The following is a 288,358-nucleotide window of genomic DNA, read 5'->3' on the forward strand; positions in this document are numbered from 1 at the left end:
TTTCTGCAGCAAGTCAATGGAAAAGAAAGGAAAGAAGGAAGGAAGGATATAGGACTGCTTTGAAAGAAAAAAGACAAGAAACATAACCAAATGTGTGAAACTTGTTTCGATTCTGATTTGAACAAAAAGATATTTTATATAAAAAATTATTTTAAAATATATTTTAAAATAAATCTTTTTTTCATTTTTTGGCAACTGGCTAGTAACAGGGATAAACCCTGGACCTCTCTTGGTGTTATCAACATCATGCTCTAACCAACTGAGCTAACCGGACAGCCCTAAAAATAAATATTTTAAAAAGACATTTTTGAGATGGTTTGGGAAATAGATTATGGACTGGGTATAATATCAAAGAATTATTTTTAATTTTATTATGTATAGTAATGGCATTATGGTTATATAAGAAATGTCAATTTTTTAGAAATGAATTTAGGGGGCTGGCCAATTAGCTCAGCTGGTTAGAATGTAGCCTTATAACACCAAGGTCACGGGTTTGGATCTCAGATCACAGTACCGACCAGCTACAAAAAAAGGAAAAGAAAAAAAAAAAATGAATTTAGGGATGAAATGACATGATATCTGGGACTTACTTTAAAATATTTCTGCAAAGGAAAGAAAGTATAGAAGGAGCAAATGTGGCAAATTTTGATAACTGAAGGATCTAAGGGCGGATAACATGGGAGTTTATGGCACAATTCTGTTTACTTTTGAATACTTGAAATATTTTATAATAAAAATATTTTTAAATGCTGTAGGTAGATCGCTGTGCCTGTTTTGTTGTTTTGTACTAGGCACTTAGTGCGTACTTTACAGAATCTGTCTGCTGCAAATACGTAATTAATACATTTGTAGAGTACTTCAACATATCTAATTTTACTGTCAATACCTGTAGAAATTATTATTCCAGTTTTAAACTCGAACACGTCAAGACTCATAGACATTAAATAATTTGTCCATGTATCACATCTGGTTCTTAGCAAAGCCTGACTGGATACTGGATTTTTTGCCTCCTAATCTAGTCATCTTCCGCTATACTAGTTACTACTACACAAACTCTTGGTGGTCTACTGACAAATATTTAAAATAAAAATCTTAATTGACATCTTAAAATAGAAAAAAAGAAACCATGTGGATATTTTGCTCTTTGTTCAATTCCATCTACCTCCCTACAGAATACAAGTGTGTTTGGTAGCAATGTGGTTTTAAGGGTCTATGTTTATTGGATGTCTGTGATGTGTTACATCAATACTTTTTAGCGTTAGTTACCTTCTAAATCCACAGACATGTCAATTTTTTAAAATTTTATTATTATTATTTTTTAAGAAGACCGGTAAGGGGATCTTAACCCTTGACTTGGTGTTGTCAGCACCATGCTTACCCAGTGAGCAACCAGCCATCCCTATTTGGGATCCGAACCCATGGCCTTGGTGTTATCAGCACCACAATCTACCGAGTGAGCCACGGGCCAGCCCCAGACATGTCAATTTTTAATGATAGCTAACCAATTTCTAAGAAGGATGGAGGGGTATGTTACAATAAAATGCATAGCTACAAAGAAAACAACAAATAAAAACAAAAGCACACATTTGACCAGTGCAGGATAGGGGTAGGTAATCACCAGAAGGGTCATTATCCCAGTAAGCCTCTCTAAAGACATATAGAGCAAAAATCCTGGGGTACAAGTAAAATAAAGCTTATGTCAGTGATATTTTGGCAGCTTGAATCCAAACATACTTAATACATTTTTGGAAAGAGAAAATGAGTTTACCTTAGTTTTATCCCCTCTTCCCTTCCTCTTCCCAAAGGAGATCTATTGCTGCTTGTAGGTTATAACCTTTGTCTGGGTAACTGCTACCATTTGTAGCCAAGGTTACCAACACATTTGTTATTCAGGTATTTATCCTGTTAACAAACTACCAGCCTTGGACATGTATCAGGCCTCATGGCTAGCTTAACATCAGCACAGGTCAAGCAACTTTCCACCCTTCTTCCCTGCCCTTTACCTTTTCTGCTCCGGGAACTGGGAAGGGAAATTCCTCTCTTGGGAAGGGATAAACATGACCATTATCATCAAAGATCATCAAAGGAATGTCTTGTCGGCTGTCTTAGCTGACTTTGGGCTGGAACACTTTGTACTGATATAGGGGGGACAATAATTAGAAGTCTATGCCCTAAACAACCAGATGTTAACGGACCACAAGGGCTATATCACCTTGCATACCACTGATTTTGAAATTGCCCATTACTCTGCCAGAACCCTCAAAGGCTTATAAGTCTCCTGCTTTCCTTTGTTTGGGGGAACTTATCTGACTCAGTATCCCCTCCACATTGGTGGAATAAAGCCTCTTGGCTGAAGCCTGGCTCGGGTCTATCTCTCCCTTTTTTCTGTCTCGCAGAACCTAACAGACCTGTTTATTCTCTTTAATTATCTAATCAGTCTTCTAGGTGCTGAAGAAAGTACTCTTAAATTATCTTTTGCTCCCATCCTATTCTAGCTACTAAAGAATAAAGCCAATAATACAATTTGGATAAAACAGTAAGATTTTAAGAGTACAGAAAGAAAAGACCACAACAATACGTTAAACTTTCAGAAGAAAACAAATCTAACAATACTAGAGATGGCGGGGAGGGAGGGAGGGAGTTTGCGAAGTGGTAGGTCGGGCAAAGGGCATAAAGAAATATCACAATTTGTAAGAATGAATACACTAATAATAAATAAAAAATATTAAAAAAAAGATTTTAAGGGTACATTAGTCCCCTCTTATCCTTGAGAAATACATTGCAAGAGCCCCACTGGATGCCTAAAGTTGCAGATAGTGCTGAGCCTGTAGTGGATTGAATTATGTCACCCCAAGACTCACTGAAGCTTGAATTGTGTCCTCCAAGTTTTATGTATTAGAAACTTGGCCCTACTGTGACTGTTAAGAGGGTGGGAAATCCTATTATGGTAATTGAAAGGTGGGGACTTGAAGAGGTGATTAGATTATAGGACAATGCCATAGTGAATGGATTAAAAATGGTGGTCATGGGTATGGTTTGGAGGGCTTTGAAAGGGGAGCATGAAGAGTCTGTCTCTCTATCTGTTCTCTCTGCTCCACCGATTTTGCAGTGTGATACTCTGCCATCACAGAAGTCACCACCAAAGAAAGTCTTCACCAGATGTGTTCCCTGGACTTTGGACTTCCTAGCCTCTGAAACTGTAAGCAATAAATTTCATTTTCTTATCAATCACCCAGTTCTGTGTATTTTGTTAAAAGCAACAGAAACGGACTAATACAAAGCCCTGAGTATGCTACGTTTTTTCCTTATTAAATAGAGAACTTTCACTTTTTAAAGGAAGCACTTTATGGCCTCTCTTTGGCATATACGAATTACCAGCATCTCTACTCTTATGCTTTGGGGCCATCATTAAGTAAAATAAGGGTTACTTGAACACATACACTGCAATATTACGACAGATGATCTGATGACCAAGATGACTGCTAAGTGACTAACAGGCAGGTAGCATATACAGCCTAGATATACTGCACAAAGTGATAACTCACATCCCAGAAGGGAGGAAGTAGGACTGCTCAGGATTTCACCATGCTACTCAGAATGGCACACAATTTAAAAACTATTAATTGTTTATTTCTGGAACTTTATATTTAATAATTTTGAACCTGATTTACTGCTAGTAACTGAAGCTGGAAAGCAAAACCACGGATAAGGAGGAACTATTGTATCTTACATAGAAATTGTCAATCTAAAATAACACCCAGTAAGCAAACACTATCTTTAGGAGTTTACTCCAACAAGTCTTTAAAAAATGGAATGCTGGTTTAACCAACAGAACAAATAGCATATGAAAATGCTTATGTTAAATTAAAAAGTAGATTATAATATAGTTATGAATGCAACATTATATACAACATAAAAAATGCATTTTAAAAAAGGCTAGAGTGAAAACCAATAAAATAGCAAGTAGTCGTATTAGATAAATTTGGGGAGATTAGGAAGGAGGACAGTAGTTGGAATTATAAATATATTTTTTAAATGTGTGATACAGTCACATACAGTAGTCTCCCTTATCTTCAGCTTCACTTTTGGAGGTTTCAGTTACCCGCAGTACAGTACAAGATATTTTGAGAGATAGACCACATTTACAAAAGTTTTATTATAGTATATTGTTATAGTTGTTCTATTTTATTAGTTGTTATTGTCGTTAATCTCTTACTGTACCTAATTTATAAATTAAACTTTATCATAGGTATGTATGTACAGTATAGGAAAAAAACATAGTCTATGAGTATATAGGGTTCAGTACTATCTGCAGTTTTGGGCATCCACTGGGGGTCTTGGAACCTATCCCATTCTGATAAGGGAGGGGCTACTATAGTTTCAAAATTTTTTAAAATAACTGTTTTAAGTCCTGTTCTGGGTGATGGCAAGAACAGTGAAATAGAAATGACACTAGGAAAAGTAATGATAACTACCAGCATTTATTGCTTTTTGTTTTTCTTTTTTTCTTTTTTTGGTGGCTGGCGAGTACAGGGATCTGCTATAACCTTGGCATTATAACACCACAGTCTAGCCAACTGAGCTAACCTGCTCACCCTTATTGGTATCCAAGTCTCTTTCCCATAATTATCCTCTACCACCCAGTTCCCCTCCCACCAGAGACCACTATTATTACTTGGCATCCTGTCAAAGATATGTTATGCCTGATAAGCAAATGTATAGATCTATTGTAGATCAATTCTCTCTCTCTCTCTTTAACAAATGGTACCTTTACAAACTGTTCTGTACCTTTCATTATTCACCTAATATATTGGCGAGCTTTCTTTTTTAAAAATAATATATTGGAAAGGATGGCCCATGACTCACTTAGGAGAGTGTGGTGCTAAAAACACCAAGTAAAGGGTTAAGATCCCCTTACCAGTCATCTTTAAAAAAAAATAATAATAATAATATATTGGAGAGCTTACTTTTTGTAATAGCTTCATAATATTATTCTATTTAATGGACTACCATAATTTATTTAACCAGTCTCTATTCTATTCCTTTGCTATTACAAACAGTGCTGCAATGAATAACTTTGTACTTATGTCATTTTCTAATCGTACACAATATCTATAGGACAAATTCCTAGAGGTGGAATTGCTGGGTCAGTGTCTTTGCATTTGTAATTTTGATAGCTATAGACCAGTGGAGTACAATCACAATCACCTGGGGAAGTTTTTCAAAGTTCTTATGTCTGTCCTCCTCAAAACCTGGGGGGTTTTTTGTTGTTATTTTTTGTTTTTCTGTGGATCTAGGATGGCACTTAGGTATCTATATTTTTTAAAGGTGATTCCGATGTTTACCCCAGAGGAAGAGGAGGGGCTGGACCTTTGTAAAATGGAATGTGGTACTCTTTGCATATTTAATATTAAAACAAAAGAACATAGGCTAACTATAGGGCTCAAAAAGGTGGTATGGTTGCCAACATATCTAGAAGTGTTCAGTGGATGCTTTAATCTGTGTGTCCAAATTACTGCTGCCTCTGGCATCTTCTGCTCCCATGATAATATGGGATATCCAAGCACTGCAAGATGAATATGTTAGTCTTGCAGGTCCTGATTAAGGGATACAGTATTGACCATGATTATCAGAATTGGATCACACCAAGGGAATGGGTGTGAGAAATACAGGATCTTGTATAACCTATGGAAATTGAAAAAACTGCATATCACTTACAACCCGTTCCATGGTTAGACTGAGACAAGTTGGGAATACAGCCGCTTTGAAATAGCTTAAAAGAAACCAAGACATTGAAGACTTATTCAAGTCTAGATTTTATGCTAGGTGGTGAAGATAGCAGAAATAAATAGTAGTAGCATAATAGTATCTACCAACACTTATTGGGCTCTGAGTATGTACCAGATATTATGCTGAGAGTTTTACAAGGATTTTCCCATCAAATCCTGATCTTAGCAACTGTGGGGACTATTACATCCCCATTTTACAGTTGAGAAAAATGAATTTCAGAGATGTTAAGTAAGTAACTTGCCAAAAGTAACACACTTATCTACTTCAAAGGATTGTTTAGAGGTTAACAAATAAAATGCTTAGAACAGTGCGTGGTATGTAATAAATGCCCAGTAAATACTAGCTACTATCATTATTGAAGCACAGAGGAAATACCAGTTATCCCCTGCTAGGTCATACCTCATAGAAGAAAAATATAAAGTGTTGTTCCTATGAAAGACAGGTATTCCAGGTAGAAGAAATAGTAAAGGAATTGGTGGCCTGGTGTAGACACTACATAAGATGCTTGGTGGTAAAACGGTAGAGAAGAGGCTGAGAGGTGAAACAAGGCTTGATGGGGGTGTGGAGGGGCTCTTGAGATATCTTGAAAGAACAGGCATAACTCATTTTAGTAGGCAGAAGGAGTTGGTGAAGGTATCAGCATTTAAAAAGGCACAAGAAGACAATGAGAACCAGTACACACCTATTGAAATGGCCAAAATCCAGAACACTGACAGCACCAAATGCTGGCAAGGATGTGAAACAACAGGAATTCTCATTCATTGCTGGTGGGAATGCAAAATGGTACAGCACAGTGGAAGACAGTTTGGCAGTTTCTTGTAAGCATACTCATACTATATAATCCAGCAATCACACTCCTTGGTATTTACCCAAAGGAGGTGAAGCTTACATACACACAAAAACCTGAACACAGATGTTTATAGCAGCATTATTCATAATTGCCAAAACTTGGAAGCAAACAAGATGTCCTTCAGTAGGTGAATGGATAAACTTTTGTACATTCAGGCAATGGAATATTATTTAGCGCTAAAAAGAAATGAGCTATCAAGCTATTTAAAGACATGTTGGAAACTTAAATACATATTACTAAGTGAAAGAAACCAATCTGAAAGTCTATGTACTGTATGATTCCGACTATATGACATTCTAGAAAATGCAAAACTATGGAGGCAATAAAAAGATCAGTGTTTGCCAGGGTGGGCAGGGAGGGCGAGATGAATAGGTAGAACACAGGATTTTTAGAGCAGTGAAACTACTCTGTATGATACTCTAATGGTGAGTACATGTCATTATACATTTGTCCAAACCCATATAATGTACAACACTAAGACTTTATAGACTATGGACTTTGGGTGATGATAATGTGTCAATGTAGGTTCATTAACTATAACAATTGTAAGGCAGGGGGTATATGGGAAATCTCTGTACCTTCCACTAAATTTTGCTATGAACCTAAAACTGCTCTAGAAAATAAAGTCTAATAAAATCTTTTTTTTAAGGGCACAAAGTGGTATTGCACTTATGTACTGCTGTATAGCAAACTATCCCAAAACTTTGTGCCTTAAAACAATTACCATTTTTTTGCTCACAGTTCTATAAGTCAGATATTTGGGCTGGGCTTAGTTAGGCAGTTCTTCTTCTGGTCTCACCTGGGGTCATTCATATGGCTGCAGTCATCTAGTGGTGCCACTGGGGCTGGATAGTTTAAGATGGTTTCTCTCACACGTCTGGCTATGGTGATGGCTGTTGGCTGGACTTCTTCACATGGCAGGAGAAGAATTCCAAGAGAGCAGTACGAACTGCAAGGGCTCTTGAGGCCTAGTCATGGAAGTCATGCAGTGTTGCTTCCACCATATTCTATTGGCCAAAACAAATCACAAGGCCATCCTAGATGCAATGGGAAGAGAAATAGGCTCTATCTCTTGATGGAAGGACCTGCAAAGAATTTGTGGCTTTTTTTTTTTTTTTAAAGTCTATTACAGATAGAAAAGAACAGGGTGAGTTTAGGATGTGTTACTCACCCCCTTTGACCTTTTCTTTAGCCTAAGTAGTCTTTTCTCCAAAGTTAATTGTTCAGGGTTCTTTGATTACCTTTATTACCCTGCCCTCAACTCTTTCTCTGTTTCTCCTAGAGAGAAGACAAAATATAAATTAACATGAGAATAGGAGCTAGCTTGTTACCTCAGTTGGTTAGAACATGGTGCTGATAACACAAAGGTCCAGGGTTCAATCCTTGTACTGGCCAGCTGCCTAAAATAAATAAAAAATAAAAATAAATAAAATAAAATGAAAACATGAAATTTCTACCAATAATTACCAAATTGAATTTTGAAAACTCTGAATTATAAAACCATTTTTAAAAAGAAAGTGTAGTTTATTTTTTAATATTCTCATGAACTTGAACTTCATTAACAGTGCTGTGGAGAATGCCACAGGGTCCCGACTTTAATAATAAATCACGATTCTGTGTTATTACCACATCATTTTTAATTAAATATCTTGGTGTTAACATTTTTAAAGCATTTTAATGTGTAGCCATTTAAAGTCTTGACCATAGTATTAATTTCCTAGATAAATTATTTGATTTACTATTCTATACAGGTATACATCAATGGTCACCTTTTAGAAGGATTTGAAATCCTGAATTAGATGATTCTGAATTGATGATGTTTTTAGTTCTGTTTAACTAGCTTTTGCCAGTATTCAGCAGATACATATGTGATTTCCTCTGAGTCGTGTTAGTTTATAATCCTCTGTGGTCTGCTGTTTAATTCTCCTTCCCACTCTGGAAGAGTTCTTAGCCTTTGTTCATTAATCACGGGCAACAGTTGTGCGACATGCCTTGACATTAAGTTGAACATCTAAAATTAGTCCTGCTACAATCAGTGGTTGGGAACGAGGTTTTGGTAGTTTGTGGCATGTGGTAAGTAGACATTGCAAGGTTGAAAGGAACTCCCTAGAAATAAGTAAGTAACTTGTGTTATGTGTATGTCTGTGTGTATATGTGTATATGTGTATGTGTGTATAATTGAAGGTCTATTTCTGTTTAGCAGATGAATAAATTACATCTATTACTACAAATTCTTCGTATGCTTTATAAATCATCTTTGCTTATGCACTATGCTGTTTAATCAATCATTTCAGAGGAAAAATATATTTCCTTGAAAACTTGATATGATAAAACATTTTTCTGTATGTTTGTTTTGTGGCTTTTATTTTTTAAAAGGAACAATTGTATTACATATATTCAATTCCAAGTGAATGATTTTTTTTCTCTCTTCAGAGTTTATAGAAACCTATTTACAAAAATGGCATCCTATCTGTATGAATGTCTTTGTGAAGCTGAACTTGCACAGTATTATCCTCATTTTACTGCCCTTGGCCTTGAGAAAATAGATGAATTAGCCAAGGTTACAATGAAGGACTACTCCAAATTGGGAGTTCATGACATGAACGACCGCAAACGTCTCTTCCAACTTATCAAAATCATTAAGATTATGCAGGAAGAAGATAAAGCAGTCAGGAGCCCAGAGCATCCTCTTCCAACAGGCAGCCTGTACATTAAGCCTCGGGAATTCAGATCTGGCCCTCGCAGACAACTGCATTTTGATTCTCCTACTGACAACAAAGATGTAACTGCCAGCAACATTGAGTTTGAAATATGCAATGTATCAGATTTCTCTGCAAATGAACAGAACGCCACTTACCTAGAAGTGCTGGAACACATGCTACCAGATGATTCCCAGTACCATACAAAAACAAAAATTCTGAATGTCACAGCTGCTGATTCCTATGTTCAAACAGAAACTAACACTTTGCTCTTTTCATCAAATCACTTTTCTTCAATACTGGGGGACTGTGAAATTCCCGTTATTCAAAGAGGCTCTCATGTTTCAGGGTATAACTATGGAATCCCTCATTCTTGTATCAGGTAATTATTTTTATCTTTTTTTTTTTTTTTTTTTGAGGAAGCCTCAGGCAAGGGCAGGCCTCTATTTCATGACAACGGGAGAGAGCTACTCCTTATTTACAGTAAATTAATATAACATAGAAATGATAGTGAACAGCTTTTGCATCAATAATAGAAATACCCAGATGGGGGAAAATTTATGAGGAATTGGGACTTTCCAGATGGTAGAAAGATGATATTGTTCATATACATCAAACAGCTGCTACTTGCCAGGATCTGCTGTCATTAATATAATAGACCTATTTCTATTATTTATTATAGTATAACATGATACATCTAGTGCTTCCATGAAAGTAAAATAGTTCAGTAGCCTTCTACAATGGAAAAAATATTACAAAATCTGCAAGATTCAAATTCACTTAAACCAGTTGGGAGACATAAAGCTGGGTTGAAAACAAAGAGCATGTAGTTGAATTAAGTAGGTCTTTGGAACACTTAATTCACCTGCACACATTGAAATATGATTGTTATTTTGAGTGCTTTCTACATTGCCAGCCCTGGAAAAACAGATGATTTGGGTGATTACAAAGACTAAGACACTTTTGGTGAAGATTAGAGTTTGAGAGTCAAGGTTACAATAAGTTATTTTCACCTAGTGCTTCAAGTTAGAATTTGAAATAAGGTCTCTGTGGAGTGAAATATCAAGTATCTCTAATACTAACAATGATATAATAGGAAATATGTTCTTTAAAAAAAAAAAAACCTGTATTGCTTGTTTAGTTATTTTAAAAGTTTTATATATATACATATGAGTTAGGTGAAAACAGAATTCATTCTTAAGCAATATTTTCTCTAAAAAATGCTGTTATTCATACCTTAAGATAAAGTATTTACATCTGGTCTTATATGGGCTAAGTTTCCAAAAAAATAGAAGACTCAATTTTTAAAGTTCTTTTAGTAATTTGAAATACTTAAATAAAATTTTTTTTTTGGCGGCTGGCCAGTAAAGGATCCGAACACTTGACCTTGGTGTTATAACACTGTGCTCTGTATAAGTGAGTTTTATTTTCCTCAAAACTTTTTTTTTTTTCTTTTTTGATTTGGTCTAGTGGAGCACAGAGCATATTGTTTTCCTCTTTTAATTGTGAGTGGACTAGATTGTTCCATGACTATGAGAGCCAGGATTGTTGTTGGCCTATTGGTTAGCTCAGTAGTCTATCTTATTGGTTAGTGGTGAAAGACCAAATATTTTCTTTAATATTATAGTCTTTTATTGAACAACACATAAAAATCTAACTTGAAATTATTTGTAAATAAAAATACCACCATACATTATTTAACACCATCAAGAATAGAATGGATATTTTAGTTTAAATATTGCCATTTCATTTATTTGACAAATATGAAGTACCATCTCTGCTAGGCCCAATTCTAGATATAAAGATAATTAGGATATCTGAGGTTCTTATACTCTTGGGGGCAGGGTCAGGGTGAGTGGGATGACAGACATAAGCATATGGTGAAATAAGTATTCTTATAGACATTTATACATGTCAAACCCAGAGTGAAGGCTGCTCAACTGAGCTTTCTTACCCTTTTATATTGTTATCTCACTCTTCCCATTTTTTATTATATTAGGGAAATGAAGGTAAGAAAGAACATTTTCCCCAATAATCCTCAATATTATCTTCTTACCCAAGCTCCAAGAAGGAGTCAGGGTTTTAGAATCCTAAGAAACACCCTTACCAACTTAAGGCTTGCTGCTAGGAAGTCATCCTAACCAAAGGGCATTCTCCTTGGATACCTTAAATCAGGTTTTTGCTTTTCAGATATTTCAAAAGTTCAAAATAAATTGCTGGCCTCAGAATTTTAACAAAAGTCTAAGGCATTAAGAGAACTGGTTGCCCTGACTTATTTAAGATCTTGAATAGACCTAACTCCAGCTGTCATAACTCTTTGTATGTCAGACATAGTTTACCTCTTCTAGGGAATATTGGGTATTAAAACCAGAGCCTTTTAGGAGAAGAACATGCATTCCTTTTTGCCCTTTGCAATTGAAAACAACAGGTCTTTTGTCCATATGGCTCATTCTAGAGTCCCTGTACAATTTTAAAAAGGACTAAACTTTTTCTGTCATATTTGATTAACTTTATCTGATGAGGTTATTAATGCTCAACAACCAGAGATTTTGCCACAAAACCCTTGTTAAAATGATGTATTAAAATTTTATTTTTTTCTTGTGAAAAAGCAAACATATGCAAAAGAAGAGCAAATAGAGCAATGAATCCACATATGCCCATCATCCAGTTCTAATGATTGTCAAGATTTTCCCACACTTACCTCAAAATGATGCATTTTTAAAAGTCTCCTATATGTTGGTTAAAAAAAAAAAAAACATGGTTTAAAAGTAGTTCTTTATGCAGTATATTGGAAATATTTTTGCTATTTGGTATTTTTTAAAACTAATTTAGACCCTGGCAAAAAATAATTTTCCAGCTAGTTGGACGGCTCAGAAAAATCAGAATTGATATGAAACAATTATATAGTACAGTATCCTATGCACAGTCTTTTATAAAAGGCTTTTTAATGGGGGCCGAGCCCGTGGCGCACTCGGTAGAGTGCTGCGCTGGGAGCGCGGCGACGCTCCCGCCGCAGGTTCGGATCCTATATAGGAATGACCAGTGCACTACTGGCTGAGTGCCGGTCACGAAAGAATGAAAAAAAAAAAAAAAGGCTTTTTAATGGCTATTAATCAAATTCTAAAGTGTAAAGGATAGGAATAATTTGTCTTGTGAAGGCATTCTTAGTACATGGACCAAAGGCATTGATCCTGGTAAAACACCTGTTTTCAAGAACCCTATTTTCTTGTTACCTAGTTTTAGAGGAGTTTCTATATAAGTAAGTGGTCAGTTCTTAGATATATATACTACCATTGGGCTCAGCAATTAAACCTTATGAATTTTGTATTCCTAACCCAAGGAATATTGCCTCAAATGCTGGGTGTTAAGTTTGAGTAATCAATGAAATCAGAGCCAGTGAAGGAAAGTGAATCAAAGGTTGAATTAGTGGTGGACAGGACTAGTCATAAAATTGTCTTTGAAATACATGATTGTGTTTTAACAAATGAATAAATGCATATCAGGGTGGGACAAAAAAGTAGAAGTAAGGAAACAGGACACAGAGAGGGGCCAAACATATTTGGAAGGAACAGGAAGAAAATTACATTGAAACCTACCACCTAATTCAAAGTATTTAGTAATCCCAGGTAGGATAAAAAAAGAAATTGGATTAATCATCAAGAAAATAGTAAATGTGAAGGAATAATTGGATTGAAAGGGAACAAGAGACGTATTTGGGTTTTGTAAAGGCCTTGGCGGAGTGGTAGCAGCTTGTTGCGTTAGATTTTGAGAATTAACCAGCTTGAGTATTGGGGACATGAAGAAAGAAGACAACATCTGGAAGCCAAATACACAAGTCTTAGAGCTAAAACAATTCTTAGGGGTTTTTTAGTTTTGTTTTGGGCTAATTTTTTTTGTTTTTTTTTTTGCAGGGCAGGGTGGAGTGGGGTAGGGATGGAGATAGAAATATCAGGAAGATTTAGCTAATAAAAGAACTTTCTCACATAGTGTTATAACACCGAGGTTATTGGCTAGCCACACACACACACAGAACTTTCTCAGTGTTGACACTTTAATATGTAATTTTAAAAAATATGTTATGGGGCCGAGCCCGTGGCGCACTCAGGAGAGTGCGGCGCTGGGAGCACAGCAACACTCCTGCCGCGGGTTCGGATCCTATATAGGAATGGCCGGTGCACTCACTGGCTGAGTGCCGGTCACGAAAAAGACCAAAAAAAAAAAAAAAAAAATATGTTATGCCCAGTATACAACAAAATATACTGATACTTTGACCTCTTAAGTAGCCTTATCTTATTATTAAAAAGTAAAGCCTATTTATAAACATATTTCAGACAGAACACCTCAGAGAAAGAGAGTCCTTGGACTGAGATGGAGAAAATCAGAGTTTGTGTTCGAAAACGCCCTCTGGGCCTGAGGGAGGTACGTCGTGGAGAAATTAATATTATTACTGTAGAAGACAAAGAAACTTTACTTGTGCATGAGAAGAAGGAAGCAGTTGACCTCACACAATATATTTTGCAGGTATGATATTTTCCTTTTGTGTTTGGAACTAATATTATCAAGTGTTTCAATTTTTTGCTTTTTGTTTGAGTGGTAGAATACAAATTCTAAAATCCAGTTGCTGGTTTGGCTGTTGACATTCTTTCCTGATGTGGCATTGCATGAAATCATTTATACTCTGGGCCTTCATTTTTTAAAAAATATGGTGCAGTGGGGGATATAAAAACATAGCTCTTCTACTCTTGTGCAATGGAGCTGCATCATATATTCACTTAACATGCTTTATGTGAATTTATTTATACATATTCATCAAAAAGGGGGGAATAATGAGATAAAACAAATTTAAATAATAAAGTGGTTGTTGACAGGATCAGTCACTGAGTATTTGCCCCAGTATGACTATGACATGGTCACACAGTTGGTCTCCATTTTTGCCTGCATCTTTCAGTGTGAACTTCTTACTCTGCTGAGTGTGAGTATTGAGTTTAATGCTGGACAATATCTTTTTGAGCAATTAGGTCCCAAATTGCCAACCAACTGCTTATTTTGATTCTCACCTGTCTTGGGAATTAGGCTTAGTTTGTGGAAATTGGGCTCTGAGCAGGCCACTTTGTACAGCGTAGGTTACAGTGGGTAAATGGAATCCAGGAATATGATCTCACATCTAACATGTAATGATTTAAACAAAACACTAGTAGCTCAAACACGTAAAAAATGTTCACTCACTGCCAGAATGATCATGAAGATTCCAAGGAGAAAAGGTTTTGTATTGAAAGGAATTTATTCCAAGCTGATAGGTACCCTTGCCATAACTCCAGTTTCATAGAGAAGCAGCAAACTCCATAGATGGGAGAGATCATAATTTTGGTGCTCCTAAAATTGTGAAACAATTGTGAATAATCTAAAACAGAGGATAATCCACAAGATGTTAAGATTTGGGAATTCAGAGTTTGTTTTACCCTGAATCTTCCTCTCTAAATATTCATATTATACTCATTCTTTCTCTCCTTTTCTTTCCTCAAAACCCAGTGGCTGGTAGAGAGAGAAAAAGTGGCGAGTAATCTGGTGCGCTAGCAATTTCCCTTGGTTAGCTGAGATCTTACTCTACTGGAATCAGTCCTTTAACACTGAAGTCAAATTGTGACACTTTCTCCCTCTTTCAAACTTGCATTGTTCTTCTTTTTCTTTGGTTACCAAAATAGGGTTTCACAGTGACATTCAAAGTAATTCACTGAGTCTTTCTATGGGTACTAAATTACTAGGCCACTGTACAACCAACCCAATCACTTTAACAGCCTTATCGATTGCTGATCAATGCATAGTTTATTAGGTCTCAGTGGGAGGTATTTATTTTGAAGATGATTCTAAATGACCAATTAGTTGTAATGCTATCTAGTTCCATGGCTACTTATAGCCATAGTAATCGCCCTATCCAATCACCAGCTACCCAAGACTTCCTTAATGATGCTTCTGTCACAGTAATTCCCTCAATCATTTTAACGTTTGTATTTTTCCATTATCCCAAAACACAATAACCTTACTTTTTTGTCATTACCATTGGTCAATACTTATTGAATACCCATAGTTTCCATGGCACTTTCTTCTGCTGTTTGAACTTTGGACCTTTGCTCTCATAGGTCAAAGTCCTTACTTGTCAATGCTATTATAAAAAATGATGGGAGGACTTTTTCCCCCCTTTTTCCTTCCTCAAAGAGAAAGAAGAAAAGGGAAGATCAGAGCAAACAGTGCAGTATAGATCCTAAATTTTTATTTTTAAACTTATTTCAGGGATTAAAACAATAGGTTTGTATGTCTGCTTAAATAAATATCCTCTTTTCAAATCTTGCAACTTAGTAAACATGATCATATACATGTAGTGTGCTGTCCTACTTAACCATTAAACATTAAATCTTTTTTTGTTCTTTTTGTTTTTTTTAGGTGGCTGGCCGGCATAGGGATACAAACCCTTGACCTTGGTGTTCTCAGCACCATGCTCTAACCAATTGAGCTAACCGGCCAGACCTTAACCATTAAATTTTATGATATCAGCATAATAAATGGAAAAACAAGGAAACAAAACTGTATATGTTTTGTTTCCAATTTTTTAAATAAAGAAAATATATATACAATAGAGAAAAAAGATTGTACTGAAGTAAATCAAAAAATTAACAATAGCTATCTCTGGGTTTATAGATACCTCAAGATTTATAGATAATTTGATTTTCTTCTCTGTTGTTTTCCATATTTTAAAAATTTTCCACAATCAGCTATGTTACTTATATATATAAAAGTGAAAACCTTTGAGTAGGATAAATTCACTTATTTCAAAATCAAAAGGTGCAAAAGGATATATAGTAAAAAGTGTCCCTCTAATCCCATTTCCTCCTTGAAGGCAACCAATATTACCTATTCTAAATGTATATTTCCAGAGATATTCTATAAATATGTATTTATCTGAAAAAGCTTATTTAAAAATAAACTATTGAACTCTGATCATATCAAGGCTAAAGTGAGGTTCAAAGTAGGTGTTACTATAACTTCATTGATAAAGTGTAATCAAATGAAAGTGTATGTTATGCAAAGGACTTTATGAATTGTATATATATGTTAATTATAATAATAATCTTGCATGTTCACACTTTTTTTTTTTTTTTGGCAACTGGCCAGCACAGGAAATGCTCCCTGGGCTTTGCTGTTATCAGCACCATGATCTAACCACCTGAGCTAACCAGCCAGACCATTCATACATCTTTCATGAAAGATATTTACAAAAGTAATCAATAAATGCTTTCTAAGGTATTTACGCAAGAGCTAAAGTTATTCATGAACATTTATAGGAAAGGAAGAATTGCTATATACTCAGTGAAATAAAAGGAAACCAAAAAAAAAAAATATTCCCACATTTACTTCTTTTTTTTTTTCTTATTTTTTTGGGAAATGCCAAATATATTTATTTCTATAGGCATCTATAAATATAGATTTTTTATTTTTGCTTTGGAGTCATACTTAACTGTAAAAACCAGTGGTGATAGTTGAGCAATGAATTAATTTGTCTCCTTGCTTAGAAACCAGGTATTAGTTAAACATAAATAATGTTTATTAATGCCAGATTTTACAAATACATTTAACTCTTTATTATTGATGTTTTTAGGTTTAATCAAAAGTATAATGATCTTCCATGTACCTATCACGCAGCTTCAACAGTTACTAACATTTTAGTATTCTTAAAATCTTATCACATTTTTCAAAACACTAGAAGATCACACATCTCTCTGTCATTATGCACAGATTCATTTTTTTCTCACCTCCTAACTTTCGGAGACTTTTTCTAACTGATATAAACTTGGCTTTGTGGTCCCAATTTCTTCTCAGATGACCTAACAAATATCCATTCTAATGTCATATAATGTAACGTAGTGGTACACAGAACAGAATTGAACCTGAGGTAGAGTGACCCACAATAAATTGGCCCAAGTCCAGTTTTATGGATCTCTTCATATGATTTTTCCTTAACTAGATATTTAGAGCAGACCCAAAAGGTGTCAGAAGATAGGGCCTTTTCTTTTATTTGTTGCCTATGGACTTTCATTAAGCTATAATCAGGCCTAAAATTATTAGGATGTCTTAGGTATAGCTGGACTGCCAACCTGGTAAGCCTCTAAATTACGCAAGTAATTATGGCTGCTGAATTAATGCTTTCCAGACCAATTTAATGGGGTCTCCTATCTTTCCTTTTCCAGATTATCATAATTTTTCATTTGGAAGTCATCGTGGACCATTTTCTCTCTCCAGCTCCCCACGTCCAGTCAGTTGCCAAATTTCTCATGTGTTCATCTCTTTATTTCCATTGTCATCATCTAATTTAGACCTTTCTTACCTCACCACTTAATTACTAGTGTCCCTGTTCCCAATCCATTCACAGTGTGAAGCCAGATTAATCTTCTAGTAAAATGGCTCAGATCATCCTTCTTCTCTGCAAAGTTTACTGTCTCCCCACTGTTTATGAATTATAGACGAGCATTCTACCCCCTGCCTTAAGGCTGGTGTCCCAAGACCCCTACAACGTAGACCTAACTCATTACTCGTGTTCCATCTCACTTTTCTACTTACCAAGATCTTGTATTTAAGCCAAATTGAATCCTTGCTATTCCCTAAACATTAATTAAACAGCTAATTCCTTGTGCTTTCCTGCTTTGACTCTTTGCTCATGCTTCCCCTGTGGCTGGAATACCTTCCCTCCCTTCATCTTCACCTCTTAAATTCCTCTCCTTCCCCCATGGTCCATCCTTAGTACAGTCTTTTTCATAATGTCTTTCCCAATAAGAGGGAATATGTTTTTCCTTTGAATTCCACATGTACTTTTTCTCTTAAGATTCTTCTGTTGTATATTTGTGTGGATTGACATCTTTAGGGGATGGGGTAGGGTAATGTTTGTATCTTTGGGTCCCTTCAAGTGCCTACTGCAACATACATGCTGCCAGCTAGGCAATAAATGTTTATGGAATGAAAAGTTAAGCCATGTATCCTATGGAATTGTGATCTTCCCCTAGAATTTTCTCCAAATTTCAAATATGCTGGCCCCAGCTGAGCTATGAGGATAATCCATGGAATTCAGTTCCCCTCCTGGACCTAAGGAGTATTGGCTCGCTCTTGCACTCTTCAATTTACTTCCTTTAAGAGAGAATAAAAATTGGGTCACTTAGTTTTTACTTTTTTTTTTTTTTTTTAAGATGACCAGTAAGGGGATCTTAACCCTTGACTTGGTGTTGTCAGCACCAGGCTCTCCCAAGTGAGCTAACCAGCCATCCCTATATAGGGATCTGAACCCGTGGCCTTGGTGTTATCAGCACCACACTCTCCCAAGTGAGCTGTGGGCTGTCCCTAGTTTTTGCATTTTAAGAACATGTCTACAGAAATCTCAAGTAAAAGAAGGCCCTCTCATTTAACAGTTTTTGATTGCTTATTAATCCCTAAATTTGTCATGGTCAGTTACTATTATTTAAAAATGTGTTTAGGCCTTTATCATGTGTTAACTAGAATAGTGGTGAAGAAAATCCAGAATGTGTCTCTTTCTGTAAAAATCAAATTTATTTTTCAGCATGTTTTTTATTTTGATGAAGTCTTTGGTGAGGCATGTACCAATCGGGATGTATACATGAAGACGACTCACCCACTCATTCAACATATTTTCAATGGGTATGATAATAATTATTTGCTTAATTGCTTTTTATTTTCTGTTTTCCATAAATCATATTTCTTTATAAATATCACTTATGCTTTTTAATTTTTTGAATTAAACATGAATTTGTGTTTTGATTTAATGAATTTAAATTAGACTCCTGAAAATTCAATGTCTATTTATAGCATTTACCAAGCATTCAGAAATTTACAGCAAAATTTTCTTTTCCACTGATGATATTGTTTTTCTGTATTTAGTGGAAAAATATAAGCTGTCAACAATATAATTTCATCCAAGTGTTCAGAATAAAACCATTTAAGTAGTTGTAGTTAGACTGAACTTTGATAATAGGAATTATGTATTCTGGCTATAGTTCACTGAACTTTTTCCTTGGAATAGGATAGATAAGTGAATATCACTTATCAGTTTTCCATAGATGTATTTTTTATTTGAAATTATTCACACTTAATAAACATAAAATGGGACAGAAAAAGAAGTAGGAGCCTCTGTTGAATATTTAAAATGTAAGAAGAAAATGCCAAATAGCCTGCAATAGTCTCTGATTCCAGAGAATTTTGACTTTTTTTAAAAAATAACTTTTAAAAAAATCGAGATGTCATTTACATACAATTTGCATGTCATTTACATGCACCGATCTTAAGTTATCAAGATTTGATGAGTTTTAATAGTTGCATATATACAAGTAACCAGTACTTGGAACAAGATATAGAACATTTCTTTTTTTTTTTGTTTTTGTCTTTTTCGTGACCGGTACTCAGCCAGTGAGTGCACCGGCCATTCCTATATAGGATCTGAACCCGCGGTGGAAGCATCGCTGCACTCCCAGCGCCACACTCTCCCGAGTGCGCCACGGGCTCGGCCCTAGAACATATCCATCACCCAAGAAAGTTTTCTTGTGTTTGTTTTTTAGCTAATCCCCCACCTTCACCCCCAAGTCTTATGTAACCAGTGACCTGCTTTCTGTCACTATAGATTAGTTTTGCCTTTTCTAGAATGTCATAGAAATAGAATTATTACAATATATATTCCTTTTTTTTTTTTTTTTTTTTTTAAAGATGACCGGTAAGGGGATCTTAACCCTTGACTTGGTGTTGTCAGCACCACGCTCAGCCAGTGAGCTAACCAGCCATCCCTATATAGGATCCGAACCCGCGGCCTTGGTGTTATCAGCACCACACTCTCCCGAGTGAGCCACGGGCTGGCCCTACAATATATATTCCTTTATGCTTAACATAATATTCAGTTTCTTTTGCTTAGCATAATTTTTAAAATTAATACATATTGTTGCAGGTATGTGTAGTTTTTATTGCTGAGTAATATTCTTTTCTATGAATATACTACAATTTGTTTATTAAGTCTCCTGTTAACAGACATTTGGGTTGTTTCCAATTTCAGACTACTATGAATAAAGCTGTATGAATATTCTTATACAGGTCTTTTTATGGGCATGTTTTTATTCACCTTGGATAAAAACCTAGAAATGGAATTGCTAGGTCATAAGATAGGTATGTTTATAATAAAGTGTCAAACAATTTTCCCAAGTGTTGTACCATTTTGTACTTCCAACAGCAGTGTATGAGAATTGTAGTTCTGCAACCTCACAATCTCTGGTATTGTCAGTCTTTTTTATTTTAGCCAATTTAATGGGTATGAAATCTTACTGTGGTTTTAATTTGAATTGCCCTTAATGCCTAACGTTACTAAGAGTCTTTTCATTTGCTTGTTGGCCATTCGAATATCTTTATTTGCCCATTTTTTGTGTTGTCTTTATTGTTGTTTTGTAAAAGTTATTTAATTTTTTTAAAAAAATTTATGAACAGGCTAAAAATTGAAATATCTTTCAGGTTCGATTTCTTTCTCTCTCTCTCTCTCTTTTTTTTTTTTTTGCCGCTGAGGGGATCTGAACCCTTGACTTGGTGTTATCAATACCACAGTCTAACCAACTGAGCCTCAGGTTCAGTTTCTTATGCACTAAATCTAGGGAGTGCTTTCTGAGAGAGCAAGTTTCTAAAATAAGTTGGAATTTGAATGTTAAGACTTTAGTAGTAACAAATAAGAGAGTTACAAGTTGAGTGCATTCATTCTGTGAAGTGTAATAAGATTTTACATGCCCATATTTGTTGCTTTTTGAAAAAGCTCATTCCTAAAATCTTCAGAAGTTAAGGTAGATATTATTCTTTACTCTCAATCTTCTGGACCTTCTACTTAGTGTGTTCAAATTTTCCTCCTGTAATCCTTTTCCTAACTGTGCCTCTGCCAGTGTATTTAAAATGCCCACACTGCTGGGAGTCAGGGTTCAAAAGAGAAAGAATAATTGTTCTTTGCTCCAAGCAGCTTAAATCTGATTAGCCCCCATCTCTTGATTCTCACACTTCCATGGTTCCTTTGCTCTTGCCATTTTACTCCTTTATTTTCTGTCTGGCTTCAAGTCCCTTTCTCTATGCTCATCTCTCTACTCAACTCCAGCCTTTGCCTACCCACACGTAGACTTTTTTCCTTGCTGCAAGCAACTACTTTTATCATTAACCCATGTGATTTATGTTCAAGAGTCTGCAGTAGCTACTTACTATCTAACATTACGTTCATTTTCTACTTAGCACTGCATAGTTGGGTCCCATAATACCTAGGTAATCTTGGCCTCCAGCTCTTCCTAAAACATACTGTGACTGGCAGGTTGGTCTCCCATCCATCTCCACCTCTTACTCTGCAGTTCTTCACACTCATACAGGGTTTGTGCACACACATACCCACAGGCAAGAATAGTGATTCTCACCTAGAATCATAGGACATCAGGGCTGGAAGGGATCTTAGAAACCAAATAACCCATTAATTTACTGATGAAAGTGAAAACTGAGGCCCAGGAAGAAGTTAAGTGACTTACCTAAGGTCTTGTACTTAGCTAATGGCAGGGTAGAGAATAGAACCCAGATTTTTTCCCTCAAGATTTGGTTGCCTGCTACCACCTCTACTGCTGTGGCCTCTCCTTTATTTCTGCCACACAGTGGAGACTCTACCTTCTCAACTTCTGCCTTTAAGGCCCAGCCCGATTCCCTATTCTTGTGAGTCCTTCCTCAAATATTTTGCTTACATTGATTTCACCTTTGTCTCAACTCCTTTAATATTCACATAAGTAGTCACTACCATTCTTTTTATCATAAGACCTTCTACAATTTATTGTATTTATTTTAATTCTCTATTACTTCTTTTACTAAACTTACCTTTTCAGATTAAGATGAAAGCTGCTTCTCTAGGATCACCTAAAGCACCAGGCATGGGGTAGGAACTCGGTAAATGCTTGTTGGCTAAGTAGTTTCTTAAAAGTCCTTGTTTTCTTATCTTCCAGAGTTGTCCTATGTAGTCTTACCAGTTCTGTAAAAAATTCCTGTAAGAAAACTCACATACTAGTTTGAAAAATGTTTTTTTTTCTCTTGTTTTTATAATGTGAAGCCCTCTTCTCCTTAAAGGATTGTTTGTTTATAGCTGAATTTTGTCAAGGGTTATGTTTCTACCTGACTTTTGTCATTAAAAATTTGTGTGCAGATTAGTACTTCTCTTAGTATGCATAAGTGATACAAATTATTCTTCCCCCAGAGGCAATGCCACTTGCTTTGCCTACGGACAGACAGGTGCTGGAAAGACCTACACCATGATAGGAACTCATCAGAACCCAGGACTGTATGCTCTGGCTGCCAAAGATATTTTTGGGCAGCTAGAAGTGTCCCAGCCCAGAAATCACCTCTTTGTGTGGATCAGCTTCTATGAAATCTACTGTGGACAGCTTTATGACCTCCTAAATAGAAGAAAAAGGTACTGGATATGAGTGGGAAGCTGTAAATGTATTCATCATTGTTATAAGCCAGAGTCCCACAGAATCACTGAATCATGGGCTTTAATGATAGACTTTGGCACATTAGTACCCTTTTGTGAAACTAGAGTTTCCTACATCAGATATATATTTTTTAAACTGTCGATTCATTTAGAGAAAAATGTAAATTAGCCTTCCATTAATACTTTTTTTTTTTTTTACCCTCAAAGACAGGGGAATACTGTAACTATAAATGGCAGCTGAGAAGCATAAAGAACACCATCCTGGGAAACAAATGTCAGTAGATACCCAGGAGCCTTTTATTCATTAATTTATTTTTATTTTATTTTTTTTTTTTTATTGAATCATAATTGATTATACATATTTTGGGGATTCATTGTTGACATATGTTGATCAAATCAATATTACTAGTATGTATATTGTTACAAATTGTACTTACTCTTTATGCGCCTTGTCCAATCTCTCCCTATCCCCCTCTACCTCCCCCCTCCCACCACTGATAACCATAGATTTCTTCTCTCCCTCTGAAAAAGTAATGGTTACTCCATTGATTTGTTGCCTAGATAATCTGTCCAATGCTGAAAGTTGTGTTCAGGTCCCCCAATATTATCATAGAGCAGATGCTTCTGTCACTCTGGAATGGGCTTTGTGGAGAGACATACTATTCTTTTCTTTGGTCTCTGCTGGTGACTCTCCTTGTGTCAATGCACTCCAACGGCTGGTGGACCATCTGCGTGGTGGTTGTGACGTCTAGCCACTTTCACGGCAGCTGTGGTTACGGTGGTGGCTGTGGTGGGCCACTGACATGGAGGTGATGTTTTTGGCATGCTCCTTGGCGCTGGCAGTGTGCCTGGTTGTGGGCGGGGGTCCAGTCCTCAGCTCCATACCTCAGGACCCCTGGTGGGCCCCAAGGCACTGGTGGTGTGCCTGGGCCAGAACTAGTTTTTCTTTCCTTTGCTTACTTCTAAAATGGGGGAGCTTCCTGTGGGAACTAGTACTTGAACTGCATTGTTGAGCTAAATTGCTGCTTTGCTGCTATTTCCATAGGGAAGACTTTTTGTGCAGCTCAGGGTTTAATGGTTGACCTTATAGGTAATTCTGGCTCTCCAGGGACTGGGTACACCTGGGCTGTGTAGAAACTCTGATCTGGGCCTGAATCTTTTCATCAAACTGCACCCCAGGCAATTCTGCATTCTCGACCAGTCTCCTCTGATTGGTCCTGTGCTGATTGGGGGCGGATCGGCTATCCTTGCTGTGTCCCAGTGTTCTCTTGGTGGGCGCATCTCCCCCACCACCTGTGCTCCAAACACGTCCCATGGGATGGGCCCTGCACCGGTCCCTTGCAATGACTCACCCTGGTCCCTTGCAATGACTCACTGGCCTCTGAATGGCTCCCCTTTTTCACCTGTTCTGGGTCCTTGCTCCTGTGTGGGTCCCTGGGAACCCTATTAGTGGTCCTGCTGTCCTGAGGGCCACCAAGGCCCTCTTCTCCCCTGCCACCTCTAAGCAACTCCATCCAAAGGGCACAGCTGTGGCTTCTGCTGGCTCCTGCTCAATGCGCTCAGCAGTTCCAGCCTTAAAGCAGCCATGGCCCAAAAAGCTCCAAGCAGTTTTTTCTTTCTCTCTTCTTGGCTTCTCCCCATTCATGAACTCCATAGGTCTCTCCTCCTCTTCCTCTGAGCTCCAGCGGCCCCAGCTTGGCTGTTGTTACATTTTTATAGTTGCAAATTGGTTGATTTGTGGGAGAGAGTGACACTGGGGACTGTCTATTCTGCCATCTTGACCAGAACCTCACCATTAATATTTTTAAAAGTGATGTCTATCCAAAGATGTCCTAAGGCCTGTCAAAAGACTTTCACTTTTATTTTGGTCTATGAAGTTCATAATTTTAGGAAGTCAGCAAATCAACATGCACTTAAATTCCATCCTATTCTTTTAACCTGTTATTAACAATAGAACTATAAATAATGTTTCCCACTTTCTTTTGTTTTTCCCCTTGATAATCTTAGGGTAAACTTAATGATAGTTTTTTGAAATCAGTAAAAAGAAAAGAAAATCTTTTTTCTTCACAGTAGACTTTTAACTCTTATTAGGCTTAAACTTTTGCCCTTACAGCCTAATACAGTGATTTTAAAATGTATTCAGTAATTCTGCTTTTGAATCCCTCTTATATTTTTTCTGGTATGAAGTTTTGTTTGGGTTGAAACAAATGACTTAAACTGAGTAGGAGGCAACAAAGTTGTGAAGGGATCGACTGGCTGGGAGAATAGGAAGATGAGAAGGGAGTAAAGGAGGTGGAAGGATACAAGGTTGTCATAACTGAATTAACCAGACCTGAGACATGTGGGAAGGAGTGAGTTGAGGCTGATCATGGTGGAAGGCTAGGGAAACCTTATCAGTCTGAGACTAGCCCCACAGCAAAGGTAACCAAGCCTCTATGGAGCTATCCAGAAGAAGACGTACAAGTTCCATGTGCTCCAAGCAAGCAGTGGAATGGAAGGTGGAGGAGCAGCTCCAGTTCAATAGGGAGACCATAATAGGAAAGGCCCCATCATAGAAAGGAACCAGAGTACTGAGTTGAATAACTGGAGAAGCCGGTGAGTGGGCTTAGGCAGGCCACTCTCCTGTGGACTATTCCAATGAAAAAAGGGCCTTCAGGAATGCCACAATTGAGAGTATGTGCAGGTGTTCAGGGTTTTGTCCTGACACACAGAACAACTGCCAAATAAAGGAGGGTGCTACTCTGAGTATGCTTTGGGAAAGAGTTGCCTTTCTTTTTTACCCTCTCTGTGTTGGTGTTGAAGCCTCAAGTTAGCTCAATCACAGCTTCTCTTCCAAGCCCCAGCACCCTCATTAGGAGTCCTTTCCGGTCAGAATGCCCACTTCCTTAAAAGGAGCACTTGGCACGATAATAAAAGCCACTGTTGTGCTGTGTGTGTGTGTGTTTTGTTTGCTTGTTTGTGTGAAGGACAGTTAGGATATCCAGCTCTTTCTGAATGCACTTCTTTCATGAATTATCCAGATTTTTGCCCTGTATGTTTGCATTCTTTAATTGTAGCCAGGGAGGGCCAAACCCATGGCGCACTCGGGAGAGTGCGGTGCTGGGAGCGCAGCGATGCTCCTGCCGCGGGTTCGGATCCTATATAGGAATGGCCGCACTCACTGGCTGAGTACCGGTCACGAAAAAGACAAAAAAAAAAAAAAAAAATTGTAGCCAGGGAGATGAGAATATACTAACTTACTGGTTTGAAGCTTCTTTGAGGCTCACTAGGGAAGACTCACACTCTGCAAGTATCTTGGGCTGTGGGGGTTTTTGTTGTTGTTGTTGTTGTATATGTCTGGTTAATTGGCTAATATGATCTCTTTGTTTCCTACCTTTCTGGGACTTCTAGAATGTTCTGGTCCACTGATGGTACTATTTCCTATTTATGCTCTTATGCTTTATCCTGTTGTTTATTTAATAAGATATATTTTCTATAATAATAGGCGGGCTCTGATAAGAGTGGACAAAAGTATATACAAGGATACTTCGAAAAGTTAATGAAAAGATTCATGTTATCTTTCAATTCCATTTTTCCACAAACTTTTTGAAGGACCTTTATGTGCTCAGTCTGCCTCTTAAACTGGAAAACAAAGCTTAAGGATCTTCAAATTAATTCCTAAAAGTAGAGGATAAACTGTTTTTATACCCTCATATAAAAAGTGATAGAAATATACTCCTTGCTTAAAGAATTTAAAAGTCTAGCAGTACGTTTTGGGCTGTCCATTAGGAACCTTTCCAGGGTGAGCTCAGGGCATAGGGCATGGGAAGTATGTTCAGGAATGATATTAGGGCTCTGCAAGCTAGCAAGCTAGATCCTTCTTTTATTCTAGAAGCCTGACTGTTCCAATGGAGTTGTTTTCTTTTTTCTTTCTTTTTTTTTTAAGATGACCAGTAAGGGGATCTTAACCCTAGACTTGGTGAAGTCAGTACCATGCTCACCCAGTGAACTAACCGGCCATCCATATATGGGATCCGAACCCATGGCCTTGGTGTTATCAGCACCACACTCTCCCGAGTGAGCCACAGGCCGGTCCCCAATTGAGTTGTTTTCTAAGAGATCATGGGCATTGATGAGGTTGTTTTCCTCCAATCCTTCCATAAAAATTTGGAAACTTGGGATGAAGCATAGACTGAGAAAAAAAGTTTTTTTGAGAAAATAATTTTTTTTTTGCTATGAAGTAGAATTCTATTATTAACATTAATAAGTATCTTATTAAGGTAGAAAAGTAATCTTAAGTTGCCTTTAATAAATTTAACACATGCCCCTCAGTGTATCTGGTTTAATGATGATGATAGACCATAATCAATCATTACTTTATATGCAGGCCCGAGGATTCAGATGCAGCACCAGCTCTTTCTTGCTCCCTTTGAAAATGTATCAGGATTCTTTATGTTGCAAACAAAAGAAAACCCCACTTATACTGGCGTAAGCATTTAGGGAAATCATTGGCTCAAATGACTAGAAAGCCCAGAGGATAGTCAGGCTTCAGGGTTGGTGTACTCCAGCAGCTCAGGTCCTTATGTTCTAAGGACCCAGTCTGTTAGCTGTCTTCTAGATACAAAATGGCTGCCAGTGCTCCCAGGGCCAGATGCTTTCACTTCCAGAGAGAAAGGGAGAACACCTCACCACCAGGCACCTAACAACCAGAGTCAAGGACTTTATTTTGATTAGACCAACAGAGATCCCATATCCACCTCTGAACTATTCACTGTAGCCAGGAATACGCCATCCACTGATTGGCATAGGTCTAAGTTATGTCCTCATTCTTTTCATGGTAGCCAAATATGCTAATTTGTTTACAACAATCAAGGACCACCCCTGAAGCCCAGGGCTGAGGTCAGGAGAGTGAGTTTAGGGGGAGTATTCACATCCATCCCACCCAAACAACAAATCTGCTACTTAATGGGGGAGTGCTGGAATGGTTTCTGGGGAGACAAGAACAAAGACTGTTACAGCAACATCATTGTACCAACCACGTTCTTGCATCTGCAGGCTCTTCGCAAGAGAAGATAGCAAGCATGTGGTGCAGATAGTGGGACTGCGAGAGCGTCAGGTGGATAGTGTGGAGCTCCTCTTAGAGGTAATTAATTCTTCCTTCTTTATCACCCCACTATAGCAGCCTAAGGAAAAGAATTCATTTTGCTACTTAGCAAGTATAATGGACTCAGGTTTAGGCAAAGGGCAATGACAGGCACACCACTTCACATTTGTAAAGTGTGAGTCCTCTTCTAAGAGGATAGCTTGTTTCTCTACAGGGGTGATGTCCAAGTGCCATGGTAGTGGGAGGTGTAGGGCATATGGAAGGACCTAATGAATGGAAGGATATGCTTGGGTCAGTTTCCAAGGCTGCTAATGTGTTTTTCTATGACAGTGAGCTCTGGGAATAGCTGCTGGAGACAAATAGTCTCATTTTAAAGAAAATTTTTAATAAATAACACTTTCACATGGGTTTAAAACTCAAAAGGTACAGTGAAAATACCCCTTCCATTCATCCCCTTTTATTGTTAGTTTTTTGTGTATCCTTCCAAAGGAATCTTAAAATCTTCTTTTATTAAAAGTTACCCTTTTATTACAACAAAAGTAATACTTGCTCATTATTAAATATGAACATTACAGAAATATATAAGAAGATAGAACATAAAGACCCCTCTAACTTACTGTACATCCTCTACCCCACCTCCGACTGAGATATCCACTGTTAACAGTTTAGAATATTTAGACTTTTTGTTTCCTGTTCTCCACCTTTATTAACTTATATACAAATATATTTCTGGTGAACCTTCCTTTAATACAGAGGTCTTCAACCCTGGCTTTACATTAGATCATTTAAAGGCTTTTTTTGCCTTACTTAAAAAATGCTTTAAACTTTTATTATGAGAAATAGCACTATACAGAAAAATGCATAAAACCTTAATTTGTGCAGTGTATAGAAACAAACACCCTCGTAATCAGCTACCTAGTTCAAGAAATAGAACAGTGTAGCACCCCATAAGTCCCCTGTGTGACTTCCCAATCACACCCCCCTGTTATCCTGACTTTTATACTAATCACTGTCTTGTTCTTTGTTACAGTTTTACCACCTATGTATTCATCCCTAAACCATATAACTTAGTTTTCACCTGTTTTTGAATTTTGTATGATTAGAACCACACTGTATGTATTCTCTTGTGTCTTGCTTCTTTTGCTCAACATGATGCTTTTGAGTTCCATTTATGTTTTTGCATATAGCTTTAATTTTGTTCATTTTTATTTACTGTATAGTATTCCGTCATAGTTGTATACCATCATTTATTCATTGCTCTGTTAATGGACAGTTGGGGTTGTTCCTATTTGGGAGCTATTGTGAGCAATGCAGCTGTGAGTGTCCTATCTTATACATGTATTTCAGTATAGAGCGCACAGGTTCTCTTGGATATATACCTAGTTGTGAATGACTGGGTCAGAGGACATGCATATCTTCAATTTCATTAAATGATGCCGACTCTTTTCCAAAGCAGTGTATGTTCCCACCAGCAGTATATGAGCAATCTCATTGCTCTTCATCATTGCCAACACTTTCTATTGATGGATTTTTGAATTTTTGCCAGTCTGGAATTGTTTAATTATATTTCATTGTGATTTTAATTTTCATTTTCTCTGATTGAGGATGAAATTGAAAATCTTCTTATATTTTCAACTTATCATTTGGATTTCCTCTTGGTGGAATGCCAGTTTGAGTCTCTTTCTCATATTTGGGTTGTCTGTCTTTTCCTTACTGATTTGTATATTCTGGACATGAGTCTTTTGTCAGTTATTTGTGTCATAAGCATGTTGTCTTATTCTGTGGCCTGTCTTCTCAGTTTCATCGTAATGTCTTTTAGTGCTTGCTTGAGTCCTCCTCAGGTCAACTAAATCAGAATCTGTCAGGGGTGGGGCCCAGGCATGGGTATCATTATTTTAAATGGAAATATAGTTAATATATCATGAAATTCACCTTTTTAAAGTGTACAGTTCAGTGGGTTTTTAATTTCCTTATTGAGATATAATTCATATACCATAATATTCACACTTTGAAAGTATACAATTCAGTGATTTTTTTTCACTATATTCATAAACGTGTGCAACCATTGCCACTATTTAATTCCAGAAATTTTTATTACCCACAAGGACTTGTTATCCATTAGCAGTCATTTCCTATTTCTCCTGCCCTCAGTGCCTGGCAACCAAAATTTCTATCTCTGTGGATTTGCCTATTCTGGCTATATCATATAAATAGAATCACATAATATGCAACCTTTTGTCTCTGGCTTCTTTCACGTAAGCATAATATTTTCAATGTTCATCCATGTTGTAGCATGTATCAATACCTTATTCATTTTTATGGCTAAATAATATACCACATTATATTTATCCATTCTTCAATTGACAGACATTTGGGTTGTTATCACTTTGGGGCCATTATGAATAAGGCTATATGAACATTCATGTACAAAAGTTTTTGTGTGGATGTATGTTTTCAGTTTTCTTGGGTGTATGCCTACAAGTAGAATTGCTGCCTAAGAGTAGAATTGCTTTTTTTTTTTTTAGGAACTGCCATATTGTTTTCCAAAGTGACTAACATTTTACATTCCCACCAGCAATATATGAGGATGGATATTATTTTAAAAGCTTCCCAGGTGATTCTAATGTGCAGCCATCATAGTCTTTCTTCTAGTATATCCAACAAGCCTGGCTAGAGTGAAGGGGAGAATACTAAAAGGAGTACTTGTCAAGATTTACCTTTAGTACAACTTCATTATACTCCCCTCCAGGGAGAAGTGGCTGAGCCTTTGACTAAGCTTAAGGGACAAGGGGAGACAATCAGGTGGCACTGTAGAAATTTCTTCAATGTGCATCAAAGTTAAAGCTGATTCTACTCTCAATCTTTCCTGCCTTCCTTCTATGTTTTTTTTTTTTTTTTTTTTTGGCAGCTGGCAAGTACAGGAATCTGAAACCGTGACTTCACTGTGTTCTAATAATAATTGCTGGGCCGACCCGTGGCTCACTCGGTAGAGTGCGGTGCTGATAACACCAAGGCCCCGGGTTCGGATCCCATATACGGATGGCCGGTTCACTCACTGGCTGAGTGTGGTGCTGACAACACCAAGTCAAGGGTTAAGATCCCCTTACTGTTCATCTTTTAAAAATAAAAAATAAAAATAAATTAAAAAAAAATAATTGCAAATGCTTACTGAGCACTTACTATTTACTAAACACTTTGCTAGAGGTTTTTGCAAATATCCCATTTAATCATCACAAAAATGTGATGAGGTAAATATTATTAACCTCATCTTACAGATGAGAAAACTGAGGTAAAAATTAAGTGACAACAGAGGATCACATAGCTAATGGTTGGCAGAGCCAGAATCCAGCTCAGATTAATCTTACTCTGAAGCTCATACCGTTTTCACTATACTATACTACAGTGTAGTATATAGTTAGAGATCAGTTCTTCTTAAGAAAGTAGGTAAAAAGACACTGAATGAATTAATGTTTATGACAATGTCTTCTTTGCTTAAAATCAGGCATTTAAAGGGCTGTGTTTAAACTTCAAATATCAGTGTTTTGGAGAAATTTTGTTGTTTCTTTTTCAAAACTAAGATTTGAGACTTAGGTATGTGAAATGGCAGAGTAGCCTACCATTGGTATGTGTCTTTTTCTAACAGTTTCTTTTTCCTGGGACAAATAGGTACATTTTGTTTAAGAGCCGGGAACTCATATTTGTGTGACTATCAGATTCCTGGATCTTGGAATTCAAAACCTCAGGAGCACCTGAGTGTGGCTGTTTTAGAGGGTTACCTAAGAGCCCCTTTCTCATGATTACAAAGGCAGGCACAGAACAAAAGTGTGTGGGATATGATGAAGGGGCTCCCCTGAGGCTATGACCATTATTAAGCTGTCCAGAGCTCCCTTCACTGTGGAGACCTAAGGAGATTGTTTCTTATACACCTATTCCCTATGCTACTCTTGCTCCTACTTCTCCCAGCCATTTTTTCATTTGGTCAAGAGTTCCAGGTAAGTCTGGTCCTCAGAATTCCATTGTCCCTAGGGATGAGACCAACGATGTTTATTTATTTATTTATTTTTTGGTGGCTGGTCAGTAAGAGGATCCAAGCCCTTGACCTTGGTGTTATCAACACCACGCTCTAACCAACTGAGCCAACCAGCCAGCCTGAAATGAGACCAATTAAATGCGAAAGGAGCAAATGCAAGGAAGAAGTCCCTTTTCCTTGGCTATGGGCCATAACTGCGCTAATGGGCAGTCTGGTATTGAGTCAACCCTTCTATCCTGGAAAAGTTTATGGACTATCCTCTCCTAAAGTATGGTTCCTAAGAAAAGCAGAAAGAATTTTGTTAGTCAACCTATTATTGCATTATTGCCATTGATACCCTCAGTCTGTAATGTATATGGTGGTGTACAAACAGGAAGCCAGCTGAGATCAAGGTGGGAAGTTGATATAAATTATGGATATCTGACACAGTTACCCTCAGAAACACTTATTGACTGGAAACAACAGTACTTGCTAAGTCGGGTGTCGCTGTTCATGCTCGCTCAGGTATCACCCATGTGTTTGCTCAAGTGTCAACCTCAGGTGTCATCTTCAAGCATTACCCTCTCAGATCACCATCAGGCTAACTCAGGCCTGGCCACTTGTTGCCTGTCTGCACAACCGGCAGCTTCATTTTTCACACAGGATTGCCCCTCCAGGAAATTTCTCCTTCCAGGTATATTTGGTTACCTGGTCTTACCAATGCATGCACCAGGACTTCCCTGCCTATACAGAAGACTCACTGCCTCATCACATTTCCCAGATTTGGAATCAGGATTTGTCAGTCAGACACACACACACACACACACACACACACAAAAATTATTGAGCACTTACCATGTGCCAATCGTGGTACTAAGTCCTTTACATGTGTTATATTCCTTATAACTGATCTATGAGATTTTCTTTTTACAGATAAGAAACTGAGGCCCTGAAAAGTTAAGTGATTTGCAAAAGTTTGTACAACCATATGGTAGAGCTAGCGTGTGAACACTGACAGTCTGACTTCAGATTTCACTCTAACTGCTATGCTTTAGTTGTATGTCCTTTACAAAAATGTGATGCTCTTAGATATTCACAAACTGTCTTATTTTTACTCCTCAGAGCCTAGCTGCTTTATTCCATAGTTTCTGAAAGGCATGATGATTGTAGGCTGTTACTGAAGCTGAGAAAATTGCGCCAAGGACCAGAAATTCCTTCAGACCTTCCCTAAAATGCATTTGGCCAGGAAAGGTCACCTCAACATGTTAGGTTTTCTGAGATGCACTCAGAGGTACTCAGTACATTATGGTGGACAAGGTACAGTGAAAACCCAAGCACAAAACTTTATAATAGAATTCCAGAAGCCAGCCTTTCTTGATTCCTCTGGGGATGAACTGTAAGACCATCCTTTGAGCTTCCTGTCAGTATCCACAGTTCCTTGCTAGATATGGCCTCTCTGAGCTCCCACCAGGTCTCAGAAGAAGTAGCATCATTACTCACATGTGGAAGAGGGTACCTGGCTTCTGTTCCTACCCTGATCATATTCTACCTATGTAACCTTGGATAAGTCACTCAGTTTCCTTGTATTCCTTCACATATCTGTCAAGCATATTGCTGGTATAAATGTAAAGATTTAAGACCTCCCATGTCTTCTCATGGGGTTTGTAAAAGACATTTTTTTTTTTTTGCCTTTCTCAAAAAAAGCAAAAGAGCTGTGAGAAACCTAAAACTCTAGAAGGAAATGCACCATAATCTTATTAACTCTGGGATTATGGGAAATATATATTTTCTTTTTTATACTTTTCCTGTATTTTCCAAGATTTCCACAGTAAGCATGTCTTTTCTAATGAAGAAGAAAAGAGAAAATTTGTAAAGAAGCACTATGAAAATCTAAGATGACCCATCATCACTGGATCCCAGCCTATGTAAGCACGAAGTTAGAGGGATAGGGAGAGGCCAGGATGAGGAAATGCATTTAAGCTAGATGATTCAAAGCTTAGTTAGCAGTATTTTTTTTTCAGTACTTGCCACACCCAATGTAAGGGGTCACCACTCTAACTCATCTGATTTCTGATTAGCAGCAACTTGCTATCCATTTGGTTGATGATCTAGCTTTATAAATAACCAGGTTTTTCTCTTTACAAAAAGATTTATCATGTAGTCTCTTTAAATTTTTAGCAAGTTATTTACAAAATGAGTGCATTTAAATATGATTGTAATAGTTGATTTTTTAAATCTCACATACAGATAATCTTTGGAAACATAACTGTTGCTTAGACCATGAAAGAATTTATTTTTAGTTAGATCCAAACCCTTGACCTTGGTGCTACAAGGGGGCATTCTAACCAACTGAGCTAACTGGCCAGCCTTTTCTTTTTCTTTTTTATTAGTTAAATTTTTAAAAAGCACCTGTCCCTACTTGTTAAGGTATTTTATGGCTTATCGTTGAAGTTTGGCTCTGTCAACTTTTGGGCTCTTAACTAGGAAACTGGCTATGTTCAATATGATATAAATTACAATTCTGAGAGATTGAGAAAAAATGAGATAAGACTTCCTTACCCTTAATTCACTGCAAAATAAATGAATTTATCATAAGTTCCCTACACTGTAGTAGAAATTACATGGACTTTGGAGACATTCTGGATGTGGAAGCTGCCTCTGCCACACAACAGCTATTTGACTCTGAGCAAATCAGTCTCTGAGTTTGTTCCTCAACTGTTAACTGGGGTTAATAATCATACTTACCTCATATTTGGCTGCTGTGAGGATTCTTTCAAATAATGTTTTTAAAGTTCTTAGCCTTTTTGATTCTCAGTAATCAGTACTCCTACCCCTGTCCAAAATAAGGGCAGCGTGTTTTATATGGCTCTGTTTTCAGTGGCCGGAGGCCAATCCTGAAGCTTCACCTTCCCTTCCCCATTCCCTGGTGGCCAGAGAGATCCCAGTTAGTCTTTACTCCCAACTGGAAGTGGGAGAGGATTAGTCTCAAGGGAAATCATGGGCTCATGATAATCACAATAACTCATCACTTTCGTGTTCCTACATATCAGGCCTGGCCTCTTTTATGACTGCATCCCGGTAGAACAGGTGGATGTGATTACTCATTCTGTGATGCACATTTCTGTCCTTTGCCTCAGTTACTAAGATAGATGGGTATTATGAGACATTGCTTTGAAGCCAAGTTATGCCCTAGGAATTTAGTTAGGCTAAATCCATCAAAGATATTAAAAAGAGTATATGAGATCAAGAAATAAATTAGCTCTTGAGCTATTGAATGTTCTCCCACAAGATTAGTATTCCACATTGTTTTTATTGCCATTGGGTACTTACTCTATATGATTTAGTATTTGGGCAGTTTTCTACCTAGACAGATAAAACTACAGTACACTGACAAAGTTATATGTCTGGTCTCTGCTGCTCTTAGCCAACTCTTAGGAGCCAGAGGTCTTTGTTTACTTCTTGGGGAAGTCATTCCATGGATTTTATTTTCAGATGATCTTAAAGGGTAGCAAGGAGCGCAGCACCAGGGCCACTGGAGTTAATGCAGACTCATCCCGCTCCCATGCTATCATCCAAATTCAGATCAAAGATTCAGCCAAGAGGACATTTGGCAGGTGAGTTGGAAATATGCAGGGAATTGCATTGTCTGTCTTCCCTTCCTTAATGTGACTTTGAAATATGTGTTATCAACAACAGGATACCCTGCCACCATGGAGTTCTTCATTTCAAGGATATGGTGTAGAGTTGTTAGCCCTGAAGTAAATCATTATACTAAAGTACCATTAGTTGATTAACCAGGAAGTAATGACCTATTGTTGGTCAACCCTAAGTTATTAAAAGGGACATTGATTGCTTCTAACGTGAAACACAGTATCAGCTGAGAAACAGCAGGGAATGTATCTCAGGGAGCTTACAGGCCAAAAAGAAGGGGTGAGGAGGGGAATTAATTCATTCTTCTTGAAAGAAACCATAAGCCAATTAGATACATTCATTGCTTCTCTGGTGCTATCTCGGTGAACTCTCTATCATACTGATGGATGAGCCTATCTCACCTTTGAGTAATGGGTCTTTTCTTCCCCTCTTTTCTTTCTTTTTTCTTTCTTTCTTTTTTTTTCCTTTTTGCTGGAAAGCAGACCACAAAAGTTTACATTTAATTATCTAAGTGGTCCACCTAACTGATTTGCATTGTGGTCGTTTAGCCTTATGGGAAGTGTGTTTTATTAATTTCAGTCATACTTTTTCACAAATGATTAAAACTGACAGAATTGTCTGAATAGTGACTGCTGCCAGCAGCAGCTGAGAGATCAGAATTTTGTGATACTTTTAGAAAGCTGACAGTAATGTCTTTTCTTTCCTGAGGATAGGCTATTGTTAATTTCTTCCTGAGGTCATAAAGTGCTGACTGATGTAAAAATAAACCAAAGGCCCAAGGAAGTCATTCCTGCTGTGTCTTTTCTCTAGGATTTCTTTTATTGACTTGGCTGGCAGTGAAAGAGCAGCAGATGCCAGGGACTCAGATAGACAGACAAAGATGGAAGGCGCAGAAATAAACCAGAGTCTTCTGGCTGTAAGTTATTTGAAATATTTAAACTAAAAATCCTTCTTCATAGCTCACTTGGAAGAGCATGGTGCTGGTAACACAGTCACAGGTTCGAATCCCCTTACTGGCCAGCCACCAAGAATTAAATAAATAAATAAATAAATAAAATTCTTCGGAGATTTTGCCCTTTACGTGCAACCAGAGTGGGTGAGGGTGTGGTGGAATTAGCAGAGCATCAGGCATGCTTTTATCTATCAATGGAATTCCAGGGTTGGGAGTAGATGCTGCCCACCCAATCATACTCTGGGCAATTCTAGACAACTCTCCTCTTCTCTCCCCACCTTCTCTTCCTCTGGTCAATCTCTGCCAATTAGGAACATAAGTATTTCTGCAATTGCTGAATGGTTAACTTAGGTAAGCTCTCTCCCTCTCTCCAAGTTTTAACATTATATTTTTCAAATAAACAGAAGTAGAACAAATAGTATAGTGATCTCCCATTTACCTGTTGCCCAGCTTCAACAGTTACCAATATATGAAAAATCTAACCAACCCCTTCCTTCCCCAGTAGGATTATTTTAAAGAAAATTCTAGTCTTCATGTCATTTCTTCCATAAATATTTCATTACATATTTCAAAGAGATAGGGACTCTTATTTTTTAATATAATAATACCATTGTCATAACTAAAGAAACAATTCTTTAATGTTATCTGTTATCCAGTACTATAATTTCTCCAGTTGTCCCCTGTGTCTTTTTACAGTTGACGTTCAAGCCAAGATACAAACAAGAATCCTATATTAGTTCTTACTCCCTCTTTTTCTTTGTCAGTGTATTTGTGGAAGAAAACTGGGTCACTTGTCCTGTAAGATTTCCCACGTTCTGGACTTGGCTGATGGCATCCCCAAGTTGATGTTGAATGTATTACCCTATCCTCTATATTTCCTGTAAAGTGGTAAAGATCTATATCAGGGCTGTCCAATATGGTAATCACTAGCCACATGTGGCCAGTCTGAATTGGGATACGCTGTAAGAGTAAAATACACACTGGATTTTGAGACTTATTACCAAAAAAGCATGTAAAATATCTCATTCATATTTTTTTCATATTGATTACATACTGAAATAATATTTTGAATATACTGGATTAAATAAAATATATAATGAACATTAATTTCACCTTAAAATTTTTTTTTAAATGTAGCTATTAGAAGTTTAAAATTACATTTGTGGTTTGTATTTTGGCTCACTAATTTCTACTGGGGCAGTGCTGAATTAGAGGCTTGATCAGATTTCAGTTCTATTTTTTTGGCACAAATAATTCACAGGTAGTTCTTAGACTTCCTATAGCAATACATTAGGAGGTACAGAATGTCTGGACATCTCTTTTTGTGATTTTAAGATTGAAAAGAAATTCACATGTTGTCAGCCTAATATCTGCATTATAAAGTTTCCCATCAGCCTTTTTTACCTAATGATTTTAGCAGCCATTGATGAGTTTCATCTATATCCAATGTTTCCTTAGGATTTCAGTATTCACCAGTTTTCAGAATGAGTTGGTATGCTAGCTACCTAAACATAACCAATGAGTTTGTTGTTGTTTACTTTCTATTGTTGTTTTTGTGTTATTATAAACTCATTATAATCATTATTCTCTTTGTTGCTTAAATTGCACATCTTTGGCCAGTGGGAGCCTTTCAAAAATCTTCCCTTGTCTTTTTGACCCAACCCTAGCAGTCCTTGATAGCCTCCTGGCTTTCTGGTATGACAAGATGTTCTAGGCTCATCTTGTACAAAGTCTGAAAAGACCTTGAAACAGCCATTTCTTCAGTGAGCCGGGGTTTCTTTTAGAGGGATATGGTGTTTAGGTACCTCAGTCTATATGCTAGGTGTGTTTACTACTACTGGGTTAGTCCTTGCTTCTAGGCCTTTTTGGTGGACAGAGCTAGGAAATAGGGTTTTGTTGTTTGGTTTTTGTTTTGAAAGAGAAAAATATATGAGGGATTCATATTAATAAATTAATTCAAAATTAAGATTGCAGGGTTTTTAATTAACTTCTTAAATTTATATTTGTCTCCCTTTTCTCTTATGCTAGAAATCTTAGTTCCCAGCAACATTAATATAATTTATTTGCTCTACTTCAATATACGTATATGAGAGTACTTCAAAAAGTTCGTGGAAAGGGCCAAGCCCGTGGCGCACTTGGTAGAGTGCTGCGCTGGGAGTGCGGCGACGCTCCCGCCGCGGGTTCAGATCCTATATAGGACTGACTGGTGCACTCACTGGCTGAGTGCCGGTCACGGAAAAACGACAAAAAAAAAAAAAAAAAGTTCGTGGAAAAATAAAAAATAATACAACCCCTTACTAGCCAGCCACCAAATAATAAAATAAAATAATTCAAATCTTTCCATGAATTTTTTGAAGTACACTCATATTTTAAAATGATGCTAATTTTATTTATGATATGATTAATTAATTCAGTTTAAGATTTTATTGCAGTTTTCTTTTTACCCTTCGGTCGAATCCTACTAAGGATGTACAGTCATAATATTGTATTGCAAAATAACTTGAAATAATAATTCTCTGTGTTTAAGCCTCATTACAGGACATGTGACCCAGTTTTGCTCCACAAATATAGGGGAAAAAAAAAAGAGAGAGTAATAATTTCATATTGTTAGGTTCATTTGTTTGATTTTGGTTTTGGTTTTATGAATTACTTTCTTATTTTGATTTAATTTTGTTTATAATTATTTAAAACATTTACATGTTTTTAAAGTAAAAATTGTAAAACAAACCACATTTAGAGAAGTCTAGTTTCCATCCCTGTCTTCTCAATCTTATTACCTCCCTCCCCTTATATAACCATGTTATATAACCATGTTTCTACCTACATATGTTTACATTCACTCCTTTTGTCAGAAAAAAGGTAACATACTGTATTAGTCTGTCACTTGTAACAGAATCCCTGAAACTGCATAATTTATTTAAAAAAAAGAAATTTATTTCTTATAGTTTTGGAGGCTGGGAAACCCAAGGTTCAGTGGCTGCATCTGGTGAGGGCCTTCTTCTTGGTGGGGACTATCTGCGGAGTTCCAAGGCAGCACAGTGTCATGTGGTGAGGGGGTGCTGAGCATGTGATAATGTGCTCACTTGTTCTCCTTATAAAACCATCAGTGCCACTCCTGTGATAACCCACTCATCCATTAATTCATCAATCCATGAATGGATTAATCTGTTCATTAGGGCATAGCCCTCATGATCTAATTACCTCCCAAAGCCCCACCTCTTAACATTGCCACACCAGGGATCAAGCTTTCACATGAGCTTTGGAGGAGACAAACATTCAGACCATAGTACATTACTGTAAACACTGTTCTGCACTTTGCTCTTTTTAGTTAACAGTGTTGTGGCGATCATTCCATGGCTGTATATAGAGATCTTCCTTGTTCTTTTTTACAGCTTCATATTGCTGCCTGTGCCTCTCCACATTCTTTCGGTCCTTTTCCAGGCCTCATGAAGGATAAATTGGGAGGATGAGAGTGGTGAGAGAGGGAACCAGCATCTTTTTATTTTTATTTTTAAATTTTTGAATAGTTCTAGATTTGCCAAAAAAGTTGCAAGAATAATATACAGCATTCCTTTATACCCTTCACTCAGCTTTCCCTAGTGTTAACATCTTACATAACCATAGTACATTAATCTAAATCAGGAAATTAACATTGGTATAATACTATTAACTAAGTTATAGACCTTAGTTGAATTTCACAAGTAGTCTCAATACTGTCCTTTTCTGGGTTCCAGATCCTATATTACATTTAGTTGTCATATCTCCATAGTCCCTTCAGTTTTTGCCACTTATGAACTTGATAACTTTGAAGAATGCTGACCAGTTATTTTGCAGAATGTCTCTAAATTTGTGTTTTCTTGATGTTTTCATGATTAGATTGAGGTTATGAATTTTTAGGAAGAATACCATGGAAGTTGTACCCTTCTCAGTGTGTCATATCTAGTAGTGCATATCTCAGTCCATTCAGGCTTCTGTAATAAAAATACCATAGATGGGGTGGCTTAAACAACAAACATTTATTTCTCATAGTTCTGGAGACTGGGGAGTCCAAGATCAAGGCACCAGCAGATTCAGTGTCTGGTGAGGACCCAATTCCTTGTTCATAGACAGCTGTCTTCTCAGTGTCCTCACATGATAGAAAGTGATGAGAGAGCTCTCTAGGGTCTCTCTTATAAGGGCACTAATCCCATTCATGAGGGCACCACCTTCATGACCTAATCACCTCCCAAAGGCCCCACCCCTAATACCATCCCATTGGAGGTTAGGATTTCAGCATATGAACTTTGGGGGACACATTCATTCCTTAACAGTGCATGATGTCAGTATGTCTTATTGCTGGTGATGTTAATCTTGATCACTTAGTTAGGGTGTTGTGTGCTAGGTTTCTCATTGTAGTTATTGTTTTCCTGTTTGTAATTAATAAGTATCTTGTTAAGAGACACTTCGCAACTGCAAATATCCTTGTTTTAGTCCGTTTTGTGTTGCTATAACAGAATACCTGAGACTGGGTAATTTATAAAGAAGAGAGGTTTATTTGGCTTACGATTCTGGGACAGCTGCATCTGGCACGGGCCTCAGGCTGCTTCTACTCATGGTGGAAAGTGGCAGGCAGCCAGCGGGTACAAGCAGATCACATGGTGAGAGGAAACAAGAGAGAGAGAGAGAGAGAGAGAGAGAAGGTGCCAGTGTCCTTTAAACAATCAGCTCTCACCGGAACTAATAGAGCGAGAACTCACTCATTAATCCCCCCTCCCCAAGGGAGAGCATTAATCCATTCATGAGGGATCTGCCCCCATGACTCAATCACTTTCCAACACTGCCACATTGGGGATCAAATTTCCACATGAGTTTTGGAGGGGACAGCACATCCAAACTCCATCAATCCTGTTTTACATCACACTTTTGCTCTCTCATTTTAGTGTCTGTTGATGATTCTTACCTGCAGCAATTATTGCTGTGGTGTTTACCTGATGGGATTTTTCTATTCCCATCATTCTTTCTTCATTAATTAGTTGGAATTCTGCTATGCAGAAGAGCTTTTCTTTCTCTCCAATTTATTTATTAAATTATTATATCACTAATGGATATTTCTTTTATTCATTGGATTACAGTCCATTTCTGTCATTTTTTATTTTTTTGCTCAAATTGTACCAGATCTGGCAATTGAGAGCTCTTTGTTGGCTCCTGTCATTTGTTTGGGTTTTTTTTAGCACCTTTTGGCACTACATGATGTTCCAGACTCATCCTGTATTTTCCCTGCCATCAACCATTTCTCCAAAGGGCCCTGGAACCAGTATATTTTTAGCATTTACTATATGCCAGTCAGTTTTCCCAACAACTCTGTGAGGCAAATTAAGCAAGTTCTCTTATCCCCCCTTTAGGATTCTGAGGCACAGATGGGTTAAGTGAATGGCCATGCCTCTGACTGGAAATCTATGATTTTGGTATTTTAAACTATGGTACAGGAATCAATTAGGAAACCTGGGAAGAAGTACCTATGAAGTCATATTACCCTTTAAGCCTTGACTATGTCTGTCTCACATGGGCTGTAGCATGCAAAGGAGCCTGGAAACAAGACTTCTAGAACAGGATCAAAATCCTGTGTTTTGTCAGGTTTTGAATGCTCCCTCACTGCAATCCGTTGAGAGTCAGTCCTTAACACAAGTGTAGAGTGGAAAAAGGGGGGAGGGAAGTCCTGTGTTTTGTGAGGTGTACAAAGATGTCCCTTGTTTCTTTTCTGGGTATTTCCCTTGGTTTTCCCTTCATGTTTAGTAAAGTCTGTTAACCATTCCATTCTGATTAAGCAGGACTAAAAGGACCCAAGGGCTGGTAGGGATTGGGGCCACACTTGGATTTGTATATGTAAGGGGCTGGGTTTGGTTACCTGTTCATCCCTTCCGGAGAAACTTCTCAGTGCTAAAGTTGGGGAATATCGTATTGATTTTTAATAAAGGAGGAAATTCCTTTATACATTCTTATACCTTGCGGCTTCTTGGATAGAGCGGGGGACAGCTACAGGCCTCTATGGCTTCTGCTAAGAACAGCCATAGCAAACTCTTAAGGCTGGTTACCTATTCTTGGTGGACTCCCAGCACGGGTACTGCCCAAGGGATTTCTTCCATCTTCTTCCCTCCCTTTCCATTTACTGCGTTTTGGCCTGGATGTATGACTCAGAAATATCAGGTCTCTCCTCCCTCGTCTTGCCTCCCTCACTCTTGCTGCTGTTTCTGATGGGTGTGTTGCCTCTGGAGGTCCAAATGTCTGGGCCTCTGCTGGCTCTAGTGATGTCCATTGAGCACTTCTCACTGAGGGGATATGCCCGGAAACAAGTGACATTCCCTTGCCTTTGGGCCACAGTTGCTGCTCTTTAAAAATGAGAGTATAAAAATAAAAAATAAAAGAGTGTGAACCTAGGTGATTTTCCACTTCCACCGTAGCTCTGACTCTAGAATTTCTCCTGCCTTGTTCAGACAATTCACATTTCAATCTGCACTTGAATCTCCACCTATAGATATGCACGTGTGAGTAGGGAGAGGGGAAAGTGGGTATAGATAAGTTCTCTACTTAAGTGCATCAATAATTGGGAAGAGTCTGAGGAGAGAAAGGGAGCTGGCATGCCAGAATGACCACCACAAAAGCTTGGACTCTGGGACCTTGAGGGTGGGTCCCTATGTTTATCTGTCCCCTGCTATCAACTCAAGGCTAATTGTAGGATCACAGTTGGGAGGCCCTTAGCTAGGCAGTACAGGCTGGTGTTTCCCAGCCTGGCTTGGTTTTTTTGTTGATGAACAGGAAAATACAGGACATTTTGACTTCCATTTGGGGGATTGCCTGAATGTGGTTTATTTAAGAAAAATAAACTTCCTATGGATGTAGCATCGGATCTGTTACTCTCTATTTGCACATGATGTTTGATGTGCTTGTTATTCTCCCACTTTGCAGCTGAAAGAATGTATCCGAGCACTTGATCAGGAACACACCCATACTCCCTTCAGGCAAAGCAAATTAACTCAGGTAAGGTTAAATATGAGCCTTAAGTTTGTTCTGGTTCATTCATTTGTTCCTTCTTCCATTTATTTGTTCATTCAGTAGAGCATCCACTGCCAGCAAGGAATGATGCTAGGTATAGTGGGGAAAAGAAATGGGGAGGAGTCACATTCCTTCTAGGAGCTCTCAGTCTACTAGGTCTCTAGAAAGGGACAGACTCAGGCAGGGGTATCTGCAGTGCAAGGCAGCCAGGGTCCCACTGGAGCAGCAGAGCACTTCTGGTCACCACCTTTCCATTTATTTACAACTGAATGAAACCTTGTTGATTTTGGAGTCTCTGAGCCTTTGAAAAGGGTACTTGGTACTTTATTAGCTGTAAGACTTAGACCAGTGTTTCATCACCAAAAAAAATGGCTATAGTTTAAAAGAATGAGCTAGATTTTCCACATGTACTGATAGGAACGATGACCAAGATTTCTCATGATGTAATAAAAGCAAGCTATAGAACAGCATAAAAATGTGACTACCTGTGTGATTTTAAAGCATTTTTTCTATTATATACGTAGCCACACAGGGAAAAAGTTTAAAAAGATACAGTTAGCATTGGATATCTCTAGAGAGTAACAATGGGAGTAAAGGTAGAACTGTAATTTTTCACATTATAAGATTACATATGGTGTGACCACTTGTTTTTATAGTTTAAAAAATATGCAATAAGAAAAAACTACACTGGAAAAATTAAAGCAAATATTAACTGTGATTATTCTGAACTGTAGGTTATTTTTTTCTTCTGTTTTTATGAAAACATTCCTCTTTATTAATGGAAAACACCAACAGATGTTAAAGCAGCATCTGTAATGGCTGCAGAAGAGTGGCTGCGGGTGGGGTCTGCCTAGGTACAAACAGCTGTGAAGACAGTTCTGGGTGTCCAGGTTCCTTTTGGCACCATGTCCTGTGCTTACTGGAGGACAGACAAGGTAGAGGGAGGTATAGGAGAGGACTTTTGTATGCTAGCGTGTGGGAGGGGTTTCACTCTGTGCAGCTAGACTAACAGCTCACAGGACTTAGGGCAGAACCTATAACACAGCTCCTTCCTAGTCAGAACTGGTGATTGATGGGTTAAATTGTGTCTTCTCAAGCATGATTTCAACCAGTGACCCAGGAAATCCTGCTTATAAGTGGTTAGTCCTCATTCTGACATTGTTTCTATTACTTTTTGAAACAGGTTCCCCATCCTCAGGAAATGAATTTCTATTTAATTAAAAAGTAATTCAACAGTACATACAAGTATAAAAAGGAAAGTAAAATGTACCTTAAAATCCCCCCTCAACCCACAGTGGTAGCCGCTGCTACATTTTAGTGAGCATCCTTCCAGTCATCTGTCTGCCCATATATCCACCTGTAGATCCATTTATAGAGTTATGGAATCGTACACCTTTTTCTCTCAAAAATGTTGTTTTAGATATCTTTCGACGCTCATAAATACAGATATCCATAGTCATTTTTAAGAGTAGGACTGTATTCAATTTATGATTATAGTTTGTTGCCTACTTATAGACTCCTAGATTGTTTCTAAATTGTATTATTATAAAGAATGTTGTAATGAATATCTTGTGTATGCTTTTTTTTTCCCTGATCAACTGAGCAATATCTCCTTAGGGTAAAGTCCTACAAGTGTGATGGCCAAACAATTAGTATGCATATATTTTACATTTTGTTACAAATTGCCAAACTGCCCTTCAGAAAGTTTGTACCAGTTCATGGTACATGGTGCATGGCGGTGTAGGATAGTGTCCATTTCCCTGGACCCTCGTCAGAGCAGGCTATCATCAGTCTTTTTTAATCTTATGGGTTAAAAAATATTAGTTTTTTAATGATATGTTTGCATTTCTTTGATTAGTAGTGAAGTGAGTACCTTTTTCTATATTTATTAGTCATTTGTGTTTCTTCTTTTGTGAATTGCCTTTTTGTGGACAGAAGGGAGCTAAGGCCCAGCGTCCTGCACAAAAGTAGTCAACGTGCCCTTTGTTCATTGACTTCATTCATTGACCTGCCTATTGTTTTGGACAGGTCCTGAAGGACTCTTTCCTTGGCAATACCAAAACCTGCATGATCGCCAACATTTCACCAAGCCATGTGGCCACCGAACACACACTGAATACCTTGCGCTATGCTGACCGGTAAGTTGGTTCCCACATGACAGGTTGTGTGTATGTGTGTGTGCATACATGCACATGCACACACATGCTCACGTCTCTCTCTCACACACACACAGGGATCTGACCTTAGCTCTACAACCGTTCTTGGAGCAAATGGTCATTTGAAGAATGTGATCTGGTAGGTCCTGCCATTTTGCAAGTGTGACAAGAGGAAGAATGCACATTCCCTCGTGCGGGAATTAGCTTTTAAATGGCTAGTGGGAAATATTAATCTGGGGTGAAAGGCTCAGTGAGGTTTTCTTTCTGATGGACCCAGCCCTAATCATAAAGGATAAAATACATATTATTTGTCAAGGCAGAGTAGCTTAGAGCTATGTACGTCCAGAAGGGACCAACCCAGACATGTTATAGATGGATAAGCTGAGGCCCAGAGAAGGGCAGGAACTTGCCGATGGCTCACTGGGAGTTGGTGGCAGAGCTGGCACCTCTGACTGCCTGGTCAGGCCTCTTTCTGGAATGACTTTGGTGTCTTCCAGCTACCCTCCCATCTCTTACCCTGTGGTCACATGTGTCTCTTACAGTGGGTAAGACGTTTGTGATTGTCCTGAATCGGGAAAAGCTCTACTGACATCTAGTGGGTAGAGACCAACTATGCTGCTAAACATCCCACAGTGCACAGGACGGCTCTGAATAGTAAAGAATTATCTGGTGCAAAATACCAATAGTGCTAAGGTTGAGAAACCCTTGGAATAGACATTATTTTTCGCTTAATGGAATTAGCACAAGCCTGCTTATTTCTGGAGGTTTTGCTTCCTGAAGTGTTCAACAGGTATGAGGGAACTCATTTTCCCAGAGAAGACTGAAAGGGGGTGGTTTGCAGGAAAAGAGGGCTCTGATTGTGGAATTGCAAGTGAGTAGTAGACATGAACTCCTGAGTTGGCCCATCTTCAGGAAGCACAGCATGGGACCTGCATGAACAGCATGCAGTTCTGAGACTGGCTTCCCTGACCTATACCTTACATGGGGCTGTGGTGATTTCCGAAACTGTTCTGATCATGGAGTGTTGGGTGCATCCTTTTACCCTTAGAGAAGACACCACTCTCTTGTTTAGGTACAGAGGGGTATCTTATGATGAAATAGAATGTCCCCTTTTCCTCTTATTTTCTCTCAGATTAAAAAAAACCTCTCAATCCTTATAATACATTTCTTTGGTTTTTGTTTTCCCTGAAAGCTATAGAAAAGGAATTACAGAACATGCGGGAATACACATTTAACATAAAATGGTTATTTACAGGGTCAAAGAACTAAAGAAAGGCATTAAGTGTTGTGCTTCAGCTACCAGTCGAAATCGGACATCTGGAAACTCCTCTCCAAGACGAATTCAAAGCTCCCCTGTGGCCCTGCCAGGGAACAAGTGTTCTCCCAAAAAAGTCAAGCTGGGGCTTCAGCAGTCACTCACAGTGGCACCTGGCTCCACGAGAGGGAAGGCCCATCCTCTGGCCAGCCACACACCCAACATCCCTTTTGCTTCTGTCCCTAAAGTCCCCAGTAAAAGGGGTGGCTCCAGAGGGAGTCCTCCCCAAGACTGGGTCATTCAGACCAGCCATGTCAAAGGAACCATGCAATCTGGACATTTGGCCAAGAAAAGGGCAGAGGAGTTGGCACCACTGTGCTCTGAGAAAAATCAAATTGGCAACAAAACTGCCCTTGGGTGGGGAAGCAGGGCCCCAGGCCTGAGAGAAAGCCTACTTCATGGTAAGCCGCCCGCCAAGTGCAAGAAAGTGCAGACTGTGCAGCCAGTACAGAAGCAGCTTGTGTCACGAATTGAGCTCTCCTTTAGCAGCACCCACCACCTAGCAGAGTACAGTCAGGAGAGTAAGGGGGACACACCTGCCAGGCTTGCCTCTGAAGCTTGGATAAACATCCCTCCACACCAGAAGGAGAGGGAGGAACATTTGCGCTTTTATCACCAGCAGTTCCAGCAGCCACCTCTCCTCCAACAGAAGTTAAAATACCAACCACTCGAAAGGTTTTTATGCCAGTACAGGCTACCAGAGGGTCAGCTGCAGAACAGGACCCCCGTTTCGTTCTGCTCTTATTCCGAGAGCCATGATAGACCCCAGGCTGAGGATTTTGATGACAGCGATTTCAGTGAAGATTCTTTTTCACACGTCTCCAGTCAGAGAACTACAAAGCAGAGGAATACCCTAGAGAATTGCGAAGACTCATTCTTCCTTCATCAGTGGGGTGAGCAAGGTCCTGAGGAACAGGCAGCAGAAACGCAGCAGAGTCTGTGTTTTAGCCCCAGGACAGATAGTGATGAGAAGGGTCTAGCTGAAAGCTGGGTGTATTCCAGAGACCCCATAAGCCACAGAAGAGCAGCCCTTGATCACAGCCACAGCCCAAGTAAGGTGCCCTTGAACTGGAGCAGAGAGGGTTCCACCTCCCCAGGGCCTTCTCCCAGAGACAGCCTGGCAGAGAAGCCTTACTGTTCACAGGTTGATTTTGTATATAGCCAAAAAAGAGGCGGTAGCCCAGCCTTTGATCTCAGACAGGATGCCTTCAGAAGTGGGGTTCCTGGGCAGGCTGAGGGCAGCTTGCCAACCCCAGCAGAAGATGGTTTCACTTTCTCACTATCCCACACTTCAGTTCCTGGATCCCCAGACCAAAGAGACATAGTCACCACACCTCTGAGCAAAGTCAGTGAAGACAACCCAACTCAGGCAACCAGAACAGTTAAAAACAATAATCCTTTCCAAGGAGAAGACTCTACAGGGCAATTAGGCACGGGCTGTGAATACACTTCTGGACTGATGGCTCCCCTCACAATGTCCCTCCTGGGGAACTCAGAAGATGAGGGCTCTCCTTCCTTGCAGCAGCTGGCTCGGGATGGGGCTGTCCATAGTCTAGTTGCAGAAAGCACAGCGGGGGCAGTTGTGGGCCTCACAGTGCCATCTGGTGATCAAGAGGCTGACTTGTCAGTGTCTTCTGCAACTGGGCACCTGTGGCTGTCCTCATCTCCCCCTGACAATACACCTGCTGGTGATCTTCCAGCCCTGTCCCCATCACCTATCCATCAGCACCTACCTGACAAGCTGCCCAACAGGGAAACTGACCTGAGAGAGGCCTTTCAGAGCAGAGAGACCGCAGTCTTCTCCCAGGAACATGTGGGTCGTGAGCAGTATGATGCCAACGCTGAGGAGACAGAGCTGGATGGCTCCTGGGGTTTCCCAGGAAAGCCTTTCCCCACCATACATAGTGGGGTTCCACATTCTGGACCTACACTCACCCCACAAACAGGAAGTAGTGATGTGGCTAATCAGTCCTGGGCCAAGGACAGAAAACATCCTACAGGGCTCAGTTGGCAGGACCTTCGTTTGTCCACACACCCCATCAAGTTGCCCTGCTATAACGAGGACATCACATGGCTCAAACACAGGCCAGTGTCAAGGCCAGACTCTCCCCTGGTCCCCAGCTGCTCTCCCAAGACTACAGGGACACTCTGTAAGCCCACCCTGGAGCAAGCACAGTAAGTTGGACTTTCTCCCCAAGACTTAAGCCCCTTTGGCACTTCCACTCCCACCCCAGCTTAATGTTTTGTCATGGACAAAGAGAAGGCCGGATAGGGATGTACAGGTGAGGAACTTGCCTCTCCAGGTGGACGATCTTGCTGCCCTGTGGTCTCTACCTATCATTAGATTCTGACAAAAGGCATATTCTCTAGCTTCCAGTTTAAATCCCCCGCTTGGTCCCTGGACCCTCCACAGAAAGTAGAAACGATAGCAGACTAGGCAGCCGGCTCCACCTTGTGCCAACTATGCCAGTTGCAGTGGTCACGGCTTTGGGAAGCTTTCTTCAGGGAGGCTGTGAGAAACACGCAGCTCCTGTGAAAAAGAAGCAGTGCCCAGTGCTGTCCCTCAGTATAGCTGGGATGCAGGGATAGCTCGAGAAGGCCCTCTTTTCCTGTATCTTGTTAGTACTCCCCAATTCTTTGACTAATCCTGAGAAAGATCAGGTGAGCAAGGAAGTGGGTGGTGACCCACCAAGACCTTGAGCACTTCGGGTAGAGGTACCACCCAGCCTGGAAATGAGGCACAGCTCGAGAAACATGCCCAGGAGAGGATGGGAGGCCCAGAGGATCACGGTGTCCCCTCTGGTATTCCCAGGCAGGTGGTCATTCAAGCACACCAGGAACAGCTGGATGAAATGGCCAAGCTGGGCTTCAAGGAGGAGACCCTGATGAGCCAGCTGGTTTCTAATGTAAGTAGCGTTGGCCAGACACTCAGTGGCTGTTGGGAATTAGCCTGCAGCTAGTTTGATGGTCATCTTTGTTTGCTGTGGTTATGTGTGGGGTAAGAGTCTGCTATCACACACCGTTGCTGAGGCCTTGTGCCTCCTCTTGCCACTCCTCTGAGACTGTGTGAAGCAGGTACAGGAGGGAGGTGGTGCTGTATTCCCCATTCCCAGGCTAAAATGTTTCCAGCCTCTAGCCTTAGCCACTCTGCCTTCCTAGTGGCTTGTTGGGGCCTCTCCCTGATTGCAGTAGTGATCAGCCTGCTGTCTACCACATGCAGACCAGAAGTATTTCTACCAAAACACCCCTCTGCTCTAACAAAATACCCTTCCACCTTGAAAATGTCTCAAATGCGGAGGAGTGGGCCTCACTGTGTGCCATAGTGACTATCCTACAGGTTTTCCAGCTGGAGGAGAGGCCTAAGTTCTGAAGTTTTCCTGCAAGAAGAAGGACTAGAAAAGCATATCTGTCAGAGGACCAGCAAGAACAAAAGTTCCATTTGTCCTTTGTTTCCTTTCTCAGGATTTTGAAGACTTTGTGACCCAGTTGGATGAAATTATGGCTCTGAAATCCAAGTGCATCCAAAGTCTGAGGAGCCAGCTGCAGCTGTACCTCACCTGCTATAGGCCAGCTGCAGTCCCTGAAAGGACAGTGATGTCTTAAAGCAAGATCCTATACAGGATGGTGGAGGTGGTGCAGGAGCCTGTGCTAGGTTCTCAGGCTGGAGGAGGCTTCTGCCACATCCTCCTTGCACATACCAGAAAGCACTCCCTTGTCCTGTTCATGCTAGCATCACCTCAGCCACTCATAGCCTTGGAAGAGCTGCAGCTCCTCACTCATGGCCAGGCCTTTGTCCCTCCTCAGTTCTAAGCAACTGAGTATCTATAAGAAAGGAAGGGCTGGGCTGAAGAAACTCCCTTTTCTTTGGATCTAGAAGAGATTTGTTTTACTGGTGCCTTGTCTGTAGAGCATGTTTGGGTCTAATAACTCTGTACATGTTTCTAAGATTGGGAACCAGAGGATGGGGTGGTGAGTGGTAACCTGGAGGTCAGAGGTCACAAGCCAGGGATGACAACATGCTGAACTCGGGCTTTTTCAGCTGAATTCTGTGCCTGTCTTCAAAGAATAAAACATTAGCCAAATATGAAAATATCGGTGCTAGCAGGGCAGGGTTGGGGTGAATTCTGCCCACTAGCCCTTGGAGATTGATTTGGGGATTTAGTTTTTGAAAATGTAAAATGAATAAACCTTGATGTGTCTTTAACAGCAGCAAATGTGAGACAGGCTTTATGCTTACTGTTCCCGTCCCTTCTTGCAACCCAGTTTTAAGGCAGAAGAGGGTGCCCATGTCACTGTTACTCTTTTCCCATCTTTTGCTGGAGTGATGGGCCTATGTACAATGCCTAATAGTCTCATGTTTCTGTGGCAGTTCCCAGATGCTGTCTGAAACGCCCCACTCCTCACCCACCTCATGGAATAGTTGAAGAGCTGGAGGATCTCAGGTGTCCGTCTCCTAGGCTTGATGTCATCTAGGACACCCTGGCTAGACACTCTGCTCTTAAGGGCCTGTGTTCGGTATCTTGACACAGAGTTCTCTAGTAAATACTGAGTCCTCTGAAACAATTTATACACACACAAGCCTTCAGTTGAGTTCTGCTTGCTTTGTATCTTTTTAGCAGGAAAAATCTCAAGACAAGGAAGATAGAATAGCCTCCAGGTATCCATCACTTTCCAAGACCATGCTGGGTCAAATTGAGATTCATGTGTCACAGCCTTAGCCCTGATGACCATTACCATGTGAACTTTAATTTCTTTCAGATAAAGGATAATTTTAAGTTTTAAGAGGGTTTAATTAAAAGGCCAAAAGAAGGGCTAAATGGCTCTTTTGAAACTGCAGCGGCCTGGCACAGCCACCCTTTGTCAGGCCCTGGAGATGCCTAATCTGACCACCAGAGGGCATCCTGCTTCCAGCTTGGTGCTTCCCAGCCCTAAAGCTCTGCAACCCCTCCTTCACATGATCACTAAAAACTTTAGAGATGGTTGGGACTGTGTTAAGTATAAGGACAAGAAACTTTAGAGATGAATCCAGGTCTATCAGACACAACAGCACCACTGAAAGCTGGTGAAGTAGTTTAAATCTAGTCCTGTCTGGCACGGAGCACACAAATTACCTGTTGCTGCTTACTGGAAAAGAGACTTCTTCCTCATTTCCTGGGTGATTCCCTCCAAGGCCCAGCTTATCCCACCTCCACAGTCAGTCTTACAGGAAGGCATATGTCCTTGGCCCAGGTCAAGTTTAAACAGACCTTTGTCTGGGCCTGCCTCTGCAAACCAAAAACCAGGGTAGACTGGAGGGCCAGCTCCTGGTTCCCACAGGCCTAGAGTGGGAAGAAAGTACTGAAACAACAGAAAATGGTTAGGTCCTGTTCCATCTCCAGCAAATCTAAGCAGGAAATCCCTTCACCATGCATCCACTACACTCAGTAAAACAGCACTTGGCAATAAAGACATTATCAAGCAGGACATACTTTTTAGATTTTTATTAGTAGTTATCTCTGAAGAATCAAAATAGTTAGCAAATTATTTTAGATTCATCAAGACTGTATATCCTTTGTGTTTAGATCTTTAATGTTGTACAACATAATACAAAACAAACTAAAGAGACTGATTTCTATGACTAAGTATTACTCATTGTGTCATCCTAAGCAGTGGGCTGGATGGAGACGCCGTTCAAGAACAGAGGTGGGGTAAGTGCTGGGTAAGTGGCCTGTTTTTTCATCCATCCATTGTGCTGGGAAAGAGCCAATGATTTATTAAACTGATGACTGTTTCCTAGAGGATGGGCTCTAGAAGCCCAGGGTAGCAGAGGACTGTGGTCCAAACCAAGCCAAAAGAACCAGGCTGGGGCAGGGAAGCATGGTGACTGCCTGGCAGAAGAGGCAAACTCTGGGCCCCATGGGGAAAAGCACATTCTTTGCACCTCAGAGACATTGCAGAACCAGTGTAACACTAAGAGACTTTGTTAAAAGGGGGGGGGGGGAGATAAAACCCTGGAAGAACCTTTCACTTGCACTCAACTTGGATTAGAGTTCAGTCCACCAGTGTGAGGGAAGAGGAGGAAGCATCTAGCCTCAAAGCAGCACTGAATCTGGCCCTCCCACCCCTTCTCCCTGACTCCTCTTGGCAGCCAGGCAGGGTTTCAGCTGAGAACGTAGAGACCCCAGAAAGACTAGGACAGTCTCCCTGGAGGGCCAAGGGTGAAAAGGACACTTCTCAAAATACAAATATATTTAATATGGAAGGAGCCAGGACAGTTCTAGGGGCATTCACATGCCCAAATCTTCCTCAATTTCTCCCCAGCTCAGAGCCTAGGCTCATAGAGATGGGAAAGCACAGTCTCCACACCTAACCGTTGGCTCCTAAAAAAAAAAATCCGGGAGTGTGCCCCTTCTCCTCCATAGGCGGGCTCTGCAGGGCCTCCTGGGTGTGGTGGTTCCACAGCAGGGCCTAGGCAGCGCCTGGTCTCAGCTAGCTCCTGCCCGAGCCATGAGGTCTTCCAAAGCATTGTCCTGGTCATTGTTGTGTAATAGCAAAACTTCCTTAATGTCTTTCAGTTCAAAGCCCATTTCCTTAAATTTGCTCATTAAATGAAGAAACTCCATCATCTAAGAGATAGAAGAGAATACAAATTAAAGAAAAGGGTCCAGCCACACAGCACAGCTGAGTGAAGGAGTAGGAGGGTACTTCAAAAAGTCTGTGGAAAAAATAGAATTAAAAGATAATACGAATCTCTCCATAAACTTTTTGAAGTACCCACGAATGTGCACATGGGTTATAGACATGGGGGGTCCATCCTTCAACCAGAGCCTCATGAGCTTCCACAAGGTCCCACAGCAAGCAGAGGTGGGTTGTGGAGGAAACCAGGGCAGACTGGCTTGATGCACAGCCCATCATCCTTCAGGAGCCATGCCCACTCCCAGCTCTCACATGCAGACATCTCACATGCAGACATCTCTGTCACCCTTATCCATACTCCCACTGGATATTGAACCCAGAAATGGATGCTTTCCAGGGGAGAGGCTAGACAAAAAGACTAGCAATCGTCCGTCCTCCAAAAGTTTGGCTTTTAGTCCAGGTCAATTTTCCCTTCCCTCCACTTTGATTCTAGATAGTCTTCAACCCAGTGCCTCATCCAAGCCAAACACAGGCCTCAGCCTGACTGAACACTTGGGAGATTTTGCCCTTTGACTGGTTCTGCCTGCAGTCACTGGCAAGGAAAGGGGGTTGTGGGCCAGGGGAGACAACCAGGACAGACTATTTTTGTCCCTCCTCTCCAGAAAGTTCCCATGAAGCATGAAGGTTCCCACCTTTTCTTCTGAGCACTGGTGCATTTCCAGAGCCTCTTCCACTAAAAGAGGGTCGAAGCCTTTCTCACAAAGCTGTCCATGTGCAAAGAGATAGTCGAGAATCTAAGAAAGGAAATAAGGTTTGAGTACCTTCTGCTATTCTTTGTGCTTTTGGAGAGTCTTACACAAACAACTAGTGTGGCGTCTGCTCCTTGACCCACCCAGGCTATCAGATCCTGGATAAGACTTAATTTTGTGCCTTCAACTGTGTGAATGAAACACAGCAAGATCTCAGTGATTGTTTGCCGAATAGACAGGCACATCCTTGTAAACTTGAGTAGTTTTCCAAAGGAGGTGCTGCCACAGCTGACATCTCCCAGAATGTCAACTCCACAGCCTGGGCTGTATATTTCTCTAAGAAATAGCCCAAGTCAGGAAATGTCCACAAGGTGTAGGACTCCAGTACCCTATTTGGAACTCCCTGGGCACCTATATATAATGGTAAAAATTTATGGAAAGAGACATTTGACTATACCCTAAATCTAGTTTTGCCCTCTCTGGAGGGGCAGAGAAGAGGGGGTAGTTGGATAACAGTCCAACAGCTTCAATACTCCCAAGGCTTTCCCTCAGCCTAGGTCCCAGAGTGGACCACAAGGGAGAAATAGTGGTGCTGAGACTGCTGTTTTCCCTGACAAAATGACCTGCCTGAGTCTCCACAGACCGGAGGATAAGTTGGTGCTAACAGCCTAAGGGGCTCTAGGACATAGGCAGGACACTATTCCAGCTCCAAAGGTCTGAGACTGCTCTCCTGGCTGACCACCCACTCCCCTGCTGATCAACTGCTCACCTGCTCAATATTCTCTCCTTTCTTCTTCATGGCTCTCAGGACACACTCATATGAGTAGCCCATGTTGACCACTGTCTCCACACACTGCCGCTCACTGGGGGACAGCGTCTGCAGTTCAGAATAGGCCTGGGGACAGCTGGGCATGTTGGGCACTTGTGACATTGAGAAAGTAGGAGGGGTGACCTGGTGGTGGAAAAACAAGAGGATCAAGACAAGAAGAAAGAAGACAGACCTGGCCCCAGGTAGCCTAGTCCAGGGGCTTGCCATTTCCAACACTAATCAAGCCCCCAGTCAAGTAGTCTGCTTGGAAGAAAGGGCCAGGTTGCTGGACAGACATCCTGAAGAGGAATAAAGAGGGATAGGGAAGTAGCATCTGATGGAGAGAAAAGCTAGGAAGATTACCTACAATTGTGGCTGTCCTACTCTGCCCTCATCCCACCTTGCAGAATTAGAAAGCACCACAAACAGCCACATGCTATTTCGTGCCCAAATCCCCTGGGCATGAGTTGGAGAAAGAAGTTCTAAGACTGCCCGTAAGACTTACTCCCAAGCTGGCTGTGACAATTTCTCTCCAGAGCTCCATTATCTGTATCCTAAGGGATCATTCACTTCAAACACACCCCCCAATCTAGAGCTGACTCTGCCCCAAAGTCTCTATCCTTGTTTCTAGAACTAGGCTAGGCAGAGACTGCGAGTACTATTCCCATACACGGCCAGCTCAGGGCCCCAGGGTTTGAGGGGACTCCACCTTTGCCCCACATCATGTACTATGATTCATTTCCTGCTAAAGCTGCCATCCTAAAGAGCCAGGACTGAAGAAATATTAGCCACACCAGGCTGGGCCTCAAGGACTGGAATGTGGACTCTATGGCCCTGCCACAGTCTACTGCAGTGGCTCCAGGCAGCCTACTGTACCCTGCCACTGGGCCTTACTAATAACCCTGATGAGACTGGTGTACAGAGTCCCATGATTAACTCCTCCCACCATTTTTGATAATGAATCAAGCCCGAGGCACAAAAGCAGCTCACTCTCAGGCCAAAGGACCCATCCACCATGGGAACAAGGTCACAAACTTCTAGAGCTTGGCCCAGCTGCCAAGAACCAAGGAAAATGTTTCAGAGAGAATTTTCTTTATTTCCTTTATGTGGGTTGGGGTGGAGAGTTAGGCAGTAGGGAGTACTCTGTCCTAGAAGCAAGATCAAAATTATATAGCTATAACCAGATGCTCTCCTTACAGTCTGCTGGAGAAAGCCAGGAAGACTAAAGGCCTTAGAGTCCATTCTGTTTGCACTTAATCATCTCACCCACAACACACTTCTCAGCATCCCATTCACAGGGCTGTTATTACATTACAAAAGTAATACGGCACAGGGACTGGATCACACCAATCCAGCCACTTTGCAGGCCCTGAGATTGTGGCTGTACCTGGGCTCAAGAATACCAAAAGCCAAAGAACAATGCCAGCTCTCACATGACGTGCCAGAGCCAGGAAGGAGTCAGGACTAATCTTTGAATGTCTACCTTTCTCATAAAGCCTCCTTGTCTGGTGGGATGTAGACATATACTTCTTAAAAACTACATGTTAAAAAATGCAATAATAAATGGCCAGCCCCCCCCCATCAATGCAATAAAATTATACCTATTTTTAAAATATGTGCAGTACTCTCATATACCCTGCTGGTGGAAATGTTATTTCGTATTCTTTGGGTGAATATGATACATGAAAAACTTGAAAAAATTTCAAATTCTTTGATCCAGTTGTCTACTTCTAGGGACCTATTTTAAGGAAATAAAAATGCAAACCAATATTTATGTATAAAAATATTCACCTCAGCATAATTTGTAATAAATATTAGAGACAACCTAAATATTCAACATAGCTTATTTAAAATAATGAACTGCCAGCCAAATGACAGTTGAGTAGTCACTTAAAATGACATTTATAAAGTATTTATATTAAGTGAAAAAAGATATATATGTTAATTGTATATGCTCTATGATTATAGCTATATTTTTTTAAAAGATACATGGGATTTTAAATGCTAAAATTGTGTTAAGTGAAATTCCCCCTTCAAAAATCCTAACAGATTTCCATTTATTCCACAATTGTTGATCAGAGCCAGAAAGTACCAAGCCCAAAGCCAGGCCCTGGGGATTCAGAAGTACAAGTGATATGGTAACTAACCTCTAGGACTTCACATTACTTTCCCTGAACAGAGACAAACAAAGTAAAGTGTCATCTTCACATAATGTTTTGGGTTTTTTTTTAATTTAAAAACATATTGCACCAAATCTTAAGACAAAGGACACTAGACATTAAGAAAGAGGTCTACCCCAGTCTTTACAATCTAGTGCAGTTACTTCTCTTCTTGTATGTACTCTGCTAGCATACATGTTTTATGAATCAAACAGGTATGTGGACTAATCCAGCAGACCCCAAATGGACAATGTTTAAAGGGATGATCCCTCATCAAAATTATAACACAGTAGTGTTCAAGTTCTTGAGTCACTCACCAAAGCTGTTTAATCCAGGCTACTATTTTCAAATATATATAATGCTCTTATGGTTAACACAGATACAATGTTTTAAACACCAAACATTACTGCATTCATGGTAGCCCTCTGTCATTAAGTATTTTTTCAATAAAAGGATAATAAAATTTAGTTCTTGGAGGGGACAGGTTTGACTCTTACATAAAATGGAATTTTCATATTCAATGACTAAAACACTCTATACTAATGAACAAAAAAAGTAAAAGCAAGACAAAATTTAGAATTATTAAGATGTCTTTCAAAATAAAATTTACAGGCAAGTAAGTTTGTTAAAGGACACAAATATTAGTGTTTCAAAGTTTCTAAAGAGTCTGGGCACACTCCTGGGCTTCAGAAGGTGGTTGTCTTTTTTATATCTATGCAGTCTTCGAGTCCTACCTCAGTCAAGACAGCTCTTATGCCAAGTCTTCCCAAATACCTCCTTTTCAACTCACTGTACCAGGTACAGTCCCACAGCGTTTTGGTACACTACTATCGCAGTACATTAATGTAAGCTCCTAGAGATTAGTTACCATATCACATGCACTTATTAATCCCCAGGGCCTGGCTTTGGGCTTGGCACTTCCTGACTCTGATCAACAGTTGTGGAATAAATGGAAGTCTATTAGGATTTTCAAAAGAGGAATTTCACTTAACACAGCAAACTGACCAAATGTCTTTACCATCACTCCCTCCCAAAAGTCCACTAAAATGATAATAAATTTAAAAAAGAAAAAAGAAATGATAATAAAACACCAAGATCTAGGGTTCAGATCCACTTAACAGCCAGCTCCCCCGCACCCCACCCCCAAAATAATTAAAACAGTATTTACCTTTAAGGTCAAAGGAAAAAAAAGGGATAGCGGTGGACAATATATTTCAATAAACTTTTAGAAAGTGGAAAGCTAATAGAGGAACGGTAATTGGCAGCAGCAATGAAGTTATAAAGTAAGTAGGAAAGAGGAGAGTAAGTCTACCAGCCCCTGAGGACCCTAACAGGAAACATCAGGTACTGCTGGGATAAAGCAAAGGCACAAAGTCAGTGACCAGAGCAATCAAATCCTCAGGAAAAAACCCCCAACCCACTCCCACCCTCTTTGCAGGAAGCAGAAGGTTTAGTCTAGAAAATGTGAACCAGAGACCAAAAAGGACTAAGGACACCAGGCACAGTGTAGATCGAAGTGAGGGAATGTAAAGAGAGATTAAGTGAAATATACACTAGACCTCCCCAACCTTCTTTAGTCCTCGGTAGGATTCTCTGAAGAAACTGTAACTTCCAACACCTTCATATGTTGACATTTTGGGGAGGTTCCCTTAAAGCCAACTGACCTTTAATCTGTAAGGAAGCTCAATAACCATGAAGCACATGCCGAAAACACATACATTTCGACATCTTTTTTTAGTTCCTCACTTAAACATGAATAGAAAGCCAGAAACACCAAACCAAAAGAGGGTTATAGACAAAGCACTTGGAAATTTAAAATATGATAAAGTAAAAATTTTATTTAAAAGATTCTAAGATTTTCTAGAATTCCTATAAGCCGAATGTTGGATCTCCTTGACTCCTCTAATTTTCTACCCTTTCCTAGTTCTTTTCTCTTTGTATTTATGTTTTACTTTCTGGGATATATCCTCGACTGTCTTACAACCTTTTTTTAAAATAACAAAGAATAGGAAGGAAGGAAAGAAGGAAGGATCATAATAAGTTGAACCTTCAGAAGGAGAGAACAGAACAGTAGTTACCAGAGGTGGGGAAGAGGGGTTGGATAGTGAGAAACTGGTTAATGGACACAAAACAGCTAGTGAGGAAAAATGTCTTAGTGATGTATAGTCCAGCTTGGTATCTATAAATTAACATTAATTTACTGCATGTTATCAAATGGCTAGAGGAGAGGAGATCAAATGTCCTCAACACAAAGTAATGATTACATTTTATAATAATGTTAATTATCCTGATTTAATCATCACACATTGTACATAGATACTGATATTCAACTCTGTACCCCACAAATATGTATAATCATTACATTTCAATAAAGAATACAGAAAACAGAGAAATATATCAAAGAAATTTAAAAAAAAAAATTCCCAGCATTTTAAAACTGAGCTGAACCTCAGTTTGAAAGGATCCATGAGGCCACAGCACAATGAACAAGCAAGGCACATCGCTGGTAAATTTCAAATCTCCAGAGATGAAGAAACTATTCCAACAGCTTCCAGTGGAGATGGGAGAAACAAAATAGAACTCAGAGTGGCACTGGAAGGCTAGAAATCAGTGGAGCTTAAACTTCAATAAAAAGAAAAGAGAAAAAAAGGAGCAATATCTTGAAAATTCTAAAAAAAAAATTACTTTCAACTAAGAAAACTACATCCAACCAAACTATTCAAACATGAGGGTAAAACTTTTACCCTCATTTTTACATTTTTAGATTCTGTAAGGACTTAAAAACATTGGTTAACCAATGTTTTTGAATGTTTGGGAAAATTATCATTAGGTTTTTGACAGTTTTCTTGGAGCATGTGGACAAAATTAGCAATAGGTACAAAGAAACTACTGCAAATTTCAAAAATGGGGCAGTTTAACTATGAGAAATGGAAAGCTGCAAAAAAAAAAGAAAGAAAAGGAAAAAATAATCACAGTATACTATCTGAACTCAGCAATAAGTATTTACCAAATCACAATAATATGAACAATAATATTAATTTACCCAAAATTTCTGATACAAATATGGAGGAGGATAAGGGAAGGAGGTGGGAAAGAGGCTACAAGAACCAATTGCTCAACCACTATAACAACACTAAGTATAAAACTGGCTAAAATTGATAAATTTAGAAAAAGCAATAGAAGCATTTTATTTAGAAATACAAAGATAAATCCCAGCAGAAATAGCTTAATGAGTTGTAAGTGCCTGACTATGGGAAATGAAACTGCTGAATAGGGAGAGGTGACGTGAGTAGCTACTATTCTTTCAATAAAAATCTTTTAAAAGCTAAAAATGTCTATTACTTTGATAAAAATAAACCCATTTTTCAAATACAGAGATAGAGAACAACAACTTTGTATTACAGTAATGGCAACATAACAAATGATAATGGATTTGAATACCTAAAAGCTAAGGGATTCTATATGTCAAAAATTATTTAAAGTACTATTTAAAGACAAACTGGCACTACTTTTTGTTTATTGGCCACAATTAGTAAATTCATAACTCAGAATTATAAGAGAAAAGGCAGAAAGATTTTTCTAACATAACTGTGAAAGGGTAAAGAATGTATCCATAGCCTGAGAAACAGAATCCAATGGCACAATTAGTCTAACCTGTGAGCAAAGCAAAGCCCTGAAGATTTTTTTAAAGGAATTTATTTTTATCAGCTTAATACAAGCACATTTTTATGAAATCAAGTAGCTTTATAAAAGCTTATATTGAGAGGTAGTGGAAGAGACACTGGTGAGGTCAGGCAGTTCTAGGCTGGACTTTGAATAAGGGCACAAGATTGTTCTTCTCAAGATGATCCCATGGATTTCTCAACTTCTAGGATTAGTTTATGTAAATGGTAAAACATGAAATCAAAATATAAAAAATGAGACCCAAACACTGGGCCTAAAATAGTCAACAAAAGCCAAATTCCTGAAACGCCTCCCTGGTGGTTGTTACATGAAAGGGTGTATACAGCCCAGACGACCAGCGCCATCCCTGCACCGGTCACCAGCTATCCTAGAGAGAAGAGCTTCTCTCACTGGGAAAGGTTCCCATCGTGGGCCTCAAGGACTCACACTAAGATAGAGGGCCAGGATGGGAACTAGGCTTTGCTCCCTAGGGATAGGGTCATGACTTCCTTAGAAGCTAACACCAGAACTCAAGCTCTGTTTATATCTGCCCATTGAAAGCAGCAAGTACTGGCTGGCCAATTAGTTCAGTTGGTTAGAGCTCAGCCTTTTAACACCAAGGTCAAAGACTCAGATCCCCACACCAGCCAACCACCAAAAAAAAAAAAAGAAAAAAAAGAAAAAAAAAGAAAGGCTGAAAGCAGCAAGTTCTCAAGCCAGCAAGAAGCAGGCTGCTTCCCACCCTGAAATGAATGAGCCAGAAAGAAACTCCATAATCAGGCCAAAGAATGACAAGTGTTCTGGTTTGAGAAAGATCTCTGCTGTTAGTTCACTGGCTTTGGTCTCTAAATGGTTAATCTAACTTTAAATGGAGGGGTACTGAGTGCTGACTGAGGATTCCTGAACTTTTCTAGGGTGCTTTTAATTTCTCTAAAGTGTACAATGAATTGTGAAGAGGAGTATAGTGCTGACCAGAGCCCAGGAGGAACTAGCATGAAGACCACTCCAAGGAGATAATACTGGTGTTCTACACTGTATCAAGTTTTTCTGGGCTGGTTAGAGTATGATGTTATAACAACAAGGTCAAGGGTTTGGATCCCTGTACTGGCCAGCTACCAAAAAAAATAAAATAAAATAGAAGTTTATCTGCGCCAAGGTCCATGAAGGTTTACAAGAAACCAAGCTCACTGACAATAGAAGCACTCACACAGACAATCATTTACCAAGAATGCTACTGCTGGGACCTTGTACTTGTAAAGCAGGCCAAGGTTTCATCTTTCTATGAGCTAACAGCAGGTCTCCCTGCTAGATATCCCACCAATACAATTAGGCTCCTTTCTGGCTCTAAATAGTCTCTTGATGTGCTTTGTCATTTAAAAAAATCTATAAGCTGGTATAGCAAAAGGTTCTTGGACTTCTATGATTTCTATTCTAGAATGCAATAACGTGTTATTCTGTGCTGCTGGAACAACCAGATCAAGAGTTAAGTCTACACTTTGTGAAAAATAAAGGAAGCTTGCTACATCTGCAAAATTTTTGTGTAACAAAATCAGATTTTCTTCAGGGTGATATAAGTTGCAATTTTTACATTAATCCGACCGTCTACATTAAATCTAAGTTCTCAAGTACCACCTTCATTTCTCCCTTCCTATGAAGAAAAGTGCACGATTCTTAGTTGTGCTAAAAAAAAAAAAAAAAAGAAAAGAAAAGAAAAGGAATTGCATAAAGTCTGTAAATTTAAAAATTAGGAACTTCACTTTATGTTTCAACTTCTAATACAAATTATCTTCCAACTACTAAGGCACCAACCATTCTGAAAAACATAACCCCAAGTTAGCTAAACTACAGTAAAAAGAACTGTATTTTTATTTATTTTTAAAATTGTTTTATAAAAGATGAACTGTATTAAAAAAAAAAAAAAGAACCATACTTCAGGAAGAGTAAGACAGGATTAGGGAAGCTGGAAGAAGATATAATAAAGAGTACAAAACAAGCTGGGAAAAAAAAAGAAGAAAAATAATAGAAAAAAGTAAAAAGGTACAAAGAAAACCATTTAAAAAACAAACACAATGGGGCCGGCCTGTGGCTCACTCGGGAGAGTGCGGTGCTGATAACACCAAGGCCACGGGTTCGGATCCCATATAGGGATGGCCGGCTTGCTCACTGGGTGAGCGTGGTGCTGACAACACCAAGTCAAGGGTTAAGATCCCCTTACCAGTCATCTTTTATAAAAAAAAAAATTAAAATAAAATAAAATAAAAAACAAAACACAAGACATGGCAGCACAGAAAAGAACAAAGTGATCAGGTAAGAAAACGCCATTCACATGCCATACATTATACCTTATCTTTGCAAAGGAAAAGACCAAAAACACGCTGGGAGGAATGAACAAACATTAACTAGGACAGGTTTGAAGCTAATAATCCTTGTCGTCGGGAAAATAACCAGAATTACATATATAGTACTTACAAAACCAGATCCACCTGCCATGCCCCATCTTGCCCTAAACCTTGAAAAGAAGATTATAAGGGAGGCAGATGCTAGGTTGAAACTCTAATTTAGTGGGGGAGTTAGAATACTTACTGTGGGACCTGTATGTTGAGGTGACGATTCTTCTGTGCACACAGACAAGACAGAGAGGGAAGGCATCTGGGAGGATGTCAGGGTTGGCACTTCTGTGCCACTGTCCAAGTTCAAAGCTGAAAGCCCAAGAGTATGATTCCCATTGAGCTCACTGGCACTGCTTTGGGTAGAAGGCTTTAGGGAATTCTGGAACGTGCCATTGCGGAGGCAGGATGTGCTATGGAAAGTGCTTGCTAGCTTGGCTGTCTGCTGATTGCTGTCATCAGAGTCAAGTTTGGGGAAGGACAGAGATTTGATATTGCTTACTGCAGGGACAGGGGGTAGGGACACTTTGGAAGACAGCGACATCTTTTCACAGTTGCCCAACTGTGGTAAGGTTATAAAGCCATTGGGTTTATGAAGAGGCTTGAAATCTAGGGTCACCCGCTCCAAGGATGCCAGGACCTCCTCATCCTGTAACACAGATCCGGAGCCTCCTCTGGGCAAATTATTGTCCAATAACTGAGCCATAATGGGTCCAGTGGTTCCTACCAAAATGTTTCTCAGCTCTTCCTTTTCATCGATAGTTTTTAATTCCAGATTATCAAATGGGTCCTCTTCACACTCAAAGTCAGCAGGATTGAAATCTGCCTTTGTGTGGGGTGGGCTGAGAACTTTCTGTTTCGTGGCACTACTGCTGACCCGAGTTGGGGTGAGGATGCTGTTGTGCTGCAAGCTAGCAAGGATGGGATTAATAGGAGGTGGCATTGTGGCTATACTGTGAGTCTTGGAGAAGATCATTTTGCTATCACCTTCTGGGCCACTCTTAGAATTCACTTTAGCTTCAGCTTCCTCAGCCTTGCACTCTGCTTCCCGCTGGGCTTCTTGGATTTTCTTAATATCTTCAGCCCATTCAATGGTTTTCTTTTCCAAGGAGAAGTCATACTGCAAAAACACAGCAGAGAAAGGAGATGTGAACCCAGGTAGCCACCCTTCCCCCATCCAATTTACTCCTTCCTCACTCATGCGCCAGAGGAAAACCAGGCAAGGCAGCATTTAAGGCATGTGGGATGATCCCCACTCAGGAAGACTGAGGCTTCCAATGTCCTTATACGATTTAACCAAACTATGCTCTCAGATTACTTCTAGAAATTAACTAGAAAGAACTGCCAACACCTCTAATCCTACATATCTGGCCAAACGTACCTTGCCACTTCCCTTGCTTCTCTCCCTGCAGGCCATTTCTCTTCCTAGAATTTTTCATCAGTGGCTCAGGCAGAGCTCAGCCACCTCTATGAAGCTTTCCTGATGGATCATTCCTTCTTCTGAACTCTTACAGCATTTGTCTCTGTCAGTCAAATGCTGCTGAGCACATGTGACCACATGTAGCTTTTACCTTTAATCTCTAACTCTTTCCCAACAGTATCATAAACCTCCTATGGGCAGCAACCTGACTATTAACCCTCTTTGGGTCTCTATAGTCTAGAACAATGACATAAACAGATCCCATTCTCGGTAATGACAGTCCCCAACACTTACAAGGTGCCGTGCGTAATTCTAAGCACTTTTTATGTATTAACTCTCTAAGTTTTCTGAATAACCCTTTAACGTAACTACTGTTATTCCTAGTTTACAAGGGCTATGCCCAAGGCCATAAAACTGGTAAGTGTTAGAGCCTGGACTTAAACCCAGGCAGTCTGACTACAAATTCTATATTCTTAAAACCACTACCTATTAGATTAAAATGTATAGCCTGTACTCAAAATGCAGAAAAACTTATTATTAAGAAATCTAGATATATTCGTAAGATTTTACACAGCAATTTAAGGAACCTTAAAGTACAGCATAATTCACAAAAATTGCATTTGCATACAAAAGAAATACACCTATTATATAAAGCACCAGAGCTAAACAATGTATGCATTTCCAAAGCTGGAGACACATTACAGGTAAAAAAAAAAAAAAAAGAAGAAGAGAGAACAGAAGAAAGAGATCTAACATTCTAACATGCTGAGACAAGTATTTCAGAGTAGAAGAAACATTAGAAAGACCCTCTGGTTATCCCCAAGCCTTTCAGGTTCAAATGACCACATGAGAAGCCTAGAAATGCACATGTCAAGAAGTTAATTTAAATCCTCGAGCCAGTTGCTGTGCCCCATAAAGACACATTGGGGATCACTATGCTTCCTTTCTACCACTAGTGCAACAGAGAGAAAACAGCACTGGGCAAAGACTGCTGCTTCTAACTGCGGAGGAAACCGGTTACAATAAAAACAGACTGTAACCAACTTCCCACTACCTATAAACACAGGTCTCTGAAATTTTACTCAAAGAACAATGGGAAATTTCTTTCCTTTTCTAGCAAATCTTTATTGAGCTTTTTTTTTTTTTTGACCAGTAAGGGGATCGCAACCCTCGGCACGGTGTTGTCTGCACCACCCTCACGAGCGGTACCATCCCTATAAAGGATCCGAACCCACGGCCTCAGCGCTACCAGCGCTGCACCCCGAGTAAGCCACGGGCTGACCCATTGAGCTTTTGTTTTGTAATTACCAAAGTAATGTAGAATACTTGAAACAGAGAGAATAACATCGGGGGTGGGGGAGGAGGCAGAGGTAGAAACATTAAAAGAAAAAAATAAGAATGTGGTTTGAGAGTACAACAAATAATAGCATCCAGCATTTATGGAGTACCAGGAACCAAAGTAAGCATTATAAATGCATTGTTTTATTTAATCTTTATAACAACCTTAAAACAACCCATTTTATAGATGAGGATATGGGCTTGGAGAGTTTTAGACATCTGTAGAAGATTACACAGCTATTACATGGCAACCCTAACCCACGTATGAGTGACACCAGAGTCTGTTCTAAAACATGACACTAAGGGCCACCTTATACTACTGTGGCCACCACTGACTACCACATACAATAGAAGCTTTCTGGACCGTAGACGCAAGGGCTATGTACGTTTTACTGGCTCACTTTGATGAGATTTTAGCTGAAAAATCAAGTTTATATTGTCACTAAAGGGCAAATACAACAAAAAGTTATAGGAAGCTTCAAGCCATCTATCTAGGGCTCTAGGTCTGACGGCCCTCTGGGTAGGGAGGGGACCAGTACCAATACCACAGCCAAATCCCCCATGGAGACACCAGGCAGAGTTTCAGAGCGCTATGTGCAATGAGAGAACAAAAATATTTCAACTGGCCCACAAAGGAATGGAGCTCAGAGCCTTGATCTCCTTTTTTGTTATTAGTGGGTGCTATGAGCACAGTGAGCATAATACCATGAAGTATTTCACACTGATCAAATAGGAAATTCCCAGCAAAGACTAAAAACAGCAACAATTTGGGATTCAAAACAAATTTTCTGAATGTATCAATGAAGCAGTGAGGAACATAAAATACAGGTGTTGTTTAATCATGTTGCTAACAGTATGCACACATAGAGGTATTTAATGGCTATTTGTTGTTGTCAATAAAAAAAATTATCAGGCAAACAGAACAAGGAAAAGCTTTATAAGGTAAATCTCTCTGTCTTCTGGCCCAAGGAAGTCTCTATAACAAAAGGAGTATCAATTCAGTATTTAAAAATACATAAGATGCTCAACATCATTAGTCACTGGGAAATGCAAATCAAAACCACTATGAGAGACAACTTCAAACCCACAAGGATACATATAATCAAAAAGACAGTTAATAACAGGAACTGGCAAGGATGTGGAGAAATCGGAATCCTCAATGCAGTGCTGGTGGTATTGTAAAATGCTGCAGCCACTTTGAAAAACAGTCTGGCAGTTCCCCAAAATGCTAAACAAAGAGTTATTATATGACCCAGCAATCCTAATCCTATGCATGTACCCAAGAAAGCTGAAAACATACATCCACACAAAAATCTGTACATAAGAAAGAAAAGAGAAACACAAAAAATGATTAAAATAAAAAACAGGAAAAAAAATTTGTATACAAATGTTCATTAGAGCATTATTCATAATAGCCAAAAGGTGGAAACTACCAAAATGTCCAACAATTAATGAAATAAACAAAATGTGGTATATCCATACAATGTAATATTATTCAGCCCATAAAAATGAAGGAAGTACTAATACTTCATACATCATGGATAAACCTTGAAAACATATGCTAAGTCAAATAAGCCAGTCACAAAGACTACATTCATACTATAGGATTCCATTTACATACTATGGCCAGAACAGGTAAACCTATAGAGACAGAGAGTAGACTAGCGGAGGGGAGAATGGGAGTGATTGCTAATGGGTACTAGGTTTCTTTTTCAAGTGATGAAAATGTTTTAGAATTAGACAGTAATGATGGTTATACAACTCTGTGATTATACTAAAAATCACTGAACTATACACGTTAAAAGGGTAAATTTCATGGTATGCGAACTATATCTCAATAAAGTTATTATTTAACAACAACAACAAAAAAGTAACTGAAGTTCTCCTACTATGATTACTCACTGCATACAGACTATGGAAGATAAAACAAAATGCCTTTTAGAGTAACACGGTGATGCCTTAGTGAATCCCCCAGAAACAACTTTCCCAGGAAGTTGTATTTCTAAAAATCTTAAGTCACAGGAAGAACTATTTGAATGAGTACTGTACTTTTCTGTTTTGTACATAACTCCTCTAAACTGTAAGCACCTTGAGGACATTGATTAAGACGTTCATCTATTCTCAGCATCTAGTAGAGCACATCTCAAAAGGAGGCATTCGATAAATGTATGCTGAAGAAAGGAAGTAATATAGAGCTATTTGCCACTTTCAAGAAGTAATTCAGTACATTTATATATAACTGAGCTTTAAAGATGAGAGGGTTGAGATAGAAGCCCTTGAGGAGATAGCATTTAAGCACAGTCTAGAAGAATAAATAAATTTTAACAGATAGACAGCTTTTAGTACAGTGAGAAAGAGAAGACTATTCCAGGTGGAGATAACAGCTCATGAGAAAAAGTAGGATACAGGCAGGCAATGTACAAGGTATGTTCAACACACTGCTGGTAACCTGGTTTGGAGGGAACATGGAGGAGATAAAGAAGTAAGGTGCTCTGCCATATCCTTATGTCTAGACTCAATTCAGTAAGGATTGGTGAACCACTGAACATTTTTTAAACAGTTTTGAATGGAGATGTGACAATTTAAAACTTTAAGAATATTATTCTAGGAACAATATGAAAAATAGAAGGAAAATGCTGCAAACAGAGAGGCCAATTAATGAGGTTATCATAATAGCCCAGGTAAAAAATTAAGGTAGAGCTGAACTGGAGTGTAAGACACAGCAAAGAAAAATATTCTCTAACTTGAATGACTGAGAAGATGATGAGGACATTAACAGAGAAAGGGAAAAGAAGTGAATAAGCAAATTACATGGTCATTGGGGACTTGCTTTGTGCAAGGAACAAAGCCCCATGAAGATAAAATCTAACAGATCACACAAAATGTGTGTGTGTGTGTGTGTGTGTGTGTGTGTATAAATCATATAAATGTACATGTGTGTATAAGAGCTATAAGAAATAAAATAAGAGCTACAAGAAGTTTTTTCTATTTCACTATACATCAAATTCTTACTCTTTAAATTTTTAAATGCACTAAACTTTAACTAAAAATCACCACTTACCTGTACTTCTCTGACAACCTGCAAACAATCAGGCAAGGAGAAGCCAATAGGTAGACCAACTTTAGCTGGTGTTTTGAATTTGTCTCCTATCTTAAATGGGACATCATCAAGGTAACTGAAAGTCCCTATAATCAAAAATAAAGTAGAAAATATCAGCAAAGAACTTTATTATTTGTTTTGCCATAATCTTATGTCTAGTGGATATGCATTAATTTATGCCATCCTAAGACTAAAAGTTACGAAGAGTTCCTTCACTGACTGCTTACCTTCTCCTGACCCTGTATTTCTGAAAGGAAATTCTACATCACTCTGCTTGATTGTATTAGGGTTTATTTTCAATTACACTTAGTGTATGTAAAAAGCCAAAGTACTCACAGCAGCCTAAAAGGCTTCCCCATTGCCTACAACCTTTCTACCCTCATGTCCTAGCGGAGTACTAAGTCAGTGACCTCTGTTCTCAATCATAACAGGCTCAATTCTACCTCAAAAATTCTGCACTGACTGTTCCCTCTATCTAGAATGCACTTCCCTCAGATATTCATGTGACTCCCGCCTTCACCTCCTTCAAGTCTTTATTAAAATATTAACTTCTCAATGAGGCTAACCCGGACTACCCTATTTAAAATTACAACCCCACCCTCACTGTGATACTCCCATATTACCATCTATCCTTTCCCCACAGCATTTATTACCTTCTAATATATTATATAATTGACTAGTTAAGTCAATCTTATTCAATGATGTATTCTCAAAACCTACAGCATTGCCTGGCACATATAAGGCATTTAATAAACACTGCTGAATTGATGATAGATTCTCTACAAACGAACCTCCTTGATTAGGATTTCTCTACTTTAGAATCATTTTTGGTTAATACAAAGAATTACTCTAGATTTTTTAAAAAGAATACTACATTATAAAATAATGTGGAAATATCTGAGCATACTGCACTTACTGGCACTTACATGAAAAAAAGAAAACCAGACAAGATCATGGGAATCTGAATAGGATTATCAGGAAACACAAGCCAAACTGAACTGCTTTAATCCCCTAAAAGTTCTTTGCCTATCATAACTGAACAATACAAAAAGATTAGGACATCATGATCATCAACTTACAGGGTCTTGTATATGACTCTCACTAGCTACACACTCCAAATTGGGCCATGGTTTCTTTTCTGGACCACTTCTGGGGACCAACTTACTGGCAGAAACATGGCCAATGAAACAAAAATAATATTTGCTTTTTCAATATTAGCAATAAAATAAGGCTTAGTTCTGGGTCTCACACTAGCGTACTTTCTAGGTATTCATGGACACAGAGTAAGACAATCACACCTCTTCTTTCCTTCTAAGAACTGTATAGATCTCAAGACATATCAAGGACAGAATACATTTGCAATCTTGTCATCATTCCCACTTCCTGAGGTAGATATTCTTCTGATACACCTGAAACCCTCCATCAGGAAGAAAAGGCCCTACTCCCACCCTTGTGGGAAAGGGTCTCTCTCTCCCATATAACTTCTTGCCAGAATTAAAAAGTTTCAACTAGGGCCGAGCCCGTGGCGCACTAGGGAGAGTGCGGCACTGGGAGCGCGGTGGCGCTCCCGCCGCAGGTTCGGATCCCATATGGGAATGGCCGGTGCACTCACTGGCTGAGTGCCGGTCACGAAAAAGACAAAAAAAAAAAAAAAAGTTTCAACTATTTCTTACTCAGCTAGCAAATTAAATCCACAACTGTATTCAATTTAATAGCTCTTCTGGGGCATAATCATACTTATTAATGCTCTAGGAAATTTTCCAAGTGTGATCATACTCTTGTATGTGCTGTTCTCTCAGCTGGCAATGTTTATCACATCTCTTCCCTTATTTAACTACATGATTATTTATAGATGTACAAGAATAAACTCAAGAACAACTCCCTTCTCAGTCTCAGAACACCCACTTCATACCACCACCTCAGGACTTCGACCACTAAGTATTATTAACAATTTGTTTCCATATACTCTCCCTAGAGACTCTGAGCAAGAATCTGAGCGTCCCCTAATAGGAGAGAAATGTTTAATATCTATATGTCCCAAACTCATCAAAATGTCTGGCAGATGAGATTTGTTCAATAAATAAAGACTGACAGAAGACATCATTTGACAAGAAGACATGGTTGAAAAAGGCATGGTTTTATAGTTCTTTTGTATTCAACTCTCACCCCCACCCCCAACTTATATTTGATTAATATTAAAATTCAAAATGATTTACCAAAAATGACAAGACTAGCCATGAAAATGTTTTTAACAGAGTACTCATACAAGATATAACCATATGTCTAAGATTCTGAACAAAGTCACAAAGATGTACCAGTTGTCTCTTCCCCACGGCCAAAAAAAAAAGTACTAGGTGCCATCACAAAAGCTTGTCAACAAAACTAAGTATGGGTTACACAACTTAATCCTCTGGCACTTATAAAATGCTTTCTATTAAAAAGATTAAAGGCAAAGCTCTTTTTAATTTTAAAGAATTTTTATCTGTTTTCTATGAAAAAAGGTGCTCAAATCTTACTAAAAGATTCTAACTTTGGCTAGTGCCCTGACTAACTGGAAACCAAGCTGGAACTTTAGCATTGTCTAAAAATCATTGGAAAGATTTATCGTCAAGTTAACAATCACAAAATTAAATCTGTTGTTTAATAAAAATACTTAAAAGCTTAATCATATGATACACAAATATTAGGAAAAACCCCTAATAACAAGTGTTATCCGTAATAACACTAATAAGCATATATGATACACAAATACGATAAGAAAACCTATCCACATTAACATTAACTAAATTTTCTCAAATTAGCAGTTCTATTGTAGATTGGTGGTAGGGTGCTGGGGGGGGGAAACTATCTACAAATAAGTACCATGTTAAAGATATCTGTGAGAAATGAAAAAATCCTTCAAAAAAGGTATTGCTTCTTTGTCTACCTTTCAGTTAGGAAACTATCACAGTGTTGATATACAATGACAGACTTATATTCTATAAATGGAACTAGGTACTGGCTTAAGGACACAAGATCAGGTAGAACACCTTGAAACAACTGTTGTTTCCCTTCATTAGCACCAATTACAGGCATTTGCCTTAAAAGGCAATTTCCTTTCATTGATAAAGCCAATAATGCCAAGGTGATTTAGCACATCCCCTAATCTTCCATTGTCTTAGTCCTTTAAAAATCACAGTTGTGTGGTTACTAGGAAGAGAGAGTAGGGATAAAGGCAAAAAGACATTTAAAGAGATGGGAGCAAAAAGTAACCTTCTGAATAATGGATAGAGACCACCATAGGTAATACTAATAATGATGCAAATATAACCATATGCCTTAGGAACTATCCATTTTTATCCAACATATCAGAATACCTAAAGATATTAATTTCTCTTATTAACTAACTCAATACATTTTATTTAAACAAATTCAATAAAAACTCAACCACATGGCCCAGAGAATTAAGCACTGTAGCTAACAATTTTCCGGCTCACCCCAAATACCTTTTAGTTTCAGTCCTTATTATAGAAAATCTTCCTGAAATACCTGAGCCCATTTTCCTAAGTTCAATTTAGAAACAGAAAGTTAAGTGCATCTCTGATAAATGTGGCTGTGGCAGCTCCTACAGTCAGGTTCTCCAGATCACTTTGCATTATGCCAAAGACTGGTCTGAATAGGTAATGACTCAAGATAAATTCTGGGAAGACTTTATTCTGCTTTCTTTGTTCCTAAATTGCTGATATGCTTACACTCCTATGACCTGCCTGTTTTCTGGAATAAGGTACAATTCCAAAAAAGAGGGAATTCCTAAAGAGGGTAGCAAGTGGATTATGCTTAATTCAAGTTTAACAGTAAGGGGATTCAAATTGAGGTTTTTGAAAAGGAAGAATAGGACAGATCAAACTTAAAATCAAGTGAAAAATTAGAATTCCATGATTGGTTAGCACTATCTTTAAGGCATAAACCAGGTAACACCTGAAAAATTATAAATATATAAAATTATAATATACAGATATCTGTTTTAAGATGTGAAGTTATAAGAAAATGTTAGTCACTAAAACAATAAAACAAGCAAGATAGCCTGCAAAATCAGCTTTTTAAATATACAATGTTTGGCATTCAATAAAAAATTATAAAACACACAAAGAAGCAAGAAAATATAACCATCCATCAGACCCAAGCCCTAGGATAGCCAAGATATTGTAATTATCAAACAGGGAGCTTTAAAATAACTATAATAAATATGTTAAAGGATCTAACAGAAAAGATAAACATGTGTGAGAAGATGGAGAATTTCAGCAGAGAGATGGAAACATAGAGACAAATGGAAATGCTAGAAGTGAAAAATGCATTATCAGAAAAGAAACATTTTGATGGCTCATAAACCAAGCTATGCTAATCAGAAGACAAGACTCAGCAGACGAAAGACTCAGAGAACTTTAAGTCAGATAAAAAGAAACTAACTAAAGTGAAACACAAAGGAAAAAAAGTGGGGAAAAAATGGAACAGAGAGTTAAGATATGTCTGGAACAAGACCAAACAGCTTCATGCAAATGTGACTGAAGTCTCAAAAGGAGAAGAGAAGGAGAATGAGGCAGAAGAAATACGAGGGTACCTAAAAAAGTTAGTGGAAAAATGGAATTAAAAGATAACACGAGGGCCGAGCCCCGTGGCGCGAGGGCCGAGCCCCCATGGCGCACTCGGGAGAGTGCAGCGCTGGGAGTGTGGCAACGCTCCCGCCGCGGGTTCGGATCCTATATAGGAATGGCCGGTGCACTCACTGGCTGAGTACCGGTCACGAAAAAGACAAAAAAAAAAAAAAAAAAAAAAGATAACACGAATCTTTCTATGAACTTTTTGAAGTACGCTTATATGTGAAGAGATGATGGATGAGAATTTTCCAAAAGTGATAAAAGATATCAACTCACAGATCCAAGATTAGCTAAGCCCAAGCAGGATAAACATACAGAAAATCACACCAAGGAAATACTGAAAACAAAAGATAAGAGAAAATCTTGAAAGCAGTCGGGGAGCAGGGAAATAACACATTACATACAGGAGAATAAGGATTAGAATGATGGCCAACTTCTCTACATTAAACTATAAAGCAATTACAGATCTACTTTTAAAACAATCTAAAATAAGATGCCTTTTTCTATCATTCAGCAGAAAAAATATTTCAATCTCTTAACAGAAATTAAACCAAAGGCAAAATGAACCTCTAGAAATTGCCTAACTGGACATAAATGGGACAGCTTGACCTTTAAAAGAGGGTAGTTTGGGGGATGTGATAGTTAAAGAGTACAAAGTTCAATTACGCAAGATTAATAAATTCTGGAAATCTACTATACAGCATAGTGCCTATAAACTAACAATACTATAGTGTAAACTTAAAATTGCTGAGAATGTATATATCTATGTCAGGTGTTCTTAACCAAAAACACAAAAAACAAAACCACACAATAATAATAAAGGGAACAGGAAGAAACTTTGTGAGGTGATGGACATGTTTATGCCTTGATGGTGATGATGGTTTTACGGGTATATACTTACCCCCAAACTCATAGAGATGTAAACATTAAATATGCACAGCTTTTTACATGTCAATCATACCTCAATAAAGTGGTTTAAAAGGTGGAAGGAGGCTTATTAAGTCATATTATAGAGACCTATTTTTTACTAAATTATAATCTCAAAGCATTATTCAACATATTAAGAGTAATTTGTTTATTGAAACATTTTTAAATCCTTTAAAAGTCACTTCTGGAAAGTAACTTTTTTCTCAGATGAAACAAGTAAAAAATTAGTTAAAAATTAAAGAGGACTGACATTTTAAAGTACCAGGCTCCAAGAAAGTCTTGATCTAAACTGAGCTAAGCGTTTGCGATTTATATAATAAATGGACAATATTTCTTTTTTTTGTTTGTTTGTTTGTTTGTCTTTTTTTCGTGACCGGCACTCAGCCAGTGAGTGCACCGGCCAGTCCTATATAGGATCCGAACCAGCGGCGGGAGCGTCGCCGCGCTCCCAGCGCCGCACTCTCCCGAGTGCGCCACAGGCTCGGCCCTAAATGGACAATATTTCTAAAAGCCTCTGAGAAATAACTATTTGTATCCCTAATTTTGTTATTTAAGGATATGTGGTTATTAATAACAGTGGAAAAAGTTCAACTTCTGTTGCAAAGAATGAACTTGAAGGTAAATCAAATGCTAATCATAAGACAGCCCAGCACAAGAAATATTCAGCCCCAAATATTTAAATAGGAAAAAAAGTATTTTAATAACCAGTCATGAGAGTAGTTATTACCACCTTGTCCATACCCTAAATGCCCTAGAAAAATTACACCCACACTCATTAACTCCCCATTGGACCAGTCAGATAATACCTAAGTTGGGGAAACCAATCCATAGGCTCATAAGCTAGGCTATGCTATAAGATTCCCTTGACCAAAAGACACAAAAATTCCAGCTCTATGACAGTAACCACTTAAAACTGAAAGATCAAGTAGCAAGCAGCACCATAACTGGAGTGGCCATTTTTAGTCCTGTGCACTCTATACTAGTAGGCCAACAAAGCAAGACTATAAACAACGGAATAAAAACAGAGCACAATCAGAAAAAAGCAATGAGGAAAGGGTAAGTAGGTTCCTAAAAAATGGAAGGAGTAGTGGCCTTAGTTTCTTGGCTTTTTAATTTTAGCCTTGTAAGCCCAGACTGAACTTCATTTCCTGTACTCAGATGCCTACAGGATTAGCTACTAAATATTCTCCACCTATTGCCTTTAGTGGCTATCCCTTAAACTACCTAATATCTAAAAATAGGATTCTTTCCTCCAAAAACCCAACTAAAGCTACTGAAATCTAACCAGGAGCTCAGCAAACTGAGCCCGACTAAAAAAGCAGAAGCCGGAGAGAGAGAGAATCTTCTCCCCAAATTTTACTCAGGTAGAAAGTTTCATTTAAACAATAACATTTTGGTTAGTAATTTAAAGAGACAGAGGAAATTCTTTAAAAAAAAATCTTGGGCCGGCCTGTGGCTCACTTGGGAGAGTGTGGTGTTGATAACAACAAGGCCACGGTTCAGATCCCTATATAGAGATGGCCAGTTAGCTCACTTGGGAGAGCGTGGTGCTGACAACACCAAGTCAAGGGTTAGGATCCCCTTACTGGTCATCTTTTTAAATAAATATAAATAAATAAAATAAAAATAAAAAAATAAAAATTTTTATTTATCAGAGATCTTCAGAATTATAATCTTCTCTCTGACTGTTCAGTTGGAAAACATTACCTGGGACCCAACTTATTTTCGCTCCAACCAAAAAGAAGTTTCAAGAGGGCTGGTCCATGGCTCACTTGGGAGAGTGTGATGCTGATAACACCAAGGCCACAGTTCGGATCCCTATATAGGGATGGCCGGTTAGCTCACTTGGGAGAGAGTGGTGCTGACAACACAAAGTCAAGAGTTAAGATTCCCCTTACTGGTCATCTTTTAAGGGAAAAAAAAAAAGTTTCAAGACAGAAAACTTATCTTTTGCAATAAGATTGTAAGTTTAAACTTTTTATTTTTGCTATTTTCTCTCCCTAGGCTTTTCCTGTGCCCTTGGCTATGTCCTCTCTTTTCTCTTGAAAAAGTAATCCTAAGGCAACTTCTGATCTGCCTCTCTACTATCATGAATACTTTGAAAGTGCCCTGTCATGATCCTTAAAACAATAGGACAATGCTGATTCCAGAGTTTGAATGACTTAACTCCAAAAGGACTTAACAAAACATATGCAGGTTATGTGTGTAAGTATATGCACAATGTCAATTCAAAATGTAAAAGGGGCTGGCCAGTTAGCTCACTCAGTAGAGCGTGGTGCTGTCCTCATACCTGCCAGCCGCCAAAAAAAAAAAAAAAAAGGAAAAGCTGTTGCATAAAATATGTAAGTTAAAACCACAATGACTGCTAAACTGCCGACTCAGCTGAATGATACTATCAAGCAAACATCTGTAGCTCAGAAGAACACACCAACACATGCTGCCCAGCAGTCTAGTAAATCATTCTTAGTGATGTGATAAAATGTTTTAAATGGAAGATCAGCTTTAAAACCTCTTTTAAAATAATTGTGTTGTACATACTTTTGGTGTTTAATTCTTATCTTTTACTGCACGAAGAGTTTAATTTTAACTTCTTAAGCACCTACATTCCACCCAAATGCAGATCATAAAGTTTATTACTGCATTCTATTTTGGAAGGTCTTATCATAGGAAAAGATGATACAGAAACAGTTTCAAATGCAAAACTGTAATTACTATTATTGATATCTCTGTAATATATTGATTGATTTGTAGTAAATTACTTGTTTTGGGGGTTGGAGGGAATAAACCAAAACATTATAAAGCATTAACCAAAAGGTTAGAATGTTTCACACACAGACGGAGAAGAGCAATGACCAAGGAACAAGACAGGGAATGGTAACTACATCAAAATGCTGCTGAAGAACAACAAAAATAGGCAGGTCCCTTATCAAGTACAATAATCAGAGAGACTCAAAAGTTTAACTATCCATTTGAAAAAATACTGTAAGATTAAAGTTATCTGAAAACCTTTAAGATGTAAATGATACCTTGTTGTACTTTATTTTTCTCAAGCTGTTCATTTAAAGAGACCACTTACTTAAAACCATAGTAAGTGACCACAAATTCTCTGATCAAATCATAACTTAAGCCATGATATCTAACAGTCCACTTACCATGAAAATCTGCACCCAACTTCTTAGAAGCCATTTAGAACCTGAAAAACAAGGAAATAATTCTTAGGCACATGATGCCTTGAGGGGGTTTATACAAATAATTATAAGAAAATTGAGTCTAAAACAATAAACCAGAAGACCAAAGATTCTAGGACTGATATAGCCCTCACTTCTCACTCCCAAAGTCCCAAAAAAGAAGGCAGAGACTGGGGGAGAGATAAGTTTTTTGTTTTTATGGTTTTACTTAAGAAAAATTAAATATTTCTAAAATCCGCATGTTCTGAAAAAAATATCACAGGAACAGTATACTAGTCCTTGACCAGTTTATATGTTAACTACCAAAAGGAAAAAAACCACTGAGCACATATCCTCCTGATATAAACTACAAATATGTCAATATTAAGAGTAAGAAAAAGATCTCGCTTTATTCAATTAAGCAGATATAGACCTTTCACTGGCAATTAACTATAACTGTTAAGATTAAAATTTCTGAAATGGGAAATGAACAACATACAACTTTTTGTTCCATTTTAATTCCGTATTAAATTCCAAAAAATGAAAGGGAAAAAAAACATAAAACCACACATCTAGCTTAACATTATCACTGCACTTCCTCCCCTATATAAGTAGGCACCAAGTTCTTTCCTGCACATATAAAATAATCTGAGCTCTTCGATCTATGTTTATCTCCTTGATATGATGTTTATACCTTTAGTTTACCTAAAACATAAGAAAAAAATTAAAGTTAACTATGAATTTATGGCATGGTGTCTATTAGCCTGCATTATAGTACATTGTAAGGCATCATTATGAAAATGATTTATTTTCTACTGAAAGCAATAAAAAGAACAGTAAGATAATTGTCATGACAACATTCATTAGGCTTGTTAAAATCATTCAAAACAGAATTAAAATCCACACAGGACTTTTTTCTACACAAACTGACTAGTTGATTTTAAAATTTACATGGAAAGGCAAAGGAAATAGAACAGTCAAAACAATTTTGAAAAAGAACAAAGTGGGAGAGCTTACCATCAAATTTCAATAGTTACTATTAGGCTACAGTAATTAAGACAGTGTGGCAATGGCACAAAGATACCACATAGATCAATGGAACAGAGCCCAGAAACAGACCCATACACATATAGCCAATTGATTTTTTTTAATTTATTTTTTTTGGAGCTTGCTGGTAAGGTGATCGAAACCCATGACCTTGGGTTCACAAGGCTACATTCTAACCAACTGAGCTAACCGGCCAGCCTTAGCCAACTGATTTTCAACAAAGGTGCAAAGACAGTCCAGTGAGAAAAGTATAGTCTTTTCAACAAATGGTGCAAGACATGCATATGCCAGAAACAAGCAAACCTCAATCCATATCTTGCACCATACACAAAAATTAACTCAGTGGGATAGGAAGATTATGTCTAATGGGTAGATGGTTTCTTTATGGGGTGATAAAAATGTTTTAAAAATGAATGTGGTAATGATTGTACAATTCTGTGAAGATACTAAAAGCCACTTCAAATGGGTGAATTTTTATGTGAGTTCTATCTCAGTAAAGTTGTTTTTAAAAAATTAACTCAAAAGACATCATTAACGTAAATGTAAAAGCAAACAAAAAGACTGCAAAACTTCTAAAAAACTTGAGAAAATTTTTGTAGCCTTAAATTAGGCAAAGATTTTTTAGACAAAAGCATGATCCATAAAAGAAAAAAACTGATAGGCTGTACTTCAACAAAATTAAAAACTCCGCTCTTCAAAGGACACTGTTGAGAGAATAAAAAGACAAGCCACAGTCTAAAATACAAGGGGTTTCCAAAATGTTCATGGAAAGATTCATGCTATCTTTTAATTCCATTTTTCCACAAACTTTCTGAAGTACCCTCATATTTGCAAAACACATATCTAATAAGGGACTTGTATCCAGAAAATATAAAGAACTCCCCAAACTCATTAATCAGAAAACAAATGACCTAATAAATGGGCAAAAGATGTGAACAGACACTTCATCAAAAAAGATATCCAAATAATAAATATCCACATGAAAAGACACTCAACATCATTAGTCATTAGAGAAATGTGAATTAAAACTCCAAGGAGATATTACCATACACCTATTTGAATGACTCCATTTTTTAAAAAATTTATCAATATACAATGTAGTTGATTTTCATGTCCCTTTACCAATCCCCCTCCCCCACCTCCCCCTGCCCCCTCCTCCCCCATCAACATCACATTTGATCATCTGTCTCAACAAGTTCAAGGAACTGTTGTGATTGTTGTGTCTTCTTCCCCGCCACCATCCACCATTTGTATATTTATTTATTGATTTGTAGCTCCCACAAATATATAAGAATGTGGTATTTTCCTTCTGTGCCTGACTTATTTCACTTTATAATTTTTTCTAAGTCCATCCATGTTGCTGCAAGTGGTAGTATTTCATTCTTTTTTATAGCAGAGTAGTATTCCATTGTGTAGATATACCACAGTTTCCTTATCCACTCATCTAATGATGGACATCTGGGCTGGTTCCAACTCTTGGCTATTGTAAATAGTGCTGCAATAAACATGGGAGTACAGGTATCCCTTCGACATGATGATTTCCATTCCTCTAGGTATATTCCCAGCAGTGGAATAGCTGGCTCATACGGTAGATATATCTGTAATTGTTTGAGGAATCTCCAGACCATTTTCCATAAAGGCTACACCATTTTGCAGTCCAACAGTGTAGGAGGGTTCCTTTTTCTCTGCAACCTCACCAGCATTTGTCATTCTCAGTCTTTTGGATATTAGCCATCCTAACTGGAGTGAGATGGCATCTCAAAGTGGTTTTGATTTGCATTTCCCAAGTGCTGAGTAATGTTGAGCATTTTTTCATGTGTCTGTTGGCCATTCATATATTTTCTTCTGAGAAATGCCTATTGAGCTCCTTTGCCCATTTTTTAATTGGGTTACTTGTTTTTTTGCTGTAAAGTTGTTTGAGTTCCTTATATATTCTGGAAATTAATCCTTTATCTGATGTATATCTTGCAAATATTTTCTCCCACTCTGTTGGTTGTCTTCTCACGCTGTTAATTGTTTCTTTTGCTGTGTTGAAGCTTTTCAGTTTGATATAATTCCATTTGTTTATTTTTCCTTTGGCTGCCTGTGCTTTGGGGATCATATTCATGAAGTCTGTACCCAATACTACTTCCTGGAGTGTTTCCCCTATGTTTCGTTAAGGAGTTTTATTGTTTCAGGGTGTATATTTAACTTTTTAACCCATTTTGAGTTGATTTTGGTATATGGTGAGAGGTACAGGTCTAATTTCGTTCTCCTACATACGAATATCCAGTTTTCCCAGCACCATTTGCTGAAGAGGCAGTCTCTTCACCAGTACGTAGACTTGGTGCCTTTGTCAAAGCTCAGATGGCTGTAGGTATATGGGTTGATTTCTGGATTCTCTATTCTAGTCCACTGATCCGTCTATCTGTTTTTATGCCAGTACCATGCTTTTTTGGTTATTATAGTTTTGTAGCATAATGTCAGGTAGTGCCTGACATATGCCTCCAGCTTTATTTTTTTTGCTCAGAATTGCTTTGGCTATTTGTGGTCTTTTGTTATTCCATATAAATGTTAGGATAGCTTTCTCCATTTCAGAGAAAAATGTCATTGGAATTTTGATGGGGATTGCACTGAATCTGTAGATAACTTTGGGTAATATGGACATTTTCACAATGTTAATTCTTCAAATCCAAGAGCATGGGATATCTTTCTATATTCTTGTGTCCTCTTTAATTTCTCTCAACAGTGGTTTGTAGTTCTCATCATAGAAATTTTTCACATCTTTGGTTAACTTTATTCCTAAGTATTTTATTTTTTGGTGGCTATTATAAATGGGCTAGCTTTCTTGATTTCTTTTTCTGCACATTCACTGTTGGAGTATAGAAATGCTACTGATTTTTGTCTGTTGATTGATGACCCAAATTTTTTTTTTAATGACAGTACTAAGTGCTGCTGATGACGATGTGGAATTCTCACATATTACTGGTGGGAATGAAAAATGAAATATAGTTTGGGAGTTTCTTATACAATTAAACATACACTTCCAATGCAATCCCATTCCTAGGAATTTACCCAAGTGTAATGATAACCTATACAAATACTTATAGTGGCTTTATTTGTATTACACAAAACTGGAATCTACAATCATGATTCAATAAAAAGAAAAAAAAATGTACAAAAGCTGGAAACAAGCCAAATGTCCTTGTAACTGGTGAATGAATAAACTGCAATACACTGATACCATGGAATACCTCTTAGTAACAGAAAGCAAGGAACTACTGATACACAACAATAAGAATGAATCTCAAATGCATCATGGTAAGTCAAAGAAGCCAGACTCAAAGGTTACACACATTATGATTCCATTTATGATATTCTGGAACAGGCAAAACTATAGGGACAGAAAACTAACCTAGCTACCAGAGGCTAACAGTGGAGTGAGGAATTGACTATAAAGGGGAATATAGGAATTTTTTGAGGTGATGGAAGTGTTCTATGCTTGACTGTACTACTTGTGGAGGATACTAACATTTATAAAGCAAAATGTATTTCACAGGGCCTAGCTTCCAAGGCCCTGCAGTTTCAGGTATAGACTAGCTATTTAGAATTACACATAGAAATGTTAAGCTTGCAAAAGACAAAAAAACTTTCCCTGGGCTAAAGTCTCTGTTGTAGATAAAGAATTGTAACACAGCAAAATTGCTGGCTCCAAGGGCAGATGTCCTTGGTGCAGCTAAACCTAATGAATGTTGTCATGACAATTATCTTACTGTTCTTTTTGTAACCACCTATGTTCTTTTCTGTAACTTTCTGGCCTGGAGAATAAATAACAAGAGAAAACCGGAGTTCGTTCAGTGTTATTTTTCCAAGGAATGCTTTTCTCTTGAGGGTTTCTGGAAAATTAACCCCTTCAGGGCCTCTCACTGCTCCAAAGAAATGGGCTTTGAGTAATCCTTTGCGTCTCTGTCACTCTGGGGGAGAGGTGACACTACTGATACATGACTACATGCGTTGTTACAACTCAGAAATGAAAACTAAAAATGGTAAATTTTATTATATGTAAACTATTCCTCAATTTTTTTTAAGTATATATACTCACCACACTGAAATTAGATAGAATCATTTAACAACACTAATGATATTTTAACCTATCCTAGTGTAATGAAATTTCATTTTGGAAATGCCAAAATTCAAAATAACTTAACAGGCTGGTCAGTTAACTCAGTTGGCTAGAGCAGTGTTTTAACACCAAGGTCAAGGGTTCAGATCTCCATACCCACTAGTCACCAAAAAAAAAAAAAAAAACCCCAAATAAATGAACAAACTATATAGCTGTACCAAAGTCTATTAATATGCTTTCTGCCTGGTGACAAAGGATTTTTACAGTGATGTATGTTTTCCAACAATGACTTTTTTCCGAATATAAAAGGAAAAAAAACCTAAAGTCAAGATAAATTGGTTTATATACTTCTTAGCTTAGGTTCTTTTAGAAAGAAAAAGAATGAAATACAAGTGGAAAAATGCAAATCTGAAACACATCATTTTAATAGTATGTTTAAGTGGTAAAGTACCTTCTAAACTTGGCATACACAGAGCAAGCTTAAAACAGTTTTTTCTTTCTCCCTCCTTCCCTCCCTCCCTTCCTCCTTCCTTCCTTCCTTCCTATTTTTTATTTTTGTTGTTGTTGGCGACTGGCCAGTAGGGATCAAACCCTGGACCTTGCTGTTATCAGCACCATGTTTTAACCAACTAAGCTAACCGGCCAGCCTCCTAGAGTGGTTTTTAAAATGCAGCCACCACGGTTAGTAAGTACAGAATTTCATTCTGGGGTGATAAAAATGTACTAAAATTGATACAGTTCCAAAACTCTGTGAATATACTAAACACTACTGAATTGAACACTTAAGTGGGTTAACTGTATGAATGTGAATTATATCAATAAAGCTATTATCAAAAAAAAAAGTAGGTCTCAACTTGGTAAGCTATGCAAACTAAAGAATGATTATTTAGGTATAGCAGAAGGGAAAGAGAAAGATGAGGGACATCTTTTCACTTTCATAATGGCTATCATGAAAGAAATAGGCTTTGTAACAATTTTGCTTATTGGTAAAAGAGAAATTTAATCATTAATTTTTATAATCAGTGGGACAATAAATTAACTCTTTGGTGGGGAAAAAATAAATGTAGTTACCAAACAAAACAAACCACCTCCAATGGCCCAACTTATCTATCTGTCCTACACTGTGCAGAAAGTCATACCATAACATTAGCAAGCGGCATACATTTGTCCTGATACCCAGTGATCTCAAAAGTAAAGCTCTCCCAACATTAAGACCTACCAGCCAGTAATTGTCATTCAAGGATAGTTTAAGGTGTCAACAGCAAACAATTATCATTCCATTTCCAAAGTTACTGGATAGTTAACTGCTAATGGACCTGACCACAACATTGAGTAAAAGACAAAGTCTGTGCCCAACCTCTTTAAGGATAGAAATTATTACGTAAAAAGCAAGCATTCTCAGATTTCAAAAGAAACAAACCATATTTTAGTATTTGTGATAAGAAAAAAGCTGGAAGGAAATACATTTTAAAAAAATATTGACAATGGTTGCCTCTAGGTGGTAGACTGGGAAAAATTCATAAAATTTTTGTTTCTGAACCATCTATGGCAAAACACATTATTTTATAATTTCTTTTAAAGCTTTACTACAAAAGTTTCAATTTTCCAGAATGACATGTGGATGAAGTATTTTGGTTGATATTGTAATTAATGGAGAGCTAATATTATAAAGTATATGGATCATCAATTTTCAAAGTGCCAACAAACCATACTGGAAAGTGGTTTAACCTTTTTATATGTGAAGACATTTCATAGGCTCACACAGGGCTTCAGGATCATTGTAATATACATAAACCACAACAACACAGTGAGACTTTTAAAACCTAGATGCAACATTAATGGCAGCCTCAACTTTCCCACATAGGCACATACCAGAAATCTGTTTTTCTAAATCTCTGCTGGGAAAGAAACACTATCTGAGCACCCAACAATGAGAGCTGTGAATATGCTTACAGACAGGTGCAGGAAATGAGTGTTTCCATCTCTATATCGCTAATATTTATTGGTATTGTGGGCTACCAGTTGTTGAAGAATATCTGTTTTTGAGAGGTAAATGGCTTGGGAGAAGCTGCCTGAGCCTCTGATTTAATAAATAATTTTCTGAACAAACCCCAGAATAAGCTGATATCAGGAATGTTATAAGAAGCTGCATCTAAATTTAAATGGATTCTTGGCTTTTAAAAAAAAGGCTCAACCAAAAGACAACCTACAGAATGGGAGAAAATATTTGGAAATCATATATCTGATTACAGGACTTGTATCTAGAATATATAAAGAACTCTCAACTCAATAATAAAGAGACAAATAACTCCATTACAAGTGGGCAAAGGATTTGAATAGCCATTTCTCCAGAGAAGATACACAAATGGCCATGAAGCACATGAAAGGATGCTCAACTTCATTAGTCAACAGGGAAATGCAAATCAAAACCACAATGGGAGTTTTGGATACAGACAGAGGTAGAGGTTGCACAACACTGTGAATGTGCTAAATGCCACTGAACTGTTCACTCTTAAATGGTTAATTTTATGTTATGTTAATCTCACATTAAATTTTTTAAAAACCACAATGAGCTGCTATTCACACCCACTAGGATGGCTATAATCAAAATGGGAGATAACAACAAGTGTTACCAAGGATAAGGAGAAATTAGAGCCCTCATACACTGTTAGTGGGAATGTAAAATAGAGCAGCCACTTTGGAAAATAGCCTGGCAGTTCCCCAAAATGTTAAACATACTTACCATATGACCCAGCAATTCTTCTTCTAGATATGTGCCCAAGAGAAATGAAAACACACGTCCACACAAAAACTTGTACATGAATGTTCACAGAAGTATTATTCATAACAGTCAAAATGTAGAAACAACCAAAATGTCCATCAACTGATGAATGTAGAAACAAAATATGGTATATCCACACAATGGAAAATCATTCAGCCATAAAATACTCATAAAAGTGAAGAAGTACTGACATGCTACAACGTGGATGAACCTCCAAAACATTGTGCTAAGTGAAAGAAGGCAGACATAAAAGGTCATATATATTGTGTGATTCTATTTATATAAGGTATCCAGAATAGGCAAATTCATAGAGACAGAAAGCAGACTGGTGGTTGCCAGGGGCTTTGGGGAGGTGGGAGAGAAACTGCTTAATCAGTAGGGGTTTTACTCTGGAGTGTTGGAAACGTTTTGAAATTAGATAGAGTAGTGGCTGCACAACATTGTGAATGTACTAAATGAATTCATGTTCTATAAATTTCACCTCAATAAATTTTTTTTTAATGAAATAGCAAGAAAAAATGGAAGGAAAAAAAAAGGACCAGCAGTAAGAACCTTTGGGTTTGAAGTCAAGAGAGATGGGTGTCATCTCTCCCAGGGTGACGGAGCCACAAAAGATTACTCAAAGCCCAATTCTCCAGAAGAGTGAGAGGCCCAGAAGGGGTTAATCTCAGAATCAATTCTTTCAAGGGAGAAGAATTTCTAGGAATAACTCCAAATTAGGTTTTCTCCCAGTTTTTATTGTCCAGGCAAGAAACTTACAGAAAAGGAACACAGGTGGTTACAAAAAGAACAATGAGATAATTGTCACGGCAACACTTAGTTCCCTAAGAAACTTAAAAAAACAGCCGGAGGCGAGATGTGGAACATCTTCCCAACCATTAACCTTGAAGCTTTTAGCTCACATACTTTCCCATCATTAGGTTTAGCTGCACCAAGGACGTCTGCCCTTAGAGCAGGCATTTTTGCTGGGTTACAATTTTTTTATTTACAACAGAGACTTTAGTCCTGGGAAAGTTTTCTGTTTTTCCCAAGTTTAGCATTACTATGTGCAATTCTAAAAAGTTAGGCAATTCCTTAAACTACAGGGCTTTGGCCTTGCTAAAACTACATTTCCTTTATTAATGTTGGTATCCTCCACAGATGAGAGTCAACAACTTCTGAGTCTGAAAATCAGAAAGGCAATTAAGAACTAGACAGAAGACCAACCTTGGGGTAGGGTGAGGTACTTTTTTAATATTATGCATATTATTTAAAGTATGTATATAATCTGCAACAAAGCAAGTTTTCTTTAAAATGAGAAATAGTAAATGGACATTAAAATGTTGTACCCCTTGGGCCGGCCCCATGGCTCACTTGGGAGAGTGCGGCGCTGGTAGTGCCAACGATGCAGGTTTGGATCCTATATAGGGATAGCTAGTGCACTCACTGGCTGAGCATGATGCAGACCACACCATGCCAAGGGTTGCAATCCCCTTACCAGACCAAAAAAAAAAAAATGTAGTACCCCTTATTACTAAATAAAAGTAAAAATCTTTAAATTATGCCTCAATAGACCTGATAAAATGTAAATTTTCCAATGGTTTCTTTAAATATTAAAATAGTTAACTGATTGTAACTCCTATTATATTTTCCACAAACCTTAAGAACATGAGAAATCCATATTTGGGCACCTTACAGTAAAGATTTTTCTAATTTCCACTATGCAGAAAAACTTCAGTCTCTCAAGGATCTAAGGCATTTTAATAGCTACGTAGGATCAATTTTTTTCTCCTGGAACATCTGAGCAAAATCAAGGATATATATATATGAGGGTACTTCAAAAGTTCATGGAAATATAGAATTAAAAGATAATATGCATCTCTCCATTAACTTTTTGAAGACCTCTAGTGCTCACGTGCGTGTGTGTGTATAAAATTGCATGGGTCAATATATATATTTCCTGAAGAACTTCCTGTATTTTATTTAATTATACCTATTTATTTCATCATTTCTGTAATATAAATGTTCAATTATGGAAAAATGATTAAATGAGTATGAAAATTTCACAAGACAGGTATGGGGAAAATAGGAAAATTTGTGCATTCTTGATTCTTTGTAAACAAGTTGTTTGGGTGGAGTTAGTGCGCATATGTGCCAATGTATCTTTTCTGTTTTGTTGCTATTGTGTGTTCTTCAGTTTGTGAAGCAGAAGCTGGCCAGCAGAGCTCGCATCTAAAAATAGAGCATGTTTACTGTGCTGGAAGCTGCTCAGTTTTTCTTTGGACTTTACCAGTAGCAGTGGAGTTTCTGAGTTTCTCTGTGGACTGCCTGGCTCATAGTGTTGTGTGTGCTGAATAAAGACTGCTCTTTCTTCAACCAAGGCTACAAGGACCTTCTTGCCAGTTGCCTAGCTCACAGACCTGCATGTGAAGGGTTTGTGAACAGGCTCAAGGGGTCTGTGAGCACCAGAGACCCAGCCCTAGCTCTACAACAGGTTGTGGCATTAGGAGTGTTTATTAAAAACACATAATAAATAGGAAATAACTGTAAGTTTTGTAATGTTTTTACAAAATGGATTAAACTACTTTATGTAAAAAATGTACACAAAACAAGACAAAAGAAATTTGCCTCTAGTGCTCACAGGAGGAAAAAAAGTTTCATAAGCGATCATAATATACACTAAAATAAATATAAATGCTTCTATTAAAGGTAAAGTATCAAGCAGAAATAACAATAACACACATTCTTAATTCATAAGCTTTTACACTAATAAAACTTAGGAATCCCTGAGACAACAAAGAACTTAACAGCAATATCCTATTTTTCCACCTCAGTGACACTTCAGTTCAAATGCTACAGAAAGAAAACCTGATAATTTAAAATTTGAATTACTGATTAAAAACATCTAAGAACAAAAAGAAAGGGGGGGAAGAAGTAAAAAAAAAAAGAGAACTGCAAGGAGTAAAGGAGCCAGAGTGAAAGAGAAAAAGGAGCTGAGTTAAGGAACAGAAAGAGAAGGTAAAGAGGGTAGGGGAAAGAAGGCAGAGAGGTAGAAGACCAGGAGATTGAAAACAAACACGTTGGCAAGGCCCAGGCCCTTTCATAAAAGGAAGAAAAAGCCCAAGGACAACTATATTATGTATTAATGTTCTCATTTTCTCTTTCTTCCCTCTTGCATATCATCAAATTACTATCACATGAAATTACACTCTACAAAGAGCTTCCCAATACACAATAACAATTCAATAATCTGAGTAAACTATTACAGTCACACTTCTACAATAATACCTGCAATAAGGAATTTCCCAAGATATAAATTAATCCAGGAAATTCTCCAGTTTATAAAAAAAAGATGGCTTTAGGAATCATCACATTTCAAGTCTGAGGACAAAGTTTACACCTATATAACTCATATCAACATATGTAAGACAAAAATCACATGTATAACTCCTACTAATAGTCAACACTAGGATATACTAGTATTTTCTTTCTTCTCTCCAAGGTCTTAGAGACATTTTGGAGCCTCAGTTCCTTCATCAGTAATATAAAGGTAGTAGGATGAATAACCAGCCAACTCTAAACAGCCCATAAAGCTATAATGGGAGAGTAAAATAAAGGAAAAATAGTCATGTTTCCAAATAAAATATTGAGCATTCAAGATAACTGATGCCATCATTTACTATACAAACAGTAACTTTTAAAAAATGTCTTTACAGGCCGGCCCGTGGCTCATTCGGTAGAGTGCGGTGCTGATAAAAAATGTCTTTACTGGCAAAATAAAAAGCTGCAACCATATGTTAATCCCCCCATTTTTTTTTCTTACTGATCCATGAAACCCAGAAATCTGGAAACACTTTTCCTATACCATGTAAAATAATAACTGCTCATAAGTCTCATTATACCAACAAATGACATACTTTTGCATACTGCCTGACATGCAGCAAGAGCTTAGCAAAGGTTGGTCAACTGAATATAGCTTACAAGAGAGTAAACCATTTTCTAAGCACTCTACCAGTAAACTGGTATACCCATACAAAAAAAGGGGGGGTGGGCTGAGAATTAGCCAGACACTCGGCTTTCATCATCTACCACTATACACAAGCTCCGTGTTTGCAAAACTAAGCCCCCTTATTACTGGCTGCTGAACATCAGCATACTTGGCTGAAGACTGAAGGCCAATAAAATAGGCCAACAGTACAGTGATTCACACTGAGGAGGATTTCAATAGCCCCAGTAAGCTTTTCTTTATGCATTAATTTCTTCTTTCAATTCAGCCTGAGTACCACTGTTTTATGGAGAGTTAAAAAGGAAAAGTTGACTAACCTGCAGAAACAAGATCTAATGGGCCCTGACAGTTTGGAAAAGAGGGGAGGTATGTTTATATGGATAGGGAAACAAGGGTAAGACATTCTTACAATGGTGGTTGTATTTGGGTGGTGGGATTACAGGTTGGGCTTTTGGTTTTTCCTTTTGTGCTCTTTGTATTCTGGGTTTTCCGTATGGAGCACATATCCATCCATCTATCAATTTATACACACATACTTTGTAATGGGGGGGGGGATATCTAGCAAGCAACAGAAAAAGAAAACAAAACAAATCAACCAGGCAACTATAAGAGGACTAAAAAGAAACATGATAATATGTGACTAATTAAAGACTGTGACCTCAGAGAGAGAAAAAAGAACAAAGAATAAATCAGTGGTTTCTAGACCAGTAAGAATACCTACAAATGCACAGCTGCATCTAGATTACAGACTTAATGAGGTGTGATAGGTGTTTAACTTCATTAATGAACAGCTAACACTTACAAATTGCCCCAAATAACATAGCATTACCACTCAAAGTAAAAAGTGTAAGAAACAGGAGAATTAGGCAGAAAGACATAATAAGGTGAGTCAAAAGCACCCTGAAAGCAGAATACACCTTCTGAAATACTAATAGAACAGTTCACAAAACCTGAGTAAATGTTAGGCCACAAACAAAAAGTACTCCTACTTGAATTTTTAAACTCTCTCTTTAAGAGCTCATGAATCAGGGCCGACCCATGGCTCACTTGGGAGAGTGTGGTGCTGACAACACCAAGGCCACAGGTTCAGATCCCTATATAGAGATGGCTGGTTAGCTCACTTGGGAGAGCATGGTGCCTGACAACACCAAGTTAGGGGCGAAGATCCCCTTACTGGTCATCTTTTAGGAAAGAAAAAAAAAAGAACTCATGGATCAAAGAACCAAAAACAAAACTGCAGATAATGACAATGAAAAATTGCAATTGATAACCTAACACACAGTCAAAGCAGTACTCAGAGGAAAATTCACAGCACAGGGACTTACGATAAAAATAACCAGCTAAGGAAAACACAAGAATGGAAACAGTAAAGACATAAGCAGGAAATAATCAATTAAAAATCAGAAAAAGAGACCAACTAATAAATAAATTTAAGAGCTGGTTCTTTGGAAAATAAACAGATAAACTGTCCAGCTAACAATAAAAAAAAGAGAAAAAATTAAGCATACAAAAAGAGGAAATTAAAATAATCCTTTCAGTTCCCCATACTGTCCAGCCACCAAAAAAAAATAAAATACAAATACAAATAAATAATAAAATAATCCTAAAACACTGCTTTGTTCACCACTTTACAAGTACATTTGAGAACCTGGGTTAAACAGATAATCATCTAAGAAAATATAATTGTCAAAACTGAACTCAGCAGAGGCAGAAATCTTAATCAGACCTAAAACCATAGAGGAAACAGAAGAAGTTGTCAAAGAATTCTTGTCACCCAAAAGAAACCTCTAAAAAGAAGAAAGTTTCTTTTTTTTTTTTTTTTTTTTACAAAGTGAGCATAATATTGACACCAAAAAAAGAGAAACTAAAGAAAAATCTCACATATGAATGTAGATATGAAAAATCCTCAAAAAGTACAAATCAAATTTAGTACTACATTACAGGAATACACTGTGTCCAGGTGGGAATTATTCCACAAGTACTAGATAGTTCAGCATTTGGAAATCTGTTGATATAATCCACTATATATTAATAGATCTAAGAAGGAAAATCGTATGGCTATCTCCTTAACAGGAATTTAAATACAAAACAAAACAAAAAAAACCACCTCTTTACCAAAAGTCAAAGCATGCTGACTAATGAGGAAACTATAGAAGGATTCCCACACAGGACAGAAATAAGACAAAGATTGTGGTGCTGATAACACCAAGGTCCAGGGTTCAGCCCCTACACCAGCCAGCTGCCCAAAAAAGAAATATGACAAAGATGTCCATTACTATTACAATTGCCTAACATTGTTATTTAGTATTAGATGGAAGAAATAAAAGGTAAAAAAAAAAATACTCAGAAAAAAAAAATTGCACAGAAAAACCCCCAAACTGAAAAGCTATTACAAATATAAGAGAATATAATAAAATATTTCTGGATACAAAATTAATATTCTCAAAATGCAGCCTTCATATTTACAACAGCCAGATAAAAAATATAATGGAAATATTATACCACAGAGGGTAAGAACTAGGAATAAACTTAAGATATAAAGTAAGAAAACTAAAACTCTATTGAAAGATACAAAAGACTTACAGAACTGGAAAAACATCATAATCTAGGATGGAACACTCAACTCCATTAAGATTTATTCTGAGTTGCTATATAAATTTGGCATGGGGCCGGCCCGTGGCTCACTCGGGAGAGTGCAGTGCTGATAACACCAAGGCCACGGGTTCGGATCCTATATAGGGATGGCCAGTTGGCTCACTGGCTGAGCGTGGTGCTGACAACAACAAGCCAAGGGTTGAGATCCCCTTACCGGTCATCTTTAAAAAATAAAAATAAAAATAAAAATAAATAAATTAGGCATGACTCAAATGAAAAGTGGGGTCTTCTGTTTTTATTTTTTTAATTAGACAAACTGAGTCTAAATTTACATAGAAATAACAAGCAACAGCCAAGAAAATTCCAAAGATAATGAAGGAGACTATACTATCTGATGTTAAAATATTTATTTTAAGATATAACACTTAAAGCTGAGCTGTACTGGCACATAAACTGACATATTAAGGGAAAAGAATAGAAAACCCTAAAAATACCCAAAATATGGAAATCTGGTATATAATATAGCTGCCATTGAAAACCTGTGAAGTGACGGGACAACTGGGTAGCTACCTAGTAAAAAGTAAAATCAGATGTTCACCTCACACTCCATACCAAAACTAATTCCAGATGAATCAAAGGTATAGTAACATTATGTAACTGACTGGATATACAAATCCTATTTTCACTCTACAAAGAATGCTAATGGGCCAAAATAAGTTTCTGAGACTTAAAATCCAACAAAATGTTTGCCTTATGAAAAACTCAGAAAATGAAAGGTTATTTTTTAAAGTTGAGATGCTGCAATGCACAAGTTTCTCACTAATGGAGTTACTCTTAACTGAATTACTCTTAACTTTCAAATGAGATTTTACCAAAGTTATTAACCAGTACACTCAAGGCTGGCTGAAAGAAAAGCAACTCAAGACTCGATACAAAGCTCATTTTACATAGTCTAATAGAAAATATAGTTGAACAGCAACTTGCTAAAATTTGAAAAGTGACAAATATCACATACAAAGATAATATAGTATTGTAAAGGCAAATTACTGACCCAATCTGATTTTATAGGAACTGCAGCAGTTAAGTACTCTAGCTAATTCTAAAACAGGTCAAGAAAAATCTAGACAAAAGATTTCCTCTACTGTGGGCTCCTCTTAATCCTCCAAGCATCTAGCAGAGTGTCTAATCTTTACCAGGGGTGGTATTCCATATCCTCTTGCCCTCTCCCCTCATACTTTCTGAAAATTTAATAAATAATTCTATAACTAGTAATTCTAATATGTAATTTGGAAATTACATGTTAATTCTAACTAATATTATTAGAGTAACTAATTCTAAGAAATATGTAATCTGGAAATACAATTAGACAAAACAATGCCCTTAAAGTCAAAAAGTTAAAACAACCCCTTGTAGTCACCAAGAAATAGTCTGAATGCTTAAGTCTGTAAGACTAATAAAACATAAGAACAGGAAAGTACTAATTAAAAGTCAGAATGGGGAATCATGAAATAAAAGCATTAGCCAATTAGAAATTTCAAGTCAGCATTTTAACCAATTCATTACAATTCATTTAACATGTCTTCTTCCATGTGATTCAGTGTTTAGTGAGTAAAAGTGACAATGTCCTCAAGAGGAAATTTGACCACAAACCTATCAATTTAATTTTTTGAATTGTGAATAAACACTGGGCAAAAAATAATTTCAAGAAGTTGTTGAGGGGCTTGCCGGTTAGCTCACTTGGTTAGAGCATGGTGCTGTGAACACTGAGGTCAAGGGTTTGGACCCCTGTATCTGCCAGCCACCAAAAAAAAAATTTTTTTTTAAAGTTACTGAACCAAAAATGTCACTTCTTCCTCAACTCTTCCAAAAATCACATTACAACTCATGCCAGAAGGCAAGATAGACAAGAGCACCCCAGATAGATAAAAATTCACGTTCTAGGGCTGGCCAGTTAGCTCAGCTGGTTACAGCATGATGCCGATACCACCAAGGACCGGGGTTCAATCCCTGTACCAGCCAGTTTCCTCCACCCCGACCCCCGCTTCAAAAAAATTAAAAATTTGTGCTCTAGTCCCGATTCTTCCATCAATGTGGGATGGCTTAGAGCCAGTCAAAACCCCTGAAAGAAAAAAATTGTCAGGACTTCTTCCATAAAACAAGAGAGCTAAAGTAAATAATCTACAGCATCCTTTTCAGAATTAAGAGACCAGAAAGATCCTTTTTTAACTATGGATTTCATAGACTTTTGCAGTCTTATACATATAAGAAAGCTATCACAATACTTCATATTCTTAGTTATGAGGGCACATAAACACATGTAATCACTTGTTGAGTCAATGACTCATAAGTATCACAGTCCACACCCATTTTTTTTTAAGAAGAAAATGCTTACTATTTGACACTAACACTATTTCACTCTACAAGTAACTAATATAACTGGCTAATTTTAAAACACAGAGAAGTTAACTAACATACTAGAGGATATATATATGACCTGAAAGATGTAATCACAAATACAATTTTTCTGTTCTTCCAACAGTCTTCAAACTCAATGGATTACATCATTCTGACTATTCCAGTCATGTGAAATCTGAATGATTTTTCCCATAAAAACAATTAAGAAACAGCCTTGTTCACCAAACTTGAGAACTCAAAACCCTAGAGGAACACTGTAGAGTATTCAGGAGACAAACAATAAAAAGATGGAACTTCATAGAGTGTCAAGAAGTTGGAGGGAAAGTGTAGGAGAGAGGGTAAGGATTCTTAAGTAATTCCACGGGCAAATAAAATATTTTTATTATCAAATGAACACCAGAAGAGCATCTTTATTTAAAGATCTATCAAATCTTTAAAACAGTTTATTTCTATTTTTTTAACCTATTCTAACACATAAAATGAAAACAAATATACCTTTGCAGTTTGTAAATTTATACAGGATTTTTTTATTGTCTGCCTCCCCCTCTAGGCTTGAAAGCACTATGAGGACAAGAATCCATTCTGTTTCATTCACTGTTGCACCATCAAGCACAGTGCCTGGCCACAGCAGTGCTCAGTAAGTACCTGCTGAATGAATGCTGCCAAATTTCCAAGTTATCATATGAGATCAGCATAATACTGCTACCAAAACTTGACAAGGACAGGAGAAAAAAGAAAAACTAGAGACAAAAATCATATATATTTATTTGTATGTATACATACATACCTAAATTCTAGTTAAAATAGTAGCAAATTGAATTAAGCAGTAAAATCCTGACTATAGCAAACTTCGGGAAAAGTGATTTTGTTTCCTTCAACAAAGTTCCAAATGAAAAAAAAAAAAGATGGAAAGGGAACCTACAGATTAAAAAAGAGCATAAGAGATGTACCTCAAGCAATTACAATATATAGACCTTATTTGGATCTCCATCCAAATAAATAGGGAAAAAAAGATAAAACAATTGGGAATATATACACACTAACTGAATGTTTTATAATATTAAAATAAGTTAATTTTGTTTAGGTAAGATGACATTGTACTTATACTTTAAGCTCTTATCTTTCAGAGATACACAAAACCAGATTTACAGACGCAATGATATGAGTGGGATTTGCTCCAAAATAATTAGGGAAAGGGTACAATAGAGTTTGGATGTGTTGTCCCTCAAAAGCTTCTGTCAAAATCTGATCTCCAAGTTGGCAATACCGGGAGTAATTTGGGTTATGGGAGCAGATCCCTCATGAATATATTAACGCCCTGGGGAGAGAGTTATGGGAGCAGATCCCTCATGAATATATTAACGCCCTGGGGAGAGAGGGATAGTGAGTGAGTTCTCCCTCTATTAGTTCCCACAACAGCTGGTTGTTTAAAGGACCCTGGCATCTCCTCTCTTACTTCCTCTCACCATGTGATCTGCTTGTACCACGCACAGCTTAGCCAGCTGTTTTCCACCACGAGTAGAAGCAGCCTGAGGCACATGCCAGATGAAGTTGTCCCAGAACAGTAAGCCAAATAAACCTCTGTTCTTTATAAATTACCCAGTCTCAGGTATTGGTATAGCAACACAAAAACAGACTAATACAGGTATGTATGAGGGGTCTCCAAAAAGTTCATGGAAAATGGGGGAAAAAAAATGCACAGACCACAAAACTTTTTGGCACCAAAGTAAACTTGTACTTAACTTGTTATAACATGTCTGAACAGGTTCTAGTTTGAGGCACTAAGAAGGATAAGACATCAGTATGAAAAGAGTCCCTATCAGAACAACATGAATTCTGCTAAAACTGAAAAAACAAACATCAAATTTATGGTGAAACTTCAGTGGAAGAATAGTGAAATCGCAGATTCTTTATGAAAAGTTTATGTGGACAATGCCCCAAAGAAATCAGCAGTTTACAAATGGATACCTCATCATAAGGAGGAACAAACCAATACTGAAGATGAAGCCTGTAGTGTCATACCATCCCCATCAATTTGCAAACAAAAAATTAATCTTCTTCATGCCCTAATTGAACAGTAGTGATGATTAACAGCAGAGACAATAGCCAATACCACAGACATCTCAATTGGTTCAGCTTACACAATTCTGAATGAAAAATTACAGTCAAGCAAACTTTCCACTCAATGGGTGCCCAGATCAGCTGCAGACAACAGCAGAGCTTTCAATAGAAATTTTAAACAAGAGGGATCAAGATCCTAAAGCATTTCTTCAAAGAACTGTAACAGGATATGAAACATCACTTTACCAGTGATCCTAAGACAAAGTATCATCACAACAATGACTACCAAGAAATGAAAAGTGGTCCAGTCAAAAGAAAAGCAGACTAGCCAAGAGCAAAAGTCATGGCACCAGTTTTGGGGGATGCTCAAGGCATTTTGCTTGTTGACTTTCTGGGGGGCCAAAGAACAAGGATGTTTTGAGAAAGTTAGGCAAAGCTTTAGCATAAAATGCCCAGGAAAGCTTTACCAGAGAGTCCTTCCCTACCACAACAATGTTCCGCTCATTCCTCTCATCAAACGAGGACAATTTTGCAAGAGTTTCAATGTGAAATCATTAGGCATCCACCTTACAGTCCTGATTTGGCTCCTTCTGACATCCTTTTGCTTCCTAATCTTAAAAAATCCTTAAAGGGCATCCCTTTTTCTTCAGTTAATAATGTAAAAAAGACTGAATTGACATGGTTAAATTCCCAAGACCCTCAGTTCTTTAGGGATGTACTAAATGGCTGGTATCATTACCTATAAAAGGTCTTGAACTTGATAGGACTTACGTTGAGAAATAAACGTTTATAATTTTTATCTTTTAATTCCACTTTCCCATGAACTTTTTGAAGTCCCCTCATATATAAAATAAAATTGATAACTACTGGGGTTTAATTTACTTTTATAAGCTTGGAACTTTTGAAAATAAAAACTAAAACAGAAAGATGCTACTGCTTTGGTGAGAAATGAAAGAGGTTACACAATAACCACATTTTAATTATTTAAAACCATGAGCACAATGCTAACTCGTATCTGGCAACCTCCATATTAATAATTTGAAGAACCATAATTAATAGATGCTAAAACTAGTGGGGTGAAAGTTCCATGAGAGGAACAGAACATTTACATAGTCACAAAGTATCTCCTCATGATGTATCTATTAATTACAATAGAAAAAAACAGTAGCCCTATCTTGGCAGCACCTTTAAAAGTGATCAAAATTACCACCACCAGTAATGGGACAAATTTATATCATGTGCCTCCAGATATGATGTACTGAGAACACAACATCATTTCTGTGGTACTCCTGCCAAAAACACATAACTTAAATCTAATCATAAGAAAATATCACACAAACCCATGTTAAAAGACATTCTATGAAATAAATGGCCTGTACTCTACAAATATGTCAAAGTCATGAGACAAAGACTAAGAAACTGTTTCAGATTAAAGGAGATTAATGACAAAAAAACTAACTGAATGTAATACATGATCCACAATGTTCTTTTGCTATAAAGATATTATGGGACAACTGGAGACAACAGTTAATTTCCTGATTTTAATCATTAGTTGTGGTTACATAAGAGAATGTTCTTGTTTTTAGAAAGCACACACTGTAAAGGGGTAACAGGGCATCATGCCTGCAACTTACTTTCAAGCAGTTTGAGAAAAAAATATGTATATATAAAGATAGGCAGATAGATGTATGATGGAGAACGGGGTGAGAGCAATAACAAAAATGTAAAACATTTAGGAGATCTACAGGAATTCTTTGTACTCTTCTGCAACTTTTCTGGTAAATCTGAAATTATATCAAAATAAAAAGCTAAAAAAACCCCAACACGCACATATATTTATATGTCGGTTATACATGAACAAAAATCAGGAAAGATCCACACCAAGCTGTTTATAATAGAATAGTTAGATCAGGAAGAGGGTAAAAAGGATTTGACTTTCTACTTTCTATACTTTTGTAGTTTTAAGTATGATTACTTTTATTTATGAACTTTAAAAAATTAAATTCAAAAATCAAATGGATATACAGAATAGAATTCAATTTTTACATAATTTTTAAGGATATACTATAAGACCTAAATGAAAACCACACTCCTCTCTATTGCTTACCCCCAAATCTTTCAGAGATAAGTTTTTACTCTTTGCTATTATCAGGAATACTTCAGTATAAAATCTGAGAAACAATTACAGAGAATTATCACAATATTTAAGAGCTCATTTTTTATATAAATAATACTATTTAAAAATACAAACAACATATTCAGGGAATTCAGAAAAACAGGTATTCTCAAACACTGTTCTTGGTAGATAAATCTTTCTGGAAGGCAATTTGGCAGTATCTTATCAAAAGTATTAAAAATGAATATACCGTTTGACACAACAATTCTACTCTGGAATGGTAGTCTATGTAAAAGAAGGCTCACCACAGTGTCATTTATAATAGCAATAAGCTGAAAGCAAAGTCCTGTAACAATCTGGTTAGAGAAATAACACATCCATATGATACATCATGCAGCCATTAAAAATGTAGATACACCTTTATTCTCATAAAAGTATTCCTGATATATAAAGGGCAGGTTTACACAATTTTTAAAAAATTTTAAAGCATATACATATGCATTTAAAAAGCCTGAAAGGAAACAAAACTAAATGTTGTAATCATTTCTGGGCAGTGAAATAACGGTGATTTTTTTCCCTATTTGTTTACTTGTTTTTCCTAATTGTTTTTCCACATTAATCAGTGGTTATTCAGGAAATTAAAACAATAAAAGCCAATTGATTAATGTAAATAAATGTGTGCTACCTTAAGTTGACTTAACTGGTCAAAGTGTGAAAATATAAATTACCTAAACTATAAACTACCTGTGTGCTTGTACTTGATCAGTTACCATTGCTCTATATTTAGTGCAAGCCCAGCTTTTGAGGTTACAGAGGGGGAGAAGGGGATACAAAGATAAGATACTTGACCTTAAAAAAGTTTGGAATTTAATGGGAAAAAAAAACATATTAGAATATGTTATTAAAAGTATCAAATTCTGGTTTAACCAAGTATTCTGACATAACTATAGAGGGGAAGAGGAAAAGGGGAAGAAGAAGGTGGAGAAGTAAACTTAATCACTTACAATAGGAATTCAGTAGATAATATCTAAAATAAAAATCTAGAATTAGTAAGCTAACAATTATGTTTTTTAAAGTTATGGTGAATACCAAAAGAAACAGCTAAAAGCATTAAAAGTGATTGATTACCTCTCCTAAGCAAGAAAATGGAGGAGGAGGGCTGGGAACACTTTTATTATAATTCTTAAAAAACTCTTTGATATTTCTGTATGATTTTAGTAAAAATTATGTTTTTAGATGAAAGAATACTCATCATAAGAAAAAAATTGGAAATCCAGAAAAAATAGAAATGGGAAAAAAAATTTCATCGCCCAAGGCAATCAATGTTAAAAATCTGGCATATTTCATGCAGGTATTGTTTCTTTTTTCAATAATAAGCAAACAAAAAGCTAAATTTTAAAAATTCAATCAGAATTAGGACTGCCTATAAATTTCTTATTCTCACAAACCATTCCCTCTTCGTGTTTTCCAAATGATTAGCACAGATGAAAAGATTCCCCAGGTGAGTAACTGAAAACAAACAGTAATAGAAAAATCAAAATTTCAGACAGTTAAGCCTGTTTTTCCATTAGCTTCATTTCATTTTCCCAAAAGACATAAATAAAAAGTTAAATTATATCCTGGAATTCCCTCTTTAACTTATTCCCTCTACAGATATAAGTTTGAAATTCAATAAAGTCAATTTGTCCCAAGGCACTATTCTCAAATAAGAACTTAAGGAAAAAGTCATGACATTACAAAACTTAAGGCTGATGTGTGATTTAGACTATTTAAATGCTATATCTAAAAATTATTCTTCAACAAAATTTGTCAGCCTTAATATCCAAAGTGACACAGAGCTGTACGCTGAATGTTTTACATGATAATGATGGTCTAATACTGCTGACAATAGGAAGTACTGATGTCAAGGAGTCAGTGGTTAACATTTAGATTCCAGCTACATAAAGTAATCTCTGATATTCCTTCATGTTTAGTATAATAAATGACAAAGTGACCAACATGACCTTCCTAATTTCACACCCTATAAAAATTCTATAAAAATTTACATAAGTTACAAGAAACAATTCAAAAACCATTATGTAGATATCACCCAGAAGGTGCTCAAATATTTATTGAATGAATTAATTTAATATTACTTCAGCGCAATCACAAATAATTGATCTCTTTGTGATCAATTATAAAGCAGGCTACATTCCTGATTAAAGCCTTAATAATTGACAATTCCAAAAGCTGAATATTACCCTACAATTTAATTATTTCTCTTAGGTTAATTTTTAATAGCACTTAACCCAATACTAGTCCAGTGATCTCAGATCCTGACTACCTGGGAAAATACTTAGGTCTTTCTAATCTCCCATAGCAAGTCACTTTTACTGGCATTTGTTCATATCGATGGCTCATTTTCTAACCAAAAGCTTAAAGATAGGGAAAACCAAAGTCAGCAAACAACCAAAGAATGTTTATTTATTTATTAAACAAGGAGTTTACTTGTATTTGCTCTGTGTATTTGCAAAACACTTGAGACCAACAAAAAGAGAGGCAAGGCAAGGTGAGGTAAAACCTCCTGTGAAGAAAATTACATTAAAAAGGGAGGCACAGAGCTGGGGACTGGACCCTCCACCCACAATCAGGCACACCACCAGTGCTACAGGGCCCACCCAGGACCCCGAAGCATGGAGCCCGGGACTGGACCCTCCTCCCACAACCAGACACACTGCCAGCACTAGGGGCCCACCCAGGGCTCTGAGTCCTGGATCCAGGGACTAGATTCGCCTTCCACAACCAGGCATACCACCAAAGCCACGGGGCCTACCCGGGGTCCTGAAGCAACTAGGTAAGGAGCAAGCCAAAACCATCACCTCCATGTGGGTGGCCCACCACAGCCACTACAATAACCACGGCTGTCACAAAAGTGACTAGACGCCACAACCACCTTGCAGATGGTCTGCCAGCCACTAGAGTGCACTGACACAAGGAGAGTCAGCAACAGAGACCAAAGAAAAGAAGAGGATGTCTCTCTCCACAAAGCCCATTCCAGAGAGACAGAAGTAGTATCAGCTCTACAATAATACTGGGAGACCTGAACACACCTCTCAGCGCTGGACAGATCACCTAGGCAACAAATCAACAGAGTAACCATTACTCTTTCAGAAGGAGAAAAGAAATCTAGGGTTATCACAGGTGGGAGGGGGAAGAGAGAGAGGGATGGGGAGAGATTAGACAAGGGGCATAAAGAATAAGTACAATTTGTAACAATATATATGCAAGTAAAATTGATTAAGTGGGATTACATCAAGCTAAAAAGCTTCTGTAATACAAAGGAAACAATCAAGAAAATGAAGAGGCAACCTATGAAATGAGAAAAGATATTTGCCGGCCATACATTTGATAAGGAGTTAATATCCAAAATATATAAGGAACTCAACTCAATAGCAAAAAAACCCCAATAACCTGATTTTTAAAAATAGGCAAAGGACCTGAGTAGACATTTTTCAAAGGACATACGTATAACCTACATGTACATGAAAAATTGGTCAGCACCACTAATCATCTGGGAAATGTAAATCAAAACCACAATGAGATACCAACCGAAACCTGTTAGGATAGCTATTATCAGCGAGATGAGAGGTAACAGTGTTGGTGTGGATGTAGACAAAAGTGAAACCCTGTTCACTATTGGTGGGAATGTAAATTGGTACAGCTATGGAAAACAATATGGAGGTTCCTCAGAAAATTAACAATAGAACTACCATATGATCTAGCAATCCCACTTCTACGTATATATCCAAGGGAACTGAAATCTGTATATCAAAGTAATATCTGCACTCCCATGTTAACTGTAGCACTGTTCTCAATAGCCAAGATATGGGAACAACCTAAGTGTGCATCAACAGATGAGTAAAGAAAATGTGTGAGATATATATGTATATACACACACATACATACAATACACATACGCATACACATACACACACACAACGTAATAGTTTTCAGCTATGAAGAAGGAAATCTTGCCCTTTTCAACAATACATATAAACCTGGAGGACATTATATTAAGTGAAGTAAGCCAGACAAGGACAAATACTGTATGATCTCACTTATATGTGGAATCTAAACAAGTTGAACTCACAAAACCAGAAAGTAGAATGGTGGTTGCTAGGGGATGAGGGTTGGAGGAAATGAGGAGATGTTGATCAATGGGCACAAACTTTCAATTAGAAGATGAATAAATTCTGGGGATCTAATGTACAGCATGGTGACTACAATTAATAATACTGTATTACACGAGTGAAATTTGCTAAAAGAGTATATCTTAAGTGTCTCACCACAAAAAAAAAAAAAGTGGTAATTATGTGAGGTGATGGATGTATTGATTAACTTGGCTGAGGTAATCATTCACAACATATACACACACTAAATTACCATGCTGTAGACAAATATAAATCATTTTACTTTCCAATTATACCTTTATAAAGCTGGGAGAAATAATTTTAAAAATAAAAATAAAAAGCAAATCAGGGAGTGATGTCAGCAAAATGGCAGAGCAAGCAGCTCCAAGCTCTCACCCCTCCAGAAAAACATCAAAAAGTAAGCAGAAGCTCTCAGAACCAACTCTGTCAGAACTCTGGAAACTAGTAAAAAGTTGACAGCAAACAAGCAAATGCTGAATCAAGAAAAAAGGCAACTTCAAAACAGTAGGAAAGTTTTGTGGCATTTTTACTTGCCCTTGCCCCACCCCCTGTTTGACACAGTGGTGATCTTGGTCTTGAAGTGTCAGTAGCTTGCATTCCCACTGTGGAAACCTGGTCCCTGGCTCTGGAGAGAGCACGGCAGACCTTCCTTGCAAATTATTGTGTATGTCTGTTCTAATCACTCTGGGGACTGCCTGAAGGATTGACACAAGGCTTTCATCTGTTTCACCTAACTCAAAACTCAGGCTGGATAAGTGGTGGACATTGCCTGAAAACACTGCTACAAGAACTAACAACCGTCAGGTACATGGGGCAAAAGATTACAATCCTAACATACAGTAGTCTGCCTAAAACCCTGGAACAAAAGCTGGGAAGTTTCTTTGGGAAATTAGGACATTCAAAAGCAACCATGTATAAGATGGAATGCAGAAAGCCACAACATGCCAGGGCATGACTAATGCTCAGTAGAGACCTCAGAAGATTCTGTTTTCAAATCAGGCCGATCCGTAGGCTCAGTACAAGCCCTTACTAAATAAAGAAGGAGTGCTCCTGCACAGAGCAAATCTGCAAAGGCTGAGAGAAGTTTTTTTTTTAATGGCGGTTGGTTGTTTAGTCACTGGCATTCAAGGAAATTTCTGTCAAAACACTAGCTGAACAAAAGCTAATGAAGGAGACTTCAATGACAAGGAATAGGTCTTTGCAAAGGTGGTTTGGGAAAGTAAACAACCCTGGGGAAGGAGAAGAATCTGATTTCCAGCATTATCACATAATAATTTTCATATGTCCAGTTTTCAACAACAACAAAATCACAGGGCAAAGATACAGAAAAGATGGCCCATTCAAAGGAACAAAATAAAGTGACAAAAACCATCCCTGAGGAAATCTATACATCAAACTTACAAGACAAAGACTTTAAAACAATTTTTTTAAATATGCTCAAAAAGCTAAGAAAAAACACAAAGAACTAAAGGAAATCAGGAAAACAATGCATGACCAAAATGAAAATATCAATACGGAAACAGAAATTATAAGAAGGAATCAAAGAGAAATTCTGGAGCTGAAAAGTACAATAAGTGAAATGAAAAAGTCACTAATCTTTGTTCAGCAACAGATTTGCACGGGCAGAAGAAAGCAGCAGTGAACTTGAAAATAAGACAATTGAAATTATTGAGTCTGAGAAACAGAAAGAAAAAAAAATCTTTTAAAGAGAACAGAGCCTAAGAGACCTGTGGGACACCATTAAGCAGTTCAACATACATATTACAGGAAACCCAGAAAAGAGAAAGAATCAGAAAAAACAATTTAAGAAATAATGGCTAAACTTCCCAAAACTGATGAAAGACATGAATCTACATATACAAGAAGCTCAATGAACTCAAAGTAGGATAAACTCAAAGAGACTCATACTAAAACACATTATAATCAAAATGTCAAAGATAACGAATCTTAACAAGCAAGAAAAGCAACTCATCATGTACCAGGGATCCTCAATAACATCAACAGTAGATTTCTTATCAGAAACCATGAAGGCCAGAAGGGAGTGGGATGACATATTTAATTTGCTAAAAGAAAAAAACTGTAAACCAAGAATTCTATACTTGACAAAACTGTCCTTCAAAGTGAGGGAAAAATTAAGGTATTCTCAGATAAACAAAAGCTGAGGGAGTTTATTACCACCAGACTTGCCCTACAAAAAATGCTAAAGGCAGTCTTTCAAGTTGAAATGACAGGATACTAACAGTAAGTCAAAGCCATATGAAGAAATAAAGGTCTCCAATAAGAGTAAGAGTAAGTGGTCAAATATATGTCAGTACTGTATTCCTGGTTTGCACTTTTATTTCATAAAAGATTTAAAAGGCAAATGCATACAAATAATTATGTCTATGTTAATAGGCTCACAGTATATAAAGATGTAATCTGTGACAAAAATGTTAAAAGGGGGGTACGACAGAACTGTACAGAAGCATTGTTTTTGTATGACATTGAAGTTAAGTCACTATCAGTTCAAACTATATTGCCACAAATTAAAGATGTTAAATGTTATTCCCAAGAAGTTACCCAAGAGAATACCAAGAGAAATTAAAACATACATTCACACAAAAACTTTTAACCAAAGTGGAAACAACCCAAATGTCTATCAACTGATCAATGGATAAACAAAACATGTCATATCCATAAAATGGAACAGCAATAAAAAACAATGGTATGGTTGAACCTTAAAAATACCACGTTAAGTGAAAGAAGCCAGTCATAAAATACTGCATATGTTTGCATTTATGTGAAATGTCTAGAATAGGCAAATCCCGAGACAGAAAGTGGATTACTGTTTGCCAGGGGTTGGGGGCAGGAGGGAAGGGGAAATAACTGCTAATGGGCCTTCTTTTTGGAGTACTGAGAATGCTCTAGATTGTGGTGGTGGCTGCACAACTGTGTGAAAATACTAAAAACACTGAATCATACAATTTAAATGTGTGAATTTTGAGGTATGTGCAATATATTTTAATAAAGTCTATTTTTAAAAAATTCAGCCCTAAATACAGAGGAGGACGTAAAAAGCAAAAAATGTGCTGTGGTGAAAGTGTATCAACCTCAGGGTCAATGGTTTCAAACAGTTCCCCAATCTGTCTTAACAGGATTTTCAAAAGAGAACTGAGAGAATGGAAGGGAAGAAATAAAACCTCTAACAGCTGAATAAACAACAGTCTTGAAACTGAAAGAGCTGAGTACCAAGCAGAATACATTGGTAAACACTGAAAGCTAGGCACATGATGAAAATTTAGATCACCAGATTTTTAAAAATCAGAACAAAAAATAACTTCTAGATAAAAAGTGCTTATCTACAAAGGAAAAGACGGTAAGACTAGCTTCAAGAACTCTCCTTATCAACAACAGATGCTACAAAACTAATCTAAGGAATAATAATTTTAAAACCAGAATCCTAATATCCAAACAAGAAAGCAAAATGAAAACATTTAACATGAAACTGATGTTCCCTATCCACTGATCCCTTCCTAAAAAAATAATTCAAAGATGTGGTCTAGCAAAGCATTAAAATAATCTAAAACAGGGTTTGTGGGAGGTAAGAAGCAACAGTGAGCAAATAAACCAGTAAAATATGTCTAGCCCAAGGTAAATGGTGATGTGTGATGTAAAGGTAAGTAAGTGATCTAGAACTAAAATCCCAGATGGCCTAAATATAGGAGGAGACAGAGAGAGAAAGGAGGTAAAACAAACTATTTTATTGTAAAGAAAGTAGGTTATAGATACCAGAGATCTTATATATAGCACAGATAGAAAGACTTAAGTTTACGTATTAAAATTTTAAGGGTACTCACCACAAAAAAGGTGATGAGCAACTTCGAAATTATTAGAGCAAAGAAGTCAAATGAAGAAAAAGTCAATCAAAATGGAGAAGGATTTAACAATGAAGAAAAAAAGGAGAGTAAATAGAAAACATCAAATAAGACAGCAATAACACATCCAAATATATCTATAATCACAATTAATATGAAAGGGCTGACTCCCTCTGTTCAAAGGCTAATTCTCAGCCTGGGTTAATAAAAACAAAAAACAAAAGCTTAATAACGTAAAAAGACAAGCCTTCTAGAAAATGGAAAGTTAGGATAGGAAATGTTATAGAAAAGAAATCTGAGTGTTAATAAAGTCCAGGAAATAAAATAAACAAAGGTTCCCTCCCCCAAAAAATTATCAACTGACAGATTTTTCTTTACATTACTACTACATGTAGCAATCAACATACTGAAATTATTGGCACTTGTAGTAAGAGCTCAACTTCTGAAGCAGAAGGTACATACAATACATACAGAAAAGAATTCTCCCTCTATATTTTATATAAGAAGATTTCTAACAAAGTAACAAAAAAAGAACATAGCAAGTCTTTTGACTAATTCTACCTGCTTTATAGGTATCTCTCAAACAGTTTGTAATTTATCTCTCTGATAACAAATGCAACATATTACCAATAAAAACAGAGATTAGTAATGAGAAATTAAATGTTACTATGGAGGTAATCTAAAGTGGATTATTATAATGATTAAATAAAACAATGAAAGCAACAGTTACTCACAAATGTTGACTGGCATCTCTCACCTTCCTAAATCTTATCTCATTTTTATAAGGAGAATTAGGGGGCCGACCCCGTGGCTCACTTGGGAGAGTGCGGTTCTGGGAGCGCAGAAGCGCTCCGGCCGCGGATTCAGATCCTATATAGGGATGGCCGGTGCGCTCACTGGCTGAGTGTGGTGCGGATGACGCCCAGCCAAGGGTTGCGATCCCCTTACCAGTCACAAAAAAGACAAAAATAAAATAAAATATAAGGAGAATTACAGACTTCAACTGCTTGTAATTACTCTAAAGAACAGAGAAGACGTACCAAAAGACCACCACCTATAGTAAGACACTCATTTATTCTGATATTGACTTAAGAGTAACTCACTGGCAATCCAAGAGAAAGCCTCCAGGATGGTTAAAGATAAAATTTCAACCCAAAGATGACTAAATTTTTTACAATTCCCCTGGGAAATACTCAAAACTCTATCATCCTCCAATGAGTAAAAAATTATTCCATATTAAGTCTCTCTTCTCACCATCACAATACAGTTCAGAAAAGTATTTTTTAAAATGAGTATGTCAGTATATTTTATTTTAGACTGGAAAAAAATTTACAGCACATTACAAAAACTTCAACCCAATAAATTCTATGCATCAAGAAAATATTAACATTACCTTTTCATATCCATGTTGAATAGAACTACAAATACTACCAGGTTATGGAACCAAGTTGCTTAAAAATAATGTCCCAGTGTCTAACTGGAATTATCAACTACAAAGTCATAAATATGACATGCTGGTTTGCTCTACCACCGAAGTAAAAACTTCGGTCAAAGTGTTTCAAAAATTCCAAATATAAAGGGTTTTCTTAACATATGGCACATATGTAATATAGAACTTCTAATTCAAATGCAAACATAAATCTTAAAATTCTTCATCCCCTACTATAATTTTATGGATCTATCAACACAATGCACAAATTATCCAACTATATACAAGCCAGTTAACTTACCTATAATGTAAGTTCTGCACATTATTTTCAGGAAAATAGGAAAGGTTAGCACCATACACAAGGCAGGCAATTTGGAAACCTGCCTATAGCCCAATGAAACCTGATGCCAGCCTCCATACTAAAAATAAAAATATCAAAAGAAAAATAAAAGAATACCAACCAAATAAAAAACCATCATTTTTTCCTAAATAATAACTACAAAAAAATAAAGAAAATTAATAAAACCAAAAGCTGACTCATTGCAAAAGTCAATAAAATTGATAAACCCCTAGAGCAAGGCTCTTTAGAAGGAACAACAAACTACTGACATCAGGAATGAAAAGAAAATATCTCTACAGATCTTACAGAGATTTTAAAAAGAATACTATATATAAACAACTTCAGGCCAAAAGTTTGACATCCTAGACAAAATGAACCAATTCCCTGAAAAACACAAACTACCAAAGCTCACTCAAGAAGAAATAGCCATAGGGCTGGCCAGTTAGCTCAGCTGGTTAGAGCTTGGTTTTGTAACATCAAGATCAAGGGTTCGGATCCCCACACCAGCCAGCCACAAAAAAAAAAAAAAAAGGTAAGAAAAAATAGCCTTGATAGATGTATATCTATTAAAGAAATTGAATTTATAGTTAAAAACCCTATAAGAACAAAAACTCTAGGCCCACATTGGCATCACTGGTGAAATCTACCAAACATTTAGAGAAGAAATATCAATTCTGCACAAATTCTTCCAGAAAATTAAAGAGGAAGGAATACTGCCCAATTCATTCTATGAGACAAACCAAAACAAAGATATTACAAAAAAACTACAGAATATTCCCCATGAACAATAAATGCAAATCTTCTTAAAATTTTAACAATTCAAATCCAGCAATATATAAAAATAATAATATATCATGAGTAAATGGGGTGTGATGGCTAATTTTATGTGACAACTGGGTTAAGGAATACCCAGGCTGACCAGTTAGCTCAGTTGGTTAGAGTGCAGTGTCCTAACACCAAGGTCAAGGGTTCAAATCCCCTTACTGGACAGCTGCCAAAAGGAAAAAAAAAAGGGAATACACAGAGAACTGGTAGGGCAGGGTATTTGGGTGCCTCTCCGAGGATGTTTATTAAAGCGATTAGCATTTGAATCAGCAGACTAAGATCCACTCACACGTACCAATGCAGGCGAACATCATTCAATCCCTTGAGGGTCCAGATAGAACAAAAAGGTGGAAGAAGGTCCAATTCTCTTTCTTCTTGAGCTGTAACATCCCTCTTCTCCTGCCCTTGGACATCAGAGCTCCTGATTTTTAGACCTTTGCACTCTGGCACTTACACCATCCCCTCTCACACCCACACCCACAAGCCCCCCACACACATCCCTCACCCCTTTTCTCAGGCCTTCAACCTCCAACTAAGAGTTACATTAGCACTCCTGGTTCTCGGGCCTTCAGATTCAGGATGAATTATACCACCAGCTTCCAGCTGTCCTGGTTCTCCAGCTTGCAGATATCACATCATGGGACTTCTCAGCCTCCATAATCACGTGAGCCAATCCCCATCTTATATATCTGTATGTATCCTATTCAGTTTCTCTGGAGAACCCTGATTAAAATACACAGATTTTTCCCAGGAATGCAAGACTGGTTGAACATTTTTTTAAAAAAACCCATCAATGTAATTTACCATTTTAACAAACTAAAAAAGAAAAACATATGATCATCTCTACAGACACAAAAAGAGCATCTGACAAAATCCAACACCCATTCCTAATCAAAACTTTCAGCAAATTAGGCATAAAAGGGAACTTCCTCAACTCAATAAAGGGCATCTATAATAAAATCTACAGTTAACATCATACTTTGTCCTTAAGTTCATGAATAAGGCAAGGATGTCCACTCACATCACTTTTATTCAACACTGTACTGAAGGTTCTAATCACTGCAATAAGACAAGAAAAAGAAATAAAAGGCATTAGATTGAAAAAAACAAGTAAAAATGTGTCTTTATACACAGATGCCGTAGCCTATAGAAAATCTAATGGAATGTACAAAAAAGTACAGTGCTAATAAATGGGTTTAATAAGATTGCAAAATATATAATAAATACATAATAATCAATTATATGTATATATATATTAGCAAAAAGCAGAAACTGAAATTTTAGGGGGAAAGGGATAATGACAAGTTGGTGAATGGACACAAAATTAGTTAGATAGGAAAAATAAGTTCTAGTGGAGAGAAGCTCGAATGCTCCCATCACAAAGAAACAATAAATTTTTGCAATGATGAACTTGCTAATTACTCTGATTTGAATATTACACATTGTATACATCTATTAAAATATAACCCTGTACCCCATAAATATGTACAATCAATGTTTAGATTAAAAAATAAATTCTTTTAAAAAAACCTGAAATTTTAAAAATCACCATTTATACCACCACCAAATATTATAAAATACTTAGGTATATATCTGACAGAAAAATGTGCAAGAATTTGTCCACTGAAAACTACAAAGGCTGCTGAGAGAAATTAAAGGCCTTTTTAAAAATGGAGAGATGTACCATATTCATAGTTTGCAACAATAAATATCATTAAGATGTTAATTCTCCCCAAATTAATCTACAGATTCAATATGCTCTTAATCAAAATCCCAGCAAGCTTTTTGTAGAAATTTGGCAGGTTAATTTTAACATTCATATGGAAATGCAATGAACTTAAGATAGTCAAAACAACTTTAAGAAACTTCCTGATTTCAAAATTTATTACACAGCTGCAATTTTCAAGATAGTGTGATATTGGCATTAAAGATAGACAAATAGATCAATGGAATAGAAGAGTCCAGATATAGATATGAACAAAATATTTTTAAGGTGCAAAGAAATCCAATAAAGGGTAATCTTTTCAACAAAAAGTGCTAGAACAAATCTATTTGCAAAAAAAGAACACTTCCATTCATACCTCACCTCATATTGAAAAAAATTAAGTCAAAATGGATTATAGACCAAGAAAGAAAACCTAAAACTATAAAACTTCTAGAAGACAACATACGAAAAAATCTTTCTGACCTTGCATAAGGTAATGATTCTTAGATATAACACCAAAAACACAAACCATAAAAGAAAACATAAAGGGGTCTTCATCAAAATCAAAAACTCTTCAAAAGACACTGTTAAAAGAACATAACTAGCTTGAATGTATGAAATACATTTAAAAATAACTGTGTGTTTATAAGCACAGAAAAAAATAATGAAAACAATACAGAGAGACTAAGAAAGTGAATTTTAGGGTAAGAAATATCAGAATGCAAGCCTCAGTTCTGCCACTTATTAACTGTGTATACCTTGGACAAATTAACATCTCTTGAGTTTCAGGTAAACAACTTGTAAAATGGGGATAATAACAGCAACTACCTCAGAGTTACCGTAAGGATTAAATGAAATAATGCATATGAATTGCTTAGAACAATCCTAACACATGGTATGATGTTTAGCAATACAAATACTTTAACAGTAGATATTTCCAATGGTGGGTTACAGGAAATTTTTACTTTTTTATTTTTACATGTCTATATTTTCAGTTTTCAAAATAACTATATTACAAACTCTTAACAATAATTTAATTTTTAAATCCCTCAAACGAATACAAACTGAAACAAATAAACCTAACTGTATATAAAATTAGCAAAATGACCAAAGAAAATAATTACTTAAGTGACTTTAGAACTCACTACTCTAACTGTAAACATCAGTAGAATATATTCTAAGAAGAACGGCAAAGATTTTAGATTTTACTTTTTCTTATTAGAAGTAATATCAGTATTACTATTTTAAAACCATTTATGTATATATCCAATATAGCAAATAATTGTACCAGCCAGCCACCAAAAAAATGTATATATACAGCAAATAAGTAGTTATGCTTATTGTAAGGACCTAAAGACTTTCATACAAAAGGGGAAAAAAGGCAAAATATTAAAGAAGTCAGGTAAAAATCCCATAAATCTAATATCTAAATAGTAAAAATCAATAAAAAGCTTGTGACTTTTAAAAAAATATTTATTTGTAGAAGCCAGGACAATATCAATAAGCATCACTATCACCCAGATTATGAGCTCTCAACACCATTGTGCATTAATCCTTAGATAAATGGTTGTTTTCAGACATGGGGAAAGAAATTCATAAGGTAAACACAGGCCTCTGCTGTGCATGAAAGCAAGAAATCTTCCAATGATTTATGGATAATGTCAAAAAAATACAAGGTTGAAACAGCTCCCACTGATCAAAGATAAAACAATGTGTGCATCAAAAAGAATGACTGCAATTGTTTCAAACACACAGTATAAATCCACAAGTCTAAAGATACTCAAAGAGAAAAGATCCTTAAAAAATAAACAGTCCAAAAAACCCCACAAATAATCTGCACCATTAGAGAAGATTGTTACACCAACTCTTTACTCTGAAAATTGATATTAAAACAAAAGAAGTAAGCACTCATCCTGCCTCTCCAGTAGAAACTACATTCCAGGGTAAGCAGGATAATGAGGGAAAGCTCTTTGTAGAAGAATGATACCTCATAAACATATATATAACAGAAATAGCATGACGTCATTTCACAACTTTTAATCAAATAATTGATTCAAGTAGGGATTACCAATGGAATATACACTATTAGAAAAAAGGTTAGGGCCGAGCCCGTGGCGCCCTCGGGAGAGCGCGGCGCTGGGAGCGAGGCGACGCTCCCACCGCGGGTTCGGATCCTATATAGGAATGGCCGGTGCACTCACTGGCTGAGTACCGGTCACGAAAAAGACGAAAGAAAAAAAAACGGTTAACAGGGAACTTTATAATGGAAGGATTAGGCTGACACCATCTGAACACAATGATTTTAGAATCAATAAAATTGGAGCAACCATTCATTATGTACCTCCTGATGTGATGCAAAAGGAAGTAAAGAGCACCGCCTTTGTGGTGCTGCCTCTATCCGCACCCCCCCCCCAAAAAAACACATGAATTAAATCAAGCTTCTAACCATTAGTTTACAAGAAATAGAGAAAACAGGTAAAATGAGACCACATGAAAGCACAAACAAATCACAAACGTGTGATATCTACAGGACAATTGGCCTGGATTCTCCAATGAATTAGTAACATGAAAAGGGGGTAATTATTACAGAATAAAAGAGAACTGAAAAAGAGATCAGTCAAATATTGATCTTTGTGAAAGCTACGCAAAAGGTACACAGCAGTTCATTAAACTATTCTCTCTAGTCTTTGATATGTTTAAAAATTCTCATAATAAAATATCTAGAAAACAGACGCTGAAGAGACAAAGCAAATAAAAAAAAAAGTTGTCTTAATTGGATGTAGGACTGAACAAACCATCTCGTATAACAAAAAATTTAGCTGGCCTTTGTCCCTGGCTCCTGGGAGTTACCTCTTAATCTCTGGAATTTACCCAGTGATACTGGAGATTGGATTCAATCAAAAATGTCTACCTGATGAAAGTCCAAGAAAAACAAAACTCTGAACACAAAAGTTCAAGTGCACTTCCATGGTTAACAATGCTTTTTGCACATTGTGACACAACAATGTAGGGTGATGCACTCTGACTCCACAGGAAAGGAACACAAAAGCTTTGTGTTTGCGACACTTCCAGACCTTGCTGTATGCATCTCTTCTCTTGGCTGGTCCTGATTTGTATACGTTTTGCTATTTAAAAAAACTGTAATTATAAGTATAGCATTTTCCTGAGTTCTGAGAGTCATTCTAGCAAATTATCAAGCCTGAGGGAGCAGTGGGAACCCCCAAATTTATAGTCACTTGTTTCAGATATGTGGGTGACCTGGAATCCCTCAAGTTTGTCACTGATATCTGAAGGGCAGTCTTCTGAACGACTGTGCCCTTAACCCGTATGGTGAGGCCTAATTCTGGGTAATTAGTATCAGAATTGCATTGAGAATCTGTAAAAGAAATTTAGGGGACAAGTTTAGAAATTTTAGTACTGGTCTAACACTGTATTAGAAAATTACTGTTGATGGCTAGGTATGATAACTGTACAGTGGTCCCCTCTTATCTGCAGTTTTGCTTTCCATAGTTTCAGTTATCTGCGGTCAACCATAGTCCAAAAATATTAAATTAAAAATTCCAGAAATAAACAATTCATGGGTTTTAAATTGTGCACCGTTCTGAGCAGCATAATAAAATCTAGCGCCATACCACTCTGTCCAGCCCAGGACATGAATCATCCCTCTGTCCAGCAGATACAAGCTGTAGACACTACCTGTCCATTAGTCACTTAGTAGCAGCCCAGGTTATCAGATCAACTGTCATGGTATCGCACTGCTTGTGTTCAAGTAACCTTTACTTTACTCAATAGTAGCCCCAAAGCGCAAGAGTAGTGATATTGGCAATTCGAAAATGCCAAAGAGAAGCTGTAAAGTGCCACCTTTAAGTGAGAAGGTGAAAGTTCTCCACTTAAGGAAAGAAAGAAAATTGTACACTGAAGTTCCTAAAGTCTAATGTAAGAACAAATATTCTACTTGTGAAATTGTGAAGAAACAGAAATCGGTGCTAGTTTTGCTGTCATACCTTAAACTGCAAAACCTACAGCCACAATGTGTGATAAACGCTTAGTTAAGATGAAAAAGGCATTAAATTTGTGGGTAGAAGACATGAATAGAACTGTGTTCTGACTGAAGGCAATTGGGTTCTGTACAATACTGCAGTTTCAGGCATCTACTGAGAATCCTGGATCATATCCCCTGCAGATAAGAGACTACTGTACTGTGTTTATGAAGGAAAATGTCCTCATTTTTTAAAAAAGTTATATAACTAAGTAATCAAGGGTGAGATGTCTATAATTTAAAATATTTCAGAAAAAAATCAGATAGCAAATGTTAATTGTTAAAGCTTGGCAAAAGAATACCTAAAAGAGAATATACACAATTACTGAAACCATTGTCAAAAAGAGTACAGTAAGAAAACACAGAAATACACAAATAGAATTCTTTAGTGAAGAGGTATGTTATCTGGTATGTTAGGGTTCTCCAGAGAGACAAAACCAATAGGATATGTATATAGCTATATGAAAGAGAATTTATTAGAATTGGCTCATGTGATTATGAAGGCTGAGAAGTCCCACAATAGGCCTTGGGCAAACTGGAGACTGCGGGATGCCAGTAATGTGGCTCTGTCCAAATCTGAAAGTCTCAGAACCAGGGTAGCCAAAGATGTAGTTCTCAGTCCAAGGCCAAAGGCCTGAAAACCTGGAGGTGCTGCTGGTGTAAGTCCTACAACCCAAAGCTGAGAAGCCTGGAGTTTAGATGTTTACAGACAGGAAAGAAGAGTGCATCCCAGCTCCAGCAGATAGAGAGATACATTTGCTCTTCCCTCTATTTTTGTTCTCTCTGGGCCCCCAGAAGATTGGATGGTGCCTACCCATATTGAGGGCAGATGTTCCACACCTAGTCCATATAGACTTACATCTTAATCTCCTCTGGAAACACCCTCACAGACACAACCAAAAAAAATGCTTTACCAGGGTTCTAGGTATTCCTTAATCTAGTCAAGTTGACACCTAAAATTCCTTTTTTGTACCCCAATAGAAAAAGTAACTAAACTTCTTTGTTCTCTTCTTCAAGCTGGTTCCCAATCACATGTTGCTATTCATATGAAATACTATCTCTGCCTGATCACAGCAAAGGACAACTTCTCATTCATTCAATATGCACTTAATGTGCACCTACTATTGCATGGTACTTTTTTTTTTTTTTTTTGGTGGCTGGCTGGTATGGAGATCCAAACCCTTGACTTTGGTGTTATCACCACCACGCTCAGCTGAGCTAACCAACCAGTCCTCCCGATACTCATCTAAATGCTGGTAATACAGCAGTAACAGGGGGAAAAAATCCGTCATTAAAATTAATTCTTTTTGTTTATTTGTTTGTTTTTGACCGGTAAGGGGATCTCAACCCTCGGCACGGTGTCGTCTGCACCACACTCACCCAGTGAGCGCACCGGCCATCACTACATAGGATCCGAACCCACAGCCTCAGTGCTACCAGCGCTGCACTCTCCCAAGTGAGCCACGGGGCCGGCCCTAAAATTAATTCTAATGGAGATAAACATCAAGTACAAAAGAAGAAATAAAAAGAGATAAATAAAATAAAAAGAAATTTAAAAGAAGAAATAAAAAAAGTTTCTGAGAATTCCTGGATAAAATGCAGTATATGAGCTTTAGAAAATAAGCCTACTATTAGCTGACAACAGAAAAGAATAATCAGGCTGCCAATGAAGTATAACTGAAAACTTTTTAGTTCTCAAAACTATATGTTGAAGACTTTATACGTAGCTTTAAAAATATATTCATATACATCATCTTATGGGGCCTCACATGCTATATAATTTAATCAGGTATTAACATCCTCATTTTATAAATAAAAAAGTTCGAGGCTGAGAGAGAATGGTTTTTAAACAGGAAAGTTGAACTAGTTCTTTAGACATTTCCTCTCACCGTCCAAAGTTCTACCCATTACAATACAATCTCTCGTCGCAAAAGACATTATTTTAAAAGCTTATAATACATTAGATAGTATCTCACGAAGAGGCCCGAAATCAAACTTCATACTATATACAATAAACTCAGACCAAAGCATTTCTCCCTAGAACCTCACCACTCAAACTACAGTCCTTGGACCACTGGCATGACCTGCAAGTTAGAAACACGGGATCTCAAGTCCACCCCAGAACTACTGAATCAGAATCTACATTTTAACAAGACTTCCAGGTGACCCATACACCCTAAAATTTGAGAATCACTGATCTAGAACAGTGCTGTCCAACCGAATTTTCTGTGATGATGGAAATGCTTTATATCTCCACTGTCTATGTAGCTACCACATTAGACAGGACAGATCTAGAACATCTCAAACTAGAACTGTGCCTAAATATAATTTTTTACAAGACTAAATAAAATAAGCCTCCATTACCACAATATGTACACTCTTCCACTTAGTATACTGCCAGTAATATATCCAGACCAAAAACAAAAAAATTTTTTATAAAAACCCAACAACAAAAAGCATAGCAGCCTAGAAACATTTGGAATAAGCCCTACACACATTATTAATGGACTATACAGACTGCATTCGGTAGGCACATTTACAAAAGATTCTTACTTAATAATCTACAATTTTGTTTAATATGGGCTCTCAAAGAGGTAATCTTCAGTCACCTTGAAATTCTGCTTACGTAAAACACCTAGGTCTGTGAGTAAGCCAAATAAGTGAAGTATTATTATAAAAAGAATCTAGTACAAGGATAAAGTTAGATTCTCTATTAAATTACAAGAACTAGCTAGGATTTCCTATTCCAGAAAATGGATAGGGCAGGATATAATCAATTCAAGACCTCAGTGATATTTTTTTTTTTTACTTTTTTTTTTTGGTGAGTGGCCAGTACGGAGATCCGAACCCATGACCTTGGTTACTTTTTTCCTTCATATGTGCCTTTTCTCTTTACTGACTTTCAGTGACTTTTTTATTATTTATTATTTTTATCTTTTATAAAAAAAAAATATATATATATATGTTTTGTTTGTTTGTTTGTTTGTTTTGGCAGCTGGCCAGTACAGGCATCTGAACCAGTGTTTTACTTTTTTTTTTTTAAAGATGACCAGTAAGGGGACCTTAACCCTTGACTTGGTTTTGTCAGCACCATGCTCTCCCAAGTAAGCTAACTGGCCATCCCTATACAGGGATCCAAACCCGTGGCCTTGGTGTTATCAGCACCACACTCTCCCAAGTGAGCACGAGCCAGCCCTGTACCAGTGATTTTTTAAAAGTATTTTCAAAACAAAATTTGTGGTAGGTTTGTTTGTCTCCTGTTGTTAGATTCACTTGGAAATAAAACAAACCTCAGATGGAAGAAATTATTATTTCCAATTTTGAAACTTCCCAAACTATACCTGAAGTCTACTCCATTAGTAATTTTTGATTTGGCTGACATTTGACTGGAACTTTGAATTCCACCCATGGAAGGAAATCACTTCTCTCATGAGATGTGTGTTATAAGGTATAATGATCTACCAGAAGGAGGAAATGGGGAAGTTACTACCCATATCCTCCCTCACCAAACTGCAGAAAGAAATGTTAACACACCTAAACTACAGGAAGATTTTAGGATTAGGAAGATTTCATTCTTACTAATGAGGGGAGAAATGAAGAGGATGCAAATGCTGCCTGGGACTAAGACCACAACAATGAGATGAAGCACAAGACAGGCAAAGCCAGCCTGATCTTGAGTCTCCAAAGGGTTATTAAAGGAGGTTAGGGATAGGCAAGCCAGTAGTATCAAACAGAAAAAGGTAAGGAGCTGACAGTAGCCTGTATCAGTCCATTTCTGTTGCTTTTAACAGAAATACCTAAAACTGGGTCATTTATAATGAAACAATATTTATTGCTTACAGTTTAACAGGCTGGGAAGTGGTGATATGTGGTGATATGTGGTGATATGACTCCACAGCAACGCAGGGTGTCACAAGGCAAGAATGGCAGAGAGAGAGAAAGCTAACTCCTCACTCCTCCTTTTAAAGCCCTCAGAACCAACCCATGACCACCATTAAACCATCGACTTTTTGATCCATTTATTAGGGCATTGTCCTCACAATCTAATCACCTTTTCAAGGCCCCACCTTTCAATTACCATAATAAGATTCCTCACTCTCTTAACACTGTCACAGTGGGAGTTAAGTTTCTAATACTTGGACTTTGGGGGACACAATTCAATCCACAGTACAGCTGAAGGCTGAGCTTAGCACTCAAATCTTTAACTTTGTTGCTCTCCTCTATTTACCCATCAAATCTGATTACAACTGAAAATTTTCAGACACACTACCCCATATTTTAAGAGGGACATTTTAAACTGCAATAGCTATTCAAGGATTCCCAAAGATACAAGGATATGCCTTTTACAAATGTCTAGGGTATACTGTATATCACTGTACAATATTTGCAGTATATTTAAAGTCTGATGGATGTTTTACATTTCAATGTGATCCTTGCTAGGATCAAACATTCCCAAAGTCAAAGTAGTCAGTAGTCTTCTTATGAAAAAAAACAAACAAAACTGTTTTTAAGTGGCTTTTATACACAACAGAGAAAAATCAAATGCTGCCAAGATACATATAATATACATCTTCATATAATATATATATATCTTAAGAGATAAGGGTTTAATGGTAACAGGAGCCTCAAAAGTCCAAGAACTTGGACAGAAAGTTTTAAAACACTCTTCCAAGATGTTTCCACATCAGCCCTTCCATAATGCACAATTTTTTGTGCTTTTTTATTTTATTTTCAACAATTATTCTTGATAAAGCCCAACACTAAAAACTAGATGTCAAAAAAAATCTTTCTGAATATATTTTAGTAGAAACACTAACAACTTAGACTTAGTGACTCATTATCAATTTTATCTACTACTGTCCACACAAGAAAGGTCTCCTATTGCCAAACCACATTATTAACATTTAGTAAAATACATACCTCATTCATAAATCTGTTGGTGTCTCAGTTTTTGAAAATGTATACAACCAATGGCCCTATAACTCCAAAGATAACAGAAAAGCAACTCCTGAGAAGTGTGCCTTTTTAATCAAGCAGATATTGCAACTAAATGTCAGATTAGATACCACATTATAGATAGATATACTACTGTACTAAAACAGCATGCCTGGCAGCAAAAGATTTCCTAAATATGATATAAAATGCACAAACCATAAAAGGAAAGACTGAAAACAGTCAGTTCATTAAAATTATGAGCTTTTCTCACAAAAGACTATGAAGAGATGAAAAGACAAGCCACAAATCAAGAGAGGATATCTGCAACCCATAAATTAACAAATAATTAGTATCCAGAATACATAAATAACACTTAAAACTCAGAAAAAGAGAAACAACCCAAAATAAAAATACGCAAAAAAAAAAAAAACTTGAAAAAACACTTCCCAGAAACACAAATGGCCAGCAAATCAAGCAGATTAGGGAAAAAAAAAATTTAAGTCTGACAGTATTGAGTGTTGGGGAGGAAGTGAAGCAACCAAAACACACTGCTAGCGCTGGACTCAGTAACCACATGATTTACAATTACCATGAGCCGGTCCAGTGACTCAAACACTGAAAATGATAAGCATTAAGCAACTGATAATGACCAATCCAGCATTCTGAGAATACATGCAGATTACTGCCAAATACAAATTTTGGTTCTTAATGAACTAGATCCAAATTGACTCAGCAATACAAAAATGGGTCCAATTTGACTCAGCAATACAAAAAAGAAAAGTTTTAGTCCCTTATGCAGTTTATTTTGTGAAGTAAAAAATATTCAAGTATTCATTTCCTCCTAGAAGACTGATAACATAAATGACTAAAACTTTAATGAACTATTTCTTTCCAGTTACACTGTCATTTCAATGAAAGTAATTAGTTTAAAATAGCATTACTTTAAAACTAGTGCTTTATACTTTATAGGAATTGGAATGGCCCTGTGACCACCTAAGAGGTGCAAAATGGTGTAAAAGATGCAGCGTGGACATTGAGGTTTGATAGATCTGAGTTCAAATTCAGATCCTACCATTTTATAGCTGTATACTTAGGTAAGTTATTCAGCCTCTATACTCCAAAAACGTTTGTAGAAAATACAATTAAAAGACAATACGAAGACCCCTCATATACATAAAGCAAGCATATCACAACCTACCTACCTAATTGAGATTATGTTAAGCCTTGCTCACTAGTATATACCCCATATTAGGACCCTCCCCTAAAATTTTTAAAGCCTGAAATTATAACTCTCAATTCATAGGAAAATATTACTCTTACATTCAAATTATTTTCCAATATTACAAGAAACTGCACACTACAGGTTGGAAGAGCAATACCCTGCTTGCTTCTTTTTCTAACTGAAAGGTCTTTTCCTATAAGGAATTCTGAAAAATCCTATTATTTCCTATAAGAAATCTGGAAAAGAGGATGGATTTTCACTTATCTTTGTGGAATAGAAGCACAGATTCCCATTCTGTGTGGGAAACTAAACCCCCAGGTGATTTCTAAGTTTCTTCTTCAGCTTGAGGGATTTTGTTTATTCTAAGAAAAGCTTATTTAATGTTTAAAGGTACTGCATGCTTATCTTTTGCATTTCTTTAAAAAGACTGTCTAAAGAAAAATATCTGATTAATGACCAATGAATGGTATCTTTTTATTTTGATTAGACTGTGGGGAAAAAAGTTTACACTTAAAATGACCTACATTTGAAAAACCCTGACATATTCAACAATATAATTAGAGAACAGAAAAAATTTGTAATACTAGCATCTACACTCAGGGCTAATGAAAATATTTGTAAAGGATTTCAGTCGACTTAAACTTCAGGGATCATCATCTTAAATACCATATTCAAGAAGATAAAAGAAAAGACATACAAGATAAAGTGACCATTGGCGGTCAAAGAAATGTACACTAACAATCACTGATGAGACTTGTCTATAGACCTTATACTGTCTTAACAGGATATCTTCTTCAAAATAAAAATGAAAAATACAATCTTTCAGATACACATAAAACGTGTAATTACATGAGGCAATGAGTCATAAATACTAAACAAGAGAGAAATTCAGGAAGTTTTTATATTCACATACTTTCTTCCTTTACCTTCATTTCTAAAATAACACTTTTTTTCAATGAGGCCATAGCAGATTCATAATTTGCTGTGCAGTGATAGAGATGCTCTTTAGAGAAACATTAGTTTTCCCATTTCCATAATTCGAATGACTCTTATGAATGCAACACACAGCAGGCATTAAATAAATAGAATGAACAAATAAGATGAACTAGAAACAAAAATTTAATTTATAAAATTCCACTTAAAATAAGTTAACGCAAACAATGTAATTCTTTTGGACTCGACATTTCATGTTTTTTGCTATAATACAGAAATTTTCAGTTTAAATAGAGTGGGATATTACTTAGAAAGAACTACCACTAAAGACTAAGTGCCTTGTTTTTGCCACCATCAAATCTGACAAAATTCAAAAGGGAAACATCCATCATATCTATCCAAATTCTCAAATAATAATTAGAACTGAGGAAAGAAACAAAGCACTACCTAGTAAGTGGGGTTAGAACAGAATATATTTAGTAGTTAACTAAATTACCAAATCTGGTTTTGCAACACTCCATGCGTCTAAAGTCTCAAAATTTTATTTCAGTTTAATATAAAATGTATCTTTATGCCAAGTCATTTTTTTTTCTTTCTTTCTTTCTTTTTTTTTTTTTTACGGCTGGGGGGTCAATTACAAGTGGCAACAACACAAAGATCAGAGATCACTGATATAGATCAAAAAATAGAGTATAAGTTGACTTTCCAAAGAAAGATTTGGGGCTGTTTTTGAGGCCCAGACGGACTGTACAGGTAAATCTCCACCCAAGAATCAAAAAAGGCAAGATAAACATACCTGGAGGAGACTAGACAACGCCCAAATATCCCCCAAAAGCATTCAACCCTGATCTGGTCTCCTTTTCTCCCTAATCTCAGCGCCTCAGGGAGAACTAAATCCGCACCTCACGTCCCCAGTTCACCCTCAAGTTCCCATCACTTGCCTTCTTTACTAAAACATGGGTCGCTCTCCCCGACATCCTTTAGTTCCCACCGAGCTGCATAGGTGTCTACTGCGCCTTACTTCCAGAAGGGTATTTAGTCTCCTTAATCCTAACTCGTTTTCCCGCATCCCATCTGCCCTCCGCCCCTTCAACTCAGATCCCCTGACTCCAACCCTTCTCCCAGAATCCTCCCCAAGTCACAGATCTCCAAGTCCTTCTACCTCCCATCCCCCCAACTCCGATTCCGTTCAAGCCTCTCAGTCTCCAGCCCCTTCCCTTGATTCCCTCCCGGTCGGTTTCCCACTGACGGTCCCCTCCCCCAACTCCGCCGGCTTCTCCCCTCCCCCAGAGGGAGCCCCCTCACCTGAACGCCGCTGCCGCCGCCGCCGCCGCCGCCGCCGCCGCCCCAAAAGCCAAAAGGTGTTGGCGCCGGCCGGCCTCCCAGGCTCGGTCCCCGCTGAGCTCCCAACGGCCCCTAGGAAGAGCGAACACCACCACCTCCAACTCTGCCCGCCCCGGGCCAGGCCGTCACCGTAGCCACCACCAGTAACGCAGCCGCCATGTTGAAGTCCTACTTCTCTCCTCCTTCCCCTCACCGCTCCGCCCTTTCGGGCGTCTGACGTCATGGCGCCGCGTTCCACCCGCCCAGACCAATGGGAGGAGCTGATGGTGACGTAACTAATCTCTCCTCCAGCGCCTAACCACTCCTGCAACCTGGAGCGTTGCAATTAGAATGGGTGAACCCTGCTGCCCCAAGGGATGGGAGGAAAGGAGGGGGTCAAGAAGAGGGTAAAACTCGGCGTTAGAGATGCGGCCAAGGCGGGGAACTCAAGAGCCTTGAATCGCGAAGGGACGCACAAAGACTTAGCAGCGAGTCCTACTTGGAAATTAGGACGTCTAGCTTCTGTACCAGCGACCTGGTACAAGTCACACATTCTCTGGGCCTCACTTTCCCCATTTACAAATGAGTAGGTTGAAAGATGACTTCTAAATCTCCCTCCAATTCTGACATTCACCGGGGTTAAACCAGGTAATTCAATCCCAAACCTTCATTGCCTTCTGTGTTTATTGGATGTCTGCTGGAATTAGGTGCGTGGAGGATTCATAACTGAATAAGATAATCATTGTTCCCAGAAGTTTCTAATCGATGGGAGGAATTAACAGTTAACTCAAATAAAAGTCAGAGAGATAATGGTGTAACAACTGCATCCATTGTTTTGGAAAATTTTACTTCTGGCTAAGGGATTAGGAAAGATTTACATCTCTACAGTTTGTGTATTCATAAAGCGTGTGTACACTCCTATGTCTTCCTCTCCAGGCCTGTTTTCTCGCCAGAACTTAAGTAGCAGGGAAGATAATATTTGTACCTAGAAGACTGTGGCAATTTTAACTGAGAATGAGAAGGTGGGCATTCCGGAAAGGGGGAACCAAAGTGAGCAGAGAATAGCAAGTCGTCAGTTCTGGATGATTTGCTTACTTAGTTCAGCAGGTAATAGGCAGCCACAGTTTTGTGGAGAGAGAAGTGAACTAAGCAAAGTTCATCATGAGAATTAAAATGGTAGCAGTGAATAAAATGGATTGGAAGCTACATGGTAGACTTCTGCATTGAGTAAAAGACTCACACCTAAACTAAAGCAGAAGCAGTGGGTGGTGGAGACTAGGGGATGAACCGGAGCAAGATTTAAGAAAGAGACTCAACTAGATTTAGAGATCTGCTATGTAGGAGGAGAAAAGGTAAAGAAAAACAAGCCAAGTTTTGGGGGTCTCTCATTAACAGAAACCAGAAAGACCTAAGGTTTAGCATAGTGCTAAGGGAGATAACAGTAAATTCAGCTGGCCAAGCTGACAGTAAGATGATGGCAGAATTTCTGGAGACATGTCCAGGAGGGAATGTAGGCCTGGAAATCAAGAAAGAGGTAAGGAATACACATGTGTGGCATATTGGTACTCCTTGGGTTGGAGTGAGAGTTATTCATTCATTCAACAACGAATATTTATTGAGTTCCTGCATTATACCAGGCACTGTTGTAAGCAAGAGGAATATAGCAGTATATAAAATAGACTAAGAAAATAATTGCTCTCACAGAGCATACATTGCAGAGGAAGATAACTAGTAGATAATGGTGATATGTATTAAGAAGAAGATTGGTTACAGCCTGGTTTTATAACTCCACGGTCAAGGGTTCAGATCCCCATACCTGCCAGCTGCCGAAAAAAAAAAAAAAGAAGAAGAAAGAAGAAAGCAGGGAAAAGGAAATAGAAAGTATTCATGGTTGAAATTTAGAAACAGTGGCCAGAGAAGCCCTCACTGAAAAGGTGACACCTGAGTAGAGATCTGAAGGAAGAAAAGAGCCATGCAGATATCTAGAAGAAAATTCCAGGCCAAGAGAATAGCAAGTACAAAGGCCCCCGCAATGGAAGCTTTCCTCCTTTGTTCTAGGCACAGTAAGCATCCTAGAATGTGTGTGCGGCTGGAATGGAGAGTGAGCAAAGAGGAGAGTAATAGGAGATGAAATCAGAGAAATAACAGGGGATTCAATTACATAGGGTCTTGTAGATCATTTTAAGGACTTTGGCTTTTACTCTGAGTGAGATGAAAGCCATAGGAGAGTGGTTTTTTCTTGTGTTTTTTTGTTTGTTTTTGCAGCTGGCAGGTATAGTATGGGAGAGTTTTAAATAGAGGAGGGATATAATATAACTTTTTAACAGGATCACTCTAGCTACTACACTGAGAGTGGAAGAAGAAAGACCACTTAGAAGTTATTGCAGTGGGCCGAGCCCTTGGCGCACTCGGGAGAGTGCGGCGCTGGGAGCACAGCGACGCTCCTGCCGCGGGTTCAGATCCTATATGGGAATGGCCGGTGCACTCACTGGCTGAGTGCCGGTCACGAAAAAGACAAAAAAAAAAAAAAAAAAAAAGAAGTTATTGCAGTAATCCAGGCAAGAGTAGCAGTGAAGGTGAACAGAAATGATCAGGTTCTGGGTACATTTTGAAGATGTAAGAATTTGCTCACAGATTGGATGCAGGGTGTGAGGAAATAAGAGAAATCACGGATGACTTTAAGGCTTTTGACTTGTGTCAGATTATTCCAGGATTGGCTGGAAGAATGGAAAATCAGATTAATTAAAATTTCTGAGGATGGGACTCTTTGGAACACGGACAAATAGGGCATGAGAACAGAAAGCAGAGAAAAAGATGGAAAGTCATGGCCAGAGAAGTAGAAGAGGAATTAGAGACTATGGTGCCATGGAGGATTAGGAATGAAAAATCTTTAGAGGGCTGACCTGTGCCTTTCTTCTTAGAGTAGGACTCCTTGAGACCAAGGACAAGCTTCCCCCATCAGACAGGGACTTCCTGAGATTCCCCATCATCCTAGGTCTCCTGATCCAATAATTTCTTCTTTGTCTTCTGGGCACCTCTTCCTGGGCTAGCCTGCCATGTCCCCCCAATCCCTAAGAAATGGAAAAGAAGTGATAACATCCCAAAAGGATGAAGATATAAACATAAAAGTTAACATACTCTAAAATATTAAAAGATGATATAGAAGAATATTTTTTTTAAATCATGGGGTGGGAAAAACTTGTCTAATCATGACACCAAATTCAGATGTCATAAAGGAAGTGGTTGGCAGATTTGATGATGGCAAAAGACCGCATACGCAAAGTGAAAATATAAACTCACAGAAAATATTTATAACCTAGGTAACAGAAAATGGTTTAATTTTCCCAAAATATAAAGAACCCCTGCAGTCAAGATGGCAGAATAGAGGGTCCCCAGCATCACTCTCTCCCACAAATCAACCAATTTACAACTATAAAAAAGCAATAACAGCCACGCTGGGGCCACTAGAGCTCAGGGGTAGCAGAGGAGAGACCAACAGAGTTCACGAAGGTGGGAGAAGCCAAGATGAGAGAAAGAAAAAACTGCTCAAAGTGTCTCAGGCCACAGCCAGTTTAAGGCTAGAGCTGCTGAGTGCATGGAGCAGGAGCCACAAAAACTGCAGCTTTGCCCTTCAGATGGAGTTAGGTCCTTGGTGGCCCCCAGGACAGCAAGACCACTAATAGGAGCGAGGAGGCACAGCAACTGAAAAAAAAGGAGCCATTCAGAGGCCAGCGAGTCATCGCAAGGGACCGGCACACAGCCCGTCCTTTGGGAAGTGTTTTCAGCATGGGCAGTGGGGCAGATGGGCCCACCAGGAGAACACTGGGACACAGCAAAGGCAGCTGATCTGCCCCACAATCAGCACAGGACCACTCAGAGGAGACTGGTCAGGAATACAGAATTGCATGGGGTGCAGTTTGATGAAAAACCTCAGGCCCAGATCAGACATTCTACAGAACACTGGGTCTCTGGAGAGCCGGAAGTACCTATAAGGCCAACCATTAAACCCTGAGCTGCACAAAAAGCCTTCCCTAGGGAAACAGCAGCAAAGCAGCAATTTATCTCAACCAGACAACTCAAGTACTGATTCCCACAGGAAGTTCCCCCATTTTAGAAATAAGCAAAGGACAAAAATTAGTTCCAGCCCAGGCGCACCACCAGCAACTTGGGGTCTGCTGGGGGACCTGAGGCATGGAGCCAGGGACCAGACCCCCCCCCCACCCACAACCAGGCACACCGCCAGTGCTTCATGGCCCATGCAGGGTCCTGACGCATGGAGCTGGGACCGTACACCCACCCCCACAAGCAGGCACACTGTCAGCACCTCTGGGCCCACCTGGGGTCCTGAGGCATAGAGCCAAGGACCTGACCCTTCCCCCCCACCAACCAGGCATACCACCAGCACCAGGGAGCATGCCAAAAACATCACCTCCATGTGGGTGGCCCACCACAGCCACCACAATAACCATGGCTGCTATGAAAGTGGCTAGTCATCACAACAACCATGCAGATGGTCCGCCAGCCACTGGAGTGCATTGACACAAAGAGAGTCACCAGCAGAGTCCAAACACAGGAAGAGGATGTCTCTCTCCACAAAGCCCATTCCAGAGTGACAGAAGAAGCATCTGCTCTATGATAATATTGGGGGACCTGAACACACCTCTCAGCATTGGACAGATCATCTTGGCAACAAATCACCAGAGTAACTATTACTCTTTCAAAGGGAGAGAAGAAATCTAGGGTTATCAAAGGTGGGAGAGGGGAGGGAGATGGGGAGAGGAAGAGATTGAACAAGGGGCATAAAGAATAAGTACAATTTGTAACAATATATATACTAGTAATATTGATTTGATCAACATATGTCAACATTGAATCCAAAAAATATGTATAATCAATTATGATTCAATAAGAATTAAAAATAAAATAAAACAAAGAACCCTATGAAATTAATAAGAAAAATCGAATGATTCAATAGAAAAATAAAATGGGTGCAGCTTGTCAAGAGGCAATTCACCAAAGAAGAAACACAAGTAGCTAGTGAACATATGAAAAGATGATCAACATCACTGATAATTTTTAAAACTGAAACAAGGTCCCAATTTTCACGTAACAAATTAGCAAAAGCTAAAGAGCATAAGTATATCTAATGCTAGAGAAATAAGCATTTTTTCTATGCTGTTAATGGCCGTATAAATTTTTTTGTAGAGCATTTTGGCAGTAACATCACAATATATGTGAAGTAAGAAAGCAAGTTGCAGCATATTGCATATTGTACCCACTTTTGCAAAAAGAAAACAATGTGTGTCTGTGCATGGAGATAAATGTAGATATAAATCTTTAAGCATAAATAAAAGAATGAAAGGATACACACCAAACTATCAATTGTGGCTCTGGAGAGAATAGGACTTAGCTAGAGGTAGGTAGGCAACAGGACCTGAGACCAAAGGAGAGGAAGTAGAAACCATGTAGGAGATGGAGCCACTGCTGGAAAATACCCCATGGCCAAAAGAGAGGAAGAATTACCCTGGCTTCTCCCTTCCTCCCACCTCCAGTCTCTTGCCACTGCCTCTAATTGGGTGTATATAGCTACTATTCAGTTGGTAAAGGAGCTGGGAAATGTAGTTTTCAAGAGAATAATAGAAAATAGTTCTGAGAACAAAGATACAATGACCAGTCTCTAAAAAGTTATTGAATAGTTTGCATTTAAAAAAAAAAATCAGGACGTGTGGCAAGAGTCATCTTGTAAAACAGTAAAAGATCATTAAGTTTATTACATTTTTTTTAAATGTGGTGAGTAGACCATCCTGGCAGTGGGTCAAAAGAACCCTGTCCATATTAATTTATTCAGCTAATGTACCAAGGTGTACTATACACCAAGCCCTGTGCTACAATGGGAGCAAAGGTTAAACAAGACCAGGTTTCAGCCATTAAGAATCTTAGGAGGAAGACAAACGTGTAAACACAATTACAATAGAGTTGAATAACCTCAGTGAGCTTGAGGACAAGGCCTGACATGAGGCTGAGCTGTGTCTTCATGCAAGATAGAAAAAGACACTCTCTCTGAGTGGATGCAGTGTCAGAGTATACAGCTTGGCAAAACTGAGTGCAGCTGGATTTCAGCCCTCTCTGGACCGCTCACTCAGACACTTTTGTGCAGAGTACAAAGTGCACATTCATACATGGCTGCCTTGCTTGAGGAGGAAGAGACTGGCACCTGTGGAAGGAGGGTAGAGGCATCCTATGAGGATGTGCACCTGTGGAGCAGGAAGCCCTGGGAGTCCAGGCTTCTATCCCAGAACATCGTGAGAGACATTAGTAGTTTCATTTGCTTCTGGTGCTGCCAAATGTGTGTAAAGTATGGCAAATCATAACTAAAGCCAAAATATTTCATTATTTTAGTTATACTAAGTTTCCATTTATATTGTCAGAGCTAGGGCTTAGACCCTTCAAACCCATTGTACAGACTGGGTCCCTAGACCCCTCACACGCCAGGCTGGGTCACCAGACCCCTCACACGCAGGTCCATGCTAGGTAATTGGGAAAGATCCCAGGAGCCATTGGCAGACAACATGAGCTCAGTCAGCAGCAGCAGCTTACAGCAGCCTCCAGCAGCAGTGGTGGTGGCCTCTTGGAGGGTCCCAGTGGCACTTGCAGCAGCAGCAACAGCCTCCAGCAGCAGTAGCAGCCTCCCCAATCCCCCCCCCTGGGGGCACCCCGGGGGTGGGGGGCACTGTGGATCAGAGCCACTCATCCTTTATACTTAAGTCATAACCCAGGACACCTGGGTGCACATACACAATTACAGTAGACAATAACCAAGGAACACCTAGACATGCATATTTACATCAAATGCTTGGTAAGATTCTGAACATCTGAGGGGCCCTGACCATTTTCTTTCACTTTCCCAACACTATGACGAGGAGTTGGCGAAGAAAACTCCTGAAAATTTGGAAAGGCTCCTTTGGAAGGAAAAGTTGACAGATGGTGTTTACAGCTTTGCTTTGGTTCTCCTATCAGAGTGAATGCCAGATGTTTTCTTCTGGTTTCTAAGATAGTGTGTTAGCTCTAAGAGGCTCCTTTGCCAAAAGATAATGAAATGTCAGTATATACAGTTAAGTGTGAGCAAATGGGCAAGTGAATCCTTGCCAGGTCAGTTAAGTTTGATTTGCTGCTGTGTGAATCCACAGTTTGGAGTTACTTTTCTTTAAGTCAAGTAACTTTGTGTGACAAGTGTTTGATAATAAAGGATTGAGTGGATAATCTACATGAGACAATATTATGCAGCCATTGAAAAGAATGTAATTAAAGGCAAAGTTATATAGGCACAGTGAGAAGATCAGTGGTTGCCAGGGGATGGGGAACCAGCCAGACCCTATAGCTATGTAATTTTGAATTTGAAATTCTGAAAAGACATACACCAAAATATGAACAGTAGTTAACTCTTGGTGGAAAGATAATGGGTGATTTCTATTTCCTTCTTTTTGCTTTCTTGTGTTTTATTAAAAACTTTTTTTATTACACAAAATACATATCTTTCCCATTGTACATTATTCAAACAGTAGGAAGTGTATTTTAGGGATTCTGTGATGTGTTCCCCAGATCTGTACCCTGAAGAACTGAAGCCTTCCAGCTGCTGGGATGGTTAATAGCTGTCATTTGGCAGTTAAGCACACCACACAACCTTAGCTGAGAAGACCTGCCTTATTTAAAGTTACTCTCTCCTTCCCACATTCAAAGACTGATTGGTGCAGGGGTATAAAGACCCATTTACCCTGACCCCAATTGGGGACAATTTTGCAGGGCTGTCTTAGCTCCAGTTCTCTGTATGGAATCTGAAACTTCTTTGTGAATGTATTGCAACTTAAATTCTCCCTCTGCCCAACCCTGCTTCTTTCAGTCCCACAGTTGTTGATCCTGAGAGCACTCTCCAATAAACTTTCTGGATTCAAATCTCTGCTTCCTAGGGAACCCAATTTACAATAATTGGTGTCTGAAGTGATCCAAGAAAGCAAAATAAAATGTGAATCAGGTCACTCACCAGCCTGTTGGCAATGAGGACACCATCACTAGTGGTAGGGGAAGCACTGTTAGTCCCTAGCATGTGATAGTAGTGCAATTGTTAAAATTTTCACCAGTGGTAAATTGAGATGGTTTGCCCAAAGAAAGAAATACACAGAGATGAGGGAGCATGATGTATCAGGCATCTGAGAAGTGATAAGATGTTTGCTGTTGAGGGTAATAGATCCTTTGGAGAAAGAACGAAGTCAAAAGGCCTTCTTGGCAGTACAGTATATACACTATCATCTCCTACAGCCAGAGGGGAGAAAAACCTGAGGATCAGACCTAAGACTTAATGATAAGATTTGCAGAGCTCCAGAGAAGGTTAAATGCTCAGCCCTGGCAAGTTGGCTTCACCAAAGTTAGGATCCTGATTGAGAAGAAGCAAAAACAGAAGACATGAAACGGCAACATCTGGGTCGGTATATTTGAAAATCTTAAACCTCTATCTTCTCCTATACTTCTGGGTCTTTCTATGTTGCCATTCCTCCTTGTTAAAGATTAGCTCCTTGTAAAAAATTAGCTCTCACCCTTGCATGAAGATGATGCAGAAATCTCTTGCCTTACAAGATATGTGCCTCCCCACCTGGATCTACCCCAAAGTTTCAACCTAGCCATTAGATCAGTGACTAGGATTAAATAACAACATGAATGGCCAGGACCTAACAAGGGAGGAAAGGGACTGTAGCTAAAGGAGTTGTAGAACATAACCAACATGTACTGACATATGCCAGGAGAATATAAATGGGACTGGATTCTGAGTCTTGATCAAAGTAGGAAGAGGTTGAACCTAAACTGGATGAGGGAGAGGTTTGCAATATGAAGCATTCTCCTGAGACACAGGATTTAACACCCTGACAAGGACTCTGAGAGATGGTGCTCACATATTGCTAGGATGGTTCTTAAGAGCTTACAGAAAGTGATGGGCCATAATAAACGAAGAAGAAATGTTAGAACTGCTGTAGGAGATGTGAAAGTAGGGCTCAAAAGGCTTGGATAAGCAGAAATTTAAAATGAATAAACCAAGCAAAACCAGAAAACTCATCGACTCTTTTTCACAGGAGGGCTCTGAGGAATGTTGTCATGAAAGTGGCATTAGCATCACTGAGAAGCTAAGTGTTGGCTACCCTTGCACTTTCAGAACAGGGCTTCTTGATAGCAATTGGCATGATAGGATCCCAAAATAATAGAGGCCATGTGGCAGCTCTTAACTATCAAAAGCAACATAGATGCAATTATCATAATGAGCTATAAGATTGGAATAGCAGCCAGAGGGGCCTGACTTGCAGAGAGCTATGAAAATGGCCAGTAGTATACAATATCCCTAAAGGTGAGATGGCCAACAAGGATATTACTCAACCTATTAATATGATTGACATTAGACTATCAAAAGAAATCTAGGCCAGACAATCCAGAGACTGAGTCATGATTTGTTGCCCAATTTCTGGACCAGAACCAGTTTTGAGACCTAGAACCCAATGATGAAGGAGAGGCCAGGACTCCAGAAGGAAGCACCCTCTGACACCATGGTAAATGTATATGGCAATAATACCTGCAATCCTTTCTCAAAAAGGTCTCCTAGCATTTGTTTGGGCAGCCAAATACAGGGGAAAGGGCAATATTATCCAAGCAATTCAAGGACTGTTAGACAAAGGGTCTAAGATGAAATTGATACTAGGGGAACCCAAAACATCATCAGGGTCCCCCAGTTAGGGTGGAGCATATGGACACCATGTATCAAATGGAGTACTGACCCAGTTTCAGTTCACAATGAATCCACTGTGTACACAGACACACCCAGTGGTAATTTCCCTGGTTCCCAAGTATATAAATGAAATTGACAAACTTGGTAGTTAACAGAACTATGATATTGGTCCCATGACCTGTGAGATAAGAGCTATTATAATGGGAATAGCCAAATAAAAGCCTCCGAAACTTCCCTCTACTCCAGCCAAGATATCAATCAAAAACAAGATCAAATTTCAGATCCCTATACCAGCCAGCCACCAAAAAAAAGTGGTAGAGATCAGTGATACCTTTAAACATTTAAAAGATGCAGAGGTAGTGGTCCCTATCATATTTTATTTTGATTCAACAGAATCCTAGATAGATTCTGAAGGATGACAGTAGACTATGGCAAACTCAAAAAGGTAGTAGCCCCAATTGCAGCTGCTGTACCAGATTTAGTATCTTTGCTAAAGCAGATCAACATTACCTCAAATACATGGTATGTGTAGTAAATAACCATTGATCTGATGAGTGCAATCCCATCCCTATGAAAAAGAAGGATCAGAAACAGAAATCATTGCCACAGCACAAAAAATAAATAAAAACAAACAGACATGACCTCCATGCCTGTTAATAAGGAAGTTATTAACTTGTACCACTATATTATGGAGTACTATATAGCCATTGAAAAGACTGAAATAAGTCTGTTTTTTGAAATGGAATACTGTTAATTGAGAAAAGCAAGAATCAGAGTTGTCCATCAACTGTCATTCAACAATGACAGTTTCTCTACATTCTTGCCAACACTCGGTATTAAAAATTTTAGTTTTTTGCTAAGCTAATCGGTTAAATATGATATTTCATTGTTTTGATTTTCATTTCTTATTAATGGCCTTGAGCATCTTTTCATGGATGGACATTTGTATTTCTTTTTTTGTGATCTGCTTGTTTATAACCTTTGTGTCTTTATAACCTTCTGTTGTGGTGTTCATCTTTTTTTAACTGATTTGGCTGAGAATCATAAATTTCATGATCACTAAAAAAAAGAAAAGGAACAAACGGTTAACTGTCACTTGGAATTGACAACAGTATATACACTTATAGTCTTGCCCCAGAACTATTAACTTTCTTTTTTTTTTTTTTTTTTTTTTTTAAAGATGACCGGTAAGGGGATCTTAACCCTTGACTTGGTGTCAGCACCACGCTCAGCCAATGAGCGAACCGGCCATCCGTATATGGGATCCGAACCCGGGGCCTTGGTGTTATCAGCACCGCACTCTACCGAGTGAGCCACGGGCCGGCCCAGAACTATTAACTTTCATGCCCACAACTGTAATACATTCTGAAGAGACTTAGACCATCTGGATATACCACAGAATATCACATTGGTCCCTGTATATTGAAGACAGAATATTAATCAGACTGCATGTTTAAAAAATGGTAAATTCAGGGCTGGCCCGTGGCTCACTTGGGAGAGTGTGGTGCTGATAACAGCAAGGCCACGGGTTTGGATCCTTATATAGGGAAAGCCAGTTAGCTCACTTGGGAGAGCGTGGTACTGACAACACCAAGTCAAGGGTTAAGATCCCCTTAGCGGTCATCTTTTAAAAAAAAATGGTAAATTCACTGGAAATATTTCTAAGATACATGTGCTTTCAAAGGTAGGAGATAAACCCTATGAAGAATCAAGGGCCCACTACAATTACAGTTAAGTGTAGTAACTCTCACCACTCTCCTCAGCTAAGGTGTCTTTGTTCTGGAGGCAGAATATTAGTCCTCACTTGGGAATACCCCTCCAGCCTGTATGCTGGGTAATACAAAAGGCTGCCATCTTTGAATGGGGCCCGGATAGGGAAGTGCTCAGCAGCAGGTCCAGGATGGGGTGTAAATGGCCCTGCTGTTTGGGCAATACAAACCAGTAGAACCTATTGTATTAGTCCGTTTCTGTTGCTTATAACAAAATACTTGAAACTGGGTGATTTATAAAGAAAATGAAATTTATTGCTTACAATTTCTCAGGCTAGGAAGTCCAAAGTCCATCTGGTGGTGGCGACAGTTACCCAGGGGTCTCATACTACAAGATAGTGGAAGCAGAAAGAGCAGAGAGAGAGAGACAGACAGCCTTTCTGTTCTTTTAAAGCCCTCAGAACCATGCCCCTGACCACCATTTTTAATCCATTCTCTACAGCATGGTCCTACAATCTAATCACCTTTTCAAGGCTCCACCTTTCAATGATCATAATAGGATTTCCCACCCTCTTAACAATCACAATGGGGGCCAAGTTTCTAATACATAAAACTTGGGAGACACAATTCAAGCTTCAGTGAGTTTTGGGGGGACATAACTCAATCAACTACACCTATGGTAGCTGCTATGGTTTGAATGTTTGTGTTCTCCAAAATTCATGTTGAAACTTAATCTCCAATGTAATAGTATTAAGAAGTAGGCCTTTGGGAGGTGATACATCGTGAGGACTCCTCCCTTGTGAATAGGATTAAGGCCCTTATAAAAGAAGCTTCAACACCAAGGTCAAGGGTTCAATCCCTGTACTGGCCAACTGCAAAAAATAAATAAATAAATAAAAGATAAAAGAGGCTTCACAAAGCATTTGGCCCTCTTTGCCCTTCTACCTTCTGCCATGTGAGGATGTAGCAAGAGGCACCATCTTGGAAGCAGAGAGCAGCCCTCACCAGACACCAAACCTGCCAGCACTTTGTTCTTGGACTTTGCAGCCTCCAGAACTGTAAGAAATAAGTTTCTCTTCTTTATAAATTACCCAGTCTCAGGTATTTTGTCAAAGCAGAACAAATGAACTAAGACAGTGGCAAAAGAATCATGTCAAGTTTATGACAAGCTCCAATAAGAGAATCACAATCTAGATACCTAGGGTTCCAGAGTAGGGCTATGACATCTGCAACAGAGAATTGCAAAAAATTTTTTTAAAAGCAGCATCTTGCCATGGTAGAAAAGGAGTATACCTAACTATAGGACATCAACCAAACCACATGGACAATACAATCCATCATGAGTTTGGTTTGTCAGAATTACCAAGTCATAAAGTGGATGGGCCAGCAACAATCTGTCACAGATGGAAGTGGTACATTCAGGATATGACATAAATAAGGTAAAAGACATAAGGAAGCTGCATGAGCAGGTGACACAGACCCCCAAAGCATCCACTGCTGTAACCTTGGCACCTCTCACTCAGCTTATATCTATTGCCATATATGCCCTTATGACCAGCTAACAGAGGAGATTAGCTTGGTAGGTGAGGAAATGCCACACAGTCGTGACTCTGAAAGAGTGGTGAGGAGAAATCCTCCCAAATGGGAGCTTTAGCAAGTGCACCACCTGATTTTGATGAAAAGAGAAGTGGCCTGAGGTTAGAATGTATTCAGAATCATGAATAGTGGTGAGTGACTTGGTTGGTTGGTTGGTTGGTTATATGCACTGAATTGAGAAAGACCGGAAAATCAGGAATAAGGATGTCTAAGGAAGAAGCATTTGGGTGAAGATATAGGAAGGGGCATGAGTATGAAGTTCTTTGTATCACATATGTACAGGTATTAGTTTGCTTTGGCTGCCATAACAAAATACTATAAAATGGGTGGTTTAAACAACAGAAACTTGTTTTCTTAGTTTTGGAGGCCAGAAGATCATGGTGTTGGGAGGTCTGGTTTCTTTTCAGGCCTCTCTCCTTGGCTTCCATTTCTCAGTATATCCTCACATGGCTTTTCTTTTATGCACTTGCATCCCTGGTAACTCTTTGTGTGTCCAAATTTCCTCTTCTTATAAGGATACCAGTCAGATTCCACCAGGGTCTACCCTAACATCTTCACTTTAACTAATCACTGTTTTAAAGGCCATATCTCCAAATAGTCATGTTCTGAGGTACTGAGGGTTAGGGCTTCAACATATGAATTTTGGAGAGACATAACTCAGTTCATAACAACATGTTAATGCATACCAGAGAACTCACCATAGAAGAGGCCCTAAGCAACCAAGTAAACAAAATAATTCAGCCAGTTGATAATAGTCAGTTTCTGTCATTAACCACCCCAGAGTGGGAACGATGGGCACATAAACAAAGCAGCTATAGTGGCAGAAATACAGGCTTTTCGTGGGTCCAACACCATGGATTTTCCCCACTCTCTGAGGCTTCCCCATTTCCCCAAATTGACTGCTAAAGATGTTTCATCAATTTACACTAGAAATAAAGTATACGAAGGTACCTGTTTTGCTGTATTATTGCCAACATTTTAAATTATTGATCTTCTTAATTTTGCCAGAGGAGAGATTAATGATTTTTAATTGAATTTCAACTTGTATTTCCTCGTGCCTTATATTTCTTATGTTTGTCGACTATTTGTAAATTGCTTGTTGTTACTCTCTACCCATTTTACTATTGGGCTGTTTCCTTTTTTCTTACGGATTTGTAGGAGCAGTCATATATTCCATACATTAATCTTCTGTTAAGTGTATTAAAAATGTCTCTCGTTGTCATTTGCCTTTTAAGTTTTATGGTGTCTGCCTTCATTTTTTTTCCTTTCTTACTCCAATCCAATTAAATTAAATGGATTAAAAGTTTATCAAAAAGGAGATTCTAACTTCCACTAGAAGGAATAATTGGTACTGGAATCGTCTTTGATGATAAACAACCAGAAAAGTGAACAAAATATATGAAACAACTGTTTTCAGGCACTGGACAACTAGGAACGCAGGAATGTGATCCCTGAGAGAAGGAAAACAAATAATATAAGCCCAACAACACTTTGGCTTTCTACCTAGGAGCACTTTCCAGACTTCTGCTCAGGGTGGAGGAACCCAAGCAGAATACAGCAGTTTTGGTGAGGTGAGGAAGCAGAGATCAAGTTTGAGGAGACTGAGGCAGCTGGAATTTGCAAGGCAAATTTTGCCAGAGAAGAGCTACATGGAAAAAGAACCAGAAATGTATAGTGGTCCCATTGAGTCTGATGCTGAATACTAAGCTGCATGTGAGTAGGGTGAAACTCCATAAGGCTGGTCAAAACACTTGTCAAAAATAAACAAAGACAGGCACTAGTTACAGAAGTAGTAATAAGAACAGATATTAATTAGTAATATACTATTGCAATAGGGAAGAGGGCCCTCCATGAACTGAACTCAGGTTCAACTTGTACAGAGGTGACTGGGCCTTTTAAATGGAGAATGTGGGAATTGGGGGGTAGGATGAAGGGGGCTTAAGTAGAGTCAGGGAAATGAAAAATTACAGAGCATTGGTGAGTGTAAATGCCAATCAGGTCAGCTGTGTTTGTTATTAGTGGGCAATTATCAGGTTAGAATTGTATCCTCTCAAAGAGACTGGCAGACAAAGACCTTATCCTTCCCAATTATTACGTTTCAAAGGAATGGCTTTCACATCCTTAAGTAAAACTTCCCTTAATTGTAGGAGATACATATATATATACCAAAGGAACACAGAAAGGGTCCACAATTGTAAGCCCTTTTTTAGTAAATAATCCAAGAAAGTGTGGTCAGGGGTCTATAGTTAGATGTTGGCTAGAACATACAGTAAATTCTTTTAGCGGCCTGAGCTTCCTCAGTCAGGCACTTGTGGGGCAGGAGGGTGGGTGGTGGCTGGGCTAGGGTCATCCTAGGGATGTAGATTTGAGCTGTTAGAAATTATGTTAGTATTTGTTTTAGTTTTTTTTTTTAATTTCCTTTTATTGTGATAAAATACACATAACATAAAATTTACAATCTTAACCTTTTCAACCTTAGCCCCTCATCATGGAATGGAAGCTCTACCTTGAGTGTGGTGCAGCTGAGAATACTGAGGCCCAGATTTCCCTTGTTAGGACTCATGGGGCAGGGGTTCCAGGCAGAGAGGCAAGCTGAGGAAACCTGGTTCTGCTTCCTCACCTCATCCACCAAGTACTCAACTCCTAGAGTGGGGATGTCACTCAGAGAGAATCTCACCATTGTCCCTGCCATAAGCACCAGACATGGCTCAGAGATTTTGACCAGGGGAGAAACAAGTCATAGAACAGAGAGTTTCAATTCTTCCCCAAAGGAATCAACTTGATTTACAAAAGAGTACAGAGAAATTCAGGCCTAAGAGTTCTCTCAAAACCAGTAGAAGTTATGGCAAAGGCAATTGGGAGAACATTGATAGATTCATTGGCAATATAAGCTAAATTGTAGGACAGCTAGTATGCCAAAGAGACATAGGGGAAAAGATAACTGGGAAAATCTTTCCTGGGGTTAGAACAAATCTCAAACACCGACCTCAGGAACTATTCCTTCAAGGGAGCCCAAATTTGACTGGATTGGTCTGTGAAGCAATTTATGCCCTAGGCTTGTTGAAAATAGAGCAATAGAGCAATCAGCAGGCAATTAGCAGAGTTCAATAGCTGAGTGTGGTCAGGGAAAGAGACAAAGAGAGACAAAAAAAAAAAAAAGCAAGAAACAGAAACTGCCTGTGAGAGTGACCAGATGTCATCCTTAATAAAGACTTTAACATAGTCATAATAAACATGTTCAAACAACTAGAGGAAACCATGATTAAAGAAGTAAATGAAGGTTTGGATCCCTTTACTGGCCAGCCACCATAAAAAAAAAAAGTGAAGGCAGGTGTGATGATAATAGCACATCAAATATTTATTGATATTTTTGATATCAAAAATATCAATAAAGAGATAGAAATTATAAAAAAGAACCAAATGGAAATTCTGGAGTTGAAAATCGTAATACCTGAAATATAAAATTCACTAGAGAGGCTCACTAGTAGATTTGAACTGGCAAAAGGATTAACAAACATAAAGGCTGGCTCAGTTAAATTAAGTTAAATATAAACTTACCATACAACCCAGCAATGTTAGAGAAATGAAAACATCTGTCCACACAAAGATTTGTATATAAGTGTTCTCAGAAACTTTATTCATAACAGTAACAAACTGGAACCAATTAAAAAATTTATAGGTAGGTGAACTGATATACAAATTGTGGTATATCTATACATGGAATATTACCAGTAATAAAAAGGGAATGAACTACTGATGCTTAAAACAATGTGGATAAACCTCAGAAACATTGTGCTGAATGAAAGAAGCAAGATAAAAAAAATTATTCATATTGTATGATGCCATTGGTATGAAATTCTAGATCTGGTAAAATGAATCTATAGTGACAGAAAGCAAATCAGTGGCTACTTGGCATGGGGGTGGAAGGCAGAATTTTTTTTTAAGTATAATATCCATTTTATTTTATTTTTTCCAGAGGATATTTTTCCTCAGTCCTTAAGAATTCAGCTCCTTACATGGGCGTTGGTGGAGGTCCTGGGGCAGCACCTGCTGGTCTAAATCGTGGTAGGGGTCTTCCTGTTCTTCTGGAACTTCCGGGCTTCAAGAGATTGATTCCTGACTACCTTGCTGTGAATGGCACAACTTTTAGTAATGTAGCTTCATATAGAGCTTGGGAAGCACATAGGCATCGAAGTCACTCACTTCAGAAACGTCCCTGAAGGCTGCAGCCTCTACTATATTTCAAATGACTAACTTCTTAATGGCTTTGTCCTTGGACACGCATGACAAACTTCTTAATGGCTTTGTCCTTGGACATGCATGGGGTACAGTTTGTGCAGCAAATATGCTGCACGTGGCCACGGTCCTGTTTGGCATGACCCTTGTTCCTTCTTTGTTATCTTGGAAGAAAAGACTCCAAATCTGTGGGGTTAGAAATTGACTGCAAATGTTCACAAGCAAATTTTACGGGGTGATGGAAAAGATTTACATTTCTGTATTTTGATTGTGGTGGCAGTTACAGGGATATATCTGTCAAAACTCATCAAACTATATACTTTAAATGTGTGTATTTTATTGTGTTAAATTAGACCTCAATAAAGTTGATTTTTAAATATCTTACTGAAAGGAACCATTAATCCTTGGAGAAATAGTTGATTACATCACTGTGGCAGAGAGATTCCAAGGTGAGCCTAAGACATTTTAAGCAGAAAAACAAGGAAGATTTCAAACATCAATGGAATTATGTCAAAAGTTCACAAGAGTCATTCTTGAAGGGGTTCCTATTGGCCAAAGTTGGACAATTTGAAAACTGAAAAATAATAATTGCTATTGAATGAAACACATTGAATTTCTGAAATTTCATAAGTACGTAATGGTATTCAAGTACACGAAAGCCAGAAAAAATAATTTTTTTTGTTTTTTTACCATTTGAGACAGCTACAAATTAAACAAAAAGAATTAAGCATTTATCCTACCTTTCCATTAGGAACTGTATTTCGTTGAAACTAAATTGCCCAAGTTGATGAGAAAGCACTGTTCTTTATCAAAGATGGATTGCTAATAAATGTATACAAAATGAAAGTAGTAGAAAAATCTTCATTTCCTGACAACTAATCATATTATTAATTCTGGGAAAGATTATTAGTGGGTGCTAACCATTAGTAAGTGGTTGAGAAGGAAATAGACATTTCTATGTCCAAAGCAACCCCACTCAGATGACTTCCTGGTGGCAAAGTGAAGAAAAAGGTAGTTTTACAGTGGAGGAATCAAGCTGTCACTTCCTTAGTCCAGTGACGGAGCAAAATCTAACTCTCACTACTGGTGGGACAAACTATTGTTAATGAATCTTCTTAGGAGGTAGGGGGACATACATAACATTACCCACGATGTATTTTAGTTAAAAATGTTTAATTTGAACTAATCAAGCCATGAGATCAGACTTCTGCTTACAAGAAATAGGACAGAAGAACAAAACAAATGACAATTCAAGTAAGCAATCAGGAAAATTCATTCTACAGTAAAGCTGGTCCAGGTTCTTCTGCAAATCAGTGTCATTCACACTTATAACACCAAGGTCTCGGGTTCAGATCCCCATACCGGCCAACCACCAAGAAAAAAAAAAAAGAAAGAAAGAAAAGAAAAATACACTTTCAAATGTTTAAAAAGTTTCTGGCTGAGCGTGGTGCTGACAAATGTTTAAAAAGTTTAATTATTTATTATATTTACTTTACCACAATTAAAAGAAAACAAAAGACATGGTAAGGCGGATGTTGATAGTAGGGAGGCTGTGCACATGGAGGGGCAAGGGATACATGGGAATTCTGTGTATTTCTGTTCAATTTTTCTGTGAACCTAAAACTGCTCCAAAAAATAAAATCTATTTTTTTAAAAAAATGCTTCTAGATTAAAAGAGGTTTAAGGTACACAGCAACTGGATTCTAAAACTTGAAGTGTGATCTGTGATTGAATTCTAGTTTAGACTGACTATATGTATAAGTCGTTTTTGGTACAACTGGAGAAATTTGAATACATCATTCAAATTTCATGTAAATTAGACCATTTTGGCTATGTAACGAAAGAGATTCAAAAATGTCTACAATCACTTTAAAATACTTCAGCATAAAAAATTGAATTGGAAGGGGAAAAATCATTGACTAAAATTTATAGAATTTTCAAGAGAAATGTTGACTTGTTCCTAAAAAAATTACTGCTTTCATAAAATCATTACAAAGTTAAATTTAAAAATTTTAAAGTATCGGTTTAAATTAAATAATAAATTAAATTAAATTTAAGTACTTTGCCAAAGTGGCATATTTAGGGGTGGCATATTCTGGTCAGCTTCAAAAGTAACAGGACATGACTCTGGCTGATGTGATATAGAAAAAGGAATTCACTGGAAGGACACAGGGGTGCTCAAGGTCTTGAAAGAACAGCCAGGCTTACAAAAGACAAGAACCAAATGGCTGCAGGGATCTAGATGGCGAGAACTACGGCATAGTCTCTTCAGGGTGACGACTGGAATGAATCAGCTCTAACCATTTTCAATCTGTATTTCACTTTGAAAAGGATTCAAATGACAGGAAACAGGGATTTGGCTGGCCTAATTTAGGCCATACGCCCTCTCTGCCAGGGCAGTAGGGCATATTGACTGACAGTTCCACCATTTGAGTGTGCAGAGTGGGAAGAGTAGTTCCCCAAAGTAAAAAATCAAAATATGCTAGTAGAAAAAGGGAAATTAGATACTAGAACAGGCAATAAACCAATAGATTCCACCACAACTTAACATGTGTTTGGCATACACATACATCATTTCATTTATTTCTCAAAATAACCCTGTGTGGTAGCTATTAACAAGTCTGAGAAAGGTTCAGAGAGGTTATGCAACTTGCCCAAGATCACAAAGCAACTAGGCAACATAGCTAGCATTTGAACTCAGGTCAAAACCCTGCTTTCAAAACTCGTGCTTATTCTGTTACACCATGTGTACACTAGGAAAAATAAACAAAACAAACTGTTTTATTCTAATATAAACTCAGCACAACACTGAACACTTCTGTGACCAGGTGTGTGGGTTTTTTTTCCCCACACACCAAGCAATTCTCCAGTGAACACCAACCGGGTGTCCTATAATTCAATTCAGTTTTGACACTATCTATACGGAGTTAGAATCAGATCCCACAGATTGAATCTTACAAAACTGCCCTCCACTTCAGATACCAGTTGCAAGTTGGGGCCTCTAGAACTTCTGGTCCACTGACTATAAATTGAGGGCTTCCATGACCCCCTCCTCAGATTTGATTAATTTGCTAGAGTGGCTCACAGAACTCAGGGAAATAGGTTAGTTACATTTGTCAATTTATTATAAAGGATATTACAAAGGATACAGATGAACAGCCAGATGAAGATATGCATAGGAGAAGGTCTGGAAGGATCCTGATCACAGAAGCTTCTGTCCCGTGGAATTGGGGTGCACCACTCTCCCAGTGCCCAGATGTGTTCACCAACCCCAAAGCTCTTCAACCCATACTTTTGAGATGTTTATGTAGTCATGATTGATTATTAACTTCATTCTCAGCCCCTCTCTCCTCTCTGGAAAATGGGAGGTGGGGCTGAAAGTTCCAAGCTTCTAAGCATGGCTTGGTTTTTCTGGTGACCCATCCAGCAGCCCACCAAAAGTCACCTCATTAGAGCAAAATATGCTCCTATCACACAGGAAATTCCAAATGATTTAGGAGCTCTATGTCAGAAGTTCCCATCACTCTGGAAATTACACTGTGTCAGAAGCTCCATAACACAGTTAAAACCACATATAAAAAATAAAATAAAATAAAAATTTTGAAAAGCTCTTATCACTCAGGAAATTACAAAAGTCTTAGGACCTCTGTGTCAGAAACCAGGGTCAAAGACCATATATAGATTTCTTATTATTTCACGCTTGCTATTGAAGGAAAAAGGTTTAGAGAGTGGAAGTTATTACTTAGCATCCCTGGCTTTCAAACCCAAGTTGGTCTAACTCCAAAACCAGGTTCTCCAAACAACTACACCCCACTACCTGCATCTGGAGCTCTTCTGCCCCTTTTGCCACTCAGGTCTGAGGACAGTTATCTTGCTTTCCCCTCTTGGTAAGGAGAGGGGTGGTCTCAGTCTCCTCACCTACATAGTAAGGAAGTCAGATTTGTTTATTTCTGAAGGTCCCTCCGCCTCTGAGTTCTGCTTCTACTGGCAAGGCAAAGAGCTGAGTTCTGTGTAAAAGAGAAGAGCAAGGCCCCATTTAATGGACTTTGTGACCCAACCAGCTGGGAGCTCAGAGTTGAAATGCATGGCTTATTTCAGTAAATAAGGGGGCACTCTAGACATCTAGAGGTGGGAAGGTGGGCTGCAGATCGGTTAGAGAAATGGCTCGGTAAACAGTGATATACAAGTAAGAGAAGTTGATACAAAAAAAAAAAAGTGGGCACTGTTTGAGGCAATCTTCTTCCTCTTCTCTTGCCCTTATCTTTAGCTCTATTTTCTTTCTTCCTCATATTCTTGGGAGAATGGGGAAGAACAGAAGAATTTGAAGGGAAATAGCTGCTTGATTGCAAAAAAGTAAAGATAAAAAGATGCAATGACTTAAATCAACTTTCTCCTCTTCCCAAACATCTCAGAATGTCTGTCTCAATTTAGATAGCAAAGGGGCAGAAAGGGTGTGATACCTTTCTTCCCCATCGTAAGGGTCACAACCCACATTCTTATAACAAAAGACAGATTAACAAGACAGAAGCATAACAAATTTATTTAATCAAAGTTTTACCTGACATGGGAGGCTTCAGAAGGAAGACCCAAAGATACAGGGAAAACTATCCATCTTTATGCATAGTTTTGATAAAGAATGGACAGCTATGTAGAAATATGATTAGACCATAAAAGTATTGTCGGGTCTGCTGCCGGCTGACCCAAACAGCCCTAGCCTCATTCCTTTTGGTGGGTGAGCAAATGGCCCGGATTCCTCTTTCCCTCCTGTCCCCTTTGGAAGGAGACGGGGGAAGAGAGCCGTGAAGAGAGGTGAGCACACCGCTGGCGCCAACCAGCCCGGTTAAAGGACACTCAGATGCGGTGGGGGTTCTGTGGAGCAGTTCCGTTTATTATCACACAAGCACTTGCTTTTAAAGGCAAATGGGGAAGGGAGGTTTTTTACATAATCCTATCAGCTTAAAGGTCAAGGGCATGCATCCTGTCTCAATGCCTAGCTATTGCAATCACGCAGTGTTCACGAGTGTGGAAGCGCGTATTTGGACAATAAGGGCTAAGGCAAGGTTCCCGCAGACACTCCCACCCTACTTCCTCCCGGCGCCTTCTTAGGCTGCCACATTAATATACCCTTGTGAGCCCATAATGGCACCACTTGTAATGTCACTTAAGGTGGCGTTAGTTTTTAAGGCCCGACAAGGTATTATCCAATGCTAGTACACTGAGGTGGGGAAACCCAGCAAGGCCTGTCTGTTCACATTCTTCTTGGCCTCTCTGTGTAGCATTACTTCCTCCCAGGAATGGGGCACGAACCCTCTGGAACAAGGGTAAGTCAGAGAATTTCTCTATGGCCAGCTCCTAGACAGAAAGGCAGAGGAAGTTTAGAGTAATAATTAAGTTTTTATGGCTGGCTTTGGGGAAAGGGGTCCTAGTTTCTATGACCAGCCTTGGGGAAGAGGAATTCTGATTTCTATAACTTGTTTGGGGGGAAGAATGAGGTGGGAGAGGCAGGAGGGCAGGACCTCGGTTCTGAGGCTGCTTCTGAGGACTCCAAGTCCTTTAGTTCAAAATACTCAGCATGCTAAAGCACCATGCTTTAGGGTATCATTTTCTGAATCCCAACAATAGTAAACAGGAATCTGAAAAATCTACATTTGCTCATGATTTTTCATTATAGAGAATATATTTAAGTGGATCAACATGCTATCTTCACTAGAATTCTGTTATAATGTCATTAATCTGTATTCAAGCATAGTAAAAATATTCCCATGCTCACCCTGATGACTCAGCTCTAAAGTCATGTCTGCTAAAGGGAGATAAAACTGCAAAAGGCTCCATGGGTGAAAAAACATTTCATTCCTTCAGCTATGGTAGGTTTCCACCCAGATGCAGCTCTTGGATATTGGTTGGGGGCCAGAGGTGACTGATGTCAAATGGTCCTCTGATGATTGCCAGTCCACAGGGTATTGGGGACACAGCTGGGTGGAAAGGATTTCTTTATAGAGCTCCATTTCCCCATCCTATCCTCTGATAAAAGTCATCTCATAGCCAGATGGTAGGGGATGGGGAATAGGAAAGACTAGAGAAAGAAAGGCCCCTGGACAGAGCAGTGGTTCATGCATCAAAACAGGGCACAGATGGTCTTCCAAGTAATTAGAGAAATTAAATCCCCAGCATATTGTAATCCCTGTACAGCCAGACCGCTAGAAGGAAATAGAGAAAGAGGGTGGGGAGTGGGAGGGAAAGAGAGAGAGAAACACATGGAAAGTATAAAAGACACTTCAAAACTCAAGGTCTTGCTTGGGCAAGACATTCCTTCTCAGAAGTACTAGGGTTTCCCATTTACCTCTTTTACAGTTTTATGAACCATATTTCTTTTCTTTCCTTTTGTGGCTGGCAGGTATAGGCACCAAATCCTGGACTTTGGTGTAATCAGCACCATGCTCTAACCAACTGAGCTAACTAACTGGCTAGCCAATTTCCTGAATCACGTTTCATCTTCTTGTGGCCCCCACTCTCTTCCTGTGGCCCTCACTCTCTCCCAACTGGCTCATATATTAAGGAGAATTGGCTGAAGTAAGATGTCTTGGCTGGGGCCATAAATTTCTCTCTTATGGGCTTTTGTTGATTATTTCAGCTGAATTCCCATTAATAGTAGAAAAACTTCATTATCCACATACTCAGTAATGTTAAAACTTGACTGGGAGCCAGGAACAGTAATCACTGCTTGGTTCTTTTTTTGTGTGTGTGTGTGTGTGACTGGTAAGGGGATCGCAACCCTCGGCTTGGTGTCGCCCACACCACGCTCAGCCAGTGAGCGTACCGGCCGTCCCTATATAGGATCTGAACCTGCGGTGGGAGCGTCACTGCGCTCCCAGCGCTGCACTCTCCCGAGTGAGCCACGGGGTCAGCCCCAATCACTGCTTGATTCTGACCCAATACTTAACTAGTTGTGAAGGGTAAGGAAGGCCTTTGGTCACTAGCACTAACTATACACTCATGGTGACTGGTTTGGAGGATCTGGTGACAGAGTTATGCCATAGCCCTGGAGAAGAGGGCATTGCAAAGGACATAATGACACATGTTTCTCTTCAGATCACACAAATGTTTTGCTTTTTGTAAAGTACCAGAGGGATAAATGTCCTCAACAGAGCTACCTGTGCCAAGGATAAACTTCCTACTGTGATATGGACCTTTGTGAGTACTAATCCCACCATGACAGAGGGTGAACTGTGTCCATAAAGGTGTGATGTAGGGGAAAGGCTGTTGGATTGGGTAGATTTGGTTTTAGTCCTGTCTTTGACACAAATTTGCTGGGTGGTTTTTGCTAGATGCCTTACCTCTCTGGACCTCAAATTCCTCCTCTGTAGAAGAGAGATCATACTATTTGTATCTTAGGGTTTTTGAAGGGCTCAGCAGAATAATGCTGTGAAAGTGTTTTGAAAACCTTTATGGGTTATAAAATAGAATAGAATATGATTTTATCCATCATCTCCCCTAATCATTCTTTTATATTTGAAATGTGTGGATGGGTCCCTCACCCTAGATTCTCCCTAGATTCTTGCAGAAGAAGGTTGAACAGGATCATGCAGTGATTTCAGAAGGCACCAAAGGGGGTGTGGACTGAAATGGATTTGGAGAGATGTAGATTACTGGATCATGATTTCACAGTGTCACTGAGGGCATGCATTCACACAGCAATTACCCAGAAGGGAGGCGTCTTTTTCTGCTGCCTTTACAACAGCTTGTAAAGGACTCTGGTCAACTGCTTTATCTAACTACCATGCTGAGTAATCACTGTAGCAGGGTAGGAGAAAAGCGGTTGCTACTCTCCTCTTTGTGAAGGTTTTGGGATGCTGGTTTAGAAGATTTTAAAAAACAGCTCCAGCTGCCACCACAAAGGCACCATTCACAAGGTTAAAATGTAGCAGTGAGCTGTTTTTTCAGACTAGCAAATATCTTAAAAATTGGTAATACTCAGTGTTAGCGAGGATGTGGGAAAATGGACACTCACTCACAAGGAAAGTGTAAACTAGAATCTTTAGAGGACAATATGGCTGTATCTTTTCTACTCCACTCCAAATTTCACAACAGAATCAAGCTATGAAAAAGAAGAGAGACCTCCTTAGACCCTGAAATTCCATTTTATAATATATTCTTTACACGTTTAAAGCATTTTACAATTTACATATGTGATCTTATTCAATCCTTAGTAAATTCAATAACATGTTTGTAAACATATCTATTTGACAGATAAGGAAACCGAGGTTCAGATTTATTCCCTTGATTTGTTCAGAGTCTTATTGTTAAATTAAGAAACCTAAGCCCCAATCGATGCCTTTTTTCCTATATAGCAAAATGGACAGAACACAAAGGAGGGAACTTCTTACTAGAAGGAATCATCAATGCTTTCTGGAATAATATGAAGCATAAGTAAATTTCTTAAAAAAGAAACATCTGGGTAGGCATAATATCTGCCAAAAGGTCAATCAGAGAGCTGACAAATGGTTTTGATATCCCCTGTGGATTAGTCAAAATTTGTTTGGTTGCAAGTGACAGAAACTTTACCAAAACTGAATGTCATCAGAATTGGCTTCTATCTCTTGGTTCTGTTTTCCTCAGTGTTGACTTCTTTGTTAGATAGGCTCTTCCCATGGATGCAAACCGATCCCAGCAGCTCCAGTTACCTTCCTCTCATGCAGCAAACCCAGCATTATGAGAGCCTTTCCCCCAATAGCTCTAGTTTGTACAGAACTAGAGTACATATCCAATCCTAGAGTAATGGCTGAGTCAAACCCAGTCAAATCACATAGACTGAAATTAACAGTAAAATCGGTATTCTGTTACCAAAAGAAGGATGCATAGATACTGGGAAGACTAAAACAACAGTTGTCCACTAAACTCTGGAAGGAAATGTAGAGAAATTTTGGTGGAAAAGAGAACATACAGCATTTGTGCTTCCCACATTAAAGACTTCCTCAAAATGCCCTTTTATGGAAAAGCTTTCCAGGAGCAATACAGCTCCTCTATTCCCTACAAATCTGATCATACAAAGAAAGCCTTATCCTTCTGCCCACTGTGACTGAGATATGTCTATACACTGTCTGGCCAGCTGCCTACTGCCTCTCTGTGCTCTGGAGAGAGCTTTTGAGGAAGAGATGGTTTCCATCCTTAGAGCTGTTTCACTGGAGGCAGGATTAGCAGGAAAAACAGAGAAGATATAAATCTATTGATATATCTGGACCTAAAAACCTGGAACCAGTAGAATATGGAGGAGCAAATTTCTGTATGTGTGTGTGGGGTATCCATTTATGTATGACTACAAGAAAAGGAGGGTTAAAAGAGAGGAGGGGAAGAAGAAAGAGAGAGGGAAAAAAAGACAAGGAGAGAGTTTGACTTTCTAGCAGTTTTCATATTCTCATTGCCTTTCTTCTCTTCTTCCTGTTTTTATTAGTTAGGACACTGACTAGATGGAGACAAATATATCAGTGGCTTAAACAAGGAAGAAGTTCTGTTTCTCTCCCAGGTAAAAGTCTGAGCTGGTAGACCCTGCAGGGTCAGTCAGGGGCTCTGTTCTTCCAGGGTCCTCCTGGGATTCATTTCTTCCATCTTGTTCCTCCACCATCCCCCATGGTGTTATTCTCGTCTGCAAGGTCAAAGCCGACTCACCTTCAGCATATTCTACAGGGTGGAAGAGAAGGGCAAGCAGCTTCCTATTAAGGGCATGACCTGGAAGTTGCCAACATCACTTCCATTCACTTCCCTTTGGCCAGAATGTAGTGACATGGTCATACCTAGCTGCGAGAGAGAGTATAACTGACTGCCAAGCGCCTGGTTAAACTTAGAGGATCCATTACTATCAGAAAGATGGGAATATTGGAGAACAATCAGCAGTCACTCTCCTTCACCCTTCTAATCAAAGCCAGTTCTACACATCTCTCTCCCTTAAAATCCTCCACACCCTTCAAGAATTAGTTTATGTGACTTCTTTTAAGAAGCTATTTCTGATGCTCTCCCACCACTGAGCTCCTGTGGCCCTTTTCATATTTCTTATGGTCCTTATGGGTTCCCTACTAGTCTATGAGCTCCTTAAGGCAGGAATGAGGTACCAGTCATGTCTCTGCCCCTCTGTCCCACCACACCTATCACACAGCAAGGTCTAACAAATGATTGCTAAATAAGCGAACCTTCTCTTTTCAAAATCTTTTGACAGTACATTGGAAGTATCATTAGAATATTGGAAAGTTGGAAATCTCTATATACTAAAGTACTTCCTAAAAGCAAGGACCTTCTCTTAAATAATCATATGTTTTTTCATTTTGGTTTGAGGGAGATGTCCTTAAATGCCTGGAGTAATGAAAGGAAGAGAGGAAAGAAAAAACAGAGAAAGAAAAAGCAATAGAAAAGAACAGAAAATTCTTCGGGTGTTTGCAGACTAGTTCTGTGTTGGATCACTCCTTCTGTGCTTAGCCAGGTTGTTTACAACTCTGCCTTAACCTCCACTACCTGCTTGTACTGAGCCTAAAGACCAGCCAGAGATGAAAGCTTATGGTTTTCTCAGTTCTTCTCTAAGCATATGTCCTTCCCTTGGCATGTGTGTGGCTTTCTTTTTTTTTTTTTTTTTTTAAAAAGATGACCGGTAAGGGGATCTTAACCCTTGACTTGGTGTGGTCAGCACCACGCTCAGCCAGTGAGCGAACCGGCCATCCGTATATGGGATCCGAACCCGGGGCCTTAGCGCTAGCAGCACCGCACTCTACCGAGTGAGCCACGGGCCGGCCTATGTGTGTGGCTTTCTAGACGTCCCAGTTAACACGGGACGCTTTCAAAGCCCCCCAAAATCTTACTCTCTGGGTTTTTCTCCCAGGCTTTTGGGATGTCCGTTGTTTGCCACATTGTTATTTTTTGCCCAGGCAGCAGCAGTTTCTTCATTTGTCTTTCCATGTTTTTAGGGAAAGTCCTCTGTGTAGCTGCTCTGCTCTGGCAGAGTTCCAAGTTAGTTAAAATAAAGGAAAGTCCTTTGCATGAATCCTTCTGGGAAATCCCAGACAGGTCCAAAAGACAAACACTACTCCTTGGGAATAAAGTCTACTCTGCTCCTTCCAGAACCAGGTACCCCCACTGGGAATACCAGCTGCTGGCTTTAAGATCACAGCTTCACTATGGAGCGGGTGGGACTAGGGTAAGTTAAAATACCACAAAGATCGCCTTCTCTGTTTCAGTGGCTTTTCTCCTGGTTAAGCATTTGCTTGGTTGCTGTAAACTCTTGACCATCTCCTAGAATTCTGGTAAGGTTGATTCTGACAGGTTTTGCCAGGTTTTTCAATGTTTCTGTGGAAAGATGTTTCCACTACTCTGCCATTCTCACTAACACAACTCCTATCCTCCATGCCTTTTTACTATACTTAATCTCTATCTTTTTATGCTGTTTTCCAAGTGACTTCCTTAGAAGTGTAATTCACTAATTCTCTCTTTGACTGTATCCATTTAAGATAGTCTATCATGTTTATTGAGGATTTCCCCTCAACTATACTTTTTTGTTTTAGGAATTCCTTTTTGGGATTTCTACTTGATACATTTATTTCTACTTTTTAAAATTTTCATCTTGAAATAATTTTAGATTTACAGAGGAGTTACAAAGATAGTATAGCAAGTTCCTCATATATCCCTCACCCAGCTTTTTATAATACTAACATCTTACATACCTATGGTACATTTATCAAAACTAAGAAACTAACAATTATATAACACTATTAACTTTATTCAGATTTCCCCAATTTTTTATTTATGTCCTTTTCCTGTTCAGAATCTAATATAAGACATCACATTGCATCTAGTTTTCAAGTCTCTTTAGTCTCCTCCAATCTCAGACAGTTTGTCGGTCTTTCATTACCTTGTGACCTTGGCTCTTCTAAAGAGTACAGGGCAAATATTTTGTGGAATGACCCTCAATTTACATTTGCCTGATGTTTTCTCATTACTAAACTAGAGATAGACTTCAGAGAAGAATGTCACAGACGTGAAGTGCCCTTCTCATGACATCACATAAGGGGGTATGTATTATCAACCTGACATTATTATTGAAGTTAACCATGATCACTTGCTTAAGGTGTTATTTGCTAGGTTTCTCCATTGCAAAGTTACTATTTTTTCCTTTCCATATTCTATATATAGAAATGAGTCACTGAGTCCTCCAGTCAATATTCAAGAAGAGGGAAATTAAGTTCCACCTCCTGGAAGGAGGAATATCAGAGAATTTGTGGACATTATTAAAACCACAATACTTATTAATTACTGTGGTGGTTTTAACATACATCCTCAAATGGACTTATTTTTATATCTACCTGTTCTATATTTTTGCCTGTTTTTATTTCACAATTTTATTAATTTATTTATTTTTGTGACTGGTAAGGGGATTGCAACCCTTGGCTTGGTGTCATCCGCACCGCGCTCAGCCAGTGAGCGCACCGGCCATTCCTACACAGGATCCGAACCCGCGGCAGGAGCACCACTGCACTCCCAGCGCTGCACTCTCCCTAGTAAGCCACAGGGTCGACCCTTATTTCACAATTTTAAATTCTTTTTTATGTTTTCTTCAATTTCTCATTCTTCCTTTATTCTTTTGAGGATCCAAAGCATACTTATGTCAAGGTCTTTTAAAAATTGTTCTTTTCAGGGGTGTATTAGTCCATTTCTGTTGCTTATAACAAAATACCTGCAACTGGGTGATTTATAAAGAAAAACTAAATTTATTGCTTACAGTTTCTGAGGCTGGGAAGTCCAAAGTCCATCTGGTGGTGGCAACAGTGACCCAGGAGTCTCACATTACAAGATGGTGGAAGCAGGGAGAGCAGAGAAAGAGAGACTCTTCATTCTCCGCTTTTAAAGTCCTCCAAACCACACCCATGACCACCAAGTTTAATCCATTCACTATGGCATGACCCTACAATCTAATCACCTCTTTGAAGCTCCACCTTTCAATTACCATAATAGGATTTCCCACCATCTTAATTAACAGTCACAATGGGAACCAAGTTTCTAATACATAAAACCTGGGGGACACAATTTAAGCTCAGTGAGTCTTGGGGTGACATAATTCAATCCACTTCAGGCTCAGTGCTATCTGTGACTTTAGGCATCCACTGGGGTTCTTGCAATGTATTCCTCAAGGATAAGAGGGGACTAATGTACTCAAAATCTTTAAAACAATTTTTTAAAATTTATTATTAGCGTATTCTCCAAAGGGAAATTGGGCTGCTACTACACAATGGAGATCAGGAAGAGTATGTCTGGAATACAGGAGATCCCTTAGGATATCTCTTAGTGTTGCCATGCTCTATGATTAAAGTCAATGGAAACTACAACAACCCAACCCTGGCAGGACTACTTATGTTCCAGACTCTTCAGGAAGGAAAGTTTAGCTCACCCTACTAGGCAAAGAATCACGACCAACTGAGGTGCTTGCTGACAACAAAGGGAATATGGAATGGGTAGTGAGAGAAGCTACCAGCGATGACCACATGACTAGATGCAGAAAGGAATGTAATTGTTATGGATACTTCTTCTCTGTTATGAATATTTATGTGTATCAAATATCTCTGGTTCTGGTTCATAACCCAGTACTGGCCAGCTGCCAGAAACAAAACAACAACAATGACAAAAACCAAATATCTCTCATTCTTTTCCCACTCTTATCCCCTTACCATATAACATAGGATGTATTAATAATAGTTAACTTTGCATCACAGTATTTAAGTTATAGGATATTAAAGAGGAGAGTTAACATCACCAAGGACTTTGGGTCTTCTTCTGGGAGAGCGAGTTAGTGCACTTTCAGTTGTAGGCAGGATACTTATATCATGTTGGGTGGATGTATGACTTTGTTATTATCCTTATTTGGAGGTTAAATATAGTTTAAAGAGTTGTGTATAGGGCCGGCCCATGGCTCACTCAGGAGAGTGCGGTGCTGATAACACCAAGGCCCCGGGTCGGATCCCATATAGGGATGGCCAGTTAGCTCACTGGCTGAGCGTGGTGCTGACAACACCAAGTCAAGGGTTAAGATCCCCTTACCAGTCATCTTTTAAAATAGTAATAATAGTAATAATAATAAAGAGTTGTGTATAGGTGCCACATTGACAAGGGATGGACTGAGATGACTAGTTTTATGTATCAATTTGGCTAGGATATAGTACCAGTTATCTAATCAAACACTAATCAAGGTTTCGTTGTGAAGAAATTTTGTAAATGTGGTTAACATTCTATAATAAGTTGACTTTAAGAAAAGGCGATTACCCTGGATCATGTGGATGGGCCTCATCCAGTCAATTGAAAAGCCTTAAGAACAAAACTGAGGTGTCCCTGAGAAAGAAGAAATTCTGCCTCAAAACTGCAATGTCAGCTCTTGCCTGAGTTTCCAGCCTGCCCTACCTACCTCGCCTACCTACCTCGGACTTGTCAGCTTCCACAATTATGTAAGCCAATTCCTTGGAATTAAATCTGTCTATATATGTATATGGATATTCAATGTTCTTTTTCACTAGAGAACCCTGACTGATAGCCTAAAAGTCTGACAATAATTAAATAGTTAATAAATTATGGTATACTCGTTTGTTGAATTATTTTTCAGCATTAAAAATTATGTTTTCAAGCTGGCCTGTTAGCTCAGTTGGTTAGAGTGTGGTGCTGATAACACCAAGGTCTAGTGTTCAACCCCTGTACTGGCCAGCAAAAAAAAAAATTGTGTTTTCAAGAGACACGTAAATAACATGGGGAAGTTCTCATAATATTATATTATGTTCAAACAATAGGGAAAATTTATCTCTGCAATTTTGTTTCAAAAAATAAACACACACACAGATGGAAGGAATACACATACACACACACTCAGAAGGAAAATCATAACAATACTTATTTATTGTTTATGGGTTTTAAAAGTATTTCCAGACATTTGTTGTTTATGTTGTCAGAGCAAAAATATCTAATTGTCTAAAATGATAACAAAACCATTGTTCCACTTTGAAAGCCATCTTATTTTTCTGTAATTAGTTGATGCCTATATATTTGTTTTTATGCCAAGATTGTCTTGCAGTTGAATCAAAAGATATAGCTGGTGGAAGATTCCTCAACAAAATTGGTAGGCAATATTCTTTTCTTTTTCTTTTTTACATGTAGCAAGTTTATATATGAATATGTTAATAAATGGAAAAATTCAACATAAAGTAATTTTACCAGGAGTTCTTTGATCACAATGTCTTTGAATAGCCAAAATTTTATAATGGATACGTTTTTATTTCTTAACTTCTTAAATAATTAAGTTCAAACAGAATTCCAAAGCTGAGATTGGCTTACAGTTAGTGAAAGCCCCAAGTACATGTGGCAACATTTAGGGACAGTAGAAGAATATTAGTTTTAAGATGTGTGGCCTATTACTGCGACAAGTCTATTGATGGCCTATCTGGAATGCCACGCTTTTCAGAACAAGTTTCTTTAGTCTTATATTCAGGTTTTTTCCTTTCTTTCCTGTCATTTAGATTCAAGTATTGGAGTGATATACTGATGGGAATGATCTTGGGCCATCCTTATATATTTGCCATTTAATTTGCTTTATCCCTGGATTTAAAAAAAAAATTATTTTACTAAAATGGAAATTTATTTAATGTAAATGCATACATTAATAAAAAGAAAGATCTCAAATTAATAGTCACCTTTGCACCTTAAAAATCTAGAAAAATGAAGAACAAACTAAGCCCAGACCTAAAAAAGGAAGTAAATAATAAAAATTAGAGCATAGATAAAAGAAATAGAAAATAGAAAAAAAATAGAGAAAATCAATGAAACCAAAAGTTGATACTTTGATGAGATCTACAAAATTGACAAACCTTTACTTAGATGGATGAAGAAAAAAGAGAGAAGACTCAAATAACTAAAATCTGAAATGAAAATGGGGTCATTACAACCAAATTTACTGAAATCAAAAGGGTCATAAGAGAATACTATGAATAATTCCTGGTCAACAAATTAAATCGTCTAGATTAAATGAATAAATTCCTAGAAACACACCATCTACCAAAACTGAATTATGAAAAAAAAGAGAATTTGAAAATAACTATTGCTAGTAAGATGAATGATTATCATTTTCTGGATTCCTGATACAGGACTCCCTTGAGGATTTCTTGAAGGGCTGGTTGTGTGGTGATGAACTCCCACAATTTTGTTTACACTATTCCTCCCTAATTTCTGAAGGATAGCCTTGCTGAGTATAGTATTCTTGGCTGGCAGTTTTTTTTCTTTTAGCATTTTGAATACTTCATCCCATTTTCTTCTGGCCTGTAGAGTTTCTGTTGAGAAGTCTGCTATTTGTCTGATAGGGGCTCCCTTACAGTTAACGTGATATTTTTCTCTTGCTTCATTTAAGATTCTTTCTTTGTCTTTGAGCTTTGCCAGTTTGACTATAATGTGTCTTGGAGAGGATCTTTTGGGGATGAATCTGTTGGGGGATCTTTGAGCCTCCTGGATCTGAATGTCCATGTCTCTCCCTATACCTGGGGAGTTTTCCAGTTTTCTGTTATTTCACTGAATAGGTTTTTCTTGCCTTTTCCTTTCTCCTTGCCTTCTGGAACACCCATGATTTGAATGTTTGTGCACTTAAGGTAGTCTGCTGGCTCTGTTAGATTTTCTTCATTTTAAAAAATTTTTTTCCTTTTTTTTCCCCCTTGTATGCCTGGGTTATTTCTAAAAGAAAATCTTCAAGATCAGAAATTCTATCTTCTGCTTGTTCTAGCCCATTGCTTAAGCTCTCAGTTGTGCTTTTTAACTCATTGAGTGAATCTTTCAGTTCCATGAGTTCTGCTACATTCTTTTAAAGGTATTAATATCCTTGTAAACTTCCTCCTTCATATTCTGGATTTTTTTTTTTTTCTTTTTTCATTATGTTATCTGAGTCTTGTTGTATCTCAGTGAAGTTTCCTTAAGACGATAGCTTGGAATTCCTTTTCAGTCATTTTAAGGTTTCCTGCTCTATAGAGTCTGGTTTTTGAGAATTACTGTATTCTTTTGGTGGTGTCATATTTTCTTGGACTTTCATTTCTAGTATCTCTATGTTGATGTCTGGTCATATGGTAGAGCAGTTGCTTCTTCTAATACTCTGGGGTGGGCTTTGAGAGAGACATCCTCTTCTTTTTCTGGTCTCTGCTGGTGATTATCCTTGTGTCATTGCAGTCGAGGGTCTGGTGGGCTGCCTGCATGATGGCTGTGGCTACTGCTGTGGTGTCAAGCCACTTTGCAGCAGCTGTGGCTGTGGTGGGTCTGCTTCCAGGCAGATGGGGCTGCCCTTAGCTCCTGCCTAGGACCCCAGATGTGCTCTGCTTCTTCAGCATATTCTTTTAGAATTCTTTTTTTGGGGGGGGGGGTGGCTAGAGGGTATGGGGATCTGAACCTGTGAACTTAGTGTTATATGGCTGCACTCTAATCAACTGAGCTAACTGGCCAGCCTAGAATTCTTATTTAACCCCCAATTAGGCATTTGGGAAAAGTATGAAGCAGGTAGAAATGACACCATGAGATACTTTTTTGTTTCCAATTAGCTATTTTTCTCTCATCTTTTTTCAAATAAATTACTTGAACTTAGAAGTAGAAAACTTTCACCTCTCCCTTTGCTTTCTCATCTTACTGAGGTAACAAATGAATGTGAGATTGTTTAACAGGCAGAAGGAAGAGAAAACAAAGAACCTTGATAATTTACAAACTATGAGATTATATATATTATACATATTATTATATATTATATATTATATAATATTATATATTCCTGAATGATTAGAAAATGTCTATACTTAATACAATTCCTACCAGTGTGTGTGCCAAATTATACATAAAATACAGAAATAGAATTTTTGCTCTCAAAATAGGTGGTGTTCTGGATAAAATATTTCATTTCTGAATAATGAGAAAACATAAGAGTACTAGGAAAATACTAAAATAATACCACTTGCAACTTTGACTGGACCCAGATATTTAATGTGGCAGAAGCTGAAAACTGTATAGACCTGAGTTCATGGGTTCCAGTTCTGGTTCCTCTCATATCTGGCTGCATGACCTGACTTTTTTGGCCTTAGTTTCTGTAAAACTATGGCTTAAGAAATAAGCTATCTCTAAAATATTTTCCACCTTTAATAACCTATGCCCCAGTATCTGAAAAATACTTCCACAGTGGGTGGAGTAATTACCATTCACATGCATAGGAGACTTCTCATAACTCTACATCATCAGAGAGCCTTTATTGAACACTTACCATTTATGCCAGTTCATGTTCCTGTGTCCTCTAGGTCTCTTTACTTGCTATGTTTTTATTGCGTTTGTATGAGTTAAAATCCCAAACCTTTTTTCCTAACAGAAACACTTTCTCCTGAGCTCTCACTTGCCACTTTGCTAGTAAGTATAGTTAATTAGCTCCAATGCATGAAGAGTAGAGTCGTACAGGGAATTGTGGTAACATCTGAAAGGAAGAGTCGACACCAGTTGACGACCGGAGAGAGCCCGTTTATTAGGCAGCACACACACACATATATAGGGCTTTAAGGGGAAAGCTGATTGGCTTAAAATACAATCCCTACTTAGCATACTGCATGGGGTTTGTGGGGGAGCTGATTGGTGTGTAATTTGCGCCGGCCGGAAGGAGAATACAGAAGAGAAGGGCAACCAGCGCCATGATGGGGTGTGGCCGAGAAGGGCTTATGTGATGGGGTGTGATCCCTTGGGGCATTTGGGTCCCTACAACATCTGCTTTGTTTGTTCCAGGAAATGTATGCAAATAAACAACAGGAGTTACTGTTCAAAAAGCAAGCATAACACAGTTCAATGTGTCCAAAGTATTTTATACTATTTCCTATTGTTTATTGTTCCTGGCAAGATGAAGCCAAAGAGAAGGTGGGGGATGAGCAGGTCCTAGGTCCCCGGCGCATTGATGGGCCTCCAACAGCACTGCAGTGGATTGAATTATGTCCCCCCAAAACTCACTGAGCTTGAATTGTGTCCCCCAAGTTTTATGTATTAGAAACTTGGTTCCCATTGTGACTGTTAATTAAGATGGTGGGAAATCCTATTATGGTAATTGAAAGGTGGAGCCTCAAAGAGGTGATTAGACTGTAGGACCATGCTGTGGTGAATGGATTAAAAACGGTGGTCATGGGTGTGGTTTGGAGGGCTTTAAAAGGGGAGAATGAAGAGTCTGTCTCTCTCTGCACTCTCTGCTTCCATCTTGTAATGTGAGACCCCTGAGTCACTGTTGCCACCACCAGATGGACTTTGGATTTCCCAGCCTCAGAAACTGTAAGCAATAAATTTAGTTTTTCTTTATAAATCACCCAGTTGCAGGTATTTTGTTATAAGCAACAGAAATGGACTAATACAAGCACATTGCATTGTGATAAAAAGGTTACAAGGACTGAAATGGAGGGGTGGGGGTAGAGAAATTGGAACTGTTGGGGTTTTTACTTAAAGCTACAAAATAGTATAGTTTGAAATCATCTTTAAAAAGAACTAGATATGGATATATAGACACAGATATAGGTACGTACAAAAAAACCCCAGAAGATTCTATATCAATACGTAATCATCTGTACTGGCTGGCTGCCACTCAGAAAAGATATGATCAGTTGTTATCTCTGGAAAGTGGAATTATATAGGAGGTTTTTTCTTTCATGTCTTTTTCTCTTTTCTTGCTTTCCAAGTTTCTACTTTGAGCACATATTTATTTTACAATAATAATAATTTAAAAAGCTACGTTAAAAAGTGAATGGAGGGCTGGCTGGTTAGCTTAGTTGGTTAGAGCACTGCCTTGGAACACCAAGGGTTCAGATCCCCATACTGGCCAGCCACCCCCACCCAGAAAAAAAGTAAATAGATCTAACCAAGATTCTGGAAGCAGGTTATTACAGCATTATTCTCATCACACATCACACAGTCTCTTCTTTATAGTTTACAGTCAACCCTATTGTTAATTAACATACCTAGAGGGCTTTGTAAAACATACATTTGACTTAGCCTTCATTCAGTCATTCAACATTTAGGGAGTGTGTAAAATATGCTAGGTGCCTTCCTAGGCCCTAGGGATTTGGAGATAAATAAGGGGAGTCACCTACCTTCAGATAGTTCCCAAGCTAGTGGGAGAGACAGATATGAAAAAATAGACTATTATAATATAGTGTGATAAATTATCCACAAAAAGTTACTGTGGGAGCACAGAGGAAAAAACATCTTAGCCAGGCTGAAAGATGGATAATGGTAAGAGGGAACCAAGTCACAAAAAAGGGAATGCTGGAGTCCAAGAAATTATTTACTAAAATTGAATGATTCTTATTGGATGCTGGAATAAGTGGACAACTAAGGAACATTTCTTAATCTTGGAAGGAAATTTTGAAATTCATTCATTCATTCATCCAACAAATTTTTTTTCGTTTTTTGTCTTTTTGTTTTTTGGCGGTTGGCTGGTAGGGGGATCCGAACAAGTGACCTTGGTGTTATAAGGCTGTGCTCTAACCAACTGAGCTAACCAGCCAGCCCTCAGTAAGTTTTTGTTGAGTGTGAACATGTGCTAGGCACTAGAGATACAACAGTAGCAAAAATAGCCATAGTCCCTACTAGGTGTTAATCCAATAAACACACAAATAAATTTAAAATTCTAATTGTGACAAGTGCTACAAAGGAGAAACACATGGTGCTATGAAACCTAATAGGAGAGGAATTACTGGTCAGGGAAGCCAGGGAACACTTTCTTGAGGAAGTGGTTTTAATTGAGATCTGAGGGATAACTAGGTATTACAAAGCAAAGAGGGGCAGAAAGAGTGCATTTAGTAGAGGTTAAAGCTTTGCCCAGGCCTTGTGGCAGGAAGGAACATTTTGATTAGGAAGGATTGAAAGAGGGTCAGAGTATGGTATGAAATGTGGCTGAAGTCAAATTAGGAGCCAGACAATGCAGGGTCATATAGGCCAGATTAAGGACTTTATCTACTTCCAAAGAATCCAAAGAGCAAGGATAAGACATTGAAGAGTGTATATGATCCCCATGCATGCCAACCACCAAAACAAAACGAAACAAACAAACAAACAAAAACCAAAAGAGTGTTAACCTGGAGGTGGGAATGTGGATGCCTTGATCAAATTTGCATTCAAAAAGATAACTATTTGCAGAGTACAGAACAGAATAACAAAAGAGGCCAGAGTGGTCCATTTAGAGTGGTGAATGCAGGTAGTCCATCTAGGAGACCTTCACAAATGGTCCAAGCAATAGGTGACAGAGACTTGGACTAGGGTGGTTGCAAGACCCGAATAGACTCAAGATATTTAGAAGATAAAATCAAGGGCCGAGCCCGTGGCGCACTTGGTAGAGTGCTGCGCTGGCAGCGTGGCGACGCTCCCGCCCGCGGGTTCGGATCCTATATAGGACTGACCAGTGCACTCACTGGCTGAGTGCTGGTCACGAAAAAACGACAAAAAAAAAAAAAAAAAAGTAGAAGATAAAATCAACAGAACTTGGTGATGGAATATATGTGTGAGTGTGCGTGTGGAGAGGGTATGAGAATAGGGAGAGACAAAGATGATTCCCAGGGCCGGCCTGTGGCTCACTCGGGAGAGTGCGGTGCTGATAACACCAAGGCCACGGGTTCGGATCCCACATAGGAATGGCTGGTTGCTCACTGGGTGAGCGTGGTGCTGACAACACCAAGCCAAGGGTTAAGATCCCCTTACCGGTCATCTTTAAAAAAAAAAAAAAAGATGATTCCCAGGCTTTCATACATCTGGAGAGTATTTTTGTTTTGTTTTGTTTGTAGTGCTGAAGACACAGTGATGAATTCAATGTCTTCTGCAGATTCATTTAGCCTAGGTCTGTGGTTTTTTAATTTTCCTCTTTCCTAGCCTGATTGACTCTTAAAAAGTATAGAGGAAGAGCCCAGGTGAAAGAATTTTGAATGTTTATTTCTTTATCTTTAGGTATACTTACATAAGCAGCATACATTTTAAACATATACTTTGATGAAATTTTACATATGCAGATCAAGATATAGAAATTTCCCAGAACCTCAGGTCCCCTCCACAAGGGTAATGACTATTCTGACTTCTATTACTACTGATCAGTTGGTGCCGATTTTTGCACTTCATTAAAAATGGAATTATGTATTTACTAATTATATTTAGAAATTATTGATTTGTGTTTGATTTCTTTCACTCAACATTTTAAGATTCATCCATATAGTATTGATGTGTAGCACTGCTGTGTAATATTCTATTGTGTGAATATACAATTTCTCTTTCCTACTGCTGGTTGACATTTGCCTATTTCCATCTGCCTATCTCCATTTGAGGCTATTATGAATAAAGCTGCTATGACCATTCTTGTATATGCCTTTTGGTGGATGTAAACACTCTTTCTATTGGGATAATAACCCAGAAGCAGAAGTGCTGGATCATAGGGTACACACGTTTAGCTTTAGTATGTACTGCCCTAGATTTTTCCAAGTCGGTTATACAAAATTATATGCCCACTAGCAATGTATGGGAATTCTAGTGACTCTACCTCCTCATCAGTATTGTGTACTATCAGTCTTTTAAAAGCAGTTGTGGCTCTTTGTTGCATCCACTGCGAGAATGAAGACCATTCTCAGCAGACTGCTGACGTTTCAGAAAAGGTTGACATCACTCTGAAGGGTCGCTCAGTTATAGTGAAGGGCCCCAGAGGAACCCTGTGGAGGGACTACAGTCACATAGTCACATTGATGTAGAGCTAACCCTCCACCAAGGTTAAGGGTTTGGATCCCCATGTTGGCCAGCCGCTGAAAAAAAAAAAAGAAAGAAAAAGAAAAGTCTCCCGGTTGACAAAATATGGGGAAGTAGAAAGGAACTTGCTATTGTTTGCACTATCTGTAGTCATGGACAGAACAAGGTATCTTGGGTGAAAAATACATCTGCAGGGTTCGAATGAAGCCAGGTGTTGCTTGTTCACTCTTTCAAGCCCAGAAAGATGAGTTGATCCTTGAAGGAAGTGACATTGAACTCGTATCAGATTCAGCTGCTTTGATCCAGCAAGCCACAACAGTTAAAAACAAGGATATAAGAAAATTTTTGGATGGCATCTATCTTTCCGAAAAAGGAACAGTTCAGCAGCCTGATAAATAATATCTAAGAGTTGTCCAGCTACAGAAATAAGCTACAGGATGAGTCCCAAGACATACTTAGACATTTTAATGATGCAATAAAAGACCTCTATTGGAAAAAAAATTGTGACCTTTCAAACTTTCAAATGGGCCTTATTTCCACAGAAATGGTAAACTCTGCTGTGAGGTGCATTTGGGGATGGCTTCTGGGACGTCAAGACAAAATACACTAACTTCAAGAATGAGCCTGTAGCAGTGCCCAGGCTGCCACTCTGACATGGGCAGGAGACCAGGATCCAAGCCCAGCCTGCTCTGAGCCCAGAGATTCTCAAAGGATTCCAGAGTCTTGCCCAATGAGTTCCTGGGTCATCCAGAGCATTGTGAGGCAAGACAGAACTAGAACGACAGATTCAAGAAAGAAAGGGGACCTATTCCTGACTCACTCACTCTGTGCATGTGTCTGAAGGGACAGTCCTGACCAAGTAAGATGGGGCTACCTTTCCCAAGGTGGCATTAGGGGTTAGTGGCAGTGCTGACTTGGGATGGCAGAGGACCCTATCTCAATCTGGTCTTTGGTCCGGCTTGGAAAACAAACCCAAATCTCTTTGTAGGCAGAACTTCAGATGGGCCAACGGAGCTCCCTGGAGGTATGAGGCCTGAAGCCTGAAGGGACCAGCAGGTAACTGGGCACCACAGCCTGAGGCCAGTCAGTCCCAAGCAAGAGCATCCTGCTTCCTTGAAGCGTTTCTTTGCCTGAGGAAAGTGGAGGCTGGCACTCAAATTCCTTCAGGATCTTCTGAAAATGGAGGCAAGGGTGATCTTGAAGAAGCCGCTTTTTTTGGTTACTAATGCCAGCCCTAACTGGACTGACAAGCCAAAATGGCCCCTCTCTTTCCTGTAGTTCAGAATTTCACTCAACCTGCCTTGATGGAGACGCAACCTGGGCTCTGAGAGAAAGGCAGGCAGATAAATTACAGCGTGAGGCCTGTTCCTTTTTTTTTTTTTTTTTTTTTTAAAGCCCAAAGACAGTGTGGTTTCGACGGCAGGTCATTCCGTAAAGGGAAGGTGACCGTGGGACTGTTGCGGTTCGAGGGTCAGGAGAGGGTCAGACGGAGTAGAGAATGGAGCCTGAGAGCTCCCCAGGGGAGGGGTGGGTGCAGCCAGAGGTCCGGGGATTACGGCCGGCAGGTCTCTGCGATAAGAAAGTCTGGCCGTGGCTTCGGAGCCGGACTCCACCTTGAGTTGTGGGAGTGGTTTATGCCAACCCCCTAGTACCCAGCCCTTGGCGCCAGGGCACGGTTTGTGATAGGTTTGTGATAGGAAACGTGCGGCGTTGGACTGGAAGTACTATATGCCTGGTAAAGGAGCGTGCTGGGAGGAATTCCTTTCCCCAGCAGGGCTGGTCGCCTCACTTCCGGGAGCCTGCGTATGGGCGGGCTGAGGTTCGAGGTCGGCTGCCTGAAGACACAGTCCCTTGGCCCCAGCTCGTCCATCTCCAGCGGCCGCCAAACGACCGTTGAAACCGGGCGAGTGGCGGCTCGCTAACAGCCAGGAACTCTTCCCCTAACCCCTAAATCCCGCCCTTCTCGTCCGGGCGGCGTCTCCGTGACGACGTGCTGCGAAGTGCGGCTGCGCAAGGGTGACGGAGCGCGGGCGCGGGGGAGGGAGTGTTTTGGTTCTAGCCGCTCGCCGTCTTTGCCAGACTCTGTTGTCGGGAAGCTTTTCCTTCCTGCTTCCCCTTCCCTTTCCCGGCCCCTATCCTCCCTCCCTCATCCCTTTTATCCCTTTTGTCCGCTTCCCTTTATTTATTTATTTATTTTTTACTGCCACCCCGGGTCTGGGCCATTTCCGGGCCGGGCGCACTAAGGTGCGCGGCCCTGGGGCCCGGTATATGACCCGCTGTCCTGCTACCCCTCGCTTCCCCCGCCCCATGTGGCTGCGGGGCCGCGGTGGCGCTGCCCACTATGGCCCGGAAAGCAGTTAGCAGGAAGCGGAAAGCGCCCGCCTCGCCAGGAGCTGGGAGCGACACTCAGGACCCGCAGGTGAGGGCTGAGAGGCCGGGACCTGGGTGATGAGGCCGAGGCACCAAGGAGTTAGGGTCCGCGGATTCGCGAAGAGGAACCTCGGTTTAAGGTTTATTGTCAGGACTGGGCCCTCAGGAATTCACTGGAGACCAGAAGGCCGGAGGGGTGAGGAGCCAAAGGGGAACTCAGAAATAGGGCATATTCCGCGAGAGGCCGGCGGCCAGAAATAGCGCTAGAGGAGAAACCAGAATCTTTGCTTTACAGGGGGGAGGAAACCGAAGTTGAGGGGAATCGGGAGCAAAATCAGCCTCCCAGGAGATACTGGGAAAGAGAGTTAAGTCCGCCTTCCGGGGGTCCTGTGGATGCCCAAGCCCTGAGCTGGGCCTTTTGGCACTAGGACCCCTAGACGAAACAGCAATTCTCAGGTATCCTCACCCTATACCACTCCTTTTGAGAGGAGGGCCAAGAAGGCCTTGGATTCAGACTCTGATTTCCGTACCTCCTACCCCGTTGGTGTTTGATTTTTCAAATTCTGCAACTGCCTGGAGCACGGACGTGATGACAGGAACAGCCATTGATAGTGGATCCCTGGAAGACCTGGGCCCCAGTCTAGCTACTTGGGCTGCACCTTCAATGCTCCGCGGGGAGTACAGGCTGAGAGGAAGAGGGAGCTGGGTAGAGATGCAGCCCAGTGATTTGGTGTGGGAATCATTCAGCCCCTCATTCCCTTTCCTATCAAGGATAGGTACAGGGGCTCTGAATCCTTCACTCCTAAAACGTCTAGTAAACCTTTTGTGCTGTTCTATTATGCTTCCGTTTCCTTGTCTTTCAGCCCTCGTAATTCACAGGGGTTGGTTTGAATATAAGCAAAATCTTTTCAGTGTTTTAAGAGTTGAACCGTGCTTTCTGGATTGAGATTCTTGTTCTGTTGTATGTAAATGCTGCAAGATGAGTTGTTGGTGATTTCTCTAATACAGTAGGATCTCTTTTTCTGAAGAAAGGTAGTCAAAGCTTTGATTTCTAATGTTGCTTTCCACAGTTTGCCTGGGATCACTCGCTTCACAAAAGGAAAAGACTCCCCCCAGTGAAGAGATCCTTAGTGTACTACCTGAAGAACCGGGAAGTCAGGCTACAGAGTGAAACCAACTTCTCTCGAGTGTTACATGGTTATGCAGCACAGCAACTTCCCAGTCTCCTGAAGGAAAAAGAGTTTCACCTTGGGACCCTTAATAAAGTGTTTGCATCTCAGTGGTTGAATCATAGGCAAGTGGTGTGTGGTACAAAATGCAACACGGTAAGTATCTGGGGAGATGTGAACTTTCCCCTAGAGCCTGGATATTTGGTTCCATATGTTCTAGAACCTCTCACTGCTGGTTTTCCCTATCAGTTTCTTTTGGGAGGGAATTGCTTTACTCTCCTTTCCATTCACTGGTGTTGATGACTTCTTTTTCTCTTTTTCTGCTCCTTTTCTTGCTTCTACGTTTCTTTTCTAATAAGACTTCAAAGGAGTGTGTTTCTTTAGGTCCCTTGTCCTTTGGATATGCTGCTTCTAGAGTTTTCTTTGGCCTCATCTTTTTACAGAGGCCTCACGGAAAGGACTTAGGAAATGATGTTCAGAGCATTATTCAGGGTACATGAAAATCTAGGTGTTATCTGCCAGTCTAAGCAAATTTGTAGAAGTATTTAAAATAGCACTTGGCTGAAGATAGGAATAAGGCAAACATTCTTTTTTAGGGAATAGAATCTAAAGATGTGTAAACTGAATATGAAAAAGACATGAACCATTTCCTGTAAGGAAGGCAGGGAACATGTGTCTGGTGATATATTTCGGGGTATAAGCATTTGCTCTTTGGAAAGCAGACTTCTGAAAAGAGATTCAGAAGAGAGAAAAATTAAGTATGACAGTAGTAGGAGAGTATTTTTTTGTTTCATTCTTTGGTGGCTGGCTGGTACAAAGATCTGAACCTGTGACCTGGGGGTTATAGGCTACTCTAAGCAACTGAGCTGACTGGCCAGCTAGTAGGAGAGTATTTTTAAAGAGAGTGACTTGAAAGAAAGTTACAAATGAATGAAGGGAAAAACTTAACAGTAAGTTATGTAACAACACAATTGTAGGCAAGGATAAAATAAATCAAATAGTGGGCAGAATTGGAACAGAAGGGCACAGATAACATGATGTCAAAGGAATGACAAGTGAAAACACTCAGGGCCTGGAAGTGGGAAATGATTAGGCCCAACCACTCCCTCCTTACCCTGTGTGAAAAGACAAATAATGTCATAATGGCTGAGTAAATTGACCCTGGACAGAAACACATCTTGTGTCAACTGAAAAAGAGAAAGTTACTCTAGATCAAGAAAGGCTTAAGTGCTAAGAAAAGTATCTGTTTATGATGGACATAGGCTAAAATTTAAACAGTTTTAAGGAAGGAAATAATACCATGGTGGTTGGGGCCAAGCTTTCATTTCCTCTTCTGTAAAAGGTTGCTTGTCTTATACAGAAACCTTTCAAAACTAAATAGTGGTAGCAAGCCTTCACAAAACTTCCTTTTTCTAGTCTGTCAGGCTGCTCACTCATGATTTAAGAGAGCTTCCTCCTTGTCACTTGGAGTAGAAAAAGAGCCTCCTGTTTGGAAGAGTTCATTCCATTCTTCACGCATGCATCACAGTGTTTTGCCCAGCAAATATTGCTGATTTGTAAACTGAATTAATTAATCATCATAGTCTTCTGCTTTTTGAATTATTGACACTGTCTTGAAGGTGAGCATGTTAAGTAATAATTTAACCTACTCTTAATACCTATCTCTTCCTATATCCTCATGACCTAAAGTGTTTGGGGGTGGGGGGAAGTGTTTTCTTTCTTTTTTTAGTTAATGTTTGTTTCTCTTTACTTAGCTTCCAGAACCAAAGCAGGGAACCGGGAACACTGCTCTTATCTGAACTTTGTGACATTTGGCAAATTATTCCCTTATTTGTGCCTTTGTTTTCACATATGTAAAATGGAAGTGATAATATCTAGTGCTGAAAAGGTGCCTGTGTGTATCTGGGAAATACTACAAATTAGCTATATCTTACTGTTTTAAAAATACTAGTAGTGGTAGAAAAGAAGGCAAAAGTTTTTCCAGTGCTCTTGGCACTTCCCTCAGTTTGAAGAAAGGAGTTAAACAGTTGGAATTGTCCTTGGAAAATATGTGATTTCGGGGGAGTGGGAGTTCATTTGTATTCTCAATAGTAAGTTAAGTTCTGATGTGCTGAAACTTTACCATCAATGAAATGATTTAAATATTCAGTAAGAAAAGTATACCCACAAGCATTCATATTCTAAAACCTGTCAATATGTGTCTACTGGTTAGAAGCCGTTTCTCTCTTTCTTGGCCCTCCACGGCCATCAGCATTTGTTTGAGTGTACATAAATGCTAGAAAGCCAGATCATTTCCAAGTTAACTGGCATGGGACTATAATATTAAAACGTCTGATGAAGCAGTGGGTCGTCCTATCCTCTGAATGAAAGCAGCAGAGATATTTTGAAAGACAGTTGTAGCTTGATTCAGGAGTGGGAATTTCCCGTGCTGTGGGCTAACACTCAAACATGGGGCAGTCATTCGGCCCCCCTATTGCCTGGGCCCAGTGAACACAGTGATAACATCAAGTATGGACAACCTGTGTTTTTATCATTAGTAATAATATGGCCATATTTGTACTAAACTATTTAGAGAAGCAGAGGTAGTATAACCTTAATTAGAACATGGGTCTGGCAGCCAGGATAGGTCGGTATATTTTCCTGGTTTAGGGTTACAAACTCAGATTGCCTACAGAGCCAGACAGAAAAGCTAAACGAAAGGAAGCTCAGCCAGTTGTTGCCATTTGGCATCTGACAAACTTTAAAGAAAGGAAGATGTTTTAGGGGAGGTAGGGGGGCGGGGTGCGAGGAGAAGGGTAGTGATAGGCAGAGTGATGATGTATGCAGTTTGAGGTATTTAATTGTGGATATGAACTCTCATTTCCCATCGTCAGTGCACTCCAGCCAAAGCTTATCAGGGACCAACCCATAGTACAACAAGTTAAATGTAATTGCTCGTTGCAGCAAGGGAGAACCTATACCATAGGGAAGCAAGGGGCCTCTCGGTAAGAGGGTGTTAGGACTTACAAGATTGGGCCTTGTATCAGGTGGTTTGGGGGAAGGCTTAAGGAAATAGGGCTTTGCTCTGGATCAAATGCTGTCAGGAAGTGGGGGAAAATTTTGTGTTTGGGTACCTTAATCTTTCCTAGAAAAGAGTTAAAGCTGTAGTTGATAAAGATTAAGCAGTTGCTCCTTGTAGCCCGGTGTGATCTTTTTTTGGTTTAGACAATGTTTATGTTTTGGTTTATGTTCAGATGTGATTACAGGGTGGTTTTGTTTTTGTCTTGATCTGTCATGGTCACAGTGGTCTTATCTGATGTTGATGTTCTGTGAGATTTTATTTTCACCAGGACACCGAGACCTGATATTATCAGGCTAACTCCCAGATGTCAGGGCTGCTTTTTTGTTTTTCACCATCTCCCAAAGTCATGGTCAGAGGTATATATATAGCTGACTTCACAGATGGGCTTAGTGGATCATAGTAAAGAAGACAAATGAGTTTTGGCTTCAGTTTGTTTGGGTTTTTTTGTTTGTTTGTTTTGTTTTGCTTTTTGGTGGCTGGCCAGTATGGTAGTTTTGGCTGCAGTTTGCTGCCAAATGAGAGGAAGAACTTTGAGCAGCTTAATTTTGAAGATGGGGTGGAGTGGTAGGCACCGGGGTTGAGAAAATAGTGTAATGTTATGTCCCTGAGTTTACATATTCAGATTCCTGAAATCATAAGAGCAGAATATAAAACTCAATTTGAGATACAAAGAAGCAAAATATGATTGAGGGAGTTTTGCTCTGACAGTTTTTTATTCAATTCCCCTTGTCTTAGTATTTTATTTTCCCAAAGGGATAACCTTTTAGAAAAATGCTTTAAAATATTTGCAGAGTTCCTTGGGCCCAGCCAGGTATGTCTTTTTATTTTTCCACCTGCATTGACAGCTTAAGAGCATCCTTATCTGAACGGTCCATCTATATTTTGTGGTTAGGTTAGTAACCTGCTAATTAGCAATTTTTTAGAATGGCATATGGTTATTTTTTGTCTAGTGAGAGATATTCAGGCTTATCCCATAATTAGTCTTTGTCTTATTTTGAGAATATTTGACTCTATAGGGAGGAAGATTTTAGAAGTTGAAGTACTAGAATTGCCATGTTGGCAAGTTCATTCTACTGGGGCGCATGCACAGTTGTGTTTCTAGATTAGATAGGAAGAGTAGGAGTAAGAATGGGTTTTGTTTTGTGTGTGTTTTTTTGTGTTTTTTTGCTGGCTAGCTAACTGGCCAGTCTAACAAAGAGTTTTATGCCTCTTACATGGGATGGTACTAGAGTTCTTTTTCTCCTGCGCCTTTCTTGTCTTTGTTGTTGGGAAGGCTTTGATTGGAATAGAACAGATGTTGGCCCCAGGAATCCTGTTTAGTGTAGTGCTTTACAAACTTTGGGGTATCCTCCATAGGTGAGGAAATTAGTGGTCAGGAATGTTAGGGCTTGAGGGGCTGGCCCGTGGCTCACTCGGGAGAGTGCGGTGCTGATAACACCAAGGCCATGGGTTCGGATCCCATATAGGGATGGCCAGTTAGCTCACTGGGTGATCTTGGTGCTGATAACACTGAGTCAAGGGTTAAGATCCCCTTACCGGTCATCTTTTAAAAAAAAAGGAATGTTAGGGCTTGAGCAGCAGTTCCGTGAAGGGATTCAAAAAGACTTTATTGTACTAGCCAGCCACAAAAAAAACAACAACAAAAAGACTTTATTTATGGCAGCTTTTTCTCAACAAGGATCTCAACAAGGATGTTGATGGTGTTTGGGATGGTTTCTTTGTTGTCTGGGACTTTGCCTCGTTTTGCAGGGTATTCCACATTCCTGGTGTCTGCTCTGTAGATGCCAGAATGCGTGCTCTCGTTCTTCCACATCCCCAGTTATTGTGACAATCAGACACGCATACATACACACAGGTATACATGCACATTTTCAAATGTCTGTGTCTCGTTTTGTTTTGTTTTTTTTGGTGGGCTGACCCCATGGCTCACTCGGGAGAGTGCGGCGCTGGGAGCGCCGGGACCGCGGGTTCGGATCCTATGTAGGGATGGCTGGTGCACTCACTGGCTGAGCACGGTGCGGACGACACCAAGCCAAGGGTTCCGATCCCCTTACCGGTCACAAAAACCAAAAAAAAACCAAACGTCTGTGTCTCCAGTTGACAAACACCGCAGAGCTTGAAATAGTCAAGTTTTCTCTTAAGTGGTCTAATCCCTTTATTTCAGATACAGTCTGTTTGAAGCATGGGACATTGGAGAGTGAACAGAGGAGAACATACTGACCCTGTGCTTGAGGGTTTTTTCCTAGCTGGATCCTGGATAGGCATTACGTCAGAAGGAAGGGTTATTACTTCCCAAGCTGACTTATGGGCTGGCCAGTTAGCTCAGTTGGTTACAGCATGGTATTGTAACATCTAGATCAAGGGTTTGGTTCCCCATACTGGCTAGCTACCAAAAAAAAAAAGAGCTGACTTATGGACATTTTTCTGTTGGAATGGGATCAGTACCTGGATCTTGTTCACGATGAGAGGTTAAACAAAGATGAGTTTTTCCTGGTGACTTCTAGATTATTGCTTTCCTGTCTGAATCTTAAGCACAGGGCTGTTCGTGTTTTGTTTGTTTCCTGGTCTAGGGGATAAAATAAAGAAACTGGCCCCCAATTTGCAACTGGGTTCAATCCAGGATTATTACTGGGCTAGAACATTTGGCTTCTTAAACCGCTACTTCCACTTGAATGGCCTTATTTCCCTTTGGATCTATGGATGCCACTAGTCCCTTTCACATATTAGGTGGAGGTGTTCTCACCAGGACAAGTTTTTTTTTTTTTTTTTTTTTTTTGTGACCGGCAAGGGGATCGCAACCCTTGGCTTGCTGTCACCCGCACCGCGCTATGCACCGGCCATCCCTATATAGGATCTGAACCTGCGGCGGGAGCGCTACTGCGCTCCCAAGCGCCGCACTCTCCCGAGTGCGCCACGGGGCCGGCCCCAGGACAAGTTTTTAATGTGAGAGATAATCATTGGAAGCTGCTTTATCTGAACGCCAAAAATAGGAGAATACTTAGGTAAACTGTGGTAAATCAAATCTGGTATTATGCAGACATTAACATAATTATGAAGACTGTAAGGTGCAAAGCATTTGATGGGATGAATGACATGAGATAGAAAATTTTGCTTCTGCTGATTATAGATATGCACAATTACAGCATGCATGTGGTTGAGGACTAAACAGGAACCTGACAAATGAAAAACATATTTTAAGAGAGAGAGGATTCCAAGTGATCTTTCTTGCATTTTAAATTTCCATTATTGTTGATAAAGTATTGTTTATTTAATGAATACTCATCATTTTAAAATGTTACTTCTTTTTGTTTGTTTGTTTTAAAAATATTATTTCAATGTTAGATGAACCTTGCTTTTTCTTAGCCTTAAACAATGGTGAGAAAGAGTGAAGTAGGGACTCAAAAATACAGTGGTAGGATATGCAGCAAAACGAATTTACCCTCTTAGTCACACAGGAGTTTTTTGGTGCTGAAAATAACACCTAGAAAGAGATCTCGCTTCTCAGTGGGCAATGCAGAATCATATTGTCCTCAAGTCTTTGTGCTTTTATGCTCCTCAGGAAGTAAGAGTGAGGGATTATATTATCAGTGTTTTAATACTGTTATTATTAAAAGTTTATAATCTCTTGATATACCTGGTATATAAGATGTAATTGCAATCTCTGCTCCCCAGCAGTTAGCAATTTAGAGTTAGGCTCCCTGTTAATTCTGAGTAGAAAGCCTTATACCTGGAAATGCCACCAGAGAACAAAAAGCTGAGAGTATCCTGTATAGAAATATTTTTCTGAATAATTTATATATTAACTATTAGCACCCTTGAGTACAATAGAAATCAATTTCCATGTTCGATAGGAAGAAATAAGGATTTGTATAAATTAGGCTAGTGAACCAATCTGTTTATCTACTTTTATATTTTTTCTGATTGGATGGTATAACTTAGAGAAGAAAGTGATGGGGTTCGCAATCATATAAAAGCAATACTAAATTACATTCTGATTTTACAGCCTAAGAGGAATTTTTTAACCAAATGTTTGTTTAGCTAAACTTCTGGTGTTTGCTGTTAAAGGTTCTTTATTTAGTGACTTTGGGGTGTCCTAGGCAAAATCTTAGGTGTCTTGCCAAAGCTGACTCACAGGACTTATTCCATTTTTAACAGAGATCTTCAAAATTAGGGATTAGAAATCAGTTTACTACTAAAGTTTATAAGAATTATGTCACTTGATAAGATCTAGTGTTTTATAGCAATATAGGGAGACTACAGCCAACAACAAATTACTGTGAAACTTGAAGTAGCTAGTTGAGATGATGTTACATGTTCTCAATACAAAGAGGTGACATGTTTGCGGTGATGGATATGGTAAACACCCTGGTATGGTCATTGCACTCAGTATAAATGTACCCAAATATCATATTGTACTCCGTAAATATATACAATTATCATGGGCCAATTAAGACAAAATAAAAAGAAAAATTTAGACAGAAGTAGATTAGAGGTGACCAGAAACAGGGGTAGAAGGAATAAGGAGAAGTTATTGCTTAATGGGTACAGAGTTTATGTTTAGGATGACAGAGAGCTTTGGAAATAGCTAGAGGTAGTGGTTATACAGCATTGTGAATGTAATTAATTCCACTCAGTCATATGTTTAAAAAATGGAAATTCTTATATATGTTTTACCACAGTAAAAAAAAAAAAAAAAAGGAAACTTCCACATATATGTGTGTGTGTCTCTGTGTGTCTGTATGTGTGTGTATCTGTCCCTTAAATCCAGGACCATTGTAAATCCTAATATGGTCCTCCTTCCACAAAATCGTGACTCTGGTGGAAAAACATCAGAATTCAGGACCTAATATGAAGTACCATTACTGATCTCGGCTAGTCAACCCTACAGCCCATCTTTTGTAGGGGCAGCTTAGATTCACAATAGAGTGTAAGAGATTTTGGCATAGCACAGGCACCCAGATTCAGATACAAGATGTTCGTTGCAATGTGTTTTATATTATGAAAATTTGGACACAGTGTAAATATTCAATAATATGGAGCACAGTCAATAAATGTTATTATATCCATGCAGTGGATATAGCCACTTGTAGCCATTAAAAATTATGTAGAAATGGGGCCGGCCCGTGGCTCACTTGGGAGAGTGTGGTGCTGACAATGCCAAGGCCACGAGTTCGGATCCCATATAGGGATGGCCGGTTGGCTCACTTGGGAGAGTGTGGTGCTGACAACACCAAGTCGAGGGTTGAGATCCCCTTACCAGTCATCTTTAAAAAAAAAGAAAAAAAAATTATGTAGAAGTGTATTGATTAATTTGGAAAGGTGTTACTGTTCTGTCAAATAAAAAGATATGAAATAATATGTATGGAATCATATTTTTATAAATAGAAAAAAATGTATCATATGAGTGGGTGTATAGTGAAGGAACTAAAGGGAAATACATCAGCTTGTTAACTTGATATCTCGTGCTGGCAGGATTGTGGTGGTTTTTGTTTTCTAATTTCTGCTTTTCTGTGTTTGGTAAATTTTCTAGATTATGATCTGCTGCTTTTGTAATTGGGGCCCCCAAAATATTATTTTATTTTAAATAACTAGCTGGTTTTGCCTTTAGTAGACTTAGAATAGAACCAGTGACCTGGGCTTTCTGAGTGTGACAACCTCCTCTAGCTCCTGAATAGTCTAAAATATTTTTAGCTAGAGTCTTGATTGTTCAGGCAGCTTATTGAGCTCAGCTATATCCCCAGCTCCTGCACACCAGGATGCAGGTGGGCTGGCAAGTAGCCTTTAGAGATGGGCTGAACAGAGTTCCTGATTTTCCTTCCTTTTTTTTTTTTTTTTTTTTTAAATTATGCGAGTCATATGTCTTCACTGTAGAAAAAATTAACATACCTGGAACTATGTTTTTAAAAGTTTATTTATTTAACACCACAGTATAAGCAGCTTTCCATGCTAATAAATACCCTTCTATTCCACCATTCTTAAAGCCTATGTAATAGTTCATTGTGTGACTGACTGTACCCAATCCCCTGTGGTGTTTCCCTAGTTTATAAATGCTGCATAGTGGTTAAAACTGTTCACCCATCATTATTTCCTTGGCATATATATTCCTAAAATTGGAATTGCACGGTATACCTACTTTCAGTTTTTGATACATATTTTCTGTTGTGTTACTTGGTCTTGGCTCTCTCTTTTGCTCCTCTCCACTTTCTCAGTTTAGGATAGGGAATGGATTCCTCTGCTTTGATTTCAGCTGTCTTTCCTTACCCAACTTTCAATAGACTTAGGATGCTCATCTGCCTTTTACTCTCTGACATCAATATAGTTTATCTTCATGTCTGTGTGACCTGCATGGATTTGCTTTCTTTTCTCCATTAGGCTCCAGTCTAAAACACTCTCGAGTTTTAGAAACTTTGTGAGGCTCCCCCCTCCTTTTTTAAAGCCGTCTTGGGCTTTGTGTACACTCGTTTACGTGTGCCTACATGCACATACATGTATGCAGAGGCGTACTCACTAGTCTTACGTCTTTCTGAGCAACAGCCTTTCTTTCTTTTTTCCCCTCTGTCCTAGAAGGTAAGCTTCAGGGAGCCTAAGCCTCAAGCTTACCTTGCCATGCTGCTAGTGTCTGGCAGGGATCCCAGTAGGTTAATGTGGAGCAGCCCCATTCTGGGAAATGTTACAGGAGCTGCATGAATCCTTGGCCCCTTGTCAGCTTGGGGAGAGATTCTGTGGCAGCTCATCCACATCCCTGTTCCTTCCCATGAAGAAACAAGAAAGCACTATCCTTCACATGGTGCTTTGTTATACCTCTGCAAGGATGAGGGTAAGGTTGGGGGTAAACCCTTGCTTTCCTGAGCCCTCTACAAACTTTAACTGTTCTCAGTTTTTCCATCTCCCTTGTGTCAAATCTTTCTCATCCAGCTTATAAGTCTTTCTTACACCGTGCAAAACTAAACAGATGTCAGAATTTGGGGTTTTTTTTTTTTTGTTGTTGTTGTTTTGGTTCCCAAGTGTTATTCAAGAACTCATACAAAATATTCCAAGTAAATGAGTTTTAATCCTCATCTTCTTCCTCTTCATCCTGGTTAATTTGGAAGTAATGCAATCGGTGACTCTCTTTGCTTTTAGCAACTGTGCTCAATCAGTCACTTAGATTATTCTTCTTCAAATATTTTTTTGGTGAGATATTTCAAATACCTTTTGGAAAAAGGAACCTCAGAAGTTACATGATCTTGCTCTTGCTCGTTTTGATGGTTACAACCCCTCCACTGAGATTCCCAGCTTTTCACTTTGATTCTCTCTTGGAGAAACAGCTCAAAATTGGCAGCATCCATGATTCCATCTTCTATAGGGTGGGCACAGTCAAGGGTGAACTTCAGAACCTCCTTCTTTTTTTTTGCCCCCTTCACCATGAGCTTTTTCACAGGCACCATGACAGCAGCCTATTAGCTATCATCTGTTAAAGCACCTATTCTATGCCAAGCCCTGTGTGAGACACAGTCTAGTGCCACCAGCCAGTCCCACATTCCTGAGAGAATTTGAATGGCCCAATCCAATCTAGCCTTTGGACTGCTTCTCCTTGAGCTAGGAGGTCCCTCTAGACTGTGCTGTGATCTGGGGGTCTGGGCTTATATCAAATAAAGAGCTACAGGGCTTCACCCTCACAAGGATGTGGGGGCCTCCTAAAGTAGTTGGGTAGGCCCCTTAAAAGGCGATACTATATGTGCTTACTAAGTAACTTGGCATTGCTGGGACAAGATTATAGAACCAAATAAGATAAATCCTCTGCTGTTGGAATTGGGAGGGAGTTATTTTCTTAATGGGGAAGACAGACAAGTAAATATTTAAAATCAGAGTGATATGGTCTAAGTGTTGTAAATAAAGGGGTATCTTGGGATCCTACAAGAGGGACATTTAATCAGCTTGGACATTGAGGGACTATTCTAGGAGGACAAGTCTGAACTGAATCATGAAAGGTAAGTACATGTTGGCCAGGTAAAGAAAAGAGTAGGAGAAAGCATTTCTGACATCGTGAACAGCATGAGCATGAAACAAAGTAATTATAGGCCGAGCCCATGGCGCACTCGGGAGAGTGCGGCGCTGGGAGCGTGGCGACGCTCCTGCTGCCGCGGGTTCGGATCCTATATAGGAATGGCCGGTGCACTCACTGGCTGAGTGCCGGTCACGAAAAAGACAAAAAAAAAAACAAAAAAAACAAAGTAATTATATTTCATTGAAGAATCTGGTGTGTATAATAATGATAAGCAGTTATTTCCAGAGCATAAAGTCCATGGCAGAACATAAAGCTAGAGAGATAGGTAGGGTCTGGATTGAGGAGAGTCTTAGTGCCATGCTAATAAGGAGCTTGGATTTAGGTGAAGTGGCCATTGAATGTTTTTTAAATGGAGACTGAAGTGGGAGGATTTCCATTTTTAGGAATAGAACTCTGCTTATACTATAGAGAATAATTTTGATGTTGGTCATGCCTGAAGATGTTGGCCATTGCAGTTGTCCAGGCGAGAGGTGATGTGAGTGAGGATGCAGAGGAAAGAGCCAACTGTAAGAATACTTAGGGAGATTTGGCAGAACGAGCTGATTGATCTGATGATGGGAATGAGGGAGAAGGAGTAATTTAGGATAAAATCTAGACTTGGTGACAGGGCAGATAGTGGCGGCATTAGGAAAATGAGTAATTTGAGGAGGAAGATTATTTGTTTTGGTTTGGACACATTGAGTTTAAAATGCCTGTGGGACGCATCAGTTAGGCCGGGAGTCTGTTGCCCTTACGTAGTTGTCAGGGCTGACATTACAAATTTTGGAGTGGTTGTTTTTCCCCCTCAGTCTCTGTCTGACACTCTTGTTCTAGCTATTCCTCCTTTCCTTTTTATATTTAAGACTCTAGTTTCTCCTTTCATAGATCTTCTATGCTAGCAGCAGGTTTATTTATACAAAGGTTTGACTTGTTTTGGTTTTACCATGAGAATTGCTGACAGGATTTTAATTCAAATTCCTAGGCTATGAGGTATATGAGGGATGAGATTATTTCTCTCTCTTATTATATTCATAGCACCTAGAACAGTACTGGCAAATGAATGAGTGAATGAAGGAATGAAACATTGAATCGCATGAAGAGTTTAATAATAGACTCTGTCAGGAATGCCCATTCTCCAAGACTGATCTCTATAAAACATTTCTCTGAGTTGGCTCTTGGAGGATGAAAAGAGAGGTTGGTGAAGAGGTAAAGGAGAGCATTTCATGCAGAGGCAGCAGCAGGAGCAAAGGCAGAGAGGCATAGAACAGAGTGGCTGTGTGATAGAGATAAGCAGTGAGATATTAAGATCTCTTACCTTGTCATATGTTTCCAGTTATTCCAGAAAACTCAGTCACATTTATAGGTATGTTTAATAGTGGCTGTGATATGTTCTGGGAATTGTGTTTTGTTTACAAGTTTCTATGTATAGGTAGGTAAGGATTAGATATAGAAAATATCCCCAAACTGACAGAAAACTTTGTTTGGTTTGGCTCTTTGTGTCCATAGCCTAACTCAAGGCCTCTTTGAAGTCTTCTGTGAATCCCAGGCAGGATTTACTGCTTTCTAATCTGTGTTTGTATAGCATATTATACCATCTCCAACATTATTATATTCCCGTTTTTTTTTTTTTTTTTAATTTTTATTGAATCAAAATTGATTGTACATATTTTGGGGGGTTCAATGTTGAGATATGTTGATCAAATCAATATTACTAGCATATGTATTGTTACAAATCATACTTATTATTTATGCCCCTTATCCAATCTCACCCCAACCCCCCACCCTCCTTCCTCCCCTCTCTAACTACCCTAGATTTCTTCTCTCCTTCTGAAAGAGTAATGGTTACTCTGTTGATTTGTTGCTTAGATGATCTGTCCAATGCTGAGAGGTGTGATCACATCCCCCAATATTATTGTAGAGCAGATGCTTCTTCTGTCACTCTGGAACAGGCTTTGTGGAGAGAGACATCCTCTTCTTTTCTGTATCTCTGCTGGTGACTCTGCTTATGTCAATGCACTCCAGTGGCTGGTGGACCATCTGCATGGTGGTTGTGGTGTCTAGCCAGTTTTGCAGCAGCCATGATTATTGTGGTGGCTGTGGTGGGCCACTGACATGGAGGTGATGTTTTTGGCATGCTCCTTGGTGCTGTCGGTGTGTCTGGTTGTGGGGGGGGTCCAGTCCCCGGCTTCATGCCTCAGGTCCGCGGGTGGGCCCCTAGGCACTGGCACCATGTGCCTGGTGAGGGGAGGGGACCGGTCTGCAGCTCCATCCCTTGGGTTCCTGGGTGGGCTCCAAGGCGCTGGCGCAGCGTGCCTGGTTGTAGGAGTGGGATCCAGTCCCCGGCTCCATCCCTTGGGTCCCCAGGCAGGCCCCGAGATGCTGGCGTGGTGTGCCTAGTTGAGGGGAGGGCGGTCCAGTCCCAGGCTCCATGCTGTGGATCCCTGGGTGGGCCCGAGGCCCTGGCATGGTGTGCCTGGGCCGGAACTAATTTTTAGTCCTTTGCTTACTTGTAAAATGGGGGAACTTCCTGTGGGAACCAGTCCTTGAGCTGTCTGGTTGAGCTAAATTGCTGCCTTGCTGCTGTTTCCCTAGGGAAAACTTTTTGTGCAGCTCAGGGTTTAATGGTTGACCTTATAGGTACTTCCAGCTCTCCAGAGACTAGGTGCACCTGGGTTGTGTAGAAACCTGATCTGGGCCTGAATCTTTTCATCAAACTGTACCCCATGCACTTCTGCATTCCTAACCAGTCTCTTCTGAGTGGTCCTGCGCTGATTGGGGGGCAGATTGGCTGTCCTTGCTATGTCCCAGTGTTCTCCCAGTGGGCCCATCTCCCTGACCGCCCATGCTCCAAACACTTCCCTTGGGACTGGCCCTGCCTTGTCCCTTGGGATGACTCACTGGCCTCTGAATCGCTCCCCTTTTTCAGCTGTCTGGCTCCTCACTCCTGCGTGGGTCCATGGGAACCCTATTAATGGTCTTGCTGTCCTGGGGGCCACCAAGGCCCTCTTCTCCCCTGCCACCTCCAAGCAACTCCATCCGAAGGGCACAGCTGCAGCTTCTGCTAGCTCCTGCTCCATGTGCTCAGCAGTTCCAGCCTTAAGGTGGCCATGGCCTGAAACACTCCGAGCAGTTTTTTCTTTCTCTCCTCATGGCTTCTCCCCCTTCGTGAATTCCGTAGGTCTCTCCTCCTCTTCCCCTGAGCTCCAGCAGCCCCAGCTTGACTGTTGTTACATTTTTATAATTGTAAATTGGTTGATTTTGGGGAGAGAGTGACACTGGTGACCATCTATTCTGCCATCTTGACTGGAACTCCTCCTGTATTCACTTATTTTAATGTTTCATTTGGCTAGTAGTCTTGACCATGCCTTTAATAATTCCCAGGGTCTAGCACATAGTAGACATTAATTAAATACTTGATGGATAATTGAACAAATAGATGTTTATGCCCAGCATCAGCAACGTTAAACAGAAACTATGTTCAAATTCTGTATCCCTTTCCTCTTGCAGCTATTTGTAGTGGATGTCCAGACAAGCCAGATCACCAAAATCCCTATTCTGAAAGACCGGGAGCCTGGAGGTGTGACCCAGCAGGGCTGTGGTATCCATGCCATCGAGTTGAATCCTTCTAGAACACTATTAGCCACTGGAGGAGATAACCCAAACAGTCTCGCCATCTATCGACTGCCTACACTGGATCCTGTGTGTGTGGGAGATGTAAGTTTTCCCAGTAGTTGTAGTTAAAGATAGCCTTGTTTTTAAACAGGGCCCATTAGGTAATGTGGATCCTTCTTCCACCAGCCCACCTGGAGGAGTAGTTTCTTCTAGAGTTCTGCTAACTGTAGGGATATGGGGGGTGAGGTGTGGAGGTGTAGATAGCAGAATGGGGACTAGCCTCACCATAAGATATATCAGATATGTTGGCAGAGTATATTTGACAAAGGGCCGAGCCACACATCTCAGAGGCGAACAGCAGTACAATTTGCTGTTTGAGTCCATGTATCTCCCATTGACCATAGTCAGAGAGCAAAGTTTATTAAATCATTTATTCAGCAACTATTTATTGAGTCTTCTATGGCCAGGCATTGTTTTTTGTGCATTTGTTTTTGGGTTTTTTTGGCTGTTGGCCAGTACCAGACATTATTTTAGACAATGAGGACATAGCAATAAATGAAACAGATAGAGCCCTTGCCCTCTTGAAGCCTGCATTCTAGTGCATGGTGACATATATACCAATATATAAACTATATATACCAATAGATATTTACCAGTAATATGTCAGAGTGTGATAAGTGCCATGGAGAATGGTAAAGTCAGGCTAAGGCGATGAGGGTGAGGTGAAGGATGCTATTTCAGAGGATAGTCAGAGAAAGCTTCATTGATAAGATGACATTTGAGTAGGGATACTTAAAGGAAACGAGGGTATAAGCCATGTAGATGTGTGGAGGAAGAAAGTTCCAGACAGAAGATAGGAGCCACAAATAAAACACCCAGAGGTAGAAGCCCACAGCTATGTGTCCACTGGACATGTTTGTTACCCACAGTAGTGCCAGTTTGATGCCAGCTTTGAGCTTCTCAAGACAGAAGCTAAATATTATGAGATTATGTCCTATGGGTTGAGATCACCAGAGACCAGAGTTGTAATTTTTACAAAGATATTTTGTCAGACTTGTATGGTTTTCAGGAAAGTTCATTATAATCCTTATTTCACTAATTTCTTTTTTGTTTTCCTCCCCATACCTGTCATTCTCTTCTCTCCAAGGATGGACACAAGGACTGGATCTTTTCCATTGCATGGATCAGTGACACTATGGCAGTGTCTGGTAAATCGCGCTTTTATAGGAAGCTTTTGGTGTGGCAGGGAGGGAGGGCTGGAGGTTGAAAAGGGTTAGTAGTATGACAGGAAATAGTCCAGTAAATAGTAAGACCATTAGCTAGGAGCCAGGAGTTCTTGTTTCCAACATTGGCTCTTTCTCTGACTTACCTTGTAACTTTTGGATAAGTCACTTCCCCATTTCCCCTGTATCTTAACTTCCTGATGTGTAAAGTGGAGGTACTGGCATACTTCATTTATTATTCATATCAAGCCTTGCTTCAAAAAGCATGTGTTGTAGCATGTTAGCCACGTTTTTGTGGGGCTTCATTGAGATAATGGTTGTGAAAGTGTTTTGGAAAAGCTGATGTGCTCTCCAGAGTATTAAAACTAATTATCATCTTCTGTATATAGTTGTATAGTATTAAGTTTCTTTTTTTTTTTGGCAGCTGGCCAGTAGGTGGATCCAAACCCTGCATTAAGTTTCTTGTGATAAAAGCTATACAGAATTGGAGGAATTTCTTTTCCAGTGGTTTAGAACAGCCAGGAAAAAAAATATGAATAATTGAATGTAGAGAAATTAATCTAGAGATACACAATTGCTTCCTGGGTACCTACAGCAGCCTAGAAATTTGGCTCAGAGTGCTAACCAGCTTTGATGGCTACCCATAGATAAAAATACAATCCCCCTCATTCCAGATTCCCAAGACCAAGTAATCATAATTGTCACTAAACTAAGTACTTCACATATTTTAGCTCTTAAATTCCTCAGAACAGTACTAGAATGTTTGTATTATTAGCTGTTGCTTTGCCTCCCACAGATTTGTCACCCCTTTTCCCCTGGGTGACAGAGCCACCAAAGATTACTCAAAGCCCATCTCTTCTGAGCAGTGAGAAGCCTCAAAAGGGGTTAATCTCCCAGAATCCTCAAGAATGAGACATTCCTTCCATTTGGGAAATTAACCACGAATTGGTGTTCTCTTCCTGCATTTATTCTCCAGACCAGGAAGTTACAGGAAGAGACATAGATGGGTTTTTTCTAAGTACAGTTTAACAAGTTTTAACAATAGAAGCTGATATCATGCAATTAATTCGATCCACTAACAAAAGCTTGATTTTAGCAAACATTCTCTTCTTACAGCAATTTCCCAGTATCTTTACATATCAATCAGTAACCTGCCTATCTTTGAGCCAGCAGTGTGGCTGTGTTACAACTCTTTATCTTACAACAGAGACTCAATAGCCTGGGGAAAATTTCCAGTCCTTTGGAAGGTCAATATTTGAAACTGCAAGGCTTTGGAAAACCAGGCCCTGTGAAGTACATTTGCTTTATGCATACTTCACAATTAGTCTTATTTCACAGATGAGAACATTAAGATTCAGAGAGAGTATTACAACTCACCAATGGCCACACAAATAGTGAGTGATGGAGCCCGGACTTGAATCCAGGTCTACTGATTTCAAAGCCCATGCTGAGAACTTCTACTTGTAAAGCTAAGGGAATATAAATATTTCTTTTTTGGATTTTTTGTGTGTGTGTGCCTGTATCCAAACCACCCTTGACCTTGGTAATATCAACACTATGCTCTAATCAGTTGAGCCAGCCACTTCTTTGGATTTATACCAAGACAATAGAAAGCAGCTGGGAAGGAAAATAAATCTAATAAAGGGCTGGCCAGTTCGCTCAGTTGGTTATAGCACAGCCTTGTAACCCCAAGATCAAGGGTTTAGATCCCAAACCAGCCAGCTGCCAAAAAAAAAAAAAAAAAAAAAAAAGGAAGAAAAGGAATCTAATAAAGAAACATAGTCAAAGATCCAAATTACCCAGAAGAGTTTCAGAAGCTTCTGGATTCCCTGTCATTTGAGCTCCCCAAGGAATGAGAGCTCCTTCAAGGCAGAGGCTGAGTCATGTCACCTCTATGAGGACCATCCCTATGATAGTAACCTGCACTAAACTTGGTTGTTGAGAGCCTTTCATCTCTTCTTTCAGATACCCTGCCAATGTTCTGTCTTCTCAGGCTGATAACTCCCACATCTCCATTTCCTAAACAGTATAGCAGGGTTTAAAACATTGGCTCTGATATTAGAGACCTGAATTTGAATCCTGGCCTACTGTTTATTAACAGTGTGCACTTAGAGGGTCATTTGGAAAATTAAATGAGATAATGCATAGTGGCTGCCATGCTGAAAATATGTTCAATGCTTGTTAACCAGTGTTGATATTCAGACTTGATGAGCATCAAGTTCTGAACATTCCACCTCAAAATCAGAGTTTTCAAACTCATCATCTCCCTTCCAAGGCTCACCACTCCCTTCTATTTGCCTATATCGGTGCAAGCTTCCATCTTCCACCCAGGTGCACAGCCAGAGAGCTAAGACTGGTCTTAGGCTTTTTAGTCTCCTTAGATTACCAAGCCATATTGATACTATTTTTTAAAATATGACTTAAATCCATCAGTTTCTTTTGTATCTTCTCTACTCAAGTGTTCTTCATCTACGAATATCTCTTCATTTACCACAGTATCCTTCCATATTTTTCTCTGCTTCCAGTCTTACCTCCTCCAATCCAATCTTTATGTGTCTACCAAATTAGTTCTCTAAATTTTTTTCCTTAGTGTAAAAGTAGTACGTTTATAGTAAGAAATTTAAAAATACAAATAAACAAAAAGGAAATAAGAATCACCCGCAATATCTCTGCCCAGAGATAACCACTATTGGCATTTTGAAATAGATATGTGATAAGGCAAGTATAATAAAATGTTAATGATAGAATATAGGTATATAGATATTAATTGAAAAATTCAACATTTTAGTTTGCCTGAAATTTTCATAATAAAATTTTGTGAGGTAAAATGAGATCACACTGAACACAAAATAATATTCTAAAACATAGTTATCTAATTATCTCACCCTGATGCTTAAATCTTTGAGTAACTTTCTAGTATTTGTAGAGTGAGGGCTTGTCAGTTAGCTCAGTTGGTTAGAGCATGGTGCTGATAACACTAAGGTATGGGGTTTGATCCCTGTACCGGTCAGCTGCCAAAGAAAAATGAAATACTTACTTCATAGCAGAGCATATAAGGTCCCTGGTCGTCTCTCCAACTTTCTGTTTCATAGCTTCCATGCCTGCACCTCATAATCCAACATAATAAACCATGTATAGTTCTCCAGATGTGCCCTTCTTTCTCTGGTCTTTTCTAGATTTTCACATGTGATGAACCCTCTGCTTTGAATCCCTGCCTGTAAGCCTTATGATGCAAACAAATTGGATGGAGCATAGAGGGGATTTGCAGTGTGGGAAGGGCACCTTCTGGTCTCAAAGGAGAGTTGGAAAATTACTGGAAAAGGAATTTTAAAACATTAATTTTTTAGTGGTTCTTGATATTCTGTTTTATGACTATAATATAGCCCTATTTTAGCGCATATGGATTGTTCTAAGTAAGCGTTTTTGTATATGGTTCTATATTCCCATCCAAGAACAGTGGATTGTTCTTGGATGGGAATGTAAATTTTCAGGGTTTTGCTGCAGATTGCTCACTTGTACTCCAGAAATATATGACATTTTAGCTTGCCACCAACAATGTATTCAAGGGCTCAATTCAAGGAAAATTGTTCTTGGTTTTTAAAGTGCTATGCTATTGTGTTCTAGGAATATGATTTACTTTTTTAAGCATTCATTTTATATAGAACAGTCATTCTTAATAAGGGAATTGTGATCTTTATGGGTCCATGGAAACCCTTAAGGAGACCCCTGGATCTCCCTGAAATTGAATGTAAAATTCTTTTTGTTTAATTTTCTAGAGAAAGGAGTCTCTTACATTTCTAAGTCTCTCAAAGGGATCCAAGGCTCAAAAAAGGTTAATTGGCTGGAAAATTACTGAGCTTTATCGAACTATATAAAATTCTCTTTTAAAAAATCCTACCAACTATGGTAAGCATAAAGGTTATTTTTTAGCTCCTAGACCTTAGTTGGATCATCCTCTTAGTGTAAGCTGTTAAAATGCCCACTGCTCTGTCTTTGGGGTGGGCGGCCTGACCAAGCTTTCACATATATAGGGATGATGCACAAACACCAAGGTCAAAGGTTCAGATCCCCATACCGGCCAGCCACCAAGGGGGAAAAAAAAGAAATCCCACCCCATCTTGGCTTCTGTGGGACTGTCCCATGAAGGGGGTGAGTATATCTGACTTCTGTGGTCTCCCTGCCCTACAGGCTCACGTGATGGTTCTATGGGACTCTGGGAAGTGACAGATGATGTGTTGACCAAAAGTGATGCAAGGCACAATGTGTCACGAGTCCCTGTGTATACTCACATCACTCACAAGGCCTTAAAGGACATCCCCAAGGAAGACACAAACCCTGACAACTGCAAGGTCCGGGCACTGGCCTTCAACAGTAAGAACAAGGTATAAACTCACCAAGGGATCCCTGAAGCCTATTCCTCTTGGTATATGTCTTGGGAGGTGCACCTCCCTTCCTCCTTGTCAAGTCAGTGCTTGCTGCATAGCTTGGTTCTGAGCCCACAGAGCACCTTTTAAAGGCTGAGAGATACTGGTGAGAAATTATAACTGAGGCTGTGAAACCCACCCCTTGGATTGATCTCTGCAATATTTCTCTGGGTGGTTCCTATTTGTGGGTCAGCTTCACAGTTTCCCCAGGGCCACGCTGATTTGACTGTCTCTCATTTGCACATGCCTTTGAAGGTGCTCTATTTTACGTGTGATTTTCATACTTACTTCTGAAAGCAATCACTTTTTTTCCCTTTGTTTCTCAGGTTTTCATTCTTCACTGTCTCTTTTCCCTACGTACTGCCGCTAAGTCTTACCTAATTATTGAGTCAGATCTTCTTACACTGAGGGCTTGTTTTTTTTGTTTTGTTTTGTTTTTTCACACTGAGGTTTTCAGCAGAGTGTTGGGATATAGACCCAGAGCCAGAAGAGGAGAAGGTCTTCTCCAACATCTGAATCAGGCCATAATTTGATGGGTAGTTCCCTTAACCTCCTATCTCCCATCTATTTTTATGGTCTATAGGTATATTTTTCTCTGCTAGATTAGACCCTCCACTTATAGAAGCTCTGACACTGAGACTTATGAAACTGTCCTTCGCATGTGTGCTCTGCCCTAACTGTCCAACAGGATGTCATGGGAATAATTGCATAGTAAGGACTTTTTGAACCATGGGTGTCTGTATTACTGTTAGAGCCTGGATTTGCTTCTTGGGTTCTCTCAAAAAGCAGTCTCAATTTAACATACTGTCCACCTGCATTCCATAAGGTGAGGTGATGGGCTATAATTACTGGCACTTTTGCTAGAACCATCATGGGATAGGAATTAAGCACGAAAGGAACCCAGTCTTCAAGTCTGCTTTTTATTGTACGTTAGTCACTACAGATTGGAATATAACCTGTTTTTCATTGCTCTATTAGGAACTGGGAGCAGTATCTCTGGATGGCTACTTTCATCTGTGGAAGGCTGAAAATACACTGTCTAAGGTATGATGAACATGACTTAGTGGTTTTACCTAATAATTCACCTTATGTTTAAAATACTCTAATTCTCCCTGAGTCTTTTCATTCTTGTCTAAAACACCAGTCTCCAAAGGTCTGGGCATGTTATTGCACAGTGCATGAAATTCTGGGGCTGGTGTGCCTCTCTTGAAGAAAAGTCTTAAAGAAATCAGAGGGGGTGATTCTTTCACATTGCAGGGGCTTCCTGAGAGGGTCCTTTAACCAGCAGTCCACAATGCATTTAAATATTTGTTAAATAGTTAATAGATCAATAACTATTTGTCATGTTGTAACAGCAAGAAAATCTAAGTGTTAGGAACCACCGGCAACTGAAAATCAATCAAATTAAGATAAATCATCTTTGAAATAACTATGCAGGGTAATGAGAAAATGATCTGGCCTGGGTCCTGCACAGGCTGATGAACCACAAGAGGGCAGCAGGACGGTGGGCTCCTGAGGACACTGTGTTCAGGGGCGACTCTGGCACACTGGGTTCTGAGAGATTTGATCAAGGGTGTTGTTCTAAATTGAGGCACAAGGAGATGGTGCTGCTTTCCACAAAAAAAGTAGCAGGGAAAATTCATTTTGGATTGACATGTGTAGCAATGACTGCTGGGGAAGGTGAAAGGAAAGGAAAGAGGGCAAATCTTTTGTAAGGTCGGGCAGAAAAAGATCAGGAGCCAGGGAGGACTTCAGCAGGTATGGCTTCCACTGGCCAATGTAAGCCACAGGAGGTCCAAAGGAAGGAAGATTATATGAAAATAAGATAAAATCTGGGAAGAGGAAAAAATGGAATTTTTATACATTTATTCCTTTGCATATTATTCTTACATTGTATTGTTTTGTTTTGTTCATTTTTTATATTTTTACATAATAAAGATTCATTCATTCAGCAAAGAAAAAAGAAAAAAGTCTGGCCAGTTAGCTCAGTTGGTTAGAATACAGTGTTGTAACATTAAGGTCAAGAGTTTGGATCCCCATACAGGCCATCTGCCAAAAAAAGAAAGAAAGAAAATGGATTTAATTTACGATATTTACAAGCAACTTTTGCAGAGTTAAACCTACATGTGGATCATTTGCCCTCTTCTCATCCCTGAGGCCTTTGCTGCTTGTTACTTCTGTGATAGGCTTCCTCTCAAGTAGAAGCAGGGCTCCAGGAATTATTGGTTCCTTATGTCACAGCAGACTTTGAGCTCCACTGACCTTGCATGGTGCCTTACAAGCAGTAGGCACCCTCTGAGGATTTGCTAAGTGAGAAAGACTCAGGGCTAAAGCTGATTCAGGTTATCTGGAGTTAAGCCAGTCCTACGAGTATGCTTTCTGTAGTGTACAATTCCCATTCAATTCGAGTTAGGCTGGGAGTAGCCAGAGGTCAGCCCCTTTATCTGAAGAGCAGTGAGGAGGGTGGTGGCTTTATCTGGCAGACAGAAAGGGGTGGGACCTTGGCTTTAGTGCCATAAGGTTGTTCCTGCAGACAACCAGTAGGTCTTGGCCTTTCCCTCTACTTCTGATTATTTCATTTCAGATTTACCCTTTTCCCTAACCTATCCTCTTTAGTACCTAGATCTTATTGTTTATTATAGTCACCTCTCTTTCTCCTTTATACCTAGGATGTGGAGCAGGGTATTATTTCCTTAATCAGGGCTTTGTCTCTGACTTTTTTTTGTCTCTGACTTTATGTGGCTTGTGTATGAGAGAAGCCCACAGAGGTGAGAGTTTAACAACAATGCCCCTGCCTTGTGCTCTCTGATGATGCCATGGGTGTATCTCTCCTTTCTCTCTCTGTTTTCAGCTCCTGTCCACCAAACTGCCATATTGCCGTGAGAATGTGTGTCTGGCCTATGGTAGTGAATGGTCAGTGTATGCGGTGGGCTCCCAAGCTCATGTCTCCTTCTTGGATCCACGGCAGCCATCATACAATGTCAAGTCTGTCTGCTCCAGGGAGCGAGGCAGTGGTAAGTGTCCCGGTATGCCCTCAGGCCTACAGCTGCATTGCAAATGAGTTTTGCCCTTTAGTTTCTATGTTGGCTTCCAAATAGGTATAATGATCTATATGGAACACATGGAAATGTTTGGTGACACAAGAGGGAGGCTTAAATACCTGCATAGTGCAGCAGAGTTTCAAACTCCACAGACAAATGTGTGGTCACAAATGCCTTTGGTGGAAACCACCAGTCAGGATATCAGTGGTTTTCATGTTCTTTCAGAGTGTCCTTTTTTGTATTCTGTGGTAATTTTTTGCTGGGGCCCTGCCTGAACTAAAATTCAGTTTATGCTAAAAGATGGCATGGTAGGGAAGGTGTTTACAAAGCATCATGAGGAAACTTGGGGGTGACTATGGTGACGGTGCCATGAATATATACATATGTTAAAATCTCGAAATTGTATACTTTATATTTTATTTATTTATTTTTTTTATTTTTATTTTTTAAAAGATGACCGGTAAGGGGATCTTAACCCTTGACTTGGTGTTGTCAGCACCACACTCACCCAGTGAGTGAACCGGCCATCCCTATATGGGATCCGAACCCGGGGCCTTCATGTTTATCAGCACCACACTCTCCCGAGTGAGCCACGGGCCAGCCCTCGAAATTGTATACTTTAAATATGTGCAGTGTATTGTATGACAGCTATACTTTAGTAAAGCTGAAGAAAATATTGAATTTAGGGCTGACCAGTTAGCTCAGTTGGTTAGTGTGTGGAGCTGAAAACACCAAGGTTTAGGGTTTGATCCCTGTACCGGCCAGCTGCCAAAAAAGAAAGAAAGAAAATATTGAATTTAGTTCTGACCACTGGGTAAATTAGGCTTCAGCCTCCAATCTTTTATAACATATTCTAAGAGCACCCTCATTCTTTATTGGAGGAAAAAGAAGAGACTTATGTTACTAATGTACTTTAAGGTTTCAGAATACCTTTTTCTGACATCTGATTTTATCCTACTAAGAACCCTGTGGAAAGCAGGTGGGAAAAGATAGTGTTAACCCATTTTACAATGAGACAGACCCAGAGTGTTTAAATAACTTGCGTAGCATCGCACAGCTTGTGGGGGAACATCCAGTGATCAGAATCCAGATCATCCAGTTTAACAAAGTGTATTTTCTTCTTCGTCTTACTTTGTCCCCTTTCTAATGCAAAAATGTAGCTACATCATCCTAAGAGTCCTAAAAGGCACAGTATGGATTACAGTTTAGCCTCTTCCTTTCAAGTAGTGTTTATTCCCATGCAGATATTGCAAAAGTGGCTATTGTTTTGTGTGTTTGTTTGTTTTTAATTATAGTTAAGATGCTCATGTTTTAGAACAGAGAAAAAAGGTGTATAATGAGAGTAGTAGAGAAAGGAATAAATAGCTTTGGCTGGAATGATGTGTGCAATGAAGTTTTAAGAAATTTTGGTTACTGTTAATGGGGGTAGCTTTCATACCTAATAAGGAAATACTGGTTCCAAAGATATTATCAAGGTCGTCTTATGTGCCAAGAGACATCTTCATATCCCATGCACTTATTTGATCCACAGGTGCAGCAGGTGTATTTTTCCTATTACCTGGAGTGATTAGGTGACTTATGTGAAATTCACACTGTGAATGAGAGATAGTACTCCTTTGGGTGCTTAACTTCTGGGCTTTTTGCTGCCCTCATAATATACTTAATACCAGATAAAGACTTCTTACAGTGCCATGGCAGTGGTTTTAGGTCAAAAACAAAGGAGGTACTTATTGATGTAATGATTTGCAAATATGCAGATTACCCTGAATTGCAGTATAGGTTGGAAACATAACGGAGAAGAGTGTGGAGTTATGAAAGATGATTCCAGAGTGAGTCAAGGGGAGACAAGAAAGTTCCCAGCACACTTATGGTCTTTAGCCAAAAGCTTCTTGGGAATCATCAGAAATCTGACATTTCTCCAAGTCTTACTGAAGGATTCCTGTTAGTGTATGGATGGTCATTGTGGCATCAGGCTTCTCTTTGCTTTTGCGTGAGTATGTTTGCCATTGGAAAAGTACTTTCTGATATGTGGGAGTGCAATGCAAACTCAGTGTTGGAGAAATTCAGGCTAGCAGACTGTCGAGTGGTTACTTTCCCTTCTCATTGCCCTTTACTTTTCTCTTTCAGGGATCCGCTCAGTGAGCTTCTATGAGCACATCATCACTGTGGGCACAGGGCAGGGCTCCCTGCTGTTCTATGATATCCGAGCTCAGAGATTTCTGGAAGAGAAGCTCTCAGCTTGTTATGGGTCCAAGCCCAGACTAGCAGGGGAGAATCTGAAACTAACCACTGGCAAAGGCTGGCTGGTGAGTAAAGCCCCACCTGAGATAGTTGCTGGACAATGACAGAACAATTGTCTTCCCTCTACCCACCCACTCTCACCCTGGCTGACACATCACCTACCCACATTTTTTCACTAGTAAGAGGCACTCCTTGGAGCAGAGAAAGGCACTGTCCCCTGATAATGCTTTTGTGCCTACATATTGCCTGTGGGAAAACTGAGGGCCAGTAAAACACAGTGGTTGACTTAAGATTTGCCACAAGTGGTGATAGAGCAGAAAGGATAAGGAACCTCTCACCATGGCTGCCAGAGTTTGGTTCCACCTGTTCTGAGAAGACCTGAGCTTTGTATAGCAATTATTTAGCCTGCTCAGTTCCTTTCTAGTGTTTGGTTGAAAAAATGAGGCCCCACTTCCCATGAGAGCCAGTCTCCTGACATCAGGTTATAGGTACAGGACCCTCATCTTTTAAGGAGACCAGAAAACATTCTTGTCCCTTCTTCCCCCTTTTCCTGCCATGGCCTACAGGTGCTAACATAGTCTCTTTCTCTTCCCATAGAATCATGATGAAACCTGGAGAAATTACTTTTCGGATATTGATTTCTTCCCCAATGCTGTTTATACCCACTGCTATGACTCGTCTGGAACGAAACTTTTTGTGGCAGGAGGTCCCCTCCCTTCAGGGCTCCATGGAAACTATGCTGGGCTGTGGAGTTAATGACAACTCATTCTCTCCCAAAATGCAGAGATTTACACTAACTTTCATCCTCAATTTCCCTGTTTCTTCTTTTGATTTTTTTTTTTTCCAATTGTGTGAGGCTCTCATATTTTAGCGGGAACACCAGAGTTTGCATATGCCTTAGGCACTTTATAGGAAGAAGCTCTGTACAGAAATCTGAAGGGTTTTTTTTTCTCTTTTTTCCCTTTTGGTAATCAGAATTTTACTATCCTTTTTTCTTTCTGGCTTCTCAACCAAACATTGTTGCTAATCCCTATTTGTATTTTTTCTTTAAGTGACACACACTCTGGCTTCTTTAGACATAGTCATTCTCACCCTTACTTCACTCTTAAGAGGTAGGGCTCCTTTATAATTATGTGGTTGCTATCAGACTTTCTGTGAAAGTTTGAGAGCCGTGTGTGTGTGCGTGTGTGAACTTGTGTGCCTGTAGGTACTATGTGTCACGGAAATTACCTGGAGTGAGGATTACTTGTAATTAAAATATTTATAAAAGAAACAACTTTATTCACAGAATCCCACTTTGGGACTAGTCTGTGTCTTGTTTTAAAATCTAACAACACTGACTATAGGAAGTAAAAACAGAAAGGAAAACAAATCACCAGTGGGAAAACCCTTTGAGTTAAATAACAGGCTTCCTGGCACCTCCCATGCCAGGACTCCAGAGTGATCCAGCCCTACCTGTTTTCTCACCTGTGTGTCCCCCAAGTGAGAACACTTCTGTGTAGGTGTCACCTCCACTTCCCAACCTCCCATCTGCTTAGCCAGTGGCCACTCCCCTAAAATATCAGGGTCTCTGGAGGCTTCAGAAGGCTTTATGGGACTTGGTAAAGAGAATCCCCATTCCAACTCCCCTCTACTTCCTCCTGAAACAAAGGCTGATCTGGTATTTCAGGGGCTTGGAGCTGGAGGTATCAAGTCTGCTAAGATTCACATACATAGTCTGCTTGGCTTTGAGGAGAAACTTCTCCTTTACCATTCTTCCAGTCTCCCCAATGGATTTTGCTGTTGTTTTTTAAATTGGGTTTAGGTCAGGAGGGTGGGGGTAAGCAAGAGGTTTATCTGTGTATAGTGAGCGCTTCACGTGTGGAATATTCATTTTCTCAATGCAGTGGAACTTGGGGTTGAAGCTACCCCTCGTACTCTGTTTTCAGCCCTGAGATGGGGATAGGGTGGCCTGCAGCCCACATCATTGTGCATGTGACAACATCGATGTGATTAGTAATTTGTTCTTCCCTTGAACTGTCTTTGTAGTCTGAGGTTTTTATACTTGTAGGCAACTGACTGTGATGTCCAGTTGTTCTCTGCTTTTTACGCATCATGTCGAAGATAACAGCTGTTCCCACCCGTAAATTCCCCCTCTAAACACATAATCTGCTCTGTCAACATCCCATCCTAGGGAAAGGAAAAGTATTTATTCCTGCACACCAGTTTCTTAATTGTTCTCCCAGTTATCTCCTTCTTCTCTGGTTGTATGTGGGGAGATTGGAAAAAAGAGTATCCTCCTCTTAATGATGGAGGGCTGCTGGGGAAGGAAGACTGCAAGTCCAACCTAACTTGGTGGTACCTGACATACACCACAGGTTCTGGAATTCTTATCTTCTAACCTAGAGAAATAGGTGCTATACACAGGGAATGAAGCAAAATTGCTGGATGCTATAGATCTTTTAATTGTCTTAATTTTTTTTCTATTATTAAACTACAGGCTGTAGATTTCTTAGTTCTCACAGAACTTCTATCATTTTAAACTGACTGGTATATTTAAAAAATTTTTTAAAAAGGATGTTTTGTATTGTAGCCAGACCCTCTTCTGTGATGGGTAATGCGTTTGATTGTTTGAGATTTTTCTGTTTTTAAAAATGTAGCACTTGACTTTTTGCCAAGGAAAAAAATAAATATTGTTTCAGTGCAAAGTGGTTTGAGTGAGTATGTATAGTCAAGAGACTGCAGGAAAAAGCCCCAAAATGATTGGTTTGAAGGTAGGCTTGAGGTGTTGGGATTGTGTGGAGCAGTAGGGGAACGTAAGAATTTCCTCAGGTTAGAGGCAGGTCAAGTGAAGAAACGGAAATACTAAGACATGTTTGCTCCTGATCCCTAACTGGCCCAAGATCAGTTGCTCTGGGGTCTAGTTAAGGATGGATATGCCCAGGACAAGTTTTGTGGTTCCTGGGGGGGGGGGGGGGGGGGGGGGGAAACTGGCCAAGGATGAGGAGAGAGTGTGCTCAGACTGTATGAATTTGAGCAAGGTGACCAGCTCCATTTTCATAAATCAGGGTTGGTGATAGGCCCCATCTGCTTCAGTAGATGATGCCCTGAGAATGAGAGTGAAAGCGGCTGCACAGTGCCCGGGGAATGGGACATCATTTGCGCTTGGAACCATAGATCTTTGCTGTCCTTTGTAAGCAGTTGACATAGTGATTGCAGTGAATGATCTTCTTCCCAGAGCCTGTTTTGGGCTTTAGCTGAGAAAGGCAGACTGCTGAATCATACCACCTTCCCACACAGCCAACTCTGGAAGACCCACCAGGGCTGGGCCACTGAGCCTGGCAAGGCAATGCTTCTTCCTCTGCCACATGGCACTTGTTCCTTTCCAGGGCAGGGCAAGCTGGATACAGTTGCTCTTTGCACCTGCCCTAAAGATTGACTGGTTCAGAACATGATTCACATGGAGACCTTTATGATCACAGGCTGCAAGACGAGAACTGGGAAGTGAATGAGTTGAAGAAATTTGAGAGGGTTTCTTAGAGAAGAGTTGCATTTGGAAAGGGACTGGAACTAATCTTTCCCAAAATGGGTTCAGAATACCAGATTCTAAACAGTAGTGGTGTTTGCAAAATGTCCCATGGTCAAATTGTTTTAGGGAAACAGATTAAAGACAACTTTTTTTTTTTTTTTTAATTTTTTTACTCTTAGGTCTTTGGTATGTTACTATGGTTCTCATGTTTCATGGAACATGCTCAGAGAAAAGTGACATAGGTGATGGGTAGAACTGGATGGACTGGGCCTCTGGCCTTCATGGAATCTTGGCTGTGCTCCCATTTTTCCAGCCAGTCTTTCCAGCAAAGTGTGTATCACAGAAGGGCTTTGTGGACATTATGGAGTCCCTTTCCTGCCAGCAATCCCTACTTCCAGGCCATGAAAGAACCTCCTTGTTCTCTCTCAGGCCACAGGACACATGTCTCATTCCAAATGTCTACTGGCTCCTCCCATCATCCTTTGGGTCCTTTTCCAGAAGGGTTTGGAACTGAACTGAATTCCTAGCCCATCAAGTCTCCCTTATGCTCCAGGTCCCAGGTCTCCTGCCACTCTGTTCCTAATAAAGCTAAAGACTACTCCCAGTACAGGCTTCTCTGATCCAGCTGCCACCCAGACAATCCTAGTGTAGGTACTCAGTAATAGCAAGTCAAGATGTCAAGACCCTTGGCTTAGCATTGAGAGTCACTCTTGTAGGAGTCAGCCCATAATTGAAGTGTTTCTTTCCTCCTTTTCAGTTGGCTGGTGTCTAGAAGACTACAATGGGGGCTGACAAGTTAGCTCTGTTGGTTAGAGTGCAGTGTTATAACACCAAGGTCAAGGGTTCAGATCCCCATACAGCCAGCCACCAAAAAAAAAAGACAACAGTGGGGGCAGGGGTGGAGATGAGGAGGGATCACTGTTATTTGCTTCATGCTAGTTCATTCACATTTCATTTCATGCTAGTGTGTTGAAATGACTAGAAGCTTAGGGAGGAAACATGGGCTTCTAACTCTGGAACCACTGATGCAGACAATAGAAAGGTCAGATTTCTTAGCTTGGTTCTTCTGCCCTTAGCTCCTCCAAAGAATAATCCAGAGAAACAAATGTGAGAAATAGGAACACTACCTCTAGAGAGAAAGGTGTGAAGATGTGGTTGTGAGCTCTTTTAAGTCTCCAAGACAGGTGTGAGCTGTCCTCAAATTCCCCCTGGAGCGGTCCTCAGATCTGAACACTCCCCTTGTTTAGTGTATAATAAAGGATAATAATATTCATTAACAGCTCAGAGTCACATGTTTACTGTGCTTCTTGTTAAGTTGTATTGAGAGCAGTAATTAACATCCCTAGTGCTTTGGACGGGAAGAACACAAATGATCAGCTCCTGCCTTAAAGAAAATAATCTTCCCTCATTCATGGTTATTTGTTTTTCTTAGCTGGTGGCAACCTGGACAGAGGACTGGAAATAAAGATGAAGTTTCTTTTGTTCTCCAGGGTCAAGTTCATTTGCCAATAGCAAAGAAGACCACTGAGACCTTGGCATGAGGTGTGGAGGTTTGGGCCCTGCAATGTGTTGCTTACCTGAGAAACATCCCTCATCTTTACTACCACCACCAGCCCCCCAGCCCCTCAAGGACCTTATGCTAAAAATACAAAATTATTGCCGCAATCACTGTGCTAAATTTTGATCATTAGATCTTTTTTTTCCCCCCCAGGTGTGTGTGTGGGGGGGGAGGAGTTTAAAGATACTGAAGCTATTCCCTGAAAGGGGATACACCCCAAGTGCCAACTGTTCAGGATAATTAATGGACATAACGTAGAAGATAATGGGTTTGATTCTAGTTCTGCTGCGGCTTGTGGCCAGATGACTTTGAATAAGTCTTTTACCTTCTCTGGGAATCAGTTTTTTCATTTTATACAATGAGGAGTTCAGATTAGACATTACGTGGTTTCCTGGATCCTTAACATTGACAGCAAGTATTTTACTGATACAGAGAAGTCTAAGAAGAATAGGAAGTGATCCCTGTTCTCAAGCAGTTAAATGTCATAATAGGGTTTGTTAAATCTTTATGTTTTCTTTTCCTAATGGCTTCCAATCAAATACTGGGAATTGTAGTGGGTTGAATGGTGTCCCCCCAAAATTCATGTCCACCTGGAACCTCAGAATGTGACCTTTTTTGGAAATAGGGTCTTAGCAGATATAATTAAGGTAAGGATTCAGACGAGATCGTACTGAATTAGGGTGGGCCCTAAATCCAAGTGAGAGTGTTCTTATCAGAGACAGAAAAGTACCCACAAAGACACACAGAGAAGAGAATGTGAAGACAGAAGCAGATATTGGAGTGCATGTAGCATCTATAGGCCATGTAACACCGGGAGCCACCAGAAACTGGGAGCGGCAAAAAAAGACTTTCCCCTAGAGCCCTGGAAAGCAGTGTGGCCATACTGGCATCTTCTTTTGGGGGGGAATCTGAACCCTTAACCTTGGTGTATATAACACTGTGCTCTAACCCACTAAGCTAACCAGTCAGTTCCCTCTGGCATCTTGCTTTCAGACCTCTGGCCTCCAAAATTATGAGAGAATGAATTTCTGTTGTTTTAGAACCACCAAGTTTGTGGTAATTTGTTTCAAGTAGACCCAGTAAACTAATATAGGAGTATCCTGAGAAATTTTTAGATACCAATTTTTGTAAAATCACAGTTGGGTTTTAAGGGAAATTTCTTCTTATTATGATAATACAAAAAACTACTCGAATGCTAAGACTTACAAAAGCAAAAAGTATAGCTCAGAACCAACTTGAAATGATTCTGCTTGGGAAAACCTGTCCCTCTAGGACAGAGGCAGTAATCCCAAAAGCTGCCTACCTCTGGTTGCTTTTTCCTACCTATCTTAAACTGTCTTAACTTTTTTTTTTTTTTTTTTTAAAGATGACCGGTAAGAGGATCTTAACCCTTGACTTGGTGTTGTCAGCACCATGCTCTCCCAAGTGAGCTACAGGCTGGCCCTCTGTCTTAACATTTTAAACCTTTACTCGAAGTCATCTTTTCATAGTGTAGATTGTAGGGTTTTAAGATGCTTTCCCATCCTGAATTTATGAGCCAACAACATATACAACTATCTGGAGTCTTCTAGATAACATCTAGCTAAGGCCTGAGATACCTAAATTCGCCTAACTGTGGAATCTGCCCTGTGCCTGCCTGTGCAGAGCTGGAGCTTTTAGCCAGGATATAATAAGTATTCCCCAAGGATGATGGAGGATGCACGAGTCATTAGATGAGGTCACCATTGACTTTAATGTTCCAAGGCTACTGATTTATTTAACTGGTGGCTGTCGTCTTTATTAGAAATGCTTAGGGCCGACCCCGTGGCGCACTCGGGAGAGTGCGGCGCTGGGAGCGCAGTGACACTCCTGCCGCGGGTTTGGATCCTATATAGGACTGGCCAGTGCGTTCACTGGCTGAGTACCGGTCACGAAAAAGATTAAAAAAAAAGAAATGCTTAGACTAGGGCCGGCCCGTTGCTCACTCGGGAGTGTGGTGCTGATAACACCAAGGTTCAGATCCCAAGATCCCATATAGGGATGGCCAGTTAGCTCATTGGGTGAGCATGGTGCTGACAACACCAAGCCAAGGGTTAAGATCCCCTTACTGGTCATCTTAAAAAAAAAATGCTTAGACTATCAAAATGGAATTTATTGTGTTGAAAAATTATTGATTATATTCATTGATCCAGCAGTTTCACATCTGGGAATTTAAGGAAATAGTCTAGACAAGTATGCAAAGATAGATGTCTGAGAACGGTCAGTGTAGCATTTATTAGCAAAACAACAACAAAGAAAAAAAATACACACTATAAGTATCCTAAGTTTATTAAGGAAATAGTTACATAAAGATCAAAATACTCACAGTTCAATCTTATCACAAAAAGAGAGACCACTAGATATGTTCCTTCTGATGCGTTGCTATGGGAAGTTAACAGCATCACCTAAGAAGTATTCTTGCCAGAAAATCAAACTTGATCTGAACAAGTGTTTAGATCTATCAGTTCTCAGAAAATACAGTGGATAGAGGAACATATTAATGATACAGCAAATCCAGAATGCAGAAAGAACCACCTGGTTTTTTCAATAAGTAAATAGCAAGAAAAAAGGGGGGAGCAAACTGCTATAGACTAAAAGAGACCACCAAGTTCAAGGGTTCGGATTCCCATACTGGCCAGCTGCCAAAAATTTTTTTTCTTTTTAAATAAAATAATTCAGAGGGTTGGATTATTTTAAAATAATACGTTGATAATTGTTAAAGTTGGTGGATAAGTATATGGGGGCTCATCATTATTAGTCTCTCTAGTTTTGTAATGTTAGAAATTTTCCACAATAAAAAGTTTTTAAAATGTACATACATATTTCATCTTTGAAAGAATGAGGTAAATTTATGTGTACTGACATAGAATGACTGCTAAGATCTATTGTTAAATGACAAAAATGGTTACAAACCAGTTTCTGGAGCAGGATCTCTTTTTTTGTAAAATTCATACATATCTATATTTAGGCATAGGAAAAATCTAAAATGTTACCACAAGATTTGTCAATAGTGGGTCGTTAGGGAACAGAATGTCAATGATACTTTTGTATTATTTTTGCTTATCTGTATTTTCTAGTAGCATCACTTAAAATGTCCCCTCCCCATTTTTCTAAAACATTTGCTGGTTGTGAATAAGAAATTAATAATATGGGCTGACTGGTTAACTCAGTTGGTTAGAGTGTGGTGCTGATAACACCAAAGTCCAGGGTTTGATCCCTGTACTAAACAGCTCTCAAAGAAAAGAAAAAATTAATAACAAAGGAGAAGAATAAAGAGAGAATATTTTATTGATTGCTCCTTTGCTCAGAAAGCCTGCAACAAAAATTCCTCACTTTGCTTTGAGCATGAATCTTCTGCCTAGGCCAGCCAGATCATCTCATCCCCTCAACTCACAGAGCACTTTCTTTGTCAAAATTGCTCTCAACCAGGAAAAAAAAGTTTGCTCTCAACTAACTACTCCTGTCGAAATTTTTCAAGGTGTAACTCAGGTTCCAACTCTTCTAGAAAGTCTTCCGTGGTCACAACTCTCCTCAGGCAGCCCTGACTTCTGGGGCTTTCCAGGGATAGGCAGGTAAAAAATTATCTGGAGAATCCCAGAGTTTTATGGGGAAATTGAGTAAATTCCTTTGGGCCAATGAATTCATCATACATCCAGTAGGGGGAGCCAGACCTTAGATCCCAATCTCTGGAGGTACCACTCCCGAATAAACGAACTCGATATGGAGTATGAGAAAACAGATATGCATGGGCCGGCCCGTGGCTCACTCGGGAGAGTGCGGTGCTGATAACACCAAGGCCCCGGGTTCGGATCCCATATACGGATGGCCGGTTCGCTCACTGGCTGAGCGTGGTGCTGACAACACCAAGTCAAGGGTTAAGATCCCCTTACCGGTCATCTTTTAAAGAAAAAAAAAAGAAAACAGATATGCACAAAGGGAGGAGTGGGGAGGGGAGGGAGAAGCAGGCAGAGGTGTAGTCTCATTCTTCGAAGGAGGATTTTTTTGTTTTTTTTGTTTGTTTTTTGCTTTAATGAATTTTTCAGAGCAGCAATCCTTGAACCAATCTTCCCCATGCATTTATGTGTGGATTTGATTTACAAAGATATATGCACAGTGCAGCCTTATAACACCAAGGCCATGGGTTTGGATCCCTATACCAGCCAGCCATAAAAAAAAAAAAAGAAAAAAAATATATATGTATGCACACAACTCAAAATTGTATGTGTGTGTGTTAAGCCAGATCTAACTATGTAAGGAATGGGATGTTGCCATTGGATCTCCAAATTCAGTAAATTGAGCATTGGTTGAAGGAGTCAGGTAGGAAGCAGCTTGGAGAAAGAGCACTGAATCTGAGGTTGATGTTCCTAGTTCAATTTTTTTTTTTTCCTAGTTAAATTCTGTCTCTAATCGCTAACCAGCTCTTTGACCGTATGCAGTTCAATAAGTCTCTCTGGGCTTATTATGAAGTTCTGTGATAAGGGATGTGAAGGTACTTTGCAAACAGCACAACTGTAAGACGTTCTTAGGGCTCTCAATAGCCTGAGTCATCTGTTGAAAAGATTTCACAGTCCCAGGGAGATGGCAGATCTCCCTCATTTAAACTCAGCCCAAATAATTGTGACTCTGGGGAAGCCAGGAACAGAGGGTCCGGTTGGAGTTAACTTTAACATAAGCCTCCATGCCCTGAAGCATCCAGCCAGGACTTTACCCAAGCCCAAATCAGGAGCCTCCTTACTCTTCCTGGTTGTAGCCTACCCTTTATAATAACCACAGGGAGACAAGAGGCCCAGTGATGTCACCCACTGGAGGAAGGAGCCATGTGTGGCTTTTTCCCAGGACCTGAACAATCTGTAAGGAGAAACTGAAAGCTCGGCTCCCTGAAACATTGCTGTGAGGGAGCTTCTCAGAGAACACTGGGAACTCTGCAAGAACCTTGTTGTGAGGCTGCTGCACGGAAAAGGAACAAGAATACCCAATTGAGAATTTAAAAGGGGGTCTTTATTGGCCGGCTGGCAACTGTTATGAAAGTGGGAGTCACCCTATCTCAAGCTGAGCTGGCAAAATTGGAGTGAGGCCCCAAGAAACAGGCATTGTTGCACATAGGAGATACCCACTCAGGGAGAAGTAGCCACTCTGCTGACCAAGGAAGGGGGTGAACAGTGTCCATTTTACCCTGTAGGCAAGGTCCAGCACCTAAAGGTCTAGTTTGGCTCCATCTGTGCTTGGAGGTAGGTGCTGATTTGTGTTTTCCCTTAGATCTCTTCCTTTCCCAAGTCTCTTTCTGTACCCTCTTTCTGTAACTGGCTGTGGATACAGTTGAGGACAAGAGTTCTCTGCAGGGGCTATTCCTCAGCAGGGCATGTCCGGGCCTACAGGAACTGGTTTAACTTGCTTGTGAAAGTCTTGACTCCACCCTAGACTCCTTTGGCTGCAGGAAACGAGGTGGACGGGTTGGGTGAGGAGACACGGAGTACAGCAAAAGGAATCTGTCAAGTCCAGGATGTTCCTAGAGAGATAATTTTACTCTGAAGAAGGGGAGGGTCCCCCAGGCTTCCTTGAGCTCCCACCAAACTATCTTCTCACAGGTCCCAGGACAGGTCTCTGTCTTCCAGCACCTCTCTGCCCTATAGTTAGTATCACCTTTGATTCTCTAGGAAGTTGTACCCTTGGAGAAGTCTTCCCTGCCTCCTCTCCCATCACCATCACAAAGGTCTCCAGGAACAGGTCTCAGGAGCACTCACAGAGGGTCAGTCGTCACCCTCTGCAGATTCAGGTTCCTTGAGGGCAGGGCCTGAGCTGTTGTCTGAATCTCTGCCAGGTTTGTGTGGAGCCAGCACTGGGCTGAGGAGCAGAGCAGCCCCTGGAAACCTCCATCCATCCAGTCCTCTGCTTCCATCAGTACACGACAGCTTGGTGCCCCAACCTACAGTTTTCTTGACTCCTATTGTATCTTATGTTCCTGGTGTCTCACTGTATTGTATACTTCAAAGCCGAGTTATGGAGCATAGACAGCATTGTTTGAAATTAAGCAAATTAAAGTGATGATAGGTGTACTTTCTTGCACCCCTCCAGATTTACTCTCTGCCCTGCTCAGTACTTCTGTTTGATCTCTATCAACAGGCTTTCTTGTCCTCTGCCTCTGGTTGGGTTCACCCAATGGAGATTAGAAAGAGAGGGATGTGAAGTTATTTATTCCCTATAACATGCCCTTCTTTCCTAAAAGCAGGGTCTCTGCAGTCCAGTCAAGTGGCCCTTTCCATTTGCTTTCTGCTGCCTCCCTGTTCTCCGCTCTGGTCCAGCAGTGATCAGGTTTCCCCACTGTCACTAGGCCTGGGGTACTGCACCATCTCTTGTTGTCTTTCCTTTATCAGGCTCTCCTCAATTATCCATCTGTTCCTTGCTGAGGCCCTGGTAGGACATGTACCATATCACTGAGATCTATGGATTGCCACCTAACCTATCTAACTTGTATGTGGGGCCTTGGCAAGTTACCCAAACTCTCTGAGCCTTGGTTTCCATAACTGTAAAATATTGTAGGGAGAGGAGGGGTATTCTAAGATCACTGTTAGCTCTTAGAATCTTTGATTCTAAGGTGGTAACAAGGTGATAATTCTAGCTCCTACAGAATTCAACCAGGAGAATATGTGCCTGAATGGAAAAATATGTAGAATTATTCCCTTGGGCATTTGGGCTGGGGGGGTGCATGTTTGAAATACTCCAGAGTTAAGAATAGATAGGGGAAAAGGCAAGAAATACCTCCATCTGTTTAGTGTGTGTGTGTGTGGCTGGGCACAGGGATCATACCATGGACCTTGGTGTTTTCAGTGTATTTATTTTAAACATGATCCTTTCTAAGAAATTCTCCAGAGTTGTGGTAGGAATCAGCCTTAATTTTATCTTCAGTTCTGTTTGTGTTTGTCTTCTCTTGTTAGAAAATGTCAGAAAAAATCTCTTTCTCCTAGTGTTTTTTTTCTGTCTCTCTATTTCTATTTATCATGCCTCTAGATCTATTTCTGTTTCTCTCCATTAAAACAAAGAAAAGGCAAGGGGGGGGGGAAGGCATCCCTCCCTCTCTCCCCTCTCTGTGCCCCACTCAGCAGGGGAGAATCAAAAAGATCCTAAACAAAAGCTCTGGCAGGCACACAAATGCAGCGGTCAGAACTGACCAGCCACCTGGAGCTGCCAGTTAGAGGAAAAGAGTCCCAGATGCTAGAAACTTTTGGCCCCAGAGAAGTTTTCTCAGACTGAGTGGTGAGGCAAAGGCTGTCAGTCAGGGTTTTTTTTTTTTTTTTTCTGTTCATTGGCATTTTTTTAAAAATTTATTTTATTTTGTCAATATACAATGTGGTTGATTATTGTGGCCCATTACCAAAACCTCCCTCCCTGTCAGTTAGTTTTAACTTTACACTTTGGATTGAATCCAAAGTACATCTGGATAGAATCCACCTGGCTTGGCTGTCTCTTGCACCACCTAAGTCCCTTGTACCTGTGATTTCTGGAAAAGTGCTTATAAACTAGAAAGGGAGGCTGAGATTTCTCCTTAAGTGGAGTCATAGATGGCCCTAGAATTTTTTTTTTACAGCTGGAAAGACTTCAAAGAGTTTTTATAATAAAATTTCTTTGTTTTAAAAAATGAAGGAACCAAAATCTAGAGAAAGGAAGGGTCTTGCCCAAGGTCACACAGTGAATTAGTAGCAGAACTAATAATAGCTAAAAGATTCATAATGCTAGGCTCTGCTCTAAGTGCTTTTCATATGGTAACTCATTTGATCCTCACAACGACCCTGTGGAGGAAGCATTAGTATTATCTCATTTTACAGATGAAGAAACTGAGGCACAGAGAGATAAAGTTACTTGCCTGCACCAGAGCCTACGTTCTCCACTACTTCACTCTCCCATTTCCAAAATTATATTGTAGCTTGATGTAGCTTGATATATCCTGTAGCTTGAAATAGGCTATGCTGGGAATATTAACACCACAAAAATCAGCAAGTGCTACAGATCAGGGCTGTTTTGTTGATTGCTGAGATTTAAGAAAGTGATAGAGATGCAGATGCATAGGGAAACACAGAGACCTCTTGAGAGAGATGGAGGCATCACTCCTAAAATAGCCTTGGATCTTAACAGCTTCCAGATGGATCCCATTCCTACTCATGTGTATCCTTTAAAGTAAACCCTTTTTTTCCTTGGGTATTACCTATATCAATAAAAAATACTTTCCTCCATGTGTGTGTTTAGGTATATTTATTTATTTATTTATTTATTTATTTATTTATTTATTCTTTTATGGCTGGCTGGTATGGGGATCTGAACTCTTGGACATTGGTGTTATAACACAGGGCTTTAACCAACTGAACTAACTGGCCAGCCCTTTAGGTATAAATTATATAAAATAAAATGCAGCGATATTAAGGTGTCAGGAAAATGAAATGGACAAATGGTCAGGGTCCCTCAGATGTTCAGAATCCTGCTGAGCATTTGATGTAAATATGTACATGCACCCAGGTGTTCCTTGGTTATTGTCTAATGTACGTGCACATGTGCACCTAGGTGTTCTTTGGTTGTTTGATTCACACCCAGGTGTTGCTGGGTTATTGGACTTGAGTTAAAGGACAAACAGCTCAGATCCACTGCCCCCCATCCTGGGATGCCCGGGGGGTGGGGGACGGGGCGCGTGCCACGAGGAGGCTGCTACTGTGCTGCAAGCTGTTGCTGCCAGGGCCCCCGGGACACTCCAGGAGGCCACTGCTATTGCTGCTGCTGCTGAGGACTGGGCTCATGTGGGAATGAATCTGTCAACAGCTCCCAGGATTCTTCCCAATTACCTAGCTTGTGACTTGCATGTGAGGGGTCTGGTGACCCAGCTTGATATGTGAGGAGTCTGTGACCTAGTCTGTACAACAGGTTTGAAGGGTCTGAGCCCTAGCCCAACATAAGAGGAATGTGCTTTTTTGGACTGGTGGTCAGGGAAAGTTTCTCTGATAAGATAACAACTGAGTAGAGACCTGAATAAACTGAGGGAATGAGCCATGAAGAGGGGCCCAAGCAGAGAAACCAACAAGGATGAAGATTGAAGTGGGAACAAGACTGAGCAGATGACAGGATATGTCTCCAGGATATATCACCTGGACTTGAATCCAGGTATCCTAAATGCCAGATCACACATACCAGCCTTAGAAGTTGTTTTAAAAATGCTAACTTGCAATGAGGGTAGGGAAGGTGGGTGAGTGTGGCGATATAGTGCTGATAGGACTGTAGGGAGAAAACTTTGGGTTAGAACAAGGGACCAAGAAGACAACCTTTTGGTTGTCTTGCCCATCTCCTCATTCTACCTCCCTCACCTCTCTCCCCAAGTCTTGACTTTCAAAGTGATCCCCAGAGAAATGAGGATGGTTGTAATGTTACTGACCTCCCTTGAGTCTGAAGCCCTAAGAAGTGTACGGTGATGACATTATGAATAGAATCACACCTGGTCCTCTGAGCTTCTCTTTTTAAGGCCTTGGCACCTGTTGGAGGTGCATTCCATCAAAGCCTGGGGAACTTGGCTGAATGTGTCTCTATACTGTTTAGTGACTCATGCCTGGCATCTTTGTATTCATACTTCAGAAACCAGGAAAATCTTCCCCTAAAACCTGCCATGGCTATAGATGGTCCCTACCAAAAGGGCAGCCCTGGGAAGGTCACACAACCTACTAACACCTCTAGCCTCAGCTGACTGAACCAGGGATGGACATCTCCATGTCCTATAGTAACTAGTGACCTATAGCATTACCTGGCTTGAAAAATTGAGCTAGGCTGTTTAGAATCTTTTTCAGGAATTTGTACTTGATAAGAGGCAACCTAACGTAACCAGAGAAATCTCAGTCTTTTCCTTCTTAACACAGAGAAATCTCAATCTTTTCATATCGTGCGTGCATAGTTTCTTCTATCTGAAGCCTTAGGTGGTGCCCCATCCCCTCTGGCAAAGTTAATTCTCTTTCTATACATTTAAAGAATTTATATATTTGTTTCCTTACTAGATTATGAAGGCCTTGAAGACAGAATCTGATTCATTGTCTCCCCATCACCTAGTACAGCCTCTGGTATTTATTTAGTAGGCAACATTTATTTAGTAGACAACAATAATTGTTTGTTGAAGGGGAAGCCTAGGGAGGGGAGAGCATAACAGTTAATCTCTCTGCGCCTCAGATCCTCCTTTTTAAAATAAGGATGTTTCCTTGCTATCCAGGAAACTGAAGGAGATGAGCTCAGTAGTCATTTCCCAAATCTATGACCTACTTCACAATTTTCCCTTGAGCAGATCCTGGTATCAGAAATGTCGAGAAGCATTGTGGTTTATCCTTCTACCAAGAGCCATTTGGTCTTTCTTTAAGAAGCCAACAGGTGTAGTCATTCTGTCCCTGCAAAAGGCCATCCTGATCTATCTTTGGCCCAGAACAGAGCCTGAGCTGCTGGGAGATTAGTGTTTGGCTGGGGGAATGTCAGGAAGGTCTGGGCTGAACAGGTTGTCAAGTCCCCCCTTTCCCTCTCTAGTGTGCCCTGGGAAGTGTATTTCCTTCTGCGGCTGGGCTGGGGATTATACTCATCCTCATCAGAGCAGGTTTCTCCTGTTGACTACCATGTGTACATTCTTGGAAGCTAAACAAAAAAGTTGTGCTTAAGTTTACTAATTTAGGGCCGGCCCGTGGCTCACTCGGGAGAGTGTGGTGCTGATAACACCAAGGCCATGGATTCAGATCCCATATAGGGATGGCCAGTTAGCTCACTGTGAGAGCGTGGTGCTGACAACACCAAGTCAAGGGTTAAGATCCCCTTACCGGTCATCTTTAAAAAAAAAAAAAAAAAGTTTACTAGTTTAAAGTTGACATGCGAGTAAGTGCTCAGTGAAAATATTCTTTCTTTAGCAATCACAGCTGGCTCACCCTAAAGTTGGCAGAACTGGCACCATATCAGCAGAGGATCTGAGGGGGTGGCCTCATTTAAAATATTAGCCCCACCACCTGTCATTCCACTATTAGAGTTTAATTCCTCAGTGTCTCTAAGAAGGGTTTTCTGCTTCTAGAGACCCCTATTGACATTTAAATTCTTATGGAAAGAGCATTTTATCACAAAAAAAGAGAACAGAATTGTGATTATTAGAGGTGAGAAAGGGGGATGGAGGGTTAGTGAAAAATTAGTTAAGAGTCACAAAGATTATGTTTTGTAAACATGAGTATACTAATTATCCTGATTTGATCACCACATATTGTACACATGTACTGATATTCAAATCTGTACCCCATAAATATAATTGATTTTGTTTCAATAAAAAAATTTTTTTTTAAAAGAGCATTTTAGCAGGGATTAGTTACAGGAGGAAATAAATTCCTTAGCCTGGCATTCAAGACACTATAAAATCAAATACTACTGACCTCTACAACTTTTTCTTCCACTATATCAACTCCCAAATAACCCTCCCTTCAGCCAAACTGGTCTTTGACTCTACCTTGAACTTATTTCCCTCTGCCTGTTCACACAATTTCCCCGCCTGGAATTTCTGCCTGCCTGGGATATCTGCCCATCCATCTTCCCCTAGTCTATTTCTCTTCTTTTTGTCAGTAGACATTTATTTAGCACATACTACGTTGTACTAGCACTGTGAAACACTGTGTCAAGGATTTTTTAAAAATCGTTTACAGTACCTAGACCATAGGTGGGCACATATGGGCATACAATGAACCTGAGGTCAAACTTGCGTCAGATTCCTTCCATCCCCAGAATTTGCTAAATTCTAATTTGGATATGCAGGTCTGGAAAGAAAGTGTGTTGGTTTCTACATCCCCCTTGTAAGCAAAATGTAGAAGTGCAAAACAGAGACATTTTACAAGATAACTCTTTGAAAGCATCACTCTCCATTTAAAAAATATTTGTTGAGGCTGATCCAAAGGTAGTGAGTTATCTCAATTGATTGTTCTTTCCCCTCTTCTCACTACTGTACTTGACTAGTCTTAAATATATATATAAAATAAAATAAAATAAAATTTTTATCGAGCATACTTACTATGAGCTAGATACTGTGCTAGGTGCTAGAAATACAGACATGAAAAGATATCCTTGTCTTTAAGAAGCTTAAAGTTCAGTAGGGAGAGACAGGCAAAAACACTTATGGTGTTGGAGAAAATGAAGCACCATGTTTGAAGTTAAGGAGACTTGGGTGATAATCCTGACTTAGTACAGTATGACTTTGAACTCTTTCTGAGGAGTGATGATGATAATAATACCTACTTCAGAGTTGCTGTGGGAAAGTAAAAAAAATAATTTTTGTAAAATATCTTGAACTGGGCCTGGCACTTCACATATGCTTACTAAGTATTGGTTTTCCTTCCCTCCTCTTTAAACCACAAGCATTTACAGAATTCCTTCTCTGTGTTCCATGAGGGATAGACTATCAGGGAATTGACAAGTGCCAGACGTGGTTTTCTGCTCTCAAAATAATTTATAGTCTGTTTGAATAGAAAGTTCCACCTAAAGAAGAGCTAAACAATAATACAGAGTTTCAAACTGTGAGATGGGCTGGAGGGGGTGAGGGAAGGTAGTTAATGAGGGCTGGGATTCTCTTGAAAGTTTGTCCTGGAAAGGAAGTGAAACTTTGGTTGTGAGAAGGTAGGGTTCGCAAGGAGGGTACAAGCTAGTGGAAAACCAAGGGTACAGAGTAGTGAAGTTATTGGGATGCAGGAGTGGAAGGGCTCCAGTGGGTAGGAGAGAGAAATAAAACAGAACAGGTAGGATGGAACTCTGGCTTTGAGAAGAAGGCAGAAGAGTTATTTTGTTTTTAAAGTACAGTGTTGGGTTGGCCAGTTAGTTCAGTTGGTTAGGGTGTAGTGTTGTAATATCAAGGTCAAGGATTCGGATCCCCATACGTGCCAGCAGCCAAAAAAACCCAAAACACAAAGTACAGTGTTGATTTTTAAATAGAGGAGTAACATTGATACATTTAAAATGTACCCACTCTATAAAAGAAGGATATGCAATCACCGTTTAAGGAGACATATGTTAAGCAAGCATCATGGTCTTTGACCTTGAGGACCACTGAAGGTTGGGTTCTGTTCTTCATTAGACAGTAATGGCCCTAGGTCTTTTTACTTCCCAAGCTATGAAATTACCAGAATGAAAAGAGTATCTTCCAAGGGGAAGGAAGACAACTCTTTGTCAGCCCCCTAATTCTTCCTGCTTAGTAGAAACCTAACACCACATCTGTATGAGTTTGCTCAGGCTGCCATAACAAAGTACCACAGAATGAGTGGCTTAAACAACATAAATCTATTTTCTCATGGTTCTGTGGGATGGAAGTCCAAGATCAAAGTGTTGGCAGGTTTGGTTTCTTGTGAGGATTCTCTCCTCAGCTTGTAGGTCACCGTCTTCTACCTCTGTCTTCATAGGATCTTTCCTATGTCTCTGAGTAGAAATATTGGATTAGTGCCCACTCCAATGACCTAAATTAGCCTTAATTACCTCTTTAAAGACCCTATCTCCAATCAGATTCTGTGGTACGAGGGGTTAACATTTCAACATATAAATTTGGGGGGTGGGATAGACCATGCCCAGCATCACTCTCTCCCATAATCAATCAATTTAAAACTATTAAAAAGCAATGGCTGTTCAGGTATTAAAAAAAAAAAAGCAGTGGCTACCAAGCTGGGGCCAGTAGAGCTCAGGGAAGAGGAAGAGAGATGTATGAAGTTCATGAAGGACTTCCAGTCAAGACGGTGGAATAGACGGTCCCTAGCATCACTCTCTCCCACAAATCAACCAATTTAAACTATAAAAACATAACATCAAGTGCATATGGAACAGGGAGACATCCAGCAGGGGAGGCAGAAGCTCCGTGAGACATGTCCTGTGGGGCCAGCGTTGCATGATCGGGCAGGTAAGCTTCACCGCCGCCACCCGGCTCCATTCCCAGCCCAGCCCAGTGAGCACAGAGTGGGGAGATGTCTGGCAGGGGAGAGGAGCCTCCGCAGAAACCACACACCCTGTGGGGTCACCACTGCATGATCCAGCAGGTAGGCTTCACCGCAGGCACCCGGCTCCATTCCCAGCCCGGCCTAGTGCGCTTGGAGAAGGGAGATGTCCGGCAGGGGAGGTGGGGACTCCATGGGGACCACACTGCTGCCGCGATCCAGCAGCCTGGCCCAATGCGTACGGAGCACAGAGACATCCAGCATGGGAGATAAAAGCTCCGTAGAGACCATGCACCCTGTGAGAGGACTGCTGTCGTGTGATCCAGCAGCAGGTAGGCTTAACCGCCGCCACCTAGCTCCATCCCAAGCCTGGCCTAGCATGCACAGAGCAGGGAGACATCCTGCAGGGGAAAGGGAAGCTCTGCAGAGACCACACACTCTACGGTGCCTCGGCAAATCCCAGCAGCCCAGGCCAGAGCACACAGAACAGGGAGAAGTCCAGCACAGGAGGTGGAGGCTCAGCAGAGACCACACACCCTGCGGTATGGCCCCATGATCCAGCAGCCCGGCAGAGTCCAAGCTGACCAGAGAGGTGGCTCCCTGGAGAGGCCCAAGACCCAAGGCAATCACACACACAAGGCACTAGTGGCCAACTGAGCAGTAACTGAGGTAGCCATACCAAATTGGCAACCACAGCAACATCTTAGTCAGTCAATAGTGTCAAACCTGTGGACTGTGAAACCCCCTGCCACAATGAATAAACATCAAAGAAAAGATACCAGAAATATGAAAAATCAAGAAAGTACACCAACAAAGGGTAATAACTCTCAAGCTCTAGATCCTATAGAACAAGAAGCCCTTGATATAACTGACAAGGAATTTCAAGTGATAATTCTAAGGAACCTGAATGAGATACAAGAAAACTCAGTTAGACATCATGATGAAACGAGGAAAAGTATACAGGACCTGAAAGAGGAAATGTACAACGAAATCAATGTCCTGAAAAAAAATGTAGCAACACTCCCGCCACGGGTTCGGATCCTATATAGGAATGGCCGGTGCGCTCACTGGCTGAGTGCCGGTCACGAAAAAGACAAAAAAAATAAAAAATAAAGTATAACTTGTACAAATTTTATACTTCTCTAGTAGTTAGAATTAGAGATAAAATTAATGTGTATATTTAATTTCTTCAAGTTATTACCTGTCCCCATTCTCTTTTATACATGATGTGTTAAGTGTGCATTCAATAAATGTAGTTTACAGATCCTGAAAAAAAAAAAAAAAAAAAAAAGGACTGATCCATCAAGAAGACATAACGATCATAAATATGTACGCACCCAATGTTGGAGCAGCCAGATTTATAAAACAAACTCTATTAGACCTAAAGAAGGAAATAGACACTAATACCATAATAGCAGGGGCCCTGAACACCCCACTGTCAATATTGGACAGATCATCTAGGCAAAGAATCAGCAGAGAAACACAAAATCTAAAAAATACTCTAGACCAATTGGAATTGGCAGATATCTATAGAACATTCCATCTAACAACCTTAGAATATTCATTCTTCTCATCAGCACATGGATCATTCTCCACGATAGATCACATATTAGGTCACAAATCAAGTCTCAACAAATTCAAAAAAATCGGAATTATCACATGTATTTTCTCAGACCACAATGGATTAAAATTAGAAACCAATAAATGAAACTATACAAATACATGGAAATTAAACAGCATTCTCCTTAATGACATATGGGTCCAAGAAGAAATCAAGCAGGAAATCAAAAAATTTATTGAAACTAATGAAAATAATGATACATCATACCAAAACCTGTGGGATACTGCAAAAGCAGTACTAAGGGGGAAATTTATTGCATTAAATGCTCACCTCAGAAGAATGGAAAGATGGCAAGTGAACAACCTAACACTTCACCTTAAAGAACTAGAAAAACAAGAACAATCCAAACCTAAAGTTAGCAGACGGAAAGAAATCATTAAGATCAGAGCAGAACTCAATGAAATTGAAACCCAAAAAACAATACAAAAGATCAATTAATCAAAAAGTTGGTTTTTGAAAAGAAATAAAATTGACAAACCATTAGCATGGCTAACAAAAAAAAGGAGAGAAGATTCAAATAACAAAAATTAGAAATGAAAAAGGTGATATTACAACTGATTCATCTGAAATACAAGGAATCATTCGCGACTACTATAAACAACTATACGCCAACAAATTTGAAAATCTGGAGGAAATGGATAAATTTCTAGACACACACAAGCTCCCAAAACTGAGCCATGAAGACGTAAAAAATCTGAACAGACCAATAACAATAAAGGAGATTGAAGCTGTTATCAGAAGGCTCCCAACAAAGAAAAGCCCAGGACCAGATGGATTCACAGCAGAATTTTACCAAACATTCAAAGAGGAATTGACACCGATAATTACAAACTATTCCAAAAGATTGAAACAGACGCAAATCTCCCAAACTCATTCTATGAAGCAAACATCATCCTGATACCAAAACCAGGTAAAGATATACCCAAAAAAGAAAACTACAGGCCGATATCCTTGATGAATATAGATTCAAAAGTCCTCACTAAAATACTAGCAAACAGAATACAGAAACACATACGTAAAATAATTCACCACGATCAAGTGGGATTCATCCCAGGGATGCAAGGTTGGTTCAACATACGCAAATCAATAAATGTCATACACCATATTAATAAAATCAAACACAAAGACCATATGATCATCTCTATGGATGCTGAAAAAGCATTTGATAAAATTCAATGTTACATTCATGACAAAGACCCTCTATAAGTTAGGCATAGATGGAAACTATCTCAACATAATTAAAGCCATATATGATAAACCCACTGCCAATATCATCCTGAATGGGGAAAAGCTGAAAGCTTTTGCTTTAAGAACAGGAACTAGACAAGGATGCCCACTCTCACCACTCCTATTCAACATTGTGTTGGAAGTACTAGCCAGAGCAATCAGAGAAGAGAAGGAAATAAAGGGCATCCAGATTGTAAAAGATGAAGTCAAACTGTCCCTCTTTGCAGATGACATGATCCTATATGTCGAACAGCCTAAAGACTCTACAAAAAACTCTTGGAGTTGATAAATGATTTCAGCACAGTAGCAGGATACAAAATCAACACACAAAAATCAGTAGCATTTCTATTCTCCAAGAGTGAACATGCAGAAAGAGAAATCAAGAAAGCCTGCCCATTTACAATAGCCACCAAAAAAATAAAATACTTAGGAATTGAGTTAACCAAAGATGTGAAAAATCTCTATAATGAGAACTACAAACCACTGCTGAGAGAAATTAGAGAGGATACAAGAAGATGGAAAGATATCCCATGCTCTTGGATTGGAAGAATCAACATAGTGAAAATGTCCATACTACCCAAAGTGATATACACATTCAATGCAATCCCCATCAAAATTCCAATGACATTTTTCTCAGAAAAGGAAAAAACTATCCAGACATTTATATGGAATAACAAAAGACCACGCATAGCCAAAGCAATGCTGAGCAAAAAAAATAAAGCTGGAGGCATAACACTACCTGACTTTAAACTATACTACAAAGCTATAATAACCAAAACAGTATGGTACTGGCATAAAAACAGACACACTGATCAATGGAATAGAATAGAGAATCCAGAAATCAACCCACACACCTACAGCCATCTGATCTTTGACAAAGGCACCAAGCCTATACGCTGGGGAAGAGACTGCCTCTTTAGCAAATGGTGCTGGGAGAACTGGATATCAATATGCAGGAGAATGAGACTAGACCCATACATTTCACCATACACTAAACCCAACTCAAAATGGATTAAAGAATTAAATATACACCCTGAACCAATAAAACTTTTTAAAGAAAACATAGGAGCAACACTTCAGGAAGTGGGACTGGGCACAGACTTCATGAATACGACCCCAAAAGCATGGGCAACCAAAGGAAAAATAAACAAATGGGATTATATCAAACTAAAGAGCTTTTGCACAGCAAAAGAAACAATTAACAGAGTTAAAAGACAACCAACGGAGTGGGAGAAAATATTTGCAAAATATACATCTGACCGGCCGGCCCGTGGCTCACTTGGGAGAGTGTGGTGCTGAGAACACCGAGGCCCCGGGTTCGGATCCCATATACGGATGGCCGGTTCGCTCACTGGCTGAGCGTGGTGCTCACAACACCAACTCAAGGGTTGAGATCCCCTTACCGGTCATCTTTAAAAAAAAAAAAAAAAAAAAAAAATATATATATATATATATATATATATATACACATCTGACAAAGGATTAATATCCAGAATATACAAGGAACTCAACCAACTTTACAGGAAAAAAACAAGCAACCCAATTAAATGGGCAAAAGAGCTAAGTAGGCATTTCTCTAAGGAAGATATACAAATGGCCAACAGACATATGAAAAAATGCTCAACATCACTCAGCATTCAGGAATTGCAAATCAAAACTACACTGAGATACCATCTCACCCCAGTTAGGATGGCTAAAATCCAAAAGACTCTGAACGATAAATGCTGGCGAGGTTGCGGAGGAAAAGGACCTCTCATCCATTGTGGGTGGGACTGCAAAATGGTGCAGCCTCTATGGAAAATGGTATGGAGGTTCCTCAAACAATCGCAGATAGATCTGCCATATGACCCTGCTATCCCACTGCTGGGAATATACCCAGAGGAATGGAAATCATCAAGTCGAAGGTATACCTGTTCCCCAATGTTCATTGCAGTACTCTTTACAATAGCCAAGAGTTGGAACCAGCCCAAATGTCCATCATCAGATGAGTGGATACGGAAAATGTGGTACATCTACACAATGGAATACTACTCAGCTATAAAAACGAATGAAATACTGCCATTTGCAACAACATGGGTGGACCGTGAGAGAATTATATTAAGTGAAATGAGTCAGGCACAGAAGAGAAATACCACGTGTTCTCACTTATTGGTGGGAGCTAAAAATAAATAAATAAATTCACAAAAAAAATAAAAAATAAAAAAAAAAATAAATTCACACACACACACACACACACACACACACACACACACACACAAGCCGGGGTGGGGGGGGGAAGAAGACATAAGAACTACAGTTCCTTGAAGTTGATACGACAAGCAAACAGAAAGGACATTGTTGGGTGGGAGGGAGGAGAGGGAAGAGGGAGGGAAGTTTCAATGATGGGCCACAATAACCAACCACATTGTATATTGACAAAATAAAAGTAAAGAAAAGAAAAAGAAAAAGAAAAAAAAAAAAGTTCATGAAGGTGGGAGAAGCTGTGATGAGAGAAAGAAAGGATTGCTCCAACCATTTCGAGCCCCAGCGGCTTCTAGCCTGGCCCTGGTGAGCACATGGAGCAAAAGCTGGAAAAAGCCACAGCTGTGCCATTTGTATAAGGTTGCTTAGAGGCTACAGGGGAGAAGAGGGCCTTGGTGGCCCTCAGGCCAGCAAGACCATTAACAGGGTTCCCATGGACCCACATAGGAGCGAGGGGCCACAGACAACTGAAAAAAGGAGCCACTAAGAGGCTGGTGAGTCATTGCACGGGACTGGCACATGGCCTGTCCTATGGGAAGTATTTAAAGTAAGGGTGGTGGGGGAGATAGGCCCATTGGAGGAACACTGGGGCACAGCGTGGGCAGATGAGCTGCCCTCCAATCTGCGCAGTACCACTCAGTGGAGACTGCTCAGGAACACAGAACTGCATGGGGTGCAGTTTGCTGAAAGACTCAGGCCGAGACCAGAGTTTCCACACGATCCAGGTGTACCAGACCTCACAAGACCCAGAAGTGTTTACAAGGCAAAGAATTAAAACCTGAGCTGCACAAAAAGCCTTCCCTAGAGAATCAGAAGCAAGGCAGCAATTTAGCTCAACTACAGAGCTCAAGTGCTGGTTCCCACAGGAAGTTTCCCCATTTTGGAAGTAAGCAAAGGACAACAAATTAATTCCAGTGCAGAATTTAAGTGGTGGGGATAGCTAATAATCCAAAACAGAACTTAGAAAAAAAAAAAAAAAAAAACACCCACAGATCACAAACTTTTGGTATTAACCAGTAAAGGTCTAACACCACCAAAGAATACCTATAGAACCTAGAAGGACTGGAAGTGCCCTGGGCTCCTGAGCTGGGAAGTGGGGAGGGCTGATGGCTTCAGTCATACCCTCCAGCATCCTCATCTTGCCTAGCAATGACCACCAGGCTGCCACTGGAAGCATCTTGGGCTCTTGAGCCAGGGTGGAGGGGGCCAAGGGCCTCAGACACGCCCCCCCAGGTCCACATCTAGCCCAGTGATAACCACCAGGCCACTTCCAGAAGCACCCTGGGCTCTCAAGCCATGGTGGTGTGGGGCCAAGGGCCTCAGTCATGCCCCCCTGACAGCTGCATCCAGCCCAGCCACAACCAAGCCTCCCGGAAGCCCCCTGGGCTCCTCTGTCAAAATGAGGGGAGTGCCACAGGCCTCAACCATGCCCCCCTGCCCCCTTCAGGCCATAACATCATCCTAGAAATCTAACCTTCTCTAATAAGCTATTAAGATCATATTTATACACCCCAGATTTCTCTCTTAAAGCATATGGCCTTCAATATGGTAACCCTAAATATTTTGTTTAAACATTGTTTTGATCAAAAAAGCAAGACCTGAGTATTAAAAGCAATTTGAAAATACAGATAAGTGAAAATGTCACTTATAATCCCATAATCTAAACATAGTCCATGTTACTATTCTTTTCATGTATTTTTATAGATTTTCTTTCTTATGCATAGTGTTCTTACATATTCAGTCAGATTTGGTTCTGGCTTTTTATACTTAACAGTATTTAACAAGCATTTTCCCACATCCTGGCATGTTTTTTGTAAATGTTAATTATAAAGACTGTATAATATGGGACATAATACAAATGCCATAATTTACTTAACCATTCCCCTCTCTACAGTCAAATATGTAAGATGCTTCTAATTTTTTGCTATGATAAATGAAGCTGTGAGAAATGTTTCTTCTGCATATCAATTTTGCCATATTTAAAATCATTTCCCCAGGATAGAGTGCCAGAATTGATTTTGGTGGTTTAATATATTATGACAAGGGCAGGATGGTTAGCCCAGTTTGTTAGAGCACAGTGTTATAACATCAAGGCCAAGGATTCAGAACCCCATACAGGTCAGCTGCCAAAAAAACAGAAAAAGAAAATATACATTATGACATTTTGTTTTCCAAAAAGTTTATGCCAATTTATACTCCTATTAGCCAAATAAGAGAGTGCCTCTTTTACTAAATACTAATTGGCACTGGGTAGTATCATTATTTTTACTCCTTATTAATTTGGTAGGCAAAATGTGTATTATTGTCATAATTTGCATTTAAGAATTTCACTGACAGCTCAGTTGGTTAGAATGTGATGGTGATAACACCAAGGTCCGGGGTTTGATCCCTGTATTGGTCAGCAAAAATAAATAAATAAAAGAAGATTTAAGAAAAAAAAGAAACACAAAATTTCTAGTGAGGTGAAATATTTTTCCATATGTTTGTTGATTAGCTGTATTTCCTCTTTTTGGGAATCGTTGGTATCCTTTGTCCATTCGTCTACTAGAATTTCAGTGTAGTGTTGTAAGACCTGTGCACCGTGCACAAATCCCACACATCGGGATGGCTCACCTCACAAAGACCATGAGACAGAGACTGTTGCAATCAAGCAAGAGGAGTTTATTCCAGCATGCTGGGGTCACTCAGTCTTCAAGACAAAAGCGACCCTGAGCCCTTAACACAGACGCTTTTTATACAGTTTTTAGACAGACTTTTGCAACAGGATGAGTTGTATACTGCTTACGGTTTATCTGAGGTGACCTTTATATTTATGGGTGGTCTTTAGCAGGCTGGCACACCGATAAGGAACAGTATCAGGCCAGGCGGCCTCTAGATAAGGAACTGGTCCCTGGAACCAGGTGGTGTTTCCTCCCTTCCTGGAATTTAGTGTGCCTGGCCCCACCTGCTTGGCGCCTTAGAAGCTGCCTTACTTGAAATGGCATTAGTTATGTTTTCTCGTTTTTAGCAAGCATTAGAAGCGAATTACTCATATGAAAGTTATATTTTATCCTACAGTGTTACTTGGAGAATTTTTCTATTTAACAGTAGTTTTATCTGTTGATTACTTCCTTTCTGTCTGTCCATGGCTTATGTATCCATTTCTGTTTTCTTTAAGGCTTTCTATTTTTTTTTTTTTTTTTTGTAGGCTGGCCAGTTTGGGGATCTGAACCCGTGACCTTGGTGTTAAAAGGCTGCACTCTAACCAACTGAGCTGACCAGCCAGGCCCAAGTTTTTCTATTTTAAAAAAATATTTGACAGTTTGGGCTGGCCAGTTAGCTAATCGGTTAAGGCATGGTGCCACTTACACCAAGGACCAGGGTTCAATCCCTGTACCAGCTAGCTGCCAAAAAAAAATTGACAATTTTATATAGAGTTGCAGCATAGTTTAGTAGAAAGAGTACAGGCTTTGGAAGTAAAGTTTAGACTCCTGGGCCTGTTATTTTATTTAACAGTTTTTTATTTTATAAAAATATGAAATGTTTCACAAATTTGCGTGTCATCCTTGTGTACGGGCCATGTTAACCTTCTCTGTATTGTTCCAATTTTAGTATAAGTGCTGCCAAAGCAAACACCTGGGTGTACTATTTAATGTGCCCTCCCTTCTCTGCTCTGTAAAATCAGAATACCTACTACCTTGAATATTTGTAATTGGGATGAAATAAGATGGACTGTGCCTGACAGACAATAAATGTTAGCTTTCTCCCCATTATCTCTAAGCCATCTTGGTACATGAGTGCAGCGTAGCCCTAAATCTTTTCCCCAGATTGTTGACAAATTGTCTCCCTACTTACTTTTAGTTATTATCTGCAGGGGAAGAATCTGTGTTTTTATGCATGGATAGCAAGCACGCTTTTCTCTTCTCTCAAGGTGGTGGATGTTTGTGAAGTCTAGCTTAGACTGCTTGATTAATTTTTCTGTCCCTCTGGGTCTTGTTCCAAAGGTTCTTACTAGTACCTTAATGCTAGGAAACGTATACTTTGAAACTAGGAGATCTCAGCTCCAAATATTTTAGGCATGACAAATGTGATGGTTAATTTTATGTTTTACCTAAGGGATGTCCAGAGAGCTGGTAAAACATTATTTCTGGAAGTGTCCGTGGGGTTGTTTCCAGAAGAAATTAGCACTGAATCAGTAGACTGAGTAAAGATCACCTTCTTCAGTGTGGGTGGGTATCGTCCAATTATCCAATCCCTTGAGGGTCTGAATAGAACAAAAAAAGGTGAAGGAAGGCATATTTGCTCTCTCTGCTTGAGCTGGAACATCCATCTTCTCCTGCCCTTGGACATCTACACTCCTGGTTCTTGAGCCTCTGCATTTGGACTGTAACTACACCAACAGCTTTCCTGGGGCTCCAGCTTGCAGATGGCAGATAGTGAGACTTCTCAGCCACCATAATCATTTTAGCTAATCCTTCATAATAAATCTCTTTGTATGTATGTGTATCCTATTGATTCTGTTTCTCTGGAGAACCCAGAATAATATAACGACTTGGAGAGTATGGAAATAGAGTTATGATGAATTACTTTATTATCCAAGATTAGTGTCTTTCCTTCCCACTTTAGCCTGGACTCTTAATTCTGATTTGTATAGATGATACATTCCATTCCACATTGGGGTGTGTGTATTTTCAGTCACTAAACTCAACTCTGTTTTGAACAAAAGAAAAAGAGAGAACTTGACAGAAAGTTAACAATACTATTGTATATTAGTGTGTATTTCTTCTTGTGGGTTGCAATCTAAAAAGTAAAACAAAACAAAACAAAACAAAACAAAACCCAACACTAGTTTAACTCTAATTCTCCAAACAACCCTCTGAAGTAGTTTTATAGTGGCACAAAAGCAGCCACAGGCAAGTTAGTAGGTATGGCTGTGTTCCAATGAAACTTTACAGACACTAAACTTTGAATTTCATATGTTTTGTGTGTCATGAAATTATTCTTCTCTTGATTATTTCCCCTACCCATTTAAAAATGTAAGAAACCATTCTTAGCTAGTGGGGTGGGCTAGATTTGATCCATGGGCTGAAGTTCGCTGACCTGTTGTAGAGTCAAGGCCTTCTTGGATTCCTCTAGAATCCAACCTTTAACCACTGACTGTCTATATAGGTACTGGTGTAAGCAAATAAAGTTCTTCCTGGTAATAACAGCTCCCTATAATTCTTAGTTTATTTTCTGAGGGCTTTGACATGCATTATGTTGCATGAATCTGACAGTGCCCTATAAAGTAAGTAGAATTTAGCTCCTTATATAGACGAAGAAACAGGCTTAGAAAGGACAAGTTTTTCTTTTATCTATCTTTTTTGGCAACTGGCCAGTACTGGGATCCAAATGCTTTACCTTGGTATTACTTATCGAGTGAGCTAACCGGTCAGCCCAGGACAAGTAATTTAATTAGTAGAATTAGGAGGGAATTTGCTGGACTTTCAGGGAAATGAGACACTACAGTGTTATTAGGGAGTCTTTTTGGTCACTGCATTCAAAGGTCAGCATGCCTACAGCTTAGCTGGTTTGGGGCATGAACACACCTCAGAAACTGATGTGGTATATTCCAAATTGTCATTGTCAGTGGACAGCCAACCAAAACAACATAGGGTCCTCTGGTCAATAATGCATTCACTTCTTTGGAGGAAAGACTTAATGAGAAGAAATTCTTAAAATAAAAATAAAATAAAATAAATGAAAACAAAATTAAAGAGAAGAAATTCTTTTTTTTTGACAGTTGGCCGGTATGGGGATCTAAACCCTTGACCTTGGTATTATAACACCATGCTTTAACCAACTGATCTAACTGGCCAGCCCCCTGAGAAGCCAAATTCTAATCAGAAGCTTGTTTGGCTACATAGAACACAGTTGAGAGAATCTTGGGTGATATTTATGGCTAATAGGCATGGAACACCCATATCTATCTGCTAAAGGCAGAAATCTGCCAAGGTGACCAGAATGTTCCATGTGCTGGTTAGGCCACTCTTTTCCCTGTGTGATATATATTTTTGCTTCTTAAGGTTCACTTTTTAAAAAATTCTATACAGACTGTACCCTCTTATCACATTTAGGGACGGTATAATGCATTTATTACAATTATTTGTTTTAGGGCCAGCCCGTGGCTCACTCGGTAGAGTGCGGTGCTGATAACACCAAGGCCACGGGTTCGGATCCTATATAGGGATGGCCGGTTTGCTCACTGGCTGAGCATGGTGCTGACAATTATTTGTTTTACTATGAGTAGGTTAGACTTGAACTGTGATTAATCGTCTACGTTGTAAAAATTTTGCTTTGGAGTTTATATGCTTTGATTGTATCTTCCTAAGTCTCAGCCATCTATTACTGATTGTTTGTGAGGAAGAGTCTCATCTAAGAATGACTAATTTCACCCATGTTTACTGACTTCAAAACCTAGGCTTCTGAGAATTTCTCAAGTGTGTTTTCCATGACATTATGGTCTCACCTCAGTTCAGCCAAGAAGACTTAAGGAAATAAAAACTGGTAAAAGGGATGGTGATGTCCTTTGCAGTCACAGGATATTAAATTAGTTTCAGAGTCAATGTCTTAGAATCAGGCTGGGTGGAAAAGCAGAGTGATATCCCTTGGGGAAGACTATTGTAAGGAGTTAGTTCTATTGCATCCAGTTTGTAATAACTGTAGTCAGTGACATTTTAGGGATTTGATGCCCTTATTTTTTCTGATCCTAGGTCCTAGGTAGGACTTCTCCCATGATAAATGGTAATTTAATAAAAGCACCCAACACAGTGTGCCTGGCACAGCAAATGCAGATGTTTTTGACTATGAAAATAACAGAAGAAGAAACTGAGGCCTGGAGAAATGATACAGTTTATACAAGGTCACAGAGCTAACATATGGTTTCTGGTCTCCCTTTTCTTTTTTTCTTTTAATTGTGGTAAAATATATATAAGGTTTGCCATTTTACCATTTTAAAACATACAATTCCATGGAATTACATTCCCGATGCTGTGTGGCCATCACCTCCATCTATTTCCAAAACTTTTTTGTCATCCTAAACATAAACTCTGTACCCATTAAACAGTAACTTCCTATTATTCCTTCCCCTGTTTCTGGTAACCTCTAATCTACTTCTATCTCTGAAATTGTTTTTCTTTTTATTTTTTCTTAATTGACTCATGATAATTGTATATATTTATGGAGTACTGGTATCTCTTTTCTTTCTTTTTTTTTTTTTTTTGAAGGCTGGCTGGTGCAGTGGTCTCCCTTTCCTTAAAGTTAATCTTTAAGTAATACACCAGTACTTTCTCCAAGTAAAAACTAAAACATTAGACTACAGTCCCTTTGGGCCAGCACCCTCAATCACAAACCTTTTTCCACTCTTCAGAGACAGGGCACTGAGTTTACCAGGTTTGCATATATCCTTTTAGAATCTTTTTCTCCTAGCTCTTTCCATTAAATCTTTGACTCTGGAGGGTGGTTTTTATCTTTGACTCTCCCACACATTTCTATAGGGCAGGAATACAAAGAGGACGAAGGCAGAACTGACCACACACACTCCTAGCTCTCTATCAAAAGGGGAGAGATAAGATACATCTATACATGAAAGTTCATGATAATAAGTTCTATTTGCTATAGGTACAGCCTGAACATTCTTTGATCAGTTCAGATGAGTAACAAAGGCTTACCTTGAATTGGGCAGGACTGTTTACGGTTTCCATTGTTTTACTTCAAGCAATTTAACATACAAGTCTATTAGTAACTAGCAAGTTAGCAATTAGCATAGTGCCTTGAACAAAACTCCGTGTAAACTAATTCCTTTTCTACCTTACTTAGACATGTTGGACCCGAAGGGTACTAACGGTGTGAAAATAATTACGTTTATTGAGGGTTTACTATGTACCAAGCAGACACTTCACATAATCTCATTTAATTTTCACAACCCCAGTGAATTGGTGTTATCACAGAAGAAAGGTCACATCGAAGTAAGTCCTGCTGGACATCAAAATCTGTGCATGTAACTGCCTGACAGACTGCCTTTGAGGATCAAATAGACCAGTAAATGAGAAAATACTTTATAACACTATGCTATAATTATTAACCACTATCATGTATTCTTAATTCGTGAAGTTAACCACAGGTCAGATCTTACGGAGAGGAAGTCATTCAAATTTCCAAAACAAAAAACCTGGTTTGGGTCTCTTTAGCCAGGAAACAACTCTCTCAGCCTTTTATCCTTAAAACGTGGCCAATCTCTGCCTCAAGGGGTTGATTATACGATGTAATAAAAATGGTTGTAAAACGGGTGACATTGAGTTCAATAAGTGTTAGTCTTTTCACGCAGAAGGGGCTAGGGAATGCAGAACTCGACCCACATTGAACAGGACTGACGTCGCATAGCCCTCCCGCCTCCTGGAGGTTCTCCGTGCACCGGGTTCCGATCCCGGCCGTTGGCCCTTTCCCGCGCAGGGGGCGGGAGCCACCGAACTTGATAGCGGAACCCCACGCTCTGCTAGGACTACACCGCCCAGCAGGAGTCACACTCAGCCAGCTGGCAGGCGGCACCCACTACTGTGAGTCCCAGAAGCTAGCTCCGCGGGCTTCGGACCCGGCCTTCCCTGGCACCGAAGCGTCTGGCGGTGAGTGATGCACCTGCAGGGGAAAGGCTGCGGTAGTGAGTGCCTGTGCCGTGCAGCCTGCTGGGAGTCACACTCCCCTGGTGCACCGTTTGGGAGGCCACGCTTGCTTTGAGAGGTTGGGCCACGTCACGTGACAAGAGGAAAGTGGCCGTAAGGGAGCCACTTTTGGGTCTTGTGAGGTCATCACAGCGCGACAACAAGCTGCAGTTGCGAGCACCCAGGAAGCCGTGGGTAACACCCTTGATAACTCCGAGGTCGAGAAGTGCCGTAAAATCTCCCTTTGCTCTTTTCCCTCGTCTCCCCCCACCCCTGCACTGTTGGCTTCCCACGGTTGGGGTGGGGACAGTGACTGGAAGAGGCGGCGGGCTCTCCGAGCGGGTTTGGGAGCCGCCCGCGAGCGACGTCTAGTAGCTCCTCCCTCGTCCATGACGCCGAAGTCACGTGAAGGGCCGGGCCGCCCCTGCCGCCGCGGCCGCTTTGTAAGAGGCAAATTGGCAGGTAACGAGCGGCGGCGGCAGCTGCGGGTCCCGAGTCCAGCGACAGCAGCAGCGGTAATTGCCACTCTCCCTCTCTCTCCTTTCCTCTTCCAGGACCCTGAACGCTGCAGCGTGCGTTTTCTAGTCCCGTGTTTGGCTCTTCTGAATCCCCAGCCCCCTTCAGGCTGCCCAGTGCCCACCCGTGAGGACCGGGCCGAGCTTCCTTCTCCGGCTTCACGCTTTCTCAGTATGTCCAGGCCCGGGGGCCCTCCTTCCCCTCCCTCTCGGGCTGCCCTGTGCTTCTTCCTACCTTCTTTCATCCTAGTCCGCCCGGCCCCACCCAGCCCCAGGGGGGCGCCTTCCCCACCCCCGCTTGGGATTTCTGCCCGGGGGGGTGTGGTTTTCTCTATCACCTCGGTCTCTGCCTGTAGGCTGGAGCTTCCCCGCCACGCTGCCCCTCCGCTTCCACGCCGGCCACCTTTCCGCTTCCACGCCCGTCGCTCGTCCCGGGACTGGCCCTCTTAGAGACCAACTTCTGCGCTCTCTAGGCTTTCCCGGCTTACCCGGAGGCATAGTTGAGTTCTACTTCTCCTTTTCGTTCTGTAGGGCTCTGGTTTCAGTCAGGACTCAATTTTTTTCCTCACTCCCAGTTCTTGGAGTCTAGTTGGTTCACAGTTTATTCTTTTCTTCCATATAGGTTTGAGAGCGCTTTGTAAACTGTAAAGCGCTGTTGAAATACATATTCAAAATGTTATTCTTTATTGGTGCGGTACAACTCAGTTTTCTTTGCCTCCGAATCACTTATTCGGCCTTCTCATCTTTTCCCCTGAGTTTTCAATCCAACTAATTGCCCAGGTATCTCAGCTGTCACCACTCTGGTCTCTGATCCTTTTTCTCTCCAGGAGTTGAGGCCATCATCATCACTGTTATTTTCTGTTTGACATAATCCTGTATAGTTTACTACCATCTCTATCGGATATTGTTTCTGTCTCACATCCACGATATACGGTATGCCAGTATTTAGGCTTAATATCTCCAGCACCTGTGTATCCTAACAGTTGAAAGCTTTTAAAGGTTTCCATAAGGTGTCTAAAGATCATTTTTTATTTAAGGGCATATAATTAACTTTTTGGGTGAACCCAGTTCTTATATTTCTCTTCCACTTTAGCAGCACTTTTTTCACCAAGGGGTATGCCACTGGTTAGTGTGTGCCTCACTTTTCTCCGTGAATTGCACATTCTTCATAAGCGTCAGTTTGTCAAATAAAGGTGGAAGGAAGATGAACATCATAGCTAAGCTCTCCTGTATCCTGGGCATTGTGTAGGTACATTGCTATGGTCCTCATCTATCTAGGGAAAGGGAATAAAATCTACTCTGGAGATTATAGAGTCTTCCAGTACACCAACATCTCTTACCTGCCTTTGGAGCCCCTTGGCTATGGCCATCCTCCCGTTGTTGTGAAGGCTTTTCTCATGATTAGGCAAAGGTGATTAGTTTCCCACACTAGTCTTCTGCTTGCTGCCGGTGTGCTCCTCCTGATTTTCCTACTTATGACTAGTTCACACGTGTGATGCGATTTCCCCCAACCCCTGTCCTGCTTGTTTCCCCCAGCTCTGATTTCCTCCCTTTGCTTCCCTGTTCCCTCTGACCCTCAATAATGAACGTTTCAGAGAAGGGTGGTTTCTGTTGTGATTGAAATATGGCTGGAAGTGGTGGCATGAGAGAGAATGAAGACATGGGAAAAGGTTGTGGTAATTGCCCCTCCTGCCTGTTTCCCTGCTGCTGTAGTTTCCTTTGACGGCACTCTTCAAATGTGGGCTGGACCATGTAGTCAAATGGAGCTGCCTTTAAAACTATACTGGAACAGTAGTAACACCTCTGCTCCCCTTTCCTGGTAACTGGTGGAGCCTGTGCCATGGTCACCCGGGGTGTCTTTCTTGGTATCCTGAGTGACTTTTTTGTTTGGGAAGAAATGGTGGGAGAATATGAAGGAGAATAGGTTTATTTCAGTATGTGCTTGTTTTAATGGGAACTACTTTATATCTGTACCCCCTTGAGTATAAAATGTATGTAGAAAGTATAAACCTGACTTGAGTGTTTGAAGTGGTCTGAAGTGAAGCCTTTACTTTTAAAGTGTTAGCCTTGAAATGTTGATTCTCAGTCTTTTTTTTTTTTTTTTTTTAATGATGACTTATTAACATTTCCTTTGTTATAAGACACTTTTTGGGGGGTGTGTGCATAGGTTTAATGCCTGCTCAAAAGAATCAGTCTGCATGAATTCACAGATTGTGAAGTTCCTCTACTCTTAAGCAGATCTTGTTTGTTTATTTCTCCTTATGAGGTAACCTGAATGTCAGCAAATACCAGTTTGCTCTTAGTTGTTAATTGGAGTAAACGGAGTGTCCTTAAAAGCTAAGTGTTATGACAACCGTGTTGACTGGTGAGGTGGTAGATCTGTTAGATCTTAGAAGCAGCTGTTGTTGTTTTTCCCAAGAAAGGAGAGTGGAGGTGTAACCTAAGGAAGGCAAAGAGAGGGAGGACCTGTAAGGAATATCACCATGTAAACCTGTGGTAGATTTTGAAGTAATTTTGACCAAACTATGAAGTATTTAGGAATAGAATCCTTTTTTTCCCCAAAGTCAAGGAACCAAATTTATCAGGCTAAAGATTAAGGCTGGCTGGTTAGGTCAGTTGGTTAGGGCGCCACCTTGTGATGCCAAGGTCAAGGGTTTGGCTTCCCATAACAGCCAGCTGTCAAAAAAAGAAAAAAAAAATTAAAAATCCTAATGTAAACTGCTTATGTTGGTATTTCCTACTTTTTTTTTTTAGTTTTATTGATAGTTTTTCTCCCAGAGATGCTGCATGTCCTATACTTTTTTAAGAAAGGAAATTATTTTAGTTTTGAAATTCCTTGGCATAGGCTTTGAAGACCAGGTTTGTGAATTTCTGGCTGATGTAGCATGTGTACTAGAATGAGTTTCAATTTTCAGATAACTCATTTTCGTACTGGATTTATGAGCTCGATTGAATTGGAACTCAGTTAACTGTTTGAAATTGAGGTATGAAATAGGGCTTATATTAAAGAATAGGTGTTTCATTTAAGACTAGGCAGTGTCATTTTAAAAGCTATTAGGAGGGGCTGGCCAGTTGACTAAGTTAGTTAGAGTGTGGTGCTGATAACACCAAGCGCCTGTACCTGACAGACATCAACACAAAAAACAACAAAAACTTCATGGAAAGATTCGTATTATCTTTAAATTCCATTTTTCTACAAACTTTTTGAAGCATGCTTGTATTTAATTGGGTCTAAAACTTTAAAAAAATGAATACTTTTTTATTTTTATTTTTTATTTAAAAAATTTTTTTTGAGAATACTTTAAAAGATTGTTTATAGAATACTTTTAAAGATTATTTCATTTGGATTTAGACCTTTTGCTATAACGTTGTTTCTTGCTATTGGTGTACTGTCATTAACTTGTTTTCAAGATGACACTTTAGGAACTTTCTCATTTAGTTATATTGTACATACACAAGCCAGTAGTACCTAGTACTTTCACCATTTACACAAATGTTTTTCCATGTAGTCTCAATCTTCTCATGAGATCAGTACTAGTAGACTTATGAAGACTTTTGGAGGCTCAGAATTGCTTCCTGTTAATTAATGGTGCCTTTCTTTCGACCTTAATTCTCTCCCACTTCGTCCCTCCCTCCCTTCTCCCTTCTTTCTCTTTTTTCTTATTTCTCTTTTTCCTTTGTTCTCTCCTTTCTCTTTTTGTGCCTTCTCTTCCTTCACCTCCCAAACAAAACACTCTCAGTACTTACTGAAACTGAACTGAGGAGGTCGTGGGCCCCAGTCTCTTTGTGTCTTCTGACTCTACTTGCCACCATAACATGCTGTTTCCCAAGCAAATAGATTAAAACCTAAAATAGCTTTGAAAATGTGTAGGCTTGGACAAGGAATATAGTGTCACCTGTATTATGTGCATATACCTGGCTGGACTGTGTGCTTTTGAAGGGTGGGATTTTTCATTTGGTAAGTGTTTGGCATGGTCAAATCATTAAACAAGAGAAAAAGTGGGCTTAAAAAAATAAAGGTTTAACTGAAATAGGGTTTAGAAGATGATGATTCAGGGCCGAGCCCGCGGCTCACTCGGGAGAGTGCGGTGCTGGGAGTGCAGCGACGCTCCCGCCATGGGTTCGGATCCTATATAGGAATGGCCGTGCACTCACTGGCTGAGTACCGGTCACGAAAAAGACAAAAAAAAAAAAAAAAAAAAAAAAAAAAAAGATGATTCAATTTAGGATTGAATTGGCAAGGCTATCTTTAAATTGTTTTAAAGACCAAGTTAGTTTCCCCCTCTCTTTTCTCAGATTAATTTATAAGTTTCCATTTTAGTGTAGGTTTTTGGGCTAGCCTGTCTGGCACTATTTTACTTATGAAAATACATTTTAGAAAATTTTTAAAAATACAAAATAAAAATGACTTACGGTTTAAGATTTTAGTGTAAACCCTTACTCTTTTTTCTTTACACAAAGTATATACTTTAAAAACAGTGGGACCATATTTTGCACACTTACTGATTTTTATTAAAAAATACAGGATACATACCATAGAAAGTATATGAGGTATAAAAACACACGTAAAGTTTTAAAAAACAAAAATAAGATGAACAGCTAAGAAATAGAACATTACTGCTACCTGTGTATGCCATCTCCCAAGATGTTCTTTCCCTCTTTCCCAGAGGTAACCATCACCCTAAATTTTAGGTTTTAGAATAATTTTTACCCATGTATATATCTATAAACAATATATGGTATAGTAGTGCCCATTTTCAATCTTGATCTAAATGTAATTCTATGATTTTCATAATACTGCTTCTTTCACTCTTACATGTTTGAGTTTCATCCATGTTGATTTCTTAGAGCTATCAATCATTTTCAGTAGTAAAGTACAGTCACACATCGCTTAACAACAGGGATATGTTCTGAGAAATGTGTCTTTAGGTGATTTCATCATTGCATGAGCATCACAGAGTGTATTTACATGAACCTAGATGGTATAGCCTCGAAATTCTATGGCACTACTATCGTATATGCTGTCCTTTGTTGACAGAAACATTGTTTGTGGAACATGACTTTATTCCATTGTAAGGATATGCCACATCTTATTTGTCTATTCTATGGTTGATGGATATTTGTCTCACTTTCAGTTTTTCGCGATTACAAATTGTACCAGTCTCCTTGTGAACATCTGTCCTCCTCCAAAACAAGTTCAATTTCTTAAGGCTGTATATAACTGGGAGTGGAATTTGGGGGTTGTATGTAGGTTATGTGTAACTTTTCTAAGTAATGTTAAACTGTTTTTCATGGGTTGTACAATCTCAGCTTCCTCATCTGAACCACTGAACACAGAAAATTGAGTGACTTTTTACAACTCTCTTGAGGATGGTATTCTAGATTTCTAGGGAACTTCAGTCCTTTACGTACAATGGATACCTTGGGCATTGGGACTTAATTCTCAACACTGTATGGAAAAGGGTCATGTGAATAAGAGTTCTTCCATGTTTGTCAACATTTGATGTTACCTTAATTTTTTTTTTAATTTAATTTTTATTTTTTTTTAAATTTTATTTTCTCGATATACAATGTGGTTGATTATTGTGGCCCATTACCAAAACCTCCCTCCCTCCTCCCTCTCCTCCCTCCCACCCAACAATGTCCTTTCTGTTTGCTTGTCATATCAACTTCAAGGAATTGTAGTTATGTCTTCTTACCCCCCGTTTTTTCTCTTTTTTTTTTTGGTGTGTGTGTGTGTGTGCCCGCGCGTGTGTGAATTTATTTATTTTTAGCTCCCACCAATAAGTGAGAACATGTGGTATTTCTCTTTCTGTGCCTGACTTGTATCACTTAATATAACTCTCTGAAGGTCCATCCATGTTGCAAATGGCAGTATTTCATTCGTTTTTATAGCTGAGTAGTATTCCATTGTGTAGATATACCACATTTTCCATATCCACTCATCTGATGATGGACATTTGGGCTGGTTCCAACTCTTGGCTGTTGTAAAGAGTGCTGTGATGAACATTGGGGAACAGGTATACCTTCGACTTGATGATTTCCATTCCTCTGGGTATATTCCCAGCAGTGGGATAGCTGGGTCATATGGCAGATCTATCTGCAATTGTTTGAGGAACCTCCATACCATTTTCCATAGAGGCTGCACCATTTTGCAGTCCCACCACGAATGTATGAGAGTTCCTTTTTCTCCGCAACCTCTCCAGCATTTATCGTTCAGAGTCTTTTGGATTTTAGCCATCCTAACTGGGGTGAGATGGTATCTCAGTGTGGTTTTGATTTGCATTTCCCTGATGCTGAGTGATGTTGGGCATTTTTTCATATGTCTATTGGGCATTTGTATATCTTCCTTAGAGAAATGCCTACTTAGCTCTTTTGCCCATTTTTTATTGGGTTGCTTGTTTTTTTCCTGTAAAGTTGTTTGAGTTCCTTGTATATTCTGGATATTAATCCTTTGTCAGATGTATATTTTGCAAATATTTTCTCCCACTCTGTTGGTTGTCTTTTAACTGTTAATTGTTTCTTTTGCTGTGCAAAAGCTCTTTAGTTTGATATAATCCCATTTGTTTATTTTTCCTTTGGTTGCCCATGCTTTTGGGGTTGTATTCATGAAGTCTGTGCCCAGTCCCACTTCCTGAAGTGTTGCTCCTATGTTTTCTTTAAAAAGTTTTATTGTTTCAGGGTGTATATTTAATTCTTTAATCCATTTTGAGTTGGGTTTAGTGTACGGTGAAAGGTATGGGTCTAGTCTCATTCTCCTGCATATTGATATCCAGTTCTCCCAGCACCATTTGCTAAAGAGGCAGTCTCTTCCCCAGCGTATAGGCTTGGTGCCTTTGTCAAAGATCAGATGGCTGTAGGTGTGTGGGTTCATTTCTGGATTCTCTATTCTATTCCATTGGTCAGTGTGTCTGTTTTTATGCCAGTACCATACTGTTTTGGTTATTATAGATTTGTAGTATAGTTTAAAGTCAGGTAGTGTTATGCCTCCAGCTTTATTTTTTTTGCTCAGCGTTGCTTTGGCTATGTGTGGTCTTTTGTTATTCCATATAAATGTCTGGATAGTTCTTTCCATTTCTGAGAAAAATGTCATTGGAATTTTGATGGGGATTGCATTGAATGTGTATATCACTTTGGGTAGTATGGACATTTTCACTATGTTGATTCTTCCAATCCAAGAGCATGGGATATCTTTCCATCTTCTTGTATCCTCTCTAATTTCTCTCAGCAGTGGTTTGTAGTTCTCATTATAGAGATTTTTCACATCCTTGGTTAACTCAATTCCTAAGTATTTTATTTTTTTGGTGGCTATTGTAAATGGGCAGGCTTTCTTGATTTCTCTTTCTGCATGTTCACTCTTGGAGAATAGAAATGCTACTGATTTTTGTGTGTTGATTTTGTATCCTGCTACTGTGCTGAAATCATTTATGAACTCCAAGAGTTTTTTTGTAGAGTCTTTAGGCTGTTCGACATATAGGATCATGTCATCTGCAAAGAGGGACAGTTTGACTTCATCTTTTCCAATCCAGATGCCCTTTATTTCCTTCTCTTCTCTGATTGCTCTGGCTAGTACTTCCAACACTATGTTGAATAGGAGTGGTGAGAGTGGGCATCCTTGTCTAGTTCCTGTTCTTAAAGCAAAAGCTTTCAGCTTTTCCCCATTCAGGATGATATTGGCAGTGGGTTTATCATATATGGCTTTAATAATGTTGAGATACTTTCCCTCTATACCTAACTTATAGAGGGTCTTTGTCATGAATGTAACATTGAATTTTATCAAATGCTTTTTCAGCATCCATAGAGATGATCATATGGTCCTTGTGTTTGATTTTATTAATATGGTGTATGACATTTATTGATTTGCGTATGTTGAACCAACCTTGCATCCCTGGGATGAATCCCACTTGATCGTGGTGAATTATTTTACGTATGTGTTTCTGTATTCTGTTTGCTAGTATTTTAGTGAGGACTTTTTAATCTATATTCATCAAGGATATCGGCCTGTAGTTTTCTTTTTTGGGTATATCTTTACCTGGTTTTGGTATCAGGATGATGTTTGCTTCATAGAATGAGTTTGGGAGATTTGCGTCTGTTTCAATCTTTTGGAATAGTTTGTAAAGAATTGGTGTCAATTCCTCTTTGAATGTTTGGTAAAATTCTGCTGTGAATCCATCTGGTCCTGGGCTTTTCTTTGTTGGGAGCCTTCTGATAACAGCTTCAATCTCCTTTATTGTTATTGGTCTGTTCAGATTTTTTACGTCTTCATGGCTCAGTTTTGGGAGCTTGTGTGTGTCTAGAAATTTATCCATTTCCTCCAGATTTTCAAATTTGTTGGCGTATAGTTGTTTATAGTAGTCGTGAATGATTCCTTGTATTTCAGATGAATCAGTTGTAATATCACCTTTTTCATTTCTAATTTTTGTTATTTGAATCTTCTCTCTTCTTTTTTTTGTTAGCCATGCTAATGGTTTGTCAATTTTATTTATCTTTTCAAAAACCAACTTTTTGATTAATTGATCTTTTGTATTGTTTTTTGGGTTTCAATTTCATTGAGTTCTGCTCTGATCTTAATGATTTCTTTCCGTCTGCTAACTTTAGGTTTGGATTGTTCTTGTTTTTCTAGTTCTTTAAGGTGAAGTGTTAGGTTGTTCACTTGCCATCTTTCCATTCTTCTGAGGTGAGCATTTAATGCAATAAATTTCCCCCTTAGTACTGCTTTTGCAGTATCCCACAGGTTTTGGTATGATGTATTATTATTTTCATTAGTTTCAATAAATTTTTTGATTTCCTGCTTGATTTCTTCTTGGACCCATATGTCATTAAGTAGAGTGCTGTTTAATTTCCATGTGTTTGTCTAGTTTCCAGAATTTTGTTTATTGATTTCTAGTTTTAATCCATTGTAGTCTGAGAAAATACATGGGATAATTCCGATTTTTTTGAGTTTGTTGAGACTTGATAGATCACATATTAGGTCACAAATCGTGGAGAATGATCCATGTGCTGATGAGAAGAATGAATATTCTAAGGTTGTTAGATGGAATGTTCTATAGATATCTGCCAATTCCAATTGGTCTAGAGTATTGTTTAGATCTTGTGTTTCTCTGCTGATTCTTTTCCTAGATGATCTGTCCAATATTGACAGTGGGGTGTTCAGGGCCCCTGCTATTATGGTATTAGTGTCTATTTCCTTCTTTAGGTCTAATAGAGTTTGTTTTATAAATCTGGCTGCTCCAACATTGGGTGCGTACATATTTATGATTGTTATGTCTTCTTGATGGATCAGTCCTTTCATCATTACGTAGTGTCCCTCATTGTCTCTTTTTATGGTTTTTAGTTTAAAGTTTTTTTGTCACATGTAAGAATAGCTACTCCAGCTCGTTTTTCTTTTCTGTTTGCATGGTAAATCTTTTTCCATCCTTTCCGTCTTAGTCTATGTGAGTCTTTATGGGTGAGGTGGGTCTCTTGAAGGCAGCATATAGTTGTGTCCTCCTTTTTAATCCAGTCAGCCAGTCTTTGTCTTTTGATTGGGGAATTTAAGCCTTTTACGTTAAAGTTGTTATTGAAAGGTGTTGATTTATTCCTAGCATTTTATTGATTATGGTTTGGTTGTCTTAGGTGTCTTTTGTTCCTTGCTTTCTGATTTACTGTTTGTTTTCTGTGTTTGTTGGTTCCTTAGGTTGTAGATAGCCTTTTTCTTTGTTTTCTCTTCATGAATGCCATTTTTATTATACTAGTGGGTTTTGATTTTTCTTGGGTTTTTATGGCAGTGGTAGTTATTTTTCAGGAACCAAACCCAGTACTCCCTTGAGGATTTCTTGAAAGGGTGGTCGTGTGGTGGTGAACTCCTGCAGTTTTTGTTTGTCTGAGAAATATACTATTTGCCCTTCATTTCGGAAGGATAGCCTTGCAGGGTAGAGTATTCTTGGCTGAGAATCTCTGTCTTTTAGTATTTTGAGTATATCATCCCATTCCTTTCTGGCTTTTAGGGTTTGTGATGAAAAGTGTGATGTTTGCCTGATTGGGGCTTCCTTATAGGTGATTTGACATTTCTCTCTTGCAGCTTGTAAGATTCTCTCTTTGTCTTTGAGTTTTGCCAGTTTGAGTATAACATGTCTTGGAGAAGATCTTTTTGGGTTGAATACGTTTGGAGATCTTTGAGCTTCCTGGATCTGAAGATCCGTGATGTTTCCTATACCTGGGCAGTTTTCTGCCACTATTTTCTTGAATATGTTTTCAATGCAATCTCCTTTTTCCTCCCCTTCTGGAATACCCATGACTAGGATATTTGAGCGCTTAAGGTTGTCTGATATCTCTGTTAGATTTTCTTCAATGCCTTCGATTCTTTTTTTTTGGTCTGCTTGTGTTATTTCAGACAGCCCATCTTCAAGTTCAGAGGTTCTCTCTTCAACTTCTTCAAGCCTGCTGGTTAAACTCTCCATTGTGTTTTTTATGTCGCTGAATAACTTCTTCAGTTTGGCAAGTTCTGCTACATTTCTTTTTCAGGACATTGATTTCCTTGTACATTTCCTCTTTCAGGTCCTGCATATTTTTCCTCATTTCTTCATGATGTCTAGCTGAGTTTTCTTGTATCTCATTCAGTTTCCTTAGAATTATCACTCGAAATTCCTTGTCAGTCATTTCAAGGGCTTCCTGTTCTATAGGATCTAGAGCTTGAGAGTTATTATACTTTGGTGGTGTACTGTCTTGATTTTTCATATTTCTGTTATCTTTTTTTTTTTTGTTTATTCATTGTGGCAGGGGTTTCACAGTCCACAGGTTTGACACTATTGACTGACTAAGATGTTGCTATGGTTGCCAACTTGGTATGGCTACCTCAGTAACTGCTCAGCTGGCCACTAGTGCCTTGCATGTGTGGTTCCCTCAGGTCTTGGACCTCTCTGGAGAGCCACCTGTCTGGTCAGCTTGGACTCTGCCTGGCTGCTGGATCACGGGGCGGTATCGCAGGGTGTGTGGTCTCTGCTCAGCTTCCACCTCCTATGCTGGCCTTCTCCCTGTTCCTTGTGCTCTGGCCCGGGCTCCTGGGATGCGCCGAGGCATCGCGGAGCGTGAGGTCTCTTCAGAACTTCCCCTTCCCCTGCAGTATGTCTCCCTGCTCTTTGCGCGGTAGGCCGGGCTTGGGATGGAGCCGAGTGACGGCGGTGAAGCCTACCTGCTGCTGGATTGCGTGGCGGCGGCCCCCCCACATGGTGCGTTGACTGTACAGAGCTTCTATCTCCCTTGGTGGACGTGTCTGTGCTCCGTATACATTGGGTTGGGCTGCTGGATCGCACGGCAGCGGTGTGGTCCCCGTGGTGTTCCCGCCTCCCCTGCCGGACGTCTCCCTTCTCTGAGCACTGTAGGCCGGGCTGGGAATGGAGCCGGGTGCCTGCGGTGAAGCCTACCTGCTGGATCATGCAGTGGTGGCCCCACAGGGTGTGTGGTTTCTGTGGAGCCTCCGCCTCTCTTGCCAGATGTCTCCCCACTCTGTGCGCACTGGCCTGGGCTGGGAATGGAGCTGGGTGGCGGCGGTGAAGCTTATCTGCCGGATCGTGCGACAGCAGCCCCGCAGTGCATGTGGTCTCCGCGGAGCTTCTGCTTCCCCCGCAGGACGTCTCCCCGTTTCGCATGCACTTGATGTTATGTTTATAGTTTAAATCGGTTGATTTGTGGGAGAGAGTGACTCTTGGGACCGTCTATTCCGCCATCTTGACCGGAAGTCCTGATATTACCTTAACTTTTAGTTTCATCCAATTGTGGGATGTTTTAGATACATCTTTTATGAACACCACATAGCTGGATTTTGCTTTGTTAATACCAGCTGACAAGTTCTTTTTTAACTACAGCATGGAGACTATTCATATTTGTTTATAATTATGGATATTTTATATCTATTTCTGCCATCATATTTAGTCTTCTCTTTGCCTGGTCTGTGCGTGTGTGTTCATTGTTTTTCTGTCCTTTTTGCATTTTGATTTTTTTTTCTCTTTGTTTTTGGCCTAGTTTTTAAAAATCTTAAAATCTTTCCTCCAACTTTTGAAGATTTATTTTATTTTATTTTATTTATTTATTTTTTTAAATTTTACTTTTTCGATATACATTGTGGCTGATTATTGTTGCCCCTCACCAAAACCTCCCTACCTCCTTCCCCCCCCCCCACCAATGTCCCCTCTATTTGCTTGTCCTATCAACTTCAAGTAATTGTGGTTTTGGAAGATTTTTAAAAAGTTGGTTGGTTAGCTCAGTTGGTTAGAGCACAGTGTTATAACACCGAGGTCAAGGGTTCAGATCTCCATACTGGCTAATTGCTGGTTAAAAAAAAGGAAAAAAATTTCAAATCCATAAAAGCTGATGGAAGACTAATGAACACATGTACACATGCCTTTTACCTAGAGTTACTACTTAATATTTTGCCACATTGACTCACTTTATATATTGTATACATTAGCTTTTTTAAAATTTATTTTTAAAATACAAAAGAAAAAAATTATTTTTAACTTATTTTTTTATTTTTGTTTTTACTGGTCAGTACAGAGTTTGAACCCTGGACACTGGTGTTGTCAGCACCATGCTCTAACCAACTTAGCTAACTGGCAGACCTGTAAAGTGCAAGCATTTTGACATTTCTGCCTAAATATTTTCTTAGCAAGTATCTCCCTTAGACTAAAGAGCTTCTGTTATTGGGCCGGCCTGTGGCTCACTTGGGATAGTGTGATGCTGATAACACCCAAGGCCACGGATTTGGATCCCTATATACGGATGGCCAGTTAGCTCACTTGGGAGAGCGTGGTGCTGACAACACCAAGTCAAGGGTTAAGATCCTCTTACCAGTCATCTTTAAAAAAAAAAAAAAAAGAGCTTCTGTAGCAAAATACCACAATAGCATCATTATATGTAGGAAAATGGATAATGATTTAATAATATAGTATGCATAATATGAAATATCTTTTTGGGGTGGGCAGCTGGCCAGTATGGGGATCTGATCCCTTGACCTCAGTGTATTGTAATACCACGCTCTAACTAACTGTGCTAACCAGCCAGCCCTTTTCTCTTTTATTTTTGGGTGGCAGGGGCAGTGTGTAATACCAATAAGATCTAAATCCACATGCACATTTTGCCAGGTGTCCACAAAATATCTTTTTGTAACTTTCTTTCCTGTCCAGTCAGGATTTCTGTATTTATATATTGTCACCAAAGTATATTCTTAAATGGTAATCTATTTCTTTTTTTAAAAAGTAATTAATTTATTTTTGGTGGCTGGCCAGTATGGGAATCTGAATCCTTGACCTTGGTGTTATAAGTACCGTGCTCTAACCAAGTGAGCTAACTGGGCAGTCCAGTAATCTATTTCTTAAGTGGACATAATTACCAGTCAGATCATGTGATAAACATGACATAACTACTGCTGTTACTTAGTTCAGATAATTCTCACCAGTGTAAATGCTAATTTATTGTAGCATAAGTGTAACTTTTGGGGGCTTTTGGACTAAAAATATTCTGTGTATCCTAAATACTGCTGTGCATACCCCAGGTTTTGAAACAGTGATGACAGGTCTTTTGGTTTATGGGAATGAAGCCAAACTATTACATTAATAAACACTTTTGGTAGTATATTCTGTTTTATTTCTGTGAAGTGCTGAGAGTTTAGGTTAATCTAGATTAGGCCTGAATGATTTTTTTTTTTTTTTTTTTTTTTGTCTTTTTCGTGACGGCACTCAGCCAGTGAGCCCACCGGCCATTCCTATATAGGATCCGAACCTGCGGCAGGAGTGTCGCTGCGCTCCCAGCGCTGCACTCTCCCGAGTGCACCACGGGCTCGGCCCATATTTTTTCTTTTTAACCTCCTAAATGCTGCTCTGCGGGTATTCACTTTAACCAAGATTTATTGCTGCTACTTGTCAGGAACCGTTAGTTGCTAGGGATACAGATGAATAATGCACAGTGCCTGTTCTCTAGGTGTTTCCATTCTGGTGGGAAGAAGAATGTAGTTTAAGTATGGTGCAGTAGGAGTCCAGGATGCTGCTGGCAGTGACAGAAAAGCCCTGTCAAATTGAGCCTGGGTATTCAGTAAGTGTACCTTGAGCTGGTGGGGAGGCTGAGCCTTATTTTTCCCAGGTTCTTCCTATAGGATCACATATGGCTAAATTCCTTGAGTTATAATTGTTTGTTTGTTTGTTTTTTTGACCGGTAAGGGGATCGTAACCCTTGGCTCAGTGTTGTCTGCACCACACTCAGCCAGCGAGTGCACCAGCCATCCCTATACAGGTTCCGAATCCATGGTCTCAGCACTATAAGCACTGCACTCTTCCCGAGTGAGCCATGGGGCCGGCCCGAGTTTTAATTGTTTTTAAGACACTTTGAATCTTGTATTCATAGTTCATTCTTATTAGAACTTGCTGTTATTTTTATTACCATATGATAATTGTATCTTTTTTTGGCCTTGACGGTAGTTTATTTGTAGCAGCTAGTAAGAGAAAGTTATTCTTTTAAAAAAATTTTTATTTATCTAAAATTTTAAATTTTAAATTTTTTGAAATTTTTATTGAATCATAATTTGATTATACATATTTTGGGGTTCATCGTTGAAATATGTTGATCAAATCAATATTACTAGCGTGTATATTGTTACAAATTGTACTTATTCTTTATGCCCCTTGTCCAATTTCTCCATATCCCCCTCTCCCTTCCCCCTCCCACCTCTGATAACCTTAGATTTCTTCTCTCCTTCTGAAAGAGTAACGGTTACTCTGTTGATTTGTTGCCTAGATGATCTGTCCAACACTGAGAGGTGTGTTCAGGTCCCCCAATATTATCATAGAGCAGATGCTTCTTCTGACACTCTGGAATGGGTTTTGTGGAGAGAGACATCTCCTCTTCTTTCCTTTGGCCTCTGCTGCTGACTCTTCTTGTGTCAGTGCACTCCAGTGGCTGGCAGACCAACTGTGTGGTAGTTGTGGCAGCTAGTCCCTTTTGCAGCAGCCATGGTTATTATGGTGGCTGTGGTGGGCCACCCACATGGAAGTGATGTTTTTGGTATGCTCCTGGGTGCTGACAGTGTGCCTGGATGTGGGGGGGGGTCTGGTCTCCGGATCCATGCCTCAGGACCCCAGGTGGGCCCCAAGGCGCTGGTGGTGTGCTTGGTTGCAGGAGGGGAGTCTGGTCCCTGGCTCCATGCCTCAGGTCCCTGGGCAGGCCCTGAGGTGCTGGTGATGTGCCTGGTTGCGGGAGGGGGGAATCCAGTCCCCAGCTCGAAGCCTCTGTTCCCTGAGCAGGCCCTGAGGTGCTGGCCTTGTGACTGGGCTGGAACTAATTTTTTGTCCTTTGCTTATTTCTAAAATGAGGGAACTTCATGTGGGGACCAGTAGTTGAGCTGTGTGGTTTAGCTAAATTGCTGTTTTGCTGCTGATTCCCTTGGGAAGGCTTTTTGTGTAGCTCAGTTTTTAGTGGCTGACTTTATAGGTACTTCTGGCTCTCCAGAGACCTGGTGTACCTGGGTTGTGTAGAAACCCTGATCTGGGCCTGAGTCTTTTTGTCAAACTGCACTCCATGCAATTCTTTATTCCTGACCAGTCTCCTCTGAGTGGTCCTTCGCTGATTGGGGTGCCGGACAGCTGTCCTTGCTGTGCCCCAGGGTTCCCTGAGTTGGGCCCATCTCCCCCACTGCCTGTGCTGCAAATACTTCCCATGGGACTGGCTGTGCACTGGTCCCTTGTGATGACTCACTGGCCTCTGAGTGGCTCCTTTTTTTCAACTGTTGTGGCTCCTCACTCCTATGTGGGTCCACAGGAACCCTATTAGGGTCTTGCTGGCCTGGGGGACACCAAGGCCCTCTTCTCCCCTGCTGCCTCCAGGCAACTTCATCCAAAGGGCACAGCTACAGCTTTTGCCGGCTCCTGCTCCCTGCACTCAGCAGCTCCAGCCTTAAAGCAGCTGCAGCATGAAATGGTTGGACCAGTTTTGTCTTTTTCTTATTGTGGCCTCTCCCACCTTCAGGCACTCCATAGGTCTCTCCTTCTCTTTTCCTGAGCTCTAGCGGCCACCACTTGGCTGTCGTTGCTTTTTTATAGTTGTAAATTCATTGATTAGTGGGAGAGACTGATGCAGGGGACTGTTTATTCTGCCATCTTGACTGGAAGCCACAGAGTTATTCTTAATGTAAGTCAGCCACATTAAACATTTTTTTGGTCAATTTTTTTTGTTTGTATAATTATTTTCCTTTATTTTTTAGCATTTTTATTTATTTAAAAAATGACAAATAAAAATTGTATACATTTATGATATACAACATGATATTTTTATTGGGTCAGTTTTTTATAGTAAATGTTTCAATTTTTTTCCCTCCAATCAAGTTCTCATTTTATTTTGATTAGAAATTTCCTGGTATATTATCAGAATTTTTTTTTTTTTTTTAAGATGACCGGTAAGGGGATCTTAACCCTTGGCTTGGTGTTGTTAGCACCATGCTCAGCCACTGAGCTAACCGGCCATCCCTATATAGGATCCAAACCTATGGCCTTGGTGTTATCAGCACCACACTCTCCTGAGTGAGCCACGGGCTGGCCCAGGTATATTATCAGATTATGTAATGAAATGTTTCTTCATATTGCGGGAGACCAGACATTCTCTTGAAAATTCTTAGCTTTGGTACTTTAGCTTATTTAGTATCCTTTTAATTCATTATGATTGGAAGTGTCAAGGTAATGATGCAAAATATACAACAGAATAATTCAGATGGTGGTTACAGGAATAAAAAAGCTCGTTAGTTAAAATAGGCCATTATTATGTTATTACCACAGGAGAGCTTTTTCATTTTTAAAGATTTTACCAAAAGATCCCAGCTGTAATAGGATGTAGGTAGCAAACAATAAGCAAATTTAGGTACTCTGACAGTCTAGCCAGCTGTGTGACAAAGACATGACAAAGGATTTTTTATTGGGGTGATAGCTGGACTCTGGTGATAGTTGTACAACTTGGGAAATATACTAAGAATCACTGAATGGTTAAAGGTGAATTTTATGGCATTTAAGCCATACCTAAATTATCCAAATTTTTTTGAAATAAATGGATTTAATAGTTTGGAGTAAACAGAGTGAACAGGAAAAAACAGTGCCCAGTATACATTAAATCCTGTCATCACTACCATTTGTGGTAGCTAAGCATTTGAGGTACATTATATTGTTTGCTGCTCCACACAGGCTTGAGAAAGAATGAACTATTTGGCCAAGGTTACCTAATGTAGTAGTTTGTGGAATCCAGTTCTCCCTGACTTCAAAACTTGTGCTCTTAATCACAAGTGAGCTCCTTTACCTGTGAGCTACTGCTATTTGGGGATATAGCCAAATGCTAGCTGATAAATTAAACAATGTCCTATAGGCAATAGAAAGGAATTAGCACCTTTGTTGTGCATAAGGCTGGGGTTTTGTACTGGCTGTGGAATAGGGATGGATACACAGGTGAGGCCCTTGAACCCCCCTGTGCTGGGTTCCACTAGACTGGTTTCACTGTTATCAGGTTTACTTATTTGGTTCAACTTGAGTTCTGTGGCTTCAGGAAAAAAAGTTGCCTTTCCTTTAGTTTTTTCATCTGATTTTACTAGCTGTTATAACCAGCATGGGGAGCTGATTGTCTAAGCCTTCTGCTAGTAAAGGCTTCTCCTCATCCTGTGAGGAGGTTGGGCTCACAACACTGAGAAGTGGCAATTGATAGCTCATGGTGAGAAAAGAGACAGGAATGTTATAAGATTACACTTAAGAACTTAAGCTACTGTGTAGTAGAGCCATTTAGTATACTGTTAAGTGACCGTAAAATGCCCTGGAGTTATTATTGAGTAGAAAGTAATTGCTCTTCACTTTGAGGAACAGAAAATGAGAAAGTGGGGGACAGGTAATTATGTTCAGTATGCTCTTGAGATCATGCCTGTGGAAGGTGGAGGCAAAAATGCAGGTACAATTTGGGAGAGTGGCAAGGCCGGTTTGACCAAAGTGTAGGGATCAGAAAATAGTAAAGAATGTATTTTATTGAGGAGTTGATGGTTTGTGAACAGAAGTTGTCAGGTTTAGCAGTGTTCTAGAAGATTAAACAGCCCACTTTGGCATTAGTTTTACAATTGAGAGGTCAGATAGGTAAATAAGGGCATTAAAATTTCAGTGCAGTAGAGAGGAGGCAATTATTGATTAAGTTGATTATGGTACCTTAACAACTGCTGGGTTATGTATCATAACTACAAAACTAGTACTATACAGGTTTGAAGGCTGCCTTATTCAACACTAAGAGGATAAACAGGAGGCTTTAGGAATACAAATGACCACTCAATTCAGGTACTTATACTAATAAGTTGGTGGCAAAGAGAATGTAAAGGAAGTCATAGATATAAGGCCTTAAATTCTTTGTGGCTAAATGGCAATACGGGGCAATGGTCCCTGAGAAAAGGAATAATAATGAAGTGAGCCCTGTGATTGCCCCAGCTGACTGCCTGGCAGCTACAGTTCAGGAAAGGAGAACCCAGGCAGAACCTGGCAGTTTCCCCGAATTGAGGAGAGATATTAATTTGTTTTTTTGCCAGCCTTTTCTTTAAAATTATTATTATTATTATTTATTATTATTATTATTATTATTTTACATTCTATGATGTTGCGGAGCAGTTGGGAGGGAGCGGGAGAGGGGAAGGGGGGAGGAAATGTGATGGAAGGAGGAAGGAGGAGGGGCAGGATTGAGGCCTGTGGCACCCCCCTCATTCCCACAGGGAGACCAGGGGGCTTCCAGTGGGGGCTTGGTCATTGCTGACCTGGGTACAGACGTCATGGGGGTGTGGCAAAAGCCCTCCCCACATCATCCCAGCTCGGGAACCTGGGGCCTTCCTTGCTGCGGCTCGGTGGTTGCACGTGTCTGACTGGATTTTAGGAAGAGGAAATAAGCCACAGGGAGAAGGTGGTTCCCTCTCTGTCTCCTTCCTTCTGAAGACCTTAGGACAAAGTTAATCTTGCTCTGATGGATGCAGAACTGGAGGGTGGGGGCAGAGTGGATGTGAGAAATTTATAAAAATATACCCGAGTCTTTATCACAGACTAAGCCTATTGTTGTTGGCATTAAATCTATCTTGTTCTAATGACTCTTTGAGACCTTACTTTGATCCTTTCAATAGAGGATAGGTGGGGATTAATGCAGCTGAATATAGTTGGGGAAGAGCCTCATTTAGCTATGGTTAGGGATTAGAGAATCTGAGATGGGAAGGTTCAGTTGGCAATTTATTAGCACTTTTTGTTTATATGCAGGAAATAGGCTCTTTTTTGTGTGTGCCTGATATAATGCATTCTTTTGTCACTGGATGCTTACAGGTGGACAAGCTTGTCCCTTAACCACTCAAGCCAGCATAGAAGTTATTCTGCAAGTAGATGAAAATCAAGGAATGTTTGAGGACTTGGTTTGTATAAGGCTGTGATGAAACCCCCCCCCAACTTAAAGGAAGAGTGAATCAGTGATTAAAAACAGTGAAGATGCTTTTTAGATAAATGAAAAGAAAACCACTTGAAAGATTGTATTGTCCTTGGGTTCAGAATTTTTTTATTTTGGAAAGTAGCCATATTATGCAGCCCAGAAATCATGCAGACACATAAATGCTTTCACTTTTGAGAAAGAGGCCAAGGACAAGAAAGAAAATGTGATGATGTGGTGAATTTACTTAGGAAAGAAAGTTCCTAGGTATGTCCTAGAGTTAGAATAGATTCAGAATAATTTCCTATGTCATCCATCACGTGGCTACAGAAACTGATGTAGAATCAGAAAAGTTATGTTTATTTTACTGTATTTTAGAAGGCGTTTCTTTCTTTTTTTTTTTTTTTAAAAGATGACCGGTAAGGGGATCTTAACCCTTGGCTTGGTGTTGTCAGCAACACACTCAGCCAGAGAGCGAACCGGCCATCCCTATATAGGATCCGAACCCGTGGCCTTGGTGTTATCAGCACCACACTCTCCCGAGTGAGCCACGGGCCGGCCCTAGAAGGCGTTTCCATAAAAAAAAAAATTGGAGCCAACAAAATTTTGTCCACTGAAGAGTTTGCTCTTGTATCCCCATCATACCAGTTTCTCAGCTGAACAGGATAATTGAGGTGCTATAATTACAATGGTACCTTGCTTTTATTTAATAGTTTGCTTGCTAATGTTCTGTGATAAAAGCATGATACAGCCATTTCTAGTGGATCATAATGATGCAAAACAAATAGAAAACACTGGAAAGACTGTTAATAGTGGTTATTTTGGGGTGGTGGAATTATAGGTGATTTTTTTTTCTTCCAATTTTCTGATTTTTTTGACTTTGTATGTATAATGGCCATATAACTGGGTAAAATAATAATCTGATAACACCAAGGTCAAGGGTTCAGATCTCCTTACCAGCCAGCCACCACTAGCCCCCCACCAAAAAATAAATAAAAGTAAAAGCATGTTTTTTGCAACTTCCTCAACTTTTAATTTGATCCTCACCGGATGAAATTTTCATATAAGATTCTTCATGGGCATTGATTCTCAAATGTTAGTGTGCATCAGGTCTGGTTTAAACAGTATTTCTTATTCAGTAGTTTTGGGGTGGGCCTTGAGAATTTTCATTTGTAACAAGTTCTCAGCAGATACTGTCGATCCAGACACCACTTTTTGAGAACCATTGTTCTAGAGTAGTGTTTTTTTTTTTTTTTGGTGGCTGGTTGGCGTGGGGATCTGAACCTTTGTGTTGTCAGCACAAAGCTCTAACCAACTGAGCTAACCGGACAGCACTAGAGTAGTGGTTTGACATTCTGACTGCACATTAGAAGTCTGGAGAGTTTTTTTTTTTTTTTAATTGAGATATATAGCTCATATATAATAAAATTCAACCTTTCAATCTATATAATTCAGTGGTGTTTCTTGTATTAACAAGGTTGTGCAAACATCATCACTAATTCCAGAACATTTTCATCACTCCGAAAAGAAATCCATACCCATTAGCAGTCACTCTTCATGCCCCCCTCCTCCCAGCCCCTGGCAACCCCTGGCAACCACTGATATACTTTTTGTCCCTGTGGATTTGCCTATTATGGATATTACATGTAAGTGGAATCATAATGCTATATACATAATGTAGTTTTTGTGACTGGTTTCTTTCATTTAGCCTAAGGTTTTCAAGGTTCATCCATGTCGTGGCATGTGTCAGAAGTTTATTCCTTTTAGTACTTGAATAATACTCCATTGTATGGTTATACCACATTTTGTTTATCCATTCATCAGTAGTTGGACATTTGGGTTGTTTCTACTTTTTAGCTATTATGATTCATGCTGCCATGAACATTCGTGTATACGTTTGTGGGTGAGCATACATTTTCATTTCTCTTGGGTTGTGTACTTAGGAGTAGAATTGCTTGGTCTTAGATAACTATGTTTAACTTTTTAGGAACTGCTTGGAGAACTTTTAATTAATGAATTAATTAATTAATCGCTGGCTGGTTTGAGGATCCAAACCCTTGACCTTGGTGTTATAATACCATGCTCTAACCACTTGAGCTAACTAGCCAGCCCGGCTTGGAGAACTTTTAAAAACAGTATTGAAGGGCTGGCCCCTGGCTCACTTGAGAGAGTGTGGTGCTGATAACACCAGGGCCACGGGTTTGAATCCCTACATAGGGATGGATGGTTAGCTCACGTGGGAGAGCGTGACGCTGACAACACCAAGTCAAGGGTTGAGATCCCCTTACCAGTCATCTTTAAAAAAAAAAAAAAAAAAAAAAAACACAGTATTGATATCTGGGTCCTATTCTGAGTGACTCTGATTTTAATAGAACTTGAATTCATTTTTTTTTTTTTTTTTTTTTAGAAGTTTCCTACGTGATTGTATTCTGCAATCAGGGATGGTGATGGATGGTGATCCACTATGTCACTCTTAAACTTCATTTGATAATGAGAAATTTCTAATGCTTCTGGAGATATTGTCACTATTAACATTTGGATATGGATGGAAAGAATGGTACATTTAGCTAATGTGTACGTGTACAAACTTGGGTTGAGGCTTTCCAGTGTTTCACGGAGTAGCGGTTTTTGTAGGCTCCTCCTAACTTGTTTCACTGTTCTGTTGGTTCTTCAGGCCCACTTGTGCAACCATAGGATCAGAACATGGCAGGCGATAATACCATAATTATCCAGTAATTCTGTTGCCAGAGCCTTTGAGGAACTTGGAAGTTTTCAGAAATGGAGCTTGAAAGCAAAAAGCATACTGTAGATATACCACTGAATATGTAAGTGGGTACAAATACTAGGGGAGCAATTCCAGAAGATGTTACATAGGAAGGTGAACAGAATCTAAGTAGGGCAGGAAGAGAAATTAGAATGTATGCGTGTGTGTTTAACAAGAATTATCATTACTGTATTTATGAGGAAGCCATTAAAATTCTGTTCTGGCAAGTGGATTTATAGAAATTGATTTGGTTAGTCTTTTTTTTTTTCTTTTTTAAATATAAACAGACCCTTTACTACTCCTTGTGTATGGAGTAGTAACCCTCTAATGAAGATATCCTGGTATTATTTGAGATGTACTTGCTTGAATGTAATCTAAAGTTCAATATGGAAAGAGGGTTGTTAGAAGTAGGGGTAAAGACTGATTATGAATAATAAGGAACTTTTCAAGGGATCGGAGTGCAAAGTATCCTAGGTAGCTGCTGGATTAAAAAGACAGAGCTTAGAGCTGACAAATTAGCAATATAGAAATGAGACAGATGTATGGAAGCAGACTTAGATAGTTAAGTACTTTACCCTCCCTGACCTTAGGTAACTTGAAAGAGAAATGGGATGATAGTTGGCCCACCTTATGTGCAGTTCCACATCTGGGGATTCAGCCAACCTCAGATAGAAAATGTAGGTAGGCCTAGGATGTTTGTGTCTGTACAGACTTTTAAAACATTGTCATTTTTTTCTAAACAATATAGTGTAACTATTTACATAGCATTTACATTGTATTAGGTATTATAAATAATCTGTAGAAGATTTAAAGTATATGGGAGGATGTGTATAGATTGTATGCAGATAAAGGGACCGGCCAGTGGCTCACTTGGTCAGCTCCTGGCATGAAGTTGAGGTGCATGGAATTGGGCCTCCTAGTTGAGTTCCTTGGCCATCCTATCTGCCTTATTCTCTTCTGAATTGAGGATGTAGACTTCCTCTTGCTGGCTGGTCTGGGCCTTTCAAATCAGTTGAGAATCTTAATCTAAACCAATCCTGTCCTTTGTAGGAGTGAATAAATAAATTTCCTCTGCAGAAAAGGGCTGAGAATAATGGGTATTTTCTTAGTAGAAAAGGCAAAAACAGGGCCAGCCCGTGGCTCACTGGTTGAGCATGGTGCTGACAACACCAAGTTGAGATCCCCTTACCGGTCATCTTAAAAAAAAAAAACTGGAAGCTAAACAAAAATTGTACACAAAACAGAACTGGTCACAAAAACAGGGATATATACCCAAAGGGAGCATCTGTGAGTATCTGAAAGGCTGGGAAGTCAGGTGAGATTCTGGTCCAGACATTATCTTTCTTTTCAGGCATGAGCGATACGGGTGATGCCAATAATAGTTATAGTCTTATAGTAGAGGAAGAAGAGTTGGGGACTATTGTATATCTGTTATTGAACAGTTATCCTTGCAACATAGCATAGTGGTTAAGAGCACAGACTATGGAGGCAGATGGCCAGGCTTTGAATCCTGGCTTCACCACTTACTAGCTATGACACTCTGTATGTCTTAGTTTCCTGTCTGTAAAATGGGAGTAATAGTGGTATGTACTTCAGAGTGTTGTTGGAAGGGTTAATGACTTAATACTGTGTATGTAAAGCCTTTGGAATGATGTCTGGCACACAGTATTGTCATTATTGATTGGTTTTAGGCTCTTGGGAATGAGTGAACATGGAGAGTAAGGACCCTGGACCCATCCTTTGTAGTCTGGGGTCATCCCTGCATCCGGCCTCATGGCTGAGTGAACAGCATGTCTGTGGGCATTCTTGATGAAGAATTGCTTCTGGAACATAAATTGTATATCCTGTTTTTAGTGGTTGAGCCCTTAGCCAAGTCAAAGGTTAAGGTCCCCTTACCGATCATCTTTAAAAAAAAAAAAAAAAAAAAAATCCTAATAATTCAAATGTTCCAACTTCAGTTATCACCAAGAATTAGTTAGGTTTGTTTCACACAGAGAAATATGCATCAAGGGAAGGAGTAGGGTGTAGTGGATTGAATTATATCTCCCCAAAACTCAACTGAAGCTTGAATTGTGTCCCCCGACTTTTATGTGTTAGAAACTTTGTCCCCACTGTGATTGTTAAGAGTGTTGGAAATCCTATTATGTAATTGAAAGGTGGAGCCTTGAAGAAGTGATGAGATTGTAGGACCATGCTGTAGTGAATGGATTAAAAATGGTGGCCAGGGGTGTGGGTCTGAGGGCTTTAAAAGAAGAGAGAGGATAGTGCCTCTCTCTCTTCTCTGCCATTTTTCACAATATGATACCCTGCCATCACTGAAGTCACCACCAAAGAAAGCCTTCACCAGATGTGTTCTCTGGACTTTGGACTTCCTAGCCTCTGAAACTGTAAGCAATAAATTTTGTTTTCATACAAATTACCCAGTTCCGTGTATTTTGTTATAAGCAGCAAAAATGGACTAATACATAGGGCAAAGTCAGATTTTCATGCTAGCCAGACTACTTCACATCCACTTCAGGGAGTACCAGAACCTCTCACTAGCTTCAAGCCCTGGTCATATGATCTGACTCTGCCTCCAGATGTCCTCAGTCTCCACAGATCAGCCTGGCAGAAGGGAGAAAAGAAGCCCTCTATAGCTTGAACTCCCAATCTGGTTTTTCATGCAGAAGGCCTCCATCTTCTTGCTCCCTGGCAGCATGCTGATGAGCCTTTCCATCATTGGCCCCACCTGGTCAATACCTGTCTGTATATGGTGAAGGATGGCGGACATTTCATTGACTTTCTGGATCTGCTCTGCGTATGTGGCATAGCTTTTCTGGTGCTACTGCATGAAGCTAAAGAGGGTTTCTACAGACATATCCATTTCTTTGATTCATTTAACCAAAGCATTTTGGTCAAAGGAAATGTCCTTGACACACTGGTGCAGGTGATCTTTATATCAGGCAGAGCTGCAACACCTGCTGAGAATCCAATTTCTCCAATTTGGTATTAGTTGGAGAAGTCTGGACACTCTAAATAGTCTTTTCAAAAGGGGCTGGAAGTTTGGAATCTCCTACAACTTGATGACATCAGTATCGTTGCTGAAGTTCTGTGAGGCCTGGGAGTCCTTAGCTACAACCACAGTGTGGTACATCTTGGCTCTATGCTTAGCTGGAGAAGGAGTCATGGCTCATGCACTTCAGGCTTGCTGCCTCTGGGATGACTTTTTAATCCTTTTTTTTTTTTTTTTCCTGGTGGCTGGCCGGTATAGGGATCCAAACCCTTGTCCTTGGTGTTATTTCACCATGCTCTAACCAACTCAGGTAACTGGCCAGCCCTTTTGATGAATGATATTTTTGAATGAATGCACTTTATACTTACAATTGGGGATTTAGTAATCTGTTCAAAATTTTATTAAATCACTATTGAAATCTTCCCTGTTCTCAGCATGTTCTGTAACTTCAGAATGGTCAAAATGTGTCCTTGTTTTTCTTGTAGAGTATGATATTATTAAACAAAATTTACCTAGCAGTGTTTTTGCATGCCTTAAAGTTAGGGCCCTTATGATGAATTTGTGGTATTTGCTTATATAAGCTTTAGTAGAAATGCAAGTGGCTGTTAACACAACCATTTTTAGTTCATTCTAAACTGAAATCACTTGAAAATGCAGCTGTTTCACTGAAGTATCTTATCTTCAAAAGAGTCCTTGGAAAAAATAGCAGTTAAAACTTTTTCTAAAAACGTCCTTTCTACAGAGAAAGTCTTTGTAATTTAATCAAATTGGTTTATTCTGCTGGTTTACTTTCTTTGTGTCACAATTAATTTAGGCTATTTTTGCACTTTAAATAATCTAGGAAGCTTTATACAGTATTTTTGCTGATTGATTTTAAAGAGGTTAAAAATGTAGCAGCAGATTTTACGTTTGTTAAAATCTATCATATCTTTAATTTACCTTGAATAAAGTGAGGTGAGTATGGCTTTTAAAATCAGGTTGGAAAGATTGAAATAACCTGGTGCTTCCTGCTGCTAAAGAACCTGAGGCATGTATGTTTGAGTTTCTGCTAGATTATTTTTAGAGTCTCTTGCTCTTGTGTGTTCCTATTTTAAGAATTCTCTTGGAACCAGTTCCAGGGTAGTAGAACTGTTGTGGGTGGAGAGTGATAGAGGGAATGGTACACAAGTGTAAACTGAATTCCTATGGTCTGGCAACTGGGTGCTTGTTGCAGAAGCATTCCTATTTATTACACATAGCTCTATTTCCAGAAAAGAGGACATAGCATTTCCCCATATGACAATAAGTTAGTTGGAGGTTTTGATTTTTATAGTCGAGTTTCCATGCCCTAGTCATTTTCACAGTTCATGGTCATAATTTTTAATGGTGTCGATTATTTTGGTAACTTTATGCTTTATGTTGATTTATGAAGTCACTCTCTTCAGAAGGTTTATGTAAAATTAATATAAGAACATTTGTCTGTTGAATCATACATCCTGTTAACTTTATGTATTTTCTGAGCTCTGCTTTCTCAGAGGGTATTAATCACATTTTCCCCCTGTGCTTGTTCTGCAAAACCTGTTTTATATCCTTATGAGTGTTTTTGCTAGACTTTCTTTATGAACAGGAAATCAGCTATTCTGACATTTCATTGTTTGTGTGGAGAGCCGTAATTGGCAGAAAACAAACTGGACTGGATTTATTTAAGCAAGCATCTTTGTGGGCATGTTCTGGGACCATTATTTTTATTACTATTTTAAATTTTTTTTCAAGGAATATAATTGCTATTTTTGAGCCTGAGGTCTTTTGTAGTAAAAACAGTTTATGAATATATAACCAGAGCAGTGAACCTTAATTAAAAGAGAAAAATTGTAAGACTATACTTTCAGGGATCATTTCTATAGTTTGTAAAAGAGAAAAATTGTTATTTTCAAACAATGCTTTAAAAATGTACTTTTCCTGTTTCACAAAGCAGTTATTTCAGTTTAGCCTCGCAACTGTGGCCATTATTTATAACCTAATTACAAATTCATTATGGAATGTTTTATAATAAGAATTGATGATTAGAATGGATATATAAAGTCTTAATGTTTACACCTAGACAGTGAATTAGTAAAATGTTAGTAGTTTGAAATATAATGAAAAGTTTATGGTTTTTCTCATTGACAAGTGAGGAGTCAAGTACATTATACTAAAATCATGGTTGGTTGTAATAGGGAGGCTATAAAGATTAAAAGTTTTTTTGTAAATAAAAAAGCTCAATCATAGTATCCATTCAATATTTAACTTAGGTTAAATATATTTCTTTTCTTTTTTTTGTGGCTGGCGAGTACAGAGATCCAACTCCTGACCTTGGTGTTAACAGCACCACCACACTCTAACCAAGTGAGCTAACTGGCCATCTCAATATATTCCTTCTGTACATGCAGTTTTTCATCACCAGATGGCACTCCTGTAAGGGAAAATTCTTATTTTGTTAGTGTACCTAGATTATTTTCATAAATAGGGGCACTGATGAATAAACAGTTCGAAAGATTGGGAAGAGGATCACATAATTCAGTCAACAGAACTATTTGGAAATCTGTAAGTAGTTTACTAGTGATTTTAATTTTTTCAAGGTTTTATCCTGCGAGTTACCACTCAACCTGGCAGGCTTTGATTAGATGTTTAACTTTTGATACTTTAGATGGAATTATAGGGTGCTGCAGGTGATTTTAGAAATAATTGAGTGGATTCCTTCACTTCAGAAATACAAATATGGGGTCCAGCCCGTGGCTCGCTTGGGAGAGTGTGGCGCTGATAACACCAAGGCCACGGGTTCGGATCCCTATATAGGGATGGCTGGTTGGCTCACTTTGGAGAGCGTGGTGCTGACAACACCAAGTCAAGGGTTAAGATCCCCTTACCAGTCATCTTTAAAAAAAAAAAAAAAAAGAAATACAAATATGCTTTACATTTGTATAATGCATCAGTTTAAAGAAAAGTACATTTGTTCATGTGTATTTATTCATACCTGAGAATTCTAACTTAGAGAAAGCTCTAAAAATAATGTAGTCATGGCAAAACAATTAACCTTGTTCCATAAAATACCAACCAAAATAATAAACCCAAACCAACAAAATCTTCAAGTTGTTAAACTCAAAGAAAGGATGCAAAGTATGTATTCATACTGACTGAGACAGATTCAAATACAGAAAAAAGTTTTAAACCAGCCAAATGGGCACATGAAATATTCTAGTTAATTAGTTATTTGCTATTACAATGTAAAGGGCAGTGCAGTAATATGCCTATGGACTTTCTCTACCAATCCAGTTAACAGAGAACCTATTGAGAAAATAAATAATGTTAGGACAGCTAACACAGAAAAAAGCTTGTCAGACCTTTTCTAGCTAAAATAGGTTTCAGGAATATAATTTCCTTTGTGGTGCCTGAATTGGTATAATGAATTAATCTCCTCTTTTAATTTATGATACACAGATCAGATCCAAAAGATATCTAGAAATGTTAGTATAATGTCATTAACCAGTAATGTATAAGATTTACAAATGGGGGATTATTTTCCCCCATCATGTGAATGCTTGCTTTGAGGTTTCCATTGCTGATCTAGAAAACAGAATTCCTTTTTTTTTTTTTTTTTGTTCCCCTATATAAAGATGACAGGTGAGGGGATCTTAACCCTTAGCTTGGTATTGTCAGCACCACGGTGAACCAACCAGCCATCCATATGTAGGATCCGAACCCGGGGCCTTGGTGGTCTCAGCACCGCAGTCTCCTGAGTGAGCCACGGGCCGGCCCTCCGTGTATTCTTTTTGAAATCATTGGCTCTGTTATGATTTGGTCTTTCTTAGGTCAGTCTTAATTTCTAAGAGTTATGGCTTTTGTAGCATTTTCATTTCAACAGATTTATCAAATGTCTCATATTGGCAGCTACTGAATGAAGGGAACAAAATAAAATGAGTTTCTAGTCCTGTTTATTAATGTTAAAGTTATGAAGGCAAGTCAAATAAGGAAGAAATAGAGAATAGATTATCTAAAATATGTATATCTATGCATGTAAGTACTGTAGAATTCAAAGGAAAGCAGTGTATTAAAAAGTATTAGGAAAAAAAAGTATTTGGAAATATAATCCTAGAAACCTGTAGCCTATTTTGGAATATTTTAAAAGGACTTTGACAGAAACTTAGTGGCTTGTCAGTATGATCTAATTTATTTGAATTATTTACCTTTCTAGATTATTATGCCAAAAATTAAAATGATGTAGAAATGTTGCATTTTAATTTTGTCAGTTTGAGTGTTTTATCAGGACAGTTTTTTTTTTTGTTTTTGGTGGCTGGCTGGTATGGGGAATCGAGCCCTTGACCTTGGTGTTATAGCACAATGCTGTAACTGAGCAAACCCAGCCTGCCCCAGATTTTTTTTTTAAGGTGATGTTTTTCAAGTATACATTGCTTTAATAAGCTCTTATTAAATATTGAGTAGTTATTCTTAGATGTTGCCAATTATAATATGTGGTTTTTTTTGTTTTTTGTTTTTTTAAGATGACCAGTAAGGGGATCTTAACCCTTGACTTGGTGTTGTCAGCACCACGCTCAGCCAGTGAGCTAACCGGCCATCCCTATATAGGATCCGAACCTGTGGCCTTGGTGTTATCAGCACCACACTCTCCTGAGTGAGCCACAGGCCGGCCCCATAATATGTGTTTTTTGATTTCAGAGATTTTATAATGTGAAAAATATGTGTGATTAATGATATGTGATATTTTAAAAATACGTATAAATATAAAGAACAAAACAAAGAAGACCCGTCTGTTACCTAGCTAAGAAAAATACATCATTACTTTTTGAAATCTCTACTCCCCAATCCCAACCTGTAAATTAGGCTAAGTTAACTCCTAACCAGAATTTTGTGTTTATTATCTTTTCTTTGATGTTCTTTATAATACCTTTTTTTGGTAAATAATATATTGTTAATTTTGTATGTTCATTGACTATTTAAATTAATGGAACAATGGTACATCTATTCCTAAGGGACTATGTTTTCTTTTTAAATTTGTCTTAGAGTAGTATGTTCCTGAGACTCTTCCAACATGTATGTGACCATTATCCATTCATTTTCATTGTTTTACAGTATTTCTTGGTAGGGATGTATTGAAAGCAATATACAGAGAGAGACAGTAAACCAGTATGTGAAGCCCTGAAGAGACCTATGCATATATAGATAATTTTCGATAGAGATTGTATGTTCAGTGAGGAAAGACCAATTTTTAAAGAAGTGGGGTTGAAAGAACTGGTTGTCTGCATTTTTATTTATTTAATTTTTTTGGCAGTTGGCTGGTATGGGGATCTGAACCTGTGACATTGACATTATAAGGCTGTGCTCTAACCAACTGAGCTAACAGGCCAGCCCTGTATTTTTTTTTTTTAAGTTTTTAATTAGCCCCTATATTAAAAAGTTAATTTTCTTTTGTTGCCATAGTGCGGTGACAAGGACCTTTCCAATTCAGTGTTTAAATAGAAGTGATTAGGGCAGCAACTCCTGTTTTTTGTTGTTTGTTGTTTTTGTCATCATCTTAAAGGAATTCTTTTAACATTTGATTATTTAGAATGATTTTTGCTATAGTTTTATGTAGATACTCTTTTATCAAATCAAAGAAGTATTCTTTTGTAAGAATTTTTATTTTGAGTAAATGTTGAATTTTATTAATGTCTTTTCTCTATTGAGATGACTGTGTGATCATAATTTTTTCCTTTATCATAAGACAGAATCGGGTGATTTTATTATTTTTTTAATCATTTAACTTTATCGCTGGACATGGTTATGATATATATTTTTTTATATAATGGATTCAGTTTAGGGTTTTTACAGCTATTTCTGGGAGTAAGATTTGCTTGTAATTGCTTCTCATACTGTTCTTATTAGGTTCTAATATCAAGGCTGTTTCCTTATATTTTCATTCTTAGGTTGGCCTCTTTTTTTTTTTTTAATATTCTTGAATAGTTTCTGAACACTTAGAATTACTTGTTTTTTAATTATTTGGTAGGAATTGTGAATAAAACTGTGAGCATTGATTTTTATTGTGGTACAATAACAAAGTTTAGCTTTTTAACCATTTAAAATAAGTATACAGTTCAGTGGCATGAAGTATATTCACATAGTGCAACCATCAGGTGCATTAATTTTTGAATGTCTTGGATCCATAATTTTCTTAAGAGAACTTATTAATGAGTTAGAATGTGTAAAATAATGGAAAGAGTCCAAAATTTGTGTGAAGATAGATTTGGATTCATATCATAGCTGCCTTACTAGACACTTGCTTAGATTTCTATGTACCTATCACTAATACTTTCTTTCATATGTGCACATTAGTCTCTTGAGGGTGGTAGGAAATATTACTTCATTCCATTTTTTCTTGGAGGCTTCTCTTTGGTAGCCCTCCCGTGTTCTGTGCTGATTAGATTTGGTTGCTCTATAGGCCTCCTGCACAGCTAACATCTTGATCTGTCTTCATCTTCATTTGAGTGAACTCCCTCTCTCCTGTGTTGGATCCCTTTGTGATTCCTCTGTCCCTGGCAACCAGTGATCTGTTTTCCATCCCTATAGTTTTGTCTTTTCCAAAAAATCATAAAAATGGAGTCATACATTATGCAGCCTTTTGAGTCTGCATAATATTTGAGATTTATCCACGTTGTTACGTGCATCAGTAGTTGATTGCTTTTTATTGCTGAGTAATATTCTGTATTGCTATGCTACAGTTTGTTCAACTGTTGAAGGACATTTGGGTTACTTCCAAACCCAGGGGACTGCAAATAAAGGTGCTATGAATATTCAGATGAATTTCCAGCAAAATGGACAATGGCCATCCCAAGCTACAAAGGATGCTGAGAAATTGAGTATTTAGCTTTTTGCCCTCTCTACAAGTGGAGGGCAAGGGAGAAATAGTGTTGTCATGAATGGATTTTGATAGATAGTTCATGGTGTCAGTTGTGCATGGGCTTCTTGATTGATTTGCAGTTTTCAGTTTTGTTTGTTCCAGGAGCTTTCTGAGAGAGTTTATGAGATATTACATATGGGAAACAAATTGTTTCTGTCATCAAATTGATAGCTATTTTTGCTTAGTGTAGAATTCCATGTGGGAAATTAAACTTCTAAGGCATTGCTGCACTGTTGTTGTTGTGTTTTTTTTCATTATTATGGGAAAATATATATAACATAAAATTTAGCATTTTAACTGTTTTTAAGCACACAGTTCTGTGGCATTAAGTACATTTACATTGTTGTGCAACCGTCACCACCATACATCTTCAGAACTTTTTTCATTGTCCCAAGCAGAAGCTCCGTTCCCACTAAACAGTAACTCCCCATCCTCCCCTCCCCCGCAGTCCCTGGTAACCACCATTCTACTTTTTGTTTCTATGAATTTGACTCTTCTAGGTAACTCGTATGGGTATGAGTATAATACTTGTCTGTTTGTTACTGACACATTTCACTTCACATAATGCCTTCAAGGTTTGTCCATATTTTAGCATGAGTCAGAATTTCCTTTCTTTTTTTTTTTTTTCCTTTTGGTGGCTAGCCTGTATGTGAATTTCCTTCCTTTTTAAGGCTAAATAGTTTTCCATTGTATGTATATACCACATTTTACTTATTCATTCATCCATGATGGACATTTGGGTTTCTTCTACCTTTAGGCTATGTTGAATAATGATGCAATGAACATGGAAGTACAAATACCTCTTTGAGACCCTACTTTCAGTTCTTTGGATGTATATCCAAAAGTGGAATTGCTGGTTCATATGTGTTGGGAAAATAGAATAGTTTGGTCAGGGCCCTCTCCTTGGGTTCAGTTGGGTGTGGTTCAGCACGTCCATTGTAAGCAAATTGTGTGCCTGCGTGCATGTGTGTGGTGTTAGTGCGCACACACGACAATGTACCTTTTAAGTTTTGTTGCTATTTGTGTGTTCTTTAGAGAGAGAGAGAGGAGAGAGGAGGAGTTTTAGTGAAGAAGGTGGGCAGGCATCTGCTTTTGGGCATCCACCCTAGGTGGCTGTGCTTTCCAACCTACTGATCCAAAGACCTTTTGGCCTGTTACCTAGCTTATAGACCTGCATGAAGTGGTCTGGTGACCCAGCCTGGCGTATGAAGGGTTTGTAACCCAGTCTGTGAGTGGGCTTGAGGGATCTGGGAGCTCCAGACCCAGCCCTAGCTCAAACAATCGGCCCAGTCAGTGCAGTATTACCGGCAGGTACAAAGAGTCAGACAACTGTTATGGTCGAGTAGCTTTACAATTGGCATCACGAACAGGATTAAGAGCGCCTCAGTATGGCAATCCTATTTTTTATTTTTTTTGAGGAACTGCTGTACTGTTTTCCATAGGTGTCTGCACCATCATACAAGGTGTACACAGGGTTCAAATTTTTCCACATCCTTGCCAACCCTTTATGTGTTTTTAAAAATTTTTAATAAAAATTTATAGTAGCCTTCTTAATGGGTTTGAATTGGGTATCTTATTGTTATAATCATGTTTTGATTATATGTGTTATATTTAGTTGTGTGCTTGGCACTTAGCAATTCAATACATATTTATTAAATAAATGAAGGAAAATTATATGCACAATTTTCTTTGTCTCCTTGGAAGATTTATCATTCATAGGTTGTTTTTGCTTTTAGGGATAGCTTATTTCTTGACATCACATTTTGAATTGGGTTATTGACAGGTAAAATCTTGGCAGGGTGCAATGTTGCCTTTGGGCTCAACTGCAAGTGGGAAGAGGCGGATAGAACTACCTGTAAAATAAATGCTGGTTAAAATTGCTAATTGAGTTTTTGTTTAGAATTGCCAAGATTATAAGTCATAGACTTTTAGATTGCATTAGTAAAATTGGTTTAAGAGCTACCAGCAAAACCTAAAATCCTGAAGGGCTGTTTCTTGAGAATCTGTATTCCAGAGAGCTTTTATGTTTTATCTCATGTGGCCTCCTTTCACCAGATCATAAAATTGCATTTTACAATGATTTGGGAGTTTTGCTTATCATGCCTACTTTCTTGCAGATTTTCTATTTTGAACATACGTTATTTTGTATATATTGTATATGATGACATCAGTGAGCAGTGACCGTTGCCGAGGTGCTCAGGAAAAAACACAGATTTCAGCAACACAGGCAACACAACCACAGAAACAAGTGGTACGGGTAAGTTTTTGTGGAACTCTTGTTTGCTTTGTTTAGAATTAAGGAAATTAAGGGAGAACACATGATTTAATGGTTTCCTTTGAAAGATACCTCAGGATTTTTGATCTTGTATTTTATTTTATTTTAATCATTTTTTATTTTTTTGTTGAGGGGGTGGGGTGCGGCTGGCTGGTATGATACCGAGATGGAAACCTGGACCTTGATGTTATCAGCACCATGTTCTAACCAACTAAGCTGACCAGCCAGCCCTGGAACCTCGTGTTTAAAAAGCAGGTAGTAGGCTGATCTGAGTGCAGTGGTGTTTACAACTAATTGATCACAACCAGTTATAGATTTCTTTATTCTCTACTCTCACTGCTTCACTTGACTAGCCTTAAAGATTTAAAAAAAAAAAAGTAGTGAACAATAGGAAAGATATTCCTAATTTTCCTTTTTATAAAAATATTGTGAGAATTAAAAAAAACCCCAGTATTATGCATTAGAAAAATAGTTCATGTTCATTTATCCATTGATCCCATTTTGGGAAGTATTTATTAAGGAAGTAACCTTAAATTTGGGAAAAAGGGCTTTATTTGGTAAGATGTTAATTGCCCAGTTTTAAATGTCCAGTGGTAGAGGTGTTCTAAGATAACCTATCCAGATTGGGTTATGAGAGAACCCTTTTGAATCTGTATAAACCTGGGTTTGGGTCCCTACCACTTTGCTAATTAGACTTACTTAAATCTCTTTGAACCTCCATTTTTTTGAGACTTAGAGAAAAGTTTCAAGAGTAGTGCAAATAACTACTTAATACCCTTCTTCCAGATCCCCCAGATGTTACCATTTTTACCACATTTACTTTTAGACTTTTCTGCTTCCTTTCTACAGTTTTTCTCCTGAACCTGAGAATAAGTTGTGAAGTGTTTTTTTACCCCTAGATACTTCAGTGTATTTTTTAAAAAAACAGGGATCTTTTTTTTGATAATTATATTACAGTTAACAGATATGAAAAGATAAATTCATTATCCAATCTAACCTTCAGATCATATTTTCCCAATTACCCTAATAATGTCCTTTATAGCTAATAAGTCCTTGATCATACATTGCATTAAGGTGTCAATTCTCTTTAGTCTCTTTTAATGTGGAACTGTTCCTCAATTTCATGATATTGACATATTCGAAGAATATGGGTCAGTCTCCCAATATGGGTTTGTCTGATATTTCCTCATGATTAGAATTGGGTTATGCATTTTTGGTAGAAATACCATAGAAGGGATGATATTCATCGTATTGTGATGTATAGGGATATGTTTGTCCTGTGATCAGTTTTATCACTTGGTTAAAGTGGTATTTCTCTAGTATCTTGGGGAGAAACAAAACTCAGTTTTTAAAAATATAAAGTGGAGTATAATGTTTATTTTGCAGGATGGTTGTAAGGAATTAGAAATTGCTTTAGGTTGTGATCAGGAAGTAGTATATTGTATATTGTATATTCAACATAAATTATGAGGTGATTATAGTAATATTTGAAAATTATGATGTAAGATGTCCTGGAAAGTTCATGGTTCATGATTTACTGAGAAACGAAGCAAAATTATAGCAAAATTGTTGAACATTAAAGAAATATAGCTGGTAGACTATGTTAATAATGTTTCTCTTTGGTGGTGGGCATAAGGATGATTTTGGACAATAATCCTACTACATTATATTATACATATTATCTGAGTGACAGAGCCAGTAAAAAAAACTTCGCTACATTAGAAAAACTATCAGCACATTTTTAATTGTGAAGGCAGCTTAGCTCCTTATAAGCCATGTGAATGAATGAGACATCTTTAGTAATGCTGCTTTTCTTGGCAAGACTTTTTTTTTTCAACTCGAGAGTTGTTCTAGTGGATGTCACTAATGTTTATCATAGGGGAGGGTGCACTAACCTTGTTTAACTTTGAATTACCAGTTGATACTGCTTCACCAATCCATGCAGACCTCTTGACACTTCTAGAGCTCAGCCTGGTAACTTCCCTATTGTACTCTATGTTTGGTGCTTTTATTTATCGACTATTTATTGAATTGTTTATTGAGTAAAGTAACTTTCTTCTTCACTAAGGTAGGGTATTTTGCACAGGTAAAAAATTATTTTTTAGAGTTCCGATTAAAAAACTTTAGTTTATTAATATCCTAACCCTAGTCTTGCAGTACCTTACTTGGTAAATAGCTGTGAAGTGTATCAGCTGTGCTTTCAGAAGTTGTCTAGTTTGTCTCTGCCCTTTTAGGAATAAAACAGATAATAACATTGAAGAGAAATGTAAAGAATATTTGAGTTGTAATACTTGAGCTGAAAAAGCTGTCTTTGAATAAATTAGTAATTGATCTTTACCTTACATATGGTAACGAATGGTGACTTTATAGTTACAAATAGATGGAAATGAAAATATAGAAACATATAGAAGCCCCTCAAAATGAAAATATAGAAACATATAGAAGCCCCAGACTGTCCCCTACAGCAAAATGCTATTATCAGTAATTATTATGCTTAAAACTTTTAGTGAGGGCCAAGCCCGTGGCGCACTCGGGAGAGTGCGGCGCTGGGAGCGCAGCGAGGCTCCCACCGTCAGTTCGGATCCTGTATAGGAATGGCCGGTGCACTCACTGGCTGAGTACCGGTCACGAAAAAGACAAAAAAAAAAAAAAAAACTTTTCGTGAGGTTCTGTCAACTCATTAAGTGCGTTTTGCTAATATTTTATAGGCTGTATTAATAGGATCAGGGAGGGTTTGTTTTTGTAAATTACGTACATTTACATTACGCAGGCAATTCTCTGGCATTCTTTAAGTGTGAATATTGCTGCCTTTAGAGACATCATTTGTGGCTGTTCTGCCCGCCACCCGCCCCATTACTTTTTCATAGTCTTTTTCAGAAAGATTTCAGCCAAAGTCTCTGGCTTTGGTCTGTCTTGTACTCTGTGACTATTCTACATGAAGTGTTTATTATATCATATAATATTATACGAGGATATTTCAAAAGTTCATGGAAAAATAGAATTGAAAGATAATACAAGTCTTTCCATAAACTTTTTGAAGTACCCTTGTATAATTGTAGTATTATCACATTTTTGTAGTAAAACTCATGCACTGAGTGAGTTTCCACAACTGGCCTGTGGTTTCACTTTCTTTGATTATTTCTCTCTCTCTCTCTCATTATTATTATTATTATTTTTTACTTATTAAATTTTTCTCTATTATCTCTTTGTTTTAGCTCTTAACACGTTTCCCCACCACCACCCTTTTCTTTTGGCTTTCTTCCTCCAAGGCTTCTTTTCTGATCTGCTGACCCCTGCCCCCTAACATTTTATTATGAAAATGATCAAACATAAAAATTGAAAGAGTTGTATAGTGAGTATTCACATTTGCTTTTTTGTTATATTTACTTTATCATATCTGTTTAGCCACCATTCTTAGGCTTTGATGCATTTGAAACTAAATTAAAGACATTAATATGCTTTACCCCTGAACACTTCAGCATCTGTATCATTAACTAGAGTGTAATATTTGCTTACTGTCTTTGTTTTTTTAAGGTGAGATTCATATACAGACATGTAAGTGTATCAGATCATTTTTGGTAAGATGCATATAGCTGTGTAACCCAATCCCTTATCAAGATATAGGACATTACCCTCATCCCAGAAAATTCTGATTTTATTTAAAGTTTCTTTTCTTTTTTTGGCAGCTGGCTGGTAAGGGGATCCGAACCCTTGACCTTTGTGTTGTAACACTGCACTCTAACCAACAGAGCTAACCAGCTAGCCTTTTAAATTTATTTCTTTGTTCAAACATCCTGCCTGCTTTAGGGTTCTGGAGTACTGGGTGTTTTCACCTTGTCATTCTCTTGTCCCCAATTCTCCTTTCTTTGTGTGTACCTCTTTTGGCCTCAGACTCTTGCACATTTCCTACACATCTCTGGTAGTGAGGAGCCCTATGCCAGTAACAAGCAGGAGTTTTTTTTTTTTTTTTTTTTTAAAGAAAAAAGTCTTTATTGAACTTAGTTCTCCCATTTTATCTCCTCTAGTAAATTCTTTTTTAAAAATTTTATTTTGTTAATATACAATGTGGTTGATTATTGTGGTCCATTACCGAAACCTCCCTCCCACTCCCCCCTCCCACCGAACAATGTCCTTTCTGTTTGCTTGTTGTACCAACTTCAAGGAATTGTAGTTGTTCTGTCTTCTTCCCCCCCTCCCGGTTTTTTTTTTGTGTGTGTGTGTGTGTGTGTGAATTTATTTATTTTTAGCTCCCACCAATAAGTGAGAACATGTGGTATTTCTCTTTCTGTGACTGACTTGTTTCACTTAATATAATTCTCTCAAGGTCCATCCATGTTGTTGCAAATGACAGTATTTCATTTGTTTTTATAGCTGAGTAGTATTCCATTGTGTAGATGTACCACATTTTCTGTATCCACTCATCTGATGATGGACATTTGGGCTGGTTCCAACTCTTGGCTATTGTAAAGAGTGCTGCGATGAACATTGGGGAACAGGTATACCTTCGACTTGATGATTTCCATTCCTCTGGGTATATTCCCAACAGTGGGATAGCTGGGTCGTATGGTAGAGCTATCTGCAATTGTTTGAGGAACCTCCATACCATTTTCCATAGAGGCTGCACCATTTTGCAGTCCCACCAACAATGTATGAGAGTTCCTTTTTCTCTGCAACCTCGCCAGCATTTATCGTTCAGAGTCTTTTGGATTTTAGCCATCCTAACTGAGGTTAGATGGTATCTCAGTGTGATTTTGATTTGCATTTCCCGGATGCTGAGTGATGTTGAGCATTTTTTCATATGTCTGTTGGCCATTTGTATATCTTCCTTAGAGAAATGCCTACTTAGCTCTTTTGCCCATTTTTTAATTGGGTTGCTTGTTTTTTTCTTGTAAAGTTGTTTGAGTTCCTTGTGTATTCTGGATATTAATCCTTTGTCAGATGTATATTTTGCAAATATTTTTTCCCACTCTGTTGGTTGTCTTTTAACTCTGTTAATTGTTTCTTTTGCTGTGCAGAAGCTTTTTAGTTTGATATAATCCCATTTGTTTATTTTTCCTTTGGTTGCCCGTGCTTTTGGGGTCGTATTCATGAAGTCTGTGCCCAGTCCTATTTCCTGAAGTGTTTCTCCTATGTTTTCTTTAAGAAGTTTTATTGTTTCAGGGTGTATATTTAAATCCTTAATCCATTTTGAGTTGATTTTAGTATATGGTGAGAGGTATGGATCTAGTTTCATTCTCCTGCATATGGATATCCAGTTATCCCAGCACCATTTGCTGAAGAGGCAGTCCCTTCCCCAGTGAATAGGCTTGGTGCTTTTGTCAAAGATCAGATGGCAGTAAGTGTGTGGGTTGATTTCTGGATTCTCTATTCAATTGGTCAGTGTGTCTGTTTTTATGCCAGTACCATACTGTTTTGGTTATTATAGCTTTGTAGTATAGCTTAAAGTCAGGTAGTGTTATGCCTCCAGCTTTATTTTTTTTGCTCAGCATTGCTTTGGCTATGCGTGGTCTTTTATTGTTCCATATAAATGTCTGGATAGTTTTTTCCATTTCTGAGAAAAATGTCTTTGGAATTTTGATGGGGATTGCATTGAAAGTGTATATCACTTTGGGTAGTATGGACATTTGCACTATGTTGATTCTTCCAATCCAAGAGCATGGGATATCTTTCCATCTTCTTGTATCCTCTCTAATTTCTCTCAGCAGTGGTTTGTAGTTCTCATTATAGAGATTTTTCACATCCTTGGTTAACTCAATTCCTAAGTATTTTATTTTTTTGGTGGCTATTGTAAATGGGCAGGCTTTCTTGATTTCTCTTTCTGCATGTTCACTCTTGGAGAATAGAAATGCTACTGATTTTTGTGTGTTGATTTTGTATCCTGCTACTGTGCTGAAATCATTTATCAACTCCAAGAGTTTTATTGTAGAGGTTTAGGCTGTTCGATATATAGGATCATGTCATCTGCAAACAGGGACAGTTTCACTTCATCTTTTCCAATCTGGATGCCCTTTATTTCCTTCTCTTCTCTGATTGCTCTGGCTAGTACTTCCAACACTATGTTGAATAGGAGTGGTGAGAGTGGGCATCCTTGTCTAGTTCCTGTTCTTAAAGGAAAAGCTTTCAGCTTTTCCCCATTCAGGATGATATTGGCAGTGGGTTTATCATATATGGCTTTAATAATGTTGAGATAGTTTCCATCTATGCCTAACTTATAGAGGGTCTTTGTCATGAATGTAACATTGAATTTTATCTAATGCTTTTTCAGCATCCATAGAGATGATCATATGGTCTTTGCGTTTGATTTTATTAATATGGTGTATGACATTTATTGATTTGCGTATGTTGAACCAACCTTGCATCCCTGGGATGAATCCCACTTGATTGTGGTGAATTATTTTACGTATGTGTTTCTGTATTCTGTTTGCTAGTATTTTAGTGAGGATTTTTGCATCTATATTCATCAAGGATATCGGACTGTAGTTTTCTTTTTTGGTTATATCTTTACCTGGTTTTGGTATCAGGATGATGTTTGCTTCCATAGAATGAGTTTGGGAGATTTGCGTCTGTTTCAATCTTTTAGAATAGTCTGTAAAGAATTGGTGTCAATTCCTCTTTGAATGTTTGGTAAAATTCTGCTGTGAATCCATCTGGTCCTGGGCTTTTCTTTGCTGGGAGCCTTTTGATAACAGCTTCAATCTCCTTTATTGTTATTGGTCTGTTCAGATTTTCTACATCTTCATGGCTCACTTTTGGGAGTTTGTGTGTGTCCAGAAATTTATCCATTTCCTCCAGATTTTCAAATATGTTGGTGTATAGTTGTTTATGGTAGTCTCGAATGATTCCTTGTATTTCAGATGAATCAGTTGTAATATCACCTTTTTCATTTCTAATTTTTGTTATTTGGATCTTCTCTCTTCTTTTTTTTGTTAGCCATGCTAATGGTTTGTCAATTTTATTTATCTTTTCAAAACACCAACTTTTTGATTAATTGATCTTTTGTATTGTTTTTTGGGTTTCAATTTCATTGAGTTCTGCTCTGATCTTAATGATTTCTTTCCGTCTGCTAACTTTAGGTTTGGATTGTTCTTGTTTTTCTAGTTCTTTAAGGTGAAGTGTTAGGTTGTTCACTTGCCATCTTTCCATTCTTCTGAGGTGAGCATTTAATGCAATAAATTTCCCCCTTAGTACTGCTTTTGCCGTATCCCGCAGGTTTTGGTATGATGTATCATTGTTTTCATTAGTTTCAATAAATTTTTTGATTTCCTGCTTGATTTCTTCTTGGACCCATATGTCATTAAATAGAGTGCTGTTTAATTTCCATGTGTTTGTATAGTTTCCTGAATTTCGTTTGTTATTGATTTCTAGTTTTAATCCATTGTGGTCTGAGAAATACATGGGGTAATTCCAATTTTTTTGAATTTGTTGAGACCTGATTTGTGACCTCATATGTTATCTGTCCTAGAGAATGTTCCATGTCTGATGAGAAGAATGAATATTCTGAGGTTGCTGGATGGAATGTTCTATAGATATCTGCCAAGTCCAATTGGTCTTGAGTATTGTTTATATCTTGTGTTTATCTGCTGATTCTTTGCCTAGATGATCTGTCTAATATTGACAGTGGGGTGTTCAGTTCCCCTGCTATTATGGTATTAGTTTCTATTTCCTTCTTTAGGTCTAAGAGTGTTTGTTTTATAAATCTGGCTGCTCCAACATTGGGTGCGTACATATTTATGATCGTTATGTCTTCTTGATGGATCAGTCCTGTTATCATTACGTAGTGTCCCTCATTGTCTCTTTTTATGGTTTTTAGTTTAAAGTCTATTTTGTCAGATATAAGAATAGCTACTCCAGCTCGTTTTTCTTTTCTGTTTGCGTGGTAAATCTTTTTCATCCTTTCCCTCTTAGTCTATGTGAGTCTTTATGGGTGAGGTGGGTCTCTGGTAGGCAGCGTATAGTTGGGTCCTTCTTTTTAATCCAGTCAGCCAGTCTGTGTCTTTTGATTGGGGAATTTAAGCCTTTTACATTAAGCGTTGTTATTGAAAAGTGTTGATTTATTCCTAGCATTTTGTTGATTATTGTTTGGTTGTCTTAGGTGTCTTTTGTTCCTTGCTTTCTGATTTACTGTTTGTTTTCTGTGTTTGTTGGTTCCTTAGGTTGTAGATAGCTGTTTTGTTTGTTTGTTTTCTTTTTATAAATGCCATTTTTATTATACTAGTGGGTTTTGATTTTTCTTGGGTTTTTATGGCAGTGGTAATTATTTTTCAGGAACCAAACCCTATACTCCCTTGAGAATTTCTTGTAAGGGTGGTCGTGTGGTGGTGAACTCCCGCAGTTTTTGTTTGTCTGAGAAATACACTATTTGCCCTTCATTTTGGAAGGATATAGCCTTGCGGGGTAGAATATTCTTGGCTGACAATCTCTGTCTTTTAGTATTTTGAATATATCATCCCATTCCTTCCTGGCTTTTAGGGTTTGTGATGAAAAGTGTGATGTTTGCCTGATTGGGGCTCCCTTATAGGTGATTTGACGCTTCTCTTGCAGCTTTTAAGATTCTCTCTTTGTCTTTGAGTTTTGTCAATTTGAGTATAACATGTCTTGGAGAAGACCTTTTTGGGTTGAATACGTTTGGAGATCGTTAAGTTTCCTGGATCTGAAGATCTGTGACTTTTCCTATACCTGGGAAGTTTTCTGCCACTATTTTGTTGAATATATTTTCAGTGCAATCTCCTTTTTCCTCCTCTTCTGGAATACCCATGACTCGGATATTTGAGCGCTTAAGGTTGTCTGATATCTCTCTCAGATTTTCTTCAATGCCTTCGATTCTTTTTTTTTGGTCTGCTTGTGTTATTTCAAACAGCCCATCTTCAAGTTCAGAGGTTCTCTCTTCAACTTCCGCAAGCCTGCTGGTTAAACTCTCCGTTGTGTTTTCTATTTCACTGAATAACTTCTTCAGTTCGGCAAGTTCTGCTGTATTATTTTTCAGGGCATTGATTTCCTGTACATTTCCTCTTTCAGGCCCTGTATACTTTTCCTCATTTCATCATGATGTCTAGCTGAGTTTTCTTGTATCTCATTCAGTTTCCTTAGAATTATCACTCGAAATTCCTTGTCTGTCATTTCAAGGGCTTCCTGTTCTGTAGGATCTAGAGCTTGATAGTTATTATTCTTTGGTGGTGTACTTTCTTGATTTTTCGTATTTCTGGTATCTTTTTTTGATGTTTATTCTTTGCTTTTGTTATGAGGGTAATACTGGCTTCATAGAATGAGTTAGGAAGTGTTTTTTCTGCTTTTTGGAAGAATTTGTGAAGAATTGATGATTGGTGTTAATTTGCCTTTCTTCGTTTGGTAGAATTAACCAGCTAAGCCATCTGGCCCTGGGCTTTTCTTTGTGGGAAGTTTTTGATTTACCAGTTCAGTCACTTTATCTGTTATACATTTTTAATTTTTCTTGCGTCGGTTTCAGTAATTTGTGTCTTTTTACAAATTTGTTCATTTTGTCTAGGTTATTTAATTTGTTTGCATATATGTATTCCCCATGTTCTCTCTCTCACCTTTTTTTTTTGTGAATGGCTGGGATAGGGATCAAGCCCTGGCCCTTGGTGCTAATCAGCACCATGCTTAAACCAACTGAGCTAACCAGCCAGCCCTTGTGTTCTTGTATAATCCTTTTTATTTATTCCTGCAGAGTTTGTAGTGATGTTCCCTCTTTCATTCCTAATTTTAATAATTTGAGTTTTCTCTTTTATTCTTGGTTGTTCTAAAGATTTGTCAGTTTTTTTGTTGTTTTCCTTCCAACAGTTAAGTTTTGGCTTCATTGATCTCCCCCCCCCCCCCCCCGTTTTTTATTCATTTATGTCCACTGTGGGTTTTTTAAGGCCCGTTTCTTTTGTGAACTCTTCTTTTCAATGTAATCCAACTTTCTTTACCTATTTCTGTGGCTTCCTTTCAGATAATTATCTGATTCACAAATTTTGAAAAGAATAGACATTCTTGGGAGTGAATGTTCCATAAGACCTTCCTTAATTTATAAATGTACATAATTCATGACTGGAGGTATTTAAATTTCTATCTTGAAACTTTTTATTGTAAAATAAGGTGCTAATACAGAAAACCATCAAGCAAACACATAATTTAGTTAGTTAGGTAAACAGCACTATACTCTCACCGTGACCAAGAAATAAAACTTCTCCAGCCCCCCCCCCGAAACTCTCCATATTCCATCTCAATTTTAACCCCTTAGTTCTCCCGAAAAGTAACTAATACTATTCTGACTTTTAACGTTTTTAGGATTTTATCATGTGCATCTCAAGATGCTATTATTTAGTTTTGATCATTTAAAAAAATGTCACTACTGCTGTTATCTACAGGTTCTGCACCCCGCACCCCCTTTTATTTTCCTCTAAAGTTTTTCTGTTAACCTGTGGCATTTAACCTATAAAGCTTCCCACAATCTGGCTATTGCTAATTGTACTTTTATGGAGAAGCTCATAATGTTACTCTGTTCTCTGTATTTTTTGCTAATTGATAGCACAACCCATACTTTTGATCAGTCTCGTATTTGATACTCTTATGATCTGTCTTCAGGAGGCGTATCATATCTGGTTGTCTCTTTGTGTTTTAGTAGCTGTTGATGCTTGATGTCTAGTTAAATTAATTCATTGGGTTTTGCATTTCTAACAGAGTTTTATTGACGTATAATTGACATAGAATAAACTGCTGTATCAAGTGTAAAATTTGATAATTTTTGAGTTTGTATGTGCCTGTAGAACCATCACCACAATTAAATAGCAAATATATCCATTACCCGCAAAAGTTTCCTTTTGCCTTTTAGTAATTCCTCCTACTGCCTTTTCCATCCCTAATCAACTACTGACTGCTGTTACTAGATTTGTTTGTATTTCTTAGAGTTTTATATAAATGGCTCCTTTTACTAAGCATAATTATTTGGAGATTTAATTATGCAGTTGCATCTATCAATAGTTTATTCCTTTTTCTTGCTGAGTTATAGTCCTGTGTAGCGATATACCACAATTTGTTTACCTATTCATCTCATCTGTTAACGTACGTTTGTGGTTTTTACAGTTTTTAGCTATTACAAATAAAGCTACTATAGACTTTGGTGTACAAGTCTTTTGTATGGAGACGCATATACACTTTTGAAGAAATACTTAGGAGTGGAGTGGTAGGTGTATGTTTACCTTTTTTTTTGGCTGCTGGCCAGTATGGGCATCTGAACCCTTATAACACTGCGCTGTAACCAACTGAGTTAGCCAGCCAGCCTGTGTCTTTAATTTCTTAAGAAATTCCTAAACTGTTTTCCAAAGTGGTAAACCATTTACTTTTCCACCAGCAGTGTATGAAAGTTCCAGTTCTTCTCAATCCTCACCAGCACTTGGTTATGTTTTGTCCATTTTTTTTTTAATCTTTATAAAGATAGAAAAATACACTAGTAAAAGAAAACAGAGAGTCCAGAAATAAACCCGTGCATATATGGTCAACTGATTTTTGATAAAGAGTATAGGTAATGTGGTGAGGAAATGCAGCCTTTTCAACAAATAGTATGGGAACAATTGGATATCCATATGTCGAAAAAAACCTCAAAACAAAACAAAACTTGTATTCATACCTCACACTGTATAAAAACATTAACTTAAAGTGGATCATAGACCTAAAAAAAGTTTTTAGAACAAAATATGAGAGAAAATCCTTTTTTATAAGATATAAACTTATTAAGAGGGATGATTAACAGGGGTGCAGGAAAAAAGGTCAACACAATCCTAAGAATGTAGATGGCACAGACATTTGAATGTGCATTTCTAAAGCCTGAGATCTTTACCTGTAGCTTAAGAGATCTGGTGGACTGCCCAGAACTGGTTTGTAGTTGAGCCTTGACCACTGGGCAGATACAAGAATGGTATCTATTTGCTGTTGGAAAAACAAAAATCAACAAATTTCCCCCCTTCCTTCAGAATCTGAGCACTTTCAAATGTCATTGTCAATGGCCAAGCCTGTTCCCAGCCTTGGCACATTTCCGTTATCATCTTTAATGCTCAGTGGTAACCATTGGAATATTTATGGGAATAAGGGGGTTTAAAATTTAGGAATATACTGAGAATATGGCAGTGGGAGGACTCTAGGCCACTGTTGTCCAAATCAGCCCTAGTCAGAAGGGCTCCAATATAATTCTGCCTAAGAAAGTCAGGACTCCCCTTACACCCCAACTTTCCTGTTTGGGTATGGGCAGACCTTAAGGCTCACTTATGCCCAGAATCTCTTCATTTCTCCCTCTCCCTCAATTCTCACTCTGGAGTTTTTTGAAATGAAAATTAAGGAATTTTCTCACATACATTGCAGGGGCTGGCAGCCTGAAATCTGGGAAATCCAGTTGATGCTCAGAGTCCAAAATCTGCAGAGTGGCTGCAGGCTACCTTGAGACAGGATGGCTAGGGAATTCTTCAGTTTGCAAAGTTCAAACAGTTTTTCTAAGATGCCTTCCTCAAACAGTGTGTGAGAAAATCTTTGTGACGTTGGGCTAGTCAAGTATTTCTTAGGTAGAGCGACAAAAATATGATCCATAAAAGAACAAATGGGTAAATTGGATTTTATCAAAATGGGACACTGCTTTCAGAAGACACTGTTTAGAGAATGAAAAGCAACAAACTGGGAGAAAATTTTTGCAAAGCATATAAGGATATGTCAAAAAGATTGTGTAGTAATAGAATTGAAAGATAATATGAATCTTTCCATGAACTTTTTAAAGTACCCATATATATCTGATTAAAGGACTTGTATCCAGAATGTGCTATGAACTCTTGAAACAACAAGGAAATAAATAACTCATTAAAAAAGTGAGCAAAAGATTTAAATAGACACCTCTGATGAAGGTATATTATGGCAAATAAATACATGAAAAGATTTTCAAGTTCATTAGTCTTAAGGAGATTCATATTAAAATCACAATGAGAAACCAGTACAAACCTATTTGAATGGCTAAAAATTAAAATCTATTTCTTTTTCATATATTACGTGGAATATTTGTATAAAAAGATTCTTCCCCTCTTCTACTATTTGGTAGGATAAGTACTTGAATATATTTACTTGCCAGTTAAAGAAAACTTTTGGGGGGCTGGCTGGTTAACTCACTTGGTTAGTGCGTGGTGCTGATAACACCAGGGTCAAGGGTTCAGATCTCCTGACCTGCCAGCCACCAAAACCAAAAAAACCCCTAACTTTTTGGAATGACTATTTTGGAGTAATTTTAAGATTTGCAGAAAAGTTGCAAAGAGGGATGAGAGATCTTGATATATTCATTCAACATAAATGTTAACATTGTACATCAAGAGTTGGCAAATGTTTTCTTTAAAGGGTCAGATGGAAAATATTTTATGCTCCACAGGCTACACACAATTTCTAGTGCATATTCTTTGTTTTTTGTTTTTGTTTATTAGCAACGAAATTTAAAATGTTAAAATCTTTTATACCAGCACACCGTAAAAAAACAGACCCCAGTCCATAGTTTGCTAACCTGTCCGATGTAGTCATTTGTCAAGACAAAGATAAAAACACTGGCACAATATTACTAACTAAATATAGATTTTATTTGGATTTCACTAGTTTTTCTTTTTTCTTTTCCAGGGTACAATCCAATTAGTGGTCATTTCTCCTTTATCTCTTCTGGTCTGTGACACTTTTTCCTTGTTTTTCATAATCATGGCATTTTTGAAAAGTATAGTTATCAGTTTTTAAGGTAATTGATTATCCATCATCCTTCAAAGGTGCATAATCAGTACTTTAAAAAATATCATTATAAACTTATGGATTTAAACATTTGATAGGCTTTAATAATTTCCACTTGTTATCCTTTTTGAAGTTCAAATTATCCCATTTTTGGCCAGTGCAAATCTCTTCAGGTTGGCTCTTGGTTGCTTTTTGACTTGGTCCTAGTAATCATTGGTAGTGTCTTCATAAACTAGTATGACAAGATATTCCAGACTTATTGTCTATATTTTCTGCTTTGTACCATAAATCATCCATTGCTCTAAGATTCCCTGGTTTCTTTTAGTGGGAAATGGTATTTGGTGACTAATTTCATAACTGAGGATGCTTATTGTTAGTGGTTTGTTCATGGTTTTTAGGTCTCTTCAGTGGACAGAGCTATGTATTTATTTTTTTACAGGTAAAATATCTTATGAGTTAATGCTGATAGTTCATATTCAGGTTCACAAGGTTTTAAACTTATCTTCTTTTGTGTTACATCTTTGTCACTTCCACATTAAAAATCCTGGTTTCCTCAGAACCAGGAGTTGGTAGAATTAGAATATCCCCAAACTATGTACTTACTTTATCCCACTTTACACATATAACATTCTAAGCTTCATTATTTCCTTGTGGCTTTCCATTAACTTTAGGTTTTTAAATATGTGTTGGGAGTTAGTATAGACTTTAGTTAACAAGGGTAACTTAAAAATAAAACTATGTTATAGTGATTTTAGGTTTACTAGAAAGTTATACAGAGATAGTACAGAGTTCCTGTATAACCTTCACCTCATATCCCTGTTGTCTTAATCATGGTACCTTTGTCAAAACTACGAAACCAAATTTTGGAGTATTACTATTAAGTGACTCCACAGAACTGTAACTTTTTCTTTTTTACTTTTCTAATTTTTTATTACCAAAAATATCACAAAAATTTAATAAGTTGATTTTTTTAAAAAAAGGATTTTGAGGGCCGGCCCGTGGCTCACTCGGGAGAGTGCGGTGCTGATAACACCAAGGCCCCGGGTTCGGATCCCTAGAAAAAAATAAAATAAAATAAAATAAAAAAAGGATTTTGAGTGAAAAAAGTAACTGGGAAACAGAGTTTTATGCAGAGGTGACTAATTTTAGTGTTTGGAAGTTTTTTGTTTTAATTAGAAACTTTTTATTGTTATTTAGGTAAAAATGCTTTTTCTCTTTAGGACTAATTGGGATACCTTTTTAGAGCTGACAGCGGAGCTTTGTTGCTTTTTTGACAGCAGGGCTGGTTCTAAGCCTGTTTCTGGGAATTGTTTCCATTACTGCTGTTGCTGCTATTTTTTTTTTTTTGGTGGGGATCTGAATCCTTGACCTTGATATTATCAGCACCCTGCTCTCCCAAATGTCCATTGCTTGTTGTTCTTCTACTTTGTCTTGTGCTGGTTCTCCCATCTCCTTATAGGAAAGAAAATTCAAATAAGCCACATGGCCGATGAAGGTGCTCAGGAACTTTAGATCATTTATCCAAAGGAATGGGTCCTTTACACTATTTGATTTGATGCTTATTTACATATTATGGGAACAGGTTATATATGGTTGAGAGGCCTAAATTCAGAGTCCTTTCGTTTTTTTAGTTAATCAGTATTTCTATTACCATAGTGCTGTGGTGCTTGAGAGCTTTATCTATTTGACACAGATTTTGGCATCTAACATATATTTGGTGCTCAAATCTTTAACAGTTGTATGTGCTTTCCAGGCAACAGCCGAACAGATGCGTCTCGCTCAAGTGATCTTTGATAAGAATGATTCAGATTTTGAAGCTAAAGTTAAACAGGTATGTTTCTGGGAAAGGAAACCGTCATTTTTGTTATCTATTCTTATTGTGCTTATGAAAATTTCACTAGAGATTTTTGTTTTAAAGTATACTTCTTGCTTAGTCTCAACTCATATCTCTGTAATGGATTTTGGACTTGTGATTAAAAACCTAGATTGGTGGCCAGATGAAGGAATTGAATATGTTCATCCTCTTGACAGTAGAATCTTTCTCAGTTACTATTGTTTACATTATAAATATTGGGCTAGACATTTGTGAAAGCACACCAACATTTTCAATACCTGTGTATAGAAAGTATATTTAACATTTGGTATGGGGCTGCTCGGTTAGCTCAGTTGATTAGAGTGTGGCCTTGTAACACCAAGGCCAAGGGTTTGGTTCCCTGGACTGGCCAGCTGCCCAAAAAAAAGGTACATTCTCAGGAAATTAGAGAAGAGCTGAATTGCCTTCTCAAACATGAGTGTGATTCCGAACTTTATTTGGAAAAGGATAAAATTAAATTTTAGGGCAATGTTTTCATTTAGAACTTTAATGAGATGTCTTCTTGATAAACTAATCTTAATTTCAAACCCTGATTTACTGACTTCCTTTCCCTTCAAGATCCTAGAAACCATTTGGTCCTCAATGTCAGGTATTCCAACCCTTGGTAGACACCTTCCAATAATTGTTCTTTGGAGTGAATGGCCCACAGTGTATTCTTCAGCATTTTACTATATAGACTTTGTTCTTTCTTATATTTGCTGTCATCAGGCTGACAGTAATCTTTTAAGAAGGCCACAAAAAGACTTTATTAAAAATCATAGAACCCGTTCTCTGGAATGAGATCTATGTACAGTTTGAGACATATTTCTACATATTATATATATTGCCTTTTATCTGAACGTTGGTCCGCCAGTTCAGAGATTTAAGTTCTAGCGTTAGTTCTGTCACTTCCTAATCCAGTCACTGGGGAAATTTTGATGCTGACTGTGCATCTTCACAATTATATTGGTAGGCATTCAGTTAATACAGATATACATTGATAAAAATCTGATATTATTATAGATATTCAAAGATGAAGCACTAGAAAGCTATGTAGTATGTAGAACTTTTCTGCTTGACAGAATGAACAGAGGAAAACAGGGTTACCAAATGGTATAGTGCAAAGAACTATAATTATGGGATCAGGAGACCTGGGTTTCTGATGGACTTTGCTATTAATTAGCTTTGTGACCATAGACAAATTACTTGAAATGTTGGGGTCAAGCTGTTTCGAACTCCAGCTAGTACATATTAAAATAGTTAAATGGGCTGATCAGTTAGCTCAGTTGGTTACAGTGTAGTGGTACAATACCAGGGTCAAGTGTTCAGATCCCCGTACTGACCAGCTGCCCCCCCCAAAAAAAAAAAATTAAATGTAGTTAAAATACAACAGATATTTAAATTATAATTTATTCACTGGTACTTGAGAAACCTATACTGTGCCTGATCTGTGATTGTTCTAGTGATGAAAATGCTGAGCAGTTTAGTCTCCCTTGTTAAAGAGAAGGGAACTGAGATTTCTTTACTTCAAACATAGCACCCTGTTGAAGCTTCTTGAGAAAATAATATGTGTAGGAGTACATTTTATGACAGCAGCAGAATTTCACTTGTGATATTTTAGGGTGTTATAACTTAGCATGCATGCGGGTTGTTTTAATTCAAGCAGTGATAGCTAGTGTAGGGAATGTTCCTGTACAAAACATTTGGACTGGATTTTCTGTGAATGGTGGCCTTGTACTCCTGTAGTCCCACTTAATATTTTAGTAGTTCAGGATCCCATCCCTTGACCTAAGTTTTAGTAGTCAGATACATGATCCTGGGTATTCTGAGAATGTTGGTGTATACATATACATGTGGTGCTGATTAATAAACCAATACTTGGTCAGCTGGGAGGAAGGTTGGTTTGTAGTTTGACTCTGCCAGCATTAGTTAAAGGACATGGGGTGGCCACAAAAAAGCAAACTTGTTCTCAGATTGTTAACTCAGGGTCTAGAAGAGGCCGTCTTCATGTAGAAGGATTGTATAATATCTGTATTTGTGTAGAAGAATCTCAAAATTAATATCAAGTGCATTTTTTTTGGCTAATTCTAACCATTTTCTGATACTTTCAATAGCTTATGGAAGTGACAGGGAAAAATCAGGATGAATGCATAGTGGCCCTACATGACTGTAATGGAGATGTGAATAAAGCTATCAATATATTGCTGGAAGGGAATTCAGACACTGTAAGTATTATTAATTGATTTACAGTGCTAAGATTTGTCTCCAATTCCATATTGCATTTTCGATTTCATATTGGGTTGGGGTAGGGGTGGAGGGGATTATGAGTGTCATTCCATATTTGTTGGTTTTTTTGGTGGCTGGCAGGCAAGGGGATCCGAACCCTTGACCTTGGTGTTATAATGCTGCACTCAACCAACTGAGCTAATTGGCCGGCGCTCCATATTTATTTTAAGACCCAGAAAGAACACTAACCTGAAATGACTGATTTTGTTATATATGGAAACCATATGACTTCATGAAGTCATAGAATCTGAAGAATCAAAAGAGAACTTGGTGATCTATTCCAGCCTTAACACAGTTTCCAAAATTCTCTGGGCCTGTGGACATTTTCACTGTCTGAAAAACTTCTCTTGGCTTCACTCTTCATATTTCTTCATCTCAATTGTCATCTCTAACTACTCCTTATATCTTTATAACAGAAAGCCAGAATTTCCTAGTATATCTATTTGCTCATGTGTGAATGAATGTTCTAAAGATACATTCTCATGACAGATTGATAGAGATATATATGTGTATGTATATGTGTATATATATAAAAATAAGAAAATAAGTGTTTTTTTTTTTTTAAACCTTAGTTGAAGTTTGTCAAATGTACAGGCACACTAGAACTCATCCCTTTGGTTTTAGGAAGGATGAAACTAAAGCTACACCAGGCAGTAGTCTGCCCTAATCTTTTGATTTCTATGCGGAGATTGCACAGTATTTCATTTGTATTTTTAGATTGAAGAAACCATTTCAAAGCAGATTAAAACAAATAATGATTCACCTAAAAGAAGGTACAAAGTTAAGTGAAACAAGTCAGGCACAGAAAGGGAAATACCACATGTTCTCACTTATTGGTGGGAGCTAAAAATAAATAAATAAATTCACACACACACACAAAAAAACGGGGGGGGGGGAGAAGACATAACAATTACAATTCCTTGAAGTTGACACGACAAGCAAACAGAAAGGACATTGTTGGGTGGGAGGGGGGAGAGAGAGGAGGGAGGGAGGTTTCGGTAATGGGACACAATAATCAACCACATTGTATATCGACAAAATAAAGTTAAAAAAAAAATAAAAAAATAAAAGAAGATATAAAGATGAACACATCAAAAAGTGCCTTCCTTGTCAGTGTTCAGGTTTAATCAATTTTAGGGACAGGCAGTATAAAAATGAACTAAAACGATTATCTTTTTAGTTGATGTGAAACAAGCGGAATGAATTTTGATAAAAAATTAGCTAATTTTTTGAGTATCTGTGGGTAAAATTCTATTCAGGAAAACACTGGTCCACACAATAAACCACCAAATATGTGAATTTGTTGGGAGACATATGTTAAATGATAAATAAAAATTTTGAGTAGTTTTTGTTTGCTGACATCTAGGGATATATTTCCTGGGTCTTATAAAATATGGGGAATCTGTTTTACCTCATTGCTAATGGCTGTACTATAGAATGGCTCCCACTTATTTTCAAAGTAAGCTGAAGAGCTTCACTGCCCTCGATATTAAAAAAAAAAAAAAAAAAAAAAACCCACCGTGAACAGACAAAACAAACATTCCTGCATCATTTACTGGAGGGGCTCTTTTCTTTTTATGTAGAGATAAAAGCTCAGATACCAAGTCAAGGGTTAAGATCCCCTTACTGGTCATCTTAAAAAAAAAAAAAAAGCTCAGGTACTATTTTCTGTTGCTTTCCTTTAGCTCCAACAGATTTCGTTCTTTTTTGGGGTGGGGTGGGAGGGAAGTGGCTGGCCAAGATTTCATTCTTTTCAGTGGTAGTTGGGTGAGTTTTTAAGTCTTAAATGTTCACTTCTCTTTCTCTGATTTATCTTTAACTTCCCTTCCTCTTTTGATACTGAACCCAAAGGAGGTAATTCTGGGCTATTTGTTAGAAAGTAAAGATGAAATGTTACGTAAAGAACGTCTCTTTGGTTACCTCTTGAACATAGGTGTTTCATAGTGGAGTCAGATCTCACTCCTTGTTTTTTTCAGAGATCAGAAAATAGCCAACTTGGGAGTGTAAGTACAATCATAAAAATATACTTTTGTTTGAGTATGAGTTGGCTATAGAGGAAATGGAGAGGCAGAGGCAAAGTCCTTTCAAAACCTTGGTTTTTTAAGGACTATTCTGTGATGCATCTTTTCTTTCGTAGTTTTCATTGTCTCTTGTTTTTTCTTCCATACTGTTTACGTAGTCTCTTACCTGGTTGCTGTCTGCAGCAGCCACAGCCAACCAACTGTAATACTATCTTCCCTTGACTCTGGGGTATAGTTAAGTGGAGTGGAGGTGACAAAATCGTAAACACTGTAAGGTTGTTAGGAGCAAGAGTGTTTAAGAGCCATGCAGGTGTATAACTCTTTTCCTATTGGCTAACTTTATTCTGTGCCAGGGTCTTCTGAAACAAAAGCATGACTTTGAAAAGGTGTTAGGAGGAATTGTCCGTGATATTTTTAAGGATGAGTTTGTTTTTCTCATGTAAGGATAGCTGTCACAATGGAAAATATTAAACATGGTCATAAGTGTTGAACTTTTTGTTTCATCATCATGTCTTGTTTGGGTAACAAAATTGTTTTGAAGCATCAGTCCTTTGCATTAATGTACTTATTTGTTTTTAATATGTTGTTTGTGTTGGTAGTTCTTTACAAAACTGAAAGGGTAGGAGAATAATTTTGAACAAGCTTGGCCTTGAAAGCTGCTTTTCTGGTTACTAAAATGTGGTGTCTGGGAGGAACTTTCCTCTTAGAGTTTCTTCAGACTCATTCTACAAGTAGCAAAATACATATGATAAAGGTTACCAAAAGTTCTTTTGGAAGTCTTTCGTAGTTATTTGGATCACTTTGAAAGCCAGTGTGCATGCTTGTAGACTGTGCAAAATGTGTGATAATTTTTTTAGCATTTACTATGTTATTGGGCAAATTGTCCTATAAAGGTTCCTTTTTCTAATTTCCACCACTACTAGTTCTCGTTAGTTTTTGTAGAGCTTACAAGCCAAGACTTGCTTGAGAGGGGTATCCTTTACTGAATGAAATGGAGTTATATGTTTCTTTCTCTCTTAAATGTTTTACATAGAAAGCTTTTGTAATGATTGAGTACTTTTAGGTCTGGCTGTGTAAAGACATACGTTGTATATATACACACCTTATGTTAACTCTACTGTGTATAATTTTTCCAGGACCTCTGGAATTTACTTTTTGTCTTGATAACCTAAGAGGACTGATTTTGTCTTAGGCAGTTGTCTACTTTATTCATATTAGCAAACATAATAAATTTATGGATTTATTCCCCTTATTTTTCCTCTAGTTAGGAAAGCAATGCAAAAAGATAAAAAGGTTTAATCAAATTAAATGTCCTTAGATTAATACTTCTAACACTTCAATATATACACAAGCACCTATTTAATTAAAGAATGTAATCCTGTTCTATATGCTGTTTGATAGTTTGCTATAGCTTGCTTTACTTACATCAGGGACCTCTTTCTACATTTACCTGTATAACTGTTTAAATGTCAACATACTATTCCCTTTATGGGCATACTGGAATCGTCTCCAAGTTAGATATTTTGCCCCACCCCCCGCTCCTGTTAACCGTTGTCTCTACATAAAAGTTTGTATAATTATCAGATTATTTTCATTGAAAAAAAAGCCTAGAAGTAGAATTCCTGGGTCAAAGAGTGTGCACCAATTAAAATTTGGATACTATAGGAAGGTTAAAACAGACACATGCTCACCAGAACTGTAAGAGAACACCTGACTGTTCCATCTTAACTATCAGGTGTCGTCAATATCTTTAATCTTTACCAAAGCCTAGAAGTGGAAAATAACTTGTTTTAATTCATATTATCTTCACATTCAGTCATTTTATATCTAATTAAATGTAGGGGCTCATCAGAGGTTTGCAGAAGTGTAAAATTTCCATTTTTAAAAAGTGTTTTGAAGTTGTCTTCTACTATTTTGGAAATAATTCAGCTATATCACTTGAATTTTAGTTTATTAATTTCCAGTGCTTATTTTTATTTAGATATACAATCTTAGTAATTTTCTTTTTAAGATTTTCAAAAAGCTTTAGTCATTTCAAATCCCTTATGAAGTAAGGTAGATTATGAAAAAGCAAATAGAAACTTAGTGGGCCAACACTGGGATTTGCCAGTAACATACCCTGCTTTGATAGTCTTATGTTTACTTATAGATTTGGCATCACCATTAGGGGAGGGGTGGTAGAGAAGGGAGGTTACATAAATCATTTGATTTCTCATTAGAGCAGTTCTTTGAGGTTGCAATTTTGGGTACTTAAAAAAAAAAAAAAATCCAGTGCAAAATTTTACTTGTTTACCATTAAATTATTTTTAGATGTTTATTTTGGATAATTGAATAGGCAAAGTTGTGTTCCTGGAGAATTTAGGCCATCATTCTAAGTAATTTTGTAGTCTTTGAATTGATCTATATATTCGTAGGTTAAAGGCCTATTATGCGTATGTGGGGTGTTGTATAGTAGGAGCTTGGGGAAATGACACATACTTTATTCCTAAATCAGCATAAGAAAAGAATCTGTGGTGGGAAAACATGTAGTGTGTTGTCAGGCCAGTTAATAGCTATAATTATTTGTGCTCTATATAGCAACAGAAGCTTAGCAAGAGGTTTGTCATCTTTATCATCAAGAGAGTAGAACTGTATGAAAAATAATTAAAATGATAGGCAAATGAGCTGCAAGTGGTGAGTAGTTAGGTCTGGAACATACATTCATGTATCCTTGATAATTGTATGCACTTTGAATGACATCTCTGAATAACAACTCTTCTCTTTGATAGACTTCATGGGAGACTGTTGGGGGGAAGAAGAAGAACTTTGTAAAAGAAAGTTCGGAAAACAAAGAGAAAAAAGAGAAGAGAAGTGAGAGAGAAGCAAGTCATGGACGTGGAAACAACAACCGGAAAGGAAGAGGTGGCAATCGTTCCAGAGAGTGTAAGTACAGACCTTTTTCCTCAACTTTCTTATGAATTTTCATACATTCTGAAAAACTGAAAAACCAGTCCAAAGAATGCCTATAAATCCACTGCCCAATGCAAAATTTGTTCTAATAATTAACTCTAATAATGAGCTGCAACTGAGTAGTTCGTTAGAGCCTCTGATACAATTTCATATCAGCACTGACCTGGGCTGTAGGTAGGTTGTGAGTTTTAATACTTCCTTGTGTTATGAATCAAATGCATTTTCTAATTTTAAAGATATGTGTGTGTGGGTGGGTGGGTGTCACTCACTGATAGATGAATCTGTTTTTTCTTCCCATTTACGGATACTTATGGTACAGGAGCAAGGAAGGTGTTGAATAGGCAAGATTTTCTCAGTACTTTTTGGGTGGGTGGGGGCAGCTGGCTGGTATGGGGATCTGAACCTGTGACCTTGGTGTTACTAGCACTGTGCTCTTCCACATGAGCTAACTGGCCTCAGTATTTTTTATTCGACCCCGGTTTTGGCACCGTTTACCCAAAACAGCCATGCCTGCTGTGAAGATGTACCAAAGTAGCTAAGTTTTGTATGCATAAAAAGTAAATAAAAAGACTTTTGCAGCTTGTTTATTCTACTGCTATTTATTGAGTACCTACTTTGTAGTGTGAACTCTTGTTGGTATACAGCAGTGTATAAAACATACAAAAAAATCTTTACCCTCCTAAATCTTACCTTTTAATGAAGGTGACTAGGATATAACAATAAAAAAGAAATAAAATATTTTATATTAATAATAATTTAACAGTGTTATGTAGAAACTGTGCTATGAGGAAAAACAAAGGCAAAAAGATAGATGAGGATTATAGGAAGGGGGATGGCAAATTTAAATGGATTGCCAAGAAAGGTCTCACTAGGAACTTATCATGTGAGTTAAACCCTGAAAGAGGTGAGGGGAGCAAGCCATGTCAATCTCTCTCATAAAACTTTTGTATTATATAGAGTCATTGTCAATATAGGGATCAAGAAAAGACTGTGTGTTGACATTTTCTGAACAGTATCTTAGGGAAACCTGGATATTGCTATTTTGCTATTTTTCTGTGCCTTTCCAGGCTTTAAACTTAACTAATGAGCAAATTCTGTGGTATACTACATAGTTGCATAAATAATATGGTTCTTTGAAGCAAACACTTTAGGAGAGGGCAAGTTCAAATAGAAAAAAGAAAAATCTATATGTTATTTTAATTTCTTTTCAGAATTTTTACATAGAATTAAGCAAGATGTGCTATCATTCAGTTTTTAAACTACTTTTGTTTGTTTTTATTTTTCTTGTTTTCTGAAACTTTTGTTTAAATTTTAGCCTGCTTTTAGTCTTTTTGTTATTTTGTCCTTGCCTTTAATAGGTTTCTGAGGGGCTGGCCAGTTATCTCAGTTGGTTGGAGCATGGTGCTGCTAACATGGTCCAGGGTTCAATCCCTGTATTGGCCAGTCATTACAATAAATAAATGAATGAGTGAATGAAAGGCGCCTGGTAAGGTTATGGACAAGAGGTTTGGAATGAAAAGAGATTTTTATGCTCTTTTTTCCCTTAGTTAGAGGCGAAGAGAATGGAATTGATTGCAATCAAGGGGACAAACCTTCGGACCGGGGCAAGCGAGCCCGTGGTAGAGGTGAGCCAGAATAAGAGAGATAGAAATGCTTGTGATCAGAGGAAGAAGGTCAGGCTGTTGCTTTACTGGGCTCTGTCTAGGGATAGCATTGTACTGTGAAAGAATGGTTGGTCTTCTAAAGTCTTATGATTTGCTTACTGATGCCTTACTGTTTGGATTATGTAGTTTTGAAGAAACCTGTTTGTTTTCAGATGAGCTGAGAAAACCCTTTTTATGAATAATTTAAAACTCAAAGCTCCGAGTTTTTATTAAATTCACCTATGTTGGACTTGAACAAATGTGTCTTACCTATGTGATAGTATTTAAAAAACTTCTTTAAAATTATTTTTAATTTACAAATCATAATTGCATTGCACTTATGGAATACGGTGTGATGTTCTTATATGTACACAATGTGCAGCGATTAAATCAAGTTAACATACATATCTATCACCTCTTTTAACATTTTTTGTCGTGATTTATTTGAAGTTTACTCTTGTTCTTTCCCCCTCTCCCTCCCTCCCTCCTTCTCTCTCTCTCTCTCTTTCAACACTAGTCAAGTGCAGTAGTGAGAAAAAGGGGAAGAGTAGAACAAGAAGTTTGATCTGTAATTGACTTTGAACAATCAGTGGAGATAACTCACTATCTTCGGACCAGTCTCTCTCAGTTATTTTGAACTGCAGTTGTCTCTTGGTATCTGTGGGGGATTGGTTCGAGGACCTCTCTGTATACCAAAATCCACGTACGTTCACGTCCCCCAGTTGGCCCTGCTAACCTGCATATACAAGAAGTTCACACTCTGTAGATGCAGGTTCTGCATCCCTCGAATATTGTATTTTCAATCCACCATTGGTTAAATCTGAGGATGTAGAACCCATGCGTAATGGGATCCGTGCAGTTCAAACTCATGTGTTATTGAGTAGTCAGTTGTATACGTTATTGACTGTAGTCACATTGTTGTGCAACAGATCTCAAAACTTATTCTTCCTGTCTAGCCGAAACATTGTACCCTTTGACCAGCAAGTACCCATCTCCCCACCCCCACCGTGGCCTGTGGTAACCATGATTCTACTGTACTCATGAACTCAACTTTTAAAAATTTTATTTTATTTTATTGTTTGTTCAGCTATGTTTTATCTCTGTATCAGTTTATTTTAGATTTCACATATAAATGAGATCATGCAGTATTTGGCTTTCTGTGACTGGCTTATTTCACTTAATATAATGTCCTCCAGATTCATCCATGTTGTCCCAAATGACTGAATTTCATTCTTTTAAAAGGCTGAATAGTATTGAATTCTGTATAAATACCACATTTTCTTTATCCGTTCATCTGTTGATGGACACTTTGGTTGATTCCATATCATGGCTATTGTAAATAATGCTGCATTGAACATGAGAATGCAGATGTCCCTTTGACATACTGATTTCAGTTACTTTGGATATATTCCTAGAAGTAGGATTGCTGGATCAGAGATAGTTCACTTTTAGTTTTTTGAGGAAACTCCATACTGTTTTCCATAACAGCTGTACTGATTTACAATCTCACCAACAGAGTTCTCTTTTCTCCACGTTCTTGCCAACACTTGTCTTTCATCTTTTTGGTAAAAGCCATTGTAACAGATATGTGGTAATAATATCATTGTGGTTTTAATTTGCATTCCGCTAATGAGTAGTGATGCTGAGCATTTTTTCACGAACCTGTTGCCTGTTTGCATATCTTCTTTTCAGAAGTGTCTGTTCAAATGTTTTGCCCATTTTAAAATCAGGTTATTTGTTTTCTTGCTATTGAGTTGAGTTCCTTATGTATTTTGGATATTAACTCCTTATCAGATGTATAGCTTGTAAATATTTTTCCTTCTATGTGGGTTGTCTCTTATGTTAATTGTTTCTTTTGTTATGCAGAGCTTTTTAGTTTGTTGTAGTCCCATTTGTCTTTTTTTGCTTTTGTTGCCTGAGTTTCCAAAGAAAACCGCATATCCAAAGAATCCTTGCCCAGACCAATGTCATGGAGCTTTTTCCTTATGTTTTCTTTTAGCAGTTTTATAGTTCTAGGTCTTACATTTAAGTCTTTAATCCATTTTGAGTTGGTTTTGTTGATGGTATAAGATAAGGATCTAATTTCATTATTCTGCATCTGGACAACCAGTTTTTTCAGCTCCATTTATCAGATAGACTGTATTTCCCCATTGTGTGTCTTGACACTATTGCCAAAAATCAGTTGACCATAAATGTGTTGGTTCATTTCTGGGCATTCTATCCTGTTGCACTGGTTGATGAATCTGTTTTTTATGCAGTTATCATGCTGTTTTGATAGTTGCTTTATAATGTATTTTGAAGTCAGATAGTATGATGTCTCTAGCTTTGTTCTTTTTGCTCAAAAATGCAAATCAAAAACTACACTGAGATACCATCTCACCCCAGTTAGGATGGCTAAAATCCAAAAGACCCTGAACGATAAATGCTGGTGAGGTTGTGGAGAAAAAGGAACTCTCATACATTGTTGGTGGGACTGCAAAATGGTGCAGCCTCTATGGAAAATGGTATGGAGGTTCCTCAAACAATTGCAGATAGATCTACCATATGACCCAGCTATCCCACTGCTAGGAATATAACCGGAGGAATGGAAATCAGTCAAAGGTATACCTGTTCCCCAATGTTCATCGCAGCACTCTTTACAATAGCCAAGAGTTGGAACCAGCCCAAATGTCCATCATCGGATGAGTGGATACGGAAAATGTGGTATATCCACACAATGGAATACTACTCAGCTATAAAAACGAATGAAATACTGCCATTTGCAACAACATGGATGGACCTTGAGAGAATTATATTAAGTGAAACAAGTCAGGCACAGAAAGAGAAATACCACATGTTCTCACTTATTGGTGGGAGCTAAAAATAAATAAATTCACACACACACACAAAAAAAAAACCGGGAGGGGGGGGAAGAAGACAGAACAACTACAATTCCTTGAAGTTGATACGACAAGCAAACAGAAAGGACATTGTTCGGTGGGAGGGGGGAGCGGGAGGGAGGTTTCGGTAATGGACCACAATAACCAACCACAT

General features: G+C 38.9%; 4 protein-coding genes, 2 non-coding genes and 3 pseudogenes across 20 annotated transcripts in view; 3 read left to right on the forward strand and 6 right to left on the reverse strand.

Moving 5' to 3' along the window:
* Positions 1-9,098: 9,098 nt before the first annotated feature.
* On the forward strand, positions 9,099-50,687 carry KIF24 (kinesin family member 24). Its single transcript, XM_063082614.1, has 12 exons — positions 9,099-9,721; positions 13,671-13,860; positions 18,938-19,035; positions 22,631-22,846; positions 27,902-27,989; positions 35,452-35,573; positions 36,421-36,526; positions 43,505-43,576; positions 45,620-45,729; positions 47,003-49,237; positions 49,875-49,968; positions 50,525-50,687. Exons 1-12 carry the CDS (start codon positions 9,099-9,101, stop codon positions 50,663-50,665), a joined length of 4,095 nt encoding a protein of 1,364 aa, XP_062938684.1. The 3' UTR covers positions 50,666-50,687.
* Positions 50,688-52,527: 1,840 nt separating this feature from the next.
* UBAP1 (ubiquitin associated protein 1) lies at positions 52,528-123,999 on the reverse strand. Its single transcript, XM_063082440.1, has 7 exons — positions 123,910-123,999; positions 78,015-78,055; positions 69,263-69,387; positions 63,640-64,563; positions 55,196-55,378; positions 54,370-54,471; positions 52,528-53,667 (listed from the first exon to the last, which is right to left on the reverse strand). The coding sequence occupies exons 2-7, from the start codon at positions 78,046-78,048 to the stop codon at positions 53,527-53,529; spliced, it is 1,509 nt and encodes a 502-aa protein (XP_062938510.1). The 5' UTR covers positions 78,049-78,055; positions 123,910-123,999; the 3' UTR covers positions 52,528-53,526.
* On the reverse strand, positions 57,474-57,648 carry LOC134366282 (small nucleolar RNA SNORA81). The gene has a single exon (XR_010022272.1). It is a non-coding gene; the product is annotated as a small nucleolar RNA SNORA81 (small nucleolar RNA).
* A 17,008-nt stretch (positions 124,000-141,007) lies between the features above and the next one.
* On the reverse strand, positions 141,008-165,868 carry LOC134365594 (small ribosomal subunit protein eS26-like; annotated as a pseudogene).
* Positions 165,869-166,034: 166 nt separating this feature from the next.
* DCAF12 (DDB1 and CUL4 associated factor 12) lies at positions 166,035-195,842 on the forward strand. Its single transcript, XM_063081924.1, has 9 exons — positions 166,035-166,417; positions 167,439-167,693; positions 182,132-182,338; positions 183,384-183,444; positions 187,648-187,841; positions 188,862-188,927; positions 190,735-190,897; positions 193,052-193,230; positions 193,763-195,842. The coding sequence occupies exons 1-9, from the start codon at positions 166,340-166,342 to the stop codon at positions 193,919-193,921; spliced, it is 1,362 nt and encodes a 453-aa protein (XP_062937994.1). The 5' UTR covers positions 166,035-166,339; the 3' UTR covers positions 193,922-195,842.
* LOC134366223 (large ribosomal subunit protein eL22-like) lies at positions 177,647-178,025 on the reverse strand (annotated as a pseudogene).
* A 24,944-nt stretch (positions 195,843-220,786) lies between the features above and the next one.
* On the reverse strand, positions 220,787-220,893 carry LOC134366296 (U6 spliceosomal RNA). Its single transcript, XR_010022277.1, has one exon. It is a non-coding gene; the product is annotated as a U6 spliceosomal RNA (small nuclear RNA).
* A 4,954-nt stretch (positions 220,894-225,847) lies between these two features.
* Positions 225,848-288,358, forward strand: part of UBAP2 (ubiquitin associated protein 2) — a 123,275-nt gene continuing 60,764 nt past the window's right edge. For 4 of the 15 annotated variants that reach the window (XM_063081897.1, XM_063081898.1, XM_063081904.1 and 1 more), the window contains exons 1-5: positions 226,194-226,468; positions 276,328-276,405; positions 278,541-278,651; positions 283,502-283,655; positions 285,230-285,307. In XM_063081897.1, the coding sequence (XP_062937967.1) occupies positions 226,343-226,468; positions 276,328-276,405; positions 278,541-278,651; positions 283,502-283,655; positions 285,230-285,307 (547 nt within the window). In that variant the 5' untranslated portion in view covers positions 226,194-226,342. Of the gene's footprint in view, positions 225,918-226,193; positions 226,469-226,507; positions 226,641-254,195; positions 254,215-260,679; positions 260,820-269,746; positions 269,759-276,327; positions 276,406-278,540; positions 278,652-283,501; positions 283,656-285,229; positions 285,308-288,358 lie in introns of those variants that run through there. The other 11 variants (XM_063081899.1, XM_063081903.1, XM_063081908.1 and 8 more) reach the window with 9 other exon arrangements.
* LOC134366250 (BLOC-1-related complex subunit 5-like) lies at positions 251,291-251,826 on the reverse strand (annotated as a pseudogene).

This window comes from Cynocephalus volans, chromosome 17, assembly GCF_027409185.1.
Source record: "Cynocephalus volans isolate mCynVol1 chromosome 17, mCynVol1.pri, whole genome shotgun sequence".
NCBI lineage: Eukaryota > Metazoa > Chordata > Mammalia > Dermoptera > Cynocephalidae > Cynocephalus > Cynocephalus volans.

Excerpts from the sequence above, each read along its gene's own strand:
- KIF24 (XM_063082614.1), top strand. The coding sequence starts at position 9,099 with ATGGCATCCTATCTGTATGAATGTCTTTGTGAAGCTGAACTTGCACAG. Across the intron at positions 13,861-18,937 it reads TCACACAATATATTTTGCAG|CATGTTTTTTATTTTGATGA; the intron begins GTATGATATTTT and ends TTTATTTTTCAG. Across the intron at positions 27,990-35,451 it reads GTGTGGAGCTCCTCTTAGAG|ATGATCTTAAAGGGTAGCAA; the intron begins GTAATTAATTCT and ends TTTTATTTTCAG.
- UBAP1 (XM_063082440.1), bottom strand. The coding sequence starts at position 78,048 with ATGGCTTCTAAGAAGTTGGGTGCAGATTTTCATG. Across the intron at positions 69,388-78,014 it reads GTTGGGTGCAGATTTTCATG|GGACTTTCAGTTACCTTGAT; the intron begins GTAAGTGGACTG and ends TTTTGATTATAG. Across the intron at positions 54,472-55,195 it reads AAGGAGAGAATATTGAGCAG|ATTCTCGACTATCTCTTTGC; the intron begins GTGAGCAGTTGA and ends TTCCTTTCTTAG.
- DCAF12 (XM_063081924.1), top strand. The coding sequence starts at position 166,340 with ATGGCCCGGAAAGCAGTTAGCAGGAAGCGGAAAGCGCCCGCCTCGCCA. Across the intron at positions 167,694-182,131 it reads GTGGTACAAAATGCAACACG|CTATTTGTAGTGGATGTCCA; the intron begins GTAAGTATCTGG and ends TTCCTCTTGCAG. Across the intron at positions 183,445-187,647 it reads TGACACTATGGCAGTGTCTG|GCTCACGTGATGGTTCTATG; the intron begins GTAAATCGCGCT and ends CCTGCCCTACAG.